We start from the raw sequence: 288,358 nt of genomic DNA, 5'->3' as shown, positions 1-288,358 counted from the left end.
TCAAGGAAAAAAAATCCAAAATGAACTTTGAAACATCAAGAGAATGTAACAGTGACAATTCCGACTCTTACATTTCAACGAAAAAAAAAAAATCTAAAATGAACTTTGAAACATCAAGAGAATGTAATAGTGACAAGGTAAACCACGACAAACACTACTGAAAAATTCCAACTCTTACATTTCAACGAAAAAAAAATCAAAATTGAACTTTTAAATATCAAGAGAATGTAACAGTGACAAGGTAAACCACGACAAAACACTACTGAAATATCCCAACTCTTTTATTTCAAGGAAAAAAAAATCTAAAATGAACTTAGAAACATCAAGAGAATGTAACAGTGACAAGGTAAACCACGACGAAACACTACTGAAATATTCCAACTCTTATATTTCAACGAAAAAAATATCCAAAATAACTTTGAAATATCATGAGAATGTAACAGTGATAAGGTAAATCACGACAGAACACTACTGAAATAATCCAACTCTTACATTTAACGTAAAAAAAATCCAAAATGAACTTTGAAACATCAAGAGAATGTAATAGTGACAAGGTAAACCACGAAAAATACTACTGAAATGTTCCAACTCTTAAATTGCAAGGAAAAAGAAATTCAAAATTAACTTTGAAAGATCAAGAGAATGTAACAGTGACAAAGTAAACCATGACAAAACACTACTCAAATATTCCAACTCTTACATTTCAATGAAAAAAAAAATCCAAAATGAACTTTGAAACATCTTCAGAATGTAACAGTGACAAGGTAAACCACGAGAAAACAGTACTGAAATATGCCAACTCTTACATCTCAACGAATGAAATCGAAAATAAACTTTGAAACATCAAGAGAATGTAAGAGTGACAAGGTAAACCACGACAAACACTACTGAAATATTCCAACTCTTACATTTCAACTATAAAAATCCAAAATGAACTTTGAAACATCAAGAGAATGTGACAGTGACAAGGTAAACCAAGACAAAACACTACTTAAATATTCCAACTCTTATATTTCAAGGAAAAAAAATCCAAAATGAACTTTGAAAGATCAAGAGATTGTAACAGTAGCAAGGTAAACCACGACAAAACACTACTGAAATATTCCAACTCTTACATTTCAAGGAAAAAAAAAATCTAAAATGAATTTTGCATCACCATGAGAATGTAACAAGGACAGGTAAACCACGAAAAAAACACTAGTGAAATATGCCAACTCTTACATTTCAACGAATATAATCCAAAATGAACTTTGAAACATCAAGAGAATGTAACAGTGACAAGGTAAACCACGACAAATATTCCAACTCTTACATTTCAACGAAAAAAATCCAAAATCAACTTTGAAAAATCAAGAGAATGTAACAGTGACAATTCCTACTCTTATATTTCAACGAAAAAAAAAAATCCAAAATGACCTTTGAACCATCAACAGAATGTAACAGTGACAAGGTAAACCACGAGAAAACAGTACTGAAATATGCCAACTCTTACATTTCAAGGAAAAAAAAAAAATCTAAAATGAACTTTGAAACATCAAGAGAATGTAACAGTGACAAGGTAAAACATGAAAAAAACACTAGTGAAATATGCAAACTCTTACATTTCAACGAATGTAATCCAAAATGAACTTTGAAACATCAAGAGAATGTAACAGTGACAAGATAAACCACGACAAAACACTACTGAAATATTCCAACTCTTACATTTCAAACAGTTCGTGGTAACGAACTGTAAGTAAGGAGCGACCCGGCTCAATGGTAACCGAAACTCTAGAAAACGGTATTTTGATACAAATAGATACATCAAAAGAATCACATTTTAATGCTGATTTCAAATATATAAGTTTCATCAAGTTTAATCCAACCCATAAAAAGTTAGGCGCCTGAGAAAATTTGGCTGATTTTTGAAAAAGGGGGTAAAGACCCCTAAAAGTTATAGAAACTTAATGAAAATCACACCATCAGATTCCGCGTATCAGAGAACCCTACTGTGGAGGTTTCAAGCTCACATCTGCAAAAATGGAGAATTTTGCATTTTTTGCGAGAAGAAAGATTACGGGTGCGTGTGTATTTGTTGTTTTTTTTCCCAGGGGTGATCGTATTGGACCAGTTGTCCTAGGATATCGTGGGAGGGCTTATTGGAATGGAAATTGAAAGTTCTAGTGCCCTTTTTAAGTGACCAAAAAAAATGGAGGGCAACTAGGCCCCCTCCCACGCTCATTTTTTTCCCAGAGTCACCTGATCAAAATTTTGAGGTAGCCATTTTGTTCAGCATGTTCGAAAATATTATAAGTATGTCTTTTAGGATGACTCAATCCCCCGAACTTCCCGGGAGGAGGGCTGAAAGTTATGAACTTTACCCAATGTTAACATATAGTATTGGTTATTTGGAATTATACAGACGTTTTCAGGGGAGATTTTTCCTGGTAGGGGGGGGGTCAGGGGTTATGTGGGAGGATCTTTCCATGAAGGAAGTTTTCATGGGGGAAGGGACATTGCTATGAAGGGGACGCCGGACTTCCCAGCATTATTTAAAAAAAGATCATAAATTTAATATAAAAAAAACAAGTATTTCAACTGCAACAGCAGCAACGTTGAAACTTTAAACGAACAGAAAATATTACATATATAATTGGGTTCACCCCGTAGTCAATGCCTCTCTCTTTAAGCCAAAGATTTTTTAATACTTTCATAAGAGCTATTTATTCTAATTAACGGCCTTTGTGATTAAGCGGTCATTTCTAAAGAATTGGAACAAAATTTGAACTTTCGCTTAAAGAGCAAGGTATTGACTAGGGGGCGAACCCCCTAATAAACGTATTAAAAATATATGAATATAGAAGTTCGTTACGTAAGTTAATTCGTAAGTTACGTATATTTATTACTAATAAAAACGTTCTTAAATAAAATTAAACAAGGTTCGAGAAAGCCATTTAACTAAATAAAAGTAAATTAATATGAAAATTTTGTTTTAATTATTCATGAACGGTGAGCCAAGATCAAAACCTGTATTTGTTCAAAAACGTTCAAAAATTAAATAAAAAAACAAGTTTTTTAAACTGAAAGTAAGGAGCGACATTAAAACTTAAAACGAACAGAAATTATTCTGTATATGAAAGAGACTGTCACCTCCTCAACGCCTCGCGCTTTCCGCTAAAGTTTGACTCTGTCTCACAACTTTTTTTTTTAAAAAAAAAAAAAAATTTTGCGTAAAGCGCGCGGGGTTGAGGAGGGGACAGCCCCTTTCATATACGGAATAATTTCTGTTCGTTTTAAGTTTTAATGTCGCTCCTTACTTTCAGTTTAAAAAACTTGTTTTTTTTATTTAATCAACGAAAAAAAATCCGAAATGAACTTTGAAAAATCAAGAGAATGTAACAGTGACCATTCCAACTCTTACATTTCAACGAAAAAAAAAACAAAATGAACTTTGAAGCATCAAGAGAATGTAACAGTGACAATTCCAACTCTTAAATTTCGACGAAAAAAAAATCCAAAATGAACTCTGAAACATCAAGAGAATGTAATAGTGACAAGGTAAACCACGACAAACACTACTGAAACATTCCAACTCTTACATTTCAACGAAAGAAAAAATCCAAAATGAACTTTTAAATATCAATAGAATGTAACAGTGACAAGGTAAACCACGACAAAAAACTACTGAAATATCCCAACTCTTTCATTTCAACGAAAAAAAAATCTAAAATTAACTTTGAAACGTCAAGAGAATGTAACAGTGACAAGGTAATCCACGATAAAACGCTACTGAAATATTTCAACTATTACATTTCAAAGAAAGAAATCCAAAATAGACTTTGAAACATCAAGAGAATGTAACAGTGACAAGGCAAACCACGACAAAATACTACTGAAATATTCCAACTCTTACATTTCAAGGAAAAAAAAAATCTAAAATGAACTTCGAAACATCAAGAGAATGTAACAGTGACAAGGTAAACCACGAGAAAACACTACTGAAATATTCCAACTCTTACATTTCAATGAAAAAAAAATCCAAAATGAACTTTTAAACGTCAAGAGAATGTAACAGTGACAAGGTAAATGACGAGAAAACACTACTGAAATATTCCAACTCTTACATTTCGACAAATGTAATCCAAAATGAACTTTGAAACATCCTCAGAATGTAACAGTGACAAGGTAAGCCACGAAAAACACTATTGAAATATTCCAACTCTTACATTTTAACGAAAAAAAAAAATCCAAAATGAACTTTGAAACGTCAAGAGAATGTAACAGTGACAAGGTAAACCACGAGAAAACACTAATGATTGGAGGGGCCCAAAATTTGGGGGGGGGGGGATGGGGCCCTTCTGTGTGTCAAGTGCGCAAAAGAAGTATTAAAAAGGGGGGGGGGCAAAAAAATTGGGGGGGGGGCCCTTGGGGGCTCGGGGGAAGGGGGCCCTTCTTTGTCTCAAGTGCGCAAAAAAAGTATGAAAAAAAGTGCCCAAATCATCCTCTAAAATGTCTCAAACTGTTTCACCCAAAAAATCCCTAAAATGTTGATTGATTTGTTTTCGCCCAAATAATCCCTTAAAGTAGTTCCTGCCTGTTCCTTTGTTTCGGCATCCCTGCGCTGTCACATTTGAAATTCCCAAGAATCCATTTCCCGCGTTAAATATATTCAATCTGTCTTGATCTCGTATGAAGTTCTGAAAATATATCTAAGGTGTTCCTAGTTAAACTATTATGGCTTCGATAGAATATTAATATTTATCTCTCAGACCTAAAGACCAGAGAAGTCAACTTAGCCTAACCTTACCCCCACCGTCCTAATGTGCAAATATATAGCCCAAGTTATAGAACTCCAGTGTATTCTGTCACCCGTTATAAAACTGGCTATAAAACTGGTTTTCATAGATCGTACGTTACCCTTATTATCCTTATCAAATTATCCTTACTATACTTTCATCCCCAGACCTATTCTTGGGGCTGTGTCGGTCATGTTAAATCTTAAGGTATAGTTTTGTAAGTTTTTAACTATGCTAAACAAAATGGTTATTTCAAATGTTTGATCGGACAATTTTTGGGGAAAAAAGTGACGTGTGAGGGAGGCTAGTAGCCGTCTGATATTTTTGGTCAAATGAAAGAGACACCAGAAATTTTAATTTCCGTACAAATGAGCCCTCTCCCGCTGTTCTGAGACCGTTGATTTAATACGATCACCCCTGAAAAAAAAACCAACAAATCAACATGCATCCATGATTTTTCTTCTGGCATGTAATAGAAAATACAACACTTTTGTAGGTAGATGCTCGAAAGCTCTACAGTAGGGTTGTGTGATATGCCAAATCTAATGGTTTGATTTTTGTTAAAACTCTTTGACTTTTTTGTGGGTGTTTCCTTCCTCTTTTAAAAACTAGGCAAATTTTCAGTTTCTTAGCCCTTTATGGGTAAAACTAAGGTAAATGGGTCTTATTTATTTGGAATCAACACAGTAAGCCGATGATATATCAATTGATATAAAAATTCAGTTTCTAGAGTTTCGGTTGCTATTCAGCCCTGTTGCTCCATTCTTACAGTTCGTTACCACAAACTGTTCGATATGTTAGCACACAAATCCCAAAAATTAAAGAATATGACGTTGTCTGCGCTTATTAGGTGTTTTAAATACAAATAAGAGAATTTGGAGGATTATTAAAGTTTTGATTATATTTTAGAAGTAAAGATTAAAATCATTAGACAATTCCCAGAGTAGATACCCCCCTTTACTGCCAACCGACGTCAATCATCAAACTTCAAACGATTTATTCTATCTAGTTATATTAAAAATCCTACTATAATTGCACTAAGTTGTATTTTCTTTTTCAATGATTTCATTTTCATTGAACATTATATTTAATGTATACCTACCTTCTTATTTTTCAGTATCTCCTTTTCTGTTTTATTTGTAGATGTATAGAGTGTATTCAAATCCACCATTCACTCCACTTTCAAAGGTTTTAATAGAAGAATTTCTAATTTAGAACAGATAGACTACAGAGAAAAAAAAAATAAACATGGAGACAAAAATTCGACCCGGGCAAATATTGTGAAATAGGAAGTATAGAACGTTTTTGCAATTTTGCGATTAGCCAGCTTCGCCTGTTATCTTGATGAGAACGACCTGGGGTCCATATCTGATATAGACGTATGGTGGGAAATCGGAAGTTTCAAAGGCGTTACATTTGTATAAAACTAATCTGGAACATATTACGAACTGTTGTGAGTCACTTTTTTCCGTTTTTTATTAATTTTGCTTTTTGTATGATTTATTCCATTATGTCATGAGCCTAAACGCTATAACGGGAAAAATCACTAGCTTTAGAGCAAAAATTACTATAAGACATTAGCTAGAAGAAAATCACTACCCAACTTAAAACAATCACTAGAAATAGTGATAAATCCCTAGGGGTGGCAACCCAGCTCTAAACCCCTCTATGAAGATTTGAATAAAACAAGCGATTTTTGGACAAGATTCTCCCCAGCCATCAAATCTGAGGGAACGTATAAAGTTGCTCTTGTTGATTGTAATCTTAAAAATACTTATGATACATTGAGAAAGGATTGTACGTGTGATATAGAAGTAAGACCAAACGATTGGGCAGTGTATGGCAAGGAAGAGGAATGGATAAAATCCCTTAACTATGATTTATACCCGCATCTCACTTTGAAGTACAAGGATTATGGTGGTATGACTGATTTTTGTCGTGCTGTCAACAAAAAAATCTCTGCTCAGAAAAATGTTGCCTTCAAATTTAACTATTCAATAGAACAGAGGAGAATTTACATTAGCTCTCCAGCTGAGAATGAAATGATTCATCTCGATGCTAATCTGAGAGATGTTCTTGGTTTTAAACTAAATATAATCAGTGGTATAGAACACGTTATTTTTGCAGACTATTCACCGGGCTTCTCTTCTGACAATTCTATATTTCTTTCCGCATCCTTTGGCGAGACATCGAGAGTTGGTAATACCAATATCCCCTTCCTGCGTGTTCTTGAACAAAAAACACTCATTAACAAATTTACTACTACAATATTAAGCACCTTCAATGCCTTCCAGTCAACACTTGGTATTTGGAGCTCTGTCAGTTAACAAAAAGAAGTGATTTGGGCGATCCACTAGCAATAACAAAGGGTTTGGCTGTAATTACATGTCATTTTGAAGGCATTCAGTGAGATGGCTAATAGAAAAATACTTTTGTTTGTCCTGATATTGAGTACTATGTTGCTTCTCTTGGACCAAGACAACTGGCCATAGAATGGACTATTACTGGGGTCGTTCTTCCATTTCCGGTTACGGTCTCGGCAATTGGTTTGCGAGATTATTTCACTTTGCATTACCCCTGGCTAAAAAATATATTGCACCGGTTGCCACGGATTTTGTGTCCTCTACACTACATGGTTGGGAGTCTGGGAAGGATTTTAAAGAAAGTGTTTCACAAAAATGTCAGGCCCAGCAAGCGATCCCTTGGCGACCGATTGAAATCACGGCAGAGCAGAAAAAGTTTAAAAAGGCCGAGGAATATCTCATCACTCATCAGTCTCAACTCAACCTGCAAGCGGAAAACATCGCTCTTGTCAAACACGAAAATGAAATTAGAAATTGTTAGATCGAAAAAGGATTTATTTTCCTAGAAATGGCATATGTACCACATAAAGAAGCTTATCCTTCAGTCAACTCATCTCTAAATCTTTTCAATTTAGAAAATGTTGAATTGAGTGTAAAACGTGGCTACTATGAACAATTTTACCCGCAACAACCGCTCTCTAAAAACTTATATATTCAAATTTATTCCAGTGAAGATTATTTTATAGATTTGACTCCTGCATTTATAGATTTGCATTTCATTGTCAAAAAATCTAACAATGAAGAACCAAGTGCAACCGAGGGGCTATCGTACGAAAATTGTTACGACAGAATTTGTTGAGACAAATCAGTGTGTGCATAAATGGAACTTTGGTGAGCACAAGCAACAATCTTTCAAATTATGCAAGTTATATACAAGTCATGTTGATGACTCCAATGTCCTAAGAGAAATTGAGAGGTATGGCTTTTGGATATGAATATAAAACGGACACTGACACTGGTAGTATACTTAGAAATGCGACAACTAAAGATTTACACTTGGTTGGTAAAATTTAATTTAGAAACAACACTGCCATGACCTCTTTTATTTATACGGAATAATTCTTTTTTGTTTTAAGTTTTAATGTTGGTCCTTAGTTTCAGTTGAAAACTTTTTTTTTTATATAGTTTTCGTATCACATCCAATCTAGGGGAGCTAAGACACCTCAAACCTTATTAAGGAGCTGGACTAAGAAGCCATACAAGAATTGAAGGAAAAAATAAATATAAAGTGGAAAAAGAAAATCAAAACATAGCGTAATTTCTTTTTTTATTTTTTTTTTTTAAGAAGAACGATTCTTTGTTTAAAAAAAATTAAATTTAGTTGCACTTTCCTGGATAAAGTAGCTCCAGGAAAGTAACTTCGACACAAAAAGTTAACTAAGTAGACAGATTTGAATACCGACATGCTTGCGGAGAATTTTGCTAGCTCAACAGAAATCTGCCTTTAGGCTTAGGGATTTATTTGACCTGTCTCGAAATAAAAAGCCGCTCATTATTCAGACATGAATGGAAATTTAAATAAAAGATAATTTCTTGTGTAGGTACGATAAATAGTATTATAAACTAAGCTTGTTTTCATTTAAAATTGGTAAGAATTACCTGAATTCTCCTACAGAACTGTTTTCATTTGTCTTTCTTCCTCTTTGGATACCTTCCTGAGGCATGCTTCAAAAATAGAAAAACCCGAGGCATGAAAAAGTTCAGTGCTTCAAAAACAAAAGTTTCAACTATCTGATAGAGTTGCAGGAAAAGGTATAGAGGAAAATGAAAAAGTTTGTGATACCTTAGATGTGACGGAAGATTTGTTTTGTGAGGAAGAATTAGTGACAGTACTAAAGGGGTTAAAAGATAATTAGGCTCCAGGTGCTGATAGGGTGGTAAATGAGTTTCTTAAATATGGGGGCTCTGAGGTTAGAAATAAGCTACTGAAGATTATGAATATAATTTTTGAAAAAGGGGAACTACCTAACGATTTTAGGAAAACCTTAATTAAGCCACTTTGTAAGAAAGGTGATAAAAGTGAATGTGGTAATTATCGAGGCATTAGTCTGGTGTCTGTAGCGTTCAATTCTGTTGATAGAAGAGCCTTAGTAGAGGTTTTATCCATGTATGGTATACCAGACAAATACATTAAAGTGATTAGTGCTTTGTTAGAGAACATCACTGCTGCAGTTTAGGTAGGAAATGAGGTTATCAGCTGGTTTTGTATTAAATCAGAAGTTCAGCAGGGTTGTTTTCTATCCCCTTTATATAGATTATTATGATGTACTTTGTCTTAAGGAGTACAGGAAAGGCAATGGGAGACCAAGGAATCAAATGGGAAGGAAAAAGTCTCCTGGAATAAGATTATGCTGATGATTTCAGCATTCTAAATGAAAGTGTGAGCAAAATGAATAAACTTTTAGAGGTTTTAAGAGTTCAGGGTGCTAGAATTCGTTTGAAAATCAATGTTAAGAATACTAAGTCACTAAGGCTAGGAATAAGTACCAGCCTGAAGTAATAGCCCATCGCCCATCGGTCTGGCTGTCGCCCTATGTTCAGTGTTGCTAAATTTTAAAGAAAACATCCCTCGCTGCTCGTTCAATCCTTTAATTTGATTACATTGTTGTCAGATTTTATCTCCTATAACCTAAAGGACTATTAAAAATACTCCAGCACAATTACTTTAGAACAGTGGAGATGCTAAGGGGCGAGATATTCTTCTCGAGAATTAAACCATATCTGCTCGACTAGTAGCTCATTTGAAAGTCCCTTTTTCTCTGATTCATATTATGTATGTTTTACTGCATTTCAAAGTTTTGGATTCAGTTTAGTTCACAAATTAAGTTTTTCTAAGAAATTCAAAATCCCTGTCTTACAAAAAATTGTGCCATGGCCTTACTTTGGCTTATTATTCCCTATACAGTATTTTTACTAAGTGAAAAACAATATCCCTTGTATTTATCATAAAATTCAATATTTTATTCATTGCTACAGCACTTTTTGAATTTTTTATTTAACCAGGGCAATTTTTTATTGCCCATGTCTTAAAATTCCATCTATAAGGTTGAAGAATTAGAAAAGGTTCCTATTCTTGTCAAAACGTGGAGTGCTATCATCAGACAGATGAGACGTTTCAAATGAGCTATCACTCTCAACAAATCGAAGCACAATCACAATTGGCTCATAGCAGAGGAGATTCTCAAATAGCGACGAAGACCACACTGCCTTTCCATCATAAACAAATAAGAAGAACAACAGGGAAATTTCCCTGTTGTTCTTCTTATTTGTTTAAGAGGAGATTCTAAGGAGCCAGACACTACTTTTTGGGACTAAACCATATCTGCTTGACTAGTAGCTCATTTTTATAGGTTGTTTTTCTCTGATTCATAAGATATACGTCTTACCGCGTTTAATAGTCTTGAATTCAATTTACTTCCCAAATAAAGTTTTTCTAAGAAATTTAAAATTCTGGTCTTACAAAAAAGCGTGCGATGGCCTTGCTTTGGCTTATTATGTCCTATACAGTGTTTTTATGAAGTGAAAAACAATAAAACTTAGAATTATCATGGAATTCAATATTTTCTTCATTGCTACAACTCTTTGTGACTTTCTTATTTAACCAGGGCGATTTTCTTATCGCGATTTTCTTATCTTAGACTTCAAATTCCATCTATAAGGTCAATAAGAAGAAGGTTCCTATTCTTGTCAAAAAGTGGAGTGCTATCATCAGACAGATGAGACATTTCAAATGAGCTGTCACTCACCATAAATCAGAGCACAATCACAATTGGCTCACAGCAGAGGAGATTCTAAGGGGTCTGACACTACTTTTGGGGACTAAACCTTATCTGCTTGACTAGTAGCTGGTTTTAAATCCCATTTTTCTCTGATTCATAATATATACGTTTTACCGCGTTTAAAAGTCTTGAATTCAATTTAGTTCTCAAATAAAGTTTCTCTAAGAAATTCAAAATCTTTGTCTTACAAAAAAGCGTGTGATGGCCTTTTTTTGGCTTATTCTGACCAATACAGTGTTTTTATGAAGTGGAAAACAATAGACCTTAGATTTACCATACTATTCAATGTTTTCTTCATTGCTAAGACTCTTTATGACTTTTTTATTCAACCAAGGCGATTTTCTTTTCGCCCAATTCTTAAAATTTCAGTCTAAGAATTAGAAAAAAAGCTCCTATTCTTCTCTAAACGTGGAGTTTAGAGAAAATTAATTTCTGTTCGTTTTATATTGACATAGTCTTTTCAGGGAAAAAGAAAATGATACTTTAAATCTTTTCGCTTTTTAAGACTTTATAGTTTGGCCTGCTATTTGTATACTGGAGAAAAATTTTCAGCAATTTTTAACAACATGCTCAATTTTAAAGATCTGGACACAAACAGTACTGTTTAATTTAGTTTGATACCTCCTCTAGTTGACCTGAAATGGAAAACTTGATACCATTCGCAAAAAAATCTGTTTACTTTCGTCGATAGCTTGGATACACTTACGCTATTTTGATTTGGTTAAATTTTAAGAGCAGAAATAGCCACGAAAGGTTGAACATAATACCCTCAGTCTTTCTTGGGATACTGCTCAGATGCCTTATTGGGAATAAGCATTATCACAGTGCATTTTGATTTAATCTTAAGGCAACATCTAGTCTTTAAACATAATGGGCAAATGGGAGGGTGGGCGTGGAACGGTGGGCATGGGAGGGTGAGCGTGGGAGGGTGGGATTGGAAGGGGGATTAGTTGCCCTCCAATCACTTTCGACTATTAAAAAGGACATCAGCCCTTTCTATTTTCAATTGAATAAACCCTTTTCGAAGTTCCGACGACAACTCCTTCGATACGAAGTGCCCTGGTCTAAACAACAACAACAACAAAAATAATACATTATACCCACATCGACCTTTAATATAAACACTTCAAGCCTTCGAATCACTTTTGATTATTAAAAAGAGCACTAGGCCTTTCAATTTCTAATCGAATGAGCTCGTTTTGAAACGACAACGCTTTCTATAAGCACCTTATATGCCCCCAGGACATAAATTACAACCCTTACCTTAGGTCTGTTGGGGTGGTTATTATCCTCTAAGACAGAATTTCCAGAACTTTCAACTATGTTAAACAAAATGGTTATCTCAAAATTTTGATTGGATGTGTTTGGGGAAATGGTGGGCATGAGAGGGGCGGTAGTCGCTCTCTAATCACTTTCAACTATTAAAAATGTCAAAATGTCAATTTCCATCCAAACGAGCTCTTTTGAAATTTTTACGACAAAACTTTCAGTAAAAATCTTGTATGCCCCCAGGGCATAATTTACTACCCTTGCCCTGAGTGCTGGGGGCGGTTCATTCTCAAAGACCTAATTTCCAGGACTTTCTTCTACGTTGAACAAAATGGCTATCTGAAAATTTTCATTGGATGTCTTTGGAAGAATGGTGGGCGTGAGAGGGGGATTAGTTACCCTCCAATCACTTCCGCCTATTACAAAAGGCACTAGCCCTCTCAATTTCGAATTGAATGAGCCCCTTTTGAAGTTTTACGAAAAACTCTATCTATAAAAACCTTATATGCCCCCAGGGCAGAACTTACAGCCTTTGCCCTTGGGGCTCTGGGGGGTTTGTCATCCTTAAATACAAAATTTCCAGAACTTTCAACTGCGTTGAACAAAAGTGCTATCTCTAAACTTTGATTGAATGTTTTTGGGGATATGGTGGGCGTAAGAGGGGAGTTAATTACTCTCCACTCACTTTGACTATTAAAAAGGGCAATTTCAATTTCAAATCAAATCAGCCCTTTTTGAAATTTCTATAACAACTTTTTATATAAACTATATATGCCCCCAGGGCATAACTTACCTAAAAGACCTAATTTAAAGAAGTTTCAACTACGTTAAACAAAATGGATATCTAAAAATTTTGATTGGATGTGTTTGGGAGAATGATGTGCGTGACAGGCGTGTTAGTCGCTCTCCAGTCACTTTCAACTAGTAAAAAAGGCACTAGCCCTTTCAATTTCCACTTTAATAAGCTCTTTAGAATTTTCTATGCCTTCACTAAAAACTTATTATACCCCCAGAACATAATTTACCATCATATCCCTGGGAGCTGTGGGGGGGGGAGACGTTGTCATCCTCAAAGACCAAATTTCCAAAGCTTTCAACTACGTTGAATAAAATGGCTATCTAAATATTGATTGGATGTGTTTGGGGAAAAGATGGGCGTGAGAGGTGGGTTAGTTGCCCTCAAATTGCTTTTGACTATTAAAAAGGGCACTAGCTCTTTGAATTCCCAATCGAATAATCCCTTTTTCAAGTTTCTACGACAAAGATTTCAATAAAACCTTATATGGCCCGAGGGCTGACTTATAAACCTTGCCCTGAAGCTTGTGGGGGGAGTGTCATGCTCAAAGGTATAATCTCCTGAACTTTGAACTGCGTGGAACAAAATGGCTATCTGAAAATCTTTATTGGATGTGTTTGTGGAAATGGTGGGCGTAGAAGGGGTGTTAGTTGCTTTCCAATCAGTTTCGACTATTAGAAAGGCCACTAGCCATTTCAACTTCCAATCGAATGAGCCCTTTTTGAAGTTTCTACGACAACTCGTTATGTAAGAACCTTATATTCCCCTTGGGCATAATTTACAACCCTTTCCCTAAGGGCTGTGGGAGGGGGGTTGCCATCCTCGAAGACCTAATTTCCAGAACTTAAAACTACGTTGACTAAAATGGCTATCCCAAAGTTTTGATTAGATGTGTTTGGGGAAAAGGTGGGCATGATAGGCTGGTTAGTTGCCCTCTAATCACTTTTGACTATTGAAAAGAGCATTAGCCATTTCAATTTCAAGTCGAATGAGCCTTTTTTTTCTACGACAACGCCTTCTATAAAACCGTATATGCCCTCAGGGCATAACTTACACCCCTTGGCCTAAGGGCTGTTGGGGACTGTTCTCAAAAACATAAATTCTATCTGGAAATCAACTATGCTGAACAAAATGGCTATCTCAAAATTTTGATTGGATGTGTTTCGAGAAATGGTAGGTGTGGAAGGGGTGTTAGTCGCCTCCCAGTCACTTTCGACTATTAAAAAGGGCAAAAGCCACTCCAATTTCCAATTGAATGAGCCCTTTTCGAATTTTCTACGACAACTTCTTCGATACGAAGTGCCCTGCTTTAAAGGTTAAAATTAGTAAATAATACATTGTGCCTACATCGTTCTTATATGCCCCCAGGGCAGAACTTAAAACCCTTGCCCTGAGGGTTGTGAGGGAATGTATTCCTTTTCACTTAGTCCCTGTTTATTGCCTCGTTCTCGATTTTCCCCATTCTTTGCTTAGGCAGCGCGATCGCGCTGCCTATGATTTATACACCAATTTTCTATATAGACCTATATGCCCCAAGGACATAACTTACAGCCCTTGTACTGAGGGCTCTAAAGGGTTATCATCCTAAAAGACCTAATTTCAAGAACGTTCAACTAAGTTGAACTAAATGGATATCTCAAAATTTTGATTGGATGTGTTTTGGAAAATGAGCCCTTTTGAAGTTTGTACGACAACGCTTTCAATAAAACTTTATATGCCCCCAGGCCATAACTTACAACCCTTGCACTGAGGGCTCTGAGGGGGTTATCATCCTAAAAGACCTGATTTCCAGAACTTTCAACTACGTTGAACAAAATGGATAACGCAAAATTTTTATTGGATGTGTTTGGGAAAATGGTGGGCGTGAGAGGGGCGTTAGTCACTATCCAATAACTTTCAACTATTAAAAAAGGCACTAGCCCTTTCAATTTCCAATTGAATGAGCCCTTTTGAAGATTCTACGACATCGCTTTCAATGCCCCCAGAGCATAACTTACAATCCCTGCCCTGAGGGCTGTGGGGAGAGGGGTTGTCATCCTTGAAGATCTAATTTCCAAAACTTTCAACAACGTTGAATAAAATGGTTATCTAAAAATTTTGATTGTATGTGCTTGGGGAAAAGCTGGGCGTAAGAAGGGGGTTTGTTGCCCTAAAATCACTTTCGACTATTAAAAAGGGTGCTAGCTCTTTGAATTTCAAATCGAATGAGCCCTTTTTTCAAGTTTCTACGACAAAGATTTCAATAAGCACCTTATATGCCCACAGGGCATAACTTATAATCCTTGCCCTGAGGTTTGTGGGGAAGTGTCCTCCTCAAAAATAAATTTTCTATCTGGAAATCAGCTACGCTGAACAAAATGGCTATCTCGAAATTTCTATTGGATGTGTTTGGGGGAATGATTGACGTGAAGGGGAGGGGGCCAGTTGCCCTCCAATCACTTTCGACTATTACAAAGGGCACTAGCCCTTTAAATTTCCAATCGAATGAGGTTTTTTTTTGAAGTTTCTACGACAACGCCTTCTATAAAAACCTTATATGCTCCCTTAGCATAACTGAAAACCCTTGCCCTGAGGGTTGTGGAGGAGTGTCCTCCTCAAAAATAGATTGTCTCTCTGAAAATCCACAACACTGAACGAAATGGCTATCTCACAATTTTGTTTGGATGTGATTGGGGGAATGATGGGCCTTGGGGGGGCTAGTTGCTCTCCAATCACTTTTAACTATTAAAGAGGGTATTAGCCCCTTGAATTTAGAATCGAATAAGCCTGTTTTGAAGTTTTTGCGACAGCGCCTTCTATAAAAACCTTATATGCCACCAGGGCATACCTTAAACCTCTTGCCCTGAGGGTTGTGGGGGAGTGTCCTCCTCAAAAATATATTTTCTATGTGGAAATCAACTACGCTAAACAAAATGGCTATCTCAAAATTTTGATTGGATGTGTTTGGGGGTATGATGGACGTGGGGGGGTCTAGTTGCAGGCCAATCACTTTCGACTACTAAAAAGGACACTAGAACACTCAATTTCCAATCGAATGAGCCTCTTTTGAAGTTTCTGCGACAACCCCTTCCATACGAAGTGCCCTGCTCTAAAGGAAAAAAATAAATAAATGATACATTGTGCCAAGATCTTCTTATATGCCCTCAGGGATAACTTAAAACCCTGGCCCCGAGGGTTGTGAGGGAGTTTCCTTTTCAAAAACGTATTTTCTATATCGAAATTAACCACGCTGAACAAAATTGCTATCTCAAAATTTTGATTGGATGTGTTTGGGGAATGATGGGGATGGGGGGGGGGCTAGTTGCGCTCCAATCCCTTTCGACTATTAAAAAGGGCACTAGCCACTCCAGTTTCCTGTCGAATCAGCCATTTTCGAAGTTTCTACGACAACTCCTTCGATACAAAGGGCCCGGGTATGGAGAAAAAAACACATTGTGCCCACATCGTTCTTTACTTAGGCAGCGGTAGCGCGCTGCCTATGATTCATAATATATACGTCTTACCGCGGTTAAAAGTTTTGAATTCAATTTAGTTCCCACATAAAGTTTTTCTAAGGCTTGCTGCCTAAGTAAAGATGATGTGGCCACAATGTGTTTTTTCTTGTTCTTCTTTCTTCGACAGGCACTTCGTATCGAAGGAGTTGTCGTAGAAACTTCGAATTGGGGTGGAAATTGGGAAATTGGAAATTGGGGTGGCTAGTGTCCTTTTTATTAGTCGAAAGTGATTGGAGGGCAACTAGCCCCCCTCCCCCGCCCATCATTCCCCAAACACATCCAATCAAAATTTTGAGATAGCCATTTTGTTCAGCGTAGTTGATTTACAGGTAGAAGATATGTTTTGAGGAGGAAACTCCCCCACAACCCTCGGGGAAAGGGTTGTAAGTTATGCCCTGGGGGCATATAAGGTTTTTATTGAATGCATTGTCGTAGAAAATTCAAAAAAGGCTCATTCGATTGGAATTCAATGGGCTAGTGCCCTTTTTAATAGCTGAAAGTGATTGAACGTTAACTAACCCCCCTCTCACGACCACCTTTTCCCCAAACACATCCAATCAAATTTTTGAGATAGCCATTTTGTTCAACGTAGTTTTAAGTTCTGGAAATTAGGTCTTTGAGGATGACAACCCCCTCACAATCGTCAGGGCAGGAATCGTGAGTTATGCCGTGGGGGCATATACCATACTTATATAGCCTGTTGGTATAAAAACTTCAAAAAGCACTCATTTTGTTAGAAACTGAAACGGCTAGTGCCCTTTTTAATAGTCAAAAGTGACTGGAAGGCTACTAACAACGCATCCATGCCCATCATTTCCCCAAACACATCCAATCAAAATTTTGAGATAGTAATTTTGTTTCATAATCGATGAAACATCGATAGCCCCCATAGTCTTCAGAGCAAGGTTTATAAGTTATGCCCTGGGAGCATATAAGTTCTTATTGAAATCTTTGTCGTAGAAAGTTGAAAAAGGGCTCATTCGATTGGGAATGCAAAGGTCTACTGCCCTTTTTAATAGTCGAAAGTGATTTGAGGGCAACTAGCCCTCCTCTCTCGCCCACCTTTCCCCCAAACACATTAATCAAAATTTTTAGATACCCATTTCGTTCAGTGTTGTGGATTTCCGGATAAAAATTATATTTTTGAAGAGGACACTCCCCACAGCCCTAAGGGCAAGGGTTGTAAGTTATGCCCTGGGGGCATAAAGCGTTTTTACTGAACGCGTCGTCGTAGAAACTTAAAAAAGGGCTCATTCGATTGGAAATTCTAATGGTTAGTGCTCTTTTTAATAGTTGACAGTGACTGGAAGGAAACTAACACCCGTTCCACGCCCACCATTTCCCCAAACATGTCCAATCCAACTTTGTTGATAGCCGTTTTGTTCCACGAAGTTTAAAGTTCAGGAAATTATACCTTTGAGCAGGACACTCCCCCCAGAGTCTTCAGGACAAGGGTTATTAGTTATACCATAGGGGCATATAAGGTTTATATTGAAATGTTTGTCGTGGAAACTTGAAAGAGGGCTCATTCGATTGGAAATTCAAAGGGCTACTGCCCTTTTTAATAGTCGAAAGTGATTTGGGGGGATCTAACCCCCCTCTCACGCCCACCTTTTCCCCAAACACATCCAATAAAAATTTTTATATAGTCATTCTATTCAATATAGTTGAAAGTTTTGGAAATTCGTTCTTTGAGGATGACAACCCATCCCCCCACAACCCTCAGGACAAGGGTTTTAAGTTATGCCCTGGGAGCATGTAAGGTTTTTATTGAAAGCGATGTTGTAAAAACATCCAAAAGGTCTCATTCAATTGAAAATTGAAAGGGCTAGTGCCCTTTTAATAGTCAAAAATGATTGAAGGGCAGCTAACCCCCCTCTCACGCCCACCATTTCCCTAAACACATCCAATTAAAATTTTGTGATATCCATTTTGTTCAACATAGTCAAAAGTTCGGAAAATTAGGTCTTCTAGGATCATAACCCCATCAAAGCTTTCATTGAAAGGGTTGTAAGTTATGCCCTGGGGGCATATAAGGTTTACATAGAAAGTTGTTGTAGAAATTTCAAAAGAGGCTCATTTGATTGGAAATTGAAATTGAACTTTTTAATAGTCGAAAGTGAGTGGAGAGTAATTAACCCCCTTCTCACGCCCTCCATTTCCCAAAACATATTCAATCAAAGTTTAGAGATAGCCATTTTGTTAAACATAGTGGAAAGCTCTCGAAATTATGTATTTAAGGATGACAAACCTCCCAGAGTCCCCAGGGCAAAGGTTGTAAGTTATGCCCTGGGGGCAAAGGGTGTAAGTTATATAAGGTTTTTGATGATAGAGTTGTCGTAAAAACTTCAAAAGGGGCTCATTCAATTGGAAATTGAAAAGGCTAGTGCCATTTTTAATAGTTGAAAGTGATTGGAGGGTAATTAACCCCCCTCTCACGCCCACCATTCCCCCATACACATCCAATCAAAATTTTCAGATAGCGATTTTGTTCAACGTAGTAGAAAATGCTCGGATGCTTGTCGTTATATATGACAACCATCTCCACCCCACAGGTCATAATACAAAGTGTGTAATTTTTCTCCTGGGGACATACAAAGTTTTTCTTGAAACCAATTTTGTATGAAATTAGAAATGACTCTGTTTACTTGAACCCGAAAAGCCTAGTGCCTTTTTTAATAGTTGAAAGTGATTGGAGAAAGACTAACGCCCCTTTCACGCCCACCATTTTCCCAGATACATCCAATCAAAATTTTTGAGATAGCCATTTTGTGTAACGTAGTTGAAAGTTCTGGAAATTAGGTCTTAGAGGATGACAACCAACCACACATCCCTTAGAGTAAGAGTTATAATTTATGCCCTGGGGGTATATAAGGTGTTTATAGGAAGCGTTGTCATAGAAACTCAAAAATGGCTCATTCGATTGGAAATCGAAAGGCTTAGTGCCGTTTTTATTAGTCGAAAGTAATTGGAAGGCTTGACATTTTTATAGTAAAGATCAATTTGGGTATAATGTATTATTTTCTTGTTGTTGTTGTTGTTTAGACCAGGGCACTTTGTATCGAAGGAGTTGTCGTAGGAACTTCGAAAAGGGCTTATTCGATTGAATATAGAAAGTTGGTGCCCTTTTTAATATTCGAAAGTGATTGGAGGGCAACTAATTCCCCCCCCCACGCCCGCCCTCCCATTTGACTTTATGTTTAAAACTAAATGTTGCCATAAGATTAAATCAAAATGCACTGTGTTAATGCTAATTCCCAAAAAGGCGTCTCAGCAGTATCCCAAGAAAAACTGAGGGTATTATGTTCAAACTTTTGGGGCTGCTTCTGCTCTTAAAATTTAACCAAATCAATATAGGGTAAGTGTATCCAAGTGTATCCTATCAAAGAAAGTGAACAGATTTTTTGGCGAATGGTATCAAGTTTTCCATTTCAGTACAACTAGAGAAGGTATGAAACTAAATTGAACACTTCTATTTGCGTCCAGATTTCTAAGAGGGTGTAGGCTGTTAAAAATCACTGAAAATTTTTCTCCAGCATAGAAATAGCAGGCCAAACTCTAAATTCTTAAAAAAACGAAAAGATTTAAAGTATTATTTTCTTTTTCTCTGAAAAGACTATGTCAATACAAAACGAACAGAAACTAATTAAAAAAAAACTTTTTCCACAAAATAAGATTTTCAAAGAAAAGTAAAGAACTCCATTAAACAAAAAATGAGCAAAAAAAAATCAAATAATCTACCAAGCGTGAAACTACCACATGTCAGCATCGGTAAATAAATGAAACCCAAAACGAACAGAAATTACAATAAATAACCGAGTCAAACCCAAAACGAGCAGAAATTAACATAAGTTGGGCTCAAAACCCGTATGCCTTCTCAAGGCCATAACATAATTTGCACTTTACTGAAAAAACTATGAATGAATGTGTATTGTCAGTTTAATATACATATACTGATATTTAGTAATCAAAATCTTAATATTATTTGATTTATTAAAGCTATAAAGGTAAAAACATTTATATTTTTTCAGTAAAGCGCAAATTATGTTTTGGCCTTCGGAAGGCATAGGGGTTTTGAGTCCAACCTATGTTAATTTCTTTTCGTTTTGAGTTTGACTCGGTTATTTATTGTAATTTCTGTTCGTTTTGGGTTTCATTTAGTTATCGATGCTGATTTGTGATAGTTTCACGCTTGGTAGATTATTTGATTTTATTTTTGCTCATTTTTTGTGTAATGGAGTTCTTTACTTTTCTTTGAAAAACTTATTTTGTGGAAAAAGCATTTTTAATTAATCTTACAAAAAACCGTGCGATTGCCTTGCTTTGGCTTATTATGTCCTATACAGTGTGAAAAAAAACTGTTTTTCACTTTTATGAAGTGAAAAACAATAGCTCTTAAATCTACCGTAACATTCAATGTTTTATTGATTGCTACAACTCTTTTTGACTTTTTTATTTAACCAGGGCGATTTTCTTATCGCCCTAGTCTTAAAATTCCAGCAATAAGGTCAAAGAATTAGAAAAATGTTCCTATTCTTCTCAAAACATGGAGTGCTATCATCAGACAAATGAGAAGTTTCAAATGAGCTGTCACTCGCCATAAATCGGAGCATAATTACGATTGGCTCACAGCAGAGGAGATTCTAAGGGGTCAGACACTACTTTTTGGACCAAACCTTATCTGCTTGACTAGTAGCTCATTTTAAAGCCCTTTTTTCTCTGATTCATAATATATACGTCTTATCGCGTGTAAAAGTCTTGAATTCAATTTAGTTCCCAAATAAAGTTTTTCTAAGAAATTCAAAATCCTTGTCTTACAAAAAAGTGGCGATGGCCTTGCTTTGGCTTATTATGCCCAATACAGTATTTTTAGAAAGCGAAAAACAATAGCCATTAGATTTGTCATAAAATTCCATATTTTCTTCATTGCTGTAACTCTTTGAGACTTTCTTATTTAACCGTGGCAATTTTCTTATCGCCCTAGTCTTAAGATTCTATTTATAAGGTCAAAGAATGAGAAAAAGGCTCCTATTCATATCAAAAGGTGGAGTGCTATCATCAGACAGATGAGACATTTCAAATGAGCTCTTACTCACCACAAGTTGGAGCACAACCACAATTAGCTCATGATTATTGGACTTCTCAACAATACGTACTCAATTAAATGGCTGTCAAAATATGGCCTTCACGCCCCGGTTAAACTGGGTGTGCTCTATATAGCGTTTTAATTTCGTGAAGAATTATAGAAAAGTATTAAATAATTTTCTTTTAATGTGAAAGTTGGGAACAAAATTAAACCTTAAAATTTTAATAATGGGGTGTACCCCCTCGACCCACCTCTCGCTCTTTACAATAAAGTCTTCAAGATTTATAAAATTAGTTCTCATTCAAAATCAACGACCGTTTCTCCAGGTTGAAATAATAATGTTTTTTCGAGAGATTCCTTGCGTAATTATGACTCGATTCCTTTATTTTAGAAATAGGAGTTACATTTCCGCTTAGGAGTCAAAATCTTTTTGTTTTATTTAATTTTAGGCTTATATTTTTAAGCTGATTTTAATTGTATACTGAAGGTTACTGATGTCACAATTGGTGTAAGACTGTGGAAAGAATTACAGATTAGTTTATTGTTGTCAGGCTACATACTCAATTTTGACTCTAGAATCAATATTCCTATTTCTTATGCTTGACTTTTGCGTTTTTAGTAAAGAGCTAGATTTCTATAATCCCAGAAGCACAGGGAGACATAATTAGTTTGTTTATCTGTATTAGTTTTATTGATATTTATTGGACAGGCTGTGAAGTAATAATTTTTGTCAGTTTTAAGTTTCAACTTCGCTCTCTACTTCCCTCGGAAAAACTTTTTTTTTTAAACTAATATGTTACAGGTGGCAAATTCTGCTAATATTGTTCAATGATACGTCCATGGTTTTTACAATTTCTGCGAAGATTTGGGCTTGCACAGTATTGCTACTTTCGTCATCTGCCAAATTGTCAATAGTAGAGTAGTACCTTCCATTTCTACTACTTTATGTTCCTTCCTGTGCTATTTGGGGCCTTTACGTTCCTTGGCACCTTCCCAAGGCAGATTACCAGACTGGTTATTGCTATTGATATCAATTGCACATGGAATTATACAAGAACGTGTTTGGGGAGATTACGTTCCTTGGCACCTTTTCAGAGCATGTACTTATGGATACCTTTCCAAGCAACGTGATTAAACACGCTTTTACAATCGGAAATGTTTGATTGACATTTGCAAAAAAGGGATAAGGAGTTCGCAAATTGGACACTATGAACGATATTAATTAATGTTTGAACAATAGGAGTGTGATTGATTCTAATTAGTGATTGGATAATTTTTTAACAAGAAATCTCTGAATAAAATATTTTTGGAGGGATGGGAGAGAGTTTTGCTTGTCTTTCATTGGTACATTTCTAAGCGAGCGTGGATTCCCCTCCGGTTCCTAAACATTGAAAAAAAGATAAAAGTATGAGCGGGGATCCCCCACACAAGTTTATTTCAACTCCAAGTTTTTCAACCAGACTGTTTTTTTTCGCTAACATCCGTTTTTTAGGAGCCAATCAGAGACATCGGAGCTTGGAAGATGGAGAAAAAAGGGTTAAAGTGATTAGCAGTTAAGGTAACCCTGAAGAGCATGTTAATTCATACCTTATTTATTATAAATTTGGAACAATATCAATCTATGAAAATGGTTAACAATGATAAAATGGTCTTATGACTTGACCTAGCTTTACTTCTTTGATGTGTTCTGTATAATATACAAGTGGCGTTTGAACAGTGTTGTCAGTTTAAAATAGGGTCCAACGTTATAGTATTCTAAAAAGTTGATACTAAGAGAGATGTAGATGGCAAGAAAATAATTTTAGATAAAGAAATTCAGAACAAACCATAGAAATCCTTGCAAATCAAGTAGTAAGGTATATGTGAGTACGAACCATCAAGGATCATAAGCACCAATGACCCTAACCAGCAGAGACATCAACCCTCCATAGGTCCCTTATCCCCAAACTCGACGGGCGCCCCCTCCCTCAAACTTTTTGCCCCCCCCCATTTTTTTTCTTTTTTTTTCTATTTTTTTGGCAATTGACATTTTTTTTCATAACAAGTATCATTCATTACGATCGTAGCTTTCAAATGTGATATTTAAGTCCATTTTCGGATCGAAAAAATAAATTATTTCTTTAGAATCTGAGCTAATAAGGATTTTTGACCGTAAACTATGGTTTTTGAAAGAAAATTATATAATACACAATTATATGACTCAAATTTTGATCATAAGTCCATTTTTGGATCGAAAAAAAAAATTATTTCCTTAAAATCTGATCAAAGTAGATTTTTGGATCTTAAAATCTAGTTTTTTGCAAGAAAATTATGGAAAATACAATTTATGGTTCAAATGTTAAACTTAAATCCACTTATGGATCGAAAACTAAAACTATTTCCGTAAAATCTGGGCTAATGAGGGTTTTTGACCGTAAACTCTAGTTTCCTGTATGAAAATTATGAAAAATACAATTCTCTCGTTCAAATATGAAACATAGGTCCATTCTCTGGTTCAAATGTGAAACTTAAGTCAATTTATGAATAGAAAACTAAAACTATTTCCGTAAAATCTTAGCTAATAAGGGTTTTTGACCGTAAACTCTAGTTTTTTGTAAGAAAATTATGGAAAATACAATTCTCTGGTTCAAATGTGAAACTTAAGTCCTTTTTTGGATCGAAAAATAAAACTATTACTGTAAAATCTGTGTTAATAAGGGTCTTTGACCGTAAACTCTAGTTTTTTGTAAGAAAATTATAGAAATACAATTCTCTGTTTCAATGTGAATCTCAAGTCCCTTTTTGGTTCGAAAAATAAACTATTTCTGTAGAATCTGAGCTTATATGGGGTTTTAACCATAAACTCTAGTTTCCTGTAAGAAAATTATGAAAATACAATTCTTTCGTTCAAATGTGAAACTTAGGTCCATTCTGTGGTTCTAATGGGAAACTTAAGTCCATTTATGGAACGAAATATAAAACAATTACCGTAAAATCAGAGCTAAGATGAGTTTTTGACTGTAAAATCTTTTTTTTTGTAAGGAAAATACTGAAAATTCAATTCCATGGTTCAAATGTCAAACTTAAGTTCCTTTTTGGATCAAAAAATAAGGTAGTTATGCAAAATATGAGCTAATAAGGGTTTTTGACCGTTAACTATGGTTTTTTTTAAGAAAATTATGTAAAATTCAATTCACTGATTCAAATGTGAATCTTCAGTCCTTTTTTGGATTGAAAAATAAAACTAATTCTGTAAAATCTGAGTTAATAGGGATTTTTGACCGTAAACTCTAGTCTTTTGTAAGAAAATTATGGAAAATACAATTCTCTGATTTAAATGTGAATCTTAAGTCCATTTTTGGATCGAAAAAATAAACCATTTCTTTAAAATCTGAGCTAAATAGCGTTTTTGACCGCAAAATATAGTTTTTTGTAAGAAAATTATGGAAAATACAATTCTCTGGTTTAAATGTGAAACTTAAATCCCTTTTTTGGATCGAAAAATAAACTATTTCTGTAGAATCTGAGCTAATAAGGGTTTTTGACCATAAACTCTAGTTTCCTGTAAGAAAATTATGGAAAATGCAATTCTCTCGTTCAAATATGAAACTTAGGTCCATTCTCTGGTTCAAATTTGATACTTAAGTCCCTTTTTGGATCGAAAAATAAAACTATTTGCGTAAAATCTGGGCTAATGAGGGTTTTTGACCGTAAACTCTAGTTTCCTGTAGTAAAGTCATGAAAAATACAATTTCCTCGTTCTAATGTGAAACATGTGTCCATTCTCTGGTTCAAATGTTGTACTTAAGTCAATTTATGAATCGAAAATTAAAGCAAGTTATGTAAATTCTATGCTAATCAGGGTTTTTGTCCGTAAACTCTAGTTTGTTGTAAGAAAATTATGGAAAATACAATTCTCTGGTTCAAATGTGAAACTTAAGTCCCTTTTTAGATCGAAAAATAAACTATTTCTGTAGAATCTGAGCTAATAAGTGTTTTTGACCATAAACTCTAGTTTCCTGTAAGAAAATTATGGAAAATACAATTCTCTCGTTCAAATGCGAAACTTAGGTCCATTCTCTGGTTCAAATGTGAAACTTAAGTCCAGTTTTGGATGCTCATAATAATTAGGACTAATGGTTCTAATTCAATTTTTTTTCATAAAAACAAACTATTTTTTTTAACTTCGAAATTATTCAACTTTATTTTTTTTTAATAAAAACAATTTTTTTTTAAACTTCGAAATTGTTCAACTTTACTTATTTTTTTTTCATAAAAACAAACAATTTTTTTTTAAACTTCGAAATTATTCAACTTTATTTATTTATTTTCGACCAGAAGAATTTTTGAGATTTTTCATTGGTCGGAGATACAACAATGGTACAGTTTTTTAATAGCATGGAAAAGAACGAGTATTGAATGCCTCGTTGTTTAAGTTATGAGGTGAAATCAAGACCAGAGGAATTTTTGAGATTTTTCATTGGTCAGAGATGCAACAATGGTACACTTTTTTAATAGCTTTGAAAAGAACGACTATTGAATGCCTCGTTGTTTAAGTTAAGAGGTGAAATCAAGACCAGAGGAATTTTTCATTGGACAGAGAGGGTTTTATGTTTGTGTGTGTGTGTGTGTAAGTTTTTTTTGTGTGTGTTAGTTTTTTTTGTGTGTGTAATTTTTTTTTGTGTATGTGTGAGTTTTTGTGTGTGTGTAAGTGTTTTTTGTGTGTGTAAGTTTTTTTTTTTGTGTAAGTTTTTGTGTGTGTGTAAGTTTCTTTGTGGGTGCAAGTTTTTGTCTGTGAGTAAGTTTGTTTGTTTGTGTTTAAGTTTTTGTGTGTGTGTAAGTTTTTGTGTGTGTGTGTAATTTTTTTTGTGTATGTTCAAGTTTTTATGTGTGTGTGTAAGTTTTTATTTGTGTGTAAGTTTCTTTGTGTTTAAGTTTTTGTGTGTGTGTAAGTTTGTGTGTGAGTGTAAGTTTTTTTTGTGTGTGTAAGTTTGTGTGTGTGTGTGTAAAAGTTTGTGTGATTGTTTAATTTTATGTGTGTTTAATGTTGTGTATTTTTTTAAGTTTTTTTTGTGTGTGTGTAATTTTTTTTGCGTATTTAAGTTTTTTTTTGTGTGTGTAAGTTTTTTTTTATATTTTTGTGTGTGTGTAATTTTTTGTGTGTGTGTAAGTTTCTGTGTGTGTAAGTTTTTTTGCGTGTGTAAGTTTTTGTGTGTGTGTAAGTTTTTGTGTATGTGTAAGTTTTTGTGTGTGTAAGTTTTTATGTGTTTGTAAGTTTTTATGTGTGTTTAAGTTTTTGTGTGTGTGTGTAAGTTTTTATGTGTGTGTAAGTTTTTGTGTGTGTGTAAGTTTATTTGTGTGTGTGTAAGTTTTTGTGTGTGTATTTGTAGGTTTTTTTTTGTGTGTGTAAGTTTTTGTGTAAATTTTTTTTTGTGTGTGCGTTTATGTGTGTATGTACGTTTTTGTGTGTGTTTAAGATTTTGTGCTTTTGTAAGTTTTTTTGTGTGTGTAAGTTTTTGTGTATGTGTAAGTTTTTGTGTGTGTGTAAGTTTTTGTGTGTTTGTAAGTTTTTATGTGTGTGTAAGTTTTTGTTTGTATGTGTAAGTTTTTTTTTTGTGTGTGTGTGTGTGTGTAAGTTTTTGTGTGTGTGTGTGTAAGTTTTGGTGCGTGTGAAGTTTTTTGTGTGTGTGTAAGTTTTTGTGTGTGTGTCTAAGTTTTTTTGTGTGTGTGTAAGTTTTTTTTTGTGAGTAAGTTTTTGTTTTTGTTTAAGTTATTTTGTTTGTTTAAGTATTTATGTGTGTGTAAATTTTTGTGTGTGTGTGTGTAAGTTTTTGTGTGTGTGTAAGTTTTTTTTGTGTGTGTAAGTTTTTGTGTGTGTGTAAGTTTTTGTGTGTGTGTAAGTTTTTATGTGTGTTTAAGTTTCTGTGTGTGTGTAAGTTTTTTTGTGTGTGTGTAAGTTCTTTGTGTGTGTGTGTAAGTTTTTGTGTGTGTAAGTTTCGTGTGTGTCTAAGTTTTTGTGTGTGTGCAAGTTTTTGTGTGTGTGTAAGTTTTTGAGTGTGTGTAAGTTTTTGTGTGTGTGTAAGTTTTTGTGTGTGTGTAAGTTTTTGTGTGTGTGTAAGTTTTTGTGTGTGTGTAAGTTTTTTTGTGTGTGTGTGTGTGTGCAAGCTTTGTGTGTGTGTAGTTTGTTTGTGTGTGTGTGTAAGTTTTTGTGTGATTGTAAGTTTTTGTGTGTGTCTAAATTTTTGTGTGTGTGTAAGTTTTTGTGTGTGTGTGTGCAGTTTTTGTGTGTGTGTGTGTAAGTTTGTGTGTGTGTGTGTAAGTTTTTGTGTGTGTGTCAGTTTTTGTGTGTGTGTGTAAGTTTTTGTGTGTGTGTTTGTGTGTAAGTTTTTGTGCGTGTGAGTGTTTGTGTATGTTTTTGTGTGTGTGTGAGTTTTTGTGTGTGAGTAAGTTTTTGTGTGTTTAAGTTTTTTTGTGTGTTTGTAAGTTTTTGTGTGTGTGTAAGTTTTTGTGTGTGTGTAATTTTTTGTGTGTGTGTTAGTTTTTGTGTGTGTGTGTGTGTGTGTGTAAGTTTTTGTGTGTGTGTGTGTAAGTTTTTGTGTGTGTACCCATTTTGAAGTTGGAAAATATTAAATGTAAATTTCTTATGTTTTAAGTGGGTTACGTGCACGCACGTAACCCCGTCTAAATTTTTTTTTTCATATTTTCATAATTTTGTGGGCACACACACAAAAACTTACGCACACACAAAAATTTACACAAAAACTTACACACACACACACAAAAAAACTTAAACACACAGAAACTTACACACACACAAAAACTTACACACACACAAAAACTTACACACACAAAAAAAACTTAAACACACAAAAACTTACACACACACACAGAAACTTACACACACACAAAAACTTACACAAACACACACAAAAACTTACACACACACACACAAATTTACACACACACAAAAACTTACACACACACACACACAAAAACTTACACACACACAAAAAAACTTACACACAAAAACTTACACACACACAAAGATTTAGACACACACAAAAACTTACACACACACACAAAAACTTACAAACACAAAAAAAACTTACACACACACAAAAAAACTTACACACACACACACAAAAACTTACACACACACACAAAAACTAACACACACACACACACAAAAACTTACACACACAAAAAAACTTACACACAAAAAAACTTAAACACACACAAAAACTTACACACATACGAAAATTTACACACACAAAAAAACTTAAACACACACAAAAAAACTTACACGCAAACAAAAACTTACACACAAAAAAAAACTTAAACACACACACAAAAAAAAAAACTTACACACACACAAAAGCTTACACACATACAATAACTCACACACACATAAAAACTTACAAACACACAAAAACTTACACACATACACATAAAAAAAATTACACACACACAAAAAAACTTACACACAAAGAAACTTACACACACACACACACACAAAAAAACTTACACACACACAAAAACTTACACACACACGCAAAAACTTACACACACACAAAAACTTACACACATACAAAAAAAAACTTACAAACACAAAAAAAAACTTACACACACACATAATCTTATACACACACACACACAAAATCTTACACACACACACACAAAAACTTATACACACACAAAAACTTACACACACACAAAAAAAATTACACACACAAAAAAAAAAACTTACACAAACTCAAAAAAAAACTTACACACACACAAAAACTTACACACACACAAAAACTTACACAAGCACAAAAACTTACACACAAAAAAAAACTTACACACATAAAAAACTTAAACACACACAAAAACACACGAAAATTTACACACACACAAAAACTTACACACACACAAAAAAACTTACACAGACACAAAAACTTACACACACACAAAAACTTACACACACAAAAACTTACACACACAGACAAAAAAACTAAAACACACACAAAAAAACTTACACACAAAAAAAAACTTACAAACACATAAAAAATTACACACACAAAAAAACTTACACACACACAAAAAACCTTACACACACAAAAAACTTACACACACAGAAACTTACACACACACACACACAAAAACTTACACAAACACAAAAACTTAGACACACACAAAAACTTACACACACACAAAAACTTACACACAAACAAAAAAAAAACTTAAACACACACAAAAAAACTTACACACACACATAAACTTATACACCCACACACACAAAATCTTACACACACACACACACACAAATTTATACACACACAAAACTTACACACACAAAAAAAACGTACACACGCACAAAAATAAACTTACACACCCACACACAAAAACTCACACACACACAAAAAAAAACTTACACACACACAGAAACTCACACACACATAAAAACTAACACAAACACAGACAATTACACACACAAAAAAACTTACACACACACACAAAAACTTACAAAAACAAAAAAAATTTATACACAAAAAAAAACTAACAGATACAAAAAAACTTACACACACACACACAAAAACTTACACACACAAAAAATAACACACACACACAAAAACTTACACACACACACACAAAAACTTACACACACACAAACAAAAACTTACACACACAAAAACTTACACACACAAAAAAACTTACACACAAAAAAACTTACACACACACAAAAACTTACACACACACACGCAAAAACTTACACACACACAAAAACTTACACACACACAAAAAAATACACACACAAAAAAAAACTTACTCACACACATAAACTTACACGACCACACACACAAAAACTTACACACACACACACACACAAAAACTTACATACACAAAAAAAAACTTACACATACACACACACAAAAAAAAAACTTAAACAAACTCACAAAAAATTACACACACACACACAAACTTACACACACATAAAAACTTACACGCAAAAATTTACACACACAAAAAAACTTACACACACACAAAAACTTACACACACACAAAAACTTATATAAGCACAAAAACTTACACACACACACACACAAACTTACACACACACACACAAAAAAAAACTTACACACACAAAAAACTTACAAACACACAAAAACTTACACAAACACAAAAACTTACACACACAAAAAAAACTTACACACACAAAAACTTACATACTCACAGAAACTTACACACGCACAAAAACTTACACAAACACACACATAAACTTACACACTCACACACAAATTTACACACACACAAAAACTTACACACACACACACACAAAAACTTACACACACACACAAAAACTTACACACAAAAACTTACACACACACAAAAACTTACACACACACAAAAAATTACACACACACACAAAAACTTAGACACACACAAAAAACTTAAACACACAAAAAAACTTACACACACACACAAAAAAACTAACACACACAAACAAAAACAAACACACACACACACACAAAAAATTAGACACACACACACAAAAACTTACACACACACAAAAACTTACACAAACACGAAAATTTACACACACACAAAAACTTACACACACACAAAAACTTACACACACACAAAAAAACTTACACACACACAAAAACTAAAACACAAACAAAAACTTACACACACACACACACAAAAAAACTTAAACACACACAAAAAAGCTTACACACACACAAAAAAACTTAAACACACAAAAAAACTTACACACAAAAAAAAACTTACACACACAAAAAAACATAAACACACACAAAAACTTACACACACAAAAACTTACACACACACACACAAAAACTTACACACACACACAAAAACTTACACACACACACACAAAAACTTACACACACACAAAAACTTACACACAAAAAAAACTTAAACACACACAAAAACTTACACACATACGAAAATTTACACACACACAAAAACTTACACACACACAAAAAAACTTACACACACACAGAAACTTAAACACAAACAAAAACTTACACACACACACAAACAAAAAAACTAAAAAACAAAAACAAAAACATACACACACACAAAAACTAACAAACAAATCAAAACTTACAAAAAAACAAAAATTTAAACACACAAAAACACTTACACACACAAAAACTTACACACACAGAAACTTACACACACACACCCACACAAAAACTTACACACACAAAAACTTACACACACACGCAAAAACTTACACACACAAAAAAACTTACACACACACAAAAAAAAACTTAAACACACAAAAAAAACTTACACACACACATAAACTTACACACCCACACACACAAAATCTTACACACACACACACAAAAACTTATACACACACATAAACTTACACACACACAAAAAAACTTACACACACACAAAAAAAAACTTACACATACTCACAAAAAAACTTACACACACACAAAAACTTACACACACACAAAAACTTACACAAGCACAAAAACTTACACACAAAAAAAAACTTACACACATAAAAAAACTTAAACACACACAAAAACTTACACACACACAAAAATTTACACACACACAAAAACTAACACACACACACAAAAACTTACACACACACAAAAACTTACACACACAAAAACTTACACACACACACACAAAAACTTACACACAAACAAAAAAACCTACACACACAAAAACTTGCACACACACAAAATATTACAAACGAACAAAAACTTAAACAAACAAAAAAACTTAGACAAACAAAAAAAACTTACACACACAGAAACTAAACCACACAAACAAAAATGAACACAAACACACAAAAAAACTTACACACACGCATAAACTTACACACAAATAAAATCTAACAAAAACAAAAAAAAACTTAAACACACAAAAAAAAACTTACACACACACATAATCTTATACACCCACACACACAAAATCTTACACACACACACACACAAAAATTTATACACACACAAAACTTACACACACAAAAAAAACTTACACACACACAAAAATAAACTTACACATACACACACAAAAACTTACACACACACAAAAAACTTACACACACACAAAAACTTACACACACATAAAAACTTACACACACACAAAAACTTACACACACATAAAAACTTACACACACACACACAAAAACAAACACACACACAAAAATTTAGAAAAACACAAAAACTTACACACACACAAAAACTTAAACACACACACAAAAAAAAACTTACACACAAAAAAACTAACACACACGCACAAAAACTTACACACACACACACAAAAACTTACACACACACATACAAAAACTTACACAAACAAAAAACTAACAAACACAAAAAAAATTACACACAAAAAAACTGACAATCATACAAAAACTTACACACACACAAAAACTTACACACACAAAAAAACTTACACACACACACAAACACAAACACACACACAAAAAAACTAAAAAACAAACACAAACTAACACACACACACAAAAAAACAAACACACACACAAAAAAACTAACACACACACAAAAAATAACACACACACAAAAACTTACACACACTAAAAAAATTACACACACACAAAAACTTACTCAAACGCAGAAACTAACTCACCGAAAGACTCTTACACACACACACACACAAAAACTTAAACACACAAACAAAAAAAAACAATCACAAACACATAGACACACACAAAAACTTAAAAACACACAAAAACTAACACACACAAAAAAAAAACTTACACACACACATAAACTTACACGACCACACACACAAAATCTTACACACACACACACAAAAACTTACACACACAAAAAAACTTACACATACACACACAAAAACTTACACACACACAAAAAAACTTACACACACACACAAAAACTTACACACCCACAAAAACTTACACACACACAAAAATTTACACACACACACAAAAACTTACACACACACAAAAACTTACACACACACAAAAACTTACACAAGCACAAAAACTTACACACACACAAAAACTTAAACAAACACAAAAACTTACACACACACACAAATTTACACAAAAACTTACACACACAAAAAAAACTTAAACATACACACACAAAACTTACACACACACAAAAAAAACTTACACACACACAATTTTCCATAATTTTCTTACAAAAAACTAGAGTTTACGGTGAAAAACCCTTATTAACTCAGATTTTACAGAAATAGTTTATTTTTCGATCCAAAAATGGACTTAGGTTTCACATTTGAAAGCTACGATCGTAATGAAGGATACTTGTTATCAGAAAAAATGTCAATTGCCAAGAAAAAAAAGAAAAAAAAATGGGGGGGGGGGAGGGGCAAAAAGTTGGAGGGAGGGGGCGCCCTTCGAGTTTGTGGAGAGGGGACCTATGGAGGGTTGATGTCTCTGCTGGTTAGGGTCATTGGTGCTTATGATCCTTGATGGTTTGTACTCACATACACCTCACTACTTGATTTTCAAGAATTTCTATGGTTTGTCCTGAATTTCTTTATTAAAATTGTTTTCTTGCCATCTACATCTCTCTTAGTATCAACTTTTTAGTTTACTATAACGTTGGACCCTATTTTAAACTGACAACACTATTCAAACGCCACTTGTGGATTATACAGAACACATCAAAGAAGTAAAGCTAGGTCAAGTCATAAGACCATTTTATCATCGTTAACCATTTTCATAGATTGATATTGTTCCAAATTTATAACAAATAAGGTATGAATTAACATGCTCTTCAGGGTTACCTTAACTGCTAATCACTTTAACCCTTTTTTTCTCCATCTTCCAAGCTCCGATGTCTCTGATTGGCTCCTAAAAAAGGGATGTTAGCTCAAAAAAACAGTCTGGTTGAAAAACTTGGAGTTGAAACAAACTTGTGTGGGGAATCCCCGCTCATACTGTTATCTTTTTTACAATGTTTAGGAACCGGAGGGGAATCCCCGCTCGCTTGGAAAGGTACCAATGAAAGGTAAGCAAAATTCTCTCCCATCCCTCCAAAAATATTTTATTCAGAGATTTCTTGTTAAAAAATTATCCAATCACTAATTAGATTCAATCACACTCCTATTGTTCAAACATTAATTAATATCGTTCATAGTGTCCAATTTGCGAATTCCTTATCCCTTTTTTGCAAATGTCAATCAAATATTTCCGATTGTAAAAGCGTGTTTAATCACGTTACTTGGAAAGGTATCCATAAGTACATGCTCTGAAAAGGTGCCAAGGAACGTAATCTCCCCAAACACGTTCTTGTATAATTCCATGTGCAATTGATATCAATAGCAATAACCAGTCTGGTAATCTGCCTTGGAAAGGTGCCAAGGAACGTAAAGGCCCCAAGTAGCACACGAAGGAACATAAAGTAGTAGAAATAGAAGGTACTACTCTACTGTCAATTATATTTTCTTCGTCTCTGAAATTTAAGTGGAGATCATTGAGTGGGTATTCACACTCCAAATCAATCGAGCTGCAACGATAACTATAAATTGAAAGCACATCGGCCCGCAATTCAAACCCTCTTCTTGTTTTTTTTTAATTTAAAGGCCCAAATTTTTGTAAAGTGGAGATTTTATCAAGAAAAACGTTTGAAAATTTGCCCAAATATATGTCTTCACCCTGTAAAGGGTACAAAAACGCAACTCCTGCTCTGATTATCAATGAAAATAAGCGTCTAATGCACACCAAACTCGTTAACCCAAAAAAATCGAAATTTCGGCAGGAATCAAATAACCTGGATCCGTAAAAATGTTGACAAAAGGCCGTTTCCTTGTTCAACCCGCGTCCCTGCAGGATTAATAATTTGTCAGAGCTCTATGGCGTGGGTATTCAGCTATCGTATCTATTTACAATCATGAAATGTGACACTTTTACGAAAAAAAAGCAGATTATCTTCCAAATCAAAATCCTTTGGGTTTTTGGGCACTGCGTCAACTGATAATTTCTTAAAAATGCAAAATTGAGCTGACGTAAAATCGAGCATTCAAAGAGAAAGCACAAAATAGGTGGGAACCATCTTTTACCCCCCCCCCACCAAAAATACTCCCTGTGTCTGGCTGATCTCCAATCGCTTTCCACTTATAATAAATGAAAATAACTCTCATTTTCTGATCGAATAAGCACCCTCCAAAGTTTCTGTGATATTGAGGTGGGGATGGGGATAAGGAAGGGGCGGTTTTCCTCCGAAACGATAAATCTCACATTACGGCTTGCATCATTACGGCTGAAAAATCGCAATAACAAAAACAGGAGTCATGGCTGCAGCGGCAGCTGCAACCTAGTAAAGGGAAACCACAGCCCATAGTAACTGAAAGTTAAAAAACGCGTTTAAGAAAAAACTACCTAGTGAGAGAAAATTGCTATGTAACACTGGTTCAGGATCGAATGAGGACACTCCAAGGTTTTTTTGACCTTGAGGTGGGGATAGGGATAAGGAAGGGGTAGTTTTCCTCCTATACAATTAATCTCAAATTACGGCTTGCAGCATTACGGCTGAAAAATCGAAAAACAGGAGTAATGGTTGCAGCGGTAGCTGCAACCTAGTAAAAAGCGAACCACGGGCGATAGTAACCGAAAGTTAAAAACGCGTTTTGGAAAAAAAATACCTAGTGAAACAAAATTGCTATGTAACCCTGATTCAAAAATGGTAACTACTATTTCGGTTTGTCTTAAAAGTAAAAGTTTATTGCAAAAATAAAATCTATGGTGATTTCACAAAAAAAGCTTGAAACCCCTCGGAAAAGGCATCAGATCAAAATGAAAACTGTACCACTGGAATCAGTGTGGTTGAAAACCTTACATAGCGCAATAACAGTCCCCCTCCTTGATAAAAAAGGAAAATGAATTTTTTGCATGGGTAGGACTGCGATGTCTCCCGACAAACTTGCGTTAGGAGCAAGTTTAGTTAGCGCAAACATGAGTTAATTAAGTAAATTATACTACTTTAGACTACGCTAAGGGGCGCGCCCCCCGCCACCCTGGATATGCCACTTTAGGGGGTGACAGGAACATCATAGAGAGATATGTAATAGCTCATTCGAACTGAAATTAAATTTGCTAACGCCCTTTTTAAGTGCCCAATAAGATTGGAGGGCAACTAGCCCGCCTCCCTGAAGGCCTCCTCCCCACAAAGTCATCCAATCGTAATTTTGAGGTATCCATTGAGGTAAGACCCTCCATAGTTCCTGGAAAAAGGGCTGCACACTGGGGAAAGGGCTGCGCTAGTTTTCTGTAATATTACAAAGATAGGGGAATATCTCATGTTCTTTTATTTGCATTAGTTTTATTGATATATGTTAGATAGGCTGTAAAGTAATAATTTTGTTCGTTTTAAGTTTCAACTTCGCTCTTTACTTCCCTCGGAAAAACTTGTTTTATTTAATTATTTCTGTGATGGGCTATTACTTCAGGCTGGTGGTGTTTGCCTAGTGAACGTGCCAACACTGATCTTAAGGTGGCATATGGCACCAAAAAGGGACCTTATTCTCATTCTTTACCTTAAAGACGGAATCATAGGCAGCGCGCTAGCGCTGCCTAAGTACAGAACGATGTGGGCACAATGTGTTTTTTTTTCTCCTTGCCCGGACACTTCGTATCGAAGTAATTATCGTAGAAACTTCAAAAAGGGCTCATTCGATTGGAAATTGGAGTGGCTAGTGCCCTTTTTAATAGTCGAAAGTGGTTGGAGGAAACTAGCCCCCCCCCCCACGGCCATCAATCTCCCAAAAAACATCCAATCAAAATTTTGAGACAGTCATTTTGTTCAGCGTAGTTAATTTCCAGATAGAAAATATGTTTTTGAGGAGGACACTCCCCCACAACCCTCGGGGCAAGGGTTTTAAGTTATGCCCTGAGGGCATATAAGAACGATGTTGCCGCAATGTATCATTTATTATTTTTTTTCTTTAGAGCAGGGAACTTAATATGGAAAGGATCGTCGTAGAAACTTCAAAAGAGGCTCATTCGATTGGAAATTGAGAGTTCTAGTGCCCCTTTTAATAGTCGAAAGTGAGTGTCGAAGCTGAACGTAGATGAGTACCGAGGAGCTTTTGTCCTTGAACTCTCAAACTGCTTCGCTGTCCTTCAAGATGACACCGAGGAGGCAATCCCGACTGATCAGTGTCCCAAGATAAAGATTGAGAAGAAATGGAGCAACTTCAAGGACCACATCAATGAAGCTGTCTCAAACATACTTGGTTTTTTCAAGCGTAAAACCAATAAATGGATCTCAGAAAAGACACTGAAACTCTCTGCCAAGAAAAATGAAATGACCAACAAGAAGACCCCCACGTGCAAAGTGCTACGACAAGAATGTCACAAATCAGCAAGAGCTGACAAAAAAGCCTACTGGTCTAATGTTGCCAGTGATATGTAAAGAGGCGCATCACGGAACGATACACGAAAACTCTATCAGATACTTGAAGAATGCACTGGGAAGAAGAAGCAAACTACCATCCCCTCGCTTAAGGCGAAGGATGAGAAAATACTCACAAGCAGCGAGGACCGTATCGAAAGATGGCGAGTTCATTTCCAACAGCTATTGAGACCAGGAGACAATAGTAATCGAAAGCAACCACTTACAGCACCGCAGAACCCCCCGCACAACCAGGCTTATGAAAATGTATGTACGGACCCACCCTCCAGAGATGAAGTAATTAATGCTATCCAAGTTTTGAAAAACCATAAAAGCCCAGGAATAGATAGGATTCCTTCCGGTTACTGAAAGCTCTCCCCGAGGTGGCGGTGGATGAACTTCATAGCGTGATAACCGAATGCTAGGACAATGAATACATCCCATATGACTGGAAGACCTTAATAAATGTCCCTATCTTCAAAAAAGGAGACCGAATGGACTGCAAAACTACCGAGGTATATCCCTTATCCCCATTGCTGCCAAGCTGTTCGCAGTCATACTTTTAAATAGATTCAGAGACACCAGAAACAGCCAAACGCGACCCAACCAAGCAGGATTCAGGCCGGTTATGGATTGCTGTGACCAGATTTTTAGACTGTGACAGATCCTTGAACACCGATTTAAACACCAGCAGGAAACAATCCAAATCTTCATAGACTTCATTACCGTGTTTGATTCGGTCCATCGTGATGCAATATGGGAGGCAATGAATGAGGACAGTGTGCCTGAGAAGATCATCAATCTGCTCAAGGCATACTATGCTGGAACAAAGGCCCGGGTAAGAGTCGATGGCGATCTTTCAGATCTGGTCCTGATAGAGGAAGGTGTACGTCAAGGCTGTGTCCTTTCACCAACATTGTTCAACTTCGTCATCGATTGGATCCTCAGGGTCCTGGACAATTATAAAGGCGTTGCAGTGATACCGTCCTTCTCCGTCATAGATCTTGAGTATGCTGACGATGTGGGCATGCTTGCTGAATCCATTGCAGAAGCCCAGGCTATGATAAATGACGTGGCAGTCAAGGCACTTTCGACTGGTCTCCAAATAAGCCTACAAAAACAAAATCCATGCTAACAGGTGGGATGGATGAAACCCCTGTGACCCTAAATGGTAATCAGATAGAGGACGTTCAGGCATTCAAATACCTCGGATTGATGGTAAACCCTGCAGGCGAATCTTCAGAAGAAATCCAGAGCCGCATATCGTCAGCCTGGAGTGTCTTCCTTCAATTACGGAAGTATCTCTGGAAGCAGAGCGAAATATCACTAAGTACGAAGCTCCGAGTGTATGAAGCTATGCTTTTCTCTGTCCTCCTCTAAGGATGTGAAACGTGGTCACTTAAAGCAGCCGAAGCGTTGAGCTTGAATACATTCAACCACAAATGCCTGCGCTATATCCTGGGTATCCATCTCTCAGATAGAATCTCGAATGAAGAAGTAGGAAGAAGATGTGGGGATCTCCCACTTGTCTCTGACACTGTTAAGCATAGGAGACTGAGATGGTTTGGCCACACAATGCACAGAACAGATGACCATATAAGCAGAAAATGCCTCAAATGTCTACCACTACCTGCATGGAAGAAGAGGGCAGGAGGCCAAAAGATGACATGGTTAGCAACAGTTAAGTCTGATCTGGAGCCAATCGGGGGATTCCGAAAATACAGCCGTCGCTGGGATAGCCAGTGGCTGGAAATGGTGGAGCCTGCCACCCTCGAGTGAAACCTATGGAAGGAGACATGTCGTCATCTGTCGTCATCTTGTTGCGGCTTGAACGTGCAACAAGTACAAGTAAGCACAAGTAAGAACCCCCCCCCACGTCCATCATTCCCAAAAACACATCTAATCAAAATTTTGAGCTAGCCATTTTGTTCAGCGTAGTTGATTTCCAGATAGAAAATATGTTTTTGAGGAGGAAATTCCCCCACAACCCTCAGGGCAAGGGTTTTTAAGTTCTATCCTGGGGGCATATAAGGTTTTTATAGAAGGCGTTGTCGTAGAAAATTCAAAACAGGCTTATTCGGTTGGAAATTCAAAGGGCTAGTGCCCTTTTTAATAGTCGAAAGCGATTGGAGGGCAACTAGCCCCCCCAGCCCATCATTCCACCAAACACATCGAATCACAATTTTGAGATAGCCATTTTGTTCAGCGTAGTTGATTTCCAGATAGAAAAAATGTTACTGAGGAGGAAACTGCCCATAACCCTCAGGGCAAGGGTTTTAAGTTATGCCCTGGGGACATATAAGGTTCTTATAGAAGGCGTTGACGTAGAAACTTCAAAAAAGGCTCAATCGATTACAAATTCAAAGGGCTAGCGCCCTTTCTAATATTCAAAAGGGATTGAGGGCAATTAGCCCCCCCCACGCTCATCACTCTCCCAAACACATCCAATCAAAATTTTGAGATAGCAATTTTGTTCAGCGTAGTTGATTTCAAGATTGAAAATATGTTTTTGAAGAGTACATTCCCCCAAAGCCCTCAGGGCAAGGGTTTTAAGTTATGCCCTGGGGGCATATTTGGTTTTTAAAGAAGGCATTTTCATAGAAACTTCAAAAAAAGCTCATTCGATTGGAAATTCAAAGGGCTAGTGCCTTTTTTGATAGTCGAAAGTGATTGGAAGGCAATTAGCCACCCCCCCCCCACGCCAATCTTACCCCGAAACACAAGCAATAAAATTTTGAGAAAGCCATTTTGTTCGGCGTACATGATTTCCAGATAGAAAATATATTTTTTTGAGGAGGACACTCCCCCACAATCCTCGGGGTAAGGATTATAAGTTATTTCCTGGGGGCATAAAAGGTTTTCATTGAAATCTTTGTCACAGAAACTTGAAAAAGGGATCTTTCGATTGGAAATTCAAAGATCTAGCACCCTTTTTAATAGTCGAAAGTGATTTGAAGGACACTAACCTCCCTCTCATGCCCATCTTTTCCCCAAACACATCCAATTAAAATTTTTAGATAGCCATTTTATTCAACGTAGTTGAAATATTTGGAAACTAGATCTTTAAGGATGAAAACCCCTCCCCCCTCCATAGCCCTCAGGGCAAGGGTTATAAGTTATGCCCTGGGGGCATATAAAGTTTTTATTGAAAGCTTTGTCGTAGAAACTTCAAAAGGGCTTATTCAACTGGAAATTGAAATGGCTAGGGCCTTTTTAATTGTTGAAAGTGATTGGATAGCGACTAATGCCCCTATTATGCAAACCATTTTCCCAAACACATCCAATCAAAATTTTGAGATATCCATTTTGTTCAACGTAGTTGACAGTTCTGGAAATTAGGTCTTTTAGGATGATAGCCCCCTCAGAGCCCTCAGTGCCAGGGTTGTAAGTTATGCCCAGGGGCATATAAAGTTTTTATTGAAAGCGTTGTCATAGAAACTTAAAAAGGGCTCATTCAATTGGAAATTGAAAGGGCTAGTCCCTTTTTTAATTGTTAACATTGATTGGATTGTGACAAGCGTCCCTCTCAAGCCCACCATTTTCCAAAATATATCCAATCGAAATTTTGAGATATCCATTTTGTTCAACGTATTTGAAGGTTCTGGAAATTTAGGTCTTTAAGGATGATAACCCCCTCAGAGCCTTGAATGCAAGGGTTGTAAGTTCTACCATGGGGGCATATAAGGTCTATATAGAAAGCTGTTGTATAAATCATAGGGACCATGATCGCGCTGCCTAAGTAAAGAACTAAGTAAGGACACTCGAGAACAGGACAAGAAATGAGGACTAAATAAAGAGGAGGACACTCCCCCACAACCCTCAGGACAAGGGTTTTAATTTATGCCCTGGGGGCATATAAGAACCATGCTGGCACAATGTATTATATATTAATTTTAACCTTTAAAGCAGGGCACTTCGTATCGAAGAATTTGTCGTAGAAACTTCGAAAAGGGCTCATTGAATTCGAAATTGGAGTGGCTTGTGCCCTTTTTAATAGTCAAAAGTAATTGGAGGGCGACTAACACCCCTTCCACGCCCACCATTTCCCGAAGTACATCTAATCAAAATTCTGAGATTTTGCCATTTTGTTCAGCGTAGTTTATTTCCAGATAGAAATTATGTTTTTGAGGACAGTCCCCCACAGTCCTAAGGGCAAGAGTTGTAAGTTAGGCCCTGGGGGCATATACGGTTTCTTATAGAAGGCGTTGTCGCAGAAACTTCAAAAAAGGCTCATTTGATTGGAATTTCAAAGGGCTAGTACCCTTTTTAATAGTCAAAAAAGATTAGATGCCAACTAACCCGCCTCTCACGCCCACATTTTCCCCAAACACATCTAATCAAAACTTTGAGATTTTTATTCTGAGCCATTTTTTTCAATATAGTTTTTAGTTCTGTATATTTTGTATGTTAGGATGACACCCCCCCCCCCCAGAGCCCTCAGAGAAAGAGTTGTAAGTTATGCCCCGGAGGCATAGAAGGTTCTTATATAACGTTTTATCGTGGAAATTTCACAAAGCGCTTACTGGCTTAGAAGTTGAAATGGCTAGTGCCCTTTTTAATAGTCGAAAGTGATTGGAAAGCAACTGACACCCCTTCGACGCCCACCATTTCCCCAAATCCATCCTGTTGGAACCCTTGGTCCCAGTTTTGTCAGATAAATGTCCCTCCCAGATTCATTTCTTTGGGCCCCTTCATTATTTTCCTTCTTTAAGTAATAAATGTTAATTTTCCTATTATTTTTTGACGCCATTTTGGGTCCTCTTAACTGCGTACGTGTTTAATAGACCACGAGGGAAAAAGTGCACATTTAGCGAGATTGGCCAGTATATTAGCAGTCCTGGGATTGGCTGTAAAGATTCATTTACCACCCTTAGTAACCCCCACCGCGTGCTGCGGTTAGCGGGCTGGGAGAATTTGTCCTTTTTCAGTTCAGTTCATTTTATACAGCGTGATTGTTAATACAATAAGCCTTTTCTATGTACTCTTTTTAACGTTTCAGCTTAGGTCGAATCTAAAAGAGTTAATTAGAAATCTTATCGGTAAACTTTGGCTTTAAATGTGGCCTTAGACCATCCGATCACGTTAGTATACGGAACCGTTGGAGTAACCGCGGAAATCCCACTAATTTGGGGCCAAAGAGGGATTGTCCCCCTCCAGTAAGTGGCATAGCAACTCTTTGCGCCATTTTTGCCTTTAAAAGTGGTGACCCCGCACAATAATCCTCCAATATATCCAATAAAGATTTTGAAATAGCCATTTTGTTCCACGCAGTTCAAAGTGTATGAAATTATACCTTTGAGCAGGACGCTCCCCACACAGTCTTCAGGGCAAGGGTTATAAGTTATGCCCTTGGGGTATATAAGGTTTTTATTGAAATCTTTCTCGTAAAAACTTGAAAAAGGGTTCATTCTATTGGAAATTCAAAAGGCTAGTGCCCTTTTCAATAGTCGAAACTGATTCGAGGGCAACTAGCCCCCCTCTCACGCCCATCTTTTCTCCAAACATATCCAATAAATATTTTAAATAGCAATTTTATTCAACGTAGTTGAAAGTTTTGAAATTAGGTCCTTAAGGATAGCAACCCCTCTCCCCCCCACCACAGCCCTCAGGGCAAGGGTTTTAAGTTATGTCCTGAGGGCATATAAGGTTTTATTGAAAGCGTTTTCAAAAGGGGGCTCATTTGATTGGAAATTGAAATAGCCCTCTTTAATATCGAAAGTAAATGGAGAGTACTTAACCCCCTCTTACGCCCACCATTTCCCCAAGAAGATTAAATCAAAGTTCAGAGATAGCCATTTTGTTCAACGCAGTTGGAAGTTCCGGAAATTATGTATTTAAGGATGACAAACCCCCAGAGCCCCAAGGGCAAAGGTTGTAAGTTCTGCCCTGGGGGCATATAAGGTGTTTATAGATAAAGTTGTGGTAAAACTTCAAAAGGGGCTTATTCAATTCGAAATTGATAGGGTTAGAGTCCTTTGTAATAGTCGAAAGTTATTGGAGGGTAACTAACCCCCCTGCTCACGCTCACCATTCCTCCAAACACATCCAATAAAGATTTTGAGATAGCCATTTTGTTCCACGCAGTTCAAAGTTCAGGAAATTATAAATATCAAAACTTTCAGATAGCCGTTTTTTCAACGTAGTAGATAGTTCTTGAAATTAGATCTTTGAGAATGACATCCCATAGGGCGATAAGAAAATTGCCCTGGTTGAATAAAAAAGTCACAAAAAGTTGCAGCAATGAAGAAAACATTGAATTCCATGATGAATCTAAGGGATATTGATTTCCACTCCTTAAAAACACTGTATAGGGGATAATAAGCCAAAGTAAGGCCATCTTCTGCTTTTTTTTAAGACAAGAATTTTGAATTTCCTGGAAAAACTTTATTTGGGAACTAAATTGAATTCAAGACTTTTAAACGCGGTAAGACGTATATATTATGAATCAGAGAGACAAGGGCCTTAAAATGAACTACTAGTCAAGCAGATATGGTTTAGTCCCAAACAATAGTGTCTGACCCCTTAGAATCTTCTCTGCTATACGCCAATTGTGATTGTGCACCGATTTGTGATGAGTGACAGTTCATTTGAAATCTATCATCTGTCTGATGATAGCACTCCACGTTTTGACAAGAATAGGAACCTTTTTCTAATTCTTTGACCTTATAGATGGAATTTTAAGACTAGGGCGATAAAAAGATCGCCCTGGTTAAATAAGAAAGTCACAAAGAGCTGTAGCAATTAATAAAATATTGAATTTTATGATAAATACAAGGGCTATTGTTTTTAACTTAATAAAAACACTGTATAGAATTTCTTTGGATTTTGAAGAACTTTATTTGTGAACTAAACTGAATTCAAGACTTTGAAACGCAGTAAAACGTATATAATATGAATCAGAGAAAAAGGGCTATAAAATGAAATACTAGTCAAGCAGATATGGTTTAGTCCCTAAAAATAGTATCTGACAATTTAGAATCTCCTCTGCTCTAAAGTAATTGTGTTAAAGTATTTTTAATAGTCCTTTACGTCAAAGGAGACAAACTTTGCTAACATTTCAAAGATTGGGCAATCGGCGAGGGAGGTTTTCTTCGAAATAACACTGAACATAGGGTGATGGCCAGGGTGATGGGTGATGGGCTATTACTTCAGGCTGGTGAATAAGTGAAGATGAAAAGGTGACGTTGGGTAACGAAAAGATTGATCTGGTGGGGAGCTTCACTTACCTTGTTAGTATTATTAGTGTAGATGGTTGGAGCAGTAAAGATGTTAAAAGTAGAACAGCCTAGGCTCAGGGTGTTTTTTCACAGTTAACAGCAGTTTAAAAGAATAGGAAGATAAGTTCGCAAACCAAGATTAGAATATTAGAAGCTAAAGTGATGACAGTGGTCAAATATTGTTCTGACGCATGGGCGCTCCGAAAAGCGGATGATGATTTGCTAGATGTTTCTCAGAGAAATTGCTTACGGACTGTTGTGGGTACCCAGCTGGCTGACCGTATTTCAAACAATAGGCTGTACGAAAAATTTGGTTCAATACCGCTCTCTAGGGCTATAATGAATCAAAGGTAGAGGTAGCTAGGGTACATTGTGCGGATAAAGGATGACAGATTGCCGAAGATTGTCCTTTTCGGCTAACCGTCTAGGTCTAAACAGAAAGCAGGTAGTTCTCGTCTGGGGTGGGAAGACGTCATAAAGAAACATTTAAAGAAAACGGGAACTTCCTGGGGTGGTGTAAAAAGGGAGGTTTTGAATAGATTGGGATGGAGGAGAAGCGTTCGTAGCTGTGTTAGCCTCAGGCGGCTTGGTGTTGCGGTGAGTTGTTAGTAGTAGTAGTTTCTCCAGTAAACAAATTTCATGAATATTGCTCCCTTTTTTAATTCTTCTAATTCTCCCTTTTTCTAATTCGGCTCACCCACCCTCCCCTTTAGGTTGGACCTTTATAAATCTGTAGTAGAAGCTAATAACTTCTAGTTTTCAATTTAACTTCTAGAAAAACTCCAAATTTATATAAATTAAGACTCCAATTAAGAATCCAGCGTGGTTTATACGTTTAATTAAAACCCATCGTGAGATTTTCATGTAATGGCTTTGTTTGTTTGTATTAATATTTTTGAATGGTTTTCTTGCTTTAATTGTTTTAATCGAATGTTTTATTATAAGCTCTACTCATGTTTGTGGTAATTTCTGTTCGTTTTAAGTTTGGCCTCATTATACTTACTTACTTACTTAAGTCCCATCCGTCCTTGAAGGTCGTCTTGGGGCCTCTTTCCTCGTAATGGCGTGGATGTGCCTTTTGTATGCTTCACGGTCTTCTGCTTCGCGAAGAAGGTCCGAGAGGCGGTGAGGTGCAAAGTTTTCCTTCCACCTTTTGTGGGGACGACCACGAGGATGAGAACCATGAATTTAGCCTTCGAAGGTGATTTTCGGGAGACGGGACCGACTCATCCGTTGAACGTGACCGAGCCATCGAAGTTGCTGGAGCTGGATCTTCGTGAGAATTGTTTGTTGTACTTTAAGGTGCTCGATAAGTTTGACATTTGAGATTCTATCAAGGTAAGGGATCTCGGCGATGCGGCGGAGGCACTTAGTTTCAAATGCTGCGAGTTGACGATTGCCATTTACCTTCAGCGTCCATGTTTCACATGAGTAGATTACGATGGGGATGATCAGGGTATCGAAAAGTCGTGTCTTAAGCCACAGAGACAAATCCTTGCTTCGCCATATGGGCATAAGGGCTTTGAAACTGGAACTCACGAGGGCGAGACGTCTTTTAGTGTCTTTTGATAAACTGTTATCGCTGGTGATCAAAATGCCGAGGTAAGGGAAGTCGTCGACCCACTGGATACTCTCTCCATCAAGTTTCAGGTCTGGCTTAACTGTATCCTGCGACTTTCGTGAGCAGCACATAGCCTTTGTTTTTGATACATTTATGATCATTCCAAAAGAACTAGTGGCTTCGAGGACGTCGTTAGCAACGGCTTGTAGATCCTTGGGTGTTTCAGCCATTTCGTCGATATCGTCGGCGTAAGCTAGTTTATCTATCTGAACACCCCCTACGTGTGCGCTGCAAGTTGTTTCCACCAAGGATAAGAATGCTGTGAGGAAAAGATTGAGCAGCTCTGGAGACAAGAGGCATCCTTGAAGGACGCCTGCAGACGTCTAGAAACTGTCAGTGAGACCTTCACTAGTCATGACGCGACTCCCAAATTTGGAGTACATATCTTTCATAAGATCTACTAGGTTGGTGGGATTCCGTAATGGGGGAGGATATGCCATAGGCCATTTCGTCAAATAAGGTCAAATGCTTGCCTAAAGTCGATGGAGAGCTGATACAGGTCGTGACCGAATTCCAGATATTTCTCTAAAATTTGGCGAACAGTGAAAATTTGGTCAACGGTCGATCTCCCAGGGCGAAAACCGGCTTGGTATTCTTGGATGACTAAGGATGACATGGCTCTGATCCGTCGGAGTATAATTCGGGTGAAGATCTTGGCAGTTTGACTTGTTAGGCTAATAGGACGGTAATTATCACATATCGCCTTTGAGCCCTTATTGTGTAGCGGAACAATTGTGGTTTCGCACCAAGAAGTTGGGAAATGACCCTCTTGACAGGCAGCGGATACAATTTTGTGGAGAATAACTATAAGTGGTTCAAACCGAGCTTTCAGCAGTTCTGCCTGTATTCCGTCCGGGCCAAGGGCCTTGTTAGTCTTCAGCGCTTGGATGGCATCTTCGACCTCAGAACGGAGAGGAAGTGTGCTGGGGTCTGAGACAGTAACGGGAAACAGGTCCAGGACAGCAGCGTTTGGAAGGATATCAGGATTAAGCTTTTCTTTGAAATGCTCCATCCATCTCGATCGGATACCTTCTGTGCTTTGTATCTGGGAGCCGTTTTTATCTAGCAGTGCGCAAGAACTGAGACTTTTCTTGCTTGTTAGCTCGCGAACTCTCTTATACATGAAGTGTAAGTCGCCTTTCTTAAGATCAGACTCACACTGTTCGCATTTGTCTATAATGTAGGTGCGATGGGCTCTATGGGTGGCTTTTTCTACAGCATGCTTCAACTGCATATATCTGTCCCTGCTCTCTCTGTCTGACCTTTTATTGTATTTTCGTTTCTCAACACATAAAATAATTTCGTTGGTTATCCATTTTCGTTGGTTATTCTGGACAATGCTACTTTGCTGATGATCTTAGAGGAGTCTGTGACCAGTTTATTGATACCCTCTTAAGATAGGGCTGTAGGAATATTAAAAAGAAGGTCCGATATTTGAGTAGACAGTTCATTGATGTAGGTCTGGCGGGTTATGCGGGTCTTGAGAAGATGTGTGTTGAAACGAGCGGGTCTATTATTCAGCATTTCGGAAGATTTCAGGCGTATCTTTAGTGCAGACATGACCAGAGAATGGTTGCTGTTGAAATCGCCACCTGCAAGGGTGACAGTATCTAGCACAGACGATTTCCACCACCTAGAGATGAGCACGTCATCAATAAGATTACGGCTTTTTCCATCCGGTGAGGTCCATGTCGCCTTACGCCGTTCTCTGTGATTAAAGAGAATGTAGGAAATAGCTAGATCGCTGTCCCTGAAAAATTTAATGAGGGATTATTCCCTCTTTTTAAGTCGTCCAAAGCCGAACTTACCCAAAATATCTTTAATTCCACTAAAGTCGTCTCCTACAATTGCATTGAAGTTGCCAACGACAATAAAAAGGTTTTGTTTGGGAACTGCGTCAATTAGGCTTTGTAGTTGAAGGTAGAAATTGTCAGACTCTTCATCTGCTTTGCTGCAGTCAGGAGCGTAGACTTGTATGATCGTGATGTTAATCGGTCATCCTTTCATTCGTATCATAATCAACTGTTCTGCCACAGGCGTTACGGAAATCAGGGATCTTCATGCCTTATTCGTCAAAAAAAAGCCAACACCTTGGCGATGGTCTCCATCGGTTCTCCCAGATACTATCAGACTAGTGTTGCCGATCGTTTCTTCGCCAGTGCTAGGGAGGTGTGTTTCTGAATGTCCCACAGTATCCCATTTATATCGGTTTAGTTCATTGAGGACAAGATCTATTTTGCTTTGTTTAGCAAGCGTCCTAAAGTTCAGGGTTCCAATAGATAAAATCAATTTAGGGGAAAGCATAGCCTCTGGGGTTGGAGTTGTCAACGTTGTTAAAGGGTTTCCATTCACGAGATTCTCGGTCGTCCGATCGTCGGTTGCACTGGACGCGGTAATGACGTCGGTTGCCCCGGACAAGGTAACTTCGTCGGTTGCCCCGGACGCGGTAGTATTGGTTCTCGTTCTTGATCGTTTGTACTTCATTATTTTTAATAAGAAAGAAGGTTTCTTGGTTAATTTCAGGATGGCGGTAAGCCACTCCTCTCCATCCCTAGAAGGGGCCGGCTATATCTACTACCAATAATGCGCCCTTTTGGCGTCCTGCTTCACCTGCAATTTTCCCATTGCTCGGAGAAGGTTTGTGACTGGCGGGACGTATCCATACGCCAATGGGCCATGCCCAGGGAACATTAGAAGGGCCTTCCACCTCCTCCGCCTGAATTCATGGCCCCCAGACGTGGGTGCTCCAGCTATATTTCAAGACCCCCAGAGACTGGGTCCTCCCTTGGTTCGCGCCTCCCTACCGGGAGGTACCCTGCATATCTACAAGGCGTTCCCCTGTCCACCCCCTGGGGACGTGCTGAGTGGCCTGGGAGAGGCCCTTACTGAGAAGGTACTCAGTAGGTAATCAGGACCTGATTATATTCAGCGTAATTTTTGTCCTTTTTGAGTTTCAGCAACTCATTGATAGTAATTTAGGTTTTTAAAGGGAGGTTTTCTCCAAAGATAACTTAAAGTGTAGTGAGTCTGTTTAAAGGATAAAATTGAAGTACTTTTAAGTGTGTTTTAAGGATAAGTAATATTTTCAAGAAAATGAGTTGTCATAAGTCAAGATGGGCGTCTAAAGGTCATTTGCTTATGGGAAGGGGTACAATTTTGTAAAAAAAAAATACCCTAAGTTTGTCATCTAAAGTCAAGGTGTTTTTTTCAATTAATTCGTAAGAAATATCTTTATTAATTAATTAATTCGTAAGAAAGAACTGACTATAAAATATCCTTATTAGAAGGACTTGACAAGTGGACCTAGCTAATTAACAATACCACTGGAAAGTTAGGAATTTTACTCTACATCTGCCTCTATCTTTTTTGCTTCTTTTTTGTCCGCTGCCTGACATTACCCTCATTTTTCTCGTCTATTTAAGGTTTTTCTTGTTTTTCATATGTCAGTCTTGTTTGTAGGCATTTCTGTTTTTAACAGCTCACAGAACTAATGTAATTTTATTTCAGGTTACGTTTCACCATTTTAAATTATAATTACCTATACTATAAAACACTTTATCGTTCTGATAACAAGACACCTAAGTCAGACAAACCGCCTTTTAAACCGGGGAACACAGCTATACCCACAAAACAAAATCCTATTCTGCCAATCCTTTTTCTGCCAATCCTTTTTCTGCCAAAATCCTTTTTCTGCCAATCTTTTCGTGCTTTTGTTCTCTGAAAATTGCAAGGTGTCGTAAAATAAATAAGATTCCGGTGAAATGGGTAAATTACGTAAAATACCCAATTTTACTGAAACCAATTTTGCCAGGTACAATACCATCTATACAAGGCAACTCTAAAACAGCAATTTAACCCTATATTTCCTAGGTAGTACCTCATTTTACTCAATGATACTGATCGGGTTTTTGTTTTACAGTAATTTTGCAACAGTACTCTATTCATATTCTTAATATAAATAGAGAATATCAATATTTTCAATGACATGCTAACATTACGCGTCACATTCTGTATGTCACATAGTATATTTATTATTCCATATGGCATTATGACATTATGCCACTGTCATTTGATATATTCTGTATCTCAAATGGTGTATTCACTATACTCACTGTTGGTTTTGGGTTTCGCTTATTAATTGATTGCTTTTTATTCGCTTTACTCTTGAATCTCTGTTTGACTCTATTTCCGCCTGTTTTAGGTTGATTGTAGCTTTTTACTTTTGTTTCAAAAACTACTTTTGGGGAAAATGGTGTTTTTCTTTATCAATCTCTTCATGTTTAATTGGCATAGGTTTTTTATTGGAGGATAAAGGGAATGTTTGTAATATAATTGCCTTCATTGTTTCTCCTAAAGAATCAAGATTTTGGCTTGCTATTTCTATATTTGTTAAAATTTTACTGCAAATTTTGATAATATTACTATAGGATTTTGCAGAAAATGTGACTTTTCTTTGGCGATTTTTTTTATTCGAATAAATTTCAATTCCAAATATGAAAGACTAATGAAATTGTCCATGTTCGGTTTTAATTTTTTGCGCTGCTATTTGTTTCTTAATAACTTTCCCTTACCTTTTGTTCATATGCCTGCTATCTACAAATGACTGACGTTCTTTTTCTTTTCTAGGTAAATCACTAGGGGTAGTGTAGGGCAGATCTGCAGTAAATTTCGTGCAGTAATTCCGTAGAAGGCTGTGTTTACTGTTCCCGTGTTCTTGTTTAATGGCGTTTATTTTTACATAGAAAGTCGTTGCAACAAACCAGGCTTCTTCTAATTTTAAAGTTTATGTAAAAAATCAAGAGTTCTCAACCTTAAGTTAACTTTATTCTCCGTAAAGTTCTTTCTCTCCTATATCCACATTTTAAAAGAAACAGAACCCTATACATTTTTCAATAAAATCTCTTTTTTTACTTATCCGTCGTTTGACGAATTTGCTGCTCATCTAAGCTCCTCACTTGTACTGGCTCTACTCCACCGTCAATGATCCACCTAACGAGTCAACTTGAATGAAGCAAAACAAAACCAAGAGTTACTTTATTTTCATTTCATTGCAATAAAGTTCTAAATAACTGTTGAAATAAGATTACATTCACCTCGATGTGTTTTCACTTTGAATATAACTGAGTTCATTTTTATCATACAGAGTAACTTTGCATAATATAAAATAGCATTGAAAATGTTAGTTCGACAGTTTGCTACGTATGGCCAGATTTACCTTTGTGTGAATCCTGGGCCACAAATGTTCAGTGAACTTCCAAAGATGATGAAATATCCTCATATTTCAGTACTGAAGATTGGCTGGTTGTTCCCCGATCTAAAAGTATTTGAATTTGATCCTATTTTTGTTCGTGGTGAGAAACTGCCTGAACTTTGGCTCAACCCTGCGTGGCGTTTGTAAGCACATTTACACCAGAAACGTGGTTTTTTAAGCCCATGCGTTGCTTTTCTAAGCACATTTACACCAGAAACGTGGTTTTTAAGCACATGCGTGGCCTTTTTAAGCACATTTACACCAGAATCGTGTTTTTTTAAGCACATGCGTGGCTGTTTTAAGCACATTTACACCAGAAGCGTGGTTTTTTAGGCGCATTCGTGGCTTTTTTAAGCATATTTACACCAGAAATGTGGCTTTTTAAGCACATGCGTTTTAAATCTTTCGATTATTGTCTGTTATTTATTTTGATCAAATCAGCCAAGATAAGCTTCTTATATTTACCAGCCTAAATACTGTGCCCATTAAGAACACGCGGACTAGGCTATTTTAGAATTAATTAGTAGTAGTACTTAATAGGCATACTTTAAATATGTGTTAATAAAAATTGGATAATAAAATCTGGAACTTGACAAAACAATATATCTCAAAGCATCTCGTTGGAATGCCAGACTAATTAAGCGGTAAATCAAAATAACACCTTTAAATTCAAAGACCATTCAATCCTTATCCAAACACTATGAGTAACTTATATGAGTGGGAATTGGCACTAGTGGCGACAAAATAAATCATTAAGACCTTCTAGCATTCGGCATTTTTCTTCTAAATTTGGGTGAATCCCCAATCTTTATAAGTTACCCAAACTTATAGATCCTACTAAAATAAGCTTTATATCATAGGATAGATTATGGAGCCCCTTAGGTATTAAGGGCCTCCGGTGTAATACCGAAATCCAACCACTCTGAGCCATACCTCTGAATCTCCCCGTAATGTGACAATGATCTTTGACAGAACACTTCCAAATTGATTTTTGGTCATTTTCTAGAGATTTTTGACATACCCAGCATATTTTATTTTCTAGCTTCTCTTTATCATGTCTAGTTTCATCAGCTTATATAATTACCCATTTCCGTGTTTGTCTCAAATGTTTCAGCTAAACAACCCATTATAAGTTTTGTATTAATATTTTTATCCATGTTGTAATGATACATTTAAATATACTTTCGCTAATTGTATACGAAAAGCCAGTGTGGTCAAAGAAATAAGTTAATTAACCCTCCTTCCCCCGCCTTTTTATGAACCAATTTCAGGGGCTTTTCCAGTAGAAAACAGTAAAATGAGAACAAAACAGAAGAATTAAAAAATTGATAATTTGAAATCTGAAATGAAGAACGAATAATTTTATTTAGAAAAAAAAAATTTGTCTGTTTGAAACTTTTTTTTAATAAAGTAAAAATTACTGTGATATTGAATTCAAAAACTGCTAAAGATGTTGCTAGAGATCTATGGATTGTTTTGGGCACCCGACTCTGTCGCTTTCAAGGATTATAATGAGAGAAAGGTTGACATGGCTAGGGTATGTTTTATACGCAGGCCAAAAGTGTTTCATGTACGCATTTCTCATATCGGCTTTCCGACCTCTACAGGATAAAGCAAAATTTGGACCAGTGGGCCGTATATGGAAAAGAAGGGTCTGATTTTCCCCGAGTAGATTTCACTTGTTTAACAGGTAAATTCCCTGTAACACTCAAAGGGATAGATATTTTTGAACGGGCAAACGTGCATTTAAAGATTGGTGTTACAGTGCTACAGTATGAAGCGGAATTTGAAGAAGGTGTGCGTTCTCATAAACAGGGGGCAATATTTTCAGGAAGGGCGTCATCGATTGAATCTGTGAAACACCGGGTTTGGCTGTTGTACACACCACCTAGTGAACCTAATTCCGTTGGCCATTTCAACCCAATTACTATTATTAGTAGAGTTCTGGGGGAGGGAAAAACACACGGGGTACGATACTATTGACCAATGTGTTTGTCTAGATTTTGGACTGAATTAAATCAACAAAATCACATGAAACACTGAAAAAGACACGACTATCAGTCGGTGGAGACAATTTCTGGTGACTGGGCAGTTTTACGATTTATAAATATCTAGAATACACTTATGCAAAGTAATAAAATAATTTTAGACTCCGTGACTAGGTTGACAGATGTGAATGATCCACAATTTCCAAACCGTATTAAAGAACATCAAGCTATTGGAGTTTCCTTTGCCCATGCGCAGAGAGACAGCAGTAACAATATGCGTCTCTTAGAAATGGTTGAGATATTGGACGAGAAAGATTGCATGATCAAAGCATTGACTAAATCAATTGTCACTGCGAATGGGGCTATCTCTCGTTTGAGGCACACACACTACCCAATGATACGATCAGCAGAAGAACTCCTGGCCATTAAAAATATGAAAACATGTTGGGTATGTAGGGGAGAATTTGAAGAGGGGACTAAGGGGAGGAAAGGGACTAGGGGAAAAAACTAAGGGAGAAGAGGAAAGTCCGAGACCACGATCATTTATGGCAAGAAATATCATCAAGGGGTAGTAATTTTCTTGGCGTGCAATGTGAATTTGAGCCAGCAGTTTTTTATACCGGTTTTTGTTTGTAATTCCTACTACGATTTGGAGTATATTTTACCAGCACTGGCAATTTTGCATAGAAAGGGAGTTGCAAACAATTCCTGGGCTGGTGGCTCTTTTGCCTATAATATTATTCCCAAATAAACTGAACAGCTTATGGTCTTGCAGTTCAAAGAGTAGACAGTGGATAACGAGCATATTTGTTGGAATAAAATCCGTTTTTTTATATTCATATAAGTTCTTCCCCAAGGCTCTCAGCCAACTAATTCAAGTGCAGAAAGGTGACAATTTTGATAGTTTCCCTCTGCTTAAACAAGCCTTTCCCGACAATTAAATATATGAATTACTGATCTGTAATTGCGAATATGCATACATTAATGATAATTCTGGCGCAAGGTTAAGTGAGGACAAACTCCCCCCCCCATTGAAGCATTCTATATTTCACTTGCTGATAATAATTGTACTGCCACAGACTATGAATTTGCCAAGAGGGTATGGACTAAGGGAGGCTGTAAAATTGTTGGGATTATTATAGAATGCACTTGGCAAGCGATGTGTTAACTCTCTTAGATATTGTATGATAGAACACAGACCAAATTTATGCAGAATTTGGCCTGGACATCGGCTATTATTTTTCAATACCACACTTCTTGATGGACTTAATTCTAAAAATCAGTAGGGAGGAAGCAAGTCTGATCACCTATTTGGTTCAAAACTTATTTGTAAAAAGATCTAAGAGGGGGGATATGTTTTTCATGGGGATCGTATCCTAACAGTGGATCCAAGGTGTCGAATCTTTTTTGATGGTGTAAAGTCCATTGCTGTTTTTCTTGACATGGACTCACTATATCCCTCGGCAATGTCTCACTATAGTTTACCGTGTGGCAATTACAACATCCTGTCATAGACTCGAATTTGGTTCTCCTACACAGAAATAAGAGAAATGTCGTTCTGAATAAGAGTATTGCTGGATGGAGTTCAGTGCTTGAGTTTTCAAAGAAACTCATGTTGTCATTCTTTTACAATGTGTGTAAGGTACAATGACCAAGGGAGGGGAAAGTTCAAGTGCACTACGGAGACACAGATTCTCTATTGTTAAAAGTTAAAACCGAGAATTTATTGAAAGATTTGGAAAATGGCACTCACATCAGCTCACGGATGGATTACACGAATTAAAGTGAGACCATTTATCTCGAGTTGGTGTATCTTCAGGCCCCCAATCAGTTCTTAATGTTAAAATCTGAGATAAGGAGTGAATTGATATCCAATGGGGTGTTCCCCGGTCCAAAAGTATACTGTGTGGAAACACACGATAAGGGTGTGAAAAAGCGTGCAATGGGGTGCCTACACACTTTGTTAAAAATAATTTCACCGTGAGTGTCTACAGAAACTGTGTGGAGAGTAGTCTAGTGCCAAGAGCAAAAGTAATGGCAATTCACTCTCTACAATTTAAAAATTATACTGTTAGAGTGAAAAAAGTTCCATGTCTTGCATATCCGACAAGGTCTATGTACTTGAGGGTGGTGTGAAAGTACTCCGCCATGGTCAATACCGCATTTCAGATTGAGTTGAATGTATGGACTATCGAAAACAACTCGGTCTGGATAAATTAACTTAAATAAAAAAAAAATAGTACTTGGTGGGTGGGGGACAGCAATTTACCGTATAATCTACATTTCATTTTCGTTGCCATCATCATCATCATCATCGTCATCATCATTATTTAACTTTTACTGCTATTGTATAAAGAGTATTTTTCCCGCCACAGCGGGTCGGCCTTGAGCCCCGGGGGGTGGAAATCCCAGCCGCGGGATTGCTTTCAGCCCCGAAGGGTAGGGGGTCCCGCAGGCCGGCCTTCGGCCTCAGGGGGTGGGGTCCCGGCCCTGCCCAGCTTTCGGCCCCGGGGGTTTCCAATCTTTTAAATATTGTAAATAGTGTTTTATATTATATTATCTTAGTCTAGAAATATGTTCAACTGTGCTGCTCTTCTTGCTGTTGCTGTATTTAAAATACATGTTGTCATTGTTCTTGTTGTCATTGTTGTTGCCAATAAATGAAAAATATTAAATTTTTCTTTTGCTATTATTGTTGTTGTTGTACAAAAAGTTTTTCTAATAAAAGAAAAAATATGTTTTTGATAAATGTTTCTTGTTGCTATTGAATAACGTACTAGGTAGATGCTGGTCAAAGGGAAAATTATTATTATTATTTATTCATTCGACACGTATGTTTTACAGTCAGTTGTAGTCCAACTGCTGTCCAAAGCAGTATGTATCAATTTAAAACACCATTCAGATTGTTTCTCTGTGGTCCGTCAATGTCGGGGAAAACGACATTTGTATCTAAAATCATTAAATTTTGTAATAAAACGTATTTGGAAAAACCAAAGAAAATTTACTATAGTATTTGGCAAGAATCCTAGGACCAAATAAAAGCTATTGCCACTGCTACATCTCTGCCAATACAATTTATGTGAGGACTTGATGTTTTCAATAGTATTTAGACAAACTCATGGCTGATTATTGATGATTTAGCTGAATCCATTGAGCAATTCTCACAGGAAATACTACAATTGTTTACTGTTCGCTCTCATCATGAACGCATTTCCATAACCCTAGTTCTAAACAATCTGTTTCATCAGAGAAAGTGTATGAGGTTGCTTTGAACTGCACTGTCTATATTATCTACCGAGTTGTTCATGATTGAAGTTCTCTAATAACTCCCAATAAGCAAATATATTCAGGTGCCCCCAAATTTCTACTTTTAGCGTACAGTCAGGCAACAAATAAGCCCTACGGGTACATTCTTTTGGATCTTAATCAGAATACACCCGAGGATTTGCGTGTAGTCACATATATTTTCGACAAAGAAACTACTGTATATCTTCCGCTGAACAGTAGAAGGGGTTATTAGTCTCCATCATGACACTGAAGAAACTACACGAAGATAGACACTTTTTTTTCCGTTCTAAGCACTTCAAAACCCCCACTCAGGAAGGCCATACTCAAACGTGGTGTTGACTAATAATTTATTGATCTCATATCTGAACTTTGTTTAAATTTAACTGAGGGCAATTTACACTTCCCAGAAGGTGTTAGACAGCAGACAAAGCAACATTTTTCGACTGTACGTGCCTTGGCTGGCAAAAACAAAGGAAAATATTTTAAGAGAAAACTTCTCCTTCAAGCGGGCGGTAGCTTTTTTACACTTTTGCAGCCAATAATCGCAGGACTTGTAAACAGTTTTCTTTAGATAGCTAAACCCTACAAATTGACTCCAATAGAACTTGTCCTGTCACCAATTGAACACTTTGAGGACAACCTAAGCAAATGGCATGGATTTCATCACATGGACAAACATAGACCGTATCGTGAAAGACCCACCATCAATGTCACTGATCTTCATCCCCCTAAAAAGAAAACATTTTCTTAAGATTCCGCAACAACAACAGCACAATCAAAGGAGAAGGAATTGAATTCAATAGTAACATCAATTGGAAACCTATTGCCAAACACCTATCGGGAACAGAGTAAAAGAGTATTAACATATCTCATGTTGGAAAGTGGTGATGATGATCAAGTTCAAGTCGATAGCACCGGGAAACGAATTATAATTCAGGAAAAAGTTATAATCTACTCGATTTAATTTGTGACATGGTTACAGATCGTAAAGGACTTTTATCATTTGACAATAATCTATACAACTTTCTGAATACATCAAACTTTCCCAAAAGTTTTATTGGCAATAAGTAAATTCTAAAGAAATTAAGAAAATATAGTAGAGGTGTCAGTCCTCTAACAACGTCAACAACAACACCACCATTTAAAAAAGAGGACGAAGAAGAAGATTTAAAATCAATCTCGGAAAATGCTAGCACTCCCAGTAGCAGCAGAAGCAATGATTTGATAACACAGATGATGACGGCTAGACAAAAGTGAAGACGCATTGATATCAACTAACCGTCACAAGTACTACCCTCCAGTGCACAAAAGGGTAGTGGGCATTACACTCCGTGTTTGCGTTCAAAATGGATGAAGTTTTAAAACATGTCTTGATAACACAGATGATGATGGCTAGACAAAAGCGAAGACGCATTGATATCAACTAACCGTCACAAGTACTACCCTCCAGTGCACAAAAGGGTAGTGGGCATCACACTCCGTGTTTGCGTTCAAAATGGATGAAGTTTTAAAGCATGTCTATGAAAATATTGGTGAAGCGGGAAGTCTAAGTTCCCCCACAACACTTTCTAAAGTTGCCTCTGAAATCAGGGGTATCAACAGCAGCAGCAGCACTTTAAAAAACGCAAAAGAGTATCTAGAAAATGAACCGAGTTACACTCCACATCGAAATTGCAGGCTTCGTGGCAAACAATATCGACAAACTAAAGCCCTTTTCCCACTACATATAATTCAAGAAGATCATTTACCTCTAGATGATACTCAAAGATTTCGCAAAACACACTACAAGTGTGTTGTAGTAGCATTTAGTGTCTTTAACTGCTATGAGTGCGCTATTCTAAAGCAATCAAAAGGAGGTATTGAGATTACTCATGCCTTAAAAGGTATCATTGAACAAGATAAATATAGAAATATTCAAAGTGGTCACGTTAGCGAATCTGTTAATCCACATGTGCAAAAGGTTCTATTGAAATATAATACATAGCTCTATCATAGTCCCAGTCTGACAAAGGCTGCATTGGCTGAACGATTGATAAGAAAGCTTCGTCTATTAATTTCGAGATATTGTACACTGAAAAATACTGCTACTTTTATTCATGATTTCGATAAAATCATGCAAATATATAACCAACGACATCATCGATCTCTGTCCAGTGTTAGCCCTCAGGAAGTTCATTGCAGTGAAAATATATTTGACACTTTTATTAAACAATATTCCAGTGAAAAACAATTATGAAGAAAAAATTCAATGTTGGCGATACTGTTCGAATTAATAGAACCAACAATATTTTTGAAAACGGGAATTATTTATGGTCCATTGAACTTTTTAAAATGTCCAAAATCCTAGACACCGAACCCACGTCATATCGTCTGAGACACACCAAAGATGAAGAGATCTTCGGCGGTTTTTATGAATATGATCTACAAAAAGTTAGAAACTGTAGTGAAATTTTTCAAATTGAAAAAAAATTAAAGAGCCGTACTCGCAGGGACAAGAAACAGTTGCTTGTTCGTTAGCTAGGATACAATTCTTATTTTGATTCTTGGGTTGCAGTTGAAGACATTAACAAGGCCCAATGATTACTATGTGACATTCATGTCCAATGTCTCAGACCTTCTCTACAATGATTTGAACAAAACAAATGATTTTTGGACGAAACTGTCTCCCACTATCAAATTCGACGGTGCATATGAAGTGGCTCTTGTCCACTGTATTCTCAAAAATACCTATGATATACTGAGAAAAGATAGCAAATATGATATAAGAGCTAAACTCTGTGTTTAGCCGCCGCTCTTCGGAAAGCAAAACAAAGTTCCAAAGATAAATTGGTTTGATAGTTCGTATATTGAATTATCAGACACGGAACTGACCTACATGAATGATTTGTGTTGACCTATCAATAAAAGAATTTACACTCGTAAAAAAGGAGCCTTTAATTTCAACTATTCAAAGGAAGAAGGCAAGATCTACATTATTTCACCCATTGTCAGTTAAAAGGTTATTCTCAATGATAATCTAAAAGATGTCCTTGGCTTTAAACTTAATATAATCAATGGTAAAAGTGCCGGAAACACAAATGTTATATTTCCTTATGCTTCATTTGTTGAAACATCCAGAGTTGGCAATAGCAATGTCACCCTCCTACGAGTTCTTGAACGAAAAACCAATCAATATCATATTCATCATTATAATATAAAGCATCTTAAGTATATCCCCGTAAAAACTTCCTATTTGGAACTCTGTCAGTTAACACTAAGAACTGAATTAGGTGATCCTCTAGCAATATCAAAAGGTTTGGCTGTGATTACATGCCATTTTCGACCCATCGTTGTCGGTGTTAAAAAAACAAGATGTCTAATAGAAAAGTGGTATTCATTTGTCCTAATATTGGCTGCTATGTTAATACTCTTAGCCCAAGATAACTGGGCAATAGAATGGACAATTACAAAGGTCGTTCATCAATGTCTGGCTATGGTCTTGCCAGTTGGTTTGCTAAGCTGTTTCGCTCTGCACTACCTCTGGCTAAAAATATATATTGTACCGGCTGCGACAGATTTTGCATCCTCTACACTATACGATTGGAGCAGTGGCAACGATTTTAAAAAAAGTGCTTCGGACAATCCTAGGTCCAGTGCGCGAACCCTTGGAGAGCAATTGAAATCTCAACACAATGGAAAAGGTTTAAAAAGGTTGAAAAATAGTGAACCACTCATCAGTCTCTACTAAGGTCAGAAACGAAAGACATCACCCCTGTCAAAGAAAAGAAGGAAAAAGACGACACATACAGTAAACAGAAGAAGAAGCTCCAGGAAGAGAATTGTTAGATCTAAACTGGATTTCTTTTCATAGACTGAACAATGGCACATCTACCGCATAAAGATTCTCATCTTTCAATCACTTCATTTTTAAATCTATTCAATGCAGAAAATGTTGATGTGACTGTAAAACATGGATACTATGAACAATTTAATTCTACAACAACCGCTCTCCGATAATATCCACTTTCAAATTTATTCCAATGAAGACTACTTTATGGACATGTCTTCGACATTTATAGATTTACATATGATAGTCAAGAAATCCGACAATGGAATTCCAGTTCGTGCTGATAGAATACCCTATGAAAATTGTATATTACATAATATATTTCGTCAAATCAGTGTCTACATAAATGGAACTTTGGTGAACACAAGCAACAATCTATCAAATCATACAAGCTATATGTAGTTCATGTTAATGACACCCAAGTTATACAAGGAATTAAAAGGCACCTACAATGGATATGAGTATATTACTGGAACTAACAGTAAAGATGCACTTAAAAATGCTATAGCCACTGAATAACATGTTGTCGGAAACAAACATTGTGAAATACTTAATATGCTTCAATAGCTATCGCCCAATAGTAAGGTGGGTATGGAATTGAAGCTTGCTTCATTTAAATTCGTCTCACGCAATAAGCTTTCTGTCAATCGTGATGCAACCCTCTCTTTCATTTCAACAATGTTACATATACGAAAGCTGCAGGTTATGAGTTCTGTTGCTTCAGCAGTGGAAAAACTGAGAGCCAGTGGAAATAATATTAAACTACTTGTTCCTCATACAACCACCAATCAAAGTCATATTGCCACAGGCTCGCGCACCTTCACCGACTCATCCTTTAATAATGGCGAAATTCCATCAAAATTAGCATTGGCACTTGTAAAAAGCGTTAGCGCAATAGGTTCGTGGACTGGCTTCCCATATAAATTTGAGACGTTTGGGCTTTCATCTCTTGTCTACAATGTAAATGGAATCCCACTCTACAAACTATCTTTCGATAAATCCTATAGGACATTGTATAAGTTGACAATGAAAATCCTAGATCATGATTCGCAACTATTTGAAAATGTTAGAACTGAAGAAATGTTCGCTAAAACACATGGTATCATGGTACTAGACTTGTCTGGCACTTAAGATATGAGTATAGTACGAACGGGGAGTGTGCGTTTAGAGTGTACATTTTGTCGACCCATTACCTGAGAATATCGCACTAATCTCATTAAATCAATTTGAAACCTATTGGGAAATCACTCCCGAAGGCAGTGTTGGACTAGACCTTGCACCATGAACACCAGCAAAATCATCAATGTATTTAATATGGACCCCTACGTGTCCAAACACAGATCCTATTGTCTACCATTGGATTTTGTGGTAACCTGTCGGAGGAATATGTTTTCGCTTCCCGGTATATTTTTGGAGTTTAGGGTTGGTTGCGTCACATGCAGGTAAAGAATAACGTATGATATTTGGAAAAATTCAAAGTGCAAACAATACTCTAATCATTTTTAATAGCAGTCCGCCGACTGTGAATACCGGTCATTGGCTGTGCATGTTTAAAACAATGAAGACTATTGAATTTTTGATCATCTCGGCCTACCCTCGACATTCTACTCTCCACACATAAACCACTGTATTGAAATCTGTAGAAAAACTGCTCATCAAAATTAGATGAAAGTGCAGGGTCTGCAAACTAAAATTCATGGTTTTCAGACATTTACATAACATGTCGTTAGATATCGCGGCCGTTCATAATGACAATTCTTAAGTGAATGCGCTGGCAGATGTCTTCAAGACAGCATTATGGAAGTCAATATGTCCTCTGGCGCGCGTCACATTGATTTTTTGCCCCAACCGATAATGTGCCTTAGAAATGTATGTGAATTTGTTTAGGCAACTGTCGAGAACCACTAATGCTGGTATATCATTTGAATCAATGTATATTGATCTTGATTGGCTGCAAAGTCAGGTTCCCATTTTCTACAATACAGTGTAAATTCACTCTTATCATATGTCTGTTTATTGTTAATGATACTATTTGCATTCATATTGTTAAATTCATGTGTTTCATTTTGCCTATTTGAAGCAATATCAAATACAGTTTTTTCAAATGGTGAAACACATTCTGTAAGAGCCAAATAAAAATCACTAGGTTTATAGTCATAATAGGCAGTCTCGTTACAACGATGGCGTAGAAACCAAATTGTTTTGTTACCAACAGTTGAATCGTAGGTGGAATAATTCCTCCCAAAATAATTTAAAACTATGACGATACCAATCTGGTAGAAACAAACTAAAATCTCGTTTAGGGTTGTTTTCAATCATACCAGGAAAAGTATTCTCTCACTGATCACTCTTGCCATAGTGACAATTGGCGCATAGCTGTCCTCTAGGGTGAGAGCCACAAATATCTTCAAGACATGATTTACAGCCTTTAATTTGTACTGTATATCCTCTACGTAATTTACATGGATTGCACAATTTGCACTTTTCAGTATACTCATCAATAATTGTACAATTCTCACATGATGACCAACTGCCAAGAGTATACATACATAGTGGACATATATAGAACATTTTTTGGTTTCTGATGTCAACTTTCTCACAGCTAAAAAGAAACTGATCCACGTTCGATAAATTCAGAGGGGAGAGAGAGAGGAGTAACTCTTTGACGTTACATAACCGGTTTTACAGAGAGAGAGTCATCTACATAGAATCTATGGCAATGTGTTCAAAAGCATATCCACTATACTGTTCTGCTTTGTTTCAATTAATATGTCAATAAATTGAGTAAAAGCATTTGAGTCACGTCGTAAAAGCTTCATGCAATAGTCCAACGGTGGAGAATCATTCCCCATTGTATTGCCAAGTGTTCCCTGAGAAAATATCTTCCGCTGAAGAGATAACTCGAGAAAACCGTCATCTAGAATAAAACATTTTTTCATAATCACAAGATTCGACTTAATTCTCTCTTTCTCAAATTCATTCTTTTTTCAATCCTAACACTCTCACTGCTGACTCTAGATTAACCACGATTCTTTCTATTTCAAGAATATTCGATAACCTACCTAAAAAAATCTAACAAAAAGAAATGGAACTTTTTTGATTTCGAAACAATTTTATTGCGTGTGAGCATAATTACATCAATAATATATTACACAAATACAATTACCGATATAACTTATTGTCCTTTATATACTTCACTATTGCATTTAAAGCACTTTGAAGTCTATGTATATGTACTATATCGACTTTCGCAGCGAAGCATAATTGGTCCTCCCATTTAAATTTACTCAAAGATATCATGTATCTTACATATACTTCTTCCCACTCGAGACAAAGTCGACATCCTCTTGTGATTTTTACCGCAATGTTTGGTGCTCTTGTATTATTACTGCTACTGCAACCAGCTACACTATCGACTTCTAATAGTGTAAACATTCAACTCATTATTGCAAATATATATCTTGCCAAATAAATAAATGAGTATTGTCAAACTGTTCTCACTCCTTGAATTCTATTCTCACACTAATATCAACTATACTGACAATCCTTCCTTATATTAGTTGTGTCACTCCCGTTAGTATTTCTAGCTCTCTGATTGGTCTAGAAAGAGGTGTGTAATCTCGTACTCGTCGGATTCTAGCCCTCTGATTGGCTGTGATCTTGTTCAGCTGTTGTTATCCTAGTATGCAAACCCCTCCACCTACATATAAATAAATAAGTAGGAATCAAAACTTACATATTAAATAACACTTCCATGCGTTGGCGTATAAACAAAATCGAATTTCTATAATGATACCCTCGTCTCCTCACAGTATATAATTGAAAATCTATCAAAAAATGAAGATTTTTTTATACTTAAACCAAGCAAAAAAGATCAGCTAACCCCCGGCCCATAACCCCTATTTAAGTCTAAAAAGTTCATAAATCTATTTATGAATTATAAATTGAACTTTTTACGAAATTTAATTTTAATATTAATGATAATGATAAAAATTTTCCACTTTTATATTGGACGGCAAAATTTCATAAAAATCCCCCGAAATCACGCTTTATTGCGGGTGCAGCAAGATGCCCGACCAGAGTTGCGGCGACTGACCTGTCGTGTATTTTAGGAGAAATAAAAAATAAATTTAAGTCATATTGCTCGGGAATTAAAAAACTTTCTAAGTTTAATCCATATTGGATTGTTAATAATTCGCTGCAAGTAATAGATTATCTGGCTTTCGTTTCAGCCAAACGAGTGGACTCGTTTGATTTCAATACATTATATACAAATTTACCAATTACTTTAGTATTTATAAATTTAAAAAAGATTATTAAGAAAGCATTTCTTTTGTTTAATTTGCCTTTTTTTTAAAAATTGATGCGTATAATAAGAAGGCGAGATGCACCAATTATTTTAACAGTACCACTAGTTCAAGATGTTATAGCTTAGATATGATTTATAATCTACTAGAATTTGTTCTATTTAATACTTTTATAAAATGTAATGGTAATCTATATAATCAAAGTGTTGGAATTCCTTTGGGGGGTAGTGCCAGTCCATTTATAGCGGACCTGTTTTTAAGCTATTTAGAATATGATTATATCATGGATAAAGAGAATCCAAGTAACATAAAATATTTGCTTTCAAATAATAAAAGATATTTAGATGACCTTCTGGTGATAAATTGTTCAGATTGCTTAGAGATTTCAATTAAAATATATCCACCAGAGTTAAAGCTGGAATCCAGTAATGGGAATGGCAATTATGAGAATTTTCTAGATTTAGATATTAATGTTGCACCTAATAATACACTATTTTTTAAAATATATAGTAAAACAGACGATTTTAATTTTGAAATAGTTAATTTTCCATTTCCTAAAAGTAATATACATTCGAATATAACATATTCATCGTATTTTTCCCAACTATTTAGATATGCAAGAATTTGTACTAATTAAATCGATTTTAAAAATAGATGTAAAGTACTTAGCAATAAGCTATTCGTAAGAGGTTTTTCCGCCAATAAACGTGCTTGGCAATTTAAAAAGCTTTGTTTTCAGTATAATCAACTTTTACATAAGTATAATAAAAGTTCTCAAGATATTTTGAATGATATTTTGCGGTAACCTGTCGGAGGAATATGTTTTCGCTTCCCGGTATATTTTTGGAGTTTGGGGCTGGTTGCGACACATGCAGGTAAAGAATAACGTATTATATTTGGAATTTAATTCTTAGAATTTGAGTGAAAGTGAAAAGGTTCCGGGGGATGGTTAATGTTATGTAAATATTTGGAGTTAAATTGGCTGAAGGTTTGGCTTTCAGTGTTAAATGAAGGTTGGTTAAGGAAGCTCGGATTAAATTTTTTTGGGGTATATTTTTATATTTTTGGGGTATTTTGTTTATAGTTATTCCATAGGTGTCACTACATAGGGGTATGCCATATTATGGCATGGCGCACTCATTTTGCCTGGGTAATGAAATTTAAGCGCCGAAACCAATATAGGCAATGAGTTTTCATCAAATGAGCCCTGATATGTGGTGATCACCTGGGGAATATCAAATTGTTGTAGATTTAAGGTGCTATAGCTTGGTTTCGGAACATTGACGTATACTTATTGGTGTTGATTTTTCTCTATTTCGGACTTGATTTTTGGATTATCGGATTGGTTATACTGTTTTATCCTAGGGGAAAGTAGGAAGACAGTTTTGTTTTATTAGCCAAGTAATTACCGTAATATATTATAGTTTGTCCTTTAAATACTGTTTTTATATTATGTTTTTTTTTTAATTCTGTTCTTAATTTTTGTGACAATATTGGGATAAAAGACAAAGTTATGTAATTTATTTCTTGATTTGACCCATCTTCTTCTAATATTTCTGGTTCATTCAATTTTTTTTTACTTTTTTCAATTATTTGAGAAATCATATTTTCCGGATAGGCATTACCTACTAGAATATCCTTAATAAAATTGAGTACATTGCTCATGTATTCTGGTGATGCTAATTTTAATACCCTATCAACTAATGAAATAACCACACCCCTTTTTAGCTGGATCGGATGATTTGATGCGAAAGACAAGTAACGGTTGTTATTAGTCGGTTTACGGTAAATTGAAAACGCTAGTTAGTTATTATATCTATGGATCAAAATATCGAGAAACGGTAACATATTCTCAGTTTCTTTTTCAATTGTAAAAATTAATTCCCCTCCATAATTATTCAAATGTTCAAAAGAAAACTTCAATTTGTGATTCCCCATAATTCCAAATAACTAAAATATCATCCATATATCCACCCCAATATTTAGGTTTTTAAAATATGTTTCTATAGCTATAGTTTCTATATATTCTACATAAATATTTGCTAACAACGGACTTAAAGGTCTTCCCAATGCCAATCCCCTAATTTGATGATAAAAATTATCTCTAAACGTGAAATTATTATTATACCTGCTAATTATTTTAACTAAATTTAATATAGTTTCCATTTCGATTCCCCAAGATACTCCTTCTATCTCATTTTTATGTTTCTCAAGTTTTTCGGATAAAATACTAAAGGATTTATCAAAAGGAATATACGTATACATTGATTTTATATCAAAACTAAACAATATAGATTTTCTGATATTTCTACACGTATAAGTTTATCTTTTAAGAATTCCGAGTTTTTATATACGAATCTTGGAGATATAATAAAGGTTTAAGTGTCATTGCTACCAATTTCTCGATTTTTACCGTCGGTGAACTAGTTGTTGAAACTATAGGTCTTAAAGGGATACCTATTTTATGTATTTTTGGCAAACCATATATTCTTGGGCTGACTGATCCCATCGGAAAGAACTTGTAATACATCTGTGGTGTGATACTTCCATTTGTTTTAAGGTCTTCTAAGTCCTTTCTTAATTTTGTAACATACAATTCAGTTGGGTCTGAGTTAAGTTTTTTATATGTTGCAGTTTCCTTTAGAATTGTTTCTATTTTACTATCATAACCATCTTTTTCTAGGATTGCTACCGTATTGCTCTTATTCACTTTCGTTATTATAAGAGAATCATCTTTTTTAAGTCTTTTTAAAAATTTTATATCTTTGTTCTTAAGTCTTTCTTAATAACTACCAAAATTTGTTAAAATATTCACGACCCCTAGTCTTAAGTCATTATTTATATCTTTTGGAAACTTATGAACCCCTGTCTCAATATTTGAAATAATTTCCTCTATCGGAACATTTTTAGGATTTAGTCCGAATTTTATACCTCTTTCAAGGATTCCCTTTTGTTCTTTGGTTAACTCCTTTTTGCTAAAATTAATCACCCCAGGGCCGGGGAAATGATTAGGCTTATACATTGATAGTTTTTGTTTTTCTTGTTCCCTTTTCAATTGCAAAAATTTTTGGTTTAATCTTTCCCTAGATAGTATTAGAAAATATTTAAAAGAATTTTTGAAGATTGATCTAATTTGTTGGAAATCATTCGTTTTAAGAAAATCACAAAGGCTATGTTTTAAAAAATCTATTTCTTTTACAACTTGTGATCTCTTGTGATCAGCACATGGTTTAAGTTTAGTAAATTTACCTTTCTCGTGTGCTTATCCTCATTATATGTATTTAAGGATACTTAAAACAGAACGATTTTGGAATTATTTTATTTATTTTACACTTTTCTAAAAACTTTTGTTGTGTTATTATATTGGCATGTTTTTAATTCAAAAATAATAAAATTGAATTGGCCTTTGGCCATCCTTATACTAGACGTAAATAATTTCTTAGATCACACTGCTCTTTCATTTACGAAAAATTAAGCAAGAAAAATGGGTTTTAATTTTGATAAAGACTTGAATAACTACAACAAAATAAACACTTAATTAAACAAACACACACCAAATATTTCGGCCCCGCGTCTGGGAGTTTTTCTCAACGGAAAAAAAGGGAGAAAATGAAACAAAAATGTTCTTTTGTAAAACTTAACTCACATCAAAATACAACATACTGAACACATGCAGAGAAAGAGAAAACAAAAGAAAAGAAATATAAATAAATAAGTAGGAATCAAAACTCACATATTAAATAACACTTCCATGCACTGGCGTATAAACAAAATCGAATGTCTATCAGGGACGTAAATCTCGCGATTTTTTTCATTTTCCCATAATTTTCTAATTTTTTTCACAGAATAATGGGTTTGAACGATTTGCCCCCCCCCCCCGAAACAAATTGGGCCCACCCCCGAAACAAATTCCTGCGTACGTGCCTGATGTCTATAATGATATACTCGTCTCCTCACAGTATATAAATGGAAATCTATCAATTTATGAAGAATATATTTATACTTAAACCAAAACAATAAAGGTCAGCTAACCCCCGGCCCATAGCCCCTAATTAAATCTCACAAGTTCATCAACCAATTTATGAATTATAAACTGAATGAATTCGTTTGGTTGCAAACCTAGCTGCAGTTCGTTTAATTTTCCCAGCATTTAACCCATTCTGACCTTTGTTCACAAGGTCATCATTCGTTTCAGAACAATTATTAAGATCAGTACTGGTTGAATATTTTACCTGCTTTTTAATTAAACTATTATAAATTGAATTGATCCTAAATTCCCCTTCATTTCTATTGATACTAATACCCACATAGATTATCTTTTTTATTTCTTTAATTTCTCTGAAGCTTTGTAAAAGTCCTACAGACGTATCTACTATTTTGTTTGATCAAATAAAATACTGTGATGAGGAAAATTATAAACATGTTCTGCAACAGCTGACTCAAACGTTTCCTGTGTTTTATTGTACTATTTTAGAGAGCAATCTATGGCATTCTTGTGTTGCTGTAGCCTATTTTCTAAAATCTATTGTGTTCTTCCCACATTTAAATTTACCACAAAAGCATGGAAATTTGTATACTCTCTCTTGCATATTTCTCGGTACCTTGTCTTTCCCATTATTTAGCAAAGAGCTTATAGATTGTCCTGATTTAAATGCTGTTTTTATATTATGTTTTTTAATTTTCTTTTTAATTTTGTGACAATATTGGGATAAAAGGCAAAGTTATGTTATTTTTTTTCTTGATTTGACCCATCTTCTTCTAATATTTCTGGTTCCATCAACTTTTTTTTTCCTTTTTTCAAATATTTGAGAAATCATATTTACCGGATAGCCATTACCTACTAAAATATCCTGAATAGAAATTAGTTCATTGCTCATGTATTCTGGTGATGCTAATTTTAATACCCTATCAACTAAAGAAATAGCCACACCCCTTTTTACCTGGATCGGATGATTTGATGTGAAAGACAAGTAATGGTTGTTATTAGTCGGTTTAGGGTAAATTGAAAACGCTATTTCATTATTATTATGTGGTAAATTTTATGTGGGAAGAACACAACAGATTTTAGAAAATAGGCTACAGCAACACAAAAATGCCATAGATTGCTCTCTAAAACATAATAAAAAAACAGAAACGTTTGAGTCAGCTGTTGAAGAATAATTTTCCTCATTACAATATTTTATTTGATCAAACAAAAATAGCAGATACGTCTGTAGGACTTTTACAAAGCTTCAGGGAAATTATAGAAATAAAAAAGATAATCTATGGGGGTATTAGTATCAATAGAGACGAAGGAGAATTTAGGATCAATTCAATTTATAATAGTTTAATTCAAAAGCAGGTAAGATATTCAACCAGTACTGATTTTAATAATTGTTCTGAAACGAATGCAGACCTTACGAACAAAGGTCAGAATGGGTTAAATGCTGGGAAATGTAAACGAACTGCAGCTAGGCTTACAACCAAAAGAATCCGTTCAATTTATAATTCATAAATTGGTTGATGAGCTTTTGAGATATAATTAGGGGTTATGGGCCGGGGGTTAGCTGTCCTTTATTGTTTTTGTTAAAGTATAAATATATTCTTCATATTTTGATAGATTTCCATTTATATACTGTGAGGAGACGAGTGTATCATTATAGACATTCGATTTTGTTTATACGCCAGTGCATGGAAGTGTTATTGAATATGTGAGTTTTGATTCCTACTTATTTATTTATATTTTTTTTTTTTTTTATTTCTCTTCATGTGTTTAGTATGTTGTATTTTGATGTAAGTTAAGTTTTACAAAAGAACATTTTTGTTTCATTTTCTCCCCTTTTTTCCCGTTGAGAAAACTCCCAGACGCGGGGCCAAAATATTCGGTGTGTGTTTGTTTAATTAAGTGTTTATTTTATTGTATTTATTCACTGCTTTATCAAAATTAAAACCCGTTTTTCTTGCTTAATTTTTCGTAAATAGAAAAGCAGTGTGGTCTAAGAAATTATTTTTCATATAAATTAAGTCATACCTGGGAGATGGGACAGTTTCAAACCCCTTTGCCGGCTCACCAAGTTTCTTTCTGCTTTCGCAATTACGAATACAGTTTTGCACCATTTTTCAGTGACTGAAAAATACATACTTACCCGCTAATGAAAGAATAAGTGGGAGGAGCTGTTTGTACGCACCAAGAATGAAGCGCCAAAAATCATCAGCCTTAATCTTACTGTTATATTATCTTTATACAGTGGTTTTCTTACAGAAAAAGAAATATGTGAAAAGTTAACTCTTTACGGTTGGGAGGCAAAGTTCAAAAGAAGAGAAAGTGAAATAAAGACAAAAAATAAAATTATCAAACAGAAAGTAGAACAGGAATTAAAAATATATTGATGAAAAGAAAAACTGAAGATTTAAATAAACAATCAATGTAAATTGTTGCTTGTAAAAGGAAGGAAGGAACCATGCGTAGCCTCAGAGCCTCAGAGGCCTTGGTACTCAGAGGCCTTGGTACCGCAGTGACTTGTTAGTAGTAGTATTAGTAAAGAAGTTGCAGAAATAATGAAGATAATAGCAGTTATTAAGAAAAAATCTTTTGGCTGCCATTTCTTCTAAAGTTTTTTTCTCTTACAGAAAAAGAAATGCGTGAAAAGCTAACTCCTTACGGTTGGGAGTCGAAGTTCAAAGAAGAGAAAGGGAAATTAAGGAGAAGAATAAAATTATCAAAGCGAAAGGTAGAACAGGAATGAAAAATATATATTGATGAAAAAAAACACCGAAGATTAAGACAAAGAAGCAATGAAAATGGTTGCTGAAACAAAATGATTTAAGGCGGGAAACAGAAAAAGAAAAGAAACGATAAGAAACAAAGCACTTGACATTAATTAAGGCCAGAAGGATTCATTAAATCAGGCTAATTTAAAATTATGATGTTAGGAAATTATATGAAATATGGTACGACAACCCATGGAGGCTCAAACCACTTCAGCAAATTTTAAGCAAATTTTTTATCCTTTTCTTCTGAAAAGGAATCTACTGTCCTACTTAAACAAAATGAAATAGAGAATCTCATGACTAAAATAGACTATTTGATATTACTTTAATCAAAAATATTTTCCAGTTTTACAAAAAGAGAAAAGAAACAAAGTAAAGACATAAAATGAAATTTAAAAGCACTAAGTATCAACCGTGAAACAATAATAAAACAATAGATGCATCAAAGAGAATAGACAGCTTGTAAGGGAGGGAATTAGCCCTAGTTCCAAAAAATAAAATTACAAACACCTTCTAGCGCTTGATGTCTGCATTTTTCAATCCTTTTCATTTTACTTTTTTTTTTAGATCTTATACTTAATGGGATAGTAATCATGCCAGTGTTATGCTAAATTATTTTTTTCCTACATAATCTAAACTAAATGTTAGATATCGTTAGTGTTTTTTTTTTACCGACACTACACACGTCTGAACCCAGGTTTCGGGCGAATGCATGCTTATGACCCATTATTTGTATGTTGCTGCCCCCTTTAGAGGTCATTCCCCATGATTTCCCCCAAACTTTAGCAATATTTTCTTTTTCACGCGCTGCTTAGGAGAATAGATGCTACTTAGGAATATATTGTGATAAAATTATTATTTAATGGACTCCAGCGTCATGATTTCTCTTAAGAATGCATAACAGTAAATAATAGTTCTAAATATAAGCTTGTTAATTATCGTAATAAATCGGTGAACCGTCAAATGGTTTTGAAATTTTGCTAATTTGTACTTTTCTGAGCTAAGTTTGGCTTGAATTAAATAGGATTGAAAAAAAAGAAAAATTTTTGGGCCACCTCAAAATACTTTGCACCACATTCTTTGCAGTCTTGTATCACTTAGAAGCAAGACAGGTGTTTTTGTCAACAAATTATTGGTAACAAGAAAGATTTAAGAAAAAAAAATATTGTTCAAAATTATAATTTGACTTGAGATTCAAGAACAAAGATAAAAAAAAAGTTGAACGAAGAAGAAATGAGAAAATAACTCGAAAATAAAGATAAATAAAAAATCTAACAACTACACAGAAAAGAAAAATCCTCATATGATGTAATATTTAGGATAAAAAAAAACATTTTTAGGATAGAAACCTAAATATGAAAAAAAACTATATTCAGTAGCACTAACTCAACAATTAGGATCATTCAAAAAGTTAATAATAGTAAGAAGAAAAAACGTTCTTAAAAAATTTTTTGACAATTGATTTTAATATACTTCAAATACTATCAAAAAGGTTAAAAAGTAAGTAAGATATAAGAGATTGAGAAGATGCAGGCAAAGGAAAACAAGCGACACAGAAAAAAAAAAAAATCAAAAACAGAGCTGAAGGGGTAAAAATAGCACAGTAAAAACAGCTTCCTTGCTGATGTAAGCTTTAGACAAATAATAGCTTCTAATCAAGTAATAGCAAGGAAAATAATATCAACACAAAATAAAGAGAACAGAATTCCAAAGAGGAAACGAAATTCAAAAAATAAAAGTAAGAACAAGAACCAAGCAAAATTTTAAGGAGCTCAAAATAGATGGATCTTGCAACTGGAACAGCAGTGGAATCATACTGGATTGGAGACAATTTGCGAGCTTTATCTAAAAAGAGAAATATAAATGAAAAAATGTTATTATTTACTCTTTGTGATTCTAAAAAAACTTAATATTTCTTAAACATGTTGTCTTTGATCAAATCTAAAAATAAAATTGCTAATATTTCCAAGAATGAACCTAATTATTTAGTAACCTTTTTTTTTATTATGTAATCCAGTAATCTTGGTTATTATGCTGTTTAATTTTGTCATTTTTGTTGATTTTTGATTAATGGAAACCCCACTTTCCAATTCATATATCATTTTTTGTTAAAGTACATATAATATTCATGCCTTTTAGAGGAATTAAGAGGAAGGGAATAGAAAAAGTAACAGCATTCACTTCTAAACGATTAATAGCCTTGAGATATCTTTTCTTTGATGTGTCGTTGTTAATGTTAAAATTTTTAAAACAAAGTACTCGAAATATAGTTGCTTTCAGTAATGCGCAAGTGACGCTCTGTTAGATCAGAAAGTTTAATGCATAACGTTTTTAAAACGGTTTTTAACGTTCTTCTTAACGTTTTTAAAAACACATCTAGTGACTTAAACATTGATGTTTCTAGAATTGTTCCAGTAATGACAGGTGGTACGCCAAACAGGGCTAGGAAAAAATGTGAAATTTATGAAATCATTAATGAAAACTATTGGACATTACGAGCCTCCTTTTCATTGCAAATCACCCATCAAGAAGTGTTTTCTGCCTTAACTAGGTTTTCGGAAATAATTGTGTTTTTTAATTAAGAATTTAATTAACTTCAACTTAAATTAACAACAATCAATCAATAATTTTAGTTCAAACAAAAATATGAATTTTATAGCTGTGCAGCCACTTAAAAAGCGTGATTTTTCAGCGCTTCAATAGGACGTTGAATCATCCTAAAATAGACTCTCAACGCTCAATAACGTGAGATGACTGAGTCAAGAAAAAGTATTAGAGAGATTTGACGGATATCTTGACGGGATTTTATTACTTAGCTAAGACCTATTCTAATAAACATTCCTCGGATTAAGAATCCTATCGGCAATTTAATGTTCTTTACTGACCTCTCTGTTCATATCAGTGAACTTATCTTAAAATTACAAGGTTTTGGGGTTATTTTTGAATAGATTAAATCGTCACGAAGTAAATCTCAAATTTTCAAGCAAGATATTGAAACTAAAACACATAGTAGGCGTATAAAACATATAGAAGGGGTTGTCGTACAAACTTATAAAAAAGGATCATTCGATTGGAAATTCAAAGGGCTAGTGCCCTTTTTAATAGTCGAAAGTGATTGGAGGGCAACTACGCCCCCCCACGCCCATTATTCCCCCAAATACGTCCAATCAAAATTTTGAGATAGCCATTTTGTTCAGCGTAGTTGATTTCCAGATAGAAAATTTCTTTTTGTGGAGGACACTCCCCAACAACCCTCGGGGCAAGGGTTTTAAGTTATGCCCTGGGGGCATATAAGTTTTTTTTTTTTTAAAGCGTTGTCGTAGAAACTTCGAAAACGGCTCATTCAATTGAAAATTCAAAGGGCTAGTAAACTTTTTAATAGTCAAAAGTGATTGGAGGACAACTAGGCCCCCCCCACGCCCATCATTCCCCCAAACACATCCAATCAAAATTTTGATATAGCCATTTTGTTCAGCGTAGTTGATTTCCGGATAGAAAATATCTTTTTGAGGAGGACACTCCCCCACAACCCTCGGGGAAAGGGTTTTAAGTTATGCCCTTGGGGCATATAGTTTTTATTGAAAGCGTTGTCGTAGAAACTTCAAAAGGGCTCATTCTATTGGAATTTGAAAGGGCTAGTGCCTTTTTTAATAGTTGAAAGTGATTGGATAGCTACTAACGTCCCTCTCACGCCCACCGTTTTCCTAAACACAGCCAATCAAAACTCAGAGATATCCATTTCGTTCAACGTAGTGTAAAGTTCTGGAAATTAGGTCTTTTAGGATGATAACCCCCTCAGAGCTCTCAGTGCAAGGGTTGTAAGTTATGCCCTGGGGGCATATAAGGTTTATATAGAAAGTTGTTGTATATGATTTATAGAATAGATTTTAGTCTTCCTCAAATCCAATTTTTTTATGTTTAAAAACTAAATATTGACTTAAGATTAAATCAAAATGCACTGTGATAATGCTAATTCCCAATAAGGCATCTCAGCAGTATCCCAAGAACGACTGAGGGTACTATGTTCAAACATTCGGGGTTATTTCTGCTCTTAAAATTTAACCAAATCCAAATAGCGTAAGTGTATCCAAGCTATCAAAGAAAGTAAACAGATTTTTTTGCGAATGGTATCAAGTTTTCCATTACAGGTCAACTAGAGAAGTTATGAAACTAAATTAAACAGTACCATTTGTTTCCAGATTTTTAAAAGGGCGTATGTTGTTAAAAATTGCTGAAAATTTTTCTCTGGCATACAAATAGCAGACCAAACTATAAAGTCTGAAAAAACGAAAAAATTTAAACTATTATTTTCTTTTTCCCTGAAAAGACTATATGTCAATATAAAATTAATAGAAACTAATTTAAAAAACCTTTTTCTACAAAACAAGTTTTTCAAAGAAAAGTATAGAACTCCATTAAACAAAAAATGAGCAAAACTATAATCAAATAATCTAACAAGCGTAAAACTACCACTAATCAGCATTGATAAATAAATGAATCCCAAAACGAACAGAAATTACAACAATTAACCAAGTCAAACTCAAAACGAGCAGAAATTAACATAAGTTGGGCGCAAAACCCCTTTACCTTCCTAAGGCCAGAACAAAATTTGCACTGTACTGAAAAAATACAAATGAATGTGCATGGTCAGTTTAATATACATATACTGAAATTTAGTAATCAAAATGTTAATATTATTTGATTTATTAAAATTATAAAAGTAAAAAAATTTATATTTTTTCCATTAAAGTGCAAATTTTGTTCTGGCCTTGGGAAGGCACAGGGGTTTTACGCCCAGCTTATGTTAATTTCTGCTCGTTTTGAGTTTGACTCGGTTGATTATTGTAATTTCTGTTCGTGTTGGGTTTCATTTATTTATCAATGCTGATTTGTGGTAGTTTCACGCTTGGTAGATTATTCAATTTTAGTTTTCATTTTTTATTTAATGGAGTTCTTTACTTTTCTTTGAAAAACTTATTTTATCGAAAACGTTTTTTTAATTAGTTTAGTAGAAAGGCCTCACCTGGTTTGAAGCAAAACCATACACTGGTTTTCAACTTACAAAATTGGAGGAACAAAGCGAGTCCTTACAATAATAATTATTAATTATATAAACTAATTATAATTCAGTAACAAAATATAATAAACTCATGAATTCAACAATTTAGTGAAAGATTCAACCCGTTTACAAGCCTAGGACAATCAATTAAAATAATTAAGAATCTCGATGTAGTTGATTACAATATTTAGGATTAATGAAACGACTTTCAATGGGTGCAATTTGACGGTAGATGCAAATAGTAGGTTTTAAGGATCGATTGATTGAGGTCAAGTTAATGTCAGTAGTTGAAATTTGAACAGTCTACAGCTATTTGGTCAAACACAAGCTGGCCTAGTCATTTTGCAGGATGCCTTCCGTCAAAGGCCATTTATTCCACGGCAGGTCCGAAACTACAAATATTCAACAAAACTGTACTTTATTTGTCCAAAATTCATTTCCTCCCATTTAACTCCCTTTACTAGCTTGAGCCGTCCTTGCTGAGCAGTTAGCGCGTTAGATTTGGAACTATTTGTCCCAAGGTTGGGGGTTTAATTCCAGGTGTGGCCGGTTATTCGATTTGGGATGGGGGTCTCTGGCGTGACTCTGTAAGCTCAGCCAGAGCTTACATAGAGCTTATCCCTCTAGATCGGTACCTGGAGAAATTTGGGCAAGTTAAGCAGAAAAGTGTGGGAAAGCACAGGATAGTTGGCCCCAAACCTCCCATTACACTACCTGACTTTTTGTCTTGAAAAAGAGATCAGCACCGCCAGTTTGGACTTTAAGGGTCTAGTGCCGTAGCCTTTACCTTACCTTTTTTTTACTCTCTTTATTCATTATATTCAACTAAATTCACCCAAATAAAAAAACTTATTTACCGTCTTAAAGGCCGGCTAGCAGTAGTCATTAGCTGTAGCCTGTTGATAGTAGAAAATGAAATCCTATTACATTGACTTTTTTTCTTTTTAAGAAAATTCAGAAGTTTCAGTTTAGTCAAAAGGCCAAACTATGTGGGTTATATCACAACTTAAGCCAGAAATCAACTTCAGTAGATAACACATAGGCTGACATAAGATTGGTGTGTTTGTACAGGCTTTTATATGTGCATTAAGGCCCTCCTATCACACCGTCGTGACTTACCCTTGTTGAATAGGACACACAGTCTGGATTATTTATGGACCATATTAATATATTCATAAATTAATTAAGGACTTCGCAAATTTATATTTATTGCGTTTTTCTTCTGTCATTGGGAGTTCTTCATGGCCATTGTTTGTTTTAGTTTTAAATTCTTTGAAGGTTATATATGTGCACTAACTCCTTAAAGGGTTAAAACCCTGAATGCCCCTAGCATTGAGCACGGCAGATACAGGCCCACTGGGCACAATACTTCTGTATCACGGCACTGTTATTTTCCGCTGCATGGTAGTTACACTTTGAGCAGTGAAAAAATAAAGACCTTGAGAAAAAAAAATAAATATGAGAAAAAAATACATAATTTTGTTTGTAATTACGATGCTTCGTACTTCATGCCAACACCCGTTGGGAAAACTGATGAAGCTTGCTTGACAAATTTTACAGCTATACGGTTTTTCCCCTGTATGAGTACGTATGTGAGCTAGAAGAACAGAAGAAACTATTAAAATACGCACAAAAATACAAATATTAAAAACAACACGAGCTTTTTTTAAGCTAATTCGGGGATTGCTATTAATACTGGCGTGGAAGTAAATCATACTTTCTAAGACAGCAATAAAAACTCATGTAGTTACACAAGTTTAAACCGAAATTTGCCATGTTTTTTTTACGTTTATTGTAATGGTTATCCTGGAAAAAAAAAAATATAGAGGTATACAGATATATTTTTGAGATATAAATACACGTTATCTGTAAATATAAAGGATATATCAACAATAATACATAGGAATATCCTATAAAAAGGAAATATACATATATAACCTATATATAGAATATATAGAAACATCCTATAGATCCTATAAATATATAGGATTTATATCAACATTATGAACGCCACTGGCGAATCCAGGGGAAGTGAGGGGACCGCCCCTCCCACCAATATTTTTTTGACGCCCTCTTTTCCTGTTTTTGTCTTTTTCCCCTTTTTTAGAATGGATTTGTCAATTGGGTCAAGTATTGGCACCTTTGTCACATCCCCCCTCTCCGCAAGATTTTGCTCATTGACATCCTTGTCACATTGGGCCTCCCCCAAGATTTTGCTCTAGATCCAGCCCTGATGAATTCGCATCACCAATAATAAAACTACTTAATTCTGCAAAACTAGGAGTAAAACACGTGTTGAAAAGAAGTTTAGATAGAGATAGGTAAAAACAGTTCGAATAAGAATTGACTAAAGAATTAAGAGATAGGTAGAAAACAATTTGAATAAGAATTGACTAAAGAATTAAGAGATAGGTAAAAACAATTCGAATAAGAATTGACTAAAGAATTAAGAGATAGGTAGAAAACAATTTGAATAAGAATTGACTAAAGAATTAAGAGATAGGTAAAAACAATTCGAATAAGAATTGACTAAAGAATTAAGAGATAGGTAGAAAACAATTTGAATAAGAATTGACTAAAGAAAAACAGACGGAACTCATAACAATAAAAGGAAGACAACTACAGGGCTTGTGCGCTGAATCGACCGAATTTAATCTATATAACAGGATGTTATACATCGGATAACTTTATCTGAATCCAGTAAATACAATCCAGCTACAAAAATTAGTTTATCTTCATCTTGTTTTTGAAAAATCGTAACCCAGTTCATTTAATTCCAAAAAGCAAGTTTTTACATCTGTTCAAACGATCAGTTGATCTTTTTCTATGTGTGCTAGAATCTATGAATAGTATAAGGGGTAAAGATCCGGGGTTAAGACCCTTCAGGCCATTCGAATATTATACTATACAAAGCTAAGACCTGGGGTAAGACCCTTAAGGCCATTTGAATGCTATACTATACAGAGCTAAGACCATAGTTTGTATTATTGACATACATAAAGACAGGTAGCCAAAGGTATCTCATTTGCATAATTCTTGGATGGATATGAATATCTGGATAAATCCAAATCTGTCAGAATATGATCAGCTCAAAGGGTTGAAATTTTCAGAACAATCCTTAGAAAACCAGAACAATCCGTAGAAATCACCTAGTGATGGGGTTTTACACCCAACTAATAATAATATGAATAATTTGGTTTATTTTGATTGAATGAAACCTGTAAAGGGTTAAATTTTTAATCGCTTAACAACCAAGGGTAAATCTGAGGGAATGCTGACTCCCACGCCACTTTATATATTTGTCAGAATATGATTAGCATATATTCATCGTTCACAAGTCAATTGATTCATGTATAGGAAAGCGACTACGATCAACCTAACTTCTCTTCTCGGCTGTGGTCGTTATAATACTCAAGTACCAAGTGAGGAGTGCAGCTAATATAAAATATTGTTTAGTATTGGAGTATGCATAAAGTAAAAACTAACTAAGTCGTATACATTTTAGGTAATGATACAAAATCCCTTAGTCATCCATGCTCCAACCTCCAAGGGCCCCAATGCCCCTCACCCCACTTTTGGGCCCTCCCCCATTTTATTTTTGAAGCTTATTTTTTTTAACTTTTTTTACATGTCTTAAAATATATTTAGCACCAAAAAAATCACATTTAATGTTTTCGAAATACGAAATCAGAATGATATACATTAGTTACTCATTACTTTTACTATTAGAAAAATAATGTTTGTAGTAACACTTTTCTTTTTTTTACTTAGATTTTTTGGACAGGAAATTAAAAATTTTTTTTTTGTTATTATCATTTATGTGGCTGTCTCAGTAGTACTCTATGGCTACTCATTGACACTTTTTTTAACATAAATTTTTTTTTTAAACTTTTTGTATGTCTTAAAATGACATAAAATATACTTAAAAAAATGTAAATATTAGTATGGTAATAGTAAAGTTGACTTCAATAAATCTAATGTTGCATAGACTGTCCAGAGGTTCATTTGACCAAGTCCGTGAAACAATCACCCGAAAAGATTAAAGGGAAATTTTGGAAAATCTTCTTGGTTTTCGGAAAATGTTAGTATGGTCTTAGCAAAGTTGACCCCAATAAATTAAATTTTGCATAGACTATTGAGAGGCCCATTTGAGCAAGTCCATGAAACAATCCCCCAAAAAGATTAAAAAAGAAATCTGAAAAATCTTCTTGGTTTTTAGAAAATGCTGATATGGTCTTGGTAACATTGACTTTCAATAAATATGATTTTGCACAGACTATTCAGAGGCTCCTTTGATCAAGCCTTTGAAAAAATCACCCGAAAAGATTAGAAGGAAATTTTGGGGAATCTTCTTGGTTTTTGGAAAATGTTAGCATGGTCTTAGTAAAGTTGACTTCAATAAATCTGTTATGTCTCCACTAATTTTAGGTAAGCTAGCAAATCAAACGTTAAGAATGTTTATTAAAAAACCAGAGATGTAAGAAAAGGAACAGAGAGATACATGTCGTCATTTCATTAAAAATATTTTATGCCTTACTATGTTCAGAGATTGTTCTTACAAAATAAAAAAATATTCCTTATAAAACAAAAAATATTTCCTACAAAGCAAAAAATATTTCTTATAAAACAAAAATACATCCTATGAAACCAAAAATTCTTATTACAAACTACTGATTGCGAAACAAAAAATAATTCTTACAAAGCGAAAATACATCCAAAACAATCACAAACTATTCTTACAAAATACAATATACGTGTTACAAGACAAAACAATCTTACAAAATAAAAATATATCCTAACAAATAATATTATGTTTTTACAAAATACTTTTTACACAACAAAATTGCTTTTTACAAAGCAAAAAATTAATTCTTACAAAACAAAAATACATACTAAGAAATCACAAATTCTTATTACAATAAAAATGCTTCTTACAAAACAAGAATAATTCTTACCAAATAAAATAGAATCTAAACAATCAGAAACTGTTCTTACAAAACACAAAATAGATGTTACAAAAAATAATAATTCTTAAAAAATAAAATATATCCAAATAAATTAGAGATCTGTCTTACAAAATATAAAATACTTTTTACAAAAAAAATACTTCTTACAAAACAACACAAAATAAATCTTACAAAACAAATATACATTATAGACAATCACAAATTCTTCTTACAAAATACAAAATACTTATTAAGAAGCAAAAAAACAATTCTTACAAAACAAAAATACATAAAAGAAATCAGAGATTCTTCTCACAAAGTATAAAATACTTCTAAAAAAAGTACTTCTTAGAATGCAAATCCTAATAAATCACAAATTCTTATTACAAAACAAAAATTCTTCTTAAAAAACTAATTCTTACAAAACAACAATACATCCTAAACAATCACAAACTGTTCTTACAATATACAAAATACTTCTTACAAAAAATTATTACAAAACAAAAATACATCCTAAGAAATCAAATACTGTTCTTACAAAATACTTTTGACAAAAAAAATGTCTTACAAAGGAAAAATTAATTCTTACAAAACATAAATACATCCTAGACAATCACAAATTCTTCTTAAGAAATGCAAAATACTTATTACGAAACATAAAATAATTCATACAAAACAAAAATACATCCTAAAAAGTCAGAGATTAATCTTACAAAGTACAAAATACTTTTTACAAAAAATACTTCTTACGAAATAAAAATAATTCTTACAAAAACAAAAATACATCATATACAATTACAAACTTTTCTTAAAGAATACAAAATACATGTTATAAACCAAAACATACTTCTTTCAAAAAAAAACAAAATAACTCTTAAAAAACAAAAGATAATTCTTACAAAGCAAAATACATCCCAAACAATCACAAACTGTCTTGGATGTTTTTTTTATATTTAGGATGTATTTTTGTGATTAAGAATATTTTTTTTGTTTTGTTAGAAGTATTTTGTAAAAAAAATCTCCGATTTTTTAGGATTTTTTTTTGTAAGAATTACTTTTATTTTGTAAAAGGTATATGTATTTTGTAAGAATAGTTTTTGAGTGTTTAGGATGTATTTTCGTTTTTTAAGAATTATTATTGTTTCATAATAAATATTTTGTAATTCGTGATTTCTTAGGATGTATTTTTGTTCTGTAAGAATTCATTTGCTTTGTAAGAAGTATTTCTACTTTCTAAGAACAATCTCTGATTTTTAGGATGTGTTTTTTTTTCACTACAGTTATTGATGGCACCACAATTGATTTTTCACTTAGGCAACATTATGTTGACTGATTTTGAGTTAGGTTCGTTTGGGCTAAGTAAGTGTGCGCACACGCTTACTGAACCCGAAAGAACCTAACTCAAAATCAGTCAACATAATGTTGCCCAAGTGAAAAATCAGTCATGGTGCCATCAATAACTGTAGTGAAAAAGGGTGGTAGAACTGGAACTGTAAAATAAAAAAAACGGCGTCGTCTATGAATTTAAATTAATAGATGACTGTAGAGATTTGAGCGTAATATTTGATCTCATGAACAGAAAAATATTGTCCTATGGCACAATTCCAAAAATTATTCCCTTCACAGAACAATTTGCTAATGACATGTCAAGTTTATGCTAAAATCATTTCAATTTGTTTATGTCAACCTCATTTTCTAGCATTGAACGTCAAACATTTCCTTAAAACAAGCCAATTGCAAGACAAATCCTTGATTTAACAGCCTGTTGTTCTATGGTCCCTTCCAAAAGCATTCACTTATCAGAACCATTTGCTATTAACCTGTCAAATTTACGGAGAAATCATTTCAATTTTTTTAAGAAGTAATTTGTGTTTTGCAAAAAAATTTTGATTGTTTATGATGTATTTTGTTTTTTGTTTTTTAAGAATTATTTTTTGTTCTATAAGAAGCATATTGTATTTTGTAAGAATAATTTAGGATGATCTTTTAGGATGTATTTCTTTTTTGTAAGAACAGTTTCTGATTGTTTAGGATATATTTTTGTTTTGTAACAATTATTTTGTTTTTTTGTGAAAGAAGTATTTTTTGTTTTGTGACAAGTATATTTTTTTGTGTAAAGATAGTCTGTAATTCAATGTGAACTGTGGTTATTTCGTATGAGCCTTGTTTTGTTTCTTATGTATTGTTTTGCATTATTTAAGGTGTACTCGTGATCGTTTGTAATGTATTTTTGTTTAGTAAGAATTATTTTTTCCTTTCTATGAAGTATTTCTTTTGTTTTGTAAGAATTATTTTTTTTGTTTCGTAATAAGTATTTTGTATTTTGTAAGAGCAATTTGTGATTGTTTAGGATATATTTGTGTTTTGTAACAAATATTTTTTGCTTTGTAAGAACAATGTCTAATTTCTTAAGATGTATTTTTGTTATTTTTCTGTATTATGATAAGAATATGTGATTTCTTAGGATGTATTTTGTTTTTAATAATTATGTTTTTGCTTTGTAAGAAGTATTGTTTGTTTTATAAGAAGTATTTTGTATTTTGCAAGAACAATCTCTGATTTTTCAGGATATATTTTTGTTTTGTATAAATTAGTTTTGTTTTGTAACACGTATTTTGTATTTTGTAAGAATTAACTTTTGTTTCGTAGTAAGTAGAATAGAATAGAATAAGGCTTTATTTTTAAAACTTTTCACACGCGATAAATCGCCGAATATAAGTTCGTGTCACAAAAAACTAAACAACAACGATCACAAGCACATCAACGAAATTATGATCATGGACACCAAAAAATTAAGAAATATAAATAGACAATTATAGACAAAAATTGAAACAATTAAGAAAAATATTAAAGTAGCTAAAATAATGTCATATCAAACAGGTCATACATTAAAGGTAAGAATTTAGTCATAAAACGGCATATAATATAATAAGTCATAAAAAACAACAACAAAAAAAAAACAAGAGTGTCAAGAGTATAGATAAAATTTATTAAGAGATATTAGAGTTGTTGAGGATTTGAGTGAAGGTTGGTATAAAGCTGTCTAAATATTCTTTTTGTTTGAGTCTTTATGGGTTCTAGAATGGGGATGGGATTTTTTGCCTCTCTTGGGAGAATCTTCCGTTCAGGATTATGGCGAGGCGGAAAAAGGTTTTCAGTTCGGATTTTGGTTCTTGCAGTACCACCAAAACGGAGACACAGATCATGTCGTCTATTTTCCAAGATTTTGATTTTAAACTTTTGTAAGAAGTAGGAGTAAGGCAAAGTCCCTTCCCGTGCGATTATTTTGAAAGCCTTTTTCTGGAAGGATTCCAACCTTTTGGGTTGATTTTTATTTAGCGAGGAGGGCCATACAGGGCAAGCATATTCAAAAGTTGGGCAAATAAAAGATATATAAAATTCCAAAATATGAGAAGCAGCGTATTGATAGTTTGCCAATTGCGCAAGGAAAGATAGGGAAATATCCGCTTGCTTGTTTATATTTGAAATATCGGCTTCCCATTTAAGAGCAGAAGTAATAGTTACTCCTAGAAGTTTTATTTTTTTGTCATAATTTCACTTGGAAGAACAGACGTAAATGAGGGAGTTGTGCTTAGAAAATTGATTGTTAGCATTGTATATTTGAATGGGTTAACATACATTTTATTCTTCTGTTGCGTCATCTTCAAGGATTCCAATTGAACTACTTTTTATATTTTTCCTGGTGACTTCTAGTAGAGTCATATCATCCACAAATTACCATCGTAAGAAGATATCTTCTGCCAAATTGTTTACTATAGCGCTGAATAAGATGGGTCCAGTTATACTACCTTGGGGGATTCCTTAATAGACTGGTAGAAGTTCAAAATAAGTATTCCTGTATTTCACCACCTGAGATCGTTGGTTCAAAAATGATGAGATAGTTTTTACCAGGGAAGGTTCGATTGGAATTCATGAGAAAGTTTATCAACTAAAACAGTATGGTCATCATAATCAAAAGCCTTTTCTAGGTCAACTGAGATGAGATTAGCCCAGGCATTTAGTATCTCTAGGTTTTTCAGTATTGTGTCATACATACGTAACAGATAGATGGACGTTGACACTTTTGGTACGTTTCCAAATTGTCGAATTTCAATACGTCCTGCAATTGAAACCCTGAGCCAGTCAGATAAAATGATTCATACAGCTTTGAAAAAAGTGATATTAATGTTATTGGTCTAATTTTGTCAAAATTGACATCGACACCATTCTTAGGAACTGGAGTTACGTAACCCCGTTTCCAAAGAGCTGGGAATTCACCTGTATTTGTTATCTTGTTGGAAATGTCTATCAGTGGCTCTGAGATTTTATCGGAGAAAGCTTTTACGAGTGCAATCGGAATATCTAGGAGGCAGATACTGGTTTTTAATTTCGGGTTTCATTTTTATTGTTGGATTTTGTGATTATTGGTAAATTATCTTCAGAGGTTTGAGAGGAAATTTTTTACAGATTCAGGGGTAGGCAACGTTGGGAAATAAACTAAGGTGGCGGTTTAGGTCATTCGTGGTTTTTATGGGAGGCTCAAATAATTTGCCACAGATATGTTTCATTTCCTCATATCATTTTTTTTGGATTAGTACTGCATTAGTAATTTATTTTGTTTTGCAGAAGTTTGATACAACCTTACGAAGTTGCTTCTTTAAGTTTTTCCTTAATTTGTTTGCCTCTATAATTTTTGATTCTTTAAGGCATATAATTTTTCCGGAGTTATTTTTTTAAGGTTATGATTGAAGAACGGTATGTCAGTGGAACACTTTTGGTTTTTTCCGGGAATGATCCAATGTAGTGTTTAGTCAGGAGTCCATGGAGCCGTAAGACTTTGTCATTAACATCTTCTGCATTTATAATTTCACTCCAAGTTGCGCTTGTTATTGAATTTCTAAATTACAGAAAGCCTCTATCTGTCACTGGTCTGGAAAAAATTTTGGTAACCTTATAATTGTGTTTGGCCTCAAAATCTGGGACAATTTTAATTGAATAATGGTTGCTACCGCCGAGTGCAGGAGACAGAGTTTGTTTTTTATAGTATTGTTTTATATTAGTGTAAATAACCTCTAGTTGGGTGCCTCCCTTCGTCGTTGGGAGATCTACCATGTGTTTGAGATTAAAGTTACGGCAAGTTAATTCTAATGATAAATCATTTTTATCCCCTAATAAAAAGATTCCGGCTTAAGGATATTTCAGTTGAATTCTTTCAATGCTGCCATTTAGTTTTTCTATGTAATTCTGTTTTCATTCTAGGTTTTGATTGGGAGCGAAATAGAAAAGTCCAGCCATAATAATATTTAATATGTGGGGCAAAATCTACGGTCTAATGCATATCCAAAGAATTTCTTCAAACTCATTAAAATCTGGGGTAGGAATTGATCTTGGGCATAAATTTTCTCTAACAAACAGCGAAACACCAACCCCCTTTTTCCCCAGAGGATGGTCATGGGACCTTAATTTGATAAATTTATGGTAATCATTTAAATTTAGTAAAGATGGATTTTTGCTGTGAACCTCCCTTGATGGAAATAACGTCGAGATCCAATAGTCCCGCAGTTATGTTTACTTCCTTAAGCTTGTCGAAATTCAAGCTTTCGGCATTACTTAGATAAATTTTTGGGGAATTGTAACGTGAAGCGTCACAATATTTTTCACATGACTTAGATTTATTATTTTGAAGTTGGGTTGTTGTGGGTAGTGGAGTCTGGATTGTTATGTTCTGTATGGGTGGGACAGTTGGGGGGAGTGGGTGGGAAAAGTGGTATAGTAAGACAATTTGTATTTGCTTCCACATAATTCACACCTGGGTAGGCCAATTCTTGTGTGCTGAGGGTTGGGAGGTACATACGGGAGTGGTGTTCCTAGGAATGAAGTGGGGGGGGGGGTGACTAGGGGGGACACTAAGAGGGAAGTGATCTTTTTGAAAGGCTGGGTTTGATTTGTTGACATAGGCTGTATATGGGAGGAGGTTCGGTCTAAAGTGTGGACTTTGTTTGCAGGGGATGACACATGGGTTTGTGATTGACGTCAAAAGGCCTTGAAAGGAGGAACTATATGTATGACAATGATCCAAATTATGGTCTTAGCTCTGTATAGTATAGCATTCAAATGACCTGAAGGGTCTTAGGTCTGTATAGTATAACATTCAAATGGCCTTAAAGATCTTACCCCAGGTCTTAGCTCAGTATAATATAGCATTCAAATGGCCTGAAGGGTCTTAACCCCGAACCTTTACCCCTTATACTACATCTGTTATTTATTACTTTGTTCATTTTATCTGTTTTTTAAACATATAAAAATAAATTTCGCCTTATCCATCATATCTAACCCAAGTTGTTGGTGAGACGAGGCTTCATGAGTATATTTACACCCCCCCCCCTAATAATAAGGCACTATCAAGGTTATGGAAACACTCCTTTACTTTTTTTTAAAGCTAAAAAAATTATAGGAATTAAAGAAGTCTTAATTAATAGGTCTTAATTAAAGAAGAAGATAGTGAATTGCCTTATAAAAATGTGCTAACTTCATCAGTACGTGCAGCCAAGTTTTTTTCACGTTGTATTTTTTTTTCAAGCTGTATTTTTCACGTTGAACTGATGAGCGTAAGCAGAATTTGCGTTTAGACTATATACAGGGTTTATCTGGATAGTATTAGGACTAATTTTCTTTAACTAAGACTGGACTTCGGAGCGTGCGCACTCCTACTGGATTCGGTAGTGGTTTTCCTAGCTAACAAACGAGCTGCTGGTCAGTTGTCTCCGAGCACCTGCAGAGTCAGGACAAGCATTTTTGCGTGAAGTATTTTCTATGAGTCGTGCAAGCCAAAAATGCAGCATCCGTTAGAACAGAGGTACGCGATTAAATTCTGTGTGAAAGTCGGTAAATCTGCGACAGAGACGTTTGATACGATCAACCAGATGTTTCTTTGGCAAGAAGTGGTGTGTTTCGGTGACATCAAGCATTTTTGGAGGGCCGGGAAGAGGTCGCTGATAAAGACCGTGCTGGAAAACCTTTGACTTCGAAAAAAAAAAACAATTTGACGCGTGTGCGCAAAGTTTTGAACTCAGACCGTCAACTAAGTATTCGTTTAATTGCACATATGTTAAATTTACAAAATCTATTGTTCATGACACTGTGAAGGTACATATAAACATGCGCAAGGTGTGCGCGAAGATGGTCCCAAAAGTGCTCACTGACGATCAGAAATTGCAGCGAGTGGAGGTGTGCCAAGAAAATTTCAAGATGTATGAAAGTGACCCCCAATTTTTGAATAGCGTAATCACAGGTGACGAGTGCTGGATCTTTGAGTATGATCCCGAGAAAAAGAGGCAATCTTCCGAGTGGCACATGTCAAAAGACAAGAATTGGCCAATTCAAAGGAAAACGATGCTCATTGTCGTTTTTGACATCGTGGGCCTCGTCCCCCATGAATTTGAGCCTTTTGGACAAACCGTGAACGCCAAGTTTTATGCGGAAGTGCTCAAGAGATTCAAACAAAGGGTCAATCGGGCCCGACAAGACATAGCAGCCGACCGGAAGTTGCACCACGACAACGTCCCGGCTCAGATCACCTTTCTCGTGAACAGGTATCTGACCAAGGCTGCCATCCCAACGCTTCCGCAGCCGCCCTACAACCCAGATGTGGCCCCCGGACATTTTTTTGTTCTCTCGCCTGAAAAGGCTGATGAAAGGCAAGTATTTTGAGGCGACAGAGGGGATCCAAGCAGCGTGCACCGCGGCTCTCAAGGCTGTTCCGGAGAATGCATACCATGATGCATTCAATGCTATGAAATCGTGCTGGCAGCGCAGCATTGACGCAGAAGGAGCCTATTTTGAAAGTTTGTAAGAATTGTAACGATTGGCTCAATAAATGTTTTTAAATCGACTCAGTCCTATTAATTTCCGGACAAGCCCTGCATGATGAATCTATTGTGGACAAAAATTCAGCAGCAAGCAGGGGCGGAGCCAGGGGGTTAGTTGGCCCTCCTCAATATTTTTCTGGCACGCTCGTTTTCTTAATATTAGGTGTCTACCAAGAGGAGGGGCCTAGTCCCTAGAAGTCCATAAAAGAAATTGGGACACCCTCGCCCGAGGGTCATAAATACAGTTGGAGACAGCACCGGCGTGTTGACACGTCCCATGAGTTACAAACCTTAGAAACACCATCGTTGGAGGATCCTCTATAGGACATCTGTGACAAGACGTAGAGTCCGGTTTTATGGACAACGGACTCTGCAGACGGCTGCCTCAACCATGTCGGGGTGCAAAGCGTCTAGGGAACCCTAGTAAAATTTTCAAAAAGCATCTATGTAGAAACGAATGCTCCTAGAAATATTGTGCCTGCTACGGCGTCCCCGGTTTCAAGCGACACGATAAAACTTCCTGGAATAGTAGTAAGACTGATAATTTTGAAGACCACACTGCCTTTCCATGACGACAAATAAAAGTTCAAATAGGGATAAAATCCTTTTAATAGACAGTGATGAATTTCACAAAAAAAGAAAAAAATCAGAGAACTTATTGTACAAAATTACTAAATACATAATTAAAACTTCCAAATCTGTTTTACCACTAAAGAAGTCCAAAGTTCTTAATAACTTTCTTTCTCTTTCTGGAAGAGTTTCGGCTGCTTCTACATCAATATTCGTGTGCATTGATACAATGTCGAAGCTTGAAAGTCGAGAACATGAAGAAATTTCCACGTTTTAATTTTTCAACCAAGTTTGAAAAATTATTAACATAAGAAATTTGTGTAGACAAAGTGGTTTACAGATTGATACTAACCACTTGCTCAAAACACTTGTCGGTGAGCTTGTACTTGACGGTGACCTTGTAATTGGTCTTAATAGTAGGTTCGGCTTATGGATTTTAAGAAGTCCATATAATTTAGGACACAAGGAACTGCGTGGCAATGACGCAAGGAACTGTGTCCTTCAAGCACTTTAATTTGTGCTAAAACTTATCATAGGCAGCGCAATCGCGCTGCCTATAAGAACGAAAAATACAAATGAATGTGCATTCTCAGTTTAATATACATATACTGATATTTACTAATCAAAATGTTAATACTATTGATTTATTAAAGTTATAAAAGTAAAAACATTTATATTTTTTTCAGTAAAGTGCAAATTATGTTCTGGCCTTGGGAAGGCATAGGGGCCTTGAGCCCAACTTATGTTAATTTCTGCTCGTTTTGAGTTTGACTCGGTTATTTATTGTAATTTCTGTTCGTTTTGGGTTTCATTTATTTATCGACGCTGAATTGTGGCAATTTCACGCTTGGTAGATTATTTGATTTTATTTTGGCTCATTTTTGGTTTAATGAAGTTCTTTACTTTTCTTTGAAAAACTTATTTTGTGGAAAAAGCTTTTTTTTTAATTAATTTGTCTAAGAATCTATCGGATTATACGAAAGGTTTTTGTAGGTTGTTTCATCATTTTGCCTTAATTTTAACTCAGAGTCCTCAGTATTCATCACAACTAAAGTGCTACCCTTATCTGCTTCTGTAATAATGACTGAACCATCCTTTTTTTTAGTTTTTTAGAATCCTTATGTCTGTGATGGACGTAATAGGAAATTCCGATTTGACCATTTCTTTAACCGACCGGATCTTTAGTATTTGCTCTCCGAAATTGTTTGAGGAGTTGTCTTTTCTAAGAAGAATATTAATAAGTATCATGTATCCAGAGTGGTTAATCAATCAGACTTGTTCAAAAAGAAGAAAAAGTTTCTAGAGATTTCTAAGGAAGTCTTAGATACAACTCAGGAGAAGGATGTTTTTTGTTCCTTAACATTAAATTTGTAGACTTAAGGTGCTATGGCTTGGTTTTGTGACAATGATTTACACTTATTAATGCTGAATTTGCTCTATTTTGGACTTGATTTTTGGACTATTGGGTTGGATGTACTGTTTTGTCCTAGGTGATTGGATGGATGAGTAAGGTCTAAACCTTGTTCAAGTGCTCATTTACTAAATTAGGAAGACAGTTTTTTTTTTTTTTTTTTTTTTTTTTTTTTTTTTTTTTTTTTTTTTTTTAGTGATTACCTGTAATACATTATATGGTCTAATGCATTATATAGTCTAAAGGTAGCTTTAAAGAGAAGTAACACTTTGGGTAGTTTTCTAAATTCTGGGAAGGATCTAACTTCATTGGGGCAACAAAGAAGGGTCTATCAGAACCCATATACTTGCGGAAGCTCATATCTGGGAGGTACTAACCAGAATTTGGAAATGAGATTGCTACAACATAAAGACTCTATTTCATCGGCTTTAAAACAAAATTCTAAGCCTGAAGATTTCACTTCAGCCCTTTCGGAACATATTTTTAATTTTCCGGACCTTTTTGTTTTGTTCGATTATGTCTCTTTTATTTCTAGGGACCAGATTTTAAAGCAAAATTTTCGCGAAACTTTCTAAATCAAGAAAATTTTATAAGACACGGGTGAATTTGTTTTGAACTCTATTTACGATATTTTATTAAAATACGATAGAATAGAGTTCAATTCACCCAATGCGATTAACCTCTGTCCAAGTGTTAGTTAATTCAACGCTAACGAACCAGATCCAAGAAGGTCAAAGAGACTCGATTCCGTTTTTGCTTTGTAAAAAATAAGATTATTAAACAATATTTAGTTTATTTTATTTTGTGTGTAAATCATTGTTTTAGTTTAGTTTTATTACTGATGATATGTGACTGCATATGTATATGTGACTGTATATGTGACCGAAATATATAGTATTTTTGTGAAATTTATCATTGTCTATTCAAAGCATTTTATCCCTATTTGAACTTTTATTTATTGGCGAGATTGACAAGTGAGCGAGTTATTCTTTGTTAGTAAACCTACATAAGGCTGAATTCTGCGTTTATAGCTGGAATGTAAGATCCGTGAAACGATAATCAACAATGTTAGTGATGGCTATGGAAATGAATCGCTACCAAGCAGACTTTCTTTGTCAGTGAGAGACAAGATTGAACGGTTGTCTGAAGAAACCGTACCAGTTGGCGATTCTGACAACTCGTACTCATTTCTCAAATCTGGTACGTATGATGAATCCGGCAACCATGGAGTCAGCTTTATTATTGGCCGCCGTACACAAAAGGCTCTTCTTGCATGGAATCCAATGAACCCCAGAATAGCCAGACTACGCCTGAAACAAAAAGACTATCCAACATCTCTATCATTACTGTCTAAGCACTAATGAGAGTTACAATGGATGCTGACAAGGACTGCCTCTACACTGATCTGAAGATAACGATGCAGAAATGCCCCTAACAAGACTTACTGAATTTAGCAGGTGATTGGAATTTCCGTGTTGGCCCAATCGATCCACGATGCTCGTGATATTGTTGGTACGTTCACTTGCGGCCAGCAATGCCCCAATTGAGAAAGACTATTCCAGTTCACGAGACCCTATAGCCTTACCATCACCAGCACAATGTTCCACACCAAAACCCTCTCTAAGGATAAATTAGAACTCAAACGATACTCAAATTGACCATATATTGATCCTCAGTCATCGTTTCTTAAGCTTATAGAGGAGTGTGCAAGGGATCAAAATCTGGAAGTAATCATACACTTGTAGGTACAAAGATACTCCTGAAGTTGAGCGTGAGGAAGCAACAGTTCCCAAAAAGGAAGTTAGACGTGGAGAAACCAAAAATTCAATAAGTGAAATAACACTTTTGCTCGAAATTACAGAGCCAGTTCGAAAGCCTCACAGACTGTGATGAAAATTCCTGGATACCACAGAAAAGGTGACTGCAGAAGCTATCGGCTGTACTCCTGGAAAGCTGAGAAAAAATATGTCACAGATAAAACTGTAAACTATTTGAGACTAGACAACTGACATCAAATACTTCAACCACAGCAAAGAGGTCATTAACAAAGCAGGTTAAAACCAGCTTGAGTCAGGACCACCAACCATCCTGGAATGAGATTGCTCTAGACATGGAAAAATCAGCTAAAACTAATGACCCAAAAGGTAAATTTGATCACTGGAAGAATCACACTAAAGACCTACTTGATTCAAACACAGAAGGGCAAGATGCGACGATGATGCTGCCACACACAGTTGACAAAGCCACAGCATGAAATTGACATGGCACCACCTTCAACTTCAGAGATACTAACACTATCAAACGGCTTAAAAGCAATAAGTCAACTGGCGAAGATGGTGTCCTGAGGTATAAAAGGCCTCACCAAATGTTGTAGCGGAGCAACCAGCATCCCTCTTCAGTCCAATATAGGAGAAGATCTTCCCGTCTGATTGGAGGGTGTCACTAATAATACCAGTATTTAGGAAGGGGTAGAATTGTGACAGCTGTAACTATCGAGGGATATCCCTCATGGATATGACCACCAAAGTATTTGCAACTACTTTACTCAAAAGGTTCGAGGGAACAAGGGATGAGCAAAAACGTGAAGATCAGTGTGGATTTTAGTGATGGAGAGGGTGCGCTAACCAGATCTTCACTCTTCCTTTTATTTTTACAACAATGCGAACGCTACAGCCTCCATATAACTAACCCTAGTTTCTGAGATTCGGGGCTACTTTCAACTCTGTAACCCGTGAAAGCCTTTGATGGATGGTAAGCCCCTTGAATTCAGAGCTACTGAAAGGCCTACTAGGAGCATTATAGATAGACTGCAAGAGTGTTGAGTGAAGAAAAGGAGCCTTTTTAATGTGGAAACCGTTTTAAAAAATGGGTGCACATTGTCCCCCGTTTTGTTTAACTACTGTATAGATTGGGTTCTAGAAAGAGCACTCTTGATTTTTAATGGTGTCATCATAGAATTGGGCATTAACGTGTGTGACCTGATTAGGCAGATGACATCGGTGCTCTTGCTGCTGATCCAGCAACTGGCCAAGAAATGCTAAATGAAATAGCATATTTCTCTCAGCTAATGTTTATAAAGATCAACACGGTCAAAACTAAAGTCGTGGATCTAGATATACCGTCGGATTTTCAGCTTATGCTTTACAGACAGGAATTGGAAAAATTCAGTATCTTCACTTATCTTGGCTCACAAATAGACTCTCTTGGAGGCTGTGACCTTGAAATATACAACAGAATCAACAAGGCCCAAGCCAACTTCTCTCAACTCCTTTATCATTTGTGGATCAGACGGGAGATCAGCGTGAAGACAAAAATTTGTGTCTATAAAGTGGCTGTTACATCTGTTCTCTTCAATGCAGTTGAGACTTGGCCACTGAAGGTGCTTCATCTACATATTATGGTCTTGATCCGACAGAACTTCAAAAGCTGATGTGCGTTACTGCTGTTGTAACATTACGCCCAAAGACACGATTGTTAAACAGAGAAGACTGCGCTGGAGTGGCCATGACCTGAGAAGACCCAATGATCACATCATCCAGCAAGTGCTTGTAGCTGCTCCTTCGCCAGATTGGCGCAGACTTCGTGGTGGTCATTTGAAGAATTGGGGGGTAACTGTTTTCATTTCTCTTAAATCTTTCCAAACGATATCCTACCATCCCAGTCGGGAACGACACACTTTTCATTTGGCCCTAGACGGTTGGCCGAGAAGGAAAATGTTTGGTAATGTTTGGTAAATGATTCTAACACATATGAACAATTAGCTACCGATCCCACAGAAAAATTTATACAGGAAGTTCGAAAAGAGCTTTCTTATCTAAAAGGAAAAGGTGAAATTACAGATCAGTTGTACAAAAGGTTTTACCCTCGCGGTTGCACGTCCCCTCGATTTTATGGTCTTCCTAAAGTTCATAAGCCCGGTAACCCACTTCGACCCATTGTTTCTTCTTTTAATTCCCCTACAGCAAAAATAGGGAAATTCTTATCAGTGATATTTTGCCCACTAATCCAGGCTCAGAAATCCTATATTAAAAATTTTGCTGATTTTGTTTCCAAGGTAAAGCAAGTTTCGGTTAAACCAAACACAAGAATTGGCAGTTTTGATACAGATTCAATGTATACCAATTGTGATCCTCAAAAGGTCGAACTGTTTTTGGAGCAAAAACTTAATTCTAACCCATCTATATCAGAAAATTCTACTCTTTCGAATCAGACACTTCTTGCGCTTACAGCCCTTTGTAACAGAACTTCTTTTTACTTACATTATAGAGGCATTTTTTATAGACAGAAATATGGGCTCTCCATGGGTGCCCCCCTTTCTCCAATACAGGCTAATATTTTAATGGAAGACCTTGAAGAAAGGGCTATTTTGCAAAGTTCTTGTAAACCTGAATTTTGGGTTCGTTTTAAAGATGATATTTTTTATTTATGGGAGCATGGTGACGAGTCTCTGGGTTCTTTTCTTCACTTGATCAACTCCTTGGATCCAAAACTGAAATTTACTCGGGAATCAGAGATAGAGAGGCGTCTTCCTTTCTTAGATGTTCTGGTGCACCGAAATGATTCAGTTTTCTAGTTTAGTGTCTATAGAAAACCCACACATATTGACCGTTACTGAAATTCTTACTCTAATCATTCTCCTGCTGTGAAAAGAGGAGTTGTCACTTCTCTAGTTGATAGAGCATTGAAAGTATGCTCAACACGTTTCTTGGATTTAGAGCTCAAACACCTTAGAGATATTTTATTTGGGAATGGTTATCCAATTAGTTTAATAAATTCTGTAATTGCAAAACGCATTAAAAGATTATCAGATAGTTCCACAGAAAACACAAATCAAAGGGAAAATCCAGTTTATCTTGGTCTCCCATACGTTAAAGGGGTTTCAGACCACATTTAAAAAAATCTAAGGAAAAATAACATTTACAGTTATTATAGACCCAGAAAAACTATCAGGTCCCAAATTTATCAAAGTAAAGACCCTATCCCAATAGGTGAAAACTCCGGTGTTTACAGAATTCCTTGTTCGTGTGGTCTTTGGTATATCGGAAGAACTGATCAGCGACTAACAGATAGATTAACTCAGCACTCTAGTTCAATTAATAATACACTTAAAAAGCGGAAAAAAACAGAAAATTTTGACTCGGCCTTTGCAGAGCACATTTTTGAAAAACCAGACCATACTATTTTGTTTAATCAAGCTAGTCTTATTTCGCATGATAAAGGTATTGTCCAGCACTACAGAGAAGCTGTTGAAATTTATAAATACCAACATTTAGGTCTAGCTTTAAACAGAGATTCCGGTGATTTAGGAATAAACGAGTCATATTTCGGTTTTCTCAAAAGAGAAGCCGATACTTTAGTAATCCCTGAAATAAACCTTGAACCACTTTCCCAGTCATCTAATCAAACACGTGAACAACCCCTTAGGTCTCAAAGGGTGTCTGCAAGAAATGCCTTAATTAAAATCCGAAATCAAATGACATAGTTTTCCAACTTATTTAATTGCTGGTTCGTGTTGTTTTTAGAGTGAATGAATTGTTTCCTTTCCTTTGTCAGTTGTTCGCTAGTATCCGTCGATGGCAGTTCATATTTTTTTTGGTTTTTTTGCAAATCGCGGATATTGGCGAATAACTCGCTTTTATGGTTGTTAGGTAGTTGGTTTTAATTCTTTTAATTTTTGGCTTTTATTGATACATCGTTTCGTTTCGCGCTGAAGAGAGAGGCGTTTGTCCTCTCGAAATATTCACTTTGTTTTTTCAGTATCTTCATTTGGCCTATAAAAACCCCATTTTTGCTCATTTTTCTTTCTTTATGTGATGTCAGGCCAATGTGGTTTAAGAAATTATCTTGGTAATCTGTCATCCTTCATTCGTAAAACGTACCCTGGCCATACCAACCTTTCTCTCAAAATTGCTTTAGAAAGCGGGATTGAACCATATATTTTAGTACAGCTTGCTACTTGAGATGCACTCAGTCAGGCAGATACTCAAAAAAATCCGTAGGCAATTTCTCTGGAAAATATCTAACAAATCCTCCTCCATTTTTAGGAGTGCCCACGCTTTAGAACCATACTTGACCACTGTCATCACTGTAGCTTTCAATATATACCTAATAAATTAATGTAGTACACCGATTAAAATAACACTTTGCAAAATAGGTTGTTGAAAAAAGCTGAAAAAAAGTAACGTTGAAAGTAATAACGTTGAAGTAATAGTTAAAAAATGAAAAGTTGAAATGAGAGGTAATCTGGGTTAAACCAGGCGATTACATCTTTCGGAATGTAAGATTTTTTCTTCTTCTATCGATAACCAACTGCAAGAAGAATGATCGCAACGCCACCTAGCACTAAACAGCTAACAATCCATGCCATATGCTCTGACGGTGGGTCCTATTAAGAAAAGGGTGATAAAATTGGGGGGGGGGGAAATTTTGTCAAAAATGACATTCTGGTGGATTTAGAAAGTTTGGCTATACGGAAATACTGGATTGATAAATAAATTGCTATTATTAAAAAACAAAAAGTGTACTCTTAATGCTTGTAACAGAAAAAAAAGGGAAACAAGATTAGAAAATACAGCAGAATGCAACAGAGCTGCATAAGTTAAGAGCGATATGGATTGAAGAGGCAAAAGAGTGAAAAAAGTTTCAATCCGTTTTGATTTTCTTTACCAGATCACTTCGTATGAAAGGATTTGTATTAGAAAATTTTCAGGGGCTCATTTGATAGTAAACTTAAAGTTCTTGCTGCTAGGTTATAAAGTTGAAATTTCAAGTTGATGAAAAACCAGGTAAAGGAAAAAATAATACAGGTGAACAAAAATATTATTAGCCACTCACTCTTCAAATGACTAAGCTGGGTAAATCGTCTCTCGCATGTAGCACACTTAAACGGCTTTTCTCCAGAATGCAATCTTAAGTGCTCTGTAAATAAAACGTTAGTTTCAGAAGTACATACGTAAATATACGTAATATAAAACGTAAGAAGTACATACGTAAATATACGTAAAATAAGAAAATGTTGATAAACCTAGAGGTCTTACTGTAACGTTTTGTAGCGTTTTATAAACATATAAGAATCGCTAAAAGCAGAGATGCAACCTCTAAGGGATATCGAATTCAAATTATCAAAATAAGCTTTCTTTTTGGCTGCACATTCTGTCACGTTTTATCAAATATTGTTCACACAATTGACCAAATGTAAGCTTTAAATATGCAGAAAAATGAGCAGAACTTGCTGGAGATTTTTAATTTCTTCGACATTTCTCTTTGGGAAGATTTAACTTCAATTTAACTTCAATTGTCAATTTAGCTTTCCTCAGTTTAGCAATCCTCCGCAAGAATATGAAAACTAAGCTCTGATTTTTCTTCTCTCATAAAAAAAACATAAATGAAATAAAACATAAGAAAAATCTGAATAAGTTTAGAGTTATTGATGAAAGATACCCAACTTTAAGTGATAGATACAGTAAAAATAAGAATAATAAAAAAAGATCAATCAATACACATCTATAATAAAATGATGAAAAGAAAACTCTAAAAAAAGAAGAAGAACACATGACTTCCTTTGGTAGACACTCTTATGAACTATTCAATAATTTTACTTGATGACTCACTGTCTGTGTTTAATCACTAAATGAAGCTGTTAAATGCACAGTTAAATTTCTACAGTAGGATTCTCTGATTCACTGAATCTGATGGTGTGATTTTCATTAAGATTCCTTGACTCTTTGGGGGTGTTCCCCCCTTTTTCGAAAGTCAGGCAAATTTTATCAGCCTCGTAACTTTTGATGGGTACCACTAAGCTTGATGAATCTTATAGTGTTTCGTTTTTTAGCGTTTCGGTTACAATTGAGCCAAGTCGCTCCTTACGTACAGTTCGTTACCACGCACTGTTTGATCCATAAATGGACTATACAAGACGTAAGGGCACTCAAAGACCGGGTGAATCTGATTTGTAGATTCGTATTACGATGCCATTATTTGATCTGAATATGACAACAAGTTTAAATCAAACCGATAATCTTTCTCCCATGTCTGTTATGAGGCATTCTAATTGAAAATAGTGGCAGAAATTTCCTTTCTTAAGAACTGCATAATTCAAAAATTTGCTGTTGATGCAAGCACGTTCTAATTTAAATTTTTTTTTTAGGTATATATAAAACTTAAACAACCTTGGAAATCAATAGCCAGTAAAAATGTAAAGGGAGAGGTAAAATTGATTGGAAATTAAAATGAAAGGGGTTGCATCCTCCTCAAGACCCTGCGCTCCTTACGCTAGTTTTTTTTTTAGAATTAAAACAAAGCTTATTATTCTAATTAAACGGCCATTGTGTTACAGGATTGTTCTTAAAGAATTAGGACACAAATTCAAAACTTAAGCGTAAAGAGCCAGGTCCTGTGGAAGGGGCAACTCCTCTCATATGCGTAATAATGTCTCTTCGTTTTAAGTTTGTTGCTCCTAACTTTCAGTTGAAAAATACTTATTTTTAAATTTAATTTCTCATTTTTTTAATAATACCGGAAATCCGGCTCTCTCTCCATGAAAAATTTAGGTATTTATGTATTATACACCACTTACTCAAGTTTAAGATGTGTAAAACTCAAGAACAAATCGGTTTCTTTGTTAGTTTCTTCGTTACTTTAGAAACAACTTTGGGCCATATATTTGCACATTAGGGGGGGGGGGGGTAGGGATAAAGTATAGTTGGTATGTATGCAAAATGTGTTAGGTACAACTATTCTGCATATTATGAAGTAAGAACTGTTTTCTGACTTCAAACTGTCCAAGCTGTCCTTATGTGCAAATATATAGTTCGAATTACATATTTCCCGTCTATTCTGACACTTGTTTTTGTCTTGTATCACGCTAAGCTGAAAGAAACTAACGAAGAAACCGGCTTGTTCTCGAGTTTTACCCAGCGTAAACTTGAGTTTACGCTGTACCAAAATTCCTTCCCACTTCGGAAAAAAAAAACAAAAATCAATTAAAATTCTCAAATTTGGAAAGCCTTATTTTCCACGGATGTGGGGGGAAGGGGGTAAACGCCGACCAAAATACATTGTGGTAACCTCTCCAATTAAGCAGAAATAATTTAATATGAAATAAAATATTCACAACGCAAAATACAAATTGCTATGTTTCGAAATACGATTTTTTACTAAGTCTAAGATAAGAGAAAACATCCTTTATGCGAGGTTTGAAAAGAAAATTGCTACTAACCACTTTCGTGGCTAGGTACGTAAATTGGTGGGTATTGATGTGGCTGATTTTTTGTATATAATGTTAGATTTTTGGGACCGAGGGCGCACTAATCTATTTGACGGACTAACCTCTGTCCGTTTATTTTGGGAATACCTTGGAATATTGTAAGTGTTCAAGTATCTTCTTGTATCGTACTTTATCGTAGATTTTTTATAATTGTTGACTATCTGGGACCATTAGCCCCATGGCATATGTAGCCAGAATTTGTATAGTATATTGCATCAATAAAAGTATTAAAATTATAACAAACCTCTCTACAACATTATTTAAGCTTCACGATTAACTCCCAGTAGGTACGCTCAAGATAATTAGTCAGGACAAGGCCTAAGGACACGCTACAGAGATTTACTCACCCTAAAAAGGTAAACCGCCTATTTTTGGGACATGGAATTTTCTCCAGAACCCTACTCAGCGAAAATGACCCATGCTTTAGAGCAAGGATATTAGACAAAATAACGGAATATTTGGGTATAAAACGGTGATATACCTCCACATACATGGCGTCTGCAAATGGGAAAATTGAAGGAAAAAATAAACAACTCGCTGATACGCTAGGGATACACGCAAAACAGGAACCTGAAAACTGGGATGACCATTTACCTTTTGTAGTTTTTGCGATAAACACAACTTATTCACGTCTTTAAAAAAACACCATTTTTACAAAATTTTTGAGATCCAAGAGTTTGCATGGATGCAATAGAAAATGATAGAACATATTACAACCTAGATCTATATAAACAGGAAATGATCATGCGTATGAAAAAAGCTAATGAACAAGTTAAGGAAAATTTGGAAAATGCAAAGGCAATAAAACAGAAAATATGACGAGAAAAGTCAAAATAGAACAACCTATACCCAAGGAGATTTGGTTTATGTACAGAAAACCAACCTAGAAGGGACAAAAAGCTAAAACCAAAACGGGACGGACTTATCATAGGCAGCACAATAGCGCTGCCTAAGGAAAGAACGATGTTGGCACAATGTATTATTTTTTTTATCCTTTAGACCAGGGCACTTCGTATCGAAGGAGTTGTTGTAGAAACTTCAAAAAGGGATAATTCAATCGGAAATTGGAAGGGCTTGTGCCCTTTTTAATAGTCGAAAGTGATAGGAAGGCAACTAACACCCCTTACACGCCCAACATTTCCCTAAACACGCCAATTAAAATTTTGACATAGCTATTCTGTTTAACGTAGTTGAAAGTTCTGGAAATTATGTCTTTGAGGAGGAAACATCCCCAAAAGCCCTCAGGGCAAAGATTGTAAATTATGCTCTGGGGACAAATAAAATTTTTATTGAAAGCGTTGTCGTAGGCAACTTGAAAAGGGGCTCATTCGATTGGAAATTCAAAGGGCTAGTGCCCTTTTTAATAGTCGAAACTGATTGAAGGGCTACTAAACCCCTCTCACGCACACCAATTTCCCCAAACATATCCAATCAAAATTTTGAGATAGCCATTTTGTTCAACGTAGTTGAAAATTATGTCTTTGAGGATGAGAACCCCCCTCCCCGCAGTCTTCAGGGTAAGGTTTGTAAGTTATACCCTTGGGGCATATAAGGTTTTTATAGAAAGCGTTATCGTACGTAGCCATTACGTAGCCATTTTGTTCAACGCAGTTGAAAGTTTTGAAAATCAGGTCTTTGAGGGTGATAGCTCCCCTCAGAGCCCTCAGGGCAAGGGTTGTAAGTTATATACTGGGGGAATATAAGGTTTTTATAGAAAGCGTTGTCGTAGGCACTTTAAAAAAGGCTCATTTGATTGGAAATTGAAAGGGCTAGTGCTCTTTTAATAGTCGAAAGGAATCGGAGGGCAACTAAGCCCCCTCTCACGCCCAACATTTCCCCAAACACATACAATCAAAATTTTGAGATAGCCATTTTGTTCAACGAAGTTGAAAGTTCTGGAAATTATGCCTTTGAGTATAACAAACCCCCATACCCCTCAGGGCAAGGGTTATTACTTATTCCCTGGGGGCATATAAGGTTCTTATAGAAAACGTTGTCGTAGAAACTTCAAAAAGGGCTCATTCAATTGGAAATTGAAAGGGGTAGTGCCCTTTTTAATAGTCGAAAGTGATGGGCAGGCAGCTAACCTCCCTCTCACGCCCAGCATTTGCCCAAACACGTCCAATCAAAATTTTTAAATAGCCATTTTGTGCAACTTAGTTGAAAGTTCTGGAAACTAGGGCTTTAAGGATGACAACTCCCCCCCCAGCCCTCAGGGTAAGGGTTGTAAGTTATGCCCTGGGGACATAAAAGGCTTTTATAAATAGCGTTGTCGTAGAAAGTTCAAAAGGGATTCAATTAGGGAGGGCTATTGCCCTTTTTAATGGTCGAAAATAATCGGAGGGAGAATCACCCCCTCACGCAAATCATTTCCGATCAAAATTTTAATATGGTCAATTTGTTCGACGTAGTTGAATGGTCTAGAAATTATGTCTCTGAGGATAACAACCGTCCCCCCATAAATTAAAAAGGGCTCATTCGATTGAAAATTGAGAGGACTAGTGCCTTTTTTATTAGTCGAAAGTGATCAGAACTTAAATGCCCCTCCCCACACCCATCATTCCCCCAAACACTTCCATTCAAATGATCGGAGGGCAGCTACCCCCCCCCCCACACACACACACGCGCGCGTCGTATTGTCCCGCTATGCCCAGGGGATATTTAAAGTTTTTATGGAAGGGTGGTTGTTTAACTTTAGAAGAGGCTAAGTCTTTCTCCCTGAAAAAGACTATATCAATATAAAACAAACAGAAATTAATTTAAAAGATTTTCCACAAAAAAGTTTTAAAAAAAAAGTAAAGAACTCCATTAAACCAAAAATGAACAAAAATAGAATAAAATAATCTACCAAGCATACAACTACAAGAAATCAGCATCAATAAATGAATCAAACCCAAAACAAACAGAAATTACAATAAATAACCGAGTCAAACTCAAAACAAGCAGAAATTAACATGTGTAGAATTCAACACCCCTAGGATTTCTAAAAGCCAGAATAAAATTTACACTTTACTGAAAAAATTTTTTAAGTATTTTCACTTTTATAACTGTAAGAAATCAAAAATTAAATAAGATCTTAAGAAATAAATATCAGCATATGTATATTAAACTGACAATATACATTCATTTGATTTTTTCAGTAAATTACAAATTGTATTCTGGCTTTTAGAAAGCATAGAGGTTTTGAACTCTACTCACGTTAATTTCTGCTCGTTTGGATTTTGACTCGGTTATTTATTGTAATTTCAACCACCCTTCCATAAAAACCTTAAATATCCCCCAGCTACAAGCCGTCGTTAGGACGGCTTGCAGCTGGAGTACAGTATAATCTAATCTGATACTCTGGTTACAACCGTCTTGTTTTTTGGTAAAATTATCCATTCCTTGTGAAATTTTGCCATGGACTAATGTAATCATTTTTGGCTATTTTTAAGGTATTTAGTAATTGGCTATTATCTGTTCGGTAAGTTTTAGGTTATAGCTTATTTTTATATTGCTTTTGGTTTCTTTTACCTAGCACCTTTTTATTTTCTAAAACTATTCAAGTTTCGCTTTAATATTTAGAGCGCTTAAATATTGCCTTTAATTTTATTTTTCTTTTACAGTTTGTAACTAATAAAAAAATTATTACATTGGGCTATAACTATTTATAATGAAATTTCAGACAGTTTATATACGTATCTCGACTTTAATGTAAACCCTGACTGCATTTTCCATTAATATTTTTTAAATAATAAATGAAACTCAAGTTTCGTCCAAATTTTTGGGCGAAAAATTTGGTGCTACCCTACAAGGTTTAAGGTCAATAGATTATTACATCTACTTAACAACGAGAGACCAGTATTTTTTGTACTATTATATAGCCTATCTTTATTTTCACCTCATTTTTTTTTTTTGGTCTGGGTGCTGTAATTTTTGTCTATATACATATCAAACGAATTGTTGTTTTAATTCTGATTCTGAATATATATATATATATATATATATATATATATATATATATATATATATATATATATATATATATATATATATATATATATATATATATATATATATATATATATATATATATATATATATATATATATATATATATATATATATATATATATATATAAATAATTTATTAAGTTTTACTAAGCCTATAAAAAGGCACGAGCCTTGATGTTTAGAACTAATTAATTAGCATTGCACCAAAACTTGAGGTCTCCACGTCGACTTTTTACTTGATTCTGGAAACTTCTTTAGTGCCTAGATATGACGTATCTTTGCTCATAATTAAATAAAAAAAACAAGTTTTTTTTTAAACTAAAAGTAAGGAACGACGTTAAAACTTAAAACATAAATTATTCCGTATATGAAAGGGGCTGTCCCCTTCGCAACGCCTCGCTCTTTACGCTAAAGTTTTTTAATGTTTAAAAAAAATTGAGTTGTGAGAAAGTCAAACTTCAGCGTAAAGAGCGAGGCGTTGAGGAGGGGACAGCTCCTTTCATATACGGAATAATTTCTGTTCTTTTTAAGTTTTAAAGTCGTTCCTTACTTTCAGTTAAAAAAAACTTTTAGTTTTTTTTATTTAATTTTTGAACATTTTTGAATTAATGCAGGTTTTGATATTGGCTCACCGTGCATGAATAATTAAAACGACAATTTGCATATTAATTTTACTTTTATTTGGTTAAGTGGCTTTCTCGAAACTTGTTTAATTTTATTTACGAACGTTTTTATTAGTAATAAATATACTTAACTTACGAATTAATTTACGGAACGATCTTCTATATTCATAGATTTTTAATACGTATATTAGGGGGTTCACCCCCTAATCATTACCTTGCTCTTTAAGCTAAAGTTCAAATTTTGTTTCAATTCTTTAAAAATGACCCCTTAATCACAAAGGCCGTTAATTAGAATAAATAGCTCTTATGACAGTACTAAAAAATCTTTGTCTTAAAGAGCGAGGTATTGACTAGGGGATGAACCCAATCATATACGTAATATTTTCCGTTCGTTTTAAGTTTTGATGTTGCTCCTTACTTTCAGTTGAAAAACTTTTTTTTTATTAAATTTTTGATCTTTTTCTTTAATAATGATGGGAAATCCGGCGCCCCCTTCATAGCAATTTCCCTTCCCCCATGAAAACTTCCTTCATGAAAAGATCCTCCCATATAACCCCCGACCCCCCCCTCCACCTACCAGAAAAAATCCCTCCTGAAAACGTCTGTATTCTTCCCAATAACCAATACTATAGGTTAACATTGGGTAAAGTTCATAACTTTCAGCCCTCCCCCCGGGGACTTCGGCGGCTTAAGTCATTCTAAAAGACATATTTATCATATTTTCGACCATGCTGAACAAAATGGCTATCTCAAAATTTTGATCGGGTGACTTTGGAAAAAAATGAGCGTGGGAGGGGGCCTAGTTGCCCTCCATTTTTTTGGTCACTTAAAAAGGGCACTAAAACTTTAAATTTCCGTTTCAATAAACCCTCCCATGATGTTCTAGGACCACTAGGTCGATACGATCACCCCTGGGAAAAAAAACAACAAAAAAACAAATGAACACGCATCCGTGATCTTTCTTCTGGCAAAAAATGCAAAATTCCACATTTTTGTAGATAGGTGCTTGACACCTCTACGGTAGGGTTCTCTTATATGCTGACTATGATGGTCTGGTTTTCATTAAGGTTCTATAGCTTTTAGGGGATCTTTCCCCCTTTTTTCGAAAATCAGCCAAATTTTCTCAGGCACAAAATTTTTGTTTAATAAGACTAAACTTGATGATATTTATATATTTGAAATCAGCATTAAAATCTGATTCTTTTGATGTATCTATTGGTATCAAAATTCCGTTTTTAGAGTTTCGGTTACCATTGAGCCGGGTCGCTCCTTACTTACAGTTCGTTACCACGAACTGTTTCATTGGTCTAGTTTTGGAAACCGTTTAACAAATCTGTACATTATGTCTTTTGAGGGGCTATTAGCTTTACGCTATCTGATTTTTTTTACCAAGGAAATATATATTATGAAAAAAATGACGTTATTAACATGCAGTTCAATAAAAGTGTAGATATTTGTGTAGAGTCTTTTTACCCGTTTTTTTCAAAAATTAATATTGCTTTAATCGAATATTAATCAGTTTGGGGCATTCCTAGCTCTTCCTATCTCCGTTGGCGTTTGTTCTTCTGGGTTTTGAATTCCTAACTTTACTTTTTCCCCTTATAATATTGACAACTCTATCTGTGGTTCCGATAGTGTGGTGCACAAGGTTCTGAATTTGACCATGGTTTCGTTGCCTCATCAAAGCTTTGTAATCTTTGTTCTTCTTGTCGCTTCGCCTTCTGCATTAGCGATTTGGTGACAAGCTGCTGAAGTTGGAACTTGTTGCTGAATATTTGGTTTTTTAACCTTTCTCTGCAGTTTTTCTATTAAACTTCTTTCTTTTGAGTGACAAGGTTTATCCGTTTAGGTAGAAGAGTTGTCTGTTTTACAGGGGGTCAGCTGTATCCTTGTATTTCGCGTTTGTTCAGCTAGCCATTTTTGTGTCAAGACCACAGGTAATTCTAGTGTATGAAAATTTAGACAACTCTTTTATTTCTTCCAAGTTTTCTGCTTCTTTAGATTTTTCCTCTTGTTTATTATCTCTTGAACCCCTAGGTTGTCTTTGGTATTTTCCTTCGTCGCTTTCATCACTATTATCAGATAGGCCCTGGACCTTACTCCTTTTCTCTTGCTGGCTGTGGAAAGATTGTAGCCAAGATCGTGCCAGATACTCTTTCTATTCTTCCCAACTATTTTGGTCTTTAAAAAGGCCATAAAATTGACATGGTCTTTTTATATAGATGGGTGCAACTGGCTTAAAGGCCAACTGTATGCAAGCTATTTAGCATGCAAAAAAAATTGTTTTCTATCTCTTTGGCAAATAAAATCGTAATTAAAGCTAGAATAAAATTTGCAACCAATATATCGTAAAAATTATATTTTTATAGGACAAATGAAGGCCAGAAGAATTTCACGCAAAAACTTAATTGAAAGTGCTCTAAGAATCAACTGGAAAATACAGTGCTTTTAGAACGCGAAATAAAGGCTGTTGGATGAAAAAATTTGATAAATTTGGAAAAAAATCATTAATCGTAAGGATAGCCAACCCCCACCCCTTAAACATGGATATAAGGAACATCTTTCCTTGAAAAGCTGGTAAATAAAACAGGAAACATATAAATATAGGCTTAGAAATGGCCTATTGTACTATCGATGGAGATCTGCTGCTGAACAAGAAGTGAAAAAAAACTTACACTTCACCGAATCAAACTATCAAAAACAAAGGAAAAAAAGGTTCAAGTTGGAAATATAAGCCATGGCTACTAATAATTTTTTGTTAGCCAGGTAAAAGGGAAGTAAAAGAAATTGGATGGAATCTGCTAAGCTTCGTTATACGTGAACATCGAACAAGAGTAGTACAATATTTTTGTACTAGATTAGTACAAATAAGTGGTATATTATGCTAGGGAGACACCTAGTGGCCACAGGTGTAGCCCTGGCCGTGATTAAAATGAATATACTGAAGTTTTGCTTCGGGTAGCGTTGGAAAATTATGCCCTTCACTTGGGGGTCGTTAAAAAAAATGAGGGCATGGCAGAAGCAATGTTAAAAGCCAACATAATATCTCAAATGACACGAGTTGAAGTCGAGATTTAAGGCAGGACTACTAAAAGTTTTAGAAAGTTAAAGCGAAAACAGTCTTAAAATAAACTACACTACGCATGAAAGCTAAGAAAACGCTGTTGGAGACCCGAGTTTGGAACTATGGGGTGTAAAAAAGCTTTGGTTGCAATAGCCCCCCTCCCCCTTAAAGATTCACCGACTTTCCTTTAAATTGATACACAGATATGCATTACGAATTTAAGCAAAGACCGCTTCAGCTAAAGCAAGGTGTATAAAAAGGAACAAAATACGAAGAAAAGGATAAAAATACCTTTGGAGTAGGGTCACCTTTTTGACAAGGGAAAGAGCTCAAGAGAAGACTCTGGCCGCTAACAAAGAGTGTGGCTATAAATAATTAATTGTTGTGTGTAGGTTCATAAAAGTCCTTTCAGCTGTAGAAGTAAAACAAAAACCTGGAAATGTTATATTGAGCTACCAAAAGCAGCCCATGGTAGGCAAATCTCCAAGTACAAGCACGTATCATTGGTAGTATCATGAAAGGTAAAAAGTCGAATAGCTAAACTTGGAGCCTTATCAAATCTAAGCCGTTAGCTGAGACTTGTCCCGTAAGGACAATAAAGTTAGAAAAAAAGAAATGGCAGCCAAATATTTCAATAAACTATATCAGTTGCCAGAAATTTGAAGACAGCTGAAAAGCTCAGAAGTTGGTAAAAACATACTGACAGAGTGTGTTCAACAACAGAGTGTAAAAAAAATGTGTTTAATATAGAACAAAAGAAAAACTTGGAAAACAAAGATTCCAAAGATGCGAATAATTAATATATATAGTTGTGGTAATTAGTGTCATTAAGTAAATATATAATTATAAATGCATAAATTAGGCCAATTGTTTAGTTCAACTGTATTCTTTAGACCAATTGCAATTTTTTTTAGGCCAATGTTTCCTTGATATATAAATAGTGGATAAAATATTTCCCAGAGTAAAATCAAGTTACCAAGAAGTGATTAGCCCCTATAGCTGCAATTAGACCGCCGTCAAGAAAAGATTTTATTTTTATCTGTAAAAGAGTGGAAGAAAACAATGGATTTCTATGCAGTTATTTACGCAAATAAGACATATCAGACTAAAAATTTAGCTGGGCCTATTTTTTTAGCTGGGCCTATTTTAGAAATTTATACCAAGAATAACCATTGCAGTGACTAAATAAATTGCAAGGGTAAATAATCCTTATTTGCTATTAAACATTTAAATTATGTATATACATAATTTATATAAGCATAAATTATCAATATAAAAATATTGCATTGGTATATTGACCGTTTTTATTTTTGGTTAAAAAAAAATGCTTTTGTGTTTTAATCAAGTATAATTTAAGCTTTGAGACTTCTGATCAATGTATAGATCTTTTTAATTATTAATGCTAATTTGAGCGTGAAAAGATTAATGGGCGAGTGAGATAGACTCTCGCTTAACAATAAAAAGAATGTATATACAATTGTGTGTTTTTGTTGCTGCTTTTTTCTCTTATGTATACAAATGTTTACGCTTTGCATGTATATCAAAGTATAAACACATACAACAAGTACTGACAAAACCTATCCTCTCCACACAAAAAAAGTGACCCTTTGTCCGCGTCTCCGGAGACGATGCGAACCTGGTGCCTAAATTTTTCAAGTTGCGTAGAGCGTTATACTTGTTCCATAGTTTGATAGTCACCTACGGAACCGGTTCCGTAGGTGAATATGCTTTGATCAGATGTGTTCTGAATTAAAGAGACTGATCCTGATATAAAGCTTGTGATTAGAATTAGGACAATGAAAAAATGAGGGTGCTTTATTGCGGAGCATATTTAAATTAATCCTTCTATTTTGAAATAGTTTCACCCTACCCTATTATATTTTATGTGATGTTTACCGACACCCATTTATCACGCCTATATTTACGATTTGAGAGTGCTACGCGTAAATACTCGTATATCGAATGAAAAATTGCTTTGATTATTATAATTGTTTTCATCTTCCTCTAATCTATCCCTTTTTCTCAATGTTATTGACGTCTAAACTTGAAAATATGATAATTTATTTCGAAAGTATTTATTTTTCCTGTCATTGCATGGCAACTGGATCAAAGAAATTAGCCGCGTAAATTGTATTGATAGTATTTGATAGAATCTACTTTTATTTAATTTTGTTCAGAACCGTACGAAATTTACTTCTTGTGTGTCCCCTAAGCTCCTTGATTGGAGGCCGGGATTTGCTGATATAGGCCCACTATATTCTTCGGAAGGAAAGAAAAAAAAAGCACACACATATGGGATGCTTTGTTTCATGAGCAGCTTTTACATGTATTTTTATTGTTGTGTGCTGCAAAATTAATTATAGTATGGAGCACTGAGTGTATGGAGCACTCGTCAACTGATTCAGACTTTTTTTTTGCGTTTCGCACAAATATAGCTCGCTTTTTCAGAGCTTATTTGAAACCAGATTAGTCCTATATACGAGTAATACGAAACAGACGAATAAAAGTGTGCTTTATTATATAATGGAAAGAAAAATGAAAACAATTTAGTTTGTTGTAAAACAATTTCGTTTGAAAATCAGTATGCTATTATCTAGAGTTCTTTCACTTCTCCTTCGAAGCGTTAACGGATTTTCTCGTGTAAAATCATCGCTACTTGTGTATCAAAGAAAAAGCTAAAAAGCAAAAAAAAAAACGAGGGGGAATTACTATTGATTGATAAAAACAAACATGTGACTTTCTTGTGAAAAATACTACCCCAAAACGTTGGAATGAGTTTCAAGAACAGTTAGGATAATGATAATCTTGATCAGAAGTGGGTTTGCAGATACGGTTTAATGGTACATGACCGCTGTATTAATAGTTCTTCCAATTTTTTCTTTTTTTTTTAATTGCAACAGAATAAAAGAAACAAGAAAATAAATAATCCCAACTTATTAATTCGCTGAATAATTTTCCATTCCAAAATCATTTTTGGCAATCATTCCATAAAATATTTTTCATTTCTGTTAAATAGTTTTAAGAGAATCGAGAATCGCTAGAAGTACTATTGCTTTAGAAAAATTCTTTTTAGGATAATCCTAAAATGTTGTGAGCAAATTCAAACAATATAAGAACAAATAAATATAGTTAGCCACGGAATAAAAAATACTTAAAAGTAAATCCTTTTAACTTAGCTGCTTTTATTTTTTCCGCATAGACCACTTCTGTCCATCTTCTGGTTTTCAAACTTAGTGATGTAAAAGATACACATTCGAAACAAATACTGTACAAAACACTCGCGAGGAAATAGGTCACACGAAATTGGGATTAACAGTTGGGACGCTCTTTCCCATGCTTGCCGTACGATTCCCTCGTTCCAGCAGTGCGTCATTTCAGTCTGGATGATGTACTCTAGTTTTTTGCAATACTCAATCAAGAAGATTGCAGGAACAAAAAGGTTTGAGAAGTCTGAATTGGCTTCTTCATAAGCTTTCATCCGCATGAAATCAAACACTGAATCAAAAAGAGAAATACCTGATTCAAATAACCCCGTTCTACACTTATCACACGAATGCTTTTCCAGAATCTTTTTTGCAAAAAAAAAAAACATTTCATAGCCTACCTGTTATTTGGCACAGCAAGTAATTTGACTCCTTTTTCTTTTGCATTTTTTCGATTAATATCGCACCCTTCGAAAAAGCATCGAACGCCCATTCTGGTTGCTAGCCAGCAGCTTAATAATAATCAGTTTTTTAAGCACAATACTTTTTCTATATCCATATCGCACGATTTATTCTTTAATTTCAACCTGCTAATATTCGACAATTACCCGGTCACTCGACGCATGAATCACGCTCTAGCATAATTTATTGGCTTGGAGCGATTAAGTAGTACAGCATTTTGCGTCTAGAGGCGCTGAGGTACGCGGGGTCACTTTTGGAGAGTTTTGTCAGTACTTTGTATGTGTTTATACTTTGATGTATACTAATATCTTAAATTTTTCTTTAGACCAAAGACTTAGTTTTTTTTTACAACCAGCTATTGGTTAATTTATTCTGTCGAATTCAACCAAATTATGTTGCACTTTAAACAAACTTTTGGTTCATTTTGTTTCACTGATGTCAAAAAATCACCTTATTGGACATCAATCAGCAACTCAGACACACAATTACATCGGCAACATGCAGTAACTAGTGGGAATTTAACAACCAATTTGTAAACTGACAGGTTTGTGTTGTGTTTAAGTTGTAACAACTGTTGTGTGTTGTGTTGTAACAACTGTTGTGTTTAAGTGAAATCTGTGGATAAACGTTAAATCCACCACATTAACCAACTAAATTAAATTATTAGTGGGAAATAAATTTAAACTAAAATTAATCATTTAGTTTTTAAGTATAACTTTAAATCTAATTTAGGTGAAAACACTGATATAAATGCTTAAGCTATTGTGTGCTATTATGAAACATATTAGAAAGGGTGTGAAAAAAGAAGTACATAGTCTTCAAGACAAAAAGAAAAACAAAGTAACAAGAATGAATCCCAAAAACATTGATATCCTTGAAATCAGAAATGGCATGACATGTGGCCATAAAACGTAACCCTAAATAAATCAATTAAGGTTATATGCACAGATTAGCCCATAAATAATGGCAGGATAAGAAGCATATTCAAAGTACTTGAAATATTGATGTTCCAAAAGTAAAATATTTAGAGTTATGGACAACTCTTGCTAAAAGGGAGAATACTGTGGTAGCCTATCCAGTTAAGCGGAAATAATTTAATACGAAACAAAATACTTACAACGCAAAATAAAAATTGCTAAGTTTTGAAATACCACTGTTTACTAATATAAGAGAAAACATCCATTATGTGAAGTTGAAAAGGAAACTGCTGCTAACCACTTTCGTGGCTAAGTACGTAAATTGGTGGGTTTTGATGTGGTTGATTTTTAGTATTTAATGTTATATTTTTAGGACCGAGGGCGGACTAATCTATTTGCCGGGCTTAACTCTGTCCGTTTATTTCGGGAATACCTTGGAATATTGTTAGAATACTGTAACTATTCAAGTATCTTATTGTATTGTATTTTATCATAGACTTCTTATAATTGTTGACTACCTGGGACCATTAGTCCCCATTGCATATGTAGCCAAAATTTTTATAATGTATTGCATAAACAAAAGTATTATATTATAACAAACCTCTCTACAATATTATTTTAGCTTTTCGATTAACTCCCAATAGGTATGCTTACGACAATTAGTCAGGCCAAGGCCTAAGAGCACGCTACCGAAATTTACTCACCTTAGGACCGTAATTAGACCCCCAACAAAGGGTAGAATAACAAAAGAACAGAAACCTACTTTACAAGAATATAACATTCCTTAATTTTAATATTGTCCACCAAAAGGTACGAGACTGAGAAAATTAGCCCGATTTTTTGAAAAAGGGGGAATTACCCCTACAAGTCATCCTATCTTAATGATCACTTAATCACATACCATCAAACTACCAAGATTCAGCGTAAAATAGACTTCAAAGCACTTGCCATTTTGATAGCCTTTAAAAATAAATTTTGTAAAAAAAAGAAAAAAAAAGAAAAAAAGGCGTTAAGCGTTGTTACTCTTCAACAAGTCTTCTAGTTTTTTTGGAATTTTCTATAAGATTCAAATTTACAAAATCTTCTATAAGCTATAAGGTGTGTAACGAATAGCCTTTTAGATAAAAATGTGTTTTCATTTTGTCACACTTGTAGTTTTCTAGAGACATTAAGGGTATTCTAAAAATTTTCAGGAATTAGAAAAAAAATTACTTACATGCAACAAAAGCAAGATAATTTTTCTCTTGAAAAGGTAAAATGTAATTACATCTTAGGCTAGAATTCAGTTTAAATCTGAGATAGGTCTATTATTATTATCATTTTTGCTTTGAATTATATACTATTAAAGGATATTATAATTTGTTTATGAATTCCATTTCCTGAATAAAGCGTTTTAATGTTTAATTCTTCATTCATGAAAAACTTAATACCGACTAATATTTCGTATTTCAACTTTAATATGTTTTGGAGGAATAAAGAAACAGGCGTGTAAATTTAATATCTGAGAAAAGATGAAACTAATTCTAGTATCACAAGTAATATAACGAATTAATTCTGCGCACCTAGAAGCGGATTACGACTGGTTGAAAAGATGTTTAGACAGATAGATAAGTAATAATTACGATAACAATTAACTAAAGAAATATAGACGGAAGTCATAATACTCAAAGTTAAAAACAATAACAGAGCTTGTACACTAAAAGAATTTAATGTATCTGACAGGATGTCAAAAATCTCAACGCTAAATCTCGATCCAGTAAATACAATCCAACCACGAAAAATAATTTAGCTGCATATTGTTTTGATTTTTGTTATTGGTTGACTTGTAGTAGACTGTAGACTATAAAAATTGTTAACTCGGTTCATCTTATATCATAGATTGAATTCTAGAATCACAAGGAATATAACAATTTAATTTTAAAAACACAGAAAAAGATTGCCCTAGGTAGGCACATAACAGATAGCTAATTCAGATAACAATCGACTAAAGATAAATGTAACAATTGACCACCCTCTCATCCCCTCTTTTTTCTGTCTCTCAGCCCTCTAAAACATGCAATCAAAGTTCTGCGGTAGAATTCCTTTCCAATATAGTCGAAAAGTCCAATTACCATGCCTCGAAGATTACACAACCCTCAAGAGGCCCTGGGGCTAGGGCTGTAAATTATGCCAAGTTTCCCATTATTGACATAGAAGTTCTGTTGAAACTTTCAATATTCCAAGAAAGGCTATGCTCAGAAAATTGAAACTTCCTGGTCATAACAGACGGTAGATATTCAAATAAATGTACCCTGTGAAATCAACCTCAAAGGGCAGGCTATATGACATAAAAAAAGGATGCAACTGAACAAAAATGTCATTAGACCACTCACTTGTCAAATTAGATGATTGGGCGAAACGTTTCTCGCATGTAACACATTTAAAAGACTTTCCTCCAAAATGAGTTTTTTCGTGTCCTGTAAATAAAACGCTAGTTTTAGAAGAACCCTATATATACGTAAAAAAAAAACTATTGTTAATAAACATAGAGGTCAGACTGTAAAGTTTTGTAGCGCTTAAAAAAATCACTAAAAGCAGAGATGTAACCTCTAAGGGATATCAAATTCGAAGTATCAGAATGAGCTTTCTTTTTGGCTGGACATTCTATCACGTTTTATCAAATATCTATCACACATTTGACAAAATGTAATCTTTAAATATGGAGTGAAATAAGCAGAAGTAGCTAGAGATGTAATTTCTTCAACACTTCTATTTGTAACGGTTTAGCTACAATAGTGCTTTCCTCGGTTTTCAATTCCTCCGTAAAAATGTGTAAAACCGAACTCTGAGTTTTCCTCTCTCATAAAAAAAAACATAAATGAAAGAAACTACAAAAAATATAACTGAATAAATTTAGAGGTATTGACTTTAGACTAAATTTAGACCCAACTTTATTTGATAGATACAGTAAAAAAAAAAAACAATAATAATAAGATCAATAAAAAGGTATTATGATTTTAACCTGGAACATCCAGTAATAGAAAACCACTTAAAAAAAACCTAATTTGTCAAAGAACTCCTGTAGCATTGAAAAATTGGATGCATTCCAGTGTATGGTTAGGACTTTTTATTTGAAGTCATATTACAACTAGAGTTAAAACATGGGCTATTGCTTATAATTCTTTAATACGCTGTTTTAGACTGATTTAAAAACTTACAATGGCTAATCATTATGCAACTTTGTGTTTAATTGATTAAGAAAAAAATTATGCCAAGAAATTGAATTTTTTGACTTAATAAGTGTACCCTTCAGTAAGTCTAATTTTTAACATTATTTTCAGTTTTTATCTGGTACCGTGTTAGATTCACCACTTGAATGCATTACAAATACACATATGCATTTCGTGAAAAATAAAGAAAATAAGATTATGAATGCACTTCATGTTGGAATTATGAAAAGTAAACTCTAAACAGAACAAGAAAAACACATGAAGCAGTTAAATGCACAATAACCTTTAATGAAGCGTTTTTAAAAGCAAAAAATTGTATAAATTAGCCAAACAGTCCGTGTAAAGGACTGTTTAATAAGAAGGGACTCGGCCCAATAGTAATAGAAACTCTAAAAAAGGCATTTTGATTATAATACATACACAAACAGATTTGTCTTTTTATCTAACTATAATATTTAAATGTATCATTTTCTAAATATAATATATTTTAACTTTAATATTTTTCACTAAAAGCAACGAGCCTGAAAATATTACCAACCAATTTCAATGATCGCTTGATCACATACCATCAAACTATCAAGATTTAGCATAAAATAGACTTCAAAGCCTCTGTCAGTTTGATCGTTTTTAAAACTGGATTTTATTTCTAACAAAGAAAAAAACACAGGCGTCAAACGTTGTTACTCTTCAAAAATTCTTTTTAGTTTTCTAGAAACATTACGAGTTTTCTAGAATTCTATTATTCTATATAATTCGAAAAAAAAAATGTTGGTTATATACAATCAAAGCAAGATAATTTTGCTCTTGAAAAGGTCAAATGTAATTATGTTTTAGGTTGGAATTCAGTTTAAATCTGAGTTAAGTCTACTATTATTATCATTTTAGCTTTGCATTATAGGCTATTACAGAGATCTTATAAATTGTTTATGAATTTCATTTCCTGAACAAAGCGTTTTAATGTTTAATTCTTCATTCATGGAAAATCTAATACCGATCAATATTTCGTATTTTAGCTGTAATATGCTTTGGAGGAATAAACAAACAGGCATGCAAATATAACATCTAAAAAAAGATGAAATTAATTCTAGTATCGTAATATAACTAATTAATTCTGCAGACCTAGAAGGGGATTATGACGGGTTGAAAAAATGTATATGACAAATTTAGAATTTAATGTATGAATTTAATGTATATGACAGAATGTCACAAATCTCAACGCTAAATCTCGATCCAGTAAATACAATCCAACCACCACAAATAGCTTAGCTGCATCTGGTTTTGATTTTGGATATTGTTTGACTTGTAGCAGACTGTAGACTATACAGATTGTTAACTCAGTTCATCTTATATCATAGATTGAATATTAGAATCACCAGGAATATAAAAAGTTAATTTTGCAAACACAGAAAAAGATTGCCATAGGTAAGCACACAACATATATCTAATTCAGATAACAATCGACTAAAGATAAATGTAACAATTGACCACCCTCTCATCCCCTCTTTTTTTTGTCCCTCAGCCCTCCAAGACAGGCAATCAAATATTCGAGATAGAAACTTTTTCCAAAATAGTCGAAAGGTCCAATAACTATGCCTAGAAGATTACATTACCTCCAATAGGCCCTGAGGCTAAGGCTGTAAATTAAGGCTAAGGCTGTAAAATGCAAGTTTCCCATTATTTACAAAGATGTTTTGTTTAAACTTTTAATATCCCAATAGTCAGTGATCCAAGGCTCGCTATCGTTCAAAAAAAGGGAAGGAGTGGCTCACATCAGCTGCAGTTGGTTTGACGGTGGATTCTAGGGTAATCAGGGGCACTTACAACAATATCAGAGTGCACAAGTTCGCACGCGTCTAGAACATGGTCATTTTAGCCTACAAAGTCAAATTTGGCCTATAACGACGTCATACCGCTCTTGATTTTTTTACATGGTAAATTAAACAAAAAACTGTATAAACTTGACATATTATGGATTATGAGAACAACTACTTTAACCTGTTAGTTTTAATTTTTCTCCAAAACCTTTATTTCTTTAGTTAACCCCTATTTAATTTTGAAAACAAGGTTTTTTAATATACTTTTTCTTAGTGTTTTCGGTTTTTCTGAAATTTTTGCATTCATAAGTATATTTTTTTATGCTTATATTTGAATTCTGCTCGTAATTACAAATCAAACCATGTGCCTCTTTTCCAAAAAATCTGAACTCTTGAGCAACTATTTATTTTTTCTACATAACGTCATAGCTTTCAGAAATTAGCCTACAATGACGAAGTTTTTTTAAAATTAATTTTAGCTGTTAAAAAAATTAAAACGAATCAGACTGCATATCATTCGAACCGCCAGAATGTCTTTTATACGCTGTTAATAAATACAAAGTCGATACTTGAATCTGCAAGAATATATAATCGTTTGAACAAGAAAATTACCCCCCCCCCCCAAAAAAAAGAAAAGTTTCTAAATAGTGGCGTTTTACTCGAAACATTTTCAAAACAACCTATAATTTTTATCTTACCAAACGATACATCGATCTTTTTTGAATCAAATAATGTATTTACATTTTATATATCTAATATTTTTGACCAAAAACAAAACAAACAAAAAACTATAGATGCCTCGTTCTGCGATCACATACGCGAATTTGGTTTTCCACAGCAATAAAAAACCTGAAGCATCTTACATATCGGATTTTAGTTGCATAAAGTAGCGAAAGTTACAACATAAAAGGAAAAGTTTTAAGATAAGTTTTAAGGCAACAACGATTTTAGGGGGGTGTCAGTTGTCTTGCGTGAGGTAAACCATGTTTTCTAGCTTAGTATTTTTGTTTCATTGTTGGGTTATCATTCTTGTGTTACAATTGTTGTGTTTTCTTCTGACATTCAGTTTGTTCCGTTTCCCGTTTCCCTCCGACTGAGGGTTGAACAACTTGGGATTAATGTACATTCCGTGTCCAAATTAATCCAGATCTAATCTCGGATTTTTACTTTTATTGTAAAATGTTGTGATGAATTCTGATTTTTAACGAGGATTTTTTTTCTCAAATCAATCTAAACCCTGTAAAAAAAAGAATAGGAGTTGTAGGCTAATTCCCCACGGGTTCCATTATGTAGGCTGGGTTATGTTAGTATATTCGTATATCTTCTGTTAGTTTTATTACCGTTGCTATCCCCCTACTATTTTTTCCGCTAGCAGGTACAACCGTAGTTCGTGCTGGTCTACACACAGACTCACTCAAGGCTGACGTGAACGACCAGACGTTTAATACGGTGTATTATCGCCAAAAAAAAAAAAAAAAAAAAAAAAAAAAAAAAAAAAAAAACTTGAAAGTCATTTAGTCAATTTATTAAATGCTACGGTTTCAGCTCGAGTTTATTAGAGCCTGGGGTTTTCTAGTTTGGAAAATTCACATAAGACTATAAGTCAAACTTCCTAAGCCTGAATCCTGAAATCCCCCTTCGGGCGCTCCAATATGAGGGACTGGCGGCTTTTTACTGGGCGGCAGTACGTCAGCACGCACTAAAAGCAAAAAGGCTAGTGAATATCGCTCTCGTTCTGCCGGCACAATAAAAAAATTAATGGTCATTAATTGCTTTCGAGTTAATTTGTGCTTTTCTTTTAGGCTGGGTTGACTCCGGTAAAATATAGCGCTCTTACAGAATCCGGTGAAGACTAGCAAGACCATGGGTATTACAGAATCTTTCGACTTCTCGAGATAATTCATATGTCAGGACCCAACTGGAAAGGTGACAAGAATGAACATACAATCGTTCAAACGAGCTGCTTCCAAAAGAAAAGACGAACTTTCTGAAAGTGTAATGAAAGTAATAAGATTCCGCTAGTGATGAGCTATACCCTAAGTGGCATGATTCAGGCAGCAAAAGTTCACAAGCACAAACTAAATTCAGCGCGATAAAAGGATTTCCTATCTTGCCACTGTAGCTCCAAGCACAGAGGTTGCACGTCCGTCGACAAGAGGAAGCACAGGCAAGAAATATAGTCTGTTTTTGATCTGCAGTAAGCCCGGTAAGATAAGAGAACAATTGCACCGTGTAGACTTACAACCGGCAGGAAAAGATATACAAGCAAGCAAATGTAGTTCGTGATCAATATCCTCATGTTCTACTCTGAATTGAAGGAGATGGAAAAGTGTCAATCGATATGCCAGCAAAGGACGTCAGATACCAATACAGGTGCATAAAGAAGTTTCTGGTCTGTAAGCCCAAAGAAGTCGATGGCTCTCAAAGGGGTGTTGCAACGTTTGACTCGTTTTGCCAGATATTGGAACCGAAATTTCGCAATTGGCAAAATCTATTACATTAATGGACTTTGCGAAGAGTACAATAAGATATTGCTCGGGTTATTTCCAGGGGAAAATCCCATCAGGAGTTATAGGCTCAAGCAGAAACTTTTAAATCGATTTGATGACGAAGTTGAGTTTTGGCGACAAAGAGAAGGACAGATGTTATTGGTGTTATTCGGGCGCTCACTAATGGCTTCTTCTGGAACAGATCTTGTCACTTCGGCGAGGACTATTTACGGATAGAGACCAGGGATACCGAAGATTCAAGTTCATGTGATGAAGACGCTAGGCAGGTCAATGTTGAGACGGCCATGGATCAATATGGCGCTGCACTCTTACCAGAGGTAAGCTCTATAACTGTTTTGAGCATGTCCGACGAAGAAGACATTTCTCTATCTCGTCGAGTCAAAGCGAGCCATTGACCAGTAACAAGGATGAGCGCTAGGTCGGGGACATCTTTAGGGGTTTCTTGTTCTCACTCCTTAAACGAAAGTTATTCAAACTTGCACTACGCAGGCACACGCGAAAAGAAATAGTCGCTGCTGGAGACAGCTGGAAAAGTGAAGAAGGGGAAGATGCTTACGATGTTGACTTTTCCAAAGCTATGAAGATTGTCCCCGACTCCCTATACAACTTCGTTTGTATGATAGTCCTTGATCAAGTTGAGTTTGAATGCCTGCCAGAGTCAGGAAATATACCAGCTCCTGAACAACTTCAGTCCAACATTCTGATGATCTGTCAAGCAATCATGTTTGCTGTTGGTGTCGAAACTCCTGCAATAACATCACTGGGACTCGTTCTGTACCATGCTACAAAAAGTAGTGACCTTCTCCAGATACTAAACCGACTTAGTCTTTCTGTGTGCTACAGTACTGTTAGACGAATTCTGAATACCAAGGGGGTGGGGCTGAAGGAGATTTCTGAAGACCAGATTTTCATTCCTTCAAATCTGCAGAAAGGACTTTTCTCTACCTTCGCCATCGACAATTTGGACTAAAGCTAAACACATTAGATGGGTCTTCGCTAAACGCTACAAGTTTTACGGTAAATCAGCATCCACAGATCCAAGTAGACGGAAAGAGCAGTGATCTGCCAGCTGCCCAAGGAACAACTACTTCGACAGGTTGCTCGTCGACGTCTCCGACAGACTTCGGAAGAACTACTGATGTGACGGGTGTGTCGAGCGGAAGTTCCGGGAGGATTCCCCGGAAAAGAACCCGACTGATGGTAACCGACAACCGTCTTGGCACTCAAGATATTGGAAATATCTGGAAGGTTAAAATCCCCAGGAAAACGCGACCTTGTGACTCTGCTTCCTTAATTTCTTTGTTTGAAAGTGGTTATGAGAATCTGATGCCATTCGCGGTGCCGAACCTGGACCTCTGCCGCTTTGTAGGTTGTGTACTACGAAACTTCTTGAAGTGGAATTTTAAGAGCCAACTCCCAGTTGGAAAGCCTTCAACGCAAGAATCGTTCCTTTCTGGTATAGCAAAACCACCTTAGATTACTTACCCTTGCTTCCCTATTCACCAGCATCCTCTGAAGTCGTAGCCTTTGCCATTACCATCTGTCAAAACACAGCAGAGAAGCTTGGAAACAAGTACACAGTCATCAGTCACGATCTAGCTGTTTATGAAATAAGCTATGGCCTTCTTAATGCCCAGCCCTAAAAATTCTCTAATCTAGTTCTCTTATTGGTCGGTTTTCACAAGCCCATGAACTATTTGAAAGCGGTTGGATCTCTCATGGATGGAGCATGACTAAAAGGAGTTATTGCCGCGGCAGAGATTCTCAGGGAGGGTATTGCGAATAAGGTCCTTTCAGTAAGGAACATGTACCAGGCACTACATGCACACTTCCAGGTCTACGAAGGAATGAACGCACTCTGGTGGGAGGAATTTGAGAATTGGCTTGAAACATCCTGCTTCGTTTTAGTGCCTTCCTACAGTCGAGAAACTTCGAATCCTGAGTAATGCAATTGAAAGCTTCAAAAGTGAAACTAGTTCTGAAGCATCTAAACAGATAGGAGTTGCGTTGGGCAGTATTGCTCCACTTTTCTCGAAGTACAACGAGTCCAGATCTACCATAAGGAATCATAGCCTCTGGATCAAATATTTAGATCTTATCCGTACCGGAAACGACTATCTTTATGCTGAAAGAGCTGCGGACTGGGGATCACACTTAAACACCACAAAAGAGATGATTCCGATTTTCTTCGCATCTGAAAACCATAAATACGCTGCAGCTGCGCTTAACTACCCAGAAGAAATGCTACGCCTGCCTGAAAAAGCGCCAGAAGTTCACAGAGTCATCGAGGAGTTTCTGGTATCGTTGGTGCGACAACGAATGAAAATGCCAGGGATCGATATCTGGCTACTCTCCCCTTTCTTGCAGCAGTCACCAGAACGCTGAAAGCAAACCTGAATATGGATGACGAGGTAATGAAGCATCATGAAGATACCACTGCGTTTACGAACTTGACAATAAAAGGCAGAAATCAGGTTATGGATTTGGTAGGGTTGTTCGGAAACCCATTCAAGACGACAAGAACAGAGCTGCAAATCTTTATGACAGGGGACACGGCTCCAGAAGCCGTAGCAAATAGTCTGCTGAACTTCCGAGAAATAGGCTTTGAAGCCATGAGCTCGTTTCTCGAAGGGATATCCACGAAAGTAAAAGTTGGCATAGTACAAACTTTCGCCTCTGTTGCCAAAAAAGGAATAAAGAAAGAGCCACAAAAAATTTTTTTCCGGAAACTGAACTGCTTAAACGAGCTATGCGTATTGGAAATTCAACACAAACTTGGTCCGTCTGTGAGCTACTGAAGTACGATCTTGTGCCATATCCAGCCTCACTTGTAGCATTATCATCAAGTCCTAGGGAGCCTCATCTACGTGCTGGTACAAAGTCAACAGCCTTGAAGTTCATTCTTCAAAAGTCTGGCTTGCAGTCATGGCCAAAAATGATTCCACATATGCTTTTTGAAGACTCTCCTCGATCTGACTATATAGTTAATGTCATGAGTGTCATAAGGTGTTATCGACCCGAACAAAATGAGATGCTAGCAGATTTTGGAATAGGAGTTTACGATGGGTTCTTAGGAACATACCTGAAGCTTGTCAGTCTATCCATTTAGTTGGTGACAGGTATGACGGTCTTAGTGACGATAGAACCCGTGGTGACTACTCGTTCAACCTCAAAGGAGCATTTGCCTATCGAGAAAGAAGAGGAGATCCCCGAGGACATATTTCCAGCCCTTTTACTTCCTCTAGCAAAGCTGCAAGATTCTGGGAAGCGAATCTCAGTAGTTACTAGGCCAAAGGTCGACTCTTGGAATTACTTTTGAAAGTCTTAAAGTGCAAAATTTTTACTTGTCTGACGATTCATCTCGCTGAATATTTCAAGAGTTGATATAAAGCTGTTACCGTTACGCCCTATGGAATCTCTGTTGATGACGATCTCTCGTCTTACCTTGAGGAAGCAGACACTCGAGTGCTATACCACACAGCAGTTACCGCAAGACATTTTGCAACGCCTTGCCGCTTGTCCACAGCTTGAGTGGATGTGACACCACAAACTTTCTATATGGAATTGGAAATGTCCGCTTTTTTCGAGCTGCGAAGTCTTCAGATACTTTGTTGGGGTCTTTAAGTGATGAAGTTCGAGCCATTGCAGAGAAGCCCTCATCTGTGCAAAGTGATGGTTTAGTCAACGTCTGTAAGCAGCTTGTGGTTACAGTGTATGGCAGAAGTGCAACTAACTTCAATAGTCTTAATGATCTTCGAGCCCATTTGTACCTAAGATTGGAGGATTTGCGGCGTTTATCACCGACTGATATCTCGTTTCTGCTTCATTTGAAAAGGTGCATATTCCAGTCACTGATTTGGATCCAAAGCCACAAGCCCTGTATTGATTTACCTCAGGCAACCTATATGGGCTGGAGAACTGAAGATCGTAAACTGAAGCCAGACCTAGTTTCTGCGATGCCGCATGGGCTAGCATCGCTTTCTTTTTGCAACTGTGACAAGACGAGGTGCGGCTCACACTGCAAGTGGTCCAAAATAGGTTTCTATGACAGCACAAGTAAGTGTGGAGCTGACCCCCCAAAAATGCCGAATTTCCGATATGGATATCGGAAAGTCTTACGAAAGTCTAATGCTGAGTATTTTGCATTTAAGTTTAAAGAAACAGAGTGTAATCCTGGAAAAACATGGAAGCTAATTAAATATGTGATTAAAAAAGTTCAGTGTCGTGTGGGTGAAATTACTCCGGGCGGTGTGAATATCGAATCAATTTGTGAACATTCCTCCACCGTTGGATCTAAAATTGGATCGATTGTCTCGTCCAAGCATGATGATGGTGAGTTTAAGCAGTTTCTTCCTGAAGAAAGTGATATGTCAGCTTATTTGAAGCCAGTAAAATCAAGTGAAGTATCTCAAGTTGTTAAAAATACGAAAAATGGTGCAGTCGGATCCGACCTCATTACTCTAAAGGTTTTTCGTGGTGTTTACCCAGTGATCTGTATGGGATTTGTGATTTAATTAATGAGTGTTTCAAATTTGGAGTTTTTCCTGATTGTTTAAAACAAGCACATGTGAAACATTTGTTTAAAGGAGGTGACTCGGAAGACATCGACAATTACAGACCGATGTCGCTACTTCCTGTTATATCTAGAGTAATTGAAAAGTTAATATATGAGCGAATTGTGAAGTTCCTTGAATCAAGATTATTTTTTCGTTCTACTCAATTTGGCTTTAGGAAAGCGATGTCGACCGAGCAAGCTATTCTACTTTTAATGTCTTTTGTTAATGATGCGTTGGATTGCGGTCAAAAAGTTCCGTCAGTATTCAGAGATATCACGAAGGACTTTGACAATGTGGATTATGAAATATTACTGAAAAAGTTGGAGAATTGTGGTATTCAGGTTAATTTATTGAAATTATCAAGGCCTTTTCTGAATAAACGGACCCAGTGCGTAAAAATATGAGATTTTAAATCGAGTGACAAAAGTATAACATGTTTCGTTCCTCAAGGATCAGTTCTGGGCCCCTATTGTTTTTGACCTATATAAATGATTTGAATATGTGCCTGGTAGGCTGTGGTCTCTTAACTAGTGAAGTATTTAAGGCTAAAGCTATTTTACCGAGCTTTGCAGATGATACCCATTACACGGTGGCTGCTAGGACAGAAAAGGAGCTGCTAAATCTTTTGAAAAGTGGTTTCCTATACATTGAAAAATGGATGAGACTAAATAAAGTAAAGTTGAACCACAAGAACAGCTCCTTGGTGATATATGGTAGAAGCCCTAATTATTACCTTTGGATTGAGCAGATTCATTCAAGGTGAAACACCATCTTACGTGCTAAATCTGTGAAGTTTCTTGGAGTCGTACTGGAGGAGTGCCTCAGCCTTAAGAATTATGTACATGACAATTCTGCCAATACTGCTTGTAGCATTGGAATAATAAGAAAACTTAAGCAAATTTTCCCAGAAAATATCCTAAGGACACTTTATTTCTCTCTTGTGCATATACTGCTAGTATATTGTATTACTGCATGGTCCTCTACGTCCGTTATTCATCTTCATCGATTGAGAGTGGTACAAAATAAAGTGGTTAGAGTGCTGACGGGTGTTGATAAAAGTTCTTCAGTGAGGTCTAGGTATGTTGAACAAAAGATATTGCCCATTTTTGGTCTGGTGAATGCTCTATTTTTTTTAAGTACCAAAATTATTTGTTGCCAAAGTGCTTCAGGAATCTTTTTTTTACCGGTTCCTAGTCTTCACGAGCATAATAAAAGGAGTTCAAGTCAGTACAGGAATCCTAGAGTAGTTACTACACGACCAAAGTTTTCTGTGCGCCATGTTTGTTCTAGCGCCTGGAATACTTTGCCATATCAAATTGTACAGGATAAAAACTTAAGAATGCTCCGAGGTTTACTGAAAGACCATTGTTTTAGGGTTTATGAGAAGGATAGGTGATGAGCTCTTGGGTTTCTTTATTTATTAAGTTAATCAAACTGTTTGATTTTTTTTTGGTTTGATGGATTGAAGATGGGAGGCACCAAACGGTTTTTTATTTATTTTTTTTGCCGTTTCATGTTTTGTTTTTGGTGTTTAATTGTCGTCACCTTTCATAAGTTAATTTAGTCTATATACAGAGACCTAAACAAGCTTTGCCTCATGTTTAGTTATGTTTATTGTTAATGAATAAACCCTTTTTTTCTTAAAAAAAAAACAAAAAAAAAAAAAAAAAAAAAAAAAAAAAAAAAAAATATGACAACAATTGACTAAAGAAAAATAGACGGAACTCAAATACTAAAAGGAAAAAAAAAACAGAGGTCGTAGACTAAATTGAAAGAACGTATTCTAGATGACCATGTCTATGAAAGGTTGTCACAAATTTCGACACCAAATCTCGATAGAATAAATACAATCCAGCCACCAAATAGTTTATATACATTTTGGTTATCGATTGATTCGATATAAAAATTTATGTCCCCATTCATCTTTTTACAAGAAAAGCACGTTTTTATACCTGTCTAAATGATCATTTGTTCTTTTTTAAGTGTCCTAGAATGTACTTCATGACTAATTGCTTTGATCACAGTAAGTTTATGGGATCTTTATTTGCTTAATTGATTTTTGTTATCGGCATTCAACATCAGTCGACATCATTTGCTACTTTAGGAAAAACAAACTTCAATAATACAAAATAGCCGTTAATCACCAATCTAAAAGACAGCAAACAAATCTTCACAATGTTCTGCATGCACTCAACTCCATCCAAGAAATAAAATATTAGAAACAGATGTTTTTTGGGCTATAAAGTAACTATGACAGGTCTAACAACTCCTGAAATCAGAAACATACTATCACACCATCGATTTTATTTGATCATTAAATTCTATTGTAAAAGACAAATTATATTTAATTGAAGGTTTATTATCGGGGTTTCCACCAATTAGAGTAACCTAAATTTCTAATGTTAACAGTTATATATGGGTAATTTAGTGTTATAATCTTGATATATATATAAAATACGAATAAAGATAATATTCCGTTGATCTATATCTTGTTATCAGACTCTCATTTTATTTAACTTTAGAAGCCATTGATAAATTCAAAACATAGACTGGGACATATTGGCTGGACATTTGGTCACGTTTGATTACATATTGATCATACATTTGACATCGTATAAGCTACAATTACACATTTATGCATATCAGTAGAAGTCCTGACACACTTTCTACGTAGGGGCCTTCCCTACGACACTCGTGTCACCAGGTGGCGGATAGGGGGTAGATAGTCCTATAGTTTATAGGGTAACTTCATAGAATAGGAGGCAAAGACCAAGGGAGGGGTCTAGTCTTTAGAAGTCCATAATATAAACTGGGAAACCCTCGTCCGGGGGTTATAAATGCAGATGGAGGAGGAAGAAGACCCTCTAATGCACACTCAGCAGGGCCCACCGACGTTTGAACACGTCCCATGAGTTACAAACCTTATCCCAGCAATGGGTTAAATTACATGGTGAAGCAGAACACCATCGTTGGAGGATCCTCTATAGGACATCTGCAACAGGACGTAGAGTCCGGTTTTGTGGACAACGACCTCTGCAGGGGCCTGCCTCGACTCTAGCGGAGGAGACAAAGGATCAGAAGAACTTTTGGTCAGGAAAATTTCCACGAAACATCTATGAAAAGTTGAATGCTCCCAGAAATATTGTGCCTGCTAGGGCCTCCCTGGGTTCAAGCGACGCGATCCCACTCCCTGGAGTAGTGGCAAGATCGACAAGTGACCGAGCTATCGACAAGGGTTATAAATGCAGATGGAGGAGGAAGAAGACCCTCTAATGCACACTCAGCAGGGCCCACCGACGTTTGAACACGTCCCATGAGTTACAAACCTTATCCCAGCAATGGGTTAAATTACATGGTGAAGCAGAACACCATCGTTGGAGGATCCTCTATAGGACATCTGCAACAGAACGTAGAGTCCGGTTTTGTGGACAACGACCTCTGCAGGGGCCTGCCTCGACTCTAGCGGAGGAGACAAAGGATCAGAAGAACCTTTGGTCAGGAAAATTTCCACGAAACATCTATGAAAAGTTGAATGCTCCCAGAAATATTGTGCCTGCTAGGGCCTCCCTGGGTTCAAGCGACGCGATCCCACTCCCTGGAGTAGTGGCAAGATCGACAAGTGACCGAGCTATCAGCCCATAGATCAAGCAGTCGAAGATTATTTAGTAGAAGGGTATGATCTTCACAGGAAAAGGCTGGTCCAATGAGATTCAGGTCGTCAGCATAGATCATTAGATTACTGCTGATAGCGCGAGGAGCATCATTAATGAATATATTAAAAAGTGTAGGACCCAAAAACACTACCCAGAGGAACTACACTCAAAACATGCTTTGACGAAGAAAGAATACAGCTGCCAGAGTCATCAGATAACTTAACACAAACACATTGAGATCGCATATAAAGAAAATCAAGGATCCAGAGCAGGGACTTCTCTTCAAGCATGACAACACGTAATCTGATTGCAAGTTACTTGTGACAAACTTTGTCAAAAGCTTAGTGATATGGTCATATGATTCAAGAATATTGATATCAACAGATCTTCCAGAACGAAAGCCATGCTGTGAGCTGTGCAAAACCAAAAATGAACAAAAACTGAATCAAATAATCTACCAAGCATACAACTACCACAAATCAGTATCAATAAATAAATGAAACCCAAAACGAAAAGAAATTAAAATAAATAACAGAGTCAAACTCAAAAGGAGCAGAAATTAATATTAGTAGGGTTCAAAACCCCTATGCTTTCTAAAAGCCAGAATACAATTTGTACTTTACTGAAAAACATTCAAACGGATTTATTTTGGGTTGATATTTATTCCTTAAAATTTTAATGAACTTTTGATTTCTTTAAGTTATAAAAATGAAAACATTTAAAAGAATTTTTTCAGTAAAGTACAAATTATATTCTTGCTTTTTGAAAGCATAGGGGTTTAGATCCTTACTCGTATTGATTTTTGCTCGTTTTGAGTTAGACTGTTATTTATTTTAATTTCTTTTCGTTTTTGATTTCATTTATTTATTGATACTGATTTGTGGTAGTTGTATGCTTGGTAGATTATTTGATTCTTTTTTTGGTTCATTTTTGGTTTAATAGAGTTCTTTACTTTTTTTTGAAAAACTAATTTTGTTGAATTTTTTTTTTAAATTACTTTCTATTCTTTTTATATTGATATCGTCTTTTACAGGGAAAAAGAAAATAATAGTTTCAATTTTTTCGGTTTTCCTTTAAGAATTTTTAGTTTGGCCTGCTATTTTTATGCTGAAGAAGTTTCTTCAGCAATTTTTAACAACGTAAACTCTTTTAAAATAATGACACAAATAGTAGTGTTTAATTTAGTTATATACATCTTCTAGTTGACCTGATAAATAAAAGTTAATACCATTTTCATAGAATTATATTTATGCTCTTTCACAGTCTGGATACACTTACACTCTTTTGATTTTGTAAAATTTTAAGAGCAGAAGTAATAATAGTAGTAGCCCCAAAAATTTGAAGTTATTACCCTCAGTCGTTCTTGGTACATAGCTGAGATGTCTTATTGGCAACCAGAATAGGAACAATGTGTTTTGATTTAAATTTAAAGCAACATTTAGTTTTTAAGCATAATGGGCAAATGACATAACTGAAAAAAATGGCTGTCTTAAAATTTGGATAGGAAGTGTCTGGAAAATCATGAGCTAAAGAGGAGGGTTGATTGCCCTCCAATCACTTTTGACTCTTAAGAGGGCACTAGAACTTTTAATTTTCATTCAAATTAGCTCCTTTAAAATATCAATGATACTACTAGCTATGATAGAACATCGCTGCCTATGTCCTTATGTGCCTTATAGTGCATATATGCCCTATTAATGCCTGCATGCATATAGATTTTTCGTTTAATTGAAAGTCCTTCTAAACGTTCCCTAAAAATTTCAACTTAGTGTCATTAGTTAAAGTAATCGTAGAAACAGTCTTAAATGAATACGCACAGTGTCTTCTGGCTAGTTCAAAATCCATAACCTATGAAGGTATGAAGGTGAAATTTTCAGAGACTATTTCTACTGTACTGATGACAACCTGCCATCCGTATGCAAGTCATCAAAAGCGCATATCAGCAATATCTTAGGAATAGTTTTGCGTGTGAAATTGAAACTTCCAACGCTTTTTGTGGGGGATGTTGAATTAATCAAAAGACAATATTTGCACCATAATACTCCTCCTACAATACTACTAACACTACTTCTACTCCTAAATAAATATTACTAATACTACTGTAATACTACTTCTACTCCTATAACTACTTCTACTGTTACTATTACTGCTACTGCTGCTACTAAAGCCAAGACTAGTACTATTAACTGTACTCCTTCTGCTACTACTATATTTACTGCTGCTACTACTACAACTAATAAACTTAAGGGTATTCATGCGAAAATTTTGGGCAATATTGTAACTGTACTGAAATAAATCGAAACACACTATGCCCATATAGGGTGTCAAGAGGACGTATCAGCAATGCTTCAGGACCGGTTGATGCGATTAAGTTAAAAATTACATCGTGTGGGGAAGGAGATGTTGAAAAAAAAGGTGCTATTTGCATACTGCTACTAATACCACTGCTGCTACTATAACTATTGCTACGCATAATTACTGAGTCTTGCAACAATGCTAAAAAAATTGATGTCTAAAAGCTTTGTTTGGATGTTTATTATGAAAAATAATGGGCGTGGGGGGGGGGGTCTCTCAAATCACTAACTCTTAAAAAGGGCATTATAACTTCCATTTTAAAATCAAATGAGACCTCTGAATTTAATACGACTTTATGCCCCCAGGGCATAACTTAAAGCCCTTGTCCCAGGGCTCTGGAGGGTTGTGCCAATTTTAGACAAAATTGCCACCGCACAATTTCAATCAGATGTATTTGGCGAAAAGAGGAGTAGCTGGGGGGGGGGGTGCTACTTGACCTCCATCACTATTGACTCTTAAAAGAGAACTACAACTTCCAATTTCAACCAAATGAGCCATCTATAAAGCTTATACAACCATCCCTTTCATAAGAACCTTAAATGCCCCTGGCATTTCAACCTCAAAAGCCTTGTTATATGATATTTGGAGTATTTTGAATAAAAGGACTGTCTCAAAATATCAATTGGATACATCTCAGCAAAACATGACGTGTTTGTGTGTGGTCTGGGTAGCTGCGCTCTGATTACTTTGTCTCTTAAAAAGGGCACTGGCACTTATGATTACCAATACAATGAGTCCCCACCAAAGCATATACGACCACCCTTTTTATAAGAACCTTATATGCCCCAAGTTTATAACTTACAACCCTTTCCTTTAGAGCTGGGGGGAGGGGGTTGTCTTTCTCACAGTCATAATTTCCAAAACCTTCAACTACGATGAATAAAATTGTTATCTTCAAATTTTGATTGGAGGTGTTAAGGTAAATGATGAACGTGGAGAGGGGGGGGGGGGTGGCTGTTTGGTCTCAAATCCCTTTGACTCTTAAAAAGGGCACTATAACTTCCAATTTAAAATCAAATAAGCCCCATCTGATGTTTATACGACCGCCCATTCCGTAAAAACCTTATATGCCCTCATAAAATAACTTATAACTCTATCCCCATGGCGCTAAGGGGTTGTGTCATCCCTAGAGATATTATTATATGTTCTTTGAAATATCTTGTAAAAATCACAATCACATAATTTCAATCAGATAGGTTTGGTAAAAGGAAATGTTTTAGGGGAGGGGAGCTAAATGCCTTCCACTACTTTCGATGCTTAACAAGAAACTAAAATTTTCAATCAAATGAGCCTCTTCTAAAGTTAAACAACTATCCCTTCCATAAAAACCTTTAATACCCCCTGAGCATAACTTACAACCCTTGTCCCTAATCTCTGGGGTAAAGCCTTGCTATATGATATTTAGACTATTTTGAATAGAATGGCTATCTCGAAATTTCTATTAGATGCATTTCGGGACAATACAACATGTGTGTGTGTGGGGGGGGGGAGGGGGTTAGCTGCCCTCCGATCACTTTGACTCTTAAAAAGTGCACTAGAGCGTCTGATTACCAATTCAATAAGGCCCCTCCAAAGTTTATACGTCCACGCTTTATATAAAAACCTTATATACCCCCAGGGCATAACTTACAACCCTTACCCTGAGGGCTGGGGGTATTTGTTATCCTAAAAGAAATAATTTCCGTACCTTTCAAATAATATGAACAAAATGGATATCTCAAAACTTGGATTGGAACTGTTTGGGGACATGATGGGCGTGGGGGGATTATTTGCCCTTTGATCACTTTCGACAAATAAAAAAGGTACTAGTCCTCTCAGTTTCCAATCGAATGAGCCCTTTTTGAAACTTCTATAAAAACCTTATATCTCCTTAGGTCTCCCTCCGATTACTTTCGACTATTAAAAAGGGCAATAGCCCTCTCAATTTCCAATCAAATGAACCTTTTTGAAGTTTTTACGACAGCGCTTTCTACAAAAGCCATATATTCCCGCAGTGTATAACTTACAACCTTTACCCTGGGGGCTTTGGGGGTTTGTCATCCTCAAAGACATAATTTCTGGACCTTTCAGCTACGTTGAAGAAAATGGCTATCTCAAAATTTTGATTGAATGTGTTCGGGGAAATGGTGGACGTGAGAGGGGAAATAGTTACCCTCCAATCACAATCGACTATTGAAAAGGCACTAGCCCTTTGAATTTCTGATCAAATAAGTTATTTTTGAAGTTTCTATGACAGCGCTTTCAATAAAAAAAAAACCTTATATGCCCCCAGGGCACAACTTACAACCCTTGCCCTGAGAACTGATGGGGGGTTGTCATCCTCAAAGTCCTAATTTCCAGAACTTTTAACTACGTTGAAAAAAATGGCTATCTCAAACAACAACAACAACTAAACACCAAAACAACAACAACTAAACAACAACAAAAACAAAAAATAATACATTATACCCACATCGATCTTTACAATAAAATGTCCAGCCTTCCAATCACTTTCGACTATTAAAAAGGGCACTAGGCCTTTCGATTTCCAATCGAATGAGCCCTTTTTTAGTTTCTACGACAACGCTTTCTTTAAACACCTTATTTGCCCACAGGATATAACTTACAATCTTTACCCTGGGGGCTGTGGGGGGTTTGTTATCCTCAAAGACATAATTTCTGGACCTTTCAGCTAAGTTGAACAAAATGGCTATCTCAAAATTTTTATTGGATGTGTTTGTGAAAATGGTGGGTGTGAGAAGGGGGTTAGTTGCCCTCCAATCATTTTTGACTGTTAAAAATGGGACACTAGCCCCTTCAATTTCCAATTGAATGAGCCCTTTTTCAAGTTTCTATGATCATCGCTTCTATATGAACCTTATATGCCCCCAGGGCATAACTTATAACCCTCAAACCACATTGGCCTGACATACCATAAAGAAATAAAGAAGAGCAAAAATTGTGTCTTTGAAGGCCAAATTAAAATACTAAAAACCATAATAAAGCGAATATCTCGAGGGAACAAACGCCTCTCGTTTTCAGCACGATATGAAAAAATACAATGGATGAGAGTGCCGAAGAACAAGCCAACAAATAAAACAGGGGATATGGGCTTTCCATGGGCACCCCCTTTCATCAATACAGGCTGATATCTTCATGGAAGACCTTGAAGAAAGGGCTATTTTGCAAGTTTTTGTAAACCTAAATTTTGGGTTCATTTTAAAGATAATCTTTATTTGTGGGAGCATGGTGACGAGTCTCTGGGGTCTTTTCTTCACTTGCTCATCTCCTTGGATCCAAAACTTAATTTTACTCAGGAATCAGAGGTAGAGAGGCGTCTTCCTTTCTTAGATGTTCTGGTGCACCGAAATTATACATGTTTCGAGTTTGGTGTCTATAGAAAACCCACACATAGTGACCGTTACTTAAATTATTCCTCTAATCATTCTCCTGCTATGAAAAGAGGAGTTGTCACTTCTTTAGTTGATAGAGTATTGAAAGTTTGTTCAACATGCTTCTTGGATTCAGAGCTCGACCACCTTAGAGCTATTTTATTTGGGAATGGTTATCAAATTAGTTTAATAAATTCTGTAATTGCAAAACGCATTAAAAGATTATCAGATAGTTACACAGAAAACACAAATCAAAGAACAAATTCAGTTTATCTTGGTCTCCCGTACGTTAAAGGGGTTTCAGACCACATTTAAAAAAATCTTGAGAAAAAATAACCTTTACACTTACTATAAACCCAGAAAAACTATCAGTTCCCAACTTTATCAAGGTAAAGACACTATCCCGATAGGTGAAAACTCCGGTGTCTACAGAATTCCTTGTTCGTGTGGTCTTTGGTATATCGGAAAAACTAATCAGCGACTAACGGATAGATTAACTCAGCACTCTACCTCAATTAATTAAACAGTATTTGTGTCCAGATTTTTTAAAGGGTGCATGTTGTTAAAAATTGCTGAAAATTTTTCTCTAGCATACAAATAGCAGGCCAAACTATAAAGTCTCAAAAAACGAAAAGATTTAAAGTATTATTTTCTTTTTCCATGAAAAAACTATGTCAATATAAAAAGAACAGAAATTAATCTAAAAAACTTTTTCCGCAAAATAAGTTTTTCAAAGAAAACTAAAGAACTCCATTAAACAAAAAATGAGCAAAAATAAAATCAAATAATCTACCAAGCGTGAAACAACCACAAACCAGCATCGATAAATAAATGAAACCCAAAACGAACATAAATTACAATAAATAACCGAGTCAAACTCAAAACGAGCAGAAATTAACATAAGTTGGGCGCAAAACCCCTATGCCTTCCCAAGGCCAGAACAAAATTTGCACTTTACTGAAAAAATGCAAATGAATATGCATTGTCAGTTCTGATATTTAGTAATCAAAATGTTAATATTATTTGATTTATTAAAGTTATAAAAGTAAGAACATTTATATTTTTTCAATAAAGTGCAAATTTTGTTAAGATTTTTTAAAGGCATAATGCCAGAAAGATTTAGGATTATCCCTAAAATCCTCAGCCAATTGTTCCTCAAACCTTCTCTTCAACTGCTTGATATGGTTGGTTGTCTGGTTACGAAGAGTTGATAATTTTCTGAGGTTTTCTTTGTACTGTAACGATTCCATACTCGATGTTTTCTATTAATTAGCTCAATTGTTTCAGTTGTGAAAAAAGGTAGACTTTTGGCCTGTTTAGCCCAAAAAATTCTGGTACATGACTCTTCAATATGCAAAATTACAGTTTTCACATTAGACCAACTCTCCTCAATATCATTGGTGATAGGCTGTTCCCACTTGACATTGACAAGTCATTGCCAATGTCAATTGACAATCAGTCAATCAGTATTTAATCAAAAGGATCAGAATTTCAAGAGGCTGAGAAATTTTGGCCTTTAACAGAAAACCTCCTACTTTATTTGATGATATCTTTAATATCTTCTGTTCACATGATTTGAAATTATTTAAACAGGGATTTCTCTGCTTGGATCCTAAACAAATGCCATTATTACTAGCATCATTTTTATTGGTATCCGCCTGCATATAGCTTTGGAATATAGTTAGGGATGCTGAATGATCACTGCAGGTATTTCAGGGGAAATGAAGAGGTGAATCTATCCTTCCAGTGATGTGAAGCAGAAAAAGAGAGAAAACCAATTAAAAGTCTAGCATACAAGACCTACACAAAGGTTATTGAACTCAAATACACACTTGGGAAATCCAATTGCCGGAATCCAAATAGCTACAACAAGACATATAAATAGCAGCTACTTCCAATAGTTCAACACATCTCATATGATAAGAGAAAAGGAAAAGGGCTGACAGAAGTCAGGCCTCTTGAATATGGGCTTTTCTCGAAAAAGATGCTTATATTTTTCAACTGTAGAAGACTCTTCCGCAGCAGACATGCTAGAACAAAAGGAGATAATTTTTAGACTGCCAATTCTATGCTTTTTATGATTTAAACATTTGTGACTACTCATCCCCACCCCCTGATGGTCCCATATATATATATAGACAATCAAATTTCATAAAAGATGGTAAAATAACGTAACTCTTATTTTAAAATATGCAATATAGTTCATTAATCAGAATATCATACTTTTTTAATTATTATTCCCATTTCAATCAATTTATAACTTAGACTTAGGACTTCCCACGCTGGTCGGTGCATAAGGCGGTAATGATGCCTCTCTACGATGACCTTTCCAGCGTCTTCGGGGTGGGGGTAAAGTAAAGCAGGTCTGTAAGCCTAACGTATTAGGTACAATTATTCTGCATATTATGAAGTAAGAATTGTTTTCTAACTTCACACTGTCCAAATACCCCCCCCCCCCTTATGTGCAAATATACAGCACAAATTATATATTTCCCATCTATTCAGTCAGTTGTCTTTGTCTTGTCTCATGCTAAGCTGAAAAAGAGTACAATGCATCAATGGATGAATAACTTGAGTGGTTGGGCCTATCTCATACAAGCAGCGCCGTCACTATGGGGATTGAGGGGGGACACCTCCCCCTCAATGTTTTCAGCCACTTGGTAAAGAAAATGAATGGGTAAAATTGTTTCACAATGCACCACAATATTCCCTTGCTGTCAAAATTTTTCTTTTGTTAAACAAAAACCAGGAAAATAATGACTTATCATCTACAGAAATCTTTTTCTTGGCTGGTAAATGCAGCAGTATTACAAACTCCTGCCATGATTTTACAGATGGTGCCACAATTTCTATTGTTGTATATAAATCATTGCAATAAATAAGATTTGAATTGTTGTAAATAAGTTTTTTTGGAATATATTACTCTTGAACAACTTATTTATAAACTATTGATATGTTTTTAACCACTTCTCAATACCTTTAATAATGTTGATAACTTCTTTGTGTGGTTACAAAAATGAAATACCTTTGGGGTCTCTTTAAGGGCTCAAGATGCAATTAGCCCCAGAAGCAATTAGTGAATTATGAAAGAGCATAAAAAAGACATCATATGCCACTTTCACTTTCATCCTGGCTAAATTATATAGCCAACTACAAATTTACCGCACTTTTAGGAGTCATAAAAATAAGATTTTTAGGATTTTTTAAGGTGTTTTAAGAATTTTCAAATGTTTTTGTTCTAAACAACCCCAACTGTACACTGATACCTGCAACTTTAACCATAAAAAAAGAGTACAAAATTGGCAATATAAAAATTATGTCCTTTTTGTTCTAACATGAGTCCTTCTGGAAAGTCACTATTCTGCAAATTCACCAAACAAGTGGACTAAAAGTGAAGGATATTATAAATTCCTGGAATGTGTTCACTGCAGAAGATAATAGAAAAAATCACAAAATCTATGAACTTGTATATTTAGCATAGGCCTATTCTAGGCTAGCCTATCCTTTGGCATAAGGCTGTATCTAACCACACTGTAGGGAGTAGGGCACATTTTCAACAGAAATTAGTAGTAAATTTGTTTTTCCAATTTTATTTTTGGCCTAGCCTAGAATAAACATTACCCCTGAATCTAATAGCCTAGGTTAGGCCAATTCTTTGAGGTCTCTGTCTCAAAAGACTTATCTACAGCTTTAAAATCGGCCATTTAGTCCCAATAATTACCTAGATATAATATTATCCAATTTCAATAATAAAATTGAAAATATTGGACAAACCTAGACAAAAAATAAAGAAAATAAACATCGTAAAACGAACAAATTGAAATGTATTTTTTTCCAGCTGTCAAGTTTTCGATTAGTTCCTTAAAGCTAGCCAAAGTATTCCCCAAGACGAATGAATCAATTAATGAATTTAAACAAATAAACTATTTAGTAGAGTACAATGCCAGCGAATTCGCAAACGACCCTCAGGGTTAGGTTGGCGGTGCTGACAAGATCTGTATGGCAGACAAAGATCTGTTTTCCTCTATTGTAATTCATTACTTTATCTTCTGCCTTTTTATTCTTTTCACTCCTTTTCTTTAGCATTTTATTCTCTTCGCCTTTATTTTGTGATATTAAAGATGTCGACATCTATCTGAGCGTTGTCTTGTTTTCCTGGGTAAATATTTCGATGCTTTGAAATAATGATAATAATTCTTTTGACAATGTAAATTCTTCAGATTCTGTTCAAATTGCCTATTCAAGAGTTTTTTCTTGCAAACTAAACATTTGGATATTTTTATAATCATGCAATATTTTTTTTCTAATTGATAAGCTTTCATGCAAAAGAATTACTACTGAGAAGAGTTCAAGTTTACATCTATGCATCAAATCCTCCATAGCCAGGGTTTGCTCGTAGCTGTGTTCAGTGAAATAATATGTCACATGGTCTTGATTTTTAATTCAATAGGGGGTTCAAAGGTCTTTTTATATCTCTCCTTGGTATGAAAAGCGTTATAAAACTGTATATAATAATTGTATAACAGTTTTTAAAAAATACTATTCTGTAAGAGATTTTTATTGTAAACTATAGACTAGCACGATTTTTCCTGAATGGGTTGTTATATGACGGTTCAGAGTCAATTTATCTGCAAATTGTCTCTCGCACACATCACATTTATACGGTTTTCACCTGTATGCACTCTTTGATGTATATTTAAATGGTCTGATCGAGGAAAGCTCTTCCTGCATACATCACATTTAAACGGTTTTTCACCTGTATGAACTCTTTGATGATTAATCAAAGAACTTGAATCACAAAATCTCTTCCTACATAAATCACATTTAAACGGTTTCTCCCCTGTGTGCAATCTTTGATGTATATCTAAATGGCCTGCTTGAGAAAAGCTCTTCCTGCATACATCACATGTAAACGGTTTTTCTCCTGTATGAGTTCTTTGATGTCTTTCCAATGCTGAATGGAATGGAAGTCTTTTATCACATATATTGCACTCATTGTCTTTTCTGTACTTTTTCCTAAGCAAGCCAATATTAGAAATCGAAGCTTCCATAAGTACATTGGTATTACTTGATCATATATCTGCAACTCCTACAATAAAATAATAGGGATGGAAAAAACCTAAAACGCTATAATACGACATTCTGAATATAAAATACGACATACCCTAGAGTAATGATGATAAGCAGTTTCATATATTAACGGAGCAAAACAGTTTCAGATGTCAAGACTAAAGAAAACAGTTAGAACTTGATTACATTATATACATGAAAATAACAGATCCACTAATCAGCAGTAAGAGCAAAGAATAGGCGATCAGCAGCAAGAACTTAATTATATCAAGGAGGCACACTTGTGCCTCTATAAAGAGGCGACCCACCACAATGTTAAGCGATTTCAGGTCCTAGAGGTCGCAGAGAGACGGCGGTAATTGCATTTTGTAGCCCAAGCTCAAACTAAGAAACTTGCAAAATTTCATCCTCCTCCGATTTTATCTTCATGGGATAAACTGGGCCGGAAGTTTGGACCCTCCCACCACAGTCCCCCTTTAACGTTGTCCGATTGGGCTGAAATTTAGAGGTTAAGCTTTCCTTGGGCCCGGGAGCTTATCCTCGAAATTTCAGCTCAATCCGATCACTCCTTCCCAGTTTTCAAAAAACCAAATATAGCCACTTAAAGTTCATCTCTTTTTTTTTTTGTTAGCCACGCCTACAGGCCACAGTTGGCCCCGGATCCGGTTGAATGAGGACTCATTCGAAGCAGAATTCGACCTGTTAGGGCCTTTTGATATTTTAAGACCGAAAAAATTATCCCCCGAATTTACATTTACGAAAAACCTCGTTTTCCTATATTAGCCCATGTTAATTTTTCCCTCCACAACCCCCCTTTAACGTTGTCTGATCGGGCTGAAATTTAGAGGATAAGCTTTCCTGGGGCCTGGGAGCTTATCGTCGAAATTTCAGCTCAATCTGATCACTCCTTCCCTGTTTTCCAAAAACCACATATCAAGATTTTTGGGAATTTGCTTGCGTCGAAAATACCTTCTATTTGCTAAACAACAATTACTATTGTGTTTGTATAGTCCAGCGGCTGAGACTTTAGATTTTAGGGCGGAAAACTCGGGTTCGATTCACCATCAGAGCAACTTTTTTATATACTTTGAAAAGAAACTCAGTTTCTTTTTTAAATTATTTGAAAAAAATTACGTTTTCTAAAGAGTTAAAGAGGCTGAGTTACAAGGTCGACCCTTAAAACGTACAGGGATTAGGAGGCACAGTTGGGGGGCTGTTAAAGAGGCTGAGTCACAAGTTCGAACCTTAAAACGTACAGGGATTAGGAGGCACCCTGTACGACGTGATTTGAGTATTCAGGAATTAAAAGCCTTAACACAAGAATGTTCAAGAGCGGGGGTTTGGGGGGCGGAAGCCCCCCAACTTTAACTCCTGACACGATCAGCTAACAGTTAGTCAAGCAATAATAAGTAATAAACTGTACAAAAACGTGCAGAAATTATTTGAAAAAAACTACGTTTTCTAAAGAGTTAAAGAGGCTGAGTTACAAGGTCGAACCTTAAAACGTACAGGGATTAGGAGGCACAGTTGGGGGGCTACCACCCCCAAACCCCCGCTTTCGCAGCCTTTAAATATAAAAAAAATTTCTTTAAACTGAAAGTAAGGAGCGACATTAAAACTTAAAAAGAACAGAAATTATTCCGTATATGAAAGAGGCTGTGCCCTCCTCAACGCCTCGCTCTTTACGCTAAAGTTTGACTTTCTCACAACTCTTTTTTTAAACAATAAAAACTTTAGCGTAAAGAGCGAGGCGTTGAGGAGGGCACAGCCTCTTTCATATACGGAATAATTTCTGTTCTTTTTAAGTTTTAATGTCGCTCCTTACTTTCAGTTTAAAGAAATTTTTTTTTATATTTAAAGGCTGCGAAAGCGGGGTTTGGGGGTGGTAGCCCCCCAACTGTGCCTCCTAATCCCTGTACGTTTTAAGGTTCGACCTTGTAACTCAGCCTCTTTAACTCTTTAGAAAACGTAGTTTTTTTCAAATATCATAAATAGAAATAATAGCTGATCAGCAGTCGGGACACGTGACTTTCAAAGCTCATAAATACTTTGATACACTTGGAACTTCAAACATATATATTATATATATATATATATATATATATATATATATATATATATATATATATATATATATATATATATATATATATATATATATATATATATATATATATATATATATATATATATATATGTAAATAATAAGCGATGCAGCGATTATATGCCGAAAACGTGATTTTTAAAGCTCATAAACCGTTAGAACCAATTGAAACTTGATAATAGACCATCATGTATGTAATAACATCACTCCTATATACTCAAATATCTTGTATCGATCCCGCCAGTCTTCGGCTTACAATGACAGTATTAATGGGGTTACCCGTCTTACCATCATGTGAGTACCGTGTTAACTTATTCGCAATTTTATGACCAAATACTCAGGGCGAATTGGCAGGAGACTACCCATAAGTAATATCGTTCAACCCCTTACGTTACAAGAGATCCCAACATTTGAAGGATGTGCAGGCGTTCTTCAACAGCTTTATTGGGTCTAAAAAGTACATTTGGCTATATGAAGGTGGTTCAAAATCACCTTCTGGGGTATGTGATGGATGTTCCGCTTAATTGCTTTGGTGATAAAATTACCAGCTACTTCGAAGCTGAAATATTACGACTACTGATGATTGGATCATCGCTTACGTTACATGAAGCTAAAGCAACCCATGAGTTCAAGAAGTGGATTTGTATGTGAAACTCTTTAGAGAGCAAATGGCGTCCTATAAAAGACCAGCCATTTCATTGAGAACTTGTAGAAGTGGTAATGCAATTCGACCAAAGAAGCATTAATTTCCAAATAAATCGCCTTGGTTAGCGAATCTTTCCGCGTAAAATTGACTCCACAGTGAATAAATACAAATCTGCAGGTTCCCAATAACTTTTAATTAACACTTACATAGTTTACTGCATTTTTATTGCTTTGTTCTTCATTTTCATTTTTGATTTGTTCTGATCCTCGTTGTGGTATGTCTTGTAATTGTATACTTTCTCGTGCTTCAAATTCGTTTTTGACTCGTTGTAATTGTCGCTGCCGCAACTTTTTTCAACACATATTTTTTTGTTCTTCATTTTCTTGTATTATTACTTCAAACATCTTTTCAATGCCATTTACCTTAGCTGCTCAGATTGGTCTGGTCATATTTGATGGTCTAGGTTGTCCATTTTACTCATAAGTTTACATTTCTCAGGTCGGTCTCTTGATCTTGTCTCATTTGATGGTTCAGTTTTTCATTTTGAGCAACTGACCATTTACAGCAATTGACCATCCCCCATACCTTCTCAAGATCAGAACATAATCTGCATTTTACTGAAAACAAAATAGATTTTAAACGTTTTCCCTTTTTAACTTTATTATTTAATACAAAATTATTAAAACTTTAAGGAATAAACATCAGTGTATGTATATCAAACTGACAAACCATGATCATTTGCTTTTTTTTTGTCACGGAAGCGTATATTTTGTTCTGGTCTTCCAGCAGGCATGGGCGTTGTCAGCCGTACTCATGTTAATTTTTGCTGGTTTTGAGTTTGACTCGTTAATTCTTGTAATTTCTGTTCGTTCTGGGTTTCATTTATCTATTGATGGTGATGTGTAGTAGTTTTACGATTGGACGATTTTTTACTTTATTTCTGCTCATTTTTAGTTTTTAGTTATTTTTTCTATAAGAATTCATACTATAATTTTTTTTCTATAAGAATTCTTACTTTGGCTTGCTATTTGTATACTGGAGAAACTTTTTCGACAATTTTATAACTTTAATCCTGACATGAATAGAGTTGCTTAATTTAATTTTATACCTCCTGAAATCGACCTGAAAAATTAAAGCTTAATACCATTCTCAAAACATTCTATCTATGCTCCTTGACAACCTGCATATACAGATACTCTTTTGATTTAGTTAAATTGTAAGAGCAGAAGTAGCTATAGAAGTAGCCCCGAAAGCTTCAACCTACTGTTCCCAGTCGTTCTCGATATATCTCGCTGAGGTGTCTTATTTGTAACCATGCACATAGTGGCTTTTCATTTAGTTTTAAAGTACAATGGGCTAAATGCATAACTGTGGGGGGTTGACATGACCAATATACAACAGATTGTCCTTTTAGGCCAACCGTCTAGGGTCTTGGTCGGCAAAGTGCGGCTGAAAAGCCGTATATGGCTCCTTAGCTCCTTAAGTGTGGCTCTGGCAGAAATATTTAGGGAAGGTGCAACAATACTTTCATTAAAAAAAGCGGTAATAAAAGAATTACATCATATTTTGACAAATTAAAATTCTTCAACAAATCGACAAAATGTATAATTTTTTGTTTGAGTTAAACGATAAATACTACTACTACTACTAACAACTCATCATAGCACTAAGCCGCCAGAGGCCAACACAGCTACACAAGCTCCTCCTCCATCCCAATCTATTCAAAGCCCTCTTTACAACCTCCCAGGAAGTTTCCATTTCCCTAAAATCTTTCTTTATGATTTTTTCCCAACTCAACCGCCGACGAACTGCTTTCTGTTTATCCCTAGACGGTTAGCCGAAAGGACAATCTTCGAGAATCTGTAATCCTTCATCCGCCGAACGTGCTCAATCCATCTCAACCTTTCTCTTATTATAGCCCTAGAAAGCGGAATCGAACCTAACTTTTCGTAGAACCTGCTTTTTGAAATACGGTCAGTAAGCCGGGTACCCAGACCAATCCATAGGAAATTTCTCTGGAAAACATCTAGCAAAACTTCGAAAGTAAAGAGAGAACATCTAGCAAATCTTTATCTGCATTTCGGACCACCAATACTCCAGAACCATATTTTACCACTGTCATCAATGTAGCTTCCAATATTCTAATCTTAGTTTGCAAACTTATCTACCTATTCTTCCAAACTTTTTTTTAACTGTGAGAAAAACATTATGAGCCTTGACCATTCTGCCTTTTAACATATTCATTGTTCCCACCATCTTTACTTATAATACTACCAAGGTAAGCGAGGCTGTCCACCTGATCAATATTTTTGTTACCAAACATCACCTTTTCATCTTCACTTATGCCTAGCCTTAGCAACTTAGTCTTCTCAACATTAATTTTCAAACCTATTCAAGCACCCTGAATTCGCAAAACCTCTAAAAGTTCATTGATTTTGCTCACACTTTCATCTAGGACGCTAAAATCATCAACAAAATCTAAATCCAGGACATTTGTTCCTCCCCATTTGATTCTGTGTTCTCCTACTGCCTTTCCTGTGTTCCTTAACACAGAGTTCGTCAAAATGAGCCATATAAAGGAGAAAAGAACACAACTCTACTTAACTCTTGATTTAATACGAAACCAGTTGTTAACCTCCTTTCCTACCTTAACTGCAGCAGTGTTATTCTCGTGCATAGCACTAATCAATTTAATGTATTTGTCTGGTATACTGGTATAAGACCTTCGCTAAAGCTCTACTATCGACAGGATCGAACGCTTGCTCATAATCTATAAAACTGAGAACCAAAGATGTTTGGTAACTCAAGTACTTCTTAATTAAAATTAAAACTGATTAGGCAATTCTCAAGATAGGCAATTAAAGTTTTTTACACATATTTTTTAAGTACTCTTGTATGATACATACTACACAAGAGTATTCCAGTTTTAGAAAATAAGCAAATAAAATAGATTCAAATTCCAAATATAATTTAACTAAGTTATGTAAATAAAAATGGAAAACAGTTGATGCAGAAATACCAGACTCACTTCAAATATCTTTGTTGTACTGGGATTGATAAAGCCAGGGTGTCTAATATGGTTTTATCCAAGCAATAAGCTTCAAATCAGTTTTCAACTTGTTTTTAAGATTGGAACCCTAAATTAAAAACTTATATTTGTGTTTTTGAGCCAAGACCTAAGTTCTTTCTAGCAATTTGTTTAGCAATTCTTTCTAGCAATTTGCAATTTGTAATAAAGTATTTTGGTTTCACAATCTGGATTGATTTTTTTTATCATTATTTTTTTTTCTATTATTATTATTATCTAAAAAAAGGGTAAATTGAAGCACATTAAAGAATTTAGTTAAAATTAACTAAAATTAAACATTTTAGTTTGTATTTCATAATTATTGACTCCACCTCCAAAAAAAACTAGTTTTCGTAAAGCTATTCAAAGGTTGTAGTTTCAACCTAGCTGCTCATCTTATAGGTACTTTTATACGATTTTATTATACTTGGTATGCGTGTTTCTGTTCTGGTATAATATTTGTAATCAATTCCTCGATACTTCTATTTGTCTAAATGTTTGAAGTTTTCTTCCACTTCTGATCATATTAAAAGTTTTGTGATTCTGATAATGAAATTTTGTTTCTATTCAGTGGAGTTACATGTATTAATTAGTGTATTTAAAAAGAAAATAAAATTTTATTTTCATCAGTTTAATAATGATAATAATTTTGTTCCGGCGGCTTTAAAAAATAAAATTATATTTCCGGTGTCTTTATAGTCAACCCAGTTAAAATGACTACCAAAAAAGCACAGAAAAACGGAAGATGAAAACCGAGAATTTAAATTTGAGGGGACTGAGAATTTTGCGTTTAGTCAAAAATTTATATGGACTTCCAACTTGTCTTATTAGTAAGGAGAAATTCGTGCATAATAAGAAATCACATTAAAAAAGAAACTTCACAAGAAAGCGCGCGTCAATTAGCACTAAATATCTGGTGACGCAAGGAAGAAAGCAGTTGAGGAACTACAGAAGAGTTGAGAGTCATCAACATCTTCGTGGATGCAATCTTACAGCAGTATTAATATGGCAAGTTTTGTTGTTAGCCGATTGTTAAGAGCTTGCAAAGAAACAGAAACCGCAGAGGGACGACGAATAGATTTTTTATTTATTTTTTTAAATACATCCGATAAGCTATTTCAGGATTTTAAGAACAAAGCAAATAATATGAATAGAATAAAAGAGCTATCATTGTCTGCTAAAACCATTATAGATAGAACAATTAAAATATGTTCGAAATATAACCATCCAGCACATCAAAGATCTGAAATGGGATTCAACTTTATAAATAGCAGTTGACGAGTCTTGTGACATAAATAATATAGCACAAGTGATGTCTCATTCAGGCCCTAAAGAAGAACTCTTAAGATATTGCCATCCAAACGTTAAACGCGAGGAAAAAATATTGCAAATGCTGTAATTGAGAGTATGGATAAACATCATTTTCCGCTCGATAAAAGTGTGTCGATTTCAGTAGATGGGCCAAAAAATATGACCGGCGTAAAAAAGGGTTTGTTGATATTTTGAACGAAAAAACTAATCACCAGATACTTGTTTGCCATTGTATCATTCATCAAGAAGCGCTTACTGCGCAAACATCTCTGGAAGAAATTTGTAAAGTTATGGAGTTAGTTATTACCATAATCAACTCCAGTTTAGCTAGAGCTCTTAATTAATGTCAATTTAAAGAATTTTCATTTGAAATGGAGAATTAGTTCACGAATCTTCTGCTTCATAAAAAAGTACGTTAGTTATCAAGAAGGAACGTTTTAAAACGTTTCGCGTCCCATTTTCCGAAAATTAAAGAATTTTTCCTTGAGAAGGGTGTTTACTATCCAGAAGTAACAGATGATCAGTGGATCCAAAATATCCATTTTGTTCATGATTTTGGAACGGAAACATTGTTTCACTTGCCCAGCGTGCTTAAGCGTCGCCAAGAAAATAATTCCTCTATTGATAAACACAATTTGAAAACAATAATTATAAATATGAGGGAAGCATTTCTCAGCAGATTTCAGGAACTTAAAAAGAGCAGAAAAACTTTAGCATTTGTCAAAATTCTCTTAATGCCACGAAAACCGAGTTGAAATTCCTTGCTTCGAAATTAACATTCGAATAAAGTTGATTTTGGACGAATCCGAACAGCTAAAGTGAAGGGTATGAATAAGAGTCAGAGACAATGAAGCCGAAAATGAATCGCAAGATAGATCAGCGGCTAGAAGACATTTGATGACCAGTATAACAAAAATTCACTGAATCATAGACAAAATAAGCAGTTAGAAGAGAAGCAATAGTGAATATCATAGAGTTCCAGAAAAAAACAAATCCTGAAAAATAGATGATTCTTTGACGCACTAACAGGAAGGAGGAAATGAATTAACACCAGACTTTCTTAACTTACCGTCCTAGCCGAGTGGTTAGCTCTCCAGACTTGAAATCCTGAGGTCAGGAGTTCGAATCCTGGTGTCGCTGATTCTTAGGTCTGGACCGGGGTCAATGGCGTGACCCAGTAAGCTCAGCCAGAGTCGACCCAGCTCTAAATGGTACCTAGAGAAATATGGGGGGGGGGGGGAAACACTGGAAGCATCGGATGATTTGCCCCCAACACGCATTGCACTCCCGGCCGAAGGCATTGAATCAGGAGATCAGTACCTGCGCAACCCAGACCTTTGGTCAGCATGCAAAAAGTTTTTTTTTAAGTAACTTTCTTAACTTAACTAATATTGCTAATTTCACACATAGTGACTTAAAACAAAAGAAAATTGCGAATATATACACACCCTACAAGCGAGCGGCTATATATTTAAATAAAACATATTTTTATTAAAATTATATGCTTTTTATAGTATTTTTCCTACAGTAATTTTATCGAGCCTAATCTGAATCCATGACATCAAGATGAAGTTTACATTATCTGCAGTTAGAAGATAAGCGACAACGAGAATCAATATATACAAGCATGCCACGTGCAAGGTAGAAGACAAGCGACAAAGAAAATTATCACATACAAGCCTGTGGCATAGCATGGCTATGCGGCAAGCTTGTATCTTTCCAATGGACAAACAACTTCAAGAGTATAAAAGCAGAAAACCCTTAAAAACTTTTCATTAAAAGCAAAGTATATTTGAATAAATGCAAAGACAAAACTACTTTATATAGACTTCAATACTATGTCCCCTCAGTTGAGAAAGACGAAAGTCAAGGGTGGAATGGGGGTTTCCTTATCGGCAAACACACAAACAGATCCGACCCTTGGAGTTCTCACTAGAAGACTTTTCTTTTAAATCAGGGTTCTTCTATTTAACAATAAATTTATAATAAAAACAGCTTCAAAATACTGTCTTTAAGGCTCAACCACCCAGAAAGAACAAAAAAGAGAAAAAAAAAAAATCCAATCTCTCACCTCGAAGGCCCCCAAAATCAGAAGTTAGACAAGGGAGTAGCTTCTGGTTTCAAATCACTAGAACCCAATAAAAATTTTATTGTTTATTCTATCACAAATATACAAACCTAATCGGGAGATAATAAATAAAGCAGGATCCTTAAAAAAAACCTCTAGAAAATATTTTGAAGGTACCGAAAGAATCTAGATTTGCGGCAGACTCTAGGGGCGTGTTTCTGGTCATATTACAAACCATCAGAGGGTTGAAGTCATACTGCAGTGATGGAATATCAGAAATCTGTTAGTTGTTGGAAGTGGAGAGATGATAAGCAGACAGATCCAAAATGAATGATATATTAGAACACAGTATAGCAGGAATGTGGCCATGCAACAGTAGCAAAGTGAAAAAACATAAGACAGTAAAAAAAATTCAAATCAAGCATGGGTTTTAATGAAGAGTAGTTATTTCCTTTCATAAAAATCCTTCCTTTATCACAAAGTTATTTTCGTGATAAAATATCACAAAATGTGAAGAATTATCACAAAGCTTCTTTAGTGACGAGGTAAAAACTGACATCCACACAACAGGATTATTCGAAGCATCAGACTAAACTAGGCTGTAGAAAAGGATTTGTAGTATTGAGCCTTCAAAAATGTTTCTGGTTTACTTAAATGGCAGAGAATTGCATCAAGTAAGATACCTAGGAACCAGCCACAGCCATCCATAATTCCTCTTGATGGGTGTACTTCATTCAAGTCAGGGCAAACTATGAGACTCTTATGAGAGAGAATGATTTTCCTACATTTGGGAAATCATAGGCAGCACAATAGCGCTGCCTAAGTAAAAAACGATGTTAGCACAATGTATTATTATTTTATTTTTTTCCAGACCACGGCACTTCGTATCGAAGGAGTTGTCGTAGAAAATTAGAAAAAGGCTCATTCGATTGGAAATTGGAGTGGCTTGTGCCCTTTCTAATAGTCGAAAGTTATTGGAAGGCAACTAAAACGCCTTCTACGCCCACTATTTCTCAAACACATCCAATCAAAATTTGAGATTTTGTTCAGCGTAGCTGATTTCCACATAGAAACTATGTTTTTGAGGAGAAAACTCCCCCACTAACCTCAGAGCAAGGGCCTCAAAGTGCTCAGAGGGCAGCTACCCTCTCCCCCCTAGAGACACGTGACATTGTCTAATAGCGATTTTGAGATAGCCATTCTATTCAAAATAGTCTATATATCGTATAACAAGGCTTTTGGGGTTGAAACGAACCCCAGAGACTAGGGGCAAGGGTTGTAAGTTAGGCCTAAGGGGTATTAAAGGTTTTTATGGAAGGGATGGTTGTTTAACTTCAGAAGAGGCTTGCTATATATATATATATATATATATATATATATATATATATATATATATATATATATATATATATATATATATATATATATATATATATATATATATATATATATATATATATATATATATATATATATATATATATATATATATATATATATATATATATGTATATATCACTGATTTATGTCTCATTCAGGCCCTAAAGAAGAACTTTAAGGTGACTGCCACCCTGATATTAGACGCGTGGAGAAGATATCACAAATGCTTTAACTGAGTGTATGGATAGACATCATATTTGCCTCGAAAAAACTGTGTCGATTTCAACTCATGGGGCCAAAAATATTGCCAACGTAAAAATATGACATTAAAACCAAAGTATGTTTGAATAAATGCAAAGATATAACTACTTTATATAGGCTTCAATACTGTGCCCCCTCAGTTCAAAATGACGTGGGTCTAGGGTGGAATTTGGTTTTCCTTATCAGCAAACACATGCACGGATCCGACCCTTAGAGTTCTCATTACGAGACTTTTTTTTGTAAATCAGAGTTCTTTTATTTAAAAATAAATTGATAATAAAACAGCTTCCAAATACTCTCTTTTAAGGCTAGACCACCAAGAAAGAACAAAAAGAGAAAAAAAAAAAACCAATCTCTCACCTCGAAGGCCCCCAAAATCAGAAGTTAGACAAGGGAGTAGCTTCTGGTTTCAAATCACTACAACCCAATAAAACTTTTATTGTTTATTCTATCACAAATATACAAACCTAATCGGGAGATAATAAATCAAGCAGAATCCTTAAAAAAAAAATCTCTAACTAGAAGATCTTTTGAAGGTACCGAAGGAATCTAGATTCGCGGCAGACTCTAGGGGCGTGTTTCTGGTCATAATACAAACTATCAGAGGGTTGAAGTCATACTGCAGTGATGGAATATCATAAATCTGTTAGTTGTTGGAAGCGGAGAGATGATAAGCAGACAGATCCAAAATGAATGATATACTAAAACACAGTATAGCAGGAATGTGGCCATGCAACAGTAGCAAAGTGAAAAAAGCAGAAGACAGACAGTACAAAAATTTCAAATCAAGCAAGGGTTTTAATGAAGAGTAGTTATTTCCTTGCATAAAAATACTTCCTTTATCACAAAGTTATTTTCGTGATAAAATATCACAAAATGTGAAGCATTATCACAAAGCTTCTTTAGTGACGAGGTAAAAAATGACATCCACACAAAAGGCATATTCGAAGATTCAGACTAAACTAGGCTGTAGAAAAAGATTCGAGATATTGAACCTGAAAATGTGCTTGGTTTACTTAAGTGGCGGAGATTTCCATCAAGCGAGATATCTAGGAGCCAGCCACAACCATCCCTAATTCCACTTGATGGATGTACTTTATTCAAGTCAGGGCAAGCTATGAGAATCTAAAGAAAATGAGAGAGCAGGATTTTTCAAAAATTTAGTATATTTAAAAAAAAAAAAAAAAAAAAAAAACACTGGATACCGCTTTCAAAGAGGGCTGTCTTCTTTAACTAAACATAAAACTCAGTACTAGCTGTGATAAGAGCAAATTTCGGGAGCAAACCGTAAAAGTTGAATTTTCAACCGCATAAAAAAGGTAATTAACACAAATAAAAAGAATATCGAACGAATGACAGATCCTTGGAGGACAGTAAACTCTAGTTTGGAAGAGCCACAAAAAGAACGGATCAACCAAGATAACATTACCAGATAAATATGAAATAAATTAACTAATACTAATTTTAAATATTTCAAAAGTCAAATCTTGAGTGGTAATGAGTCGAAATCTTTTCGTACATAAAGAAAAAGAGCAGCAGGTATCGGAACAGAGCCAAGAGCCGAACAAGAGTAATTCAAGAAAGTTTCACACGCACTCTCAGCTGAATCCTTTGTCCTAAATCGAAACTAAAAATTATGAAAAAATACAGTTCAAATTATGAAAATCAAGAAGTCAAGAAAGTACTGTTTCTTAGAAAAAATTGCTAGCAAAGATTAAAAAAGAGATATGGGACGATAATTTTCGGGATCATTCGATGACCCACTTAACACAGCTGTTTACTTGGAATGGTTTCATATTGTCTTTACTGCACTCAGAGAATTTTCTATTCTAAGATATTTTTTTTTTCTATAATAAGATTATGATTTATCCTTCTAGCGAAGCAAATTGTAAACTTATCAATATGCTAGAAAAGTCGACCAAAAACTGCTTAGAAGATAAAAAATAATGTTAATGAATTTTTAATGATATTTAAACATATAATACATTTTCGGGCAAACATTTGGCATGTTTCATTTCATTAATAGGCATGCTGCCCCCCCCCCCCCCTACACTTTCAAATTTACATTAGATATGGCTGAAAAAGCAGATGGTTAGAAAAGCAGTTGATAAAAGGCCCTCCATCACACTATAGACTGAACCCCCCCCCCCTAGACAATATGCTGCCTACGCCTATGTTAATAGGCATATTCATCAATTTTACATTAGACTTGTCTAATCCATTTTTCATTTGAGCTCTCCAGAATCTCATTCATGAATTTCTTCATGAAGATCTAAGTTTAAAAGTTCTGCATAAATTGGAAAAAGCAAACTAAAAAAAAAAAACTTGTGACTCTTAACTCAAAAAAACTAATTTCGTATTTTCGTTTGAGTCTAGGGCTTTTAGCAAAATCCATGTTCTATACTATAAAATATGTTATATAAGCAATTGCATATTAAAAGTATATCATAAAATATAGTAAAGACCACTCGTAGGCATTAGAGACCAGTTTTTGCTTTTTACCAAATGATAATCTATCATCGTGAAATCAGATGATAATAAACGAATTCAACGAAGTCTTAATTTATAAGTCGATAACCGAAGTCTTGATTATAAAAAGACATAAATAACATAGTTTTCAGCCTTATTTTCTATTAGAAAACAATCTTCACCAAAACTCTTTCAAGTGAGGATTTAAAACATTTCTCTTTGACCAAAAACAAGTTTAGAATTTAGAAAAATGAGACGAGACAAGAGAAAATTCGTATTCAGATTCAGAGTTTTGTCCATTTGTCCATCCCAGTTTTTTTTCAATCAACCCATAATCCAACATACTGGATCCTACAAAGAAGAAAAAGGAAACAAAAAAATTTAAAAATACCTTTACTGTCAGAAAATGTGGCGCCTGATTCCAGAGCAACAGGTTGAACTTTACAAGGTCCTGAAAAGCCAGTAAAAATACTCAAAGGAACACCTTCACGTTTAGGAAGCAAGTGAAGGTTTGGAACGCCAAAGACCTCCTCATTTTGACTTGGTAAATCATCTTCAACTTTTGAAATAAATAAAAAATTAAATTGACATAAAAAAAATTCAATAGTAAAGCTTACTAAACAAGTTCAACGAAATCTCGTTTTATTATACGACAATCACAAGAATTGGTAAGAATTGGTAATAATAAGCAGCATAATAGCACTGTGAGTCTTCAGGCTCTGTGCCTGAAATTTTTTTTGTGATCTTTTTGTATTTGGTGTTTTCCCCAGATCACTTTGCAGGGAAAAAATTGTGGTTGATACTTCGGAGGTGGCTCCTTCAAACAGAAAATGCAATTTCGAGGGTTTTTTTTTTAAGAGTCAATCCTATCACTATGACTTTGCGTCTGAGATACCCCACCAAAACCTTCGGACTTTTGAGAAATAAATAAAAGAATCAAACAGTTCGTGGTAACGAACTGCAAGTAAGGAGAGAACCGGCTCAATAGTAATCGAGACTCTAAAAAAACAGAATCTTGATACCAATAGATACATAAAAAAATTGGATTTTTATGCTGATTTCAAATATCTACGTTTCATCAAGTTTAATATTACCCATCGAACCTACGTAATCATCTATTACGAGCCTGAGAAAATTTGCATTATTTTAAAAAAAAGGGGGAAGCACCCCCTAAAAGCCATAGAATCTTAATATAAATCACATCATCAGATTCAGCGTATCAGAGAACCCTACTGTAGAGTCTTCAAGCTCCTATCGGCAAAAATGTAGAGTTTTGTAATTTTTGCCAGAAGCAAGATCACAGATGTTTTTTTTTTTCAGGGGTGATCGAATCGACCCAGTGGTCATAGAATATTGCGAGACAGCTCATTCGAACGGAAATTAAAAGTTATAGTCCCTTTTTTAAGTCACCAACAAAATTGGAAGGCAACTAGGCCCCTCCCTGGCTCATTTTTTTTCCCTAGGTCACCCGATCAAATTTTTTTTTTTTAGTACTTTCAAAAGACCTATTTATTTGAATCAAACGGGATTTGTGATTAAGGGACCATTCTTAAAGAATTAAAATAAATTTCGAACTGTAGCGTAAAGAGCGAGGTATTGACGATGGGGCGAATCCCCTCATATACGTAAAAATTTATGTTCGTTTTAAATTTTAATGTTGCTCCTTACTTTCAGTTGAAACTTTGTTTTTTAATTTAATAAAGAAACAGTACGTACATGCAAAATAAAAAAGGGCATATCAGCATTATTTTAGCAACGGCATACGGTATTAAATTGAAACTTCCAGGACTACAACTACTAATACAGCTACTACTATTTAACTGAATCAAAAGAGTTTAGGTTTATCCAGGTTGTCAAAAGGGCGTCCGCGTAATATCCAAAGTAAAGCTAAAGGTATTACGTAGGAATGAAGCAATGCCCTCTCATCAATGGTTTACAGTATTTAAGGTGAAACTTTCAGGGCTTCAACAACTACCACTGCTTCTACAACTGAGCTAAATCAAATCAAGTTGAATTTGGGCTCTGAGAATGGCAGAAATGCTACATCTCAGGAACAGAATAGACTATTAAGTTGACACTTTCAGGATAATGACTGTCAGCAGACTGCCAGTCATTGAAGAATTTTTTAACTGAAGAATTAGGTAGGTTAATTAGGTAGGTTAAAGTGATGAAGCAAGCTGGCATTTGCTAATGGCTAAGACATGGCTAATGGCTTCTTATGATTACTAGTACATTAAGCTTATTAGTAGTATGGTAATATACAGGAACTGCCCCACCTAGATCACCTCATAAATTTACCCCCTTTTCAATTGAATTCACACCATTTTAAATGAAAATTTCTGAAATTTTTACAATTTTGAATCTCGAGCTTTAAGATCAAAACAGGTCTTATGAAACCAGAATTTCTTACTATACTGCTGATAAAAATGTAATAATTTAATATAGTTTAATATTTAGTGGATAGTTCCATATCAGTATCTAAATAATTTATATTATCTTTTTTTTTCAATAATCTTTAAAATCATACCTTTATTGAAATTTATTTTCAAGATCAGATGCTTTAGAATCAAAATGCTTAGGCGCAAATAGGTCAACCATTTCACCTTTAGAATCAATAAGGATATTGAGTTTATTTCCTTATTTAGTGTTTGCACATTTCATCCCTTTAATCGAGTATTCCATTCCTACGTTTACATTTTCTGTTTTAATAGTTCGATTATAATTATTTTCCATTTTCATTTCCCTTAAAAGTTTCTCTATTTATTAGTTAATAATTTTATTAAACAAATTTCCAAATTGAAAATAATTTATATATTAACATAAAATTTACTATCAATGACTTCCATGATTGCTTTTCTTTCTCAAAATATAACACAGTAAATGTATTTATTAGCAGGTACTTGATATAATAAAAGTTCCATTTGTATATCAGCAGTTGATCCACTTCGATAAATATTCGATTTGTGCTTTGAAACATCAAAACAAAATAAAAGATATACTGTTTTAAAATCCTTGTAACTTTGTAACTGTTTTAAAAACAATTGTTCCACTGTCAACATTTTTATGTTTATATCCTAACTGTAAAAATCGTTGATAAGCGTTAGAATAATCTTCATTAGCAACACTGAAATCAAATTTAAAATCATCTTGTGGACATTTATAAACATTTACTTTACCTTCAATTCTGTTAGTGTTCAAATGGTCAAATACCATGTTGTTTTGTGCATAACTGTTATCTTTTTCAGATTTCTATAACACAACAACAATTTTAGTTGTATTATAGCGCTCACTGACTAACCTCAATATTAATTCTTTATCCGTTTTATTATCGCCTTTATAAGTATTACACGCTTCCCACCTTAATTCAAATGAGCTGCCCTTTCCTAATCCAGCTTTTAATTGTTCCGCCTTCTTCGTTAATCCAACTTCTAATTGAGTCGCTATAGGTAAACTGGGAGGTAATACTGAAAACATCCATGATAAAAACATTACATCTACTTTAAAATTTGGAGCTCCAGATTTTATAATAATATTAGAAAAATCATTTCTTTTTAATATAATTTGATGTGTAACGCCTCTAAAATCACGATTAATATCTTGACAAAATCCAAATAATCTTATTAATGGTAAATACAAATTAACCCTGTAAGTTTCTTTTGTCTTGTTCAACCTTTCAGTTAAACCAATATTAAAAGCGTTATATCATTTTCTTCTAGCTGTTCCACCACCTGCTACAACAGGTCTAAAAGGGCTTTCAAACTCATTTTCTGTTTTAAAGGAATCAACCGATTGGGTTTTACCTTCATAACAAAACATATTAGTTACTGCACTTCGACTATAGTCATATGATAATTCTAATAAATTTTTAACAGTAGTCGTTATACCAACTTAATCAATACTTTCAACACATTTTCTATCGATAATATATTCAGAATTTCTGAAAGAATTAAATCCAATATTTGTTTAGCTTCGTCATTATTTTGCATATTTGTTCCATCCAATCGTGTTATTTTCACTTCTGCATAAAGGTAATTATCACTTGGAAGAATTCACGATTCAACATCTTTTAAAATGAAAATATAATTTAATTGTTTAGATACATTCAGATTGTTTTCTAATTTCTGTATATTCACATTCTGTTGTAGAGTCATCAACAATACTTTTTAAATATTTCCCAATAATAGGCAACAACTTGATTCACTGCCATTTATACATGGAATAAATTATTAAATAAACTTCAAAAGATTTTCAAACAATGGAGGTGAATTTGCGATTGTTACTATAGGTGTCAACAAGAGCATCACCGGGGATGAAGGTTAAAAACTTTTCCTAAGATTATTACATCCAACAAGCCTTTCTTCTTTTCATCAAGATGTTTATTGAAATATCTCTTGTTATTTGAAACTATCTTTTAGAGATCTCATATCATTTAATTCTCTTTGATTATAGTCTATCCAATCGTTTCCATATTCAATCGCTCGTTTCTTAAATAATTCTAGTCGAGGTCTAACCCTAGTGTTATACATGGAACGAGCTTCACCTTTTGTATTTTTTATGGACGTCTTGAATAATTGAGAATTGACAATTTTTTAAAGAAACTACCAATCCCGCTACCATACTGTCTTGCATACAATAATTTGTTTCTGATGGATCAACGTTTACTATAGATAAATTTTATTAAACTTTTTTCAAATCCAAAATATATTCAATATTCTCTACATTCAGATCAATTAACCTACCTAATTCTTCAGTTATAGTCATTTTTAGAGCGTTTATATATTCTATAGGAATCTCACAAAGTAGCGTTCCTGGTTCTGTTTTTGGAGCAAAACTCCAGATCACATCAGAGGTTGTATTCCCATTCCAACAGAACTATCCACTAATAAGCAGTGAATATGTATGTTTTACATCTTTTTTGTAATATTAAGAACTTTAGTGCCTTTACTATATTTACTACTTAGTTCAACTCCCTTTTCGCATCTTATAACAAATCATAAATCCCTATTAAATCAAAATTTATAATTCTCTTTCAAAATAATAACAAATTTCATTGTTGCTAGATTAGATGATGACTGATTTGGCATAGCTCTAGAGATGAATTGAAATAAGAAGTTAGAAATTAATTTAAAGCGTGTTCATAACACATTCTTTTTTACATAACAACATTTACCCATTCACCCCTGTTTTTTTCCTATAATGAAATGTATTGTTTTCCAATTGATCACTAATGTTATACCATAGTGTAAATTGAGTTAAAGCTATTTCATAATCAGAGTTTCGATCTACCGTAACCGGATTATTTGTATAAGACTGTTCGATTTCACTTTTTTGCCACTAATAACAGTCAAAACTATTTATTAGAAAAGTATTTTGATTCACAAAATTCTAATTCCGATATAGTTGTTGTAAATAGCATTATAGTCAGTTTTCTTAATAATTTTATTTTTGAATAATTAATCGAGCAGCTCAATAGCTTCATTTCTCACTTCAATGTATTTCCCGCAGACTATATAGTTTTTTATTCATATCATTTGCATTCATGTAAATCCCAGTTCCTTGCTAAGGACGTTTAACACCAAAGTTATCTTTAATATGCTCTAACCCTCTGCTGTAGATTTTAAGAAACTAAGAATTGTTTTTCTAATTCAATACATTTCCAACCTTTTATCATTCCTCCACATCTTTGATTGAGTGTCCTTATTCATCTATTGCATCTTGTATATTGATAATCAAAATAATAACTAGGTATTTCAAAACAGAATCCCTCAGAATTATAGTACTTATTGATTTCTCTCAAAAGTTCTTCATGTATCCCAGAATCGACATTAGCAATGAATATTAGTTTATTCGGGGCTAAAATAACTTGATTTGAGTGACTTGTTAGTGCGTAGGTTAACGATTGATCCAATCACTGTGTTCGTCTTCTTAAATAGTATAATTTTCATGTAATTTATCAGTAATCATATTTGTATTTTTTTCTTCTGCTTCAACGATTGGGGCACCCAACTTTTCAGCATAGTCACGAAATCCAGCTTGCTCTAAGGAACGTTCTATTTCTTTTTTTTTCACTGTACACGCTAATAATTTATTCAACTTTATAGGATCCATTTATAGAATGAAAGTTTTATTGAATAACGTTCGAAAGTTCTTTCCTATAAAAACAAACAATAATGAGTTCACCAGTTTTATCCGACAGTTCATACGTTATAGGGGTAGTTTGTTTCACTGCAGATATTTGAAACCCTTCAATTATTAATTTGGTAGCTAACATTTATAAAAAATACCTTTACTTTTATTAATTCTAATCAAACCACCAGCATTGAATTTGCTTATGGATGGTTGAATTTCAACATGAGGAAATAAATAAGTGCACACCTTGCTTTCATTTCCCTTTTTTATCGCTTCATTTTCCCTTTTTTATCGCTTTCATTTCCCTTTTTTATCGCTTCATTTTCCCTTTTTTATCGCTTTCATTTCCCTTTTTTATCGCTTCTGTTGGTTTCATTTTGATGGATCGATGATAAGAATTGTTCTAATTGACAACGAAGGAGAATAACACATCTGTCCAAACATTTTGTGTTGTTATGAGTAAAATATTTCCATAATTTCTCTTTGATAGTTCTATTAAACTGTTCAACAATTTGAGCTTTCGATTCACTTTCAGACGAGAACCAATGAATTTCATGACTCTTAAAAGATGCTTGAACATTTTTCATAACAAATTCTTTACCTTTATCTGTTCGTAATTTTATAGGTTTTTCATTTTTAAACAAATCGGTAAAAGCATTAGTAATTTCCTTACCTGTTTTAGCCTTTAAAGGAATACACCAAGCATATTTATTAAAACAATCAATGAGTGTAAGAGTAAAATTAAAATTATTATTTTCACTCTTATACTGCTGCATATCAACCAAATCAGCTTGCCACTGATCATTGACACTATGAATGTAAACGCATCTTCTTTTAAATGTATGATAAGCTGGATGGTGTAAAGAATAGCTATTCTGATTTTGCAAAAGTTCTTTAATTTTGTTTTTGGTACACTAAACTCATGTTATTTTAATTTTCTATTTAAATCATCAATCCCTGAAAAGTTCTAAAATTTTGTTTTCTACGCTACTCTTGCCAGTACAAATACTGCTTCCTTTTATCCAGGGTATTTGCCTGTTGCTTCATTTTTTAAAAACAATGTTTCTTGCAACCACAGAGTGTAGAAATACCTTTAATGATTGGCATATCATTTCTTTTTTAAACTGTCTGAGCTAAAGGCTCAGTTGCAGCAACCTCTTTCCATCGCATACGATAAATCTCCATTTATTACAAATTGAAATTATTAAATAAATTTAAATTATTAAAAATATTAATAAACACTAACAGATTTCCGCGTTCTCAAGAAAGTCTCAAGAATAGTAAATAGAAAGCAATAATTGAATAAGCTTGACTATTTGTAAGATTTGGAATTTTGTTTAATAATTTTGATATCATTTGAAGCAAATGATCATTTGAAGCAATTGATTTATAGAGCAATTAACGAGAGCTGCTACTAAAATGCTACTCAGTTTTTTTAATAGTGATTTTTTTAATAGTCAGCTCCTAATAAATGGCAGATATTGCCGAAGTGATTAAAAGTTGTTTACAACGAAAATCCATATTCGTCAAGATAAAAAATAAACTATCATGTTGCACAATTCACGAATTACGCGCAGCAGCGAAACTATTTGATATAGTAGCTGTTGGTAGAAATGATGAAATATTAAGTAAAATAAATAAGCGTTTTAATAATAAAAAATTACTTGAAGATAATCTAATTGAGTTAGAGCGTAATGCAAAGCTCCGAGATGATAAGAAACCCTACAGATTTAATATTATTTCAGATTTAATAACGAGGCTAGAAAATGAAATCAAAGAAAAGAATAAAATTATTTCAGATTTAAAACTTAGTGTACGAAATAAAGATATTACTAAACTTAAAAATTTTTAAATCAAAACAGATTTCATATGCTGGGAATCATAATGAAGTGAAGAATAAATTAAAAAGTAAATTTCAATAACCAAATAGAAATAAATAAAAAGGATGTTGATAAAAAATCGACAATTCATTCGAGATGTAACTGGTAGAGTGTTAAAAAATAATGGAATATTGATGTTTCAAATTTATTTATAAATAAGAAAAAAATACGAGAAGTTCAAGATATCATGGAGTATATGTTTAAAGAAGACGAACACGATAATAATCCAAGTATTCAATGGATTAGAGAAAATTCCTTTTCAGTTAATATTTTAACGAATGCAAATGGAGCTGTTTTTGGATCACTTTTTGACTCTCTTATTAGAGATTTAAAAGTAGAATGAATGATAGAGATAGTTACAGAGTTCAGTTTACAACAGGTGTAATATTTTTTTTCCGGAGGATAATGAAGAGCTCATACCTATCCATTATCATAGCTATTCCTGAATTTTTATTAAAAATAGTGATATCAATCAAAGTTATCTAAATAGTAATCACAGGAACATAATACAATAGTCATAGAGGATACACCCAGATCAGGCTTAAAATTTGAAAGAATCGATGGAATAGACTATAAAATTATAAGATTACCAAATTATATGGGAGGCACTTATAACGAAATACCTAATTTTGTAAAAAAAAAACAAAAAAATCTTGCATTAACATAAAAAATAATAATAGTAAATGCTTTCTTTGGTCAATAATCGCTCATCTTCACCCAGCGAATGATAGAAATGTTGATTGACTATCAAAATATAAACCCTATCAAAATGAATTCAACTTTAAAGGGAATGCTAATTTTCCTATGGATATTCAGGATATGTATAAGCTTGAAAACAACTATAATATTAAAATGTGTTTATTTGAAATAAGAAAAAATAAAGTACTTAGAGCTCATATTCCTAAAACTAAGATGAATGGAAAAACTGCTACACATGTGATTAATTCGCTCTATTTTGATAATCATTATTTTCATTTAAAGATTTAAGTAGATTACTTGCATCCCAAATATCAAAAACTAAATGAAAAATTCATTTATGTATATTCTGTGGAAGACGCGTTAATAAACAAGACACATTTGAAAAGCATAATAAAAAAGAAAACTGTGAAGATCCCGACATCATTCTGCCAGAACCAGGATCTAAAATTGAATTTGAAAATATAGCTAAACAAATGAAAGTACACGATTGCATAATAAAAAATTTAATCAAAAGAAAGGAAAAAGACAATTAAAGTAGCAGAGCAAAAGTCATTTGCTTATGGATTCCAAATAACTTGTTCTTTTGATACAACACAAAATAAATATTAGGAATACTTTGGTGCAGATACTAGCGGACATTTTGTAACTACAATGACAGAAGCACAGTTCATATAATTATCCAGTAAGCTTATCGCAGATCATTTCTGGTCTTCGTTCTCGGTGCGAAAAAAAGCTCCTCCCACTAATTCGTGCAGTTATTAATAGCGGGTTTCCACTTGTTTCCGATTGTTTCGCGTCTGACTTGTCTACCCGTGAAAAGATCTGACGCCGCTTATGTTTCTACGTTCTCTGGAGCACTCGCACCCCGGTCCGGGTTTTTATAATGGGTGAGATAGGGAATGATCATACTGGATAATTATATGAACTGTGGACAGAAGTGTGTACAGAAACAGTCAAAGAGTATAAATATAGACAGAGAGATCATGGTTTTACACAAGAACAAGTAAGAGAAAAGTTGAACAATAAAACTAATAAAAGCTGTCATATTTGTGAAAAAGAAACAATAGATAATAATTTTCATTTAGATCATGATCGTACGACTGGTAATATACGTGGGTTTGCTCATGCTGAATGTAATAGGAAATTTAGAATTCCTAAGCATATCTATATTGTAATGCAAAATCTCTCTAAAAGCTGTAATATTTGTGAAAAGGAAACAATAGATAATAATTTTCATTTAGATCACGATCATATGACTGGTAATATACGTGGGTTTACTCATGATGAATGTAATAGAAAATTTAGAATTCCCAAGCATATCTATATTGTAATGCAAAATCTCTCTAAAAGCTGTCATATTTGTGAAAAGGAAACAATAGATAATAATTTTCATTTAGATCACGATCATACGACTGGTAATATACGTGGGTTTGCTCATGATGAATGTAATAGAAAATTTAGAATTCCCAAGCATATCTATATTGCAATGCAAACTCTCTCTAAAAGCTGTCGTATTTGTGAAAAGGAAACAATACATAATAATTTTCATTTAGATCACGATCATACGACTGGTAATATACGTGGGTTTACTCATGATGAATGTAATAGAAAATTTAGAATTCCCAAGCATATCTATATTGTAATGCAAAATCTCTTAAAAGCTGTCATATTTGTTAAAAGGAAACAATAGATAATAATTTTCATTTAGATCATGATCATACGACTGGTAATATACGTGGGTTTACTCATGATGAATGTAATAGAAAATTTAGAATTCCCAAGCATATCTATATTGTAATGCAAAATCTCTCTAAAAGCTGTCATATTTGTGAAAAGGAAACAATAGATAATAATTTTCATTTAGATCACGATCATACGACTGGTAATATACGTGGGTTTGCTCATGCTGAATGTAATAGGAAATTTAGAATTCCTAAGCATATCTATATTGTAATGCAAAATCTCTCTAAAAGCTGTCATATTTGTGAAAAGGAAACAATAGATAATAATTTTCATTTAGATCACGATCATACGACTGGTAATATACGTGGGTTTACTCATGATGAAAGTAATAGAAAATTTAGAATTCCCAAGCATATCTATATTGCAATGCAAAATCTCTCTAAAAGCTGTCGTATTTGTGAAAAGGAAACAATAGACAATAATTTTCATTTAGATCACGATCATACGACTGGTAATATACGTGGGTTTACTCATGATGAATGTAATAGAAAATTTAGAATTCCCAAGCATATCTATATTGCAATGCAAAGTCTCTCTAAAAGCTGTCGTATTTGTGAAAAGGAAACAATAGATAATAATTTTCATTTAGATTACGATCATACGACTGGTAATATACGTGGGTTTACTCATGATGAATGTAATAGAAAATTTAGAATTCCCAAGCATATCTATATTGCAATGCAAAGTCTCTCTAAAAGCTGTCGTATTTGTGAAAAGGAAACAATAGATAATAATTTTCATTTAGATCACGATCATACGACTGGTAATATACGTGGGTTTACTCATGATGAATGTAATAGAAAATTTAGAATTCCGAAGCATATCTATATTGCAATGCAAAATCTCTCTAAAAGCTGTCGTATTTGTGAAAAGGAAACAATAGATAATAATTTTCATTTAGATCACGAACATACGACTGGTAATATACGTGGGTTTACTCATGATGGATGTAATAGAAAATTTAGAATTCCCAAGCATATCTATATTGTAATGCAAAATCTCTCTAAAAGCTGTCATATTTGTGAAAAGGAAACAATAGATAATAATTTTCATTTAGATCACGATCATACGACTGGTAATATACGTGGGTTTACTCATGATGAATGTAATAGAAAATTTAGAATTCCCAAGCATATCTATATTGCAATGCAAAATCTCTCTAAAAGCTGTCATATTTGTGAAAAGGAAACAATAGATAATAATTTTCATTTAGATCACGATCATACGACTGGTAATATACGTGGGTTTACTCATGATGAATGTAATAGAAAATTTAGAATTCCCAAGCATATCTATATTGCAATGCAAAATCTCTCTAAAACCTGTCATATTTGTGAAAAGGAAACAATACATAATAATTTTCATTTAGATCACGATCATACGACTGGTAATATACGTGGGTTTACTCATGATGAAAGTAATAGAAAATTTAGAATTCCCAAGCATATCTATATTGTAATGCAAAATCTCTCTAAAAGCTGTCATATTTGTGAAAAGGAAACAATAGATAATAATTTTCATTTAGATCACGATCATACGACTGGTAATATACGTGGGTTTACTCATGATGAATGTAATAGAAAATTTAGAATTCCCAAGCATATCTATATTGCAATGCAAAATCTCTCTAAAAGCTGTCGTATTTGTGAAAAGGAAACAATAGATAATAATTTTCATTTAGATCACGATCATACGACTGGTAATATACGTGGGTTTACTCATGATGAATGTAATAGAAAATTTAGAATTCCCAAGCATATCTATATTGTAATGCAAAATCTCTCTAAAAGCTGTCATATTTGTGAAAAGGAAACAATAGATAATAATTTTCATTTAGATCACGATCATACGACTGGTAATATACGTGGGTTTGCTCATGCTGAATGTAATAGTAAATTTAGAATTCCTAAGCATATCTATATTGTAATGCAAAATCTCTCTAAAAGCTGTCATATTTGTGAAAAGGAAACAATAGATAATAATTTTCATTTAGATCACGATCATACGACTGGTAATATACGTGGGTTTACTCATGATGAAAGTAATAGAAAATTTAGAATTCCCAAGCATATTTATATTGCAATGCAAAATCTCTCTAAAAGCTGTCGTATTTGTGAAAAGGAAACAATAGATAATAATTTTCATTTAGATCACGATCATATGACTGGTAATATACGTGGGTTTACTCATGATGAATGTAATAGAAAATTTAGAATTCCCAAGCATATCTATATTGCAATGCAAAATCTCTCTAAAAGCTGTCGTATTTGTGAAAAGGAAACAATAGATAATAATTTTCATTTAGATCACGATCATACGACTGGTAATATACGTGGGTTTACTCATGATGAATGTAATAGAAAATTTAGAATTCCCAAGCATATCTATAATGCAATGCAAAATCTCTCTAAAAGCTGTCGTATTTGTGAAAAGGAAACAATAGATAATAATTTTCATTTAGATCACGATCATACGACTGGTAATATACGTGGGTTTACTCATGATGAATGTAATAGAAAATTTAGAATTCCCAAGCATATCTATATTGCAATGCAAAATCTCTCTAAAAGCTGTCGTATTTGTGAAAAGGAAACAATAGATAATAATTTTCATTTAGATCACGATCATACGACTGGTAATATACGTGGGTTTACTCATGATGAATGTAATAGAAAATTTAGAATTCCCAAGCATATCTATATTGTAATGCAAAATCTCTCTAAAAGCTGTCATATTTGTGAAAAGGAAACAATAGATAATAATTTTCATTTAGATCACGATCATACGACTGGTAATATACGTGGGTTTACTCATGATGAATGTAATAGAAAATTTAGAATTCCCAAGCATATCTATATTGCAATGCAAAATCTCTCTAAAAGCTGTCATATTTGTGAAAAGGAAACAATAGATAATAATTTTCACTTAGATCACGATCATACGACTGGTAATATACGTGGGTTTACTCATGATGAATGTAATAGAAAATTTAGAATTCCCAAGCAAATCTATATTGCAATGCAAAATCTCTGTAAAAGCTGTCATATTTGTGAAAAGGAAACAATACATAATAATTTTCATTTAGATCACGATCATACGACTGGTAATATACGTGGGTTTACTCATGATGAAAGTAATGGAAAATTTAGAATTCCCAAGCATATCTATATCGTAATGCAAAATCTCTCTAAAAGCTGTCATATTTGTGAAAAGGAAACAATAGATAATAATTTTCATTTAGATCACGATCATACGACTGGTAATATACGTGGGTTTACTCATGATGAATGTAATAGAAAATTTAGAATTCCCAAGCATATCTATATTGAAATGCAAAATCTCTCTAAAAGCTGTCATATTTATGAAAAGGAAACAATACATAATAATTTTCATTTAGATCACGATCATACGACTGGTAATATACGTGGGTTTACTCATGATGAAAGTAATAGAAAATTTAGAATTCCCAAGCATATCTATATTGTAATGCAAAATCTCTCTAAAAGCTGTCATATTTGTGAAAAGGAAACAATAGATAATAATTTTCATTTAGATCACGATCATACGACTGGTAATATACGTGGGTTTACTCATGATGAATGTAATAGAAAATTTAGAATTCCCAAGCATATCTATATTGCAATGCAAAATCTCTCTAAAAGCTGTCATATTTGTGAAAAGGAAACAATAGATAATAATTTTCATTTAGATCACGATCATACGACTGGTAATATACGTGGGTTTACTCATGATGAATGTAATAGAAAATTTAGAATTCCCAAGCATATCTATATTGCAATGCAAAATCTCTCTAAAAGCTGTCGTATTTGTGAAAAGGAAACAATAGATAATAATTTTCATTTAGATCACGATCATACGACTGGTAATATACGTGGGTTTACTCATGATGAATGTAATAGAAAATTTAGAATTCCCAAGCATATCTATATTGCAATGCAAAATCTCTCTAAAAGCTGTCATATTTGTGAAAAGGAAACAATAGATAATAATTTTCATTTAGATCACGATCATACGACTGGTAATATACGTGGGTTTACTCATGATGAATGTAATGAAAATTTAGAATTCCCAAGCATATCTATATTGCAATGCAAAATCTCTCTAAAAGCTGTCGTATTTGTGAAAAGGAAACAATAGATAATAATTTTCATTTAGATCACGATCATACGACTGGTAATATACGTGGGTTTACTCATGATGAATGTAATAGAAAATTTAGAATTCCCAAGCATATCTATATTGCAATGCAAAATCTCTCTAAAAGCTGTCATATTTGTGAAAAGGAAACAATAGATAATAATTTTCATTTAGATCACGATCATACGACTGGTAATATACGTGGGTTTACTCATGATGAATGTAATAGAAAATTTAGAATTCCCAAGCATATCTATATTGCAATGCAAAATCTCTCTAAAAGCTGTCGTATTTGTGAAAAGGAAACAATAGATAATAATTTTCATTTAGATCACGATCATACGACTGGTAATATACGTGGGTTTACTCATGATGAAAGTAATCGAAAATTTAGAATTCCCAAGCATATCTATATTGTAATGCAAAATCTCTCTAAAAGCTGTCATATTTGTGAAAAGGAAACAATAGATAATAATTTTCATTTAGATCACGATCATACGACTGGTAATATACGTGGGTTTACTCATGATGAATGTAATAGAAAATTTAGAATTCCCAAGCATATCTATATTGCAATGCAAAATCTCTCTAAAAGCTGTCGTATTTGTGAAAAGGAAACAATAGATAATAATTTTCATTTAGATCACGATCATACGACTGGTAATATACGTGGGTTTACTCATGATGAATGTAATAGAAAATTTAGAATTCCCAAGCATATCTATATTGTAATGCAAAATCTCTCTAAAAGCTGTCATATTTGTGAAAAGGAAACAATAGATAATAATTTTCATTTAGATCACGATCATACGACTGGTAATATACGTGGGTTTACTCATGATGAATGTAATAGAAAATTTAGAATTCCCAAGCATATCTATATTGCAATGCAAAATCTCTCTAAAAGCTGTCGTATTTGTGAAAAGGAAACAATAGATAATAATTTTCATTTAGATCATGATCATACGACCGGTAATATACGTGGGTTTACTCATGCTGAATGTAATATAAAATTTAGAATTCCTAAGCATATCTATATTGTAATCCATAATCTCTCAAAATATTACTCCCATTTATTTCTTAGAGAATGAGTACCTGATAATGGTATTTTTTGATTCAGCGGGGAGTTTTATATCGTTTAATAAGAAATAACTGTTAATAAAACCCAATATGAAATGTGTTTCATAGATTCACTCCGTTTTATGGCTTCATCGTTAGATAGGCTTTCTGAAAATTTAGCTAAATGTGAATGTAAAGTAAATTGTAAATGTTTAAGAAATAATTTTAAGTATACTTCTGATGTATTTCAAAATACTGAAGAATTTAAAGAAATAATAAAGAAAGGTATTTTCACCTATGAATATAGTGATAGCTATGAAACAATAAATCATAAAAAATTACCTTCAGTTCTAGATTAACAGGAAAAAATATTTCTGAAGAAGATTATCAGAGGTAATGCTGTAGCGTTGCCTATAGTAAAGGCCATACGGCTCCAATGTTTTATTATTTATAATTTTTTTCCCCAGAGGCACTTCATATGGAAGGGGTCGTCGTAGAATCTTCAAAGAAGGCTCATTCGATTGGAAATCGAGAGTTCTAGTGCCCTTTTTAATAGTCGAAAATGATTGGAGGGCAACTAGCTCCCCCCACGCCAATCATTCCCCCAAACACATCCAATCTAGATTTTGCGATAGTCATTATGTTTAGCGTGGTTTTTTTCATAACACGAAATATGTTTTTGAGGAGGATATCCCCCCACAATCCTCCGGACCCGGGTTTTAAGTGAAACCCTGGGGGCGTATATGGTTTGTACAGAGAGCGTTGTCGTAGAAACTTCAAAACAGGCTCATTCGATTGGAAATTAAAGGGCTAGTGCCCTTTTTAATAGTCGAAAATGATTGGAGGGCAACTAGCTCTCCCCACGCCCATCATTCCCCCAAACACATCCAATAAAAATATTCAGATAGCCATTTTGTTCAGCGTAGTTGATTTCCATATAGAAAATATATTTTTGAGGAGGAAACTCCCCCACAACCCACAGGGCAAGGGTTGTAAGTTATACCCTGGGGGCATATTAGGTTTTTATAGAAGGCGTTGTCGTAGAAACTTCAAAACATGGTCATTCGATTGCAAATTTAAAGGGCTAGTACCCTTTTTAATAGTCGAAAGTGATAGGAGTGTAACTAGCCACCTCCCCCCGCCCCACGCCCCTCATTTCCCCAAACACATCCAATCAAAATTTTCAGATATTCATTTTGTTCAGCGTAGTTGATTTCCAGATACAAAATATATTTTTGAGGAGGACACTCCCCCACAACCCTCAGGGCAAGAGTTTTAAGTTATGCCCTGGGAGCATATAAGGTTTTTATACAAGGAGTTGTCGTAGAAACTTCAAAACAGGCTCATTCGATTGGAAATTAAAGGGCTAGTTCCCTTTTTAATAGTCGAAAGTGGTTGGAGGGCGACTAGCCCCCCCCCTTAAGCCCATCCTTTCCCCAAACACATCCAATTAAAATTTTGAGATACCCATTTTGTTCAGCGTAGTTTATTTCCAGATAGAAAATATGTTTTTGAGGAGGACACTCCCCCTAAACCTTCAGGGCAAGAGTTTTAAGATATGCCCTGGGGGCGTATAAGGTTTTTATAGAAGGCGTTGTCGTAGAAACTTCAAAAAAGGCCCATTCGATTGGAAATTCAAAGGGATAGTGTCCTTTTTAATAGTCGAAAATGATTGGGGGGCAACTAGCCCGCCCCTCATTCCCCCAAACACATCCAATCAAAATTTTGAGATAGCCATTTTGTTCAGCGTAGTTGATTTTCAGATAGTAAACATGTTTTTGAGGAGGACAATCCCCCACAACCCTCAGGTCATGGGTTTTAAGTTATACCCTGGGGGCATATAAGTTTTTTTATAGAAGGCGTTGTCATAAAAACTTTAAAAAAGGCTCATTCGATTGGAAATTCAAAGGGATAGTGCCCTTTTTAAGAGTAAAAGTGATTGGAGTGCAACTACCCCCCCTACGCCCATCATTCCCCCAAACACATCCAATCAAAATTTCGAGATAGCCATTTTTGTTCAGCGTAGTTGATTTCCAGTTTGAAAATATATTTTTGAGGAGGACACTTCCCCACAACCCTCAGGGCAAGGGTTTTAAGTTATGCCCTGGGGGCATATAAGGTTTTTATAGAAGGTGTTGTCGTAAAAACTTCAAAACAGGCTCATTCGATTGGAAATTAAAGGACTAGTGCATTTTTTAATAGTCGAAAGTGACTGGAGGGCAACTAGCCCCCCCACGCCCATCGTTTCCCCAAACACATCCAATCAAACTTTTGAGATAGCCATTTTGCTCAGTGTAGTTGATTTCCAGATAGAAAATATATTTTTGAGGAGGACACTCCCCACAACCCTCAGGGCAAGAGTTTTAAGTTATGCCCTTGGGGCATATAAGGTTTTTATATAAGGCGTTGTCGTAGAAACTTCAAAATAGGCACATTCAATTGGAAATTCAAAGGGCTAGTGCCCTTTTTAATAGTCAAAAGTGATTTAAGGGCAACTAGCCCCCCCCCGCACGCCCAGCATTCCCCCAAACACATCCAATCAAAATTTTGAGACAGTCATTATTTTTAGCGTGGTTGATTTCCGGACAGAAAATATGTTTTTGAGGAGAACACACGCCCAAAACCCTCTGGGTAAGGGTTTTAAGTTATTGCCTGAGGGCATGTAAGGTTCTGATAGAAGGTAGTGTCTCAGAAACTTGAAAAAAAGCTCATTCGATTGGAAATTCCGAGGGATAGTGCCCTTTGCAATAGTCAAAAGTGATTTGAGGGCAACTCACCCCCTCTCACGCCCACCTTTTCCCCAAACACATCCAATCAAAATTTTAAGACAGCCATTTTATTAAACGTAGTTTTAGGTTCTGGAAATTAGGTCTTTGAGGATTACAACTCCCCCAAAGCCAAAGGGCAAGGGTTGTAATTTAAGGATTCTCCGAATCCTTCAAATAATTTCTTATGGAAGGGATGCTCGTATATACTTTAGAGAGGGCTCATTTGATTGAAAATTGAAAGTTCTTGTTCACTTTTTAAGAGTCAAAAGAGATTGAAGGGCAACTAGCCCCTCTCCCTCGTCCTCGCCCTAAATGCATCAGATAAAAATTTGGAGATAGACATTTTGTTAAAATGGTTCAAAGTTCTGATAACAAAAAACTTCGGTGTCGACAAAGCCAACCAGGGCCCGGGGTAGGCGTTGTAAGTTTTGCCATGGGGCATAACTTATTAAGGGGGGCTTATAACTTATGGGAAGGGGTTTTGTATGGGAAGAACACATAGGAAATCTATTATAATTATCCAATTATAAGGTTAAAATACATACTCTGTGATAGATGTAAAATAGCTTTGGCACACAAATTCCTATTAAGGTCAATTCCAAACAGTCGTGATCCCTTTGTGTCAGCAAGTGAAATGGTCTAAACCCCCCTATTGGAGCTATTTTTTCAATCCATTTATTGTTGCCAATCGTTGTTCACATGCTACGCAAGCTCTGTATTGTTCATATATAAGGTTTTTATCAAAGTAGTAATCGTAGAGGCTTTGATAAAAACCTCAGTCGATTTAAATTAAAAGTTCTAGATCTGTTTTTTAAAGTCAAAAATAATCGGAAAGTAAGCACCCCCCCCCCATGCCATAAAAACTTGAAACTTTTTGAAATCAAAAACTAAAAAAATTAGTTAAAAAAAAAACTTTCCTAAAAATATTTTTTTAAAAGAAAATTAAAGGCCATTTTAAAATTATGCTCATTATATACAAATACCTGTAAAAATTAAAACTAAACACGGCCATAAATTACTATTACTGAATAGGGGTTGCTCAAACTGAACGTAATTCAAGTAAAAAGCCATAGCAAAAAACATACAGAAAGTATAAACTCACATGAATAGAGAGACAGGGGGTCGATTAACACCAAGATTGTAAATGAAAATCTCGCGTATAACGATCACAGATGGTGGGCAATTGAAGCTCGATGAAAGTTGATAGCGAAGAGAAACTAAATAACAATAAATGTGAACAAACATACAATATGTATTTATGTAAATGAATAAATAAATCTTAAAACGAGTGAAACTGAAATTGAATATGCAAATCAAATTTGAATTGAATAAAAAAAATTAAAAATAAGAGTTGGTGAATCGTCTCACTGCAGAAGCCTAAAACCTACTGCGTCATTGGCGCTTTACTGAAAACAATTCTTTGAAATATTTTCACTTTTGTAACTTTAAGAAATCAAAAATTAATTTAGATTTTAGGGAATAATATGAAAACCTTTGACAAAACAAAACATTCAAATTATTTAATGTATTTAGATGCTAATAATTTATATGGTTGGGCAATGTCTAAGAAAATACCTGATAAAGATTTTAAATTTATTGATATACCCAACCAATTAAAAGAAAACAATACCTCAAACTATTGCCGACAAATAAAAGATTACGTTCAATCAGATATGAATAAGGATAATGTGGGAGTAATTTATGATGCTGGTTTAGAATATCCAAGAGAGTTACAAAATTTACATAAAGATTTACTACTAGATCCTGAACTTTTCAATATAAATTAATTACAACTTTTAATAATAGAATAAATTAGTCTTTGCATTATAAGAATTTAGAAACTTTTGACAACATGACTGGGCATTGAAAAAAGTACATGAATACTACCTTTTGCTGAGTCACCTTATCTAAAAGAATATATCATTCATAACACTAAATTACTACAAAAGGGAACGAATGATTTGGAGAAAGATTTTTTAAACTCATGAATAATGCTTGTTTTGGGGAAACCATGGAATATGTTAGAAAAAGAGCTAGTATTGAAATAATCACTTGGTGATGAAGAAAGATGAAAAATAATTAAAAAACAAAACTTTAGATTGGAAATCATATTTAGCGATACATTTTCAGTAGCTAGAATGGCTAAATCAAAAATAAAATTAAGTAACCTTATTTACATTGGATTTGCTGTTTTAGACTTATCTAAGTTACTGATACATGAATATCATTATGAATATATGAAACCAAAACATAATGAGAATATTGATTTATGCTACATGGATACGGATAGTTATATTTATGATACTCGAACTGAGGATTTTTATAAAGATATTAAAGCTGACCTCCAAGAAAAATTCGATACTTTGAAGATGAAAAAGATGACCCTTATAATTTCCCTGAGGTCACTAAAAAAGTGATAGGTATGATGAAGGATGAATTATCTGGAACAATAATGTCAGAGTTTTTTGGTTTAAGATCAAAAGTAAACACTTATTTAAAAGAGGGTGACGATGAAACCAAAGCAAAAAAAATTCAAAGGTATCACAACGAATTTTGTTAAAGATAAAATAACACTGCAAAACTATAAGGATGTACTTTTCAGAAAGGTGGAAAGCTTATTGGAAACTCAGTTTAATTGAAGAGCAAACAAGCATAGAATGTTCCTAGAAAAACAGAATAAAAAAGCTCTAGACCCGAATGACACTAAAAAAAGTTTCAAAAAATAAAGTAAACACAGTACCCAGGGGATTTCTTCCCTTCAATATATTAGCTAGTTAAAGTATTATTAAGCTAATTAAGGTATTAAAGTTAAGCTTCATAATTAAAGTTATGCTATAAGCTTCAAAGATATAAACTACAAGCTTCAAAGCTATAAGCTTCAAAATTAAAAGCTATAAGCTTCAAAGATAAAAGCTGTAAGTATCAAAACTATAAGTTCAAAGCTATAAGCTTCAAAGTTATAAGCTTCAAAGCTATAAGCTATAAGTAAAAGCTATAGGCTTCAAAGCTATAAGCTATAAGCTTAAAAGCTACAAGCTTCATAGTTGAATTTTACTTAATAAAAATTTTTACCAAGTAAATGGATGGAAAAGCACCAATTAAAGTATATGAATGTGGGAAAAATAAACCTCATTTTGAAAATAAACATCTGCTAGCACCTCAACAGCTGTTTCGACTCTTGATTTGTGGAAACGCTGGATGTGGTAAAACCAACTCACTCTTGAACTTGATTTATGATTACTTATACTTTCAAAAAATGTATCTGTATGCTAAAGATCTTGAAGAAGATAAATATAAGGTTGTAATTTTTAATATGAATGTCTTGGAAAAAAAACTGGCATAGATCTTTTGGTTGGGAGCAATGATAAGACTGACATCATTGATGTAGATGACCTAGATCCCTAGTTTCAAAAATTTATTTATCTTTGACGATTTTATAACAGAAATAGATCAGAAAAAAATTGAAGATTTATTTTTGAGATTTAGAAAACGAAATACACCAATAATATATATTTCTCAGAGCTATTTTGATACACCTAAAATTATACGATTAAACTGTAACCATTTTACATTTTTCAAGTGTTGTAGTCCAAAAGAAATTGATAGAATCAGACAAATTGTCTGAAATTGTCATCTTTAGACAATTTCGAAAATTTTTTAATAAATATACTTGAAAAAGATCCTGATGAAGCATTCCAAAAGAGAATGATAGGAAGGTTGACGTAAAATCAACCCTATGAAGTTTTTTGCAGAGTATTGCCAAAATCTTTACCTTGGAATTTTATCTATAAAAATAACTCTCTAATAAACGGAAGAGTATACAATCTATTTATCAGAGTTTTAAAAACAAAAAATTAAATCGTGTTTGGATGCAAAAAATGTAATTTGCGAGTAACGCATACAAAAGTGAATGAACAAGAACATGTTAAACTAATACTTCATAAGATTGAAAAATATAAAAATTAAAATAAAGAGTGTTATATTGCTGTATCCTATAAACAACTACTTTAAAATCATCCAGGATTTCCATTCTTATCTCTTCTCGATAAATTTGAAATCAATAAAAAAGCTTACTTTATTGAATACACAATTCATTTATCTCCTCCTCAAAAAGTAAAAATAAACAGATGTTTTAAGAAAAATACTATTGTTGGTAAAGAACCTGTTAAGCCATTGCTTAAAAGAAAACAAATTGAGCAAGGAAAAATAAAGAACAATGATGCCTATATAAGTATATTACATCATCAACTGATTCAGAATAGTGGCTTACTTCCATTATTAATACCATTAGTAGCTGCAATAGGTAAAGCTACTCTAGCAAGTGGTGCAGCTACATTAGGTACTATATATATATATATATATATATATATATATATATATTTATTTATAACCCACTTACATCACAAGATAGATAGTGGAGTACGATAAAAAAACACAAACAATGAATTACGAATAACAATTAAACAACAAAAACATTAAATAAATAGAAATTAATAAAACAAACGGATCAAACCATGGTGAGGTAACAAACGCCTATACGCTATTTCCGAAAGTCTTTCGTGCAAACCAGTCAGCTTCTCAGAAATATTAGGAAGGTAAAACTTATTTATCAGTTTTCGATTCCTATACCAAAGAGGAAGATAGAAAATATATTTACAAAAACGAAAATAAGCCACTCAAGTATCACTAAAATCCTTATTCCTAAAAAAAGATAGAGCCCAGAAACATAAAGAACATAATGATTAGAAAAAGTAGAATAGAGCTTTCCAAGGGCAATAAGATTATATTTGCCTCGATTGACTACAATTTTTGAGTAACCAATCTGGATCTTTGTTTTGGCACCCCGGACAGCACACTCCCAAAATTTTTTTAAATTTTTGGTAAGTGTAATACCCAACCTCCACATCGAGTCTACATGAGGGATAAAAAAAATTTAGAGGTTTAGGAGGGGATGAAAATTTAAAAGAAAAGATACTCACAATTATCAACGTTAAGCGAAAGACCTATTTTAGTAAAAGAATAAGAAACTTTATGAGCCATCTGCGATAGTCTGAATTTAGATCGGCTAATTAGAAGAATGCCATCAGTATAAGCAAGGTAAGAAATACCAGTTAACCCGACAAAATACATAGAAGAAATATTTTCAAGGACACTAGAAATAAAAAATTTAAAAATACTTGGAGATAAAACTCCTCTTTGCCGCACACCCCAACGAACAGGGACAATAAAAGAAGAAAGAACACCATTAGGTTTAAATCGAACATAAGATTTACTATACCAAAACCTAAGAAAAAAAATAAGTGAAAGGTTAATGCCGTGACTATAAAGAGAATAAAGAGCCTGACTATGTACAATACCGTCGAAAGCCTTAGAAAGATGAAGGGCACAAATATAAAGACTATACCCTTTATCAGAAGCACCTTCAAGAAGGCAAGCAAGAGTAGGGTGAGCCCGCTGGTAACCAATACCAGACCAAAAACCCAGTTAATTCTTCCAAGAATCTACATCCACATTAATGAAAAGAAGTAGGATATATTAAAAAATGTTACTAAAATTACAAGCAGCCGTGCTAGGCGTTTAAGAATAACAGTTAAGACGATTGTTTCCATGTTTAAGAACAGAAGTGACAGTTCCACACAAAAAGCTATCAGGAACAAGAGAACAACAAATACCCATTTGGAAAAGCAACTGTAAATGGAAAAAAAGACGGGCAATTTATTTCCAGATGATAAATACTAATTCCATCAACATCAACAGAGCTTGATTTCAATTTCTTAACAGATGCAATTACATTGTCAATATAAACGAGTAAGACTTGTGCCTGAGACAAGGAGGACGGGAGAGCCGAATCAAGACATGTTGATTAAAATTCGTGCACCGCTTAATTCACTTTGGGAAATGTAACTGAATCGTGGTCATACCACGCAGCTTGAGAGATGAGGCAATTAAGATTTGCTGAATTATCTAATTTAGCTGAATTAATCACTTTATCCCATTCATTCTTGGTGGTAGGACAATCTAACCCTTTATATCGGCTTGATCGCAGACGTTTTTTAAACACACGCTTAGTTTTTTGTTTTATTTCAAATACATTTCCGGATAGTGGTCGACCATTATCAATCCATATTCGTAACCACAATTTGGCTTTATTTTTCATATGCTGGAAAGGAAACTGTTGATAAAATTACTGATTCTTCAAACGCTAAAGGTGAAGGTTTAACATTACCGGGGACTTTACCGAAAGATTGAGGTTTAAAATTACCAAGTACACACAAATTTGATGGATCTGGACCGGAAGTGGTTGACGAAGCCCCCAAAAAACGTGGTAGACCCAAGAGAATACGAGTAGAAGTGGTTAAAGGTACCTAAACAGCGTGGAAGAGCGTTCACAATTCAAAGAATGCTCGCTTCCCAAAAACGGGGAACGTCAGAAAGAATCAAAAATCACCCGATACCGCTGACAAATATTGATATATTGAATGAATTAGGTCATATTCTATTTTCTCTTATCTGTATCGCAACATTCTTAAAAAAATTGCTGGGTACTGCACTTGAACCGGGAACCTGAAGAACCCCGGTCAGAGCGTTAACTAGTTCGACCACAGATACTTGTCTAGAGTTACAAACTAATGGTATGCTAATATGTAAATTATTTTCGGTTTGGAAATTATTTTAATAAAATAATCAACTAATAAATGGAGAAAGTTTTAAGCGAAATGAAAATAGAAAATAAATGCAATCCAGCTATTAAGAAACAAAATTTAAACATTGGAATGGAACACTCGATTAAAGGGATGAAATGTGTAAAAAACTAAATATGGAAATAAACTCGTTATCATTATTGATTTTAAAGGTGAAATGGTTGACCTATTTGCACCTAAACCCTTTTGATCCTAAAACAGCTGATCTTGAAAAAAAAATTTTAAAATTAGACAAAGGTGATTTTGAAGGTTATTGAAAGAAAAATAAAGATAATGTAAAATGTTTAGATATTGATATTGAAATATCCACTAAATATTCAATTACATTAAATTATTACATTTTTATCAGTAGTATAGTAAGACATTCTCTTTTATAAGACCTGTTTTGATTTTAAATATCAAAATTCAAAATTGTATAAATGTCGAAAGTTTTCATTTAAAATGGTGTGAATTCAATTGAAAAGGGGGTAAATTGATCGGGTGATCTAGGTGGGGCAGTTCCTGTATATCATTATACTACTCTTGTTAGGATCTGTTGCATTGTATATTTTTGTTGGATTTGCATAAGAATGCAATTCTTTTGAGAAATATATATATCAATGAACAATTAAAAATCAAAGCTATGTATTAATATGTTAAATATTAAAAGTTATCGATATTCAGCACTTCAAATTATTTATCAATTGACTTACATACAGGGAAATGTTTTTAGAAAGACCAATTAGGTTATAATTCTTTTTTTTTTATTCAAAAAACATCACTTTCCTTACTTAATATCAACATGTTCTCATTATTTTATATTTATTCAATAGAAAAGAGTTGTACCGCCCCAATGTGACTCAATCGATGCGCGTAAAATGGGCGGTACAAGTGTTTTGTTCTGCTTCCAGTGTAAAAAGAAATTGTTTTTGCATGTTTTACTCTACGATTCAGCATGGCAATTAAGGAGATAATTTATAAGATCAAAACTATCTTAATAGTTTAATAACAACTAAACTAATAATCGTAGAAAATCACCATTTTCAGGAGTGAATAGACTTAAGATGGAGTGAGGGAAGAACAAAATGATTTAATTTTGATGACCTTGATGCCCTAATAATACACTTCTCTGCCACGAAAATGTCCAACATGATACCCTTGCTACAACTACTACTACTACTAAAAACTCACCGCAGCACCAAGCCGCCTGAGGCCAACACAGCTACACACGCCCCTCCTCCATCCCAAGCTATTCAAAGCCTCCCTTTTTACGCCCTAACAGGAAGTTCCCATTTCCTTTCAATCTTTCTTTATGACCTCCTCCTACCCCAGACGAGGACGACCTGCTTTATGTTTAGACCTAGATGGTTGGCCGAAAAGGACAATCTTCGGCAATATGTCATCCTTCATCAACACAAAGTAACCTAGCCATCTCAATCTTCCTTTCATTATAGCCCTATAAAGCATGATCGTACTACATTTTTCGCACAGCCTACTGTTTGGAATACAGTCAGTTAGCCGGGTACCCAGAACAATCCGTAGGCAATTTCACTGGAAAACATGTAGCAAGTCTTTATCCGCTTTTCGGAGCGCCCGTGCTTCAGAGCCATATTTGACCATCATCATCACTGTAGCTCCTAATATTGTTCTTCTATTTCACTCAGGTGGGCTTTTCAGTTGTTACTATTTAGCCCTTTTCCTTTTGCTTCACTCCGTGGGCTACAGAGCTACTGGCTTGGTTGCCTCTAATTTATTAGATATCCTCAGATATCTTTCAGTAGATCTTTTGACACAAGGAGTTCAAATATAAAATGATAGATATTGATTTCTGTGCTCTATGTGCAGGTATAGATGTCTAGGTTCTTGGCTGATACTGAGATTTTGTGGTGTTTGAAGCACTTTAACAGTTTAAAATGCAAGCTATACTGTGCAGACGTCAGCATATTACATTCAAATAGGCAGTGGTCAATTGTTTCATTATTCATATTACAATACCTGCCCAGAGGAGACAAGGGAACTGAACCACTTGAATTCGGAAACTGATAGGAGAATGCAAGAAAATTTAGTCCATTTGTTCCAGAACGAATTCTATGATAAATTTTAGAGAAATCCTTATTGGGAAAGGGGGAAAGATTAGGATTATTCTTATTAAATATATTATCTGATATTCTCCATCGGTAAATATTTCTAATGGGGATTGGTCTCCCACTTGGCTGGTCAATATTTATAGCATTTTTTGCTATTTCATCAACCTGATGATTACCACTTATACCAGAGTGGCGAGGCATATACTGAAGATAAGTTCTTATGCCACTTGAAGCAAGATTACCTATAATACTAAGACAATGATAAGTGTCAATGTCCAACTTATACTGAGGAGCTGAAGACAGCAACTCAGGGCTTGACAAAGAGTCAGAATAAACTATAATATTATTTGAATTAGCAATCAAGGATTGGTTTTTCACAAGGTGTTCTAATGCCATGATTATGGCGTTTAACTCTGCAGACATTATAGATACATTATTATACATTCTCTCACCCATTCCAATATTGAGGTGAGGAAGGAAAGCACCACTTGCTACCTTCTCATTCAGTTTGGACCCATCAATAAAAATTTGGAAATGGTTTTTATAAGTAATTGTATTAAGTTCAGCGAATTTTTTCTGGATGAAAGCACTGGGGGTTTATTGTGTAGTCCACTTTGAGAAATCAGTATTTATTATGGGAATTGGCCAATTCCATGGAGTGGGATCGAGGAAATTAGGTGCAATAGACGTTGCGGGTACAGGGAACTTCTTCTGAATATTGGCATACTAATCTACAATGCCTCTATACATGGCTGGATTTCTTAGCCAATTATTTAGGGTGTGTGAGCTATTTGATTCAATATTTGTAAGATGTTTTATCAAGAGAAAGATACGTCTCTCCCTTATTGTTATTAATCCACTCTCCATAAGCAGAAACTTGGTGCTTGTGGGTTTTCTAAGACCAAATATGAGACATTTTATCATTTTGTATTGTTTCAATTTTTTGCATCTGGGTCTTTGCACATGCACCATAGACGATGAGCCCATAGTCAATATAGGTATTATATGTGACTTATGAAACTGGAGTAAGGTTTTCTCCTTACAGCCCCATGGTGTGGAAAGAAGTCTTTTTAGTATACTTGTTTATCTATAGCATTTTTTTTTTACTGTGTTTGAAATGTGGAGGTAGAAATTAAGTTTTTGGTCAAGCATGAGACCTAGGTAATTAATATGATTATCTTCTGGAATAGTTGTTCCATTTAGAGTTAGTCTTGCATTAACATGATTTCGCTTTCGGTGAAATTGGATTATTTTCGACTTGGTGGGTGCAATGGGTGAACCTGAACATTTAAAAAAATTTACAAATTGGAAGATTTACTTTTGCGGCTTTGACTGTGCAATCTCAAAGGTGTTGCCAGATGACCATAGAGCGAGATGATCAGCATATTTTAGATTCTTGTGGGGGGAGGTTCATGTCCCAGAGATATAGGGCAAAGAGGAGGCAGCTGAGGACTGCTCCCTGAGGAAGGCCTTTGGTTAATGTGTTTTGGGGTGAAGAGGCTGAACCTACACAAACAATGAAACTTGGCAATTCTATGAAAGATTTTATAAAAGATACTAGCTTGGGGGGTTTTCCAAGGTTTGCAAGTTTAGTTAAAAGGATTTGGTGGTTCACACTGTCATACGCCCCTTCAAAATCTAGGAAAGCTGCAACTAGGACATTATTTTTTGAAAATGATTCATTTATTGCATTTGTTAACAATATGACAGAATCTGTTTAGGAATGATATTTCCTGAAACCAGTTTGAGTGTGAGAGATCATATTATTTTTTTCAACCAACCAGAGGAGTCGATAATAGATCATTTTCTCCATTATTTTTCCCATCACAGGAGTAATCATTATAGGCCTATAAGACTCAGAGTTATTTTTGGGTTTATTTTTCTTTAGGATTTGTAGGAGGGACGAACATTTCCGGATAGTGGGGAATGTAGATGAAGCCCAAGCATCACTATAACAATTTAGAAGTTCCTGTTTGTATGAAGAGGCGAGATTCTTTATCCATGTAGGGTGTATATTGTCATAGCTGCTGTTAGTCTTGGTCCTAATATGATGTATTGCATTTGCATTATTCATTTCCTGGATTGGAAATGGGCTGGTTATATACTCGGATCCTGGACGAGGTTGGTAACTTGGGTTCATAGGGATTGGGGATGTTTTGCTGCAATTATTTGATGTTAGCTTATTAACAAAAAGCGAGGCAAATAACTTAGCTTTTCCATTATCAATGTCATAATGGGTATTATTATGTATAAGCTCATACAGGAGTGGGTTGGGGGAAGTCTTTTTCCCACAGATGTGGCTTATGACTTTATGTATAATTGGCTCATGTGTTTCTCTGGAGAGATTATTTGCAAAATTATTCCAGTAGTTATATTTAGCATTTATTATAGTCCTTTTTAGATTAGATTCTGCTTGCCATTTTTTTAAATACGTAGTAGGTGATGTTTTTTTTAGGAATGTTCTCCTAGCTGCCTTTTTTATTCTCCATTTATTTTGGCACTCGTTCGTCCACCATGCTATGGGAATATGTTGAAGGGAAGTTTTCCTGGGTGTTGTCCTTGGGATAGCATGATTAGCTGTATTTATTAGTAAAGAAGCCAAAGTTCAGCATGTGTGTCAGCTGTTGCATTTGAAATGCATGAATTTTGGGTGAAGCTTGTAATTTCATCATTTAGCTTATTTTGGAACATAGGCCAATTTGCTTTAGTGTTAATATATTTGGAGGTATGTGTTAGAGTTTCAGCAGGTTCATTTAGGGAGTAAACTATAGCAAGGTGGTCAGTACATAGACTATCAATTTTATTGATATAAATTTTATTCAAAATATTTAATGACACAAATTGTAGGTCAATTGTAGAGAAACTGCCACTTTTGGGGTTGAAATATGTATTCAGGTTTGGAGGGGTAGCAACAGCTAATTCAGTATTATTTGAAGTCATACACTCAATGAACTTACCGGCTCTATTTGCTGGTTTATTCCCCAACAAAAGGCTGTGGGCATTAAAGTCTCCACAAATTATGATATTTTTAAACATATTAGAATTATTTATATAATTGAAGAAATCCATGGCATCTGTAGTTTGGCCATTAGGGTTATAAAAGCTTATTATGTAAGTTTTTGTATTATTCAGCCAAACACTGATACCAACTGCATCAACATCATTTACAAAATCTGGAAAGTTGATGCCACAGAATTTTGTATTATTTTTAATTAATAAAGCTACTCCACCTCCCTTTCTCTCTGATTATATATGTTTTCTTGTGAAAGTGAATCCCAGCGACATAATTGATTGTCTCTGGGCTAATCGAATATCCTAGGGTCAAGAAATACCAATGGATTTATTATCCCTAAAAGATATTATTTCATTCAACATATTTTCTGAAAGTTATTTTACGTTCCACTGGAGTATTGATATATGTTGTGTTGTTGATTTATTTTTCATATGACTGTGTATCAATGTTCAGCTTTGTTAATAGTAAAGCAAGATCTTTTTTTTGATTGAATGAGCATATGATTAGGAATGTAGATTTTGCCAATTCTGCAATGATATTTGTTTTCTGTAGTTGATGTATATTCATGGCCTGAACTGCATTACAGTTTAGAATGAACAAACATATATTTGGGGTTTGCATGTTTGGTTGTGAATCCAGTTTGTCAGTTAAGGGATTAATTCCTAATAGTGTTTCTGGTTTGTTTCTTCTTGGGAGGGGGGACCAGGCTGGCCTCATCTCACTGGACGAGGAGGCTTGTTGGCTTGGTGATTCTTTCTGATAGAGATGTGAGCTAGGGGGCTTAAAGGATGGTGTTTTGTAAGGGGTACTTGATGCATTGGGAGTGTTTGACTTGGGAGTTTGGGTTGATTTCATTATGGGTTTTATTTGGTGTGGTTGGGCAGCATTTACTTCCATAGCTGCAAAAGGGTATGGAATGGCCTTCTCTGTTGCTATTTGGAGTGTTAGTGCTCTTTTCGTATATGCAGGGCATAGTGATTTATTGGTAGATTCATGTGGGCCTTTACAATTGATACATGTAGGCTGAGTGTTGCTGCAAGTTGTCAACTCTTTAGGATGGGATCCTTTACAATTAGTACAGGCTAGAAAAATTTCAATGCATTTCTTTGTTGTGTGTCCCAGTTTGAGACACTTCTGACACTAGATAGGCTTTGGCTTGTATTCCTTGCGCTGTTTGATTTGCCCGAATAGGAATAACTTTTCTGGGATATTAATTTTTCCCTTAAGTGTAAAAAAGAAAGATCTAGTTGTTTCTAGGCCATTAGAGTTGGGTTTACCCAGTTGGGTGAGATCTTCAACAGGGATTGTGTTGCCAGCCGTTTCTGAAAACCCTTCTTTAACTTCTGAATAGGTATTTCTGAAGGAACATCATCTACTACTAATTTTGTTAGGGATTGTTTTGTGTTCCATTTAGATGAATTAATCGGGATAGTCAGAAGTGATTTTATATTAATTATAATATCTGCTGATTTCTGATCTTGGACAGCTATTAGGAAAGATCCATCACGGTGAATTTTAAGAGAGAACATTGATTTTAACAATTTGAAAATTGCAACCCTTATTGTAGTAATCTTTGTTATTTCAAAAGGAGTTTTAGGAGAAATTTTGAGGTAAATTCCTAAGTTTTGGGGAGAGGATCTTGGACAGGGGGAGGGGAAATGCTTTTGATTGGGGAGTTTTTTTTTCTTTTTTTGGCGCTCCTAGAGAGGACCTCTTGAAACCCAGTTTCATCAATAGTGACATTAGCCCCAACACTAATCATTGTCCCATTCTCAGAACTAGAGCTATCATGTGAGCTTTGTGATAGTGAGCTTGACCAGCAAAGATGGGGATCAATTTCATTAGTATTTGGGATGGGGTCTGGGGGGACTTTTTTTAGGGGGAGTTCTATGCATTGCCTATTGGAATAAGCTTTAAGCTAAACAAGAAAAAATAGTACTATGATACAAGACTGTCTGCACTCTACTATGGGGAAAACTTCACCATCCACAAAAGAAACCCAACAATATGACCATGAGGAGGATTTTGAGTCCCATTTGCTTAGTAAAACAACCGATAGTTCGAGACAAATTATTCGCAAAAAATTCAACTGTAAATTTCTTAGAGTGTTGGTTACAGATATTCTAATCTTGGTTAACAGACTTTCTTCCTGTTCTTCCAAACTTTTTTCAACTGTGAAAACAAAACCTAAGCCTTGGCTATTTTACTTTTAGTATCTTCACTCCTCCCACCGTCTCTACTAATAGTTCTACCAAGGTAAGTGAAGCTGCCTACCTGATCAGTCTTTTCATTACCCTACGTCACCTTTTCATCTTCACTTATTCCTAGCCATAGTTACTTAGTCTTCTTAACATTAATTTTCAAACCTATTCTAATATCCTGAACCCACAAAACTTCTAAAAGTTCATTCATTTTGCTCCCACTTTCATCTAGGATGCATAAATCATCAGCATAATCTGAGTCCAGGAGAGTTTTTCCTCCCCATTTGATTCTGTGGTCTCCTATTGCCTTTCCTGTGCTCCTTAAGACAAAGTTCAACAAAATAATCCATATAAAGGGTGATAAAACACAACCCTGCGTAACTCCGGATTTAATACAATATCAACTGTTAAACTCGTTTCCTACCTTAACCGCAGCAGTGATATTCTCGTACACAGCACTAATCACTTTAATGTATTTGTCTGGTATACCATACAAGGATAAGACCTTTGCTAAAGTTCTTCTATCAACAGATTCAAACGCTACATCATAATGTATAAAACTGAGGACCAAAGGTGTTTGACAGCTCAGGCACTTCTCAATTATTAACCTAAGAGTGCAAATTTGGTCGACACATCCTCTACCTTTTCTAAAACCGCACTGTTCTTCTCTTAAAACTTTGTCTACAGAATCTCTTAGTCTAAAAAGCATCATATTGCTAAATAATTTGCTACCTAGAGAGACCAGACTAATACCTCGATAACTACCAGACTCACTCTCATCACCTTTATTATACAGTGGTTTAATTAAGGTTTCCTAAAATCGTTAGGTACTTCCCCTTTTTCTAAAATCATATTCATAATCTGCAGTAACTTATTTCTAACCTCAGAGCCATAATATTTAGGAAACTGATTTACCACACTATCAGCACCTGGAACCTTATTATTTTTTAATCCTTTTAGTACTGTCACTAATTTTTCCTCGCAAAACAAATCTTCCTTCACATCCAAGGTATCCCAATCTTTTTCATGCTCCTCTATGTCTTTCCTGCAACTCTATCATCCTTTTGGTCCTTGCGATATATGTTTAGAATGGACGTAAGAAAATCTTTAGCATTTTCAATTACGGTTCTTATTTCAGTCAGATGGGTTTTTGGACTTGATAAGGAAAAACAATTCATATGTCAGAAAACTTACTTCCATTCTCGGGAATATTCAATTGAAACTCAGAAGGCTTCAAATTACCATTAAGCTGTTCAGATAAGCAAGGAGGAACCATCAAAGAAACATCTTCATGTTTGGGTGATAAAATATCTTCACTATAATCTGGGAATGTTTCTTCAACTCCTAAAGATAATTGAAAATAAATCAACATTAGAACCATCACAAAAGTAATCTTTCTGGTATTACAAATATTAAACAACAAAAAAAATCCTTACATGGTGCTTCAAAAATTAGAAAAGAAAACTTAATAGTAAAAATAAAATCGAAAAAAACACTCAGATATTAAATTAGACTTAAAGTAATAGTAAATTATACACGTAATTTTCTACTCCAGCATGTCAGAAAACATCTAAAAACCCTTTCTTGATTCTTAAGACTGCCAAAACTCAGCCAGATCTCTTGGTCTTTTCTAGTTTAATTTGTTTAAATAAATCCATTTGTCCTAATAACTTCTCGTTCGCTTAGTTAAAAATATTAATTTTCGTAAAATCAGAACAAACTATAAATCATAAGATTTTGTGAAAAAATGTAGATAAATTTCATTTCTAAGAGTTTGGCTTGTTATAATACTTGAAGATTTTAAGAATTTGGTTCGTAATGGCGTTTCACTTAATAATCTGTAGTGACCCTTTACTCACTGTCAGTTTCCTGTAATGAAACTGTCAGATTCCCGTAATGAGCCTGAATGTTCAGAAATTTCGAATTGTCACTGAATGTCTGAAAGCTGTTGATTATCAATGACTAGTTTGCATTAAGTATACAGTTATAAGAGGGATTGAGGGTCAGAAGTCATTACCCAACTCGGAACCCATCAACTATTTATAATAAAAACTCTCTGATTCTAGTTTATCAATAATATAACTAGTTAACCTATAATAGACTTCAAAGGCCACTACCTTGAAAGTTACAGGCCAAATTAAGCAAGCCTCACCTTAGGGCCTGAATCTTGTTCTGTTCCCTGCAGAGGTTTGCTTTTTTTGATAATTCAGTTTCATGGAATAGCAAAAAGAGTTGAGTATTGTAGAATATATTCTGGTTTAGTATTTCATTGCGGTACCTTTTATTAAATTAGAAAGAAAAAAAAACTGTTGTATCTACATTTTGACAGACGAATTCAGACGCTTCAAATTAGACTTATAGGAATTTCAGAACTTCATATTTCAGGGTTATGAAACACGATATTAGGGGATGCAAGAATTATGTACTCATGCAGAAAGGATGGGGTGAATAGGACTGGAGTAGGGCTTATTTTGAATAAAGAAGCTGCAAAGTCATGTTTACATATGGAAGCTCGTAATAACAGAATTCTAGTTGCCAATTGTATGACCAAAAAGTTCAAGGTATCAGTCGTAGCAAAATACGCCCCTGTAAATCGAACTAATGGAGATAGTACCTCAAAGGAACTTTACCCACAGCGGCAATACCAAATAGACAGGGTTCCAGGTAGAAGTATAGAATTTTTATTAGGAGATTTTACCACCCTGGTTGGTAGAAATACTGATCGGGATAGATGGCATCCTAGCAAGGATATATTTGCTGTAGGAAAAGAAAACAGTAGGCCTACTGGTTACTAACCCCTGCAACTATGTAGGCATTACAGTCTAGTTACAAGCAATTCAGTATTTCGTCATAAGATGGCCCATAATCTAACATGAAATTGGCATGATGGTAAGACAGCTAACCTTATTGATTATATTATTGTAAACTGAAGACAGATAGGATACCTGACTAAAAGCTCTTGTGAACTAGGTTGGTTTTAAAAAGACTGGATGGTCCTGATGGTTTGGGGGTGTGGTCCCCCTTTCAGGTTAGTCTAGTCTTCCGTCCTTAGTTAAAAATAGGAAAAGTCTTACTTTGGTTTTCTCATCTAGGTAGGCAGTTTTAAACAACTAGAATTTCCTCTCCCAGTTTTTGATATGCCAAACCACAGAGGGTGCCATCAGGAAGCGGAAACCTACACGATTAAATATATTTCCACGAATTGTCCAAATGCAAGTCAATATAAAGAGTCTAACCCATACTACGGCATCCCTGGCAAGCGACGCGTTGAAGGTTTCATTGGCGTTTTCTCCGAAAAATTGGCAAGCCCATACTACGGCATCCCCAGCAATCGATGTGTTGGAGGTTTCATCAATACCTTCTCCGAAAAATTGGCAAGCTAGGGAACTGTTTTGGAAGCATAAACAACCCCTCTATGTAGAGTGCTGGAATATATTCTCGAAGAAATTCCTTACGACCCAGTCATTTATAGCGGGGGAATTATTGCGTTAAAGTGCAGGCCTAATGTATATTTAGGAAACACAGATCAACCCCCCTGTGGAAGGCTCAGAGATTAGACGACGCTTCTTTCTCCTTTTTCAACTCCGGGACCCTTGATGGATCTGCGTATGGTAGAGTGGGCATCATTTTAAACCCCCTATCAACGAAGTCACTTCTAGAGTGGGAACATATCTCACAAATAGTAACAAGAGCGCGATTCAAAGGCCACCTATTCAACATATCAGTTATTGTAGTTTATGCTCCAACAAGAAACGCACCGGAGAGCGAAGCAGATCTTTTTACCAAGTTCTAACTTGTACACTTAAAAAAGTCCCAAAACGAAACCTCATCTTTATTGGAGGCGACTTTAACTCCAGAATCGGGGGAAAAGTATCCAATGCTGAGTCTACCATTGGCCACTTCAGTCTTGGAGCTAGATATAGCAAGGGATCAAGACTTTTTCACTTTCCCATGACGAATGATTTGGTCATTATCAATACCTTATTCAAACACAAGCCCAGCCACAAGGCCACATGGTATTCAAGAGATGGTAGAGCAAAAAGCCAGAGTGGTTACATCCTCATGTCCCGCTGTTGGAATCAATGGGTATGAATAGTAGATCGTACCTTGGAGCAGATACTGGCTCGAAACATGGGTCAGATCATCTTCTGGTCAAGTTAGATCTAAAGTTAAGACTTGCAGCACGCCCCAAGAGGAAACCTCCACGAAGATTTGATACCAATCGCTTCGATGATCCTAATATGCGACAGGCATTCTGATTAGAGTTGTCTGACCGCTTTGAAGCTCTCCAAGTGCAAGCGAACGACGAGCAAACTCAAAGTTTGGATGAAGAGTGGTTGACCATACGGAATACAATTCACGAGGCTGCGGAAGCTACGATAGGATACCGCAAAAGACTATCCAAAAAGTGGATGTCAACACGCACAATTCAGTTGGCTGAACAAAAGCAACAGACATCGGACAGAAAATCAGAGTTGTTCAAACGTTTGAGCAGAGAATGCCACCAGTCGGCTAAGAATGATAAGAACCAGTACTGGGAGAAAATCGCTGAAGACATGGAAGCCGCTGCCTCTAGATTGGACACCAGGAAAATCTATCAGCTCCTAAATTCAATCAGGAGTAAATCACATAAGCCTACTAGTACATCTGTTGAAGATGAAAACGGCAATTTACTCTCGAATAATACCGAAATAATAAATCGTTGGAAAGAGCACTTTGACAAACTGCTTAACCAGTACCAACTCTCCACAGCAATAGATGATAATCAATGCTGCCATAATCCAAGTCGTAGCCCTGATGGCCTGCAGGAACCAAACTCTCCCAGTAGTATTTAAAATGACGTGAATGTGGCTCCCCCATGTTAAAGGCAGTTCAACAAGCAATCAATTGCCTTAAAAGCAATAAAGCCCCTGGTCTTGATGCCATTCCGGCTGAACTTTATAAGTATGGAGGGACAGCACTTGTGAGCAGGCTTCATAAACTAACCTATCGTATATGGGAAGAAGAGATGGTTCCAGAGGATTGGGGAGACTCTATCATCCTTCCAGTCTTCAAAAAAGGGCTAAAGACAAAATGCAGCAACTATCCCGGGATTTATCTCATCTAAATTGCTGCCAAAATATTTGCCACAGTGCTACATAATCGTTTTCGTATCCAGCGAAGCGCAAAGACAAGGCCCAATCAAGCGGGATTCCGCCCAGGCATGGGAACAATTGACCAACTATTCGTTTTAAGACAAACCCTAGAACACAGGGCAAAACACCGGAAACCAATAGTGTCTCTATTCATAGATTTTATTAAAGCTTTTGTTTTTGTTCTGATCGGTAAAGTATAGAAGGCCATGACGAAAGATTCAGCACCAAGCAGTATAGTTATACTTGTCCATGAATAATACCAGCATAAGTGGGCCAAAATCTATATTGTCGAGGAGCTCTCATCGATTTTCCAAATTCATTTAGGTGTCTAACAGGGATGTATATTGTCTCCCGTCTTATTTAATTTTATTATCGACTGGATTATGACCAGAGCAGTGACGACTTTTTCAGGCGTTGAAGTAAGTCCCGATTTTGTGATAACCGATCTGGACTATGCCTACGATATTTGCTTAATAGCTGAATCTCATCCAGAAACCTAATCTATGCTATCGAAGGTGGCTGAAGAATCCTCTCTGGTCGGCCTGAAAATAAGCTCCCTGAAGACAAAAGTCATGGCGTCCGGTATATCATCTCAAGACCCCCTAATTTTACTAAAACAGTCGTCCATAGACGAGATGCTTGAATTTAAGAACCTAGGCTCTATGGTAGACCCAATAGGAGGATGCACATCAGAAATACAGTCAAGAATTTCTTCAGCAACTGGAGTCTTCACCCAGCTAATTACTCTCTATGGAACCAGAAAAATGTTCGTCTGAAGACAAGAATAAGGATTTGCCAGGCCCTTGTTCGGTCTGTCTTACTATACGGCTGTGAGACGTGGACTATGAAAGCATCCGACATTCAAGCCCTCAACGTATTTGACCATTCATGTTTAAGGAGAATCATTGGCATTAAACTCCGTGATCGTGTCAGTAATGACGAACTCCGCAAAATCTGTCATCAGTGTTCTGATTTTGCCACCATAATTAAACACAAAAGACTCTGATGGTTCCGCCACACACTTCGTCGCTCTCCCCACAATTTTGTCAATAAAACCCTCATATGTAAACTTCTTTCAGGATGGAAAAATCGACATGGGAGACAAAAAAAAACGTGGCTTGCCTTTATCAAGGCTGACTTATACCTAATCGGTGGCTTCAAGGAGTAAGGACGAAGATGGGAAAAGTCTTGGCTCGATTTGATTGAGCCACTCGCAAACGACCCGAGACTCTTGGCTTACTACATTGACAAAGCTAGAGCGGAGATGCTTGAGTCCTGCTACAAGTACAAGTAAGTAAGTACAGACAGGATTGATACTAGGGTATATAGAAGTGCTGTTATTAATGTTAATGTAAAAATAACGATCTAGTATTGCCTAGGATTAACATAAAGATAAAACTTAGGAATAGTAACTACTTCCCAGGAAGCTATGATGTAGGAAGATTCCATTAGAAGAATATAAAAGAAACTTTCCAGGAACAGTTAAATACTAAACTGGAGAGTATAAAATTTAACAATGTAGAAGACTGAATAATTTTAGGAAAATAGATAGTAAAGTCACTGATGAGTCTCTGGGAAGAAAGATAGAAACACAGCTAGGAATAATCGTGAAAATGCTTTACGTTTAATAGAAAGGAGGGACTTGTACAAGAATTACTTAAGTGATATATGAAAATAAGAGGAATTTAAGAAAAGCGGATAGCATTAAAATGCAAGTTAAGGAGGTTTGAAGCAGAGATCATGGATGTGACTGACAAAAAATTTTGTGACACTTTAAATGTTAATGAACTTTTTTTTTGTGTGGATGAATTAGTGACAATACTAAAAGAATTAAAAAATAAAAGGCACCTGATTGTAAACAAGTTTTGGTCTTTATGGGCTCTATTTATTCATTGATAATAACTTATGTTTGTTTCAAGTTTGTATTATTATCAGACACTATGTCCACTCTTCAAGTTTTTCTTTGAAAAACTTTTTCAACACCTGTTTGAATTAATCTAAAAAATCTGAACGATTATTCCAAGCATTGTTCCCATCTAACAATCTCACGGTACAGCAGAGATGAATTTTGGGAAACAGTCCAGAACACAATTTATTTTACTAAAAAACATTCCTTTAGATCTATATTTAGCAAAATATAGATATAAAAGCGACATGGAAAAAGCAACATGGGGGACAAAAGAAAACGTGGCTCGCCTGCATCAAGGCTCACCTACACCCAATCGGTGGCTTCAAGACGTATGGACGAAGATGGGAAAAGTCCTGGCTCGATTTGATTGAGCCACTCGCAAACGACCGAGACTCTTGGATTACTACAATGACGAAGCTACTGGACGCCAGGGAGAGTGGAGATGCTTGAGTCCTGCTACAAGTACAAGTACAAGAAATATTTAGCGAAAAGGCAGAGGCTTATGACCCTAAAGCAGGCATATAAAAAAAAATGAATTACCATTGTGGTATTTTTACTTCTGCTGCTGTTATAGAATGGTTTTGTATTCTAGTAGCTCTGTTTTAAATAAACTCTAATTCAAATTACTGTCATTAGTGATTCAGTAAGCAATACTTTGAGCAAGCAAATTATGATAAAATTATTTCACAGTACTCCCTTCAAGAATATCTTGGATATTCGATAAAGACTAAATTAAGAATTATGCAATTATTTACTAAATTACTAAACACTAAATTACTACATAATCCTGATTATTTTTTTTTTAATAAAAGTATACCTCTAAGGCTGCAAAGGGCATATTATTATTATAATTATTAACAATTATGATCTATAAATCATAATACTTAATGTAACTGCCTTAGGCCAAATAGTGTTTTTTTTTTATTTCTTATTTTGATTCCTTTGGAAACCTTCAGTATCCCTAGAGGTACAGAAAGAGAGAAAGTTTAAGTAAAAGATCGTTTTCATTTATAAAAAATTAATTAAAAGATCAGGTTTGAAAAAAGAATTTATTGGGTTTAAGCAAAAGGCGTTACTCTTATTTCGTACATTCTAAAAAAAATAAATAAACAAAAAATAGGGAAGCACAAATAATATTTATTGCTTTCCTTTATTCTTTAATTAAACAATGAAAGACAAACCTGAAAACTTTAAGTTTACGTTTGGCATTTTCTCTGTTCTTTCCGAAATCCGATTCTCAGTGAGCTAAAAAAGAAAAAAAATTGCACACGAAAATATGGATAAATTTTTAAAGTTGGGATGAACTTGAATGTCAAACACGTAACCACACATCTTTTAGTAATGTCAATCCTGTTATTATTTATGTCAGTTTAATTGCTTATATGAAAAAAAAAATCACATCCCCAAAACTACCTAGTTATAACATAGATACGGAAGGGGCAAATACACCCATAAAAGAACAAAATAAATGTTTTCCTTTCACCTTAGAAGCGGATTTATCAAGCAGGTTATTAAATTCCATCATATACAGTTATTCATTCATACACAGAAAGGGGTGAATGGATATCCTATCAATTGGTCATAAACATGCATGCTACTGAGGCTCTATCCTCTTTTTCGGTGAAAAGCGCTTTAAGGGGTCCAGTATATGCACAATTCCACTTTACGTGAAATAGAGCAAAAAATATACACGTAATTTCAATTTTAACGATTTGAAGAGCCTAAGACACTTGCATAAAGGTTTGAATAAGCCTGTTAGCTTTAAAATAAGAGGTGCAAGATAAGAATGGATGAGTAGGAAGAGATGTATCGGTACCAGCCGGCCTTTAGGTCTTAAACTGCGGGGAAAAGGCAGCTCGAGTACACGAACCCACAAGTAAATCAAATCCTATATTATGTATTTAATTGTATGTGAATGTTGTATTATGTATTTTTTTTTAGAATTGTACTAATTTTGTGAAAATGTGTAGTCAGAAGCCGAAAGGAGCCCGTTTAGGATTCCAGGTGCTTTTTAAAAAGAAGAAGAATAAAAAAAAGACTAATAAAAAATTTAATTGAGAATATTAACAAATATTATTATAAATAACCTACTAACATTATAAATATTAATAAAAATAATAATATTCAAATATAATCTTCATGTTTTAAGTTGAGAAAAAAGCGAAGATACAGCTTTCACTTGTACTAAGATATGTAACAGCAACACTTTGCATAGCAAACAAAAAGAAATACAAAATTCACAAAAATAACCCTGGGAGTGCCTACCCACTTAAAATTATTTGCCGGATTTGCTCCTTACTTACAGTTCATTAGCATAAACTATTTAATGAATAACCTAGAGCTCGGTGTTTTATTTGTTGTACAATCAACAAGAAAGAAGAGAAAACATTATCATCCAAAAAATAAACTCCTTTTGACAATTTGGATCCGTAATAATTTCGTTTAATTTAACTGTATATCCATCCCACTGAACTTTCTCTGAAAGTTTTAACTTAAAGCTCAATTTTATTCCTGAGTAATTGCATATTGCATCTACTGTATTTTGAAAGCCAGGATTCACTTAAACTTCTCTAACTTAATATATTTGGGCGTAAAAATAACAGTGGTAATGGCAATAGTCTCAGTTACACAATGCATCACACGCAGTCGTAAGTAGTCAGTGTAGTCACAGTCGGTAGTAGTCGCAATCTTGGTCACAATCAGTTACAGTCACAGTTATTAATAGTAGTTGTCTCAATCGAATTAGTAAAAATCGTAGTTGCAGGTAATGGTAGTCACAGTCAAAATTTGTCCAAGTCGTACATAGTAGCAGAGACATAAATAGTGGAAGTCATAAGTAGTTTCTGCCGCGAGTAGTTAAAGTTAACATTTAGCCATTGTTGCAATGGAAAGTAGTAGCAGGTGCAGTCGCAAGCAGTCATAATCACAAGAAGTCGCAGTTGCAAGAAGTCACAGTCGCAAGCAGTAGCAGCTGTTGCAGTTGCTGGCCACTTTGAATTTCAATTTCCAATCAAATGACGCCCTTCCAAAGTTTCTAGGATTAGTTACAAATGAAGTATACTCGAAAAGAAAATTTTCTATATTTTCAAAATACTCTTAAATTTGTTCTCAAAATAAAATGTTACTATTCAGACTGATTTAGATAATAGCTACATTACATGAATCAGCTAGAAATGATAATTTTTCCTAACTTGCCAGTTTCTTTTAAATACGTTTTATTATTTTGGCTACAATGGACTTTTGCAATTTGTAGGTACAACACTCTAGTTATAACCAATACGGTGTTTGGTCACAAAATGGCTTATAAGTTAACATGGTATTCACGTGATGCTAAGACAGCAAACCTTATTGATTATGTTACAGTAAACCAAAGACTGGCAGGATCAATACAAGATACTAGGGCATACAGGAGTGTCGTTATTGATGTTAAAAGTAAAGATCACCATCTAGTAGTGTCAAGGGTTAATTTAAAGCTGAAATATCAGTAGGCTAACTACCTCTCGGGAGGTTATGATGTTGGTAGACTCCAGGATGATAATTTGAGAGAAAATTTCCAGGAACAGTTGAATACTAAACTTGAAAGTTTAAAATTTGATAATGTAGAAGATGGTTGGAATAATTTTAGAAAAATAATTCGTGAAGTTGCTGAGGTGTCTTAGGGAAGAAAACTAGAGCTGGAGCTAAGAATATCACTGAAGAAGCTTTATGTTTAGCTAAAAAAAAAAGGAACGTGAGCATGAACAGTCGGAGTGCTACATCATACAAAAATAAGAGGAATGTCAGGAAAGGCAGGAAAGTACTAAATATGAACTAGTGAGGTGCAAAACAAGGGCCAAATGGAAAATTACTAAAAATCTGTTAGATGCAGCTAGACGGCATAATAGTAAAATATTGTATGGCATGTTAACAAATTGAGAGGGAGTGGTCAATCCAGACTTGGCCCAGTCAAAGATAGGAATGGGGCCGCAATTAGCGATAAGAAAAAAACTAAAGAGAGATAGGCCGAACATTTTTAGAATTTTCGAAAGCGAGATAGTTACAGGAAAAGATATAGAGGAAAATGAAAAAAGTTTGTGATACCTATGATGTGAAGGAAGATTTGTTTTGTGAGGAAGAATCAGCGACAGCACTAAAAGGATTAAAAATAATATGGCTCCAGGTGCTGAAAGTGTGGTAAATGAGTTTCTTAAATATAGCGGCTCTGAGGTTAGAGATAGGTTACTGAAGATTACGAATATGTTTTTTGAAAAAGGGGAAGTACCTAACGATTTTAAGAAAACCTTAATTAAGCCACTTTATAAGAAAGGTGATAAAAGTGGGTGTGGTAATTATCGAGGCATTAGACTGGTCTCTGTAGGTAGTAAATAACTTAGTAATATGATACTTTTTAGACTGACAGATGCTGTAGACATAATTTTAATAGAAGAACAGTGCGGTTTTAGAAAAGGTAGAGGGTGTGTCGACCAAATTTTCACTCTTAGGTTAATAATTGAGAAGTGCCTGAGTTTTCAAACACCTTTGGTCCACAGTTGTATACATAATGAGCAAGCGTTCGATTCTGTTGATAGAAGAGCTTTAGCAAAGGTTTTATCCTTGTATGGTATACCATACAAATAAACTAAAGGGATTAGTGCTATGTACGAGAATAACACTGCTGCGGTTAAGGTAGGAAAAGCGGTTAGCAGCTGGTTTTATATTAAATCAGGAGTAAAGCAGGGTTGTGTTCTATCCCCCTTAATATGGATTATTTTGATGGACTTTGTCATAAAGAGCCCAGGAAAGACAATGGGAGACCACGGAATCAAATGGGGAAGAACACGTCTCCTGGACTTAGATTATGCTGATGATTCAAGCATGCTAGATGAAAGTGTGAGCAAAATGAATGTAGTTTTAGAGGTTTTGCGAGTTCAGGGTGCAAGAATAGGTTTGAAAATTAATGTTAAGAAGACTAAGTCATTAAGGCTAGGAATAAGTGAAGATGAAAAGGTGACGTTGGCTAATGAAAAGATTGATTAATGATGGTCGGAGCAGTGAAGATGTTAATAGTAGAATAGCCAAGTTTCAGGTTTTTTTTTCACAGTTAAAAAAAAGTTTGGAAGAATAGTAATATAAGTCTGCAAACCAAGATTAGAATATTATAAGCTACAGTGATGACAGAGCTCAAATATGGCTCTGAAGCATGGACGCTCCGAAAAGCGGATGAAGATTTGCTAGATGTTTTCCAGAGAAATTGCTTAAGGATTGTTCTGGGTACCCGGCTGACTGACCGTATTTCAAACAACAGGCTATACGACAATTATGGTTCAATACCGCTCTCAAGGGCTATAATGAAATAAAGATTGAGGTGGCTAGGGCACGTTGTGCGGATGAAGGATGACAGATTGCCGAAATTGTTCTTTTCGGCCAACCGTCTAGGGCTTAGAGGAAGTAGTAAGGCAATAGGGAATACAGAGCTAGATGGTATAAAGCGACCAATCCCTCTATATAATGGACCTATAAAGCGAGCAAACATGTTATATTTGGAAGCAGGGGCGAGATTGTGTAATGCAACCAGACTGGTTTCTGAGCCAACACCTATTTTCTGGGCTAATAAGAGATCTATAAGGAATTACACAAACATACGTGTGCAGTTTTAGGGGTTCATGCCTTACCATGGGTATCTATATATTTCACAACTATAAGCCTTGTCAGACATGTTTTCTTAGTTTCAATAGCCAAAACTCGACTTTGTCATATTACGTATTTAAAGATGGTCTCTTTGTAAAAATACTGGTTTCACCTGGAGGGAATATAATCATGTTTTTTCAGTATAAATAAAGATGCAATTAGTTTTTTCTGGATCAGTTGAAAAAAACAACTTGAAAAGGTAACCATTTTATTGTTAAATTTATTCATTTTCAATGGAGAACTCAAAAAAAAGAATCTTGATGGTAAGTAAATATATATTATTCTTGAATTATCATAAAAAAACAGACCTTTTTCGTATAGTTAAATTTAACTATCTCATCATATGGATTTTCTTATTGACAATGGGCTACATGACCAATGCATAATTCAAGCACTTTGTGCCAGCTGTTCTGGTTTTTTGGCTAAAATGATTCTTAACTAACTTGCAAAAATATCTCATATGTTCGTAATTGAAAAAGACGTACCATTTTTTGTATCCTGTGTTGCGCTCTGGTATTGTGGAGTGGGGGAAAAGCACTATCCATTAATATTCTGAAAAGATAACAAACGAACCTAAAAATTAAAATTGTGTTATTTTTTATTTTTTTATCCTATTCAAAATACATCTAGCTTAGGCGCAATCTTTTTTCTCTATAAATTCTATTTGAAATATAGACAGTTTAAGTTATAAGTAGGAGTGGCGTTCTTTTTTTCTATGTTTTTAAGATGATTGTGATTTTATCCACTAAGGTTATAAGCTACCTAGGGAAAAAACTAAAAAATAATTTTTATTCTAGGACATAGATGGTCAAAATCCCGACTTAAAGCGATCATAGTTAGATGCTGGCTCTGGCAACACTAACAGGGACATAATACGATCTTTCAACTTGATGAGGCTAAGTGTAATCTATTACGCGCCACATTCAGATGGACAAGGGATTTCTAATGAACTACCTGCAATTTCTAGCGTAAGTGCATTTATCAAATAACCCCATATTTTTTTAAGTATATAACTCACTTACAATTTTGCAAATTACTTTTTTAAACAAGTTGCGTATTGTTTAACTTTCACGCTTTGATTAATCACAGATGGCCTCCATGTGGCAAAGTTAAAAAATAATACTAAAACCAGATCAGCGCACTACAAGGCATAGCAAGCTTTGCATATGAATACCCGCCTTTGGTTCATATTTATTTTTCAAAGGAATAAGGCACTTCTCGTGAAATTTGTCCATATTCCATTTGCAGTCTTAATTAAGCAAACTCAACGAGACGAACATCGTTTGCTCCGTTAATAATTTCTAATCAGCTAGTTGTATGCGTGCGTGTGTATTTACTCATGGACTAATAGATGAAGAAAAAAGAGTGTCGGGGTGGGGTAAAAAAATCGTAATCAGATAGGGCTTTAACTTTGGTATATGACTTTCGGTACTTATTTAGTAGCCGGTAAACACGCGACTAGAACTGTATTGAAATGCTTTACGAAAAAAATAGGTTATCGCTTCCTAGAGAGGTGTTGCCAACTCCGTGAGATATTTCATGGCAATCTTAATTAAGCAAACTCAATGAGACGAACATCGTTTGCTCCGTTAATAATTTCTAATCAGCTAGTTGTATGCGTGCGTATGTATTTATTCATGGACTAATTGATGACGAAAAAAGAGTGTGGGGTGGGCTAAACAAAGCCTTAATCAGATAGTGCTTTAACTTTGATAAATGACTTTAGGTACTTATTTAGTAGCCGGTAGACACGTTACTAGAAATGTATTGAAATGCTTTACGAAAAGATAGGTTATCGCTTCCTAGTGCGGTGTTGCCAACTCCTTGACAGATATTTCATGGTGATCTTAATTAAGCAAACTCAACGAGGCGAACATCGTTTGCTCCGTTAATAATTTCTAATCAGCTAGTTGTATGCGTTCGTGTGTATTTACTCATGGACTAATTGATGAAGAAAAAAGAGTGTGGGGTGGGGTGAAAAAAACCTTAATCGGATAGTGCTTTAACTTTGTTACATGACTTTAGGTACTTATTTAGTAGCCGGTAAACACGTGACTAGAACTGTATTGAAATGCTTTACAAAAAATAGGTTATCGCTTCCTAGTGAGGTGTTCCCAACTCCGTGACAGATATTTTTTATCCCACTTCCTTTTATTTTATTGGCATTGTCCAAACTTTACGTTGTGTATGCCTACCAACCAGTAAATATGTATCGGGCTTTTTTCTGCCAAATTATTTTCAGTGAAATTAATATCATATAAATGGCGAAATATAAAATTGATTAAGCTCTCTTTAGCTACTTTACATGACTGTAGTGGGCAAGTATAATGCTAGGAGGGAAATTAAGTTTTGAGGGGGTGAAAAATTGGCATAGTTTTTGACTTTATAAAATCGAAAATATTTCACATGGAGAATAAACTCTGTTTTTTATAGATTAAGATCACTGAATTACTGCCATCATCAGCTCAAGAAGCACTTATTTACAATGAGCCTCTGAGAATCCTTACACCACCGATGGACTTTAAAGATGATGATACTTTAGTTGTTGATAATATGGAGTGGCAAAGGGGTTTTCTAAATGATTGTTTTGGGGATATGGCTAGCCTAGACGACTTAAGTTGTGATATAGATATGAGTGAGGACCCAGAATGGGCAAATAGGTTTATTAATCAGTATTTAGGGGTAGCCCCAAAAGTGTCTCTAAACCGGGTTCTCATAAAGAAATTCCTTCACAGGAAAATACAGGATGGCTTGATCAATTATCCCCAAATGTCCTGGAAGGCATACTCAGTGAATTGGGTGATTTTACACCACTGGCAACTAATGCAATTGAACAGACTGGGGTGGTGCTTTTGACGATTCTATGCCACCCCCCATCATTGAGGTTGATGATAGTAGTAATAGTAGTTAAACAATACCCCCACCAGCATTTATACTTCCAGATTTTTTCCTTTCTAACTCTGCTTTGGACCTTACAAATGTCTAAAGCGCAAAATTCGGTGACCCCTTTAATTCTTTAATGTCAGGGGGTATAATAACAGACCCCCTGAATATCACATACTCCTATTTTAACAAGATTCGAGCCCTTATTGGACAACAGATGGGGGTGTGGGGAGGGAGGGATAGTTTAAAAGTATCAATAGAATTAAAAAATGTTTTTTTAATGAAAATGCGAGCGAGCTCTATTCAAAATACTTGCACATAGAGATGTTAGCAATTCGCCCGAATTTGACAAATTACGAGCAGTTTTTTTTAGATTGGGTAAGCAGCATTATGACTAAACTAGATAATTATAACGAAGGGGGTAGCGGGTCGGTTGTTTTATTCATAGAAAGTTTAAGCATTAACATATGTAGATTTAAAAAGGATTTTATTTTAAGAGGTGATGGGGAGGGGCCGGTTTCTATAGTTTTAAAATATCATTCTGATTTTGAGGTTTGTAAAGGAATACAACGAATCTTTTTCGATGCGAGGTTACAGTCTTTCAAGTATGCATTTTTGATTGCCGCCTATAGACCTCTGAAAGCTAATGCCTCTAAGAAAAAGTTGGACGAATTAGCAGCTTATAGGGATGGGTCAGTTTCCTAAAGTAGATTTTAATTGTTTAAATGGTCAATTTCTCGTAACATTAAAAGGGGAAAATATTTTTGAGTGGGCTAATGCACATTTAAAGATTGGTGTTACAGTGCTACAGTACGACACAGAATTTGAGGAGGGTCAGCGTTCTGAAAAAATCGGTGTTTTGTTTCCAGTGAGGGCTCCGTCCATTGAATCAGTGAAGCATTGGGTCTGGCTTTTCTACACGCTTCCTTCAGTGCCTCATTTATTTGGTTATTTTAATCCAATTACCGACACTAGTAGGGTTTTAAGTGAGGGTAAAAAGCAGGGTGGTGTATTCTATTATCTTCCCACATGCCTCTCAAGATGTCGTAGTAACTTAAAGTTAAAGCATCGCATGAGACACTGTCAACGTCATGGATACCAGGCTGTGGAAACGGTAAGCGGAGATAGAGCGATCTTGTGTTTTAAGAACTTCCAGAGCACGCTCCTGTAGAGCAATAAGATCGCTTTGGACTGCGAAGCGAAACTCACAGACGTGTACGATTAGTAAAATCCAAATCGTGTTAAAATAAACGAAGCCATAGGGGTCTCTTACGCTCATGCGCAACGAGATTCCAGTAATACCATTCAAGTGTTGAATGTAGTTGATTCGCTGGGGGTGTAGACTGCATGCGCTTTCCATTGACCAGTCTAATTAAAACAGCTAATGGTGCAATTTCTCGCCTACGCTACACAAACTACCCTATGCTCCTATCACCAGATGACAGATTGGCCATTAAAAATCATAAAATATGTTGGGTTTGCAAGGGAGAATTTGATAATGGTGTTGGGAACTGGGGAAAGAGGAAGGTGATCGACCAAGATCAATTATGGCAGGATATTACGTCGGGAGGGAGTAACTTTAGAGGGGTTGCAAATCAATCGTGCAATATAAACGTTAGACAGCAATAATTCGTACCGGTTTTTATACACAATTCCAAATACGATTTAAAGTTTATTTTACCGGCGTTGGCCCGCATTGCAACGGGAGGAGTTGTAGATAATGCATGGGTAGATGGTTCTTTTTCATATAATATCATACCCAAATCATCGGAAGAGCTAATGCTGCTAGTATTCAAGTGGAAAACAGTTGCCAAGGGTAACACGTGCCTAAATAAAATCCGTTTTTTAGAGTCTTTCAGTTTCTTCCCCAAGTCCTTAATTCAATTGATTCAGGTACAGAAAAGCGACAATTTTGATAGTTTCCCCCTCCTTAAACAGCGCTTCTCCGATGATGAAATGTATGATTTATTACCGTGTAAGGGCATATACGCATAAGATTACTACAACTCTGCCACGAGGCTAGATGAGGTGTCATTACCGCCCATCGAAGCATTTTACAATTCTCTTACGGACAGTCAATGCACCACTACCGACTAGGAATTTGCCAAGAGGGTTTGGGCAAAAAAAGGAAGTAAAATGGGTGGGACTACTGTAAACTGTACTTAGCCAGTGATGTAGTGACTCTTCTGGACATTGTCTTTAAAAATACGGATAAAATCTATGGGGAATTTGGATTGGATTTAGGGTATTATTTTTCCACTCCTCATCTGGTGATGGACTTGAATCATAAAATCAGCAAAGAAGAAATAGGTCTGATCGCCGACAAGGATCAGCATCTGTTTTTAGAGATTAATGAGGGGTGGGTATGTTTTTCACGGGGACCGTATCATGAAAACTGATCCGACCGGACAGCACACCAATGAAAAGTCAGACGCATTGCTTTTATGTGAATTCCCTGTGCAAGTCGGCAATGTCTCACTACTGTTTGCCGTATGGGAATTATGAATGACTTAACGATCCATGTGCTTCGAATTTACCCAAAATTGCTACCGTTGAAGAGAACAGGGCTCAGGGATGGTTTTTTGAAATTGAGGGTGAAATACCCATGTAAATCCATGACTCGGTAAATACTAGGTGCTCCTACATCGTAAGAAAAGAAATATTATTTTAAATAAAAATATTGCAGACAGGAGTGCAATAACGGAAATATAAAACACTTATGTTGTCATTTTATTATAATGTATGCAAGGTACAATGGCAGATTCAGGGACAAGTTCAAGTGTATTACGGGGACACTGAATCACTCCTGTGAAAAGTTAAAACTGAAAATGTGTTGAATGATTTGGAAAATGGGGAGTACATTAGCTCACGAATGGACTACACCGACTGGAATGAATCCCTCTATCCAAAGCTAGTGAAACGTCAGGCCCCAAATCAATTGTTAATGCTTAAATCTGAAACTGGAAGCGATCTGATATCTAGCGGTGTGTTTCCTGGGCCGAAGGTATACTATGTGGAAACCCACAACAAGGATATCAAACAAGTTTGTAAGGGGGTGCCTAAACACTTTGTAAAAAATAATTTCGATATGAGTCTCTATAGAAACTGTGTGGAACGTAGTTTAGTGCCAAGACCGAAAGTCATGGCGATTCGCTCTTTACAATTTAAAAACTACACAGCTAGACTTAAGAAAAACGCCATTTCGGCAATATCAGACGAGGTTTATGTGCTTGAAGATGGTGTGAAGGTAATACCACACGGTCACTACTTAATATCAGACCGAGTTGAACGTGTAGAGTATAGAAAGCAACTCGGTCTGCAAAAATTAACTTAAATTCATTCATAGTACAAGGTGGGTGGTGGGTGTTTAAATTTTTTTCAATAAATTTTCAATATGTGTGTGTGTGCGAGGCAGAACAGTTACTTTTTGATATTTTCAATATACAAAGTTATTTAACGCCCCCTCCGGCCCGGAAACCCATCCCGCCACAGCGGGCCCCACCGCGCTTCCCGGCCGTCACAGCGGCCACCCCTGGGGGATGGGGGTGGGGGGGGGTCCCAATTATTTTTTGTAAATAAAACATGTGATATTATTTTAAGTGTTTTTTTTCTAGTGCCTATTTAAAATAGATGTTGTATTTTTTGTTATAAATAAATAAAAAAGTGTTATTATTAAATATAAAGTGTTCCTGGTGCTTATTTAAAATAAATGTTTATGTTTTTCTTATAAATAAATAAAAAATGAAGTGTATTTTTCTTGTTTAAAGTACTTTTTTCTAATTGTATTATTTGTAAAGTGTTGCTTTTATGTTAATAATAAAAGAAAATATGATTCTTTATTGTTCTTCTTCTCATTATTCATGAACGGAGTAGTAATAGGGAGACTAGTTAGTCATTAGATATCTTTACTTTACACCTAATTGAAGGCGATCTCTTAAAGGGAATAGTATTATATGTAAATTTTAAACACCATTCATACCATTTTTTTTTTTGCTACTAATGTCGGAAAAAACAAAATTCTTAATTAAAATAATTGAAAATTGAGATACAATGTTTATGAAAAGCCGAAAAAATCTACTATTGCTACAGTGTTTGGCAGGAGTCATACGATAAAATAAAATAAATTACTATATCGGGGTTAGGGCAGATACAATTCATACAGGGACTTGATGTTTTCAACATTATTGAACCAAACTCCTAACTGATTATTGACGATTTAGCTGAATCCATTGAACAATGGTCACAGGAAATGCTACAATTGTTTACCGTTCCCTCTCATCATGAACAGATTTCCGTTTCTCTAGTTCTACACGATCTCTTTCATCAGAGGAAATGTATGCGGACACTTGCTTTGAACTGTACCTACTATATCATCTACAGAGTTGTTCGTGATTCTAGCTCGCTAATAACTCTCTATAAAAAAAATTTCCCCCAGCAGACCCAAATTTCTACTTTCAGCGTACAATCAGGCAACTAATAAACCCTACGGCTACATCCTATTGGATCTTAATCAAAATACACCCGAGGACATACGTTTAGTTACTGATATTTTTTACAATAAAATTACAGTATATATTCCTGTGAGCCGTATAATAGGATATTAGTTGCCATCATGAAACTATAGAGACTACATGAAAATAGACATTTATTTCCGTTCTAAGCACTTCAAAACCTCCACTTAGGAAAACCATACTCAACATGGTATTGACAATTATTTCATCTAACTAATATCGCATCTTGGTTTAAATGTTACTAAGGCTAATGTTCAAGTGCCAGTAGCATTTAAATAACAGGCAAAGTAGCACTGTTCTACTGTAAGTGGTTTGGCTAGTAAAAAGAAAAAAAAGAAGGAAATAATTTTAAAAGGAAACGTCTTCTTCAAGTGGGCGGTAGCTTTTTCACACTTTTACCGCCAATAATTGCAGTATTTGTAAATAGTTTGCTCTAGATGGCTATAGCCTGTAAATTGACTCCAATAGAACTCTATCTCACCTGTGGAACACTTTGAGGACAATCTGAGTAAATTCATTGACAACGAGAATATTGACGATGATAAAAAACTGTTTTTACTTCAAGATGCACTTCGCCGAGTGGACGATCATCCGCCATGTCGTTCGAGAGCCAGTGGCAATAGATATAGCTATATATATATATATATATATATATATATATATATATATATATATATATATATATATATATATATATATATATATATATATATATATATATATATATATATATATATATATATATATATATATATATATATATATATATATATATATATATATATATATATATATATATATATATATTTATTGCAATAAAAGCTGCTTTGGGCCATGGCAAAAAAATGGAAAATCACACAAAATAATAGCACATGATTATAACACTCATAGCAAAGTATAGTGGCCTACATAGCAATAACCACGCAAAATTACAGAACGAAACAAAAACATAATAAAGCACACAATACCATTAAACTAACATTCATAGATAGATGTATGTTAGATCTATCAAGGGTCATGGCTACAAGAAATAACAAACAAGAAAACAACTTACACACATACAACAATAATTTCAACACTCACTCCACCCCCTTTACAAAAATTTATCTCTATGTGACATACCCAATTTTATATATTTTGCTATCATTCTTATTGTCCCATAATTTTTTGATCCCATTACTGAAACCAATCACTCACTTGTCCCCACATTATCAAAAAATAATTATTTCCTTCGATCCTGTAATTCGGGACAAAGGACCATGAAGTGAAGCAGATCCTCACCATTTTCTCCGCACATAGGGCATGAGTAAGGACCGTCTTATTCCCTTACCCTCCCTAAATATTTCCTCCTTCCTCCAAGTGCTACAAAATTACCCTTCCCTGATATATACCACTTAATTTTTTCACTATTTAAACCCGCTTTAAAATAAATATCATATCCCCAGACCTCCTTTCATTGCCGGTAAACGCCGAGGGACACCGAGGCTGCGACTTCACACTGCCATTTCTGAATCTCCTGATCTTCAAGCACACCCTTTACTAATTTTGCTACATTTTCTACTACCAGTACTATCCCCTTCCCTTCATTCCAAACACCTGATAACCCATAACTATTTAAGATTGAATTCACCTGGGAAGCCCATGAACATTTCCTTCTAACCTGCAACACCTCCAGATAAGCTGCATTTACTAACCTATTATTCTGTAAACCAATAACCTTTTCCCAGTATCCTATCATTCTAAACAATCTTTTTACCCTCAATGAAAACAATCCTAGTATGTGTAATTGATCACATTCATAGATAGATGTATGTCACATCTATCAAGGGCCATGACTACAAAAATAACAAACAAGAAAACAACTTACACACATACAACAATAATTTCAACACTCACCCCACCCCCTTTACAAAAATCTATCTCTATGTGACATACCCAATTTTGTATATTTTGCTATCATTCTTGTTGTCCCGTAATTTTTTGATCCCATTACTGAAACCAATCACTCACTTTTCCCCACATTATCAAAAAATAATTCTTTCCTTAAATTCTGTAATTCGGGACAAAGGGCCATGAAGTGAAGCAGATCCTCACCATTTTCTCCGCACATAGGGCATGAGTAAGGACCGTCCTTTACCCTTACCCTCCCTAAATATTCGTCCTTCCTCCAAGTGCTACAAAATTACCCTTCCCTGATATATACCACTTAATTTCTTCACTATTTAAACCCGCTTTAAAATAAATATCATATCCCCAGACCTCCTTCCATTGCCGGTAAACGCCGAGGGACACCGAGGCTGCGACTTCACACTGCCATTTCTGAATCTCCTGATCTTCAAGCACTCCCTTTACTAATTTTGCTACATTTTATACTACCAGTACTATCCCCTTCCCTTCATTCCAAACACCTGACAACCCGCAACTATTTAAGATTGATTTCACCTCGGAAGCTCACGAAATTTTCCTTCTATCCTGCAACACCTCCAGATAAGCTGCATTTACTAACCTATTATTCTGTAAACCAATCACCTTTTCCCAGTATCCTATCATTCTAACCAATCTTTTTACCCTCAATGAAAACAATCCTAGTATGTGTCATTGATCACATTGATCGCGATATTTGTCATTGATCACAATAAAGAACCACCTCCTCATGATTCTACTGCTACTGCTGCTGGAACACAATTAAAGAAGGGGGAATTGGATTCAATAGTGTCGAGCATTGGAAATCTATTGCCACATTTTTATCGTAAACAAAGTAAACGACTCATAACATATCTCATGGAAAGTGGTCCAGATCATATTCGTGTTGATAGAAATGGGAAAGGAATTATAATTCAAGGGAAGAGCTATAATCTATTTGATTTAATCTATGACAATGTTACAAATCGTGAAGGACTTTTATCATTTGACAGTCATCTATGAAACTGTCTATATGCACTAATCTTCCCCAAAAGCTTTATTTGCAACAGGCAAGGTCTAAAAAAAATAAATGAACGCACTCCTTACTCATCGTCAACAACATTAAAACAGGAAGCATAAAAAGATTTTGAATCAAACCTATAAAAAACTAGCAAACCTAACGGTAACATTGATTTGACAATGAGGAGGAGGAGGAGCACACTGCTGATAGCTAGACAAAAGCGAAGACATATCAAATCAACGTCCCCACCAGCATCACCCACTAGTATACAAAAGAGTAGTGGACGTTAAACTACGTGTTTACGTTCAAAATGTTTAAAGGACTGAAACGTGTTATTAAAAATATTGGTGAAGTTGGAAGTTTAAGTTCCCCCACCATCTCTCTCCAAAGTCACAGGTGTTCACACTAAAAGCGTACAAGACTATCTACAAAATGAATCAAGTTACACTCTACAATGAAATCAGAGGCTTCGTTCTAATCATTATCGAAAAACTAAAGCTTTTTCCCCCCTACATATAATGCAGGAAGTTCTCATACCTCTAGATGAGATTCAAAGGCGTCGAAATACATCATACAAGGGTACAATCTACTTACAATAAGTGTTTATAGTCCCTATGCACACGCCATTCCATTGTGGTCAAAGAGAGGTGTTGAAGTTGCTCAAGCTATAGAAAGTATTCTCGAACAAGTTTCATATAAAAAATTTCAAACGGATCGGGGCAGTAAACTTGTTAATCCCCATGTCGAAAAAGTACTAATGAAATATAATACACTGCTCTATCAAAGTCATACTCCTATCAAGGCTGCATTGGCCGAACGACTGATAAGAACTATTCGACTTTTAATTTCAAGATATCGTACATTGAAAAATACAACTGCTTTTATTCATGATTTAGATAAAATTATGTTGATTTATAATGAACGACCTCATCGATCACTCAGCCCCAACGGAAGTTCATCATTCTGATCATGATACATTTCATACTTTTATAAAAAAATATTCCGATGAAATGATGGTGAAGAAAAAAATCAATGTCGAAAATACTGTTTGAACTAATTAAACAACGATTATTTTTGAAAGGTAAATATTTGTGTTCCACAGAATTTTTTAAAATGGCGAAAATCCTAGACACCAAACCCATAACTTATCTTGTACAAAACACAAAAGATGAAGTTATTCTCTGTGGTTTCTATGACTATGAATTACAAAAAGTTAGAAACACTAGTTAAATTTATCAAATTGAAAAGATATTAAAGACTCGCACTCGTAGGGTAAGAAACAGTTACTTGTTCGGTAGCTAGGATACAACTCTGATTTTGATTCTTGGATTAGTGTTGAAGATATGGACAATGCCCAATGATTTTTATGTAACATTTATATCTAACGTCTCCGATCCTCTACAATGACTTAAATAAAACAAGTGATTTTTGGACGAAACTTTCCCCCACCATCAAATTCGATGACGAAAAGTATGAAGTGGCTCTTGTCGACTGTATTCTCAAAAATGCCTATGATATTCTAAGAAAAGATCGTGTGTATGATATAAAAGTTATACCATTCGATTGGTCACTCTTTGTATAGTATGAATGGGTTGAAGCACTTAAATCTAGTGAATATCCACATGTCACATTGAAATATAAAGAATATGATACTATGACGGATTTGTTTCGTACAATCAACAGAAAAAGCTCATATCGTAAGAATGATTCATTCTATTTTAATTATTCAATGGAACACGATAGAATTTACATTACCTCACCTGTTGACACTGAAATGATTCATCTCAATGATAATCTGAGAGATATTCTTGGCTTTAAACAGAATATGATCAGTGTTAAAAACGCTGGAACTGTTAGCGGCATGAATCGCGTTATTTTTGCTGATTATCCACCTGGTTTCGCCTTGGACTCTTGTATATTTCTTTATGCGTCCTTTGTGGAAACATCGGGAGTTGGTAATTCAAGTGTCCCCCTCCTACGTGTTCTTGAACGAAAAACAACCCATGAACTTGTTCATCACTATGATATAAAGCATCTTCAGTATGTTCCTGCAAACACTTCATATTTGGAACTCTGTCAGTCAGTTAACACTAAGAAGTGAATTGGGTGATCCTCTAGCAATAACAAAAGGTTTAGCTGTGATCACATGTCATTTTCGACCCATCGTCATCACTTCCTAACATGAACAATAGAAGAATTCCATTTGTCTGTCCTGATATTGACTCCTATGTTGGTGCTCTGAGTCCTCGTCAAATAGGTCATGGATTGGACTATTACAAGGGGCGTACTACAATGTCTAGCTATGGTCTTGGTAGCTGGTTTGCTAGGCTATTTCGGTCTGCACTACCCCTTGCGAGAAATATATTTTACCTGCTGCATCAAATTTTGCTGCCTCAACACTACAGGACTGGGTATCGGGTAAAATTTTCCACGAGCGTGTTAAAGAAAATATTAGATCTTAAGCAAGAGCCGGTGGTGAGCAATTAAAATCTCAGCAAAATGGGAAGGGATTAAAAAGGATGCGTGGGCATCATTCACTCATCAGTCTCTACCCAGGCGGGAAGCGAAGGATATCGACAAAGACTTTGAGGAATAAAACGAAGAAGACTAATAAGAAGAAGAAGAAAAAAAAGATTGTTAGATCAAAGAAGGATTTCTTCTCTTAGGATGACTTATCTCCCGCACAAGGAATCGCATCCATCAATCAGCTCCTCATTGAATCTGTTCAATGCTGAAAATGTTGATATCAGTGTCAAATATGGCTACTATGAAGAATTTCATCCTCAACAACCCCTCTCGGAAAATATACACTTTCAGATATTTTCCAATGAAGACTATTCCATTGATTTATCATCAACATTTATTGATTTAAATGTTGCTATGGAGAAAAAGTCAGACAATACAACTCCAACAGCTGCCGATGGTCTGTCCTATGAAAACTGTATCCTACACAACTTGTTCAAACAAATTAGTGTATTCGTCAATGGAACATTCGTGAGCACTAATAATAGTTTATCCAACTATGCAAGCTACATACAATTTATGATGATGACTCCAAAGGCATATAAGGAGTTGAGAGGACAGTCATTGGGCTATGAATATCGATCAGGTGTTGCAACTAGCACCATCGAATTTCATTTTGAGAAAAACACATGCTGCAGCACCTGATGCAAATGTCATTATCACTTCGGCAATTCTTCAGGTTCGAAAACAACAGGTTATGAGCTCTGTTGCATTGGCAGTGGAAAAGCTAACAGCCAATGGTAACAACATTAAACTTCTTGTCCCCCATAAGATCACCAATCAACGTCACATTGCCACTGGCTCTCGTAGTTATACCGATTCATCATTTATCAATGGAGAAACCCCATTAAAACTCGCTTTGGCCTTTGTGAAGAGTGCCAGTGCCGTTGGATCCTGGACTGGATCCCCCCATGATTTTAATTTTTTGGTCTATCTAGCCTTTTGTGCAAAGTGAATGGTATTCCACTGTACACTCTATCATTTGATTAAAAAAATCCTACAGAACTCTGTATGAGCTGACCACGCAATCCCTAGATCATGATTAACAACTACCAGAAAAAAAAATTACCGATTCAATGCTATCAAAAAATCATGGTGTAATAGTTCTGAATTTATCTGGTACATTTGATATGAGTACAACACGGACGTGGGCTCTAGGCCTAGAATTCATGTTTGCTGATGCAATGAATAAGGATATGATGATAATATCATTTAGTCAATTTGAAACCTATTGGGAAATCACGCCTGACGGCAGTGTTCTACTAGACCTAGCACCCTGAACACAAACCAAATTATCAGCGTATTAAATATGGATTTATACATGTCCCAGTACAATTCCTATTGCATACCTTCGGACTTCATTGAGAAAATTCGAAGCATTAACAATACCCTAATCATTGTTAATAGCAGTCCATCGACTTTGAAGACAGGTCATTAGCTATGCATCTTTCAAACAGCGAAGAATATCGGATTTTTTGATCCTCTTGGCCTATGATTTAAATTCTACATTCCAAACATCAGCAACATTATTGAGAGTAGTGGAAAAACTATTATTCAAAATCAACGGAGAGTAGAGAATCTAACGACCATGACATGTGGCTTTCATGCATTACTCTTTTTCATGTTCAGATGTCGTGGCTATACCTACAAGCAGTTTCTTAGCATTTACATTGACTTTCCTCGATTGAACGACTTTCTAGTGGAAAAAATACTTTCAAACGTGTTTATTATTGATTTTAGTGCCCTACTAATAAAATGTTATAAAAATGTATGTAAAATCGTTTATTAATATAAATAATGTATATAAATGATAAAAACGAATTTTCTACTCTTTAGATTTCTTCTTCTACTGCGTCTAGGTACTTTTCAAGAACAACTAATGGGAGTAGATCATCTGAATTCACTGTATACTGATCCTGATTTGCTGGAATGTCAGGGTCAGATTTTCTAAAGTATAATGTAACTTCACTCTTATCATATCGCTTTGTATAGTCAATGATACTATTCTCATCCATTTTGTAAAATTCGCATGTTTCAATTTGCTTATTATAAGCAATGTCACATACAGTGTCCTCAAGTGGCGAATTAAATTCCATAAAAGCCAAATAAAATCTGTGGGATTGTAATTATTTTAACCATTGTCGTTTCAATGATGATATAGAGACCGATTTTTTCTTTTGTTCCAACGTTCGAATCTTAGACCTATCTTCTACTCCCAAAACAATCTGAAGTCACGACGACATCAAGCTCTTAGCAAAAAACTAAAATCACGCTTAGGATTCTTTTCAATCATACCAGGATATGTTTTCTCCCACTGATTACATTTATCATAGTGGCAATTAGAGCATAGTTGTCCTCTAGGATGAGAGTCACACACCCCTTCAAGACAGGAATTACAACCTTTAATTTGTACAGCATATCCTCTATGCAATTTACACGGGTTGCATAATCTGCACTTTTCATTATAGTCATCAATCATTGTACAATTCTCACATGATGACCAGCTGCCCAGTGTATACATGCATAGTGGACATGTATGGAACATTTTTCCATGTGTTGACACTCTCACCGCCAAAATGAAACTGAGCTACGATCAACAAATTGAGTGGGATAGAGAGAGAGGAGTAAATCCTCCTTGAACAACATACTTCTCGTGAAATCAGTCCTAAATTTCTAAGCTAGTGTCTGTGTGTGTTTAAAAGCAAATCCACAATATCATTTTGCCTTGTCGGGATTAATATGTCAATAAATTGTGTAAATGCCTTTGGACCACGACGTAAAAGCTTCATGCAATAGTCTAATGACGGAGAATCAGTTTTCAGTATATCGACAAGCGTTCCCCGAGAAAATATCTTCCTTTGAATTGATAACTCCAGAAAATCAACATCTAGAATCAAACGTTTTTCCATAAACACAAGATTCCCTATGATTTGCTCCTTCTCAAAACTATACATTTTTTAGAGTTTTAACAGTCTCACAGTCAACTTCAGACTGACCATGATTCTTTTTTTTCTACTTTAGAGATATACGCTAACCTACTATAGAAAAAGAAAAAAAACATCTTTGATTTTGAAACAATTTTATTGAGTATAATTACAACAATAATAATCGCTCATTCAATTTATTTTCCTCGATATATTTCACTAGTGTATCTAATGCAGCTTAAAGTCTATTTATAATATGCACAATGTTCAGTTTCGCCGCGAAGCATAATTGCTCCTGCAATTTAAATTTGCTCAATGATATCACATATCTAGCATACATATCGTCCCATTCAAGACTTAGTCTACATCCTCGTGTTACTTCCACTGCCACGTTTGGTACTCTCGCCCTTGTATCATTGCAGCTACCTGCTCCACAATCAAGCTCCAATAGTGCAAATGTACCACTCATTTTCTTTACTAATATCGTCTCAAATAAAATACTCTCTCTAAATTCAATTCTCTTACTAATATGAAGTATAATGAAAATCACTTTTTATGTTTGAATCCAATTACTAATCAAGTTACCGTATATGGAGTACCCTCTGTATCGGCTCTCCTTGATTGGCCCTGAAAATAGGTGTTGGCTCAAAAACCAGTCTGGTTACATTACAAAATCTCACCCCTGCTTCCAAATATAACATGTTTGCTCGCTTTATAGGTCCATTATATAGAGGGATTGGTCGCTATATACCATCTAGCTCTGTATTCCCTATTGCCTTACTACTAACGGAAAGCAGGTCGTCCTCGTCTGGGGTGGGAGGACGTCATAAAGAAAGATTTAAAGGAAATGGTAACTTTGTGGGCGGGTGTAAAAAGGGAGGCTTAGAATAGATCGGGGTGGAGGATGAGCGTGCGTAGCTGTGTTGGCCACAGGCGGCTTGGTGCTGCGGTGAGTTGTTAGTAGTAGTAGCAGTAGTAATGGGCCATCAGCCACTACTATGGGCCATAAGCCATTACTATGATGCAACTATGAATATATGTCACACAGGCTGGATATAGTAAACAACAAACCCCAGTTGGAACAGACGTCATCATATAGTTTTCACTGTAACGTCATTTATGGTTGCAATCAACAATTATGATGTCATTCATCTTCTTATATATGAAAATACAACTTTTTTTCAAAAAACTGATTTTATTTTAAATATTATGTTTTGTTACTTACAAAAAGTTCCAAGATATAGCAATTTCCGTTCAAATGAGCAATTCAACAGCCCTTTACGATGTTCCAGTATCCCGCCAGTAATGAAGAAGCAACAAAAAACGATACAAAACATCACACATTAGTGCTATCCATGCAAAAACGAGATTTTCCTTGTTGTTCAATCCAGGGGACTGTGGGTTTTGAGCCATTGCAATTCTTAAGCTATAGTTTCTTTTAATCCAATGCCATGTTTAGGGCCTTTCAGGCTGCTGTTTGAGTTTCCTTTAAATTGTTTTCAAAGTCAAATTTTACTATTAAGACTAATTTAGATAATAATTACCAAAGTTGAATCAGCTAAAAATGGCAATTTTTGCATAGCTTGCCAGTTTTCTTTAAAAAAGCGTTTATTAATTTTAGGTTGTTATGGGCTGTGGTTTGTTCCCTACTAGGTTGCAGCTAGTGCAGGCAGAGACTTGGCCAAAGGTAGTGGTTGGTATTAAAAACTTAGTCAGAGTGATCAAACACTTGAGAGCCCGATTAGAAGGAAGCCAAAACAGATAGTATCTGTGAGAGGCAAAGCTGACCTATATTTTTTAGAGTTTTATAATAATAATTAGTTTCAATTCTTCACAATAGTCTATCATCCTAGGTTAGAACTGGGACGGATAAAATGAAGTAAGGGTAATTCAAATAGTCTCTCAGTTCTGAGTTCTGTGACTCTCAGTCCACTCAGCGCGTCCCCAGGTGGCGGATAGGGGAACGCCCTGCAGATATGTAGGGTACCTCATGGGTAGTGAGGCGCGGACCAAGGGGGGACCCAGTCTCTAGGGGTCTTGAAACATAGCTGGAGCACCCTCGTCTGGGGGCCATAAATTTATATGAAGAGGAGAATGACCCCTCTAATGTGCACTGGGCAGGGCCCATCGGCGTATGGATACGTCCCCTCAGTCACAAATCTTCCCCCAGCAATGGGTTAAGTTGCTGGTGTTGCAGGACACCAAAAGAGCGCACTATCGGTAATAGATACAGTCGGCTCCTGGTAGGGACAGACAGGAGTGGCTTACCGCTGTCATGAAGCCAGCCAAGAAACCCCTTCTTTAACTTGAATGATGAATATGAATAAGAGATCAAATTTGAGAACCAGTGCTACCGCGTCCAGGGTAACCGACGATAAAGCGTTAAGAGCTACCGCGTCCGGGGCAGCCGACGACTCGACAACCGTGAATCGCGCGAATATATCTACGTTGACAACTCCAATCCTGGAGGCTACTGTTTCTCCAAAAATAACTATGTCAATAGGTACCTTCAACACTAGAACCCTCGCTAAACAAGGAAAAATAGACCTACTCCTAAGAGAGATAACACGGTACAGCTGGGACGTTATCGGTCTCGCTGAAACACATCTTCCAGTAACTGGTGAAGAGAAACATGGAGATGTACCCTTCTACTTTCGGGACGTAATGATGGGAAACATCGAAAAGATGTAGGTTTCCTACTGTCTAATAAAGCCAGAAAATCCTTAATCTCCGTAACCCCCCTCACGGAATGGATCATCATGATCTGCCTGAAAAGTTCACCCACCAACCTCACAGTTATCGAAGCATACGCTCCGGATTCCAGCAGAGACGACGAAGAGTCTAAAAACTTCTATCTCCAGCTTCAAAGTCTAGTTAATTCTGTCCCTAAAAAGGACATAATCTTTGTCATTGGTGACTTCAACGCTATAGCTGGAAACAGCCACACAGGACACGAAGATGTAATGGGCAAATTTGGACATGGACAAATGAATAGAAGAGGAGAACGCCTTATCGAATTCTGCAGAGACAGCGATTTAGTCATTACAAACACACTGTTCAAGCACAGACCTCGCCGTAAGACATCCTGGACCTCACCGGATGGAAAAACTAAAAACTTAATAGACTACATCCTCGTGTCTAGACATTGGAAAACGCCCGTCCTAAACACAGTCACGCTAGCTGGTGGCGACTTTAACAGCGACCACTCGCTTGTCATGTCTAGGTTCAAAACAAGACTTAAAACAGCATCAAAGTTGTCTAAAAAAAAAACCAAATTTCGAGTAGATCTACTGAAAGACGAGAACACACGTATGACCTATATCATCATTCTATCCGAAAAAATTTCAGAGCTCCCGTCGAGCTCTCCACCTATCCTGTCTAAGGAAGATATTGACAACCTCATGACTAGCAGCACAAATATCATATGTGATGTCGCTCATTCCACACTGGGTACCCCAAAAAACATTCAGAAACCTTGGATAACAGACGAGATCATCTACCTCTGCGACGAAAAGCGCCAACTCACGAACAAGCAAGATAAAGAAAGTAGGGACCGATACAAGCAACTCAAACGAGCTGTTGAGAAAACCATCAGACGTGCTCATCTTGCTTTTATTAAAGGAATGTGTGATCAATGTGAATCAGCCTTCAAGAAAGGAGACCCCCCCCCTACATGTATAGAAGAGTGCGGGAATTGGCCATAAATATGGACATCAAAGCGTGTTCCCTTCTCGACGAACATGGAAACCAAATACAATCCACAGACGGAATCGGCTCTCGATGGAAAAAACATTTTAAAAATAGACTGAATCAGGACATCCACTCAGACCCAACAATTCTCGACACTTTCCTTATAACCTCTGCATGTCCAAGTCCTCCCCCTTATAACTTTGAAATAGAAGCAGCTATCAGAGACTTGAGGACAAATAACGCTGTCGGCCCCAAGGGACTGCCGCCCGAACTACTGAAAGTAAACTGCGAACCGCTCCTTGACCTTTACCACGGAATTGCAACATCTATTTCGGATAAATGTCACTTCCCCTCGCCCTGGTGCGAAGCCACGATAATCACCCTGCATGCTATCTGCAACAACTACCGCCCAATAAGTCTTACCAGCCACGCAGCAAAAATCCTCAAAAGAGTCATGATAGGGCGTATACGAGCCATTCCCTCAATGGTCATTCCGGAATATCAAGCCGGCTTCCTACCTAATAGATCAACAATTGATCAGATATTCACTGTTCGGCAGATCATGGAAAAGTATAGCGAACTTGGCCACAGCATCTACCACCTTTTCATAGACTTTAAACAAACTTTCGATCGGATATGGAGAGAAGGTCTATGGCACATCCTTCTTCACTTTGGCATCCCATCCAACCTGATCTCGCTGATCAAAGACATGTATAAGAAGTTCAGTAGCCACGTCATGACTGGAGAAGGACTTACCGAGAGCTTCAAAACCTCTACCGGAGTACTTCAAGGTTGCCTAATATCACCGGACCTGTTCAATCTCTTCCTAACTGCAGCCCTTTCACTCACAGACAACCCACCCGGCACCCTTGGCGGAGGAGTGGTGATAGACAAACTAGGATATGCTGATGACATAGACCTAATAGGCGAGTCCCTTCAAGATCTACATTCTCAGGCTAACAGCGTTCACTCTTCGACCAACCTCTTCGGGATGGCCATCAACACCTCAAAAACGAATGCCATGCTTTGCTCACGCAAGTTCGATTCACAGGTAAATCTCAGCCTTCAGCTTGGTGGAGATACCATTGAGTGGGTGAAAGGCTTCACCAACCTTGGGAGCTTACTTACTTCTGATAACAACCAACTCAAAGACATCAAAAGACGCCTGAGACTTGCGAACTCCAGTTTTAAAGCTCTGATGCCCATCTGGAGGAATAAGAACTTAACAACAACTCTCAAAACAAGACTCTTCTACTCCCTCTTATTCCGATCGCCATCTATGCCTGTGAATCCTGGACGCTTAAAACAGACGATCAATGCCGCCTAGTTGCCTTTGAAACCAAATCCCTACGACGCATGGCTGGTATCACCTGCCACGACAGAATCTCCAACTCCAAGCTTCTCCATAATCTGAAAGTCAAATTTACGATACTGGACCGAAGATAAACTTCGATGGACGAGTACACGGTTCTCGCCCCAGAGGTCTCCCTCCGAAGAGATGGAAAGAAAACTTCTCACCCTACAACCTGCCACAACTCTGCCGCCTGGCCGACAACAGAAGCACCTACAGGGGGCATATCAATGAACTGGTTAAAGAAGAGGCCCCAAAACGACCTTCAAGGACGGATGGGACATAAGTCAAGTCAAGTAAGTTAAGGGCAACTGAGATTGTTCATATTATATGGGCTTTGCCTAAAGGGAAAACCCACTGGAATCAGCTACTGCAGCAACCCTGATTATTTGCAGCTACAACTAAATACCTTTTCACTAAATAACTGTTTTGTAAAAAAAAGTAATTTCTTCTTTATCAGTGAGTAGAATAGAATTCTTCTCACAAAGAAGACAACAAAAACAACTAAATTTGAGAAGAAAATATTTGAGAAACTGGCCCTTGTTTTAGTGCCACACTTGAATTGCTGATCTAAAGAAAGAATCCTTAACTATTCTTATTGCAGATCTAAAGATAGAAAGAGAACTACCAGTTAGCCCAATGGAGAAAGACCTGTTTCAAAATGAAAAGCTATGATTCAATCACGTGCTTAAAAAAAAGATTAATCTAAAAAAACGAAGTTTTCCAAGGGAAGTAAAGAGCGAAGTTGAAACTTAAAACGGACAAAAATTATTGCTTTACAGCGTATCTAATATATATCAATCAAACTAGTACAAATAAACGAACTAATTACGATTCCCTGTGTTTCTAGGATTATAGAAACTAGCGCTTTACTGAAAACACAAAAATCAAGCATTAAAAACAGGAATATTGATTTGGAGTGAAAAGTGAGTACGAAGCCTGACAACAATACACTAATCTATGAAACTTATCCCAGTTGTGACATCAGTAACTTTCCATATACAATTAAAATTATCTTAAAAACTTAAGCATAAAATTAAATTTTTTAATAACCTAAAGTCATTGAACAGCATACAGATTATTGAATTGATTTATCAGGTAGCATTTTGGTATAATATTCAATAGCGGTACAAGCTATAATATCAATAGAGTTTAATAAACAATCTTCAAATGTAAGAAATATGCCTTAGTATTACTTGAAACAAAGAGCCACAATAGCCACAATATAACTTTTATATTGTGGCAAAATAAAGCCACAATATAATCTTTGAAAATGCGGTTATTTGTCTCTATACAACAATGGATTTCAAGCTATGATACAAATTCTAAAGCAAGTCTATAGTCCTAATCCTAATGCTATCAAGATGGCTTTACTTCGAACTTGTCTACAAACTAATCATTACATGTTCTTTTTAAAACCACAACGACAGCCAGGCATTGAAATTAGCCATCGTGCAAAAGTGATACCAAATTAAACGAGAAAAAAATAATGCAATAATCCTAAAATGAATTTTTATTTATCTTAAAAGAGATTGATAATATTTTTATTCTGTAAAAAGTGTCCTTAATTGGTTGGATTTTATTGTAAAGTAACTCTTATATTATTTTGTGTTTTCAGTGAAGCGCTAGTTTTCTATAATCCTATAGACACAGGGAAACATAATTATTTGGTTTATTTGTACTAGTTTGATTGATATATATTAGATACACTGTAAAGCAATTATTTTTGTCCGTTTTAAGTTTCAACTTCGCTCCTTACTTCCCTTGGAAAAACTTCTTATTTTTAGATTAATCTTTGCTCGTTTTGATTGAAATTTAATGTAGAAACAACCCTGCCATGATCTTTTTTATTTATACGGGATAATTTCTGTTCGTTTCAAGTTTTAATGTCACTTCTTAGTTTTAGTTGAAACATTATGAAGCTGTTTGAGAGGGCATTTAGAAGCTTATACGTATTTATGCCTAGTTACTTTTTATAAATTTGGATTGATGGCACACTCACATAAAGTGCACTTTCTGTTTTTCCACCCATTTTTTCAAATGAAAAAAGTGCCTTTTTCAATGAAATAACAAATAAACGGTGTTTTCCAAAACCTATACAGGAGCAAAAAATATAAGGGCAAGGACATCCCTTTCCCTCAATTACCGCCATTAGAACTAGCACACAGGCTTCATCGCAGAGTCAAGTTTGAGGGTTTAAGTCAAAAGTGTTGATCATTAAAGCTTAATTTTTGGTAGATTTTTAGGTGAAAAGTTTTTAGTTTTAGTTAATTTGTTTTCGCAATAATCTTTTACTTTTAAGTTGAGTAGAAGATTTATGTAACTTGCTCAGATGGTCTGGAGGGAGAGTATATGTGACGGTTTCTTATAAACCTCCCGTTAAGGGCTTTTGACCATAATTGTTGCAATGGTACCGTCTTATGCTTCCAAACTCTTCCACTTAAGAAGTGGCACCAAAAGTGCAGTTTTTAGTGTTATATGGCAGTTATGGATGGTAAAATTGATGAAAAGCACGTATATATGAGCAATAGCTTTAAAATGAGTCTTCCCGGGATATGCTTTGAAAAATGAGTGCATCACATTTGCAAAAATAGTGGATTATCTAAGAAGTAATGATAAGTTGGGACAAACCATGATTGAAAAAAAATCCAAGGAGGAATCGAACGCATGATAATCTAATTTGAAGTCTAGCGCTATACTAAGAGAACCGCGCCTCTAATAATCTAATTTAATATGTTGGTGTTCGTAGGACTTTAATTGCGTAGCTTATTAAGTGGGCCTGGAGGAGGAACCTGCGGGAGGTGTTCTTGCAAAGCTCGAGTTAAGGGTTTTGGATTATAATTATTACAATTATTCCGTTTTATACTTTCAACATTTTCTACATTAGAAGTGGCACCAAAAGTGTTATTTTCAGTGCTATATCTCACTTACGAATTATAGAATTGATAAAAGCACGTAGATATGAGCAAAAGTTTTCAAATTATCCATTAAACATCACTCTAAGAAGTTCTAGTAGCCACTAGCTCCAGATTTTCTACTTCACACATGGCAAAAAAGTGCCGTTTTTAGTACCATTTGAAACTTGCAAATGGTGAAATTTATAGGAAGAACGTAAATATGAGCAATATTTTAAATATGAGCTATAAAAAATCTATCTACGATGTTCTGGTTGCACGCTAGCCCACTCCTTGAGAAATGGCATAAAGTGCCTTTTTTTCGTGCCATATGGCACTTGTGGATGGTGGAATTTACATAAACCACGTACATATGAGAAATAGCTTTTGAATGAGCTCTTAAGCATTTCTTTCTGATATTCTAGTAACCCGCTAAGCCTGGAAAAAGAAAGAAGAAAAAAAAAGACTGTTTTAAAGTTTTTTAGGTTTTAATTACTATGGGCTGTGGTTTGCTCTTTACAAGGTTGCAGCTAATGCTTCAACTTTGAAAAAGAGTTAACCGCGAATTCTCACAAGAAACTAGTTAATTTTGAAATCTGTGAAATATAATAAATGGTAGACTTTGTAAAAAAAAAAACCTGGTAAATATAATAAATAGCTTATAATTGAGTAATTAAGCATCTATATACTTTAATATGCTAGCCATATGTGGCATGTATTCTGTTGCTTACTGGGGCGAATAAGAGTTCTAAGACTTACTCAAGGGGTTGGGACGGGGAGGGTGCGGGAAGGGTTCTTTTAAACCTCCAGTTAACGTTCCAAGAACATAACTATCACAATAGTGCCTGATTTGAACTTCAGAGTTGTTCCACTTATGAAGTGGCACCAAAAGTGCTGTTTTCAGTACTATATCTTACTTATTAATGGTAGAATTGATAAAAAAAAAATGGATGCTGATATGAGCAATAGCTTTCAAATAAGCCATTAAACATAACTCTTATAAGTTCTGCTAGCCCAATAGCCTCAGCTTTTCTACTTGAGACATGGCACAAAAAGTGCCATTTTTAGTGCTATTTGGAAATTTTAGATGGTGAATTCATAGAAAGAACGTAGATATGAGCAATATCTCTCATATGAGCTATAAAAAATCTGTCTACGATGTTTTGGTAGCCTGCTAGCACCACCACTTGAGAAATGGCAGAAGATGCCATTTTAGTGCCATGTGGCACTTGCAGATGGCGGAGTTTATAAAAAGCATGCTGATATAAGAAATAGCTTTTGAATGAGATATTAATCATCTGTCTATGATTTTCTGGTGACCCGCTAGGCCAGGAGAGAAAAAAAAAACAGAAAGAAAAGGGAGACAGATCAGTGCTACCGATGCAAAAAAGCGATTTTCCTTGTTGTTCAAGGAGGGGAGCTGTAATTTCCCTGTATAAGGTTTTTGATAATTCAGATTCTTGTGTTGCACTTTTCGTTTTGATCTAACTCGATTTTGGAGGGGTTTCAGGCTTTTTTTTCGAAATTACCATAAATTTCTTTTTGCAATAAACTTTACTTTTAAGACCAACCGAAATAATAGTTAATAATAATAATAATAATAATTTATTTATTTATTCATAGCCCACTGCACAAACAATGTGAAAAATAGTGGAGTAAAGAGAAAAAGGAAAAAAAAAACACACAGAGCACTTAAAGTAAGATAAACAAATAAAAAGAAAATTCAGCGAAACCAACGAATGAGACCATGGTGAGAGGACAGTTTTTCATAGGCCTTTGTAGACAGTTTTATGTGTAAATCACAAATTTTTTTCATTTATATCAGGTATGTTATACTTTTTGATAATACGGCGATTACGAAATGTTAACGGAAGATACAAGAAAAATTTGCAATACCGATAGTAGCATTTCCTTAATTTAACAAAAAATATTATTACACAGAGTAATACCAGGCCAACGTAGGCTATCAACTGAACGTATAGAAGAATAATTACGATTCAAAGGAGAATTCGTAGCATTACCTTTGAAACAGAGATACTCGCACTTTTCAACATTTAAATTAAGTCCAATATCTAAAAAACCTTTTCTCATATTATCCACCATTTTCGACAAAGAAAATTTGTTCCTACTAATAAGTAGGATGTCATCCGTGTAAGTAATATACGATACATCAAAAAAGCAAGTATCAACTATCTTAGGGAGCACTGTAGCAATACAAAGCTGAAAAACATAAGGGGGTAGTCCGCCTCTTTGGCGCACTCCGCATCGGACACAGATATTCTCTTGGAAATTAACCCCGTTCATGGACATTAAACCCGTTGCCAATCGTTAATCAGTCTCAGGTGTCAATTTTTTTCAAAACGGGTTTTTTAACTTTTAGTTACTATGGGCTGTGGTTCACTCTTTACTAGGGCGAAACTACTGCTGCAACCATAATACCATACCGTCGAGAATTTTTCTGAATGCAGCATCTGAGCAAACCGATTTCATAGCCAAAATGTTAAATGACAGGCGACGGACTGCATTGGACTTGTATAATTTAGGCTATATATTTGAACATTAGAGGGGTGGGGGTAAGATTAGGTTGAATTAGATTTTTAACTCCTTTCGGAAATTTATTTACCTCCCCTTATCGTGCAAATATTTAGCCCAAATTATATTATTATATAAAGTAAAGTATTATATTTTCATCATGCTATGGCGTCTTTCATTATGATTAACCTAACAGCCCTTCTTGAGTGTGTTTGGTAGAATACATAAGTACCATTAATTTTTCTTTCAAGAGGGCATAGACTAATGCTACCAATTTTCTGTGTTTTTTTAAGTTAATCGCTGATGGTGGAATTTATAGGAAGGATGTAGGGAGGGCGTAATTTGATATGGGGCAGGGGGGAGGCAACTGCCCCCTCCAGGCCCAATTTTCCCCCCAGACCTCCTTTTACCCCCAGCTAGAATTTAGTTTCTGCAAAAAATCTCTTCAAGAATATGATACGCCTGCATAATTCAGGAATTCAGATAATTAGGTCAGTGTTCTTTGGTGTATCTTTGCCTCCATGATAGTATATGGCTCATTTTTTCATTTGCACTTGATTTGGAAAAATTGGATCCAACTTTGCCCCCCTCCTCAGGATTTTGACGAAACTACGCCACACACGTAGATATGAGTAATGTCTTTTATATAGGTAAATAAGGCTCTAAAATCCTTATTAACCTGGGAATGCCCATTGGAAATTCAATTAAGGAAACTATTGAGCTTGCCATCCAAAATCTTGAAAAAAAGACAAGGATAGCTTATGCGTCACTTGTCTCTAACGTTATGCACCCTAGTCGTTTCCATCTTTCTAAGCTTTATAATAGTCTAACTGTGCCTCATCTTCTTGTTCTGTCTCCTATTTGGCAACTTTTTCCTGCTTCAAAAAAATTGTTCACCGGATTTATTTTAAAATTGCTAAATTCCTTTTACATATGCCCCTTTGGACTAGTAACGCTTTTTTGTCCCAAAAATTTAAGCTCATTTTCCTTCCACAATTATTGATAAAAGAGTGAAAAATTTTAAATCTTAGGCCAGTAAACTAAATCATGATTGGTCCTCTTTATTTTTATGATTTTTATGATTGGGTTGATTTTTGTTATGTCTTTCGATTTTATGTCTTGATTATCTTGTGATTTTGATATATGATTTGTGATTATCTCTATGATTATTATGATTGTAAAAACTACTTATTTTTGTCTAGTGTATAAGTTTTCTTCTCTTTTTTCTTTTTTTCCCCTTATGTACTGTGTCATTTAGGGGATCCGCGCCCTTTTTTGTTTTGACAGGTTATAAATAAATTGAATTGAATATGAGCTATTAAAAATATGTCTAGATACATGCGATACCAATACGCCCAATAACAATACGCTCACACCGATACACGTGATATAAATACGCCCGATACCGATACAGTGTGCAGCCCTTTCTCCAGGGACTATGGAGGGTCGTATCATCACCAAAACCAAAGATACTTGACCTTTGACATATGTTGAACAAAATGACTATCTCAAATTATGATTAGGTGACTTTGGGGGGAGGGGACCTTCAGGGAGGAAGGGGGCTAGTTGCCCTCCAATATTTTTTGCCACTTAAAAAGGACACTAGAAAATTTAATTTCCGTTGAAGTGAGCTACAACACATCACTCTGTGTTGTTCAGGTCACCCCTTAGCATTGATAGAAAAACAAAAAAAACGAAAAAAAAAACGTGAGACACATCAGTGCTTTAACAAGGGAAAAGTCATTTTCTTTGTTGTTCAGGGACGGGGACTGTAATTTCTCTGTGTAAGGTTTTCAACCATGGTGATTCCAATGTATTTTGATCTGACGCCATTTTCGAGGGGTTTCAGATTTTTTTCGAAATCATCATTAATTTCTTCTCCCAATAAAATTTTACTTTTAAGACCAACCAAAATAATAGTTACCATTCCTCAATCAGTGTCAGATGGCAACTTGTTTCCACTAGGCAGTTTTTCCTAAACATAATTTTTGACTTTTGATTCTGACCGTGTTAAAGAGTTTATAGTAAATTCTCCCAACGGACTAATGAGACTTACTAAGGGGGGGGGGGGGAAGGGGGAGCATACGGGAAGGGTCCCTTGTAAATCTCCAGTTAAGGGTTTTGGAACATAATTATTACAATAGTACAGTTTTATACTTCGAAGCTTTTCAACTTAAGAAGTGGCACAAAAGGTGCCGTTTTTGTGCTATTTGGAACTTACGCATGGCAAAACTGATATAAATCACGTAGATACGAGCAATAGCTTTCAAATCATCCATTAAACATCTCTCTAAGAAATTCTGACAGCCCACTAGTCCCTAGCTTTTCCACTTGAGACATGGGATCAATAGTACCATTTTTAGTGCCATTTGGCAGTACCAGGTGATGAAATTTATAAATAAAACGTATATATTAGCTTTAATGTGAGTTATTAAACATCTGTCTACGATGTTTTTGTAGCCCGCTAGCCCCACCCCTTGAAAAATGGCACATAATGTGCCATATGGCACTTGCAGATGGTGGAACTTATGAAAAGCAAGTAGATGTGAGAAAAAGCTCTCTAATGAGCCATTAACCATCGTTCTATGATGTTCTGATAAACCGATAGCCCCGGGAAAAAAAGGAGACAGATCAGTGCTGCCCATACAAAAAAGTGATTTTCTTGTTTTTCAAGGTTAGAGACTGTAATTTCCCTGAATAAGGTTTTCGACTATGCTGATTCGAATGGTATACTTTTCATTTTGATCTGACGCCATTTTCGAGGGATTTCAGGCTTTTTTTTCGAAATAATCATAAATTTCTTTTCCCAATAAACTTTTATTTTTAGTATGAACTGAAATGATAGTTACCATTCCTGAATCAGTGTCAGTGCAGTTTTTTTCTAAACGCGTTTTTTAACTTTGTGTTACTATTGGCCGTGGTTCACTCTTTACTAGGTTGCAGCTGCCGCTGCAACCATGATAAAAAGCAATAAAAGTTAACAAATGCTTACTTTTTCACTGCCATAATAAAAATATTCTCCATCATCTTCAAATTGACTAGAACCATTTTTCCTCCCTTTGTCAAAACTTTCAGCAAATTCATCTTTGACTTGCTGAAAAAAAAACAATCAAAATCAAAATGAATGTTAACCAAGGATAAACATAAAGAGAAGAGAAAAACTCAAACTTCCATCCAAATTGTGTATTTATGGACTGATCAAACATCATGAGAAAGTTGAGGTTACTTTCGATAGATTTTACTTCATCCTGTTCAGCAGAATACAGACACATTTTGATAGCTCAGCAGTTTTAATCAAATAAATATATTATATAAATATATTTTTCGAATTAGTTACTGTGGATGAAGATAGTTATTCCAGAGAAATACTTGATGTGACTGTCTATGCTAAAGCGAATTTGCCAGGACATATCGGCCACTAAGAAATAAATAAGACAATTTAGCCAAATCTTTATTTTAGCTTGTTCAAGGATGTGAAAGTAAAAAGCTTTAAGAAATACAAAAAAAAATGTTATGCATGGCAAGGAGCCTTTGTAAACAATAAAGTTAATGCCCTGTTCCCATCTTAAATAAACAAGAGGAATCAGTGACACGAAAATGCAGTTTCCTTAGAATTTTAATCTATGTGTTACTGTGGATGAAGATAGTTATTCCAGAGAAATACTTGATATGACTGTCTATGCTAAAGCGAATTTGCCAGGACATATCGGCCACTAAGAAATAAATAAGACAATTTAGCCAAATCCTTATTTTAGCTTGTTCAAGGATGTGAAAGTAAAAAGCTTTAAGAAATACAAAAAAAAATGTTATGCATGGCAAGGAGCCTTTGTAAACAATAAAGTTAATGCCCTGTTCCCATCTTAAATAAACAAGAGGAATCAGTGACACGAAAATGCAGTTTCCTTAGAATTTTAATCTATGTGGTAGAGAGATCTTAGGGTAGATTTCTAACAGGACTAGAAAAAAAAACCACATATGAACTATAGCATACAAAAAATTTTGAAATATAAGCGAAAAAAAATTATAATTTGTAGCTAATTCAGGAAGTATAACTACTAACTCGATTAGTCTTTGTTATTTTGGAATAGCAAAAATGGAATCGTCAAATTTCCATGATTTCAAATTTTCTGAAATATAGCATACAAAAAAATAAATATTATTAAACTCCTGCATCTTTTTCTGAAAGCAGAAAAAGAAAATAAAATCTTTGCCAAAACCAGTTTTGGCAAAGATCAGGGAACACTACGATAGCCTATTGGTACTATGAACTAAACAAAACAAGAAAGTGAGAAAAAAGATAAGTAAGATCTAAAAAGAAAATCTTAGTAGCAAAATCAGACCTTGTGATTTGCACTTTTTAGCTGTTAAGTTAATAAATCAGTAGCCAAAGGTATTTTTCCGGTGCGGATAGACTATTGCACAAGTATCATGTTATCTTTTGATTTCAACCTAACCTGGTTCTTTCCTGAAATCGAAATAAAATTAAAATTAAATAGAAATAAAATCGAAATAAAATAAAATTAAATACATCCTTTGGTCACTTGACTTTGAATAAAGTAAACTTCAATAAAAAAAACTTACCAGCGAGTTGCATACAGCAATATCTGTTTTATAAACAGAGGGACTAGTTTCAGTAGGATAGTTTACCAACTTATCATTTGAGGTATCTTCTACAGGAGGTTCTAGATTGCTGGAAGAATCTTCAGCCAAGAAGCTGTTTTCAGAGGTTGTATCAAATCTGTTTCTCTTTGGAGCAGGTTGAGTCATTTGAGTGTTTTGAGACTGGTAGCTAGGTTTTTGTATTTGGCTAACTGTGTTATCAGGATTAGCAAGACCTTTAACTTTAAGTATTTCAGCCACTTTTATTAATGAACTAGTTTGAGCTAGTGGAACGGTCACTTCACCTGTATACATAAATTTCACCAAAGACAGCAGATCATCAAATTTTACGTCCTTTAGAATAATAATAGGATGGGGATGTGAGATCCCTAGAAGCAGTGTTTCAAAATAGAAACTACAAGATGAGAGAACAAGTCTGTGACACTTGATGCTTTGACTGTCACATGATAGGGTGACATCTGTGAAATGTTCACCGTTTAATAGAGATAAAAACGCTCCATGAAATACATCCAGGTAGTTGTTCCACTTTAAACAAAATTCTTTTTGCTCCATTTCAGAATTAGTGACTAAATCCTTGAATGACACAAATCTGCTGAAATAAATTGAAACATATAAACAAGTATTCCAAACCACGGGCATTATAGGTACTAAAGTTGAAAATTAAGGAAGTACTCTACAATTAGAAATTAAAGAGCAGCTCAATGCATGTACTTGTCTTTCAAGGCTACAATATTCCATTTCAATTTATAAATATACCTAGCCAGGGCCGTCACGTATGGGGAAGGGGGACACTCTCAACCCCTAATGTTTTCGTCACTCGGTAAAAAAACTAAGTCGGTAAAATCATGGTGCGAAGTGCGACGATTTTTCCGACGCCTCTAAAATTCTTTGTTCAGACAATAAAGACCACGAGAATGCTGACATGTCATCTACAGAAGTTTTGAACTTGGTCGGTAAACGCAGCAGTTTTACCGTCTCCTGCCGTGATTTTATGAATGGTAGTCACTGTCAAAATTTCAGTCGAAGTCGTATATAGTAGCAGAGACGTAAATAGTGGAAGTCATATATACAATTTTCCATTTGGTTAAATAAACAGCATTAAAATAGTGACATGATATGTACCGAAATCTAAATATCGATTGGTAAATGCAGCGGTATTACTAACTTGTGCAGTGATTTCACACATTGAATTCTAAACGGACATAATGCTAATTATTGACAAAAAACGGTCAGTAAAAATGACCAGCCAGACGGTAAAATCTCTAGCTCCCCCCAACCCCGGAACATTTTGGCTAGTAACGTTTTGGACTATCTCTGTGAATATTGAACAGTAGGGTCATTGAACTAATCAGAGAAGAGGGTTGTCTAATTAGATAGCTGACACATAGTATTGCTAAACTCTATACTTTCTCAAACTTTTAATGAAGACACATTCTGTGAAATTTAGCAGCAAAAATTTGTCAGTCTTGATATACCCTGGGCTCTAGCCATTTGTGGTCAAAAATAGTTGGCTAGATTTTTACAAGCTCATCAAATCAAGACATGATTCTATTTATAATCATTTATGTACATAAAGATAAACATATTATGAGATAAACATATAAACATATATTATGAAATATAAACATATAAACATATATAATGAAATATAAACATATATAAACATATAAACATATATTATGAAATATAAACATATATAAACATATATTATGAGATAAAGATAAACATATATGGATAAAGAAAAGGCTTTAGAAAAGATCAGATTATTATTCTTCAACAGGTAATGATGTGCTTAAAACTCATAAGCATGTTCTTGCAAGGGGTTAATATTCCACAGCTAAACTTTCTCAATATTAAACAGCTACATAGCCTAGTTTTCTTTGATATAAACTTTGTATTGGTACAAACTTTGAAATACACTGGATAGTAATGGTAACAGAAATATCTGTTAAAACAGCCGTTTTTTTAATAAAAAGAATCAAACCCTGTAAAGGAATACAGTTCCGTTTTTTTCCTCCATTTCTGATTCTGTTCTGTTTTTTAATTGCCATTTTTGTCTGTTTCTGTTTTAGCCAAACACAGATACGGTGCATACAGAAACAGATACTGTTTTAGCCTAGTATAAAGCATTATAAATTTTCAACAGAGAACAGTATTTGATTTAAGATTTGAAATATGCTAAATATGGGCATACCAGATCCTTTTCTTTTTAGTTATGAAATAGTGTAAATAGTTTTGAAGCATAAACAGAAGGAAAAAGAAGGAAGAAAGAAGGGAAAGGAGTGAGTAAGGCAGCTAACTACAGATTTGATTAGTTATCATTTGCTTGACGTTTCTGTGACCAAGTGTATACACTGTGGGATGTTCAGCCTCTTTTTCTGTGCTAATACTAGTTCAGAAGCTCTTTCAGAGTTCTTTCAGCAATGGATTCAGAATGCTTCTTAGTTTTGATTTTCAGTTCTGTCTTTTGTTTTTCTAATTTTACAAGCTATTGAAATTTTGCTGCACAGCAGGGATAAAAAAAAATTAGAAAAGTGTAAACCCAAGAAAATCTTATTGCAAATAGAACTTAAGAGGCTATTTGCAGAAAAAAAAGAAGATTTTTCGATCGAAAAAAATTCACGTGTTTTCCTTATAAAAAAAAAACTCATCTATTTTGAAATTTGAGATTTATGGAAGATACATTACTGTGTACAACAACCTATAATTTTGCCTTAAATCAAGCAAACTGGAACTATAGGCAAGATTTTCGGAAAATGGAGATTTGCTGCCCAAGCAAAGAACCATGTTGGCACAATGTATTATTTATTTATTTGTTGCTTTTTTAGACCAGGGCATTTCGTATAGAAGGAGTTGTCACAGAAACTTAAAAAAGGATTCATTGAATTGGAAATTGAGAGGAATAGTGCCCTTTTTAACAGTCGAAAGTGATTGGAGGGCAAATACCCCACCACGCCCATCATTAACTCAAACACATCCAATCAAAATTTTGAGATAGCCATGTTGTTCAATGTAGTTGAAAAATCAGAAAATTATGTCTTTAAGGATGACATCACCACCCCCCAACAGCCCTCAGGCCAAGGATTTTAAACTATGCCCTGGGGCATAGGCTAGAAGGTTTTTATAGCAATGGTGGTCGTATAAACTTCGGAAGGGACTCATTGGATAGGTAAACAAAAGTTCTAGTCCCATTTCAAAAGTCAAAGTGATCGGAGGGCAGCTACCCTCCCCCAATACGTTGCATTTTCCCAAAATGCATCCAATAGAAATTCTGAGAGAGCCACTTTATTCAAAATAGTCCAAAAATCATATAACAAGAATTTTGCGGTTGAAAAAAAAAATAAAGAGCCTGGGGGCAGGAGTTGTAAATTATGCCCCGTGGGCGTTTAAGATTTTAATGGAAGGAAAATAGAAGGGTTAAAGTTTTATTGACTATTTTTATACTTGATTGATTTTTTTTACTTTCATCTTGTTGTCTTTGTTGTTTCTTTGTTTTGCTTACTTTTACTCGAGATTAATTAAAAAAACGTTTTAAACAAAGCAAGTTCTTAAAAAAAAGTAAAGAACTCCATTAATCCATAATGAACAAAAATAGAATCAAATAATCTATCAAACATACAACTACCACAAATCAGCATCAATAAATAAATGAAACCCAAAACAAACAGAAATTAAAATAAATAAGAGTCAAACTCAAAATGAGCAGAAATTAATATGAGTAGGGTTCTAATCCCTAAGCTTTCTAAAAGCAAGAATATAACTGGTACTTTAATGAAAAAAATTCAAAGGAATTTAATGAAAAAAATCTGCATTGTCAGTTTAATATACATATGCTGATATTTATTCCTCCAAATCTTAATTGATTTTTGATTTGTTAAACTTAGAAAAGTGAAAACATTTAAAAGATTTTTTTTCCAGTTAAGTAAAAATTATATTCTGGCATTTAGAAAGATTGGGGTTTAGAACCCTACTCAAGACTCTTACTCTGACTCTTAAAAAGAAAACTAGAGCGTCTTATTACCAATCCAATGGGCCCCCTCCGACGTTTATATGACCATGTTTTCTATAAAAACCTTATATGTCCCCTGGGCATAACTTACAACCCTTACCCTGGGGGTTAAAGGTTTCGTTATCCTCAAAGGCAAAATTTCCAGACCGTTCTGATATGCTGAACGAAACGGTTATCTCAAAATTTTTATTGGAAGTCTGTGGGGAAATTATGAGCGTAAGGGGGGCATTTACCCTTTAATCACTTTCTAATAGGCAAAAAGGAACTTGTCCTCTCAATTTCCGTTCGAATGAGCCACTTTTGAAGATTCAACAGCAAAACTTTCTATAAAAACCTTATATGCCCAAGGGCATAACTTACGACCCTTGTCATAAGGGCTATGGGGGGGGGGAAGGACTGTCATCCTCAAACACATAATTTCAAGACCTTTCAACTATGTTGAACAAAATGGCCTTATCTAAATGTTGATCGGAAATATTTGGGAAAATGATGGGCGTGGGGGGGGCGTGTCTCCCTCCAATTACTTTCGACTATTAAAAAGGGCAATAGCCCTTTCAATTTCCAATCGACTGAGCCCTCCGAATGCTTTAGACTATTAAAAAGGGCAATAGCCTTTTCAATTTCCAGTCGAATGAGCCCTTTTTGAAATTTTTACGACAACGCTTTTTATAAAAACATTATACGCACCCAGGGCATAACTTACAACCTTAGCCATGAGGGCTGTGGGGGGTTGTAATCCTCAAATACCTAATTTCCAGAGCTTTCAACCACGTTAACCAAAAGGGCAATCTAAAAATGTTTAATGCATGTGTTGGGGGAAATGGTGGGCGTGACAGGGTGGTTAGTTACCCTCCAATCACTTTCGACTATGCAAAAGTTCACTAGCCCTCTCAATTTCCAAATGAATGAGTCCCTTTTGAAGTTTCTACCAAAACCCCTAAATTTCCAGATCGTTCTGATACGCTGAACAAAATGTTTATCTCAAAATTATGACTGAAAGTTTTTGAGGAGATGAGGGGCATGGGAGGGGGCATTTTCCCTCTGATCCTATCCTGCTAATAAAAAGGCACTAGTATTTTCAATTTACAATCTAGTTAGCACTTTTTGAAACTTCTACGATACAACTATCTATAAGAATCTTAAATGCCCCAAGGGCATAACTTACGACCTTTGTCCTGAGGGCTATGGGGGGAGGATTTTCATCCTCAAAGACATTATTTCCAGACCTTCTAACTACGTTGAGCAAAATGGCCACATCAAAATGTTTATCAGATATGTTTGGTAAAATGATGGGCGTGGGTGGGGGAATTCTCCCTCCGAATACTTTCGACTATTAAAATCGGCAACAACGCTTTCAATTTCCAATCGAATGAGCCCTTTTTGAAATTTTTACGAGAACGCATTCTATAAGAAATATTATATGCCCCCAGGGCATAACTTACAACCTTAGCCATGAGGGCTCTGGGGGGGTTGTAATCCTCAAAGACCTAATTTCCAGAACTTTCAACAGCGTTGAACAAAATAGCTATCTCAAAATATTTACTGGATGTATTTGGGGAAATGGTGGGCTTGACAGGGTGGTTAGTTACCCTCCAATCACTTTCGACTATTAAAAAGTTCACTAGCCCTTTCAATTTCCAGTTGAATGAGCCCCTTTTAAAGTTTCTACCACAACGGTATCTATAAAAACCTTATATGCCCCCAGGGACATGATACATAATTTCCAGAACTTTCAAAGACATAATTTCCAGAACTTTCAACTACGTTGAAAAAAATGGCTGTCTCAAAATTTTGATTGTATGGGTTTGGGCAAACGGTAGTTGCCCTCCAATGATTTTTAACTACTAAAAAGGGCACTATTCATTTCAATTTCCAATCGAATGAGCCCTTTTTGAATTTTTTACGAAAACGCTTTCTAAAAGAACCTTATATGCCCCCAGGGCATAACTTACAACCCTTGCTCTGAGGGCTGTGGGGGGGGGGGGGTAATCCTTAAAGACATAATTTTCAAACTTTCAACTATGTTGAACAAAATGGCTATCAAAACAATTTTGATTGGATGTGTTTGGGGAAAAGCTGGACGTGAGAGGGGGGTTAGTTGCCCTCCAATCACTTTCGACTATTCAAAGGGGCACTAGGCCTTTGATTTTCGAATCGAATGAACCCTATTTCAAGCTACTATACCAAAGCTTCCTGTAAAAACCTTATCTGCCCCCAGGGTATAAGTTATAACCCTTGCCCTGAAGATTGTTGGGGAGTTATCCTGCTCAAAGGCATTGGTTCAGAAACTTTCAATTGTCTTGAACAAAATACCTATCTCAAAATTTTGATTGGTTATGTTTGGGGAAATGGTGGGTCTTGGAAGGGGTGTCAGTTGCCTTCCAATCACTTTCGATTATCAAAAAGGGCACTAGCCATTTTAATTTGCAATCGAATGAGCCCTTTTTGAAGTTCCTAAGTCGAAGCTTTCTATAAAACCTTATAGGGCTCTTCGGCCTGATATACCACCCTTGTTCTAAAGGCTGGGAGGAGGTTGTCCTTCTCGATGACCTACTTTCCGGAGTTTTCAACGACACTGAAAAAAATGACAATATCAAAATTTTTATTGTATTTACTTTGGGAACAGGTGGGTGTAAGAGGGGGGTTGGCTGCCTTCAATCACTTTCGACTATTAAAAAGGGCACTAGCCCTTTAAATTTCCCATCGAATGAGTCCTTTTTGAAGTTTCTACGATAAATATTTCTATAAAAAACCTTATATGCCCCCAGGGTATAACTTACAACCCTTGCCCTGAGGGGTGTGGGGGAGTGTCCTTCTTAAAAACATAATTTCTATCTGGAAATCAACTACGTTGAACAAAATGGCTATCTCAAAATTTTAATCGAATGTGTTTGGGGAAATGGTGGGCGTGGAAGGGGTGTTAGTTGCTTTCCAATCACTTTCGACTATTAAAAAGGGCACTAGGCATTCCAATATCCAGTTGAATCAGCCCTTTTTGAAGTTTCTACGACAACTGCTTCGATACGAAGTGCCCTGGTCTAAAGGAAAAAAAATTAAATAAATAATAAATTGTGCCAACACCATTCTTTACTTAGGCAGCGCTATTGCGCTACCTTTGATAAAAAGCGAATTTGGCTCTAGTAGAGCTTATGATAGCCATGTGAAAATAAATATTATATTTTCTTATATTTTAGGATACCTCCACCCCGAGAAATGAAGAAGCTGCAATACACACTTGTGTATTGGTACAAACTTTGACATATACTGGATAGTAATGCTAACAGAAATATCTGTTAAAAACAGCCGTTTTTTTTTTAAAAAGAAGCAAACTCTGTAAAGAAACAGAGTTCCGTATTACTTTGTATTACGTAGTACAGAGTACTTTGTTGGATGTTCAGCCTCTTTTCCAGTGCTAATGCTAGTTCAGAGGCTCTTTCAGAATTCTTTCAGCAATGATTTCGAATGCTTCCTGGTTTTGATTTTCAGTTACTGTCTTTTGTTTTTCTAATATAAGCTATTGAAATTTTGCTGCACAGGAGGGATAAAAATGATAAATAAGTGTAAACTCGAGAAAATATTATTGCAAATAGAGCTAAAGAGACTATTTGCAGAAAAAATAGGAAGATTTTTGGATTTAAAAAAAATCATTGCTTATCCTTAAAAAAAAACTCATCTGTTCTGAAATTTGAGATTTATGGAACTTACATTACTATGTACAACAAGCTACAATTTTTGCCTAAATCAAGCAAATAGGAACTAAAGGCAAGAGTTTTGGAAAAATGGAGATTTGCTGCCCAAGTAAAGAACCATGATGGCACAATGTATTATTTATTTATTTTTGTTTTTTTTTTAGACCAGGGCACTTAGTATAGAAGGAATTGTCACATAAACTTCAAAATGGATTCATTGAATTATAAATTGAGGAGTAGTGCCTTTTTTAACAGTCAAAAGTGATTAGAGGGTAAATACCCCACCACGCCTTTCATTACCCAAACACATTTGTAATTGGAAGTTACAATGCCCTTATTAAGAGCCCCAAACACAACCAATCAACTTTCTGAGACAGAAATTTTGTCCAGCGTAGCTGAAGGGTCCGGAAACTAGGGTAAAGGCACCAATGATTTGACAGTGCAATTTCGGAACCAGAGTCGAAATTTTCCTTTAAAACGGAATAACTCTGCTTAGCCGTGACTTGGAGCGCCATCTCTTGGAGCTGTTTTTATCTTTCGTTTATAGGGAACGTTGACACTACATCCGGTACACTCAGATAAGAAAAGAACATTCAATTTAGTCAGTTTCCTGTATTTGACACAAAAGGAGCTCCCGACAATATTTCAGGTATGTAATTTTCAAACTGTTGTTATTTGTTTATTTATTGCAAAAAAAAACTTTGGATTAGCACCAATCCATCAAGATACATTTGATCTTGTCTAATTTCTAGCCACATTAGGTTTTTCTTGATAAAATTAAATGAAAATGGCAACAAACATTGTCGAAACTATTTTCCAAGTGTCGAAAATTCTTGTTTGATGTAGTGTATTTTACTTTTATTCCTCTTTTTCCCTTTCCTTAGCACTTATCAACAACACTAAAAAATAACTCAAATAAAACTGTCAAATTTGGAAAACTTCATTTTCTGGGGGGAGGGGGGGGGGGTAAATGCCTAGAACCATATCACAGAAATATCAAGTGATCCCCTCAAAACCATAACCTATGTTTTGGATGAAGCTAAGAATCTACATATGAAAGTATAATTCACTAAATCAAATATGATGACAATAAACTTCTTAAATTTCTTAAAATCCACACCTATTTTCCTAGACCCTATCCCTTCCGAAATTCTAGTGAAACATACTAAAGTTCTTGTTGTCACAAGTTCTAATCTTAAATAGGAAATGCATATTTCAAATATTATTAAACAAGAAAATGTATCACTATCCATATTTAAACTTTTAAATAAATTTAATTGTCCTAAGATGCATTCTCTCCGTGTTTTCTTACCTTTATGAGGCTGTTAGTGGATTATCCATGTCCGATTTGGCATTCACAACTTTCAAGTGAACTCAGTGACAAAAATTGAGTTGGTCCAAAGGCGTTTGCTAAGGATCCTTTGGAAAGAGAGCGAAATCCCATACCCCTTGCTCCTTAAGGCCGCACACATTTAAACATTAAAAGAAAGGACAAATTGCTTGTCTTTTGCTAAATCCGCCATTTCTAATTCCCATACCAAGGACATTTCTCCCAAATTTTAGAACCCCACTAGACAAAGAATCCCCCGCTTATCCTCATTAGCAATCCGAACTTACTCTTCAATTCATGCTGTTGCAGAGATGTTTCAAAAAAAAATTCACCTGCTTTATTATAGAGCGCCTTAGTAATTTCCTATGTGTCCTGAACCAAAACCAGCTCCTCCATCTCTATTTTTCGTTTATATTGTATTGTCAGCAACTATTCCCCCTTTTCTATCTAGTCACTTTTGTTTTTCCCATTTGAGATGCTTATTTGAGTTCTATTTATTTTCCAATCTAGTCGTTTGCACATCTTTTCTTCAATTGTCAGTATTTCTGATTGTTCACATATCCTCAATGATTTTAACTTCTTCATTTCAATTGTTTCGATTATTAAAGTATTTAACTTGGAATGCGAATTTAGCTTTTTTTTTTCTCTGAGCCTGTGATATTTGGTTTTTCATGAAGTATTATCAACCATTATTTTATCCCTTCCCCCTCTTTTTATTCCAATTATTTGTATAAAGTTCATTTTATTTCTTGGACATAGATTTTTTTTATGGTACATTTAACTAATTTTAAATTTTCATGGACTATTTTTATATTTGATTGATTTTTTTACTTTCGTCTTATTGTCTTTGTTGTTTCATTGTTTTGCTAGCTCTTACTGGAGATAAAAAGTGAATTTGGCTGTATTAGAGCTTGTGATACGCATTTGAAAATAAATATTATCTTTTCTTATATTTTAGGATGCCTCCACCACGAGAAACGAAGAGGCTGCAGCACACACTTGTCCAAAATTACAAGTCTGTAGAGAAGTCAATTGAACATAGTGACTGGTCCCAAGATGAATATCGAAAACGCGGCAAAACTGAGCACCATCGTTTGAATAAAAAAAAGGAGAAATTTATAAGAAAGATGAAGAAATCTTGCCAGACACACAATAGCACCAAAAAAAGGCAAGATGAAAATGTGGGAAAGAGGAATGGGGAAAGACTATGATGATAATGAGAGTGAGCAGTCAGTCTAGCAGTCATTCTATTTCAAGCAGCATTACTTCCAACCAGATTTCAGAGTCGTCAGATTCTAGTGATGTAATTAATAACACTGATAGAGCTGGTGATGCTACAAAGGAGTGTGGAAACCAGTGCAACAAAGACAAGCTTGTGAAACAAGCAAAATAACTAAGTAGACGCAAATATGAAAAAGAAATAACTCGCACCCGATACAAAAATAATTATAATCAAGAAAACTTGGAAAAACCTTGCATTAGTATTAAACATAAAACTTGTCACTGTCTGAACAATCACGAAAGTATTGAATTCCAAGAACTACAATCATCTCAGCAGTGCAAAGAGGCGCTTCTCGTAACAGAAAATGCACCCATATGGGACTAACCTATTTCAGTGAAGAAGAAGAGAAAAACTGGTTGAGTTTGTCATTGCCTGCCAAAAACAAGGATTCCCTATCGTGAAAGCATATCTTAAGGCCTTTTAAAGTCTGATCGAAAGATACAAGGAAAATGTGGTATAACGAAGAGATGGTGCTATAAATTCATGAAACGACACCCAGAACTCACTCTGCGAGCAGTAGAAAGTATACACGGCGGACAATCTAAGGTGACAAGGGAGAAAACAGAAGATTGGTTTGAAAATCATGAAAATCACTTGAAACAAAAGAAATACCTCCAATGGAGACCGTAAAGCCTGAGCAAGTCGGGAACTGTGATGAAAAAGCTTTCATGTTCCTTCACCATGGTAAAGTAGTTATTACAGAACAAGATTTCAGGCAAGTTGTAGGGAGCACAGGAGGCAAGGAAAAACACTAGTCTTACTGTTCTGTGTGTCTGCAGATGGAAATCAGTACCCAGAGCTCATTGTCTATCCATAAAAATCGTGCCAAGTTCAAAAAGATCTGAAAGATGCTTTTCCAAAATATGTATAACAGAGTGCATCTGAAATAGGACGGATGAGAGCTGAAACTTTCTTAAAATTTATAACAAAAGTCTTCATACCTACCTTGGACAAAAAGGAATTCCAAAACCGGTGTTCTTATTCTTAGATGGACACGCTTCCCACCTTTCTCTGCCCCTTAGCGAGGAATGTGAAAGCCATGGGAATGAACTTGTATGCCTTCTGCCAAATGCCCTGTTTTTGTTATGCAGCCTCTAGACAAAGCAGTATTCAAGTCTTTGAAGACATCTTGGACCAAGTTAAAACGAAAAAAAACGTAATGCCGCACTTGAGAAGTCAAAGTATGAAAGTTACCAAAGTAAATTTTGCTTGCCTGCTGAAGGAGTGCTTTGGGCCTTCACTTTCATCCGCGCTACTTACAAAGGCATTCAAAGTAAGCTATGTGGGATTTACCCATGGAACAGAAAAGACGTTAGATATGAAAAACTAGTCTCAGAAGGTGTGCCAGCCCCTGAACATTTTGACATCTCAGTTGATACTGAATCTCAAGAGATGCTGGGTTTTGTTCCAGATCCTTCTGGCTATAAAAAGACCCGGGCTCCCGAAGTGTTAGCGATGGCTTTATTAGCATCTTTTCTTGACCCAGAAACATTAGAACTTTTTGAAAAGTCCTATTCTGGAAACCTATGTGACACAATGGATGATACGTTGACTGGCTTATTCAAGTTCTGGACACAATTAAAATCTCCGTCAATGACAGGGCCACGGTGGCACACACCCCTCAAGGTGGTGCCTGAGATTACGACAGGGTTAATACCACCAATGGCACTAAAAGCAGCTACTTCTGGAAATATAAGGAGGAAGTTCTATCAACATCTTTCCAATCTTGACTATCGACAGGCAAAAGCCAAAAAAGGAAACCAAGTTCATAATGCGGCAATACTTGAAGATGGCAAGTTACAATCATTTCCTGGATCCGACTCTGAAATTCCGCCACTTGTTGGGTCGAAAGTTGATCTGCTGCATAACAAATACTATGCCGTTTTCATTAGCGACAAAAAAGAAGGTACCATATTTTGTTGGTAGGATTCTGGGCTCTCTAGAAAAAGGACAGTCCAAACTAAAATTTTTCAGAAGATTAGAACAGCAGATAACACTTTGAAATGGCCAAATGTTGACCACAATTACACTGTTAACAATGAACAAATCTTTGGTGAGCCATTAAAGCTGACAGGAAGTGGGCCATTCCAGATAGCGTTTGGAGATGCTATTCCTGTTGCATATATGCAATACTGTGAAAAAAGAATGTTTATTTGATTTAGGTTACAATATTACACTTCATATTATTAACTCATTTTGTTATACTAAATACTACATATTTGAAACAATTTTGTTAGTTTTATTACATCTACTATCTGAATAGTGTTTTATACTTTTACACATTAAATGAAGTTGAAGAGAAACAAAGAAACAAGAGATTACATGTTGAATGCACCAGGTTCCGCCCACTAGTATTCCCCAAGCATTTCGACACATTTCGAATTGGGTTCCGACTTGTGTCGAAAACAGGTATCTTTTTTGTTGTGTCGAATTTGTAGGTAAAAATGTTCTAATTTCGGAAAATCGGAGTTTTGTACCCTTTTCAGATAAAACTTCAAACTTCTCATCCGATGGTTAGATTTCTAGATGTTTTTACTACAGACTTTTCAAACCAAAAATCTTTAAATTAAGACTTCTGGAGTAGAAAAAGTGCTTTTTTTTACAAAAACTGTTGAATCATTGGTTCCTTTATCCTATGTCTTTGAGGATGACATCCCCCCACAGCTCTTGGGGCAAAAGTCATTAGTCATACCCTGGGGCATATAATATGTGCTGGTCGTATGTGCTGTATGTTGTATGTGTGTATGTCGTGGTGATATGTGCTTTGGAGGGGGCTCATTGCATTGTTATTCATAACTTATAGTGTCATTTTCAATATGCAAAGTGATCAGAGAGCAGCTACCCCCCCCCCCCCACACACACATTGTGTTTTCCCGAAATTCATCACATAGAAATTTGAGATAACAATTATATTCAAAACAGTCCAAAAATCATATAACCAGGCTTTTGGGATTGGTACAAACCACAAGAGATTAGATGCAAGCATTGTAAGTTATCCCCAGGGGGCAGTTATGATGTTTATGGAACGGATGGTTTTACAAACTTTAGAGATGGCTCATTTGGTTGAAAATTGGAAGTTCTAGTTCCTTTTTAAGCATCAAAAGTGATGAAGGTCAACTAGCCCCCCCCCTCAACTACCCTGCTTTTAACCAAACACATCTGATTGAAATTAGGAGATAGCCATTTTGTAAGAAATCGTCCAAAGAACATATAAAAATGCATCCAGAGTTGACAAAACCCTCCAGAGCCCTAGAGCAAGGGCTGTAACTTATATACTGGAAACATTTAAGGCTTTTGTAGAATGTGTGGTTATATGAACTTTCAGATGGGGCTAATTTGATTTGAAATTTGAAGTTATTGTGTCTTTTTTAAGAGTCAAAGTGATTTGAGAGCAACCAGACCCCCCTCACATTATTTCCCAAGAGAAGCATTCACACAAAGTTTACAGACATCTTTTTTTTAGCATTGTTTAAAGTTTCAGTAATTATGCGTTTGAGAATGTCCATCCCCCCCCCAAGCCTCAGAGCAAGGGCTGTAAGTTGGGCAATTTGTTCATTATTTACATATAGTAGGCTATGTGTTTTTGAGAACAAGTATACAAGTTTGACTTCTACTTTCCCAAAATACAAAGGGGATTAAGGTGAGTCTGTCAGGGATGTTGAGGCCTTGAGGGGAGTGTTGAACTAAATCAAAACATGATATGTGCATATGGGTTGTCAAAACCCATGTATATTAACATGGAACTTTACAGAAATGATAAGGAAGATGATCAACTGACCACAAACGCAATAATTGCAAACTACTTCTATTTCAACTACTGCTGTTTCGGCTACTATCACAACTACTACTACCACTACTATCACTAAAACTACTACTTCTATATTGAGTAATACTAAGGCTGAGGATATTGAATTAAACATCTGAGGACACGTAAAGGTGAAAGTCAAACTAAATCAAAACATACTATGTGCATAGAGATTGCTGATACAGGCATACCAGCAATATTTTTGGAACAGCTCATTGTATCAAGAGGAAACTTCAGGAACATCATGAGTGGAATGTTCAGTTGACCAAAAGGCAAAATGTACCTGCTATTACTGCTATTAATACTGCTGCTACTATTGTTACTACTACTAATAATAATAAACTATAACTGCTGCTACAGCTTGTACTACTACCACTACTACTATGATATTAGTAAAATTGAAGCTACGCATATTAAGGTGAAAATTTGACAAAATATTGAGGGGGAATTTGAACTAAATCAAAACACATATTGAGCATGCAGATTGTCAAAAGGGCATATCTCAAGAATGGATTTGGGTATTAAGTTAGAGCTTTCAGATAACACTTAAAGGGGAAGATCAATTGGTAAAAAAGTAATATACGCATGTCACCACTAACACTACTACCACTGCTGCTTTTACTACTACCAGTACTACAACTAAACTACTCCAACTACTACGTCAATTGCAACACCTTGGAAGGCTTAGAATATTATGATGATAAGGGCGTCAAAAGAGGGTCAAAAGCGTAGATCAGCAATATTGTTGGAACACCTTACCATTTCAAGGTGATGCTTCCACGACATTATAAAAGGGATGTTCAACTGATCCAAAGGAAAGATGTACTGTGGTAAAGCTTTCTAATTTAGTTAATTATTAATTGAGTAAAAATATATTAAGAGGCAAATACAAAGTTTCAAAATACCACTTTTTATTAAGATAAAGATACAAATCGTGGAATGTGTAAGCTTGGAGGGAACTTGCTCAATAACCAATTTCCTGACTAAATGCGTCAATGTACCGGAAGGACGTGGTTAGTTTTTCATATATATATACCCAGATTTTTGAGACTGAAGGAGACTTTTTGACTTGCAGGGAGATTCTCTGCCCGTTTATTTTCTTATTAGAAATGCCTTGGGACCTAGTCGAAACATTGTAAGTGCATAAGTATCTTATTTTATAGTACTGTTTTTTCTGGGACTTGTGGTCTACTTGGAGCAGCCAGACTCAGTAGAAGATCCATATCCGTAATTATTATATGTACGTTGAGCAAAAGCATTGTATTTTAGACAACCTCTCCATAATCTACCTTTGACCCTTCGAACGTAACCAGTCGGTACGTCTCAGTAGTCTGGTCCTAGCCTAAGGCACGCTACCAAGGTTTAATTAACTTAAGGCCATAGGTTATCTCCTCTATCAAGGGAGAATAAAGGCATGAACGGCTAAACCATTCAATTATCATAGAATACACTTCACAACATCCGGTTGTCGCTGGAAAACTGGGTAAAGAGGGATAGATAAAAAATAGTAGATTGAAATAAAATGGGTTTACTAGAGGAAAAAATGACTTCCCTATCTACAATACTTGAATTTGCAAAAATTATACCTGAATACACGGGAAATTGAGACTTAGATGAGTTCATTGAAAAATTAAAAATTTTCGACCAACTAACTGAAGCGTTTGAGGATAAGGTGAAAGAGCAATGCGTTGAAGCTACAATAAAGGGAAGCGCACTTAAACATTTTAAGGCAATTAAGGAAAAAGCCCAAGGACATCAGTACTCTAATTGAATCTTTTAAAACAAGATTCATAGAGACAAGCATCTCCGAGAGGCTAAGAACAGAGGTAGTGACATTCAGTACCTCAACTAGTATCAGGGAAAATCCAAACAAAATATGTAGATCAGAATGCTTACAGTAAAAGACAGATGGAAATAACGAGAGAGTAGCGAAAGTAAAACTACACACTTTTACCTAAGAGTTACCAAAAAAGCTGTTAAGACTAATATTATCGCCGAGGCAGTAAAATTTAGAGCATAGTATAGTACTAGTTAAAACAGAGGTAAAAATTGATGAGGCTATGAAAAGGTTTGATCAGATGTAAATAAATAACACAGGAGCCCAAGAGAGTAAAAAATATGAAAGGGGACAGAAGAGGATGAACTTTGAGGAGCCAAATGGTGAACCAAAAAGGCACGACGGAAGGCCAAGCCGTCGCCATCCATGGACTGACCCCTGCCCCATTTGACGACCAATCCCATGAGTATTAGATCCTTAATGACTTAGAATACTAAGTAATATGGACACTCACTTCATCTCCCCAAGGAAAATTATAAATAAAATGGTTACAGATTAAGAATATATATAAACTAGTATATACACCATTAGGAAGGCAGAATCACCAAGTAATGCAGAAAAAGAATCAAGTGTTATTATTGTCGTAGACCACACCAGTATGTAGCAGTTTGCTGATATAAAATACCCAAGGAAGGCTAGACGTACAAAATAAGATACCAGTTCAGAACGCAGAGGGCAGAAATTTAGGAAGGCAGGGAACAAATAATACTTGCCAAACATCTAATAATATTCCTGAATTTAGGCCTAGGAGGCAAACGGTTAACAATACCCAGGGTCAAAGTAGCAACGCTGAAAAAACTGGGATAACCACAGAAACTTTTGGCCAAAAAGTGGGCATTTAAACGGAGAAACCAGCCTGTAGGGGTCTACATAGCTGTTTCCTTACAAAGACCCCTATATAGTTTAGAATGTTGTGATACAAATGCAAATAATAATAATTTATTAATTTTGCTTTGTTCTAAAATTAAGTGTTTTTAATATCTATAAAGTTTGCTAGCTACGGGTGTATGTAAACCATTAATCTTAGAGAAATCTCACAAGATGTGCCCCGATCGATTAAAAAATCACATAAGGAGATATCAGAGTATGGTAGCATTAGTGAAAAGCCAAGGGATGAGAATTTAGTGGAATTACTCATAGAAACTTATCAGAAGAGATAAAGAAATTATAGTAACGGTGATAATATGCCAGCAGCAACAATTTTCTTGTTTTTTAGAAGTATATGCCATTCTAAAATATGAAGTAGCATGTAATCCCCTGTCTGATAAAATAACCATAAGCAGGGGGAAAGCAAGTTATAATCGAGGTTATGTGAATACAGATCAAAACAGTGACGATTAAATTTGAAGCTTATAAATAGTCGGAAAAATTATAACAAAAGGAGAGACAACAGCTCAAGTTCTAGCGAAATTGAATGACAAAGCAGAATTTATTAATCCAATAGATGCCTTAATAAGAGGATACACTATAAATAATACCCAATAATGTTCGTGAAAGATTGAGTTGTAAAAATTGACAATTGCATTACATACTTAAAACTATCAAATCTAAGTAATAATAAAATCAAACTGAACCAGATAGAAATTCTATCAGTGGAAAAGATTTTAAATTTGGAAATAAAATCTCTAAAATGTCTTGAATTAGGCATAAATTACACAAGCCATGAACAAGTATCCTCATCAAAATCAAAACCACCAGAACAGTAAGGAATCTGAAAAACGGAATTTTTGCATCAATTTGACTTGAAATATTTACCAAGAAATATAAAAACTATGATTTACAATATTCCTTTTCACTTCAAGCGACCGTATACAAGACAAAAAGTGAATTTCAGACTAGTTCATTTAACGCCCAAAAATATATCAGTAGAGGGTCCTCTAATCAAAAAGTTTCAACATAAAAAACCTTATGATTTGAAATAGTAGATAGAAAGCAAAATAAAAGAAATGGAAGATCAGGGAATAATTAAAGAAAGTATGAGCGATTGGTGTTTTCCACTAGTAATAGTCAGGAAAAAGATAACACCTGGAGATTATGTATAGATTTTAGATCACTAAATGCCGTCACGGTTGAGGACGTGATGAAGTTGCCAAGAATTGATATAATTTTAGACTCGTTAGGAGGTTTAAAACATTACACAAGTTTTGACTCAATAGCAGGATATTGGCAAATCGCTTTAGATGCAAAGAAAAAGCCTAAGGCTCCAGTAATCTTAGACGATGGATGAGAATTGAACGTATGCAGGATACAAATTTAGACGATAAGACGTACTTTGAACGCTTTTGGCTTATCATTTAGTCCAAATTGTTTTAGTCGACTAATGAATTTGGTGTTTAAAAATAACGAGCCTGGAAGAAAAAATGACAACTTATATTATTTAGATGATGTAATTCTATTTAATAAAAACATGGAAGACCACTTGGTTGGACTTAAAAAAATAACTAGAAAAGTTTGAAAAAGCAGGCTTAAAATTAAAACCAGAAAAGTTAAAAATAGTGGTACCAAAATTAGTTTTTCTTGGACACCTGATAAACCAAGGTACTATTTCACCAAATCCAGAAAAATTTACAGTCATAGAAAATTTACAGCCTCCTAAAGATCGAAAAAGCTGCAGATCAGTTTGTGGTTTGTTAAGCTATTTCAGACGATATATTAAAAATTACGCAACAATAGCGCAACCTTTGACAAACCTTTTGAAAAAATCAGGTAAATTCGAATGTCCAGCGGACGCAAAACAAGCGCTAAATGAAATAAAAAGGCAATTATTACTGGCACCAATACTTAAACTACCAGATTTGTCACAAGTTTTCTGTATGCAAACAGATGCTTCGGAGTACGGTATAGGAGCCGTATTATTGAACATAAACTATGAAGGAGTAGAATCAATAGTCCAATACGCAAGCAGATCACTGTCGGAGGCAGAAAGAAAATATTCGACAGTTGAAAGGGAATGTTTGGCAGTTGTAGCTTTTAAAGAATATTTTCGACAATTTTTACTTGGAAAAAAATTCATTTTACGCGTAGACAAAAATCATTAATTTGGCTACATACGATGCAAAATACTTCAGCCCGACTGACACGGTGGATACTACGTCTAAAAGCACATTCAGATACCCCAATATATATAAAGGGCCGTACAAACGTTTTACCAAACTACTTTTCACAAAATGCCGATACAGAAGGAGATTTGATAATAACCATCCAGAATGAACTGGAAGGGCTAGAAATATTGTCGAATGAAAACATTTCAAATCATCAAGATAAATGTGATTTTCGTTTAGCGATGCAATCCTTTTTTCAAAAGGAACGGAACTGCCAGAGCACTTTAAACATTTTTTAAAGGACTTAGATAATTTTGATCTGGACGAAAGTAAAAATCTTCTGGTAAGATATCATAGACCATCGCCAGAATATAGAAAAAATGACTTAAAAATTATTCCAGTAATTCCAAAATCTCTGGAAGGAGAAGTTTTACAGATGACACATGCAACGATTGGCTGTCACATGGGAGAAGCAAAAACTATGGGGAGGCTGAAAGGAAATTTTTATTTTCCAAAAATGTACTCAAAAGTAAAAGCTTTCATATAAAGCTGCCAAGAGTGCGCCAAACAAGAGTCGCCACCAAGGACCCCTAGGGCTGAATTAGGTCAATACCAATTAATGACAATAGATATTTGGGGAGCCGGAGGAAGTTTACCAGTTTCCAGGAAAGGAAACAGGTGCGTACTAGCCGTAGTCGACCATTTTAACTCATATTTATACGCTTAACCAACTAAAGATGAAAAGACAAAAACCATTGCGAAAGTTTTGGTCAATCGCCTATTTCTGGAACACGGAATTTTTCCTAGAGTTTTACTTAGTGACAATGGGCCATGTTTTAGAGCCTAATAATTAGACGAAATTACAGAATATCTGGGGGTGAGACGATGGTTTACCTCGTCTTATTTGGCCGCAGGAAATGGAAAGGTTGAAAGAAAACATAGGGAATTAGCTTACATGCTGGCAATACATGCATGATAGGAAAATGAAAATTGGGATGAACATTTACCATTTGTAGTCTTAGCAATAAATACGACTTTTTCAAGTTCCTTAAAAGAAACGTCATTTTTTTGCAACATATAAGAGATCCCAGAATTTGTTTAGATGAAATACAAAACGATAGAGTATATTACAACTTAGACCAATATAAGCAAGAAATGGTGATGCGAATGAAAAAAGCTATGGAACAAGTTAAAGACAATCTGGAAGATACTAAAACAGAACAAAAAGAAAAATATGACCGAACAAACAAAAATAATACAGATTACCGTTTAGGAGACTTGATTTATTTGTACAAAACTAACCTGGAAGGAAAAAAAAAGTTAAAACCGAAATGGGATTGGCCCTGCAGAATTGTAAAGATTCTACCAAATAACTTAACATATGTTCTAAAGCATCAATATAAGGAAAAGGAAGAAGTAGTACACCATAATAGAATGAAAAAGGGATATTTTTCAAAACCGTGGAAAACAGAGCCTATTTAAGACGAAGAAATAAAAGACACAATTTCACCAGTATATATCAGAAGACCATATGAATTTTATGACCTTTTTAATGACCACAAAGGTTGGGAGGAGTGGAAGGAGTATTTAGCCCAGTCTTGACCACAAACTCTCCACAGCAAACAAGAGAAGAGGGCAAATATTCGATGCTCATCGGATACTAGCGGTGAAGAACATCAAACACAACATAAGGGTTTAAAACATGATAAACCAAAGGTAAAATCCACCGAAGAACCAAAATTAGAAGGAACCAATGAATTATCTGATTTTCATACATTAGACTCACCTACAATCTTAAAGAAAAAATGACCTTTGAAACAGTCACCATCTACCAGACACAAGCTAACAGAAGATGGCCGTAATAATTCTTCTATATAAACCGATATTACTAAACCTGGGCCATCGCTAAGAAAACCCTTTTTAAGAGAGAACTTGTGGAGGAAAGTAAAGAAACCAGAGGGGCAGCAACAAGTTCCTTGGTCAGCAGCACAAGTAGCTAAAACACTCATGAAAAAGGCCAAACATCAAGAGAAACAAAGATTAAAGATATTTGACGAGGGAACAAAACCGCGCTCGAATTCAGAGCCACGCTCGGATTTAGAGCCTTGTAAACCACACTATAGAGACCACGGAAAAACTTGCAAATATTATAAAGAAGAAAACCAAAAATTTGGGGTCCAAAATTCGGACCATGAAACGGAGAAAGGTAGAACAAGAGTAGCCCCCAGCAGATTAATATTTGAATAAAACAATTATAACGAAAAAAAAATAATAAATAAAAATAAAAAGAGTAAAAGGCCCCTAAAGAAATATCTATATTTTCTTTTTTTAATCGGTATGTAAATAACATCAAGTTTTCCTTCAAATATATATCACCAGTAAATATTAGTACCGTCACAGAGAAAAGGAATTAGGTCCAATATGAAGTGACATCATAGCTTTCAGCAAAATTTTGTTTCGAATACGAGATAAAACTACATGAACGGTGTAATGACAAGGCTTTTCAAAACGAATTAGGCTTCGTTTCATAAAAGAAATTAATAAGACCAAGTAACTTACAAATAGGTGATGTAAAACTAATTAAATTATACATATTTAGAATCAGCATTAAAAGGCGATTCTTTTGATATGTATTGAAAAAATATATTTTGGGGAGATAATTAAAAAAAAAAAAAAAAAAAAAAAAAAACGAAGAAGGTTAGTCTACTGAAATAGGGTCATTGGAAGCGAGCAAATTTGGAGAGCTCAATCACTGCTGGTCTCTCGTTGTTAAGTAAATGCGAAGCATCTACTGACCTTTGACTCTCTGAGGTGACACTTTCAGTCGAATTGGAAAAAAAAATTGTTTTTTAAGAATTTTAAAAGAATAATAATAGGAAAAATACAGCCAGGGTTTACATTAAGTGCCGGCTATGTGTACAAGCTAGCTGTAATCTTATTATAATTAGTTATAGTTTAATATGATAATTTTGGGTAAAAAGAAAAAAAAATTAAAGACAAGGATTAAGCGCTATAAAGATTTAAGCGAAACCTAGAATAAGCTTAGAAAGCAAAAAAAGTGCCAGGTAAAAGAAACGAAAAGAAATATGTAAATAAATTATAACCTAAAAATTTACCAGGAGGTAAAAGCCAACGACAAAATCCATTAAAAATAAGCCAAAAATTAACCCCAGCGTCACAAGCAAACCACAATAATAGTTCTAGGTAATAATTTTAACTCTAGCGATGTATTGGATCTGAGAAAACGAACTGGCACAGGAGAATCCTAGTTTAAACAATTAGTTTTCACCTGTGCCAACCCAAACACCCAAATCCCGAGCCGTTGAACCCTAACAGAAACTAAACGTATCCACTTTTTCTTTGAAAATAAAATATAAAATTAGACAACGAAAAAACTTGCAGTAATGAACAGGAATTCAGTCTTGTAACCCTCTCAGATTCATGCTTATCAATAAACCGCAAATAATGAGCAACGAATTCAAAGTTATTTAGCCTTGCAAAGGAATTATTGCCTCTCTTTCATTGGCAAATAAAAGAGTAATTGAAGCTGGAAAAAATTGGCAACCAGCATATCGTAAAAACGTACATTTTTATGAATAAATGAGAACTAGCAAATGCGGGGCAAAACTTGATTAAAAATGTTATAAAAATCAGCTGGAAAAAAATACAGTACTTTTCTAACACCTTTGGACAGAAAAAATTGAATAATGTAAAAAAAATACAGGTTGCAAAAATTAGACACCCCCCACCTTTTAAAAATAAGGAGATAATGAATTTGACCATAGAAGGGCAATCAACATAAAAACTTGTTAAGGGTTTTGAAAAATACGTGAAACATATAAATATAGGCTTAGGAAAGACCTATTTAACTGGAAAAAAAAACTCTTAGGCTTCTTTGAAATAAATAATAAAAAAAAGAGAGAAGGGTTCAAGTTGAAAATATAGCCAGACAAAATTAAAGGAGAAGAAACCGAGTGGTGTCCGCTAAACTCTGTTTTTTACGAACTTATTGAACTTGCCGGGTGAAACTAGTATGAAAATTGTACTAAATAAGTACAAAATAAGTAGCATTAATACTATGGAGCCAACGTTATAGTGGTTAACGCGGGCCAAGATGAATAAAAATATTGGAAAAAAGCTCCAAGTAAACAGGAAAAAATTTTGCTCTCTTATGTTGGACTCGTTTTAATAAAATTGACTAACATGGCATGAAAAAGTAAGAGAAGGCACGGCATTTTTCTGCAGAAGGGCCACTTTTCTGATAAAATAATAGCCTAAGATGTAACTGTGGCCACAAAAAAAAGTGTGGCAATACTATAGATAATTAATTATTGTGTGTGCAGGTTCATAATAGTCCTTTTTGTTGTAGCCCAAGACATGAGGTCCTGGAAACATTATAATGAGCTATCAGAAGGCAGGCCTGGTAAGCAAACCTTCAGAGTAAAGGCAAGAGTCATTTTATAATGGCATAACAGGTATAAGGTGAACACCAAAAAAAAAAAATTTAACTTATCAGATCCAAACTGTGAATGAAGCTTTAACCCAAAAGGATAGTAAAGCTGGAAAAAAAAAGATTACAGACAAAAACCTTATAAAACTGTCTGAAGTACCTAAAATTCGAAAAGAATTAAAAAGCTCAAAAGTTTGAATAAACAAATAGGCATATAGTAAGCCAATGACAGTTAAATGACTCAAATTGGTTCAAAGTAGAACCAAAGTTGTAAAACAAAGATAAGAAATAATATAGTCGTATATGGAAAAGTTATATAGTGGTAACAAATGTTGTTGAGAAAATATATACAATTATAAATGTATTTCGAAAACTTTATAAATATGGAGTTGTCATCATATACAAAAAAAAATTGTTAATATGTAAATTTTGATAGCAAAATCATGCTATATGAACTATTGCCAAGCCCTTAAATAGAGGCTAATCATACTTATCAGTTATAGTGTATAAATCTATTTGTTAGAGTGAAGTTTTTTGTAAATATTTTAATTGCAGTTACGACTTATCATATAACAGTCTTGACGGACTTATTTAAAAGTTGTACAAAGAATAAATATTGAAGTGACTAAATAAATTATTAGAGTACATAATTATTATTTGTTTTTAATAATTAAGTTATGTATCAACATAACTTCTGTTAATATATATATATATATATATATATATATATATATATATATATATATATATATATATATAACCTAAACTATCCATGTAAATATAGTGAATTGAATGTTGAGTATTTGTGTTTTTATTTTTATATCATTCAAAAAGTATTCTAGATTAGTACTTCATAAGAAATTAACAAAACAATGACTGGAATTAATTTTTGTACTAGTTTGTACCATGTTTTATTTTTAAAAATGCTTTAAGTTTTAACCAGTAGTATAATAACATATCTAGTTTTGCGACTTAAATACTTGTGTAAGTTATTACACAATGCTTGTATATATATATACTATATTTTTATTTTCTTTAAGTTTTAGCTAGTGATTTAATGCAATTTATAAATGTTTGACATCGAGTCAACGTATAAATACTTTTTATTGTGAAATAATACGTTAAGTATTAAGTTTGAAAGAACAATCGAGCAAGAAACATAATGTTTTGATTTAAGCGGAATATTATTTTTGGAGTAATTAAAAAGAGGAGAAAGTAATTAAAAGTAATTAACTTTCGTTAAAAAAAAAAAAGAATGCAGTGATATATGCAAATTTTGAGTGTTTCTTTAAAAAGCAACAAATTATGCCTATATCTATATATAGGCAACAAATTATGCTTTATATGTATTCTAATGTGAATATTTATTTTAGATACAGCCTTAGCTATTTTTTTGGAAATCAAATTTTTCGTAGCATCCTTTCGGATCCATTTTTTTTCAATCTTATTTTGACAGATTTTTGGAAATAACAAATTTTAAAGCCACTTCAAATGTATCCTGATACTATCATCTCATACCACCAGAAACCAAAACATACTTGATCAACTGGTATTTTAGAAACTATAGCAGTATTACAGACTCTACTACAAGTTCATCAGACAGTGAGATAAAATCAGAACTTAATTTAGGCCTAGGAATGTACTACATAGCCCAAATGGCTTATGTTATTGAAATATGTAAAAATGCTTTGTGCTGGAAAAATAAGTGAAAATTAAAAAAAAATCAAAAATTTTATGTGTAATTTACCCAAGGTATTTCTAAAACGAAAAATAAACGGTATATCAACCACATCACAAAGATAAATTAAATTATTAATGGGAATTAAATTTAAACTCAAATAATTCATAAAATTTTCTAATATAATTTGAAATCTAACTTAAGCAAAACCACTAATATAATGTTTAAGCCGCTTGGGGTCAAGTTAAAACAGAAGATGCATATGAAGAAGGGTAAAAAGAGTATTTTTCAGTCCTAGAGACAGAGAAAAGGAGAAACAAGGATGAATTTCAAATTGAAATCCTTCGAAAAAAAAGAACATGGCCTATATTAGAGCAGAAACATGACCCTAAGGAAACCCATTGAGGGTATATGCACATAATGACCCAAAGATGGCAGCATAATAGCTGTAAACAAAATTAAATTGTTTTAAAAGTAAAATATTGAGAATTGGGACAATTCTTCTTTAAATGGGGAGTACTGTGGTAAAGCTTTCTAATTTAGTTAAATATTAATTGAGTAAAAATATATTAAGAGGCAAATACAAAGTTTCAAAATACCACTTTTTATTAAGATAAAGATACAAATCGTGACATGTGTAAGCTTGGAGGGAACTTGCTCAATAACCAATTTCCTGGCTAAATGCGTCAATGTACCGGAAGGACGTGGTTAGTTTTTCATATATATACCCAGATTTTTGAGACTGAAGGAGACTTTTTGACTTGCAGTGTGAATATCTTCCCGTTTACTTTCTCATTAGAAATGCCTTGGGATCTAGTCGGAACATTGTAAGCGTATAAGTATCTTATTATTTATTATTGTTTTTTCTGGGACTTGTGGTCTACTTGGGACAACCAGACCCAGTAGAATATCCATATCCGAAATTATTATGTGTAAATTGAGCAAAAGCATTGTATTTTAGACATCATTTACACGATCTATCTTTGACCCCACGAACACACCCAGTCGGTACGCCTCATTAGTTTGGTCATAGCCTATGGCACACTGCCAAAGTTTAATTACCTTAAGGCCAGAGTTTATCTCCCCTATAAAGGGAGAATAAAGGCATCTACGACTAAAACACCCAAATACCATAAAATATACTTCACAACAGTACATGCTACTACTGCTATTAATGCAGCTTTCACTACTGGTACTATTACAACAGTAACACTTCAACTACTTCTCCTACTGCTACAGCCACTAAATTTGAACTAACAGAAGACACTTAGATTGTGCATTTAGATTGCCAAAATAGTGTACATGAAGAATTGATTTGTGTATTAAGTTGGAACTCTCAGAGAATACTTAAATGGGAAGATAAAACGAGGAAAAGGAAATATGTACATGCTGCTACTAATACTACTTCTACTGCTATATTTACTAGTTCTACTACTAGTATTACTATTGCTCCAACTACTATTCTATTGTAACTACTTGTAAGGCTAAGAACCAGAGGATGAAAATTTCAAGAAGTATATGAATATACAGGTTATCAAAAAGACAAATTGAGATTGTCATAGCAATGGTAAATTGTATTAAGTTGAGTCTTAATACTACTGCTGACTGCTATTACAACTATACCTAATGTTATAAATATGATATTTTTGGAGAATTTTTAAGGGGGAAGGTAAACTGAATCACAACACATCATCTGTATGCAAGTTGTTAAAAGGGCATATCAGCAGTATCTTATACACAGTTATGTGTGTTAAATTAAACTTACAAGGCTTGTGGTGGGGGGGGGGGGTTGAACTATGTAAAAGACAATATTTGCATCATAATACTACTGTCTCTAGTCCTACATCTACTACTACTACAACTGTTATTATTATTACTGCTACCAAGGCTAAGACTACTACTATTAATTTTACTGCTACTACCACTACTTCTATTATTATAACTACTGGTGCTACTACTACTGAAACCAAAACTAAAGTATTAAGGCAACAATCTTTGGCAGCATTAAAACCATATGGTATTGCCCATATAGGTTGTCAAGAGGACATATGAGAAATGATTCAGAAACGGTTGATAGTATGAAGTAGGAACATTGATTGTGTGTTGAAGGAGATGTCAAAAAAGAACAAAAGGTGCTATGTGCATACTGCTACTACAACTATTGCTACTACACAAGTTAAGGGCATTAAATGGAAGCTTTAAAGGAATATTTAGACAGATATAGAGCCAAATCAAAACAAACATAGATCATGTAGATTGTCAAAAGGGTGACAAATCAGTATCATAATAACAGCTTACATTATTAAGTTAGACCTTTCGGGGTAAGATGTGGTGGATTTTGAACTAGCAAGAAGACACTGTGTTGAGACACATTGAATGCCCCTTCTATGGTCACTGTAACCAACAACACTAACGGCATTAAGTTGAAACTTTTAGGGAACGTTTATGGGAGTTTCAATTAAACAAGAAAAACTAGGGTAAAGGCACCAATGATTTGACAGTTTTTTGTAAAAAAGAACACTTTCTCTACCCTGGAAGACCTAACTTAAAGACTTTTGGTTTGAAAAAGGTTTTAGTATGTAGGAAAAGCATCTAGGAATCTAACTGTTTGATTAAAGATTGAAGTTTTATCAGAAAAGGGTACAAAACTCCAATTTTCTGAAATTGGACCATTTTCACCAACAAATCATTTGATCACTTTAAACACTTTAGGTTTGACTCCTTTCTCTGGAAAGTCCAGAACCATGAAATATGCATGTCCATAAAATATGAAATCCACGAATATTAGAAATTTGTGACACCAAAGAGTTTAACATGTTTCACAAACATTTTGGGTGGGATAGGGTCTAAAAAACCGTGAGTAGATTTCAAGAATTTTAAGAAGTTTATTGTCATTATAGTTGACTTATTAGAATTTACGTTTGTATGTAAATTCTTAGCTTTGTCCAAAACATGGGTAGGAATTTGATAAGACCATGATATTTCTATTGATATTTTATATTTCTATAACATTCTTCAAGAATCAGCAGGTAATCTACATATTAACACCTTTGAGGGAATCTCTAACCAATTTCATTAATCAATACTAGATATAAGAGGGGTCCTAACAAGGTTCCTTAAGGAATTCTACGCCAAGTAGGGAGGGTATCAGAGAGAACATTTTTGTATTTTACAACTTGGGATCTATTTGAAAGAAAACATATACAAAATTTACTAATAAAGGGTTTACTTCCAAGTTATTCATATGAATTAGGATGTTGTGATCAAACAAGGCAAATGCTTAAAAATATGAACATGGTATGAGGCTAAGCAGCAGTTTCTCAGATGATGGAAAAATCTAGCATCAAATCAGTAAAACTAGAATTTGAAAATTCTTTTTTTTATGTTTTTTTCTTCATGTGAAATATTTATTAGAAATAATAATCATCAAAATCTCTTGTTGTTGAGAAAGTACCCATAAATTCAACAACTGTTTTAGTCAGAAGACCCTTGAATTTTGACATCTATGGTTTCTTATCTGTTTTACATGTTCAGTGAAGTTTCAACATAGTTACCTTTATTTTGACTGGGCCTGTTGCTGTCTGTCAAAATTTTGACAAGGTTACTACAAGATATTCTCAAAAGAAACGAATCCCTATGTTTGAATTTGGCTGAAGGAACATTTTTAGTTGGCCTGGTATTCCAATAAAGTATTGTGTTGCCAAAACTCTAAAAAAGGAATTTTGATGACAATTGATACATTAAAAGAATTTGATCTATTAAACCGGAGGTCCTAGGAGGTCAAGAGTGGGCTTATTTGAATGGAAATTATAAGTTTTAGTGCTGTTAAAACGTTTACGTTACCTAGACAACATGGAGCACTGCAGACCAAACACTGGGGTATTGATCTCTGTCACTAATAAAATGCTGTAGTTGTGAACCCCTTCAAACTAAAAAATGACAATGTCCAAAGAAAAATTTTTACTTAAAAAATCATTTGAACCATTAAAGTTTAGAAGACATATGATGGATCTACCCTCTGCCTCAGTAACAAACTTAGAAAATTTTGACAAGAATTTTGACACTTGGAACATACTTTTGTCAATATAATACTAGCTGCCATTTTAATTAGATTTTATGAAGAAAAAGCCAATGTGGCTACATTTTATAGATCAGATGTATCTTGGACACATTGGAGCTAATCCCAATTTTTTTTGCAAAAAATAATCAAGTAATGACAGTTTGAACATTACATTTCTAAAAAACTGTCGGGAGCTCATTTTGTGTTGAAAACAGAAAACTGATTGAATATTCTTTTCTCATTTGGGTGTATTGGATATAGTGTACATGTTTTGTATAGTCACAATATAATAACAGCTTCAAGAGATGGTGTTTCAAGTCATAACTAAGCAGAGTTATCCTATTTTATGGAAAATTTTGACAGTGGTTCTAAAATTGCACTGTCAAATCATTGGTGCCTTTACCCTGGATGCATGCAGGTATTAAAAGGACATATAAGTAATATGGGGCATTTAATGACACAAGCAGCACTGCTCTATCATGGCTAGTAATATCATTGATATTTTAAAAGAGCTAATTTGATTGAAAATTAACAGTGCTAGTGCCCTCTTTAAGAGTCAAAAGTGATTGGAAGGCAATCCGCCCTCCTCTTTAGCTTCCACTTCCAATCAAAATTCTAAGCCAACTATTTTGTTGAGCATAGCTGAATGGTCTAGTAAATATATCTCTAGGGTTATTGGGTAGGTCAACCTCCCTAGAGTTATTTAATTTTCCCATTATGCTTAAAAACCAAATGTTGCTTTAAGATTAAATCAAAGCACACTGGGTGTATGCTGGTTGCCAATAAGACATCACAGCAATATACCAAGAACAACTAAGGGTACTAAGTTCAAACTTTCAGGGCTGCTTCTATTCCTACTTCTGTTTTAAAATTTAACTGATTCAAAAGAGTGTAAGTGTGTCCAAGCTGTCAAAAAGCTTAGATATAATTTTTTGGGAATGGTGATAATTTTGATTTATAAGTTAACTAGAGGATATATATGATTAAATTAAACACTACTATTTGTGTCATGATTTTCAAAACAGTGAAGAAGTTTCTCCAGCATACAAATAGCAGGCCAAACAAAAAAGAAGAAGAACAAGAAATTCTTAAAGAAAAGCCAGAAAGATTCAAACATCATTTTTCTTTTCAAAGAGTTTATGGTAACAAACTGTAAGTAAGGAGCAACCCGGCTCAATGGTAACCAAAACTCTAAAAAACGGAATTTTGATACCAATAGATACATCAAAAGAATCAAATTTTAATGCTGATTTCAAATATATAAGTTTCATCAAGTTTTGTCTTACCCATCAAAAGTTACGCGCCTGAGAAAATTTGGCTGATTTTAACAAAAAGGGGGAAAGACCCCCTAAAAGTTATAGAACCTTAATGAAAATCACACCATCATATTTAGCGTATAAGAGAACCCTACTTTCGAGGTTTCAAGCACCTATCTACAAAATTGTAGAATTTTGCATTTTTTGCCAGAAGAAAGATCACAGATGCTTGTTTATTTGTTTTTTTGTTGTTGTTTTTGTCCCAGGGGTGATCGTATCGACCCAGTGGTCCTAGAATATCGTGGGAGGGCTCATTGGAACGGAAATTAAAAGTTCTAGTTCCTTTTTTAAGCGACAAAAAAATGGAGGGAACTAGGCCCCCTCCCACACTCATTTTTTTTAGAGAACCCTACTTTCGAGGTTTCAAGCACCTATCTACAAAATTGTGGAATTTTGCATTTTTTGCCAGAAGAAAGATCACGGATGCTTGTTTATTTGTTTTTTTGTTGTTGTTTTTGTCCCAGGGGTGATCGTATCGACCCAGTGGTCCTAGAATATCGTGGGAGGGCTCATTGGAACGGAAATTAAAAGTTCTAGTACCCTTTTTAAGCGACAAAAAAATGGAGGGAACTAGGCCCCCTCCCACACTCATTTTTTTCCCAAAGTCACCCGATCAAAATTTTGAGATAGCCATTTTGTTCAGCATGGTCGAAAATATGATAACTATGTCTTTTAGGATGACTTAATCCCCCGAAGTCCCCGGGGGGAGGGCTGAAAGTTATGAACTTTACCTAATGTTAACATATAGTATTGGTTATTAGGAATTATACAGACGTTTACAGGGGGGATTTTTTCTGGTAGGTGGGGGGGGGGTTCGGGTGTTATATGGGAGGATCTTTACATGAAGGAAGTTTTCATGGGGTAAGGGACATTGCTATGAAGGGGGCGCAGGATTTCCATTATTATTATTAAAGAAAAAGATCAGAAATTAAATAAAAAAAACAAGTTTTTCAACTAAAAGTAAGGAGCAACACCAAAATTTAAAACGAACAGAAAATATTACGTATATGATTGGGTTCACCCCCTAGTCAATACCTCGCTCTTTAAGCCAAAATTTTTTTAGTACTTTCATAAGAGCTATTTATTCTAATTAATGGCCTTTGTGATTAAGGGGTCATTTTTAAAGAATTAGAACAAAATTCGAACTTTAGCTTAAAGAGCAAGGTATTGACTAGGGGGCGTACCCCCCAAATATACGTATTAAAAGTCTATGAATATAGAAGTTCGTTACGTAAGTCAATTCGTAAGTTACGTATATTTATTACTAATAAAAACGTTTTTTAAATAAAATTAAACAAGTTTTGAGAAAGCCATTTAACCAAATAAAAGTAAAATTAATATGCAAATTTTGTTTTAATTATTCATGTACAGTGAGCCAAAATCAAAACGTGCATTAATTCAAAAAGTGTTCAAAAATTAAATAAACAAAATAAGTTTTTTTAACTGAAAGTAAGGAATGACGTTAAAACTTAAAACAAACAGAAATTATTTTGTATATGTAAGGGGCTGTCCCCTCCTCAACACCTCGCTCTTGACGCTAAAGTTTGACTTTCTCACAACTCTGTTTTTTTAAACAATAAAAAACTCTAGCGCAAAGAGCGAGGCGTTGAGGAGGGGACAGCCCCTTTCATATACGGAATAATTTCTGTTTGTTTTAAGTTTTAACATTGATCCTTACTTTCAGTTAAAAAAAACTTTTTTTTTTATTTAATCATCTGAAAAAGACCAAAAATAAGCATCAATCATAGGCAACGTGCTAGTGCTGCCTAAGTAAAGAACAATGTGGGCAAAATGTTTTTTTTTTTTCTTGTCCATACCCAGGCACTTTGTATCAAAGGAGTTGTCATAGAAACTTCAAAAAGGGCTCATTCGATTGGAAATTGGAGTGGCTAGTGCCCTTTTTAATAGTCAAAAGCCATTGGAGGGCAACAAGCCCCCCCCCCCCCCACGCCCATCATTTCCCCAAACACATCCAATCAAAATCTTTTGAGATAGCCATTTTGTTCAGCGTAGTTGATTTCCAGATAGAAAATATGTTTTTGAGAAGGACAGTCCCCCACAACCCTCGGGGCAAGGGTTTTAAGTTATGCCCTGAGGGCATATAAGAACGATGTTGGCACAATGTATTATTTTTTTTCCTTTTGAGCTAGGCACTTCATATGGAAGTAGTCATCGTACAAAGCTCAAAAGGGGCTTATTCGATTGGAAATTGAAATTTCTAGTGCTGATTTTAATAGTCGAAAGTGATTGGAGGGCAACTAGCCCCCCCCCCCCATGTCCATCATTCCCCCAAACACATCCAATCAAAATTTTGAGATAGCCATTTTGTTCAGCGTAGGCTAGTTGATTCCCAGATAGAAAATATTTTTTTGAGGAGGACACTCTCCCACAACCCTTGGGGCAAGAGTTTTAAGTTATGCCCTGGGGGCATATAAGGTATTTATAGAAGGTGTTGTCGTTAAAACTTCAAAACAGGCTCATTCGATTGGAAATTCAAAGGGCTAGTGCCCTTTTTAATAGTCAAAAGTGATTGGAAGGCAACTAGCCCCCCCCCCATGCTCATAATTTCCCCAAACACATCAAATCAAAATTTGAGATATCCATTTTGTTCAGCATAGTTGATTCCCAGATAGAAAATATGTTTTTGAGGAGGGCACTCCCCCACAACCCTCAGGGCAAGGGTTTTAAGTTATAGCCTGGGGGCATATAAGGTTTTCATAGAAGGCGTTGTCGTAGAAACTTCAAAAAAGGCCCATTCGATTTGAAATACAAAGGGCTAGTGCCCTTTTCAATAGTCGAAAGTGATTGGATGGCAACTGCCCCCCCCCCCACCCCCATCATTCCCCCAAACACATCCACTCAAAATTTTGATAGCTATTTTGTTCAGCATAGTTGATTTCCAGATGGAAATTATGTTTTTGAGGAGGACACTCCCCCAATGGCAATGGTTTTAAGTTATGCCCTGGGGGCATATAAGGTTTTTAAAGAAGGTTGTCAAAGAAACTTCAAAAAAAGCTCATTCGATTGGAAATTGAAAGGACTAGTGCCCTTTTTAATAGTCCAACTTGATTGGAGGGCAACTAGCCCCCCCCCCCCCCACGCCAATCATTCCTCCAAACCCATCCAATAAAAATTTTGAGATAGCCATTTTGTTCAGCGTAGTTGCTTTTCAGATAGAAAATATATCTTTGAGGAGGACACTCCCCCCAAACCCTTAGGGCAAGGATTATAAGTTATGCCCTGGGGGCATATAAGGCTTTTATTGAAATCTTTATTGTAGAAACTTGAAAAGGGGCTCATTTGATTTGAAATTCAAAGAGCTAGCACCTTTTTTAATAGTTGAAAGTGATTTGAGGGCAACTAACCCCCCTCTCACACCCACCTTTTCCTCAAACAAATCCAATCAAAATTTTTAGATAGCCATTTTATTCAACGTAGTTAAAAGTTTTCGAAATTAGATCTTTAAGGATGACAACCCCTCCCCCCCACAGCCCTCAGGGCAAAGGTTGTAAGTTATGCCATGGGGGCATATTGAGCCCTTTTGAAGAAACTTCAAAAGGGCTCATTCAATTGGAAATTGAAAGGGCTAGTGCCTTTTTTATTAGTTGAAAGTGATTGGATAATGAGTAATACCCCTCTCATGCCCACCATTTTCCAAAACAGATCCAATCAAAATTCTGAGATAAACATTTTGTTCAAGATAGTTGAACATTCTGGAAATTAGGTCTTTTAGGATGATAACCCCCTCAGAGCCCTCAGTGCAAGGGTAATTTACACCCTGGGGGCATATAAGGTGTTTATAGAAAGTGTTGTCATTTCCAAAAGGGCTCATTTGATTGGAAATCGAAAGGCATAGTGCCCTTTTTAATAGTCGAAAGTGTTTGGAAGGCTTGATATTTTTATAGTAAAGATCAGTGTGTGTATAATATATTATTTTTTGTTGTTGTTCTTGTTTAGACCAGGGCACTTTGTATTGAAGAAGCTGTCATGGGAACTTCAAAAAGGGCTTATTCAATTGAAAATAGAAAGGGCTGACGCCCTTTTTAATAGTCAAAAGTAATTGGAGGGCAAATAATCCCCCTTCCCATGCCCACCCTCCCATTTGCCCATTATGTTTAAAAAATAAATGTTGCCTTAAGATTAAATCAAATGCACTGTGATAATGCTAATTCCCAATAAGGCATTTCAGCAGTATCCCAACAAAAACTGAGGGTATCATGATCAAAGTTTTGGAGCTACTTCTGCTCTTAAAATTTAACCAAATCAAAATAGTGTAAGTGTATCCAAGCTATCAAAGAAAGTAAGCAGAAATTTTTGCCAATGGTATCAAGTTTTCCATTTCAGGTCAACTAGAGGAGGTATAAAATAAATTAAACAGTAGTATTTGTGTCCAGATTTTTAAAAGGGTGTATGTTGGTAAAAATTGCTGAAAAATTTTCTACAACAAACAAATAGCCGGCCAAACAACAAAGTCTTAAAAAAGAAAAAGATTTAAAGGATTTTTTTCCCCGAAAAGAATATGTGAATATAAAACGAACAAAAATTAATTAAAAAAACTTTTTCATTAATAATAAATTTTTCAAAGAAGAGCAAAGATCTCCATTAAACCAAAAATAAGCAAAAATAAAATCAAATGATCTACCAAGCATGAAACTACCATAAATCAGCATTGATAAATAAATGAAACCCAAAACAAACAGAAATTACAATAATTAACTGAGTCAAACTCAAAACAAGCAGAAATTACCATGAATAGAGCTCAAAACCCCTATGCCTTCCCAAGGCCAGAACATAATTTGCACTTTATTGAAAAAAAAATACAAATGAATGTGCATTGTCAGTTTAATATACATATACTGAAATTTAGTAATCAAAATGTTAATATTATTTGATTTATTAAAGTTTAAAAAGTAAAAACATCTACATTTTTTCAGTAAAGTTCAAATTTTGTTCTGGCCTCGGGAAGACATAGGGGTTTTGTGGCCAACTTATGTTAATTTTTGCTTGTTTTGAGTTTGACTTGGTTAATTATTATAATTTCTGTTCATTTATTTATTGATGCTGATTTGTGGTAGTTTCATGCTTGGTAGATTATTTGATTTTATTTTTGCTCATTTTTTGTTAAATGGAGTTCTTTACTTTTCTTTGAAAAACTTATTTTGTGGAAAACATTTTTTTAATTAATAAATAAATAAAACCCAAACCAAGCAGAAATTAACATGAGTAGGGCTCAAAACCCCTATGCTTTCTAAAAGCCAGAATATAATTTACACTTTACTGAAAAGAAATATTCTTAATGTTTTCACTTTTATAACTTTAAGAAATCGAAATTTAATCAATATTTTAAGGAATAAATATCAGCATATTTATATTAAAAGACATTGCGCACAGGGGCAGATCCAGGATTTTAGGGGGGGGGGGGCAAAATAGGTTTATCCAATAAACTTGCATTAGCAGCAAGTTTAATTAGTGCAATATTGCATTGATTAAGTGAATTACACTATGTTAGGGGGCATGTACCCCCTTGCCCTCCCTGGATTTGCTACTGATTGCACATTCATTTGTATTTTTCAGTAAAGTGCAAATTATATTCTAGATTTTAGAAAGCATAGGGGTTTTGAGCCCTACTTAGGCTATGTTAATTTCTGCTTGTTTTGAGTTTGGCTTGGTTATTTATTGTAATTATTGTTTTTTGGGCTGTTTTAAGGGAAAAACCTTCAAATCCTCAAGAAAGGCATTGGAGCAAAACAAAAGTAGTCCATTGGAACCACCATGGTAAAAGTCTAGGTAAGGTTTTAAATTGACATCTTTATTGTTTTAACCCATATGCCCATAAATTGAATCAACTGTGAAGAAACAAGCACCAGAAAAGAAAGAGTAATGAATTCTGAAATACATAGTCATAGTTATTTGACCTTTGAACCATTATGAACAAAATGGCTACTGCAAAATTTTGATCTGATACATTTCACAATAAAAAGTTGTGGAGGAGGTAGCTGGTCACCCTTTAACCACTTTTGACTCTCAACAAGGGCCTTAAAATTTTTAATTAAAGTGTGTAAAAGTTTTCCCAGCCATCCCTTCTATAACTACCTTACATGAAAACAATGGACACCATGCTTAGCTTAAAACCCTTGCCTTAGGGGCTGTGGGAGATTTTTTCTACCCTAGAGGCATAGCCTAAGTTATTTGATCTTTGGATTATTTTCATCAAAATGAATGTCAAATTTGGGATACCATCAGATGGCTAATTTGACAGTGTATATATATACAAATCTTTGAATTAGCCAACCAACCAACCAGTATTTTCACCCTAGGAGTCCAGCTGGACATAAGGAAACATATTAAGAAAACAATTCTTACTCCATAATATGCAGAATAATCCTAGTTAACACATTTTGAAGGAGGAGAGCCTTTAGCTTCATTTCTTAGCTTGTTTTTCCTAAGAAATTCATGAATTTCTTACAACTTACATATTCACAGAATATATACCCCCACCCCCCTAATGTGCAAATATATACCTAATTTCTGCTATGTTTCCAAGTAAGCACTGTACCTTGCCCCACTTCAAAGTATTGAAGTCACTAAACTTTGAAGAAGCTGTATTTATTTTTTAAAGGAAACGCTCCATTCTGCAAGTGCCATAGACGAATATTATTTTCTTTTGGACGAATTTGAAATTTCAGCTAAAAAGTCAGTGAGTCTTCATCCTAGTGTTGATTCAGTGACCAAGCAAGCAGAAGAGGGTTGGTCACCTGCCACAAGTGGCACAAGGAAACTGGAATCACCCTAATTCATTCTTTTCATCAAAAACAAAAATGCCCGTTCCATCAGTTTTCCGTCAAGGACAGACTATATTCTAAACTACATCAACTTTTTGATTAGAAGCAACGCTATAGCGTTGCCTTTAGTAAAGACCATACGCCTCCAATGTTTTATTGTTATTAGTTTTTTCCTAGAGGCACTTCGTGTGGAAGGGGTCGTCACATAAACATCAGAGGGGGCTCATTCAATTGGAAATCGCAAGTTCTAGTGTCCTTTTTAAGGGTCAAAAGTGATTGGAAGGCAACTAACACCAATTCGACTCCCAACAGTTCCTCAAAAACATCCAATCAAAATTAATGAGATAGATATTTTGATCTACGTAGTTGATTTCCAGATAGAAATTATATTTTTGAGGAGGACGCTTCCCTCCAGAGTCTTCAGGACAAGGGTTGTAAGTTATACCATGGGGGTATATAAGTTTTTTATAGAAAGCTTTGTCGTAGAAACTTCAAAACGGGCTAATTCGATTAAAAATTCAAAGGGCTTGGGCCCCTTTTTGTATAGGCAGCGCAATCGTTCTGCCTAAGTAAAGAACGATGTTCGCGCAAAGCATTGTTTTTTTTCCATACCAGGGCACTTCGTATCGAAGGAGTTGTCGTAGAAACTTCTGAAATGAATTATTCGATTGAAAATTGGAGTGGCTAGTGCCCTTTTTAATAGTCAAAAGTGATTGGAGGGCATCTAGACCCCCCCCCACGCCCATCATTCCCACAAACACATCCAATCAAATTTTTGAGATAGCCATTTTGTTCAGCGTAGTTGATTTCCAGTTAGAAAATATGTTTTTGAAGAGGACACTCCCCCACAACCCTCTGGGAAAGGGTTTTAAGTTATGCCAGGAAGCCATATAAGAACGATGTTGGCACAATGTATTATTTATTATTTTTTTCTTTTAGAGCAGGGCACTTCGTATCGAAGAAGTTGTCATAGAAACTTTGAAAAGGGCTCATTAAGTCGGAAATTGGAGTAGCTTGTGCCCTTTTTAATAGTCAATTGTGATTGGAAGGCAACTAACACCCCTTTCATGCCAACCATTTCCCGAAACACATCCAATCAAAATTTTGAGATAGCCATTTTGTTCAGCGTAGTTAATTTCCAGATAAAATTATGTTTTTGTGGAGGACACTCCCCCACAGCCCTCAGGGCAAGTGTTGTAAGTTATGCCCTGGAGGCATATACGGTTTTTATAGAAGGCATTGTCGTAGAAACTTGAAAAAATCTCATCCGATTGGAAATTCAAAGGGCTATTGCCCTTTTTAATAGTTAAAAGTGATTGGAGGGCAACTAACCCCCCTTTCACTCCCACATTTTCCCAAATTACATCCAATCAAAATTTTGAGATAGCCGTTTTATTCAATGTAGATTTAAGTTCTGTAAAATAGGTATTTGAGGATGACAACCCCCCCCCCACAGCCCTCAGGGCAAGGGTGGTAAATTATGCCCTGGGGGCATATAATGTTTTTATAGAACGTGTTGTCGAAGAAACCTCAAAAAGGACACATTCGATTGGAAATTGAAATGGCTAGTGTCCTTTTTATTAGTCGAAAGTGATTGGAAGGCAAATAACACCCCTTCCAAGCCCACCATTTCCCCAAAAACATCCAATAAAAATTTTGAGATAGTTATTTTGTCCCACTCAGTTCAAAGTTCAGGAAATTATACATTTGAGCAGGATACTCCCTGCACAGTCTTCAGGGCAAGGGTTATAAGTTATGCCCTGTTTGCATATAATGTTTTTATTGAAATCTCTGTCATAGAAACTTGAAAAAGGGCTCATTCAATTAAAAATTCAAAAGGCTAGTGCCCTTTTTAATAGTGGAAAGTGATTTGCGGACAACTAGCCCTTCTCTTACGCCCACCTTTTCCCAAAACACATCCAATCAAAATTTTGAGATAGCCATTTTGTTTACGTAGTTGAAAGTTCTGGAAACTAGGTCTTTGAGGATGACAACCCTTCCCCCCAAAACCCTCAGGGCAAGGGATGTAAGTTATGCCCTGGGGATGTATAAAGTTTTTATTGAAACCGTTGTCGTAGAAACTTCAAAAGGGCTCATTCAATTGGAAATTGAAAGGGCTAGTGCCTTTTTTAATAGTTGAAAGTGATTGGATAGCGACTCACGCCCATCATTTTTCCAAATACATCCAATCAAAATTTTGAGATATGCATTTTGTTCAACGCAGTAAAAAATTCTGGAAATTAGGTCTTTTAGGATGTTATCCCCCTCAGAGCCCTAAGTGCAAGGGTTGTAAGTTATTTCCTGGGGGCATATAAGGTTTATATAGAAAGTTGTTGTAGAAATTTCAAAAAGGGCTCATTTGATTGAAAATTGAAATTGCTCTTTTTCATAGTCAGCGCAATCGCGGTGCCTAAGTAAAGAATGATGTTGGCAATGTGTATTTTTTTGTTGTTGTTGTGGTTTTTTCCATACCAGGGCACTTCGTATCGAAGGAGTTGTCGTAGAAACTTCGAAAAGGGCTCATTCAATTGGAAATTGGAATGGCTAGTGCCTTTTTAATTGTCGGAAGTGATTAGAAGACAGCTAACACTCCTACCACGCCCACCATTTCCCCAAGCACATCCAATCAAAATTTTTAGATGGCAATTTTGTTCAGCGTAGTTGATTTCCAGATAGAAATTATGTTTTTTCAGAAAGACACTCCCCCAGAGCCCTCAGGGCAAGGGTTGTAAGTTATGCCCTGGGGGCATATAAGGTTTTTATAGAAAGCGTTGTCGTAGAAACTTCAAAAAAGGCTCATTCGATTTGAAAAAGGGCTAGTGCCTTTTTTAATAGTCGAAAGTGATTGGAGGACAACTAATCCCCCTCTCACGCCCATCGTTTCCCCAAACACATCCAATCAAAATTTTGAAATAGCCATTTTTTTCAACGTAGTTGAAAAATCTGGAAACTAGGTCTTTGAGGATGACAACAGCCCTCAGGGCAAGGGTTATAAGTTATGCTCCGGGGCAAATAAGGTTTTTCCTTTTTAATAGTCGAAAGTGATTGGAAGGCAACTAACACCCTTTCCACGTCCACCATTTATCCAAACACGTCTAATCAAAATTTTAATATAGCCATTTTGTTGGAAGTAGTTGAAATGTCCAGAAATTATATTTAAGAGGATAGCACTCCCCCACACCCCTCAGGGTAAGGGTTGTAAGTTATGCCCTTGGGGCATATAAGGTTTTTATTGAAAGCTTTGTCGTAGAAACTTGAAAAAGCCTCATTCGATTGGAAATTCAAAGTGCTAGTGCCCTTTCTAATAGTAGAAAGTGATTGGAGGGCAACGAACACCCTCTCGCACCCAGCTTTTCCCCAAACACATCCAATCAAAATTTTTACATAGCTATTTTTTCAACGTAGCTAAATGTTTTAGAAATTAGGTCTTTGAGGATGATATCCCCCTCAGAGCCCACGGTGCAAGGGTTGTAAGTTATACCCTGGGGGCATATAAGGTTTTTATAGATAACGATGTTGTAGAAACTTCAAAAATGGCTCATTCAATTGGAAATTGGAAGGGCATGTGCCCTTTTTAATAGTCGAAAGTGATTGGAGGAAAACTAACACCCCTCTCACACCCACCATTTCCTCAAACAAATCCAATCAGAATATTGAGATAGCCATTTTGTTGGACGTAGTTGAAAAGTCTAGAAATTATGTTTTTGAGGATGACACTGTCCCCCATAGCCCTCAGGACAAGGGTTATAAGTTAGTTCCTGGGGGCATTTAAGGTTTTTTTTTATAGAAAGCGTTGTCGTAGAAACTTCAAAAAGAAATCATTCAATGGGAAATTGAAATGTCTAGTGCCCTTTATCATAGTTGAAAGTGATTGGATGGCAAGTAACCCCCCTCTTACGCCGACCATTTCCCCAAACATATCAAATCAAAACTTTGAGATAGCCATTTTGTTCACCGTAGTTCGAAGGTCCGGAAATTATGTCTTTGAGGATGACAAACCCCTCACAGCCCTCAGGTCAAGGGTTGTAAGTTATGCCCTGGGGCATATAAGGTTTTTATGGAAAGCGTTGTTGTAGAAACTTCAAAAAAGGGCTAATTCGATTGGAAATTGAAAGGGCTAGTGCTCTTTTCAATAGTCGGAAGTGATTGGAGGGCAACTAACCCCCCTCTCATGCTCACCATTTCCCCAAACACATCCAATCAAAATTTTGAAATAGCCATTTTTTTAAAGTAGTTGAAATTTTTGGAAATTCGGTCTTTGAGGATGACAACCCTCCGACCCACAACCCTCAGGACAAAGGTTGTAAGTTATGTCCTTGGGGCATTTAAGGCTTTTATAGAAACTTTTGTCGTAGAACCTTCAAAAGGGCTCATTTGATTGGAAATTGAAAGGGTTAGTCCCCTTTTTAAGTTTCGAAAGTGATTGAAGGGCAACTAACCCCCCTCTCACACCAACCATTTCCCCAGACACATTGAACAAAATTTTTGAGATGGCCATTTTGTTTGACGTAGTTTCAAGTTCTGGAAATTAGGTCTTTGAGGATGACCCCGCCCCCCCCCCCAAAAAAAAACTTCAGGGCAAGGGTTGTAAGTTTTTCCCTGGGGGCATATAAGGTTTAATATTTGTATGCTACCACTGCTATTACATTTACCACTGGTCCCCGGCATCGCACCTATAAGAGAATAGATTTGTGCCTTCCTCAAATCCAATTTTTATTTACAATGTATTATGAACATCTGAGGGTATTATGTTCCAACTTTCGGGGCTACTTCTGCTCTTAAAGTTTAACCAAATCAAAATAGCGTAAATGTATCTAAGCTATCAAAAAAAGTGAAGAGATTTTTTTTTGCGAATGGTATAAAGTATTCTATTTCAGGTCAACTAGAGGAGGTATGAAACTAAATTAAATACTACTATTTGTGTCCAAATTTTTAAAAGGGAGTATTCTGTTGAAACTCGCTGATAATTTTTCTCCGGCATACAAATAGCAGGCCAAACTATAAAGTCTTAAAAAAACAAAAAGATTTAAAGTATTATTTTCTTTTTCCCTGAAAAGACTTTTTCTCATTTGTTAAATGGAGTTCTTTACTTGTCTTTGAAAAACTTATTTTGTGGAAAAAGTTTTTTTTTAACTAATTTTTGTTCATGAAGCTAAGAAATGAAGCTAAAGGCTCTCCTCCTTCAAAATGTGTTAACTAGGATTATTCTGCATATTATGGAATAAGAATTGTTTTCTTAATATGTTTCCTTATATCCAGCTGGACTCCTAGGGTGAAAATACTGGTTGGTTGGTCGGCTAATTCAAAGATTTGTGTATATATACCCTGTCAAATTAGCCATCTAATGGTATCCCAAATTTGACATTCATTTTGATGAAAATAATCCAAAGATCAAATAACTTAGGCTATGCCTCTAGGATAGAAAAAATCTCCCACAGCCCCTAAGGCAAGGGTTTTAAGCTAAGCATGGTGTCCATTATTTTCATGTAAGGTAGTTATAGAAGGGATGGCTGGGGAAACTTTTACACACTTTAATTAAAAATTTTAAGGCCCTTGTTGAGAGAAAGTCGAAGTGTTGGATCACAATCGATGATCAGTCAACCGCTTTTCCAACTCTGCCAAGCTGGCCTGTAATGAGAGTTGAAACTATCTTTTTGTGTTTGATTTTAAAAATAAGATTATTAAAAATTCTTTTAGTTTTATAATTTTTCCTTTGATTACTGATTATTTTATTTTCTCTTATCTGTATCGCAACATTCTTACAAAATTTGCTGGAATTCTGAGTAGAAGGAACCCAACTGGTCCAGTCGGACCAGTTGCGCGTTACCAGTTGGACCACGGAGACTTCCCTAGAGTTATAAACTAATAGGATGCTAATATATAATTATTTCCTGTTTGGAAATTAGTTTAATAAAATCATCAGTTAATAAATGGAGAAACTTTTAAGTGAAATGAAAAGGGAAAATAGATACAATCGAACTATTAAGAAAGAAAATTTAGACATTGGAATGGAATACTAAATAAATGGAATGAAATGTGTAAAAACTAAATATGGAAATAAACTTGTTATTAATATTGATTTTAATGGTGGAATGGTTGACCTATTTGCACTTAAGCGTTTTGATTCTAAACCATCTGATCTTGAAAAGAAATTAAAAAAAAATTAGATAAAGCTATGATTTTAAAGGTTCTTGAAAGAAAAAATAAAGATAATATAAATTATTCAGATACTGATATTAAAATATCCACTAAATATTAAATTATATTAAATTATTAAATTTTATCAGAAGTATAGTAAGAAGTTCTTATTTCATAAGATCTGTTTTGATCACCCGTGTTCATATTGTGAAGAAGTATAAAAAAGAGACCAAATTTGATTTCCAAGGACCTGTTTTCATTTTGAATGTAGTGATAGAAAATGTTCAGAATGTGCTGAAAATGATGGAAATTTATTGGGTGATCTAGGTGAGGCAGTTCCTGTATTTACTATACTACTCAGGGTTCTATTCTTCACTGCAGAAAAGTCTCATGGATGCAAGCGGCCAGGTAGGTTTCATGTTACTCTGTAATCTTTATTTCTATCATAAAATGTACTTTTTGTAGAAAAATCGTCTCAATCAGCAAAATATTTTGACGAAAAAATTTATATTTTGAATAATGCATTTGCTTATTTCCATCTTAATTCAAGAAAAGACGCCTGTACGTGTGTTTCTGTGTTCGCGTGTATGTGAATTGTGTGTGTGTGTCTTTTTAATATGTCTGCCTGTGCTTTTTTGTGTCTGTGAGTGTGTCTTTGTGCTTGTTTGTCGGTTTTTATGATTGTGTTCCAGTGTGTATATTTTTCTGTGAGTTTTTGTGTCTGTCTGTCTGTGTCGTTTTGTCTGTTTTTACGTGTGTTTGTGTGCGTGTGATTGTACGTAGGTCTCTTCTTGACTGTCTGTAGTGTTTCTTTTTGTCTTTTTATCTGTCTGTCTGTGCGTCTTTTTGTCTGTATTTGTGTTTGTCTGTTTGTATGTGTGTGGGTGTGTGTGTGAGTTTGTCTTTTAGTCTGTCTGGGCATATTTTGTCTGTCTGTCAGTGTGTGTCCTTACGTGTGTATCTGTGTGCTTGTTTGTATGTTTTTTGACTGCGTTCCTTTGTGTATATTTTTCTGTGATTTTTTTTCTGTCTTTCTGTGTGTCTTTTTGTCGGTCTGTACGTATGTATATGTGTCCGTGTGTGTCTGCTCGTATGTCTGTTTTTGAGTGTCTGTCACCGTTTCTGTGTGTGATTTTCTATCCGTATGTTTGTGTGTATTTTTTGTCTGTCTGTCTCTGTGTCTGTACGTGTGTGCCTGGTTGCGTGTCTGTGTTTTGCGCGTGTCTCTCTGTTTGTATGTCTGTGTGTATGTTTGTCTATGTGTATGTTTGTCCTTTTGTCTATCTGTCTGTGCGTCCTTTAGTCTGTCTGTTCGTTTGTCAGTTCTTCTGTGCCTAAGCGTGTGTGTGTTTTTGTATCTGTGTGTCTTTATAATATGATTTCAGAAGAAGGTTTTTTCTTGATTCATTATAACCCCATTTTTTCAACTGAGAGTACACATCATTTTCACTCCCAAATTGATTTTTGACTTTATGCATGTCCCAACAGCCTAGCTATACTTTTTAAAAGGCTTTATAAAATCATTTCAGAACAAGTTCTTTTTCTTAATATTCCTCATAAACCCATTTTTTCAACTTAGAGTACACATATTTTTCACTCCCGACATTACTTTTAGATCTTGTGTAGATCCCAACACCAAGAAATACTTTTCAAAAGGCTTTATAACATGGCCGTATAGAGGGGGGAAGGAAGCTGCCACCCCTAGATCTGAAAAAGCAGATGGTTGAAAAAAGTTAAAAACGCAGTTGATAAAAAGTAGGTAGTTGAAAAAACTAAAAATAAACATCTGGAATGACAGAACCAAAATCAAACAAGAAGCAATTATTCATAATGTCTTAGAAATTCTTAGAATTGAAATTCTATATTGGAAGTCTGAAAGTCCTGTTCACCTATCTCAGACTCAAATGCACTGCCTGTGGACCTGATAGTAGGGCCTATGTCTCTGAAAAATCCTGTTCTCGTTAAGTTTTTTTTTCACATACAGTGTCATTATTGTTATGAAAAGATCGGACCCGCGATAGTTGTATTCAAATTATAACTTAAAATCTCAAAAGCTAATAACGATTATTTTGATTGAGAAGCGTTTGAAATACCTTAAAATAAATTTAGGCGACCTTTCCTATGAGGGTTCACAGGAGTTTGCTTAGGAGAGAATATAAGGAACCTAGCTTAGCGTTAGAGTTGGGATGAGGAGTCTAGCACAAACCACAGCCCCGGCTACAGCTTTGAGAAAAAAAAAGAAAAAAAAATATATATATATTATGCGTGTGTGATCTTATAATAAAATTTGGTTCATCCCTCTCAGACTTTGATTAAAACCCTATTCACCTATTCCAGACTCTAGTACGTCCCCCTGTGGGCCCGGTAGCAGTTTTTATGTCTTTGAAAACTCCTGTTCATACGTCTCTGACCATTATATAAATTCTGTTTCAGTTCCAAGTGACATATCTTCGACTTTTGGAAACAAATTCATTTCACTCGTTTATCACTTTGGTAAAAACCTTGTTCACCTATTTCGGACCCTAGTAAATCCCCCTCCAGTCTGCTCAGTATTAGTGCCTATGTATCTGAAAATTCCCATTCTAACATTTCTGACCATTATAAAAGTCTTTTTCAATTTTCTAACATATATATATATATATATATATATATATATATATATATATATATATATATATATATATATATATATATATATATATATATATATATATATATATATATATATATATATATATATATATATATATATATATATATATATATATGGAAGCCTAGATCAGATTTAGGGCCGCACCCCAGAAGGACTTGCCAACACTACACGGAATAAACCAAAAAATTGAGAATTTGAACCCTGAATAAATAAAACTGACTATTTAGAAATATATAGAGAAATTGAAAATATATAAGAGCAAAGCATAAATTTATGAAAAAGGAGGAAGAATGATTATATCCTTAAAGAAATAAAAGTAAAGAAATAAAAGTAATTTTTCAAGATTTGAGGTTATCAAGAAACAGCAGACCACTGCCAACCGTATGCAAAGCTATCTAGCTTTGCCAATAAAATTTATTTTTCTCTCTCGTTGGCAAGTAGAACCGAGTCAAACTCAAAACGAGCAGAAATTAACACGAGTTGGGCTCAAAACCCCTCTGCCTTCCCAAGGCCAGAACATAATTTGCACTTTACGGAAAAAATGTTTTTACTTTTATAACTTTGATAAATCAAATAAGATTAACATTTTGATTACTAAATATCAGTATATGGATGTTAAACTGAAAATGCACATTCTTTTGTATTTTTTCAGTAAAGTGCAAATTATGTTCTGGCCTTGGGAAGGCATAGGGTTTTTGGGCCCAGCTCATGTTAATTTCTGCTTATATTGAGTTTGACTCGGTTATTTACTGTAATTTCTGTCCGTTTTGGGTTTCATTTATTTATCGATGCTGATTTGTGGTAGTTTCACGCTTGATATATTATTTCATTTTATTTTTGCTCAATTTTGGTTTAATGGAGTTCTTTACTTTTCTTTGAAAAACTTATTTAGTGGAAAAAGTTTTTTTAATTAATTCCTTTAAGTTTTATATTGACATAGTCTTTTCAGGGAATAAGAAAATCATACTTTAAATCTTATCGTTTTTAAGACTTTATAGCTTGGCCTGCTGTTTGTACGCTGGAGAAAACTTTTCAGCAATTTTTAACAGCATACACCCTTTTAAAAATCTGGACACAAATAGTAGTTTTTAATTTCGTTTCATAACTCCTCTAGTTGACCTGAAATGGAAAACTTGATACCATTCGCAAAAAAAATCTGCTTACTTTTTTTGATAGCTTGGATACACCTAAGCTACTTTGATTTGGCTAAATTTTAAGAGCAGAAGTAGCCCCAAAAGTTTGAACATAATACCCCTAGTTGTTCTTGGGATACTGCTGACATGCCTTATTGGGAATTAGCATTAACACAGTGCATTTTGATTGAATCTTAAGGCAACATTTACTTTTTAAACATAATGGACAAATGGGAGGGTGGGTATGGGAGGGGTATTAGTTGCCTTCCAATCACTTTCGACTATTAGCCCTCTTTTAGTCCTTTTTATTTTCAATCGAATGAGCCCTTTTCGAATTTTCCTACGCCAACTCTTTCGATACGAAGTGCCCTGGTCTAAACAAAAAATAAAAAATTAATACATTGTCCCCGCGTTGATCTGTACTATGATTAAATAAACTTTTTTTTTTTTAGACTGAAAGTAAGGAGCGACATTAAAACTCAAACGAACAGAAATTATTCCGTATATGAAAGAAGCTGTCCTCTTCTCAACGTCACGCTCTTTACGCTAAAGTTTTTTATTGTTTAAAAAAATAGAGTTTTGAGAAAGAGTCAAACTTTAGCGTAAAGAGCGAGACGTTGAGGAGGGGACAGCCCCTCTCATATACGGAATAATTTCTTTTCGTTTTAAGTTTTAATGTCACTCCTTACTTTCAGTTAAAAAAAACTTGTTTTTTTATTTAATTTTTGAACGCTTTTGAATTAATACACGTTTTGATTTTGGCTCATCGTATATGAATAATTAAAAAAAATTGTCTATTATTTTTACTTTTATTTGGTTAAATGGCTCTCTCTAAAGTTGTTTAATTTCATTTACGAACGTTTTTATTAGCAATAAATATACGTAACTTACGAATTAACATACGTAATGAACTTCTATATTCATATGTTTTTAATGCGTATATTAGGGGGTTCGCCCCCTAGTCAGTACCTCGCTCTTTAAGCTAGAGTTCAAATTTTGCTCCATTTCTTTAAAAATGACCCCTTAATCACAAAGGCCGTTAATTAGAATAAATAGCTTTTATGAAAGCACTAAAAAATCTTGGCTTAAAGATCGAGGTATTGACTAGGGGGCGAACACAATCATACACGTAATAATTTCTGTTCTTAGTTATTGTTGCTCCTTACTTTCAGTTGAAAAACTTCTTTTTTATTTAATTTCTGATCGTTTTTTAAATAATGCCGGGAAATCCGGCACCACCATTAATAGCAATGACCCCTCCCCTATGAAAACTTCCCCCTTGGAAAGATCCTCCCACATAACCCCCGACCCCCCACCACTACCAGAAAAAATCCTCCTGAAAATATCTGTATGCTTCCCAATAACCAATACTATATGAAAACATTAGGTAAAGTTCATAACTTTCTGCCCTCCCCCCGGGGAATTTGGGGGATTACGTTATCCTAAAAGATATAGTTATTATTTTTTCGACGATGCTGAACAAAAAGGCTATCTCAAAATTTTGATTAGGTGACTTTGGGAAAAAATGAGCGTGGGAAGGGGCCAAGTTGCCCTCCTATTTTGGTCAAATTAAAAGTTCTAGTGCCCCTTTTACAAGAAGTTTTCATTTCCGTTCGAATGAGCTCTCCCACGATATTCTAGGACCTCTGGGTCGATACGATCACCCCTGGGGAAAAAATAATAAATAAACACGCATCCGTGATCTTTCTTCTGGCCAAAAATACAAAATTCCACATTTTTGCAAATAGGAGCTTGAAACCTCTACAGTAGGGTATTCTGATACCCTGAATCTGATGGTACGATTTTTATTTAGGTTAAATCACTTTTGAGAGGAGTTTCGTACTATTTTCGAAAATCAAGCAAATTTTCTCAGTGGCGTAACTTGGTAGGGTAGGACTAAACTTGATGAAACTTATATATTTGATATCAGATTATCCGTATGTCTACTTAAATGATGCTCCCCGTGTAGTAGTATTACTATTATTGATTGGTTTTTCTTTTTTTTTTCTACAATACAATGTCAACCTGAAACCATGTATCTTCGGCAGAAACATTCAAAAAGGCTTTGTAAATATTTTTTTCTAAACAACAAATAATTAATGACAATAAAAGACAAATGGAAATTGTTTTTAAAATAATTCTCCCGCAAAAGGAGTTTTTAAAAGATAATTAAAGTAACAATAAACAAATAACAAGCAAAACCAAAGACCAATAATGATCTAAGCTTAGAATGAAAAATAATTTTAAGAAATATAAGAGAAATATATGGGATCATGCATATGGGGTATTTTCCTGAAAGAATCCCAACAGGAGGACATCTCAAGATCATGTGAAGCCCTAATTGGAAACACAAAAAGAGAATATTTATCAATCTAAGTTATTTAGTGGTTATTTACTGTACCTAAAACAAGAGTAGGGACTATATCATGTTACAACACCACTGGAAAAATTGACCCAAGCTATCGAACTGAATTACTATTAAAGGATGTTGGAATCATAACAATTAAGCAAGGTTGCCGCTTGGTAATCAAGGAAATAACTGTGCAGACGCCGCTAGTTAGAACAAGCACAAACATGATAAGACCAAGAATAATAAATTTTCAGGGAATAAACCAATCGTTCACAATCCCAAACATAAATAATGAGGAAATAAAAATTCTGTCTGGACAAAAATAGAAAACATAAAAGGCACAGTACCACTGACAAAAATAAAAGAGGCATTGGACTCCCAGATACTCCCGGACTCCCATGGACTCTTCACCAATGAAGATCAAGGACTGGACCATGTAGAGAGCCAGAAGAGACTATTCTCATCAAACTCCTGGCACAATACGAGCTATTATTATAACAATATTTCTGGTATTTCTTATTTTGCTAACAATAAGAGCCCTGCTAACTTTGAGTTATGATAAGCTCTTAAAACTACGCAAGAAAAGACCCAAACATGAAGTAATTGATGCACAAGAAATGCATCAATTAAATCCATCGACTCCTGAAGATATCTAAGCCTTATATACTAAGGGGATATTATAATACAATTTAGATGAGAGGTCCTCCCATGTAATTGCCAATATTCAGCACCTATTGTAATTAAATATTGTTAATGTACTGTTTGAACAACATACATCAACTAGGTTGTATCTCTGCTGGATGGTATATTCGTAATGATTGACTTCCATTAGGTCACTCCAATTCCTAGAATAGAAATACCTTGGCAGAATCAAATGTTCTATATAATGAGTTGACTACAATACATGAAAACGATAGTATACAGCATAATTAGGCTCACCTAACGACAATTATTATTAGGTAAATCAGTTGCAGGTAAATATGACTTTACTATCAAATCTATTAATACAATATTGAATTTAAGAACAAATCTTTATATATATTTTTGCGACATTTCTATGCTTATTTTATCTAATTGCAGAGAATTTTTATCAGAAAAATTAGTAATTGTTGGAAAAAATGATAACGCCAAATAAATTAATACAATATTAAATTCAGACAAAATCTTAACATACACTTTGTGTTTTGCTCAGCAATAAAGTAGGCACTAAATTTAATGTAAAGTAAGACCTCTAATATTAATCAAGTCGTTAGTAATGTACTTTTAAAATGTAATCTTGTGTTTTTCCATATAACCTTGCAATTATTCCACCACAACATGTAATAAGTGGTAAATACTCTGCTTATATATAACTATGTATTTTTGCAATATTATTGAAGTATTTTATACCTTATTATGCGCTAAGTAAAATGATAATGAACACAAATCGGCCTAGAATTTTTGTTACAGGGTCTGGCATACCACAAGGACAACAATCACTCAGTATGGTCTTAATCAAAGAAACATCTATTGTGATGATTTGTCAACCTCCGAAAAGACCCAAGAAGATACACTGTTGATCTTTCCCAGTCAAATAGATCACCACCACAGAAGGCACCAAATTAACCCAACCATCATGAAGAAAAACCCACAAATTATTTCCCTAAAATTACTCCATTTCCCATCGGAAAGAAAAGCCATCCTGAAGAAAAAGAACAAGTTAATCTATTTGAATCATGGTGCTCTCCATCTTATAAAGAACTTGGAAGACAAAGAACACCACAACATAGATGTATATCCTCCTCAACAGAAGATTACACACTAACCATATGCCTCAATTAAGAAGAAACGTACACACAACCTGAAGAAATCAAATGTGTGCAGACCAAATCCACATATCCAGGAGCAGAAACTGAGACATAACCCTGCAAGGCGAAAAAATGAGAAAACTTTCACAAAAACCACAAGGCAGCCGAAAACTTGAGTTGCAGCAGAAACTCCGATTCAAAATACAAGGTCAATATCATCAAGAACAAAGATAGGATACGCTTAACATAAGCCCCAACATTTAAGCAATGAAAATCGCATCCAAGTAAGGTGTTCATAACTATCTAAACAAAACGAGCTTTAAAAAAGGGACTAAAGAGAATTTTTTGACACTGTTTCTAAAACTTAAAGACTATTAAAAATTTCAAATTTATTTTAATGTGATAACGGGAAAAAAGAGACAAAAGTTTGCATCCACAATAAAGACAGTAACTAATCAAAATCAACAAGTGGAAAGGGTAGATAAAGGACATGTAGAATTATGACAAGATGTGAAACAAAATAGATTCAGAAAGATCTGTGACAAGACAAATGTGAACAAAAACAATATGCCAGAAAATCTGTGAAATATTGCGAATTATTATTGTAATGTTGTGTTCTGAATTCACAAATTTCTACTATGCCATTATATTCCACCATAAACTGCTATGTTTGTAATTTGAAACACCGTGCATCAATTGGACAAAACAATACTTAATTTTTGAAATTCTAACTAGGAAAACCTCAACCTCAAATAAAGCAAATATGGAGTATCTTCAGTTAATTTCAGGTGAAATATTTTGTTGCTTAAAGGCCTGCATCTTGTTAGTTTCCCTAACAATAAGGTTATTGTTGACCTTTGATTATGAAAAGATCCTGAGACTTGGAAGAGGGAACCCAAGGAATAAACAGAATGGTGCATTTTGTTGGATCCCCATGTCTTCAAACCGTGCAAAAGTTAAACCCGGAAGAAAATATTTAAGCCAATTAAAAGGGGAGAACATTATCAAACGTGTGGGTATAGAGGTCTTTACTCACTCATGCCATGTCCAGTCCTCACCTCTATAAATACCGTTTACGTACAAGCGTGCGGCTGTGACACTGCAATATGCGTTTCTTAAACAGCATGGATGTGCGTGAACAATAAAGGCATGAAAATGTATAGTAAATTAAGACCTCGTATTTAACTAAGTAACATACCTCATGTTTAACTGAATAGTTTAAACTTTAATGTAGCATTAGACGAGCGTCAAGAGACATGTAGCATAAAATAAGTGCGTACAACATAAGAAAAACGAATGAAGCTCGGTATTAGCAACCAATGATTGTTAGTGTACCTAAAATATTATTCTATATTTAAGCGATATTATTTTGATCCGAGGTGTAGGAATATAATCCAATGAATCCTATTGTAATTTTAGGTGATAATGAAAATTTATAATATTCTTATCCCCCCTGGTGAATGAAACATAATACTTTCTTATAAAAATAACGAACAATGTTTTAATTGTAAAAGTAAATTTTAACATAAAATATTCTAATTATATTTTATAATGTGGTCATCATCAACTAGGTAAAGGGAGATATGCAACGTACTGCATAGCTAAGAAAAGTGTTTCCCATGCAGAAGAGCAAGAAATTTCACTTTGAAAAAAAATATCATTTTTGATCACCCTACAATTTATTAATAGCTATTTGTAATGGCTACGTGCCAAATATAATATACTTGTGGGCTGTTACCTAACTTGCGGGAGACGTTATTTTGCAAGACAAGAAAAAAAAGAGATCTAACCAAATTTGATTTGCGCAATTGTGTTCTTAATAGAAATTGAGAGTTTTTTGCTATCGTCCTTATTTAGCTGAAGTCAATTAAAGTTTTAAAAATTGCAGGCAAGTATAATATAAATCTTAGTTTTTTGCGCATTCTTATTTAAACGAAACTTTTTTCAGCATTCGGATTTGCATCTAAAAACATTCAAATTTGTAATCTTTTTTTGCATGTTCTCACTTATGGAGAGGTCAGCAAACCAGTTGTTTTTGCAACAGATATATACTTGCAAAATTGCGAATTACAGAGCAGTCTTAGGAAAAATTCCAGAGACGCCTCTTATGCGTTTTGATAAAATTGCCGTTCAAACTTTGTCATTTGTCCATTACTTGCAAGCATTCAATAAAACCATTGTTTATTATGATTTACTTGTTTGTATTGCCAGACGTCAGGAAATCTCTCGTGAACTCTAGGTAACGCTCCATTGGGAATCTAAAACATAGAGGAACAAATTGCCTCTAAACCCGTACTCCTTATTAAGAGAGGTAACGAAACTCTTCAGATTCCATTTATTTGAATCAAATGGATAAGGGACTCAAACCCTTAATTTTGCTACCTCTCAACGCTAATTAAGAACCACCCTTAAGATACCCCCCCCCCGTTACATTATCTTGAAGAAATACATGATGCAGTTGTGTCAAAACAAAAAAGTTTTGCAGATGAAGTCAGGCTGTATTATTTATTTTGAGTTAGGGTAGGCTTTAAAGTCCGTTTAAAAGCCTCCCTAGCCATCGAAAATAACTGACTCTACATCTGAAATTATTTTTCACAGAGAATGTTGTTAAAATATAACTACAAAAGACTAATTTAAAAAACAAAGTCTTTTTGATGAGAGTAATGAGTAAAGGTGAAATTTAAAACGAACATAAATTGCTGCCGTGCTGCTATACATATTTTTGAACATATTTTGACATATTTTTGAAGAACTGCTTCAAAAAATTCGGCTCATGATTTTTTTTCTATGTTTGTAGAAATTTGAAAATATAGCACTTTACTTAAAACTGAACCTGCTGGTTTTAGAGAATTACAAATGTATAGTAAAATTTATTGATTTCACAGTCAGTTAATGACTTACTTTTTTATTTCTTCAGGCTATGTAAGAATTTTTCCGTTCCTAACTTTGTTTTGTTGTCAGTTCAGAATTCTACAAACTTAGGAAAATATCAAGTCAGTTTATTTGAAACATCTTTTCAAAAATTTTGTTGTGTAAACTGTTAAGCAGTAATTTTTGCTTATTGTAAGTTTTAAATTTACTCTTTACTCTTATCAGAATTTTTTTTTTCTAAACGTAACAAAAACAACAACACAAAGTTACCCTTATAAAAAGATCCTTTTCCACCTGACAAGCCGTTTTCGCTACTCTACAGTCCTGTATAGCATAGTTTGTACAGCACACTTGTATTGCATAAAACTTCCAGTTTTATGCTAAAAGTGGTAGGATTGAAAAAATGCCAATAAAAAAAAATATTTAGGGTTCAAGTTATTGACTGTAGTTATTGACTCAGTGCATTCTATATTTGAAAATGTAAATAATTCAAGCAATTTTTAAAATTTTTATATTACCTTTGATTTGCATTCTTTTTATTGATTCTCTATTTAAGCTTTATTAATGATTTTTAAGTATTGTTTTATGTTTCGAAACTTAGATCCTTGTTTTAAAAGCCTAAGAAAGTCATGTATTCAAATGTTAAATTTTATCCATCAGATAGGTAAAAGAAGAGGTCCCACTCAGAGAGAAAAGTTTGTGGTTTATTTTAGACCTCAAACTTTTAAGGGTGTATCATCAAAAAAAAAATTTAACCATGAAAATATCTTAAAACATTAAAGACACGAAATGGGAAAGAATTAGTTATCCCCCCTTTTTTTACATACAAATATTGAATATTTTGACTGAGAATAGTGGCTCCTTGAAAAGGATAATAATTGGCAATTATATATTCAAATCCTTCAAATTCATGTCCTTTGAGATACTGTATAAGATGCCCTGCTTCTTTGTGCAATAATATTTTTCGCGACCTTCGTCACTCTAAAGTAAGTTACCATTTGATATATAAAAATGAGTATATCCAGAATCACTTTATATTTAAGATATGGTTTGCATCTAACAACTTCCAGCTGATAATCCTATTGTATTGACAGATAAATTGGGATGTAATGGCTTTTTATATTAATTCCAGTGATAACTCCACTTTTCTCTCCATTTATGTATGGTTTCAAATGAGTGTCTTGAATGGAAAACGTGGCTCTTCTTCTCAGGGACGATGGGCTGGTTTCTAATTTATCATAAGCAAAATAGCATTTACATATTGCAGGTGGGTCAAAACTTAATTTTAGAGTCTTAAAAAATCATGCAATAAATATTACCTCTCTTGGCAATGCACAATGTAAGTAGTGTATATCTTCTTAGTCCTCTGGATTGAGCTGTAGCAGTTGGCTCTCTGGGGATTTTACTTGGTGGGTTGAGTACGTTTCATTGACATTTTGATGCTCTCCTTCCACTAAGATATAAGTAAAGTTTAAGCACTGTTTACTAATCTGGTTTTCTATCTGAGCGGTGGAGCACACGGCTTTGGAAGAAGGCCTATTCAAACTGGAAAGCCATTAATCGGTAGATTTAGTCTATAAATCTGGGATAGGGGATTGTACTTTCCCCTGTAATCCACAGGTGGCATCGTCCCTTAGTATACTTTAAACGCGTGTGCTGCATGGAAAATTAACTTCAACTGTATTTACGACTGCTATTCCTTTCTCTAGGCTCGAGCAAAATTCTGTCTGTTTCAGTAACTCTTTGTCTATCTCTGTTTGGTTTTCTTGCAGCCGTTTTTCCAGATTTTCTTGTCCGAGCTTGGTTATTTCTCTCCGCCCCTCCAGGTGACCGAATTTGTGCTGTAAATTTTGAAGTTTTATTTGTTCATGGATTAGAGTCTCTTGAACTGTGCTGATACTACACCGCTGGTTCAATGTTTTTCGACTTCTTTTTTGATTTCTTGCATTCTTGTATATAAACCTTGAAGGTCTTGAAGTTTACCGAGGTAATTGTTTTTTTTTTATAAGAACAGCATCAAATAATGACTCCATTTCAATCTGGATTTCTTCGGCATTTCGTTTTAATTCTTTGACTTCTCCTTCGAGTAGTTTATTACTCAGTTTAGCTACAAGAATATCATTTATTTCTTTGCTTATTTTTTCTTTTGATGCATTTACTCTCCTTAGAGACTCAAAAGTAACTTTTATTATCTCATAGACCTTCGAGCTATATTTCTTTAGCTGAGCAATGGTTTCTATAAGCCTTGGGCGCCTAAGGAGCAATTGTTCCATAATTGTAATGTCTGCAAAGAGGATAGTACTAAGCTGTGAAGGAGAGGCCTTACAATTCCAGTTTAGGGGCTTCTGTCCGACTATTATTCAGGTATCACCTGGAACAACAGGATCTATGATTCCAGGTGACTAATTTGTTTGTAAAGGTTAGTAATTAGTTCAATTCTACACCTCATGTCAGCTTCTCAACTAAATTTTTCGTTTGCACATTTTGTCAAGGTAAGTGCAGTGCCGATAGTTAGCATTATGTCACACTCTCTTGGTACGAGAGTGGGTACCAAATATACCTCTCATAAACCAAAGTAGGTTCGACATGAACTCTCCCTCCGCCGGGAGCAATTTTTGCCTTGATATTTTTTACTCAGGGTGGTGAGTTTTTAAATTTTCATACTTGTTAAACACTATTATGGGAACTTTTTAATCTTAAACTAACTAGACGTTAATCCATCTATCAGGTTTTTTAACCACCCTACCCAACTGTGTAGTTACTTTTTTCTCGCTTCCTTGTGGTTTATTCTATTTAGGCTTGGCTAGTGATATAAGATCAAACTTTTTGAACTACTTTAATAGGAACTTTTGGCCTTTTATCATAGCCTCCTTCGCATGTGCTGCCGCTGAGGTTTGTTTTGTTTTTCTTGTGTCCTTGGGTTCCTCCTGGTCTGATTCGCTGTGAGACGCTCTGGAACTAGTCTCTGGTGACTCCGCAATAGGGCTTTTAGGGGTGCTACTTTGCGATCTTTGGGTAGAACCTGCCTTTCCTTCATAGATTTCGTCTCCTCTGGAGGTAGAAGGTATATTTTCTATTTTCTCTTGTTGAGTTCTCGACTCGGGAGAGTTGAAAGATTCTTGAAAGCTTGGAGAGGAATCAAATATTTTTGCGGGGTGTCTCCATTGTTTAAATGCCACGTCCTGAGGGGGGTGAGGCATTTTGTGCACTATAATTTCTCATCATGAAGACCACTCCTTGGGCTTAACTTTAGATACGGTTATGTCGTGGTATTACCCATGATGGACGTCTTCTGGAGTTTGGGGGATCCCAGGCAATGTACTTTGCCTTGTTTTTATAGGGAAGGTATATCCATACCCTATCGCAAAAATTCCCTATTTGGGTCCTTGGGAGGAGTTTTCTTTGTTATGTTGCCTGGGGTTTCTATGTCTCTATTTAATTCATCCTATAATGATAGGGGTCTCTTTATTGGGGTTGCTGGCGAAAATTTGTCGTCTGGAAATATTTTTAGAGGACGGGGGGGGGGATGAAAACCCTATCTGTGAAAAATTGGGTTTTTGGGGAATGTGTATAATCTAATTACTCCGAGCTTTCTGAGGACGAATCTTTTGGACTCTTTGGCGTTCAAATTCTGAATTGTATTCTTGACTTCATTTTTGGGACAACTAAGTTTTCACGGTTCAAAATTCATTGAAGTTCTTTCCGTTACTATCATTTCCAAAGTGACCACGTTTGAAATCAAAAGGTTTTAATTCTGCTAGTCTTGACAGAGGTGGATTATTTTCCACGTCTGATGAATCAGTAGTCGTGGGATGCGATACCCATCCTTCTGGAAACTTGGCTCTCTTTATTCGACTAACGTGAGCCTTATAGACTCTCCCAGTATCGGGGCTTGTCATTTTAAAGGTAAAACCATTATCATATGTTTTTATTATTCTGTGTGGTCCGGAAAATTTATTGAAAAGTTTCTTGCCTTCAGTTTTTGTTTCATTCTTTAGTTATACACACTCTCCTACTTTGAAATTTACTTCTCCCTTTACATTTGGTAGTTTTTTCCTTTCTTGACTTATCTTAGATTTCTCGAGTTCTTGCCTAACTATGTTGTAAGTCTTTCTCATTCTATTTATGAACTACTGTTTGTAATCTTCTGTGTCATTGTAATACTGTCTGGAATCAATAATATATTCATAAAGTATTTATATCAAGGCCGAATAATATACAAAAACGACTTTCTTTAGTTATTTCTGAATAAGCACTATTGATTATGTTCGTTAAATATGGTAGGAATTGGTCCCAGTCGTTCCTATTGTCTTTCGTGTAAATACTCAAAATATTCGAAAATATTTTATTTCGATTCTCTATTTTACCATTGGCTTGTGGGTGATAAGAGGACGCTACTAATTTCTCTACATTAAGAAAACATATTAAATCCTTGGTTATTTTGGAAACAGAATTGCTTCCATTATCGCTTAATACCGTATTTGGTATTCCGAAACTCAAGAGCAATTTAGCCAACGCCTTGCTTGTGGCGTGTATGCCTTGATTTTTTAATGCTTTGGCAAAGGTAAATCCCAGAAAATGTTCTTTGAGCGAGAGGACACAATTATAACCTCTGTTAGAAACAGGTAAGCCTCCGCGGGTTCCATACAGATCAAACAAGACAATGTCGAATGGGAATCTTGCTACCAGGGTTTTTCCCATCGGTGGGTCGGGACAAGCTTGGAAATTTTTTCCCAGGTTGCATGATTCGCATCTATTTATAAAATTTTTAA

The 288,358-nt window shown here is 35.0% G+C and overlaps 2 protein-coding genes across 2 annotated transcripts in view; one reads left to right on the top strand and one right to left on the bottom strand.

The window, feature by feature from the left end:
* The window catches only part of LOC148944899 (uncharacterized), a 65,712-nt gene extending 26,010 nt beyond the window's left edge, over positions 1-39,702 (top strand). The window contains exons 4-5 of the mRNA XM_089098890.1: positions 6,416-6,695; positions 39,401-39,702. Of these exons, the coding sequence (XP_088955016.1) occupies positions 6,416-6,695; positions 39,401-39,702 (582 nt within the window). The remainder of the gene's footprint in view (positions 1-6,415; positions 6,696-39,400) is intronic.
* Positions 39,703-74,012: 34,310 nt separating this feature from the next.
* LOC148944898 (uncharacterized) lies at positions 74,013-266,462 on the bottom strand. The gene is made up of 10 exons (XM_089098888.1): positions 266,394-266,462; positions 229,337-229,967; positions 227,748-227,849; positions 194,039-194,102; positions 187,008-187,157; positions 153,788-153,955; positions 115,925-116,008; positions 98,860-98,943; positions 78,704-78,827; positions 74,013-74,016 (listed from the first exon to the last, which is right to left on the bottom strand). The coding sequence occupies exons 2-10, from the start codon at positions 229,925-229,927 to the stop codon at positions 74,013-74,015; spliced, it is 1,371 nt and encodes a 456-aa protein (XP_088955014.1). The 5' UTR covers positions 229,928-229,967; positions 266,394-266,462.
* Between the last annotated feature and the right edge of the window lie 21,896 nt (positions 266,463-288,358).

The sequence above is a fragment of the Artemia sp. Qi Xiang Cuo genome, chromosome 13, assembly GCF_049724085.1.
Source record: "Artemia sp. Qi Xiang Cuo chromosome 13, ASM4972408v1, whole genome shotgun sequence".
Taxonomy (NCBI): domain Eukaryota; kingdom Metazoa; phylum Arthropoda; class Branchiopoda; order Anostraca; family Artemiidae; genus Artemia; species Artemia sp. Qi Xiang Cuo.
The sequence above is the reverse complement of the archived record's forward strand: the minus strand, read 5'-3'. Positions and strand labels throughout refer to the sequence as shown.

Coding starts and splice junctions, on each gene's coding strand:
- LOC148944898 (XM_089098888.1), bottom strand. CDS start 229,927: ATGGAGCAAAAAGAATTTTGTTTAAAGTGGAACAACTACCTGGATGTA. Junction 194,103..227,747: donor TTTATTATGGCAGTGAAAAA/GTAAGCATTTGT, acceptor TTTCTTTTTTAG/CTCACTGAGAATCGGATTTC. Junction 78,828..98,859: donor CCAGCTTAGTCATTTGAAGA/GTGAGTGGCTAA, acceptor CTGTTCTTCTAG/CTCACATACGTACTCATACA.